At 46.4% G+C, this 270324-nt stretch overlaps 5 protein-coding genes and 2 long non-coding RNA genes across 24 annotated transcripts; 3 read left to right on the top strand and 4 right to left on the bottom strand.

The window, feature by feature from the left end:
• Window positions 1–14504: 14504 nt before the first annotated feature.
• Window positions 14505–19851, top strand: LOC119048849 (uncharacterized). Of its 2 annotated transcripts, none has more exons than XR_008392440.1 (3): window positions 14505–15993; window positions 16679–16914; window positions 17890–19851. It is a non-coding gene; the product is annotated as an uncharacterized LOC119048849 (long non-coding RNA). The 2 variants fall into 2 exon arrangements; XR_005082406.2 differs by having other exon boundaries at window positions 14506–15993; window positions 16679–16873.
• An 18091-nt stretch (window positions 19852–37942) lies between these two features.
• On the bottom strand, window positions 37943–171054 carry IFT81 (intraflagellar transport 81). Of its 7 annotated transcripts, none has more exons than XM_053669628.1 (19): window positions 170967–171054; window positions 97026–97190; window positions 96234–96337; window positions 95467–95647; window positions 93043–93132; window positions 90474–90539; window positions 90050–90160; window positions 88960–89044; window positions 83753–83916; window positions 82331–82426; window positions 77496–77642; window positions 55158–55307; window positions 53999–54127; window positions 52965–53054; window positions 49125–49211; window positions 48036–48107; window positions 47867–47952; window positions 44088–44133; window positions 37943–38669 (listed from the first exon to the last, which is right to left on the bottom strand). In XM_053669628.1, the coding sequence occupies exons 2-19, from the start codon at window positions 97167–97169 to the stop codon at window positions 38487–38489; spliced, it is 2031 nt and encodes a 676-aa protein (XP_053525603.1). In that variant the 5' UTR covers window positions 97170–97190; window positions 170967–171054; the 3' UTR covers window positions 37943–38486. The 7 variants fall into 7 exon arrangements, with proteins under 7 accessions (XP_053525603.1, XP_037000520.2, XP_037000526.2 ...); XM_037144625.2 differs by lacking the exon at window positions 170967–171054 and adding an exon at window positions 99697–99804; XM_037144631.2 differs by lacking the exon at window positions 170967–171054 and adding an exon at window positions 99490–99655.
• On the top strand, window positions 124026–160510 carry P2RX7 (purinergic receptor P2X 7). Of its 2 annotated transcripts, none has more exons than XM_037144614.2 (13): window positions 124026–124233; window positions 136063–136231; window positions 137257–137325; window positions 139752–139824; window positions 141068–141164; window positions 143347–143427; window positions 144061–144190; window positions 146320–146456; window positions 152213–152303; window positions 153964–154029; window positions 154117–154266; window positions 155976–156077; window positions 157584–160510. In XM_037144614.2, exons 1-13 carry the CDS (start codon window positions 124115–124117, stop codon window positions 158076–158078), a joined length of 1779 nt encoding a protein of 592 aa, XP_037000509.2. In that variant the 5' UTR covers window positions 124026–124114; the 3' UTR covers window positions 158079–160510. The 2 variants fall into 2 exon arrangements, with proteins under 2 accessions (XP_037000509.2, XP_037000499.2); XM_037144604.2 differs by lacking the exon at window positions 124026–124233 and adding an exon at window positions 131603–131827.
• A 567-nt stretch (window positions 171055–171621) lies between the features above and the next one.
• On the top strand, window positions 171622–186579 carry P2RX4 (purinergic receptor P2X 4). The gene is made up of 12 exons (XM_037144585.2): window positions 171622–171755; window positions 175496–175643; window positions 179549–179620; window positions 179722–179794; window positions 180269–180365; window positions 182066–182146; window positions 182250–182391; window positions 182483–182619; window positions 184850–184943; window positions 185087–185152; window positions 185393–185488; window positions 186007–186579. The coding sequence occupies exons 1-12, from the start codon at window positions 171622–171624 to the stop codon at window positions 186031–186033; spliced, it is 1167 nt and encodes a 388-aa protein (XP_037000480.2). The 3' UTR covers window positions 186034–186579.
• Window positions 174527–179713, bottom strand: LOC119048811 (uncharacterized). 2 transcript variants are annotated; one of them, XR_008392399.1, is made up of 3 exons: window positions 177757–179713; window positions 176390–176531; window positions 174527–176167 (listed from the first exon to the last, which is right to left on the bottom strand). It is a non-coding gene; the product is annotated as an uncharacterized LOC119048811 (long non-coding RNA). The 2 variants fall into 2 exon arrangements; XR_008392398.1 differs by having other exon boundaries at window positions 174527–176531.
• A 1921-nt stretch (window positions 186580–188500) lies between the features above and the next one.
• Window positions 188501–233310, bottom strand: CAMKK2 (calcium/calmodulin dependent protein kinase kinase 2). 6 transcript variants are annotated; one of them, XM_053669635.1, is made up of 18 exons: window positions 232223–232489; window positions 230669–230780; window positions 217350–217857; window positions 213273–213320; window positions 212236–212289; window positions 211456–211507; window positions 208884–209017; window positions 206638–206674; window positions 204936–204957; window positions 204703–204791; window positions 203429–203628; window positions 202801–202854; window positions 200382–200455; window positions 200197–200284; window positions 198952–199080; window positions 194921–195021; window positions 194343–194385; window positions 188501–191634 (listed from the first exon to the last, which is right to left on the bottom strand). In XM_053669635.1, exons 3-18 carry the CDS (start codon window positions 217791–217793, stop codon window positions 191470–191472), a joined length of 1734 nt encoding a protein of 577 aa, XP_053525610.1. In that variant the 5' UTR covers window positions 217794–217857; window positions 230669–230780; window positions 232223–232489; the 3' UTR covers window positions 188501–191469. The 6 variants fall into 6 exon arrangements, with proteins under 6 accessions (XP_053525610.1, XP_053525609.1, XP_053525608.1 ...); XM_053669634.1 differs by lacking the exons at window positions 230669–230780; window positions 232223–232489 and adding an exon at window positions 233005–233310; XM_053669633.1 differs by lacking the exon at window positions 230669–230780 and having other exon boundaries at window positions 232223–232488.
• A 2016-nt stretch (window positions 233311–235326) lies between these two features.
• Window positions 235327–270019, bottom strand: ANAPC5 (anaphase promoting complex subunit 5). 4 transcript variants are annotated; one of them, XM_053669625.1, is made up of 17 exons: window positions 269721–270019; window positions 267885–267964; window positions 267120–267229; window positions 265879–266071; window positions 262004–262070; window positions 258338–258439; window positions 257327–257517; window positions 253460–253541; window positions 252190–252279; window positions 250666–250847; window positions 249911–250046; window positions 247092–247166; window positions 243032–243153; window positions 242518–242625; window positions 242295–242442; window positions 239483–239645; window positions 238407–238747 (listed from the first exon to the last, which is right to left on the bottom strand). In XM_053669625.1, exons 1-17 carry the CDS (start codon window positions 269925–269927, stop codon window positions 238422–238424), a joined length of 2382 nt encoding a protein of 793 aa, XP_053525600.1. In that variant the 5' UTR covers window positions 269928–270019; the 3' UTR covers window positions 238407–238421. The 4 variants fall into 4 exon arrangements, with proteins under 4 accessions (XP_053525602.1, XP_053525600.1, XP_037000467.2 ...); XM_037144572.2 differs by having other exon boundaries at window positions 238546–238842; XM_053669627.1 differs by lacking the exons at window positions 238407–238747; window positions 239483–239645 and adding an exon at window positions 235327–235508.
• Window positions 270020–270324: the final 305 nt, after the last annotated feature.

Here is a 270324-nt window from a genome sequence, read left to right as displayed (position 1 = left end):
CAGGGTTGTAGCCAGGGTGCCGGGGAACGTGGTCCTCACAGGGTTTGCCGAAGCGCGCTCGGGTTGCTGTCCTTGGCTTGCCCCTTCGCCCTTCGCTTCCAGGGCCGCATTCTGCATCCTGATGTCTCTTTCAGAGCCTCCCCGCCTCAGGAATCGAGGGGAGGAATTTTGCAGTTCACTTCCCTCAAGGCCTAAATCCCTCATCTATGTCCGGGAACACCGCATCCCACACCCGCAGCCGAGACCTCTATCGCACGCAAATAAATACCACCCTTCCCCATTGGGTTCTGCGCCTTGAGGAAATCCCACTCTGGGTGGAGGAAGGAGGAGGTTTTGCTTTATTTTTACGAGTCCACACGACCTTTGATACGCGTCTGCATAGAAGACACAGGTTACGCTACTGTGCCTGCTAAATATCAGCCAGATTTAAGCTAGAAGGTGCCTCGCTCAGGCATTTAAATCAAGGCTATTTTCTAGGCTCCCATTTTCTCCAATAAACGAAAAAGGGACTTTAATTCAAAGCCTATTTTTAAACTCCTGAAATGTGTACAAAACCTAGGTGACAGCAAGTTAAAGGGAATTTTGCAATATAAAGGAGTTAGACTAGTTAACAGGGGAAGGGGCCTTTGCAGTTGAATTCATCAACAAAAGATAAACATACTGGCATCACAAAGAACAGCTGGCTTGCTTAAGGGAGTGTGTTGCAGAATGAAGCCTTTCGTCCATCTTTTGTGTTTGGCAATAGTGTACCATCCACAGGTGCCAAAGCAGAGCAAAAATCACCTCAGCCGCTCCAGATGGCTCAGCCTCGGGACTCAAGATAAATGCCTTTAGCAAATGCAAATTACAGTGCATTATTACCCAGCTGAAAAAAATCAGGCACGTCACTTCATTTAATTATTTCCAAGGAGTGGAGGCTGGCATGCAGTTTTGATTGATACTTGGAAAAGGACCAACAAAACCCTACACGAGACAAACAAAAGTCCAGCGCAGGGCAATGCACTAAGAGAAGCAAGGTGGAAACTGGTTGGGTCACAGGATAGGAGCCTCCTCCAGGAGGGACAGGGACAACAGCATGGTGGGGGTGTGGTACAGAAGGGCTGGTGGCTCTTTCCTCTTTGAGACGGATCAGGTGTACGCAATTTCTTCCCAATTCTCCCTCCTCATCTGCTTCAGCAGTGATGGAAGGACTGCAGGCAGGAAGATGAACTCTTCTCAGCCTGCAAATTATTGTACCTTGGGCATTGGACTCTGAGTCTTTATTCCAGGGCTCCATCTCTGCTTGGGGTTGTAAGCATCTCTTACATGTGTGATTTTGAGCTTCTTGAGGGGTTTCCGACCTTGGCTTTCGTACTGGATGCTCATCTCCAGATCTTCAAGAGCCTGGTTCCCTCTTATTCAGATATCAGCTTGCATGTCACCACAGCTGAGTAAAGTAGCTATGTACCCCGCCACCCTCCCTCGCTATCATGTTGTTTCGTTTTCTTCACAGCACTCATCCCTGATATATTTTTGTTTAGTTGTTGTTTCCTGTCTGCCTCTCCCTACCAGGATATCAGCTTGGTGAGAACATGGGCTTGTCTAGCTTGTCCAACCTCAGGATGCAGCATGGACCCCGGTATACACTCCACATTTAATTCAATGCCTATTCTTTGAGAGAATGAAAGAGTCCCACCATCCCTGCACTGTCAGGGATTCGCAAAGTGCCCTGGCATGGGCGGGCCTCAGCAACCTGTTGCCGAACTCAAGTTCATTGATTTCCAATTTGTAAAATCAACAGGCGGGCCTCCAAACTACGTGCCTCCTGGGAATGCAGAGCTAAGGGAGGTTATATGTTTCTCAGAGATATGCAATGTGTATGTTCACATCGGTACTGTTAACACATTGTCATCACCCTCCTAGAATGTTCTTTGCAATCTATTTATTGAAGGTTGGCACACTCCCATAAACTGAAACAGTGTGAGTTTGGGCCTGAGGTGGGCCCTTTGTATATTGCACACCAATCATACACTTGATTCCTCAACCTGTTGTGTCTATGAAACATGTTATAAGTTGCCAAAATTCAGCATAAACCCAGCCTCTGAAAGGCAGAATGATCTAGTCACTCTGATGTAGAAATAAATTTATGCTCAATTTATTTTATGAACTACACATGCTTCTTGTTAACAAGGTTAAACAGAGGATGGGTCTTTAGAAACACTTCATTTTCCACCAAGGATTGTAGTTACATTACATTCTATTAATTGAGGACAGGGAGAGGAAAAAGAAGAGAAACTGTGATTCAGGAAGATGGATGATTTGATCAAAGGACCTCAAAGGAATTGATAAAGGAGGACATTAGCTGGTAGTAGGCAGGGTGGTTTAAAAAGCTAGGCAGACAGCAAAGACAGCAAAGAGAAAAGGCCCAGTATAAAAAGAGAATTTGAGAAAGAGACTAGAGCCACCTCCCCAGCCCTTTACAGCCCTCCTGTAAAGAGACAGAGATGGCAAAAGGCAGCCTGTTCCATATCTGGACGGCTCTCATCATGAAAGCAGTCTCATTCTGGGCTGCATCCACCTCCCACTAGCTTCTCCTGTACATTGGATCGTTTAGTGCTCCGGAACAACTCTGAGTAACTTTAATTCCTCCCCTGTGTGAGATCCCTTTGAGTATTTCAAGGTATCTACTGTGCTTTATAAAAGTCTCTTTTCTTGGCTAAAAAGAACAGCATGGTCCCTGAACCGCTCCTCCTGCAGCAGGAGTCTACACTCCCCCGCATCCTGGTGGTCCGGTGCTGGACACACCTGATACTGGACGCAAAAGCCTGGACACAGCTCGCACTGCCCACCTTTTTCTGGATGCTTTCCCCTCACACTGTTGATTTGTATTAACAATCAACTCAAGACTGAATTCTGTGTATATAAACTGCAGTTGTGTTAAACCTTCCCATTGTGTCCTTCAACTGCTGAGATATATATACATATATTTAACCCAGGCACTGAACTGTGACTGGGGTGGAATGTTCTTGTGTTCATTTTGGCCCATCTTTGCAGTCTGTTGTGGTCTTTTAGAGTCTTCATCTTCGGGCGATGTCGTAGCTCTATGTCCCAGCTTGTGTGACAGGCAGACGTGATTAGCAGGACTTGTGACTTCTCTGTCCCTATCCAATAGAACTTCTAGACTTTCATTCCAGATCGGAATATAACCAATCAACTAGATAGCTATCCAGCTGCTGTAAATTGACTTGACTGTAGGAAAGTCAGGAGAGTGAAAACCCCATAAGGCATTCTCAAGCCTCCTTGTCTCCCATGACACTGGCCCATACCGCACCGGAGCAACCATTTGTTTGGTTGAACACCTGATGTGGTCAGCTCAACTTCAGGATCATGTTACATGAAAAACACATGTTTATATACTAGACTTGAAACTAGCACAGCAAGGTGTTTACAAGGTAGGCAGGTGGGAACTAGGACCGTCTAACTCAGCCACACCTGCTGTCTCTTACTGACTGGGCAACATGTGCTTGCCGAGTGCCGAGCTGAGCAGGGTGGCCGGCACAGTCTAAATTCTTCGTTATGTAAATCGAAGTCTGTCAAGGTGATTATGGAATGTTAGTCCACTTCAGTATTAGCCTGTTTCTCTTCTTATCTCTGAGAAGTTAATGAGAGGACTCTCAAAGGTGTTGCTAAGATCTAGGTACATTGTCTACAATAGTCTCACAGTCGACATTCTAGTAATCTTTTCACAGAAATCTGTCCAGTTTGGTATGACTTGAATTACTACTGAGCACATGCCAGCGCCTTGGGACCATTTCTTTTTCTTTTTTAAAGATCTTTGTAAAAGATTTTATTTATTTATTTTTAGAAAGGGGAAGGGAGAGAAACATCAATGTGTGGTTGCCTCTCTCACGTCCACTGCTGGAAACTGGCCTGCAACCCAGGCGTGGGCCCTGACTGGGAATCGAACCAGCTGCCCTTTGGTTCACAGGCCAGTGCTCAGTCCCCTGAGCCACACCAGCCAGGGCGGGACCACCTCTTTTTCCACATGCCCACAAGCTATAACTTTAACATCTGAGAATTTGTCAAACTTAATAGACTATCTTTCCAGAATTTGCCTCCCTGACTCCATAATAAGTATTCCTTTGATGGCTCAGTGTCAAAAAGCCAACTGACTTACACTTGAGAGAGAGAGAGAGAGAGACTTATCGGGACAAGACTCCAGATTCAGAACAGCTTGATCCAGGTGCTCAAATAAAGTCCCCGAGACTCTGACTCTGGGCTCTGCTGCTTACCTTAGCTTTTTGCTCCCTGGTGGGCTCTCTCCAGGTGGTAGCGGACATGGCCTCTGCATCTCCAATTTACGGTTCGCCAAGTCTAGCGATTTCCATACATGGGAAGGCCTAGTATTTTCTCAGGGTCATGTGCCCCCCACTGAAACATAGGCTGCGCTCAGCCCCCCCTGAATTACATGGGCCGAGAGTGAGGAAGAAGTGGTTCCCTGGACCAGTGGTCCTCAAACTTCAGCATGCGCCAGCTCTCAGCTAGTTCGGGACCCATACCCTGGGAAACAATGCCACAAAGGAAAATCATGGTGCTGGTACTACCAGAAGGAGGGGAATAAATGTTGGGTTGGCCAAACGAAAGATACTGCCTCTTTGAGGAAAGGCAAAGACCTGTACCTTTGCTCAGGCTGTTCCTGCCACTTGGATCTGCCTTGTGAGTGCCTAATCTCCTTCAAGGTGAAGGTTTACATCCCACCTCATCTGGGAAGAACGGCCCTCTCCATCCCTCCCACCCTCACCACCCAGATCTTAGTTGCGACTTCTGCATCCCACACCGCAGTCTGCACATTGCTCAGCTGTAATACAGTAACTCAGTTTGCCTCTTACTTCTCTGCCTGATCCTTTTCAGCCTTCCTCTCCTACCCCTCTGAACTTCCACTCTGCTCCAAATGTGCAGTGGCTCAGGACTTAGGACTTGGCTTTCTTCCCCATGAGCTTCCCTTGGCCCCTGGCTTTAAACACCACCGAACTATCAATGACACGTTTGTAAGTCCAGACTCCTATACCCAGCTGTCTACCTGACCTTCCCACCTGAACTGGGACATGGACTCACCCGTGAAAGCCACACAGGCAGAGGGTGGGGTGTTAGGATGGTCACCTTCCTCTGAGAAGTGAGCCAGTGAGCTGTGAACTGAACGATTTGTACCATTTGTGTATCCAGAGCTTAAGAAGAGCGCAGGGAGGGCAGAAGGAAAATCAAAGGGACAGACTATGACTAGTTCTCTCTTTCATAGCAATTATCACCTAAGTCACTTGTTTATTGTCTGTCTTGTTCCGCTGGATTGTAACCTCCAGGAGAACAGGGATCATGCCCATTAGAAGGCGCACAATTATGAATGAACGTGTGATGGTTACTTGCTTTCAGGACTGAGTTTCCCTTATTTACTCTCCGTTCCCTGTGCCTAGCACAATGCGGGACATATAGCAGGTGCTCGGTACAGATCTAGCAAATTAATGAGTAATGTCCATCACTTCCTTTGCAACTACTGCTCTGGAAAAATAAGTGTTACCATTGGAAAAAAAAAAACCCAAAACGCTAAACTAAAGAAAGCCGTGCGGCAGTGCCCGAGTCCGGCGGAATGGTTTTCAGAACCATAGCTCCCTGGTGGGATAATGTAGTTTAAATATAGCAGCTATTTTTCCCTCCGGTCGGTTCGTTGTTTGATTTTTGTGGAAAGATTTCAAAAGTTCTCCCCCGCCGCCCTGCCTCCTACCCACCCCAACACCCAACAAGGAGCTCGGACCTTGAACAATGAAATGCTTAAAACGCAGCCGTCACAGGGCCTCCTGAACCGGGTAGAAAGCTAACAGTGACTAAATGCGATTTTAATTTTAAATGATGAGCTACTCAGGCTCTCCCTTCCCTGCTGGGTGCCAAGGTGCTGCTGCTCCAGCCGCGGTGGTAGCACCGCAAGCAGGTAGAGTTTCCTTTGGGCAGAGACCCAAGGACTGCGAATGCAGTGGATAGGGTTGCAGTGGACAGAGTCCTAGAATAGGATCTTTGTTCCCAAGCTGACCAGCTCCCTCCCTTGACGTCCCACAATAGAAAAAACGAGGGGGGTGTGGAGGCATGTTGGGTCCCCTGTTGTGATCCCGCTGTAGTTACCTGATAGTTCACAAAAGGTCCCAGGAGGTTGGCTGCCCTCCTGTCACCTTGTGATTCTCTCCTGACTTCGGAGAGGGGGAGGGAGGGGGACACTGTGTATCGTGAGGGAAGCATGTCTGACAAGCCTGATCCCCTCCATCTCGGAGAAGGCCCCACAAGCCCCACCTGGCTCCAGCAGTCTGCCGAGGCTCAGGGGAGGGTCCTGACCCAGTGCACCCGCACCAGCTCCGTTCCTGTCCCTCTCCAGCCCGCTCAGCTTTCATCTCCCCCTGCAAGATGGAGCTCCCGGCTTCTCTCAGCTGCAAGACTCCCCTTTCTCCCCAGCCCTTGCCTTCTTCCCTGCAATCCCCTTTGCTCTTTGCCCTCTGCAGTCCTGCTGTCCCGCAGGCCCCTAGGGACAGCCCTGTTCATTCACTCTGTCCTCCCGCACCACCCAGATCATGTCCCCATTGGGAGACTGATCCACCCATTGTAAGCTCCTGTCCTGTGTCTTGCTTGCTGGAGTCCAGAGGTACAAGACAACCACCTCCCTTCTCTCTCAGCTGCTTTCCAACTCAGACCGGGCCTTCTGCTGGCCTTCTGCTTTAGACCTCAAGCTGCACATTTGAATCTTCTCTGGCGGGTCCAATCTGCATAGGTGGGGGATGGGTGGAGTACCAGAAAGCAGAGGCTGGCCTGGAGATGCTTGCAAACATTAGCCATTTCTCTCCCATGACTCATCGAGGAGAGAAGAGTCCTCCCTCTTCCTGGAATGCAGCAAACCCATGGCCAACTCCTACCCCCACCTCACCCCCAAATTAAAGCAACCCCACACAGAGCTTTGTCTTCAAATAGCACATTTCCCCCAAAGATCTGACATGGCTACTTGGGGAGGGGAGCATTCTGAGGCCTCAGAAGAACAGTCTCTAGGACCATTCTCTGCCTTGGGGAGAGAGGAGGCTGCAGAAACAGCCTGGTCACTCGCAACCCAAGAAAGTGCATGTGCTGTTAGGACGGGTCTCCTCGGGGAAAGGGCCTTCACCACCCACTCATTTGTCCTAAGCCTTCTACTCAGAAACGTCCCAAGTGAAACCCTGGGGTAGACAACCTCTGGATCACTCCAGGTAGGCCTGATTTCAGGGCTATATACAGGGCTCTTAAAAAGAAAAAAGAGCCCTGGCTGGTGTAGCTCAGCTGATTGAGCACAGGCTGCGAACTAAGGGGTTGCCAGTTTGATCCCTAGTCAGGGCGCATGCCTGGGTTGTGGGCCAGGTCCCCAGTGGGGCCACTGATGTTTCTCTCCTTCCCTTTCTCCCTCCCTTCCTTCTCTCTAAAAATAAATAAATAAAATCTTTAAAAAAAAAAAGAAAAAAGAAGCTGATGCAGAGAAAAGGAAGAAAAAGGGGTGAAAAGGAAGACATCATTTATCAAACATGTATTTGCTAAGCATGCAATGTTCTAGGAGCTTTTCGAGAGTGTTGGCAGGACGAGCCTGTCTGGTAGGTATCATTAGCATTCCTAGTTTTCCAGATACTGAAAGCTGATTCTCAGAGAGGCAAAGCTATTTGCTGGAGTCACATAATTAGAAATCACTATTCAATAAAGTGTTGAGAATAGATTACTTGTAAGGAGAAGAATTAGATTGGATCCATTCCTCCTACCACGAAATGCAATGTATTTCTTGCGAGAAAGAGTTAAACACTGGGGGGGAAGCCTGTTAAATAATTAAAAGAAACAACAAAAGCATATATAGTATAGAAAGGAGATAAATTTCTAAGTACTTCAGATAAAGGAATGTTTCTGATAAAGAATTTTAAATTTGCAATAACGAATGGAGGGAATAGATGCAGAAGAGTTTTGGAAACAAACCAGAGGATTCCCGAAAAACCTTAATCTGAAAGAATCTGTGACCCCAAGATCTGTGCTCACAGCTCTGGATGGCAGTGAACATCGCCCAGGCTGGCCGGATCGTCCTGCGTCCTGCAGAACCCCAGCCTCCCCCAGGGTGGGGAAGGGCCAGCTGTCTAATTCTCTGCACAGGGAGCTGAGAAAGAGGCACAGCAGAAAGTTCCATCCACTGAGCACAGTGCACGGAGGCTTCCCCCAGCCCAATGCAGGGACTGGAGCTGGAACTCAGCCAGGACAGCGGGATTAACTTCCCAAGCGCGGGCCAAAATGGGCCCCAGGATTTTTATTTTTATTCGTTTTCCATTACAACTGCACAGCAACGCAAACAAGCCCCAAAACAATGTGAGCCACCAAGAGAGTCGTTTTCCCCTGCCTACTGCCACCTCAATACCACACATCTCGCTGACCTTATCTTACCCCTAACTTTGACATGGAGAGTTTGACTACTCACTTCCTCACCAATGATAATAGGAGAAAGGCATTCTAAGATTGCCTAATTAAAATAGTATGAACACACACACAAAAGGGAACTCGAGCAAGAGGTGCCCATGGTAAGCAGGAATAAAACCTTGAGAAAGACAGGAAATCTAAGAGAAGACAGGTCTAGGCCTCCCTGCCAGCCAAGGTCAGGGGCCCTCTAGGCACTGGGATCTGAAAGATCTTGAAAGAGATCTGACCATAGGCAACTAAACTTCAGACGTCAGGCTAATGATACAATCAGAGGCCACTTTGTACAAGTCGGACATTAGGTATGTTTGCCATTTGCTCTGTTCTTCCACCTCCATGATTCCGTGTTATCGCAGGTCTTCAAAATATCACCTTTGGGAAACTGTAGGGAAACATTCAGAAAATTATAGCCATCTGGTGAGGAACATCTGATCTTAGGCAAATGACGTCATCCATGTTCCTAGTTCCTGGTTGGTCAAATGCGGGCAACAGAATCTACCTCCTGTGGCTTCTGTCAAGGTTAAATGAGAGAAAGAATATGAAGTGCACAGATGTGACGCGCCTGACAGAGCTGGTAGATCACTTTAATCCTAGGCTCACCTGAAGATCCAGCCGTCTTAAAAGGTGTGGTTCAATCTCCCGACAACGAACGATCCATTAATACAACTGAGGATAGACAGGCTTCGTATTTTTCATGTTTTCCTTTTTTTTGTAAGAATCATGCCAGACATATAAAAAAGTAAGTACAGTCATAACATAATAAAGATCCATGATAGCCACCGTCCACTTTCAGTGGATCGTGCGGTGCGTTGTACTGCACGATTGGTACAACGGGAGTTCCCTGTGAGCGTCTCGAATTCACTCTTCTCCTTGGTGTTCCTGCAACAAACTCTGTTCTGAACTTGGAGTCTGCCATCCTTGTGCATATTTTTATATTTTTACTACAGATATATAGGTCCAGGAACAATTCTGTAAGCTGTACTGTTTTGCCTTTTTTCCCTTTTGCTTTGAAATGTTATGAGTTTATTTGAGCCAAACTGATGACATATGTGAGGGAGCAAAATCTCACACGCTCCTCCTGCGTTTTTCTGCTTGGCCATGAACCTCGCAACTTCTGTGCTCATCCCGCATCTGCGCAGTAAACCTCTACCTCCCACTGGCCCTGTTTCTCTGGTGGGACCCCAACACGCCCTCTAACCTGGACAGCAGCAGGAGCAGCTAGAATGGTCTCACAATCCCCCAGTGAGCCAACTACAGTTCCGCCTCCGTGTTTTAACTTGTTCCTTAGCCCCTGCTGGAATGTCCTCCTTCAGAGGCCACTTTTCAAATCGGACACCATGCCTCCAAGGTCCGGCTTGAAGAGCTGCCTCTGGGAAGCCTTCCTGGCTGCCTGGGGTCTGTGGGTGCCCCCTTTTCCGAACTCACACAGCATTGTGGGTGACCACTTGTCCGTCCTGCAGACCAACTGCATCTTGTTGTGACCCTGTCAGGCTCAGAGGCGTGACCTCTGCATCTTCATTTCCCTAACCCTAAGAAAACTGCTGCTCTATCTAAACAGATGCTACTCAAGCTCTCCCAGCATAAGCAAAGTGCCACCTTCGGCTTTCTGATGCATGCCACCATTCTGTCCCTCAAGTGCCACCACTGTGGGTGGAGCACCCTGCCCCCCTTCTGTGGCTAGAATGACAGAAGAGGGCCTTTTGAAACATGACCCGAAATAGGGTACAGAGCCAAAGACATGATTTTGACGTTAAAAAAAAAAAAAGTTATGTCAAGAGGCTGAGGAAAGGTCTAACTGCCCTTCCTCAGGCCACGCTTATACTTCCTCCACTTCCCTGACCTGCAGGGACTGGAAGTCCCCTGGCTCCAAGCAGGTGAAACCTGAAAGAACTGAATGTCCCACAGTGGCGGTGAGGAGGGGGAGTAACGGCTGAAAGCTGCAGCTTCCAGAGGCAGGAGTCACAGAAGGGACATACCCAGGTTCTCCAATGACAGTAAGCGGAGCCCCACCCAAAGTGGGGGTGCTCTGTCCGGGCAGGCATTTTGGGTTGAGTCCAATGCCAGGAGGTCGTCAGTGCAAATTCCGGACTCCAAGGGGCCACCCGACGAATTATCTGGCACCTTCTGCTCGCCCACGGCTTCAGGCGAGATTATGTAACCCGTCGGAGAAGAGACTGCATTCCTATCTAGTTCAAAGGCTTGTGGGGCTCTTCAAAGACAAAGGTCCCTGTCAGAAAGCTCTGGGGGGGGGGGGCACACGTGCAGCCTCAGCCAGGGGGCTCATGAGAAAGGGGGCTTCTTCTTTTGGCTCCCACCCTTTCCTCACCTCCTGAGAACAAAAGGAATTAAAGTTTATTAGGGAGAGAAAGCAGAGTTCATGGGCCTTCTGGATATAGCCCAGTTACTTCCTGAATAAAACTATATTGTCCTCAGAAGGATCTGAGATTGCAGGTTGAACTTCACGTTATCTGATGGAAAACCTTGACCTCCGAGGTGGGGCAAGGCTGAAGAAACTCCACAGCGCAGCTGGGGGTGGGGGGTGGGGGGTAATGGGGGATGTAAGTCCTCATTGAGACCGCAGTTCTACTGGATAAGTTACATGTAAAAAATCTTTCCCTCACTGATGCGCCCCTACATTACCTGGGTCCTGACTGAGACTCAGAATCGACAGAGAGAGTGAAAGGGAAGCAGCAGCCGGAAGGACAACTCACAACCTGTGATGAGTTTTCACGGATCAACCACTAATCAATGCGTGAAAGGAAAGTTCACCCTCGCTAGTAATCATGGAAATGTGAATCAGAGACAGAGTTTGCTGACTAGACTGGATTGTTCGGAAAGAACAGGCTGGTGGGAGTGCATGCAGGCTTTTGGAAAGTCTCTTGGTAATAAGCAGCAAGACTTAAAGTGATGACTCAGGAATTTCGCTTCTAGGAAATGATTCTGAAGGAATAATGAGATGTAAACACAGACAATTTTAGGTAAAAATGATCACGGCTTCATTATAATAGCAAAAGAAGGGGGTGAACGAGTTAAATGTTCAAGAGAATGGTTAACCACAACAAGTCAATAGTAGAGACTATTACACAGTCATTAAATACGGCCATTTGATTTCAAATGTGTGAAATCACGTGAGCACTTTAAGTCTGTATTTGCTGGGCCAAGTTCCTCCACCCCGTCAGGTCTCATTCTCCTGATCTGTAGAATGAGTTTATCAGTATCTACCTGGCATAATTAAGCATGATAATTTAACCCTAAGCGGGGTTCCTGGATTATTTTAACATGCAAAATGGGAGCAATGATTTTCAGAATGATTATGTATAATTTTTTAATAGGGGACAGAATGTTAGCTCATGTTATATAAAATAATATTTCATAAGAATTTTTGATGAAATGGAACGCAAAAATAACCCATTCAATGTAAAAGCAGAATACAAAGCTATAAACCCACTTTTGCGTGTGTGCGCGCACACACACACACACACACACACACACCTCAATACATGCATCTATTTAAAAAATGCTTAAGTGGCTGGTGTAGATCAGTGGATTGAGCGCAGGCCTGTGAACCAAGGGATCACAGTTCAATTCCCAGTCAGGGCACAGGCCTGGCTGGGTTGCAGGCCAGTTCCCAGCAGGGGATGCACGAGAGGCAACCATACATTGATATTTCTCTCCCTCTCTCCTTCCCTTCCCCTCTAAAGATAAATGAATAAAATCTTAAAAGAAAAAAATCCTTAAAGGAGCGGCCTCAAAATACTACCTCAGTAGGTAAAGTGCGAATTACGGGTGACTTCTGTCTTCTCCTTTACACACTAGTGTGTAAAGGTTTCTACCAAGGTTTCTACCATGAGCACTTTACAGTTTTTAAAAAAAGAATGATTTTCAGAAGATTCCGAATCTGCCGTGGGAAGAGCACCGAAGGGAAAACTGTGACCTCCAGCTGTGAGGGCCCCTGGGTCGCTGTCATGCTCCACAGAAAGCTGAGAGTCACCCCTGTGGGGCCAGGGTGTCCTGCGAAATATATAGACCAGGGTCAGCCCAGCTCACGAGGCGCGGTGGCCTCGGCAGACCTTTCCAGGGAGTGGGCACTCTGCCACCCCGGCCTGTATCGTAGGGAGATAATGTCTGTGAAAGCACTTTGCCAGAGAGAAAACTCTGTCCAGATAGGCGATTCTGGGGCTTATTCTAGAGAAAGGAGGCTCTCGGAGCACATTCCATTAAGGAATTTCACACTCTGCCTCCTCCTCCAAACGCTTCTCTTTGTCTCCCTCCCCTGAACAGAAGTATATTTAGTAACCCTATCTAAATCCTCTTCTTTCCCTTAATTTGATTAAGGAGCAGGGGGAACGAGGGATGGAGTGGGGGGTGCAGCGAGGCGGGGAGGCTGAGCCACGGGGCAAGATTAGAGGAGCTGCGTGGCTATCTCGGCCGCGTGAGGCCTGAGTGAGGACAGGACAAGGGCCCCCAGGTACTTAGTACAGAAGCTCAGAGGACAGAGGGAGGGCGTGCAGTTGATCTCGAGGCACGCCTCGCGGAGAGAATGAGGGCCGAATCAGGGAGGGCAGGCTTGGAGGATTAACCAGGAGGACGGGGACATTTCCTACAGGAGGCACAGGCATCTCTGAGTCTCCTCCGGCTTCCTGGAGCTTAGGGTCTTCAGACACTTAAGAAGTTCCAAGAGACTAACGTGTTGACCCTCCTGCTATGTTTTAGGGACTTGCACACATATCGACTAGTTCCTTTTGATTAAGGAAATTACTATCACCCATGAAGCTGATGCTCAGAGAGAATCCTTTGCCTGTAAGGAAGTTGACTTAGTAGGTGGGGAAACTGAGGTTCGGATCCAGCTGTGCCCACTCCTGCCGGTATCCCTGGCAAACGTTACCCTTGGGGGAAAGAGCAGCCAGAGTTCCTTTAGCCCTGTGTGCCTTGTTTCATCCTCACCAATGTCTTCACCAGGGTGAAAACGATTAATAGCCCCATCTTACAAACGAGCGGACTGAGGCTTAGAATAAGCAATGAAGCTGAAGTTAGAGAGCCTGCGGTGGAGAGCCTGGGGAAGGACAGGGACAGCGGGTTTGAGGCACTCCGAGTGAGAAGCGTCTCTTATGTGCCTGGTTGCCCGCAAGGACAGACAGGGACCTTGCTTTGTGGATCCTGTGTGCCCGGCCCGAACACAATGCCCAGCGTGAAGGGAACGTTTGCTGGAAGAACTGGCGGTACTTGATAAGTCTGGCCCAGAGGGAGCATCTGCTGGGGGCCAGCGAGGTGAGGATTAAGTGAGACATACTTGTCTAGGGATTTCCAAGTCTAAAATGTCACGGTGCAGAGCTTCAGAAAAGGCTCTGCTGGCAACAGGGACCCCTGCAGGAGGCATTAAAGGTGACCAGGACCTTGACAATGGGCAGGCCCAGGGACAGGGTTCCAGCTCCCTCAGACCAAAGTGTGGAGGGAAGGTGGGTGAAGTAGGGGGGTCAGGCGCATACTCCCCACTGGTTCCTTCCACAGGGACGCCTCAAGGCCATCTCCAGACCCCGGGGGATGAAGCAGTATGGGAGGTGGGGGTTCTGGTGGGGTGGTGGGAGAAGGGCCCACTGGGCAGCTCGAGAAGGGAGGAGAAGTGGGAGATGAGTGGGTAACTAAAAAGGGCCTCAGGCTCTTCCTAACCCAGGTTTGGAAGTGCAAAGGGCAGGAATTTGGTCTCTTCTAGAATGAACTAACATCCTCCGGGCAGGGAAGTCAGGCTTTAGCAGGGTCTCTCACTGATTAATAAATATTAAAACCTCATCGCCTCAGGGTCCGCCGCAGCTTTACACAGAGCACCCTAGCTTCGCCTCCGTCTGGGACTGGAGGGGGGAGGCTACCAAAGGGCAGAGAACAGAACAGCCACCGAGATCCTGGGCCAAGTCCAGGCTTCCTGGCCTGGACTCGAGACAGCCTCGGCCCCTCATGCAATAGCTCTTGGTGTCTTTTGTGAGCTGCTTATTAACCAGGGGCTGGCAGGGCCCTGGGAGGGAGCGCGGGTGAGTGTAATTCGGAAACGGAGAGCGAGACTAAGCCGATGTGTGGCTGCCTGTGTGCAGCCAGCCTGGCAGGCTGGAGCTGGCCTCTGGTCACCACGCTGGAGCATCACATCAGAGGGTCCTGTGACCTTCGTGGGTGGCCAGGAGAGCCAGGGGTTCATGACCAACAGTGAACGACCACAGAAGTATTCCATCAGCCAGGACGAGGGACATGAATAGCTCTGAAAGCGGCTAAAGGAATCCTAGTTGGGGTGGGACAGGGGCTGGCATTGACATCCCCCTCTCGAAGCAACACGGGGGGTTCTTCCAATGCTGGAGGAACTCCTGGACCAGCCTCCTTTCCCAGGGACTATTTTTCTGGGAGAGGCCCCAGACTGAACACACAAAGCCTGGGCATCCTCTTCCCTCCCTTCCGTAAGCCGCTGCTGACAGCCCCAGTCTGCAGGTTTACTGCTGACGGCGTCGTGGGCCAACGACCCCTTGGGGTCAAACCGAGGACACAGAGCCCGCCCTGGACCCGGAACCACCAGAATGGCTTCTGCTGCGTCTATGAAGGAACACGCCTGGCCAGGCTTCAGTGGGGCTGCAGTGTTCTGAGTCTTCGGTTTCAATTGGTACCAGCTGCACGCAGGGGAACCGTTGGGGGAAGTTCTCCCACTTGGCTTCCTTCCACGTGGAGGCTCACTAAAGGAAGAGAGAGCTTAGGGCTGCTGAGCTGGGGCTGGTGCCTTAGAAATGATGACATAAACACAGCGGCGGGAGTCGGCCTGCGGAGTCCCTGATGCGGCCCAGAGAAGCAGCGGTGTCCCGACTTCCCCTTCAACGCCGCGCTCTGCAAACAGAAGTGACCCGGCCCTCATCTATCACCTCAGAAGCTAAACAACCTCCTCAGATGGCCCCATGGAATATAAACCAGGAGGGCCCAGCTTCTAAGGGACCTGCACCAACTGCAGCCCAGGGCAGTGCTTGTCCTCCTATTCTTCTTCCTTCATCCGTGTTCAGGATAGGGTGCTGGCCAGTCATAATCGCAGATGAATATGCAGGTCCCCTTAAGTAGGTTACTCAACTGCTCTGGGCCTGTAAGTGGGGATCCCGTCATGTCTACCTCACACGTTCCAGGTGGAAGGTAAAGGTGGTAGGTAATTCAGGGAGAGTGCTTAGCACGATACCTTGATGAATGCCAGCCGCTACTTCATTGGCTGGAGGCTATTCCTGGGTACAGAGAAGGAAAACAAACAAAACCCCAAACTACCGAGTCTAATTCTAACCCCAGACAAGGACGGCCCTGGGCCAGAGCCTCGGTGACTTCATCATGCTCTGAGCTTCTTCCTCCTGCTGCTCTCATGCCAGACTGTGCCAGACCTGGGTACACTTGGCAACCTCAGTGGCCTCCGACTTGTTTAAATCCTCACGGCGAATCCCAGCGGCCACAAAGACCTGCTGGAGCAGAGACCAACTCAGACACGCTGGGGCAGCAGTGCAATGTAGGGTAAGGAGCGGTCGCAAAGAACACGCGCTCACATTCTGAGTGCCTGGAGAGCTGTGGTTTAGACAGGGTGCCCTCCCCACCCCCACCTTTTTCAGACAGGCAGGGGAGCTGGCTTAGAAATTCTTTCCTCTCACATACTTCCTCAATGGCATCATAACATGCGTCACAAACAGGTAAAGACCCGTCAGCCCTGTGACTTTGAAGCTGTTGAATGTTAATGCCTTTGCTTCTTCCCAACCAGGGAACTGGATCCGGGGTGATGGGTGACCCAGCAGGCACAGAGGTGATAGATTCGCACATTGTGTAGCAACGCTGGGACAACCTGGGGCATGTAGCCTGGCAGGCAGGCAGGCTGGGAGAGGCAGCCTTGAGCACAGCGACCTTTGTCCCTGTTTGCTCTTGGTGAGGACAGGCGCTGCCAACACGGCTCTCCTCTCTCGGTGTCTACCGGGGACGCCTGGCTGATCCAAGTGTTCTTGGGGGGCCTGAGCAGGCCTGACCCCAATGGGTGGCAAGCAGAGACCTCTTAAGGCAGCCCAGGGTGCTCAGAACTTCCTCTGAGACAAGCAGGTGCAGGGATCCTAGGCAGGTGTGCACTTCCACCCTCCCACCCAAAGAAATCTTTTCCCTTCTGGCTTTGTCCCAGCAAGAAGGCTTCTCATTAACTAGCCACCTGTCCCTCTAGAAAACTCCACCTACTTAGGGGCACTGCATTCAAACCACGACGGGTCCAAGGAAATGAACTGAAGGACAGCAGCCCTGCACGTGAGCTGATTTCCTCTTCACGGCTGGTCCCCTGGGGAGGCAAAGGCTCCCAGTTCCACCTTGCTCCCTGCCAGTGAAGGTGTCCTCCTGAAGAACCTGTGCGCGGGCTGCCCAGGTGGGGCACGGGGGTGATGGGCACTCTCTGGCTCTTTCATGGTAAATCCCTCCTTCTTTCCCTCCCTTCCCTTTTTTCTTAATTTCACTGAATGATGATGCTTGAGGCAGGCTGAGCCAGAAAAGCAACTTTTCTGGAGAAAAGTCTGAGGGTTTCTCTTGTAGGGAGGCAGTCAGGCACGGGTTCCCCATCCCCTTCACCTAACAGAGGGCACCGCGCCTGCCAGGTCCCTTCCAGCTGGCAGTGGGGCCTGCGCCGCGGAGAAGCATCCTTGTCGTCCACAAATAAACAAACCCAATCCATGTGTTGGAGGACTTAGGGTATATTAATAGCCAGATATTTTGTTTTCCTACTCTGGTGCTTATCCCCCTTCCACAGTAAGAAAGATAAGCGAACACAAAATGTTCTCCAGCCCCCCTCCCCCAGGGAGAGGCAGCCAGGGGGCGTGAGCTGTCTGTTTAAAGCCATTGCTGATCCAGACTCTGGGAAAATAGACTTAAAAGTTTATGTTCGGTCTCTCTTGGCTACTGTTGCCGCTCAGCAGAGAAACTCTATATTGTTTAAACGCTCCAGGCAAATGGGTTGCAAGGCAACCTTCAAACAATATAAAATGCCCTAAACTAAAAATAAAGGCAGATGGAAAGTGGGGTGGTGCTTTGGTGAAGTGATTCCAAAGTCGGGGTGAAGGAGGATGCTGTCAGCTAGGCTGCTTTTACCTTTGCTGATCGAGTCTCTTATACTCCAGTCCCGTTGGGTGCCTCTTCGGTTTATTCCTGGACTCTCAGTTCTTTCCTCTGTCTCCCAACACATTTGGGGCAGGGGTGGGTGCTCAAACAGCCTGTTATGCGGGGCTGCCTCCTGCCCTAAGGAGAGTCCCTGAGACTCCAATCCACCTATTTCCCACGGGCTCCCAGCCCTGACAGCACCTGCAAACCCTGTTCCTGGGGAGTCCTCAGAAACCCTAGAAAGGAGAGGGCTGGGGCCCAACTTAACCACAAGGGTCCTTGTGCCACCAGGAGGGTCAGCGTCAGAAACGTGATGATGACAGTGAAGCTGAAGTGATGTGGCTGGAAGATGGATGAAGGGACCACAAGCCAAGGAATGCAGGCAGCCTCCAGAAGCTGGAAAGGCAGGAGGTTGGCTTCTACTCTAGAGCACCCAGCAGGACCCGGCCCTGTTCACACCTTGATTTTGGTCTCATAGACTCTGACCTCCAGGAATGTAAGAAAATACCTTTGTGGTGTTTTAAGTTTGTGGTAATTTGTTACAGCAACAATAGGAGACTAATACAGCAACGGAAAACACGAGGATCCTTTATAAGGACAAGAAGCCTATGATTAGTTCGAGGGTACTCGGTACTCGAGCGTTGCCAGCAGATGGCCTGGGAAACAGGTGTTTACTTCCTGGTGCACTTGACCACAGATGACCAGACCATCAGAAGGCACTGAATCAGCTGGGTTATCAGAAATGATGGCTTCCTTTAAACACACAATCAAATAAACACAAATCAATAAAAAAAAGCTGTCCCTTTTCTTCCCCACCAACTAGGCAGGTGGACCAGTGTATTAAACAACAGGCAGACTTGAGCAGCGGGGACACTGTTTGCTCCCCTAACCTGTGGCTCCACCCCAGCTGGTGCCACTCCAAGGGAGATCAGACCAGAAAGGGAAACTGGAAGAAAGAAAAATAAATCACCTCCAGCCTCCTCCTCCAGGTTGCCGGCCAGAAACCACTGAAGAATCTCTTGGAAACACTTGAGACTTAAGGCCTTTTTTTTTTTTTAGCAGGTTTGCTCCCCCCGCCCCCCAGACTATTTTCTGATTAAATGTCTCCTAAGGGCTTGCATTAGAGAGCCCAGGAAACCCTGTCTCAACAAAAAAGGAGAAACACGCAGGATTCTCAGGCTTTCCCTAGTTCCTTGCCTCAGGGACGTGTAAGCACTTGAACAGTACAATTTACTCTGTTCTCATGACATTTCCAGGAGACAAAAACCATCAGCCCCATTTTATAACTTGTGACCTTGAATTAGAGAGAGGGCAAGCAACACGGACGCAGTCGAACAGCGAGCCAGAGTGGTTTGCCCAAACCGGAACACAGCTCCCCCACTCCCACACTGGCTGCTGCTAAGACCGAACAGGGGAGGAGTGTTATTTGTGAACAGGAGTACACCTCACTGGGTCTCAAGAAGTTAGAAAGATGGCCTGCAGGCTTCAAGGGAAAAAAAAAAAACCGCCAGCAGCAGAGATAGATTAGAAGGTACTTCAAACAAAGTTGTTGTAATGGGTCAAATACATTTCTAGACAAACAAGACGACTCAAAACCTTCAATACAGCAGTTTGCAAAAGGTCTTTTCAGGCCTGACTGCTAACTTAGCATCAAATAGTTTTTCTCACACTGTGGAAGTCCTACATGTTGAATTACTTTATAACCTCTTTCAACTTCCTGAAAAAAGACTTTGGAAGGTCAAACATGCATTTCACCTTGCTACTCATCATTCTGCATTTAAATGTGCTCCTGGGACATTAAAACAGACAACACCAGTAAAGATGCTCAAGATTAAAATAGACTGTATTATAAAAATGGTATTAAACAGGATCGTTCAGCCTTAAAAAGGAAGGAAATACTGCCATGTTATAGTGAAGATGAAACTTGAGGACATTATGCTAGGTGAAATAAACCAATCATAAAAAAATAAATATTGTATGATTTCACTTAGAGGAGGGACCTACAGTAGTCAAATGCACAGAGATGGAAAGCAGAATGGTGGTTGCCAGGGGCTGGGGGAGGGGGAACGGAAAGTTGTTTAATGGGTAGGGAGTTTCAGTTTTGCAAGATGCAAACGTTCTGGAGATGGATTGCACAATACTGTGAATATATTAACACTGCTGAACTGTACACTTAAAGGTGATTGAGATAGTAAATTTTAGACTATGTGTTTTCCACCGCAATTAAAAAAATTTAAAGGGCAGTGCTGAATTAAAAGCCTTAATAAAAATTTCATTTTTATTCCATTAAGGTATGACTGACATGGAAAGAATTTTCAAATTCGACAAAGAAACTTGCTGGCTGTGTTTATCTCTACTTTTTATTCCTGCTGGAGTAATGAAAACAGATCACTTGGTTTAATTTTGTGATTATCTTTACTTCCTGGTTCCTGCCTGATTATGCAATGCTTTTGGTTAGAAATAGAAAAAAGGAAAGTTTATGTGCTAGTCTATTATTTTTATAGCATTACATGCAAAGCACTACAGTGAGAAATATTTCCGCTTACGTCAAGTTTTTATAAAAACTTATTTCTAAATAAAGTGGAATTTGGGGACCTGGGCCACAGGTAAGGCATCTTCCCTAAGGTTTATGAGCGAATGCTATTTTATATTTCCAAGTGTATTCTTATTTTAACTGCTTTTACAATAAACACTTGCTTCCTCTTTCAACAAACTTAAAAGGTCATAGAAACTATCTTTAGTAATACATAAAATCTTTCATAAATTTTGATTTTATCACATTAACTCCAAAATGTAACCACTGCTTAAAATTGTCTCTGAAGCAATTTGACACAAACTAAGCCAAAAAGGACAGATGTTCATTATAATCATGTAACTCAGAGAATAGCTACTATTCCATACATATACCTGTGCTTTCCTGTTACCTTCTCTATTTTTAAGCAATAATCATACAGATGCATTTGCATGTTAAAGGCATAACAACCATTTTCTACAAACTTTGTCCTGGGCCTGATGGCTGTTCCAGTATTAGATTTATAGAAGATATTCTTGAACACTGAGAATGAGGCTGTGGTTAGGAAGTCAGAGTCTTCAGACTATACTGGTGACTATTAGTAATTATAAAGCTACATCACATTTACTTTATTCTGTATTTGGTTAACCAAGCAGATGGTACTTGGGCAGTTGCTGCAGGAGGGCCTCCTTGAATGGAGCTGAATGGCAACTGGGTCTAGCTCTGTAAAAATCATCAGACGATCAGCGTGCAGACAGCTCCCAGGCCCACCCACCACCTTCACCCGGTACTGCTGTCCCTTGCTCTCTGCGGGGTATTGGCTCCTGGGGCCCCTCAGATACCGAAATCCATGGGTGCTCGAGTCCTTTACATAAAAGTGGCATAGTATTTGCGTATGACCTATCCCATCTTCCTGTATACTCTGAATTATCTCTATTACTAATAATACCAAACAACATATAAATGCTATGTAAATGGTTGTTGGACCGTGTTTTTGAGGGAATAATGACAGGACATCAAAGTCTGTACGTGTTCGGTACAGATGCAGCGTCATAGGCCTAACCACACAGTACCCATCAGCAACAACATAACTGTTTTTGCTGAATGTTTTTCCAAAAACATTTAGGTTGAATCTGGGGATGCAGGATCCGTGGATTCAGAGGGCTGACCATACCTTGAAGTAGTCAGGGAAAGAAACTGAGGCTCAAAACAATTAAGTAATTTTCTCAAGGTCACATTCTTTTGCTTTCATTCATTATTATAGCATTTACTGATCGAGTTGCCTGGGTGCCTAAGCATTTGACAGAAACCAGTGCTGTATTCTGTATGTTTATAGTCCAAGATGAGAACCAGAGGAGAAAACCTGAGTACTGTGCAGGCCTTGTGTCTTCGAGTGGCTGGCCTTCCAGGAGGACCTTTTTATTGGGGGATCCCTAGCTGTCCACCACACCTTCTGCACGTTCCTATCTTGACTTGCTAAACTCATCTGTTGTGTGTGTGTGTGAGACAGAGAATAATGATTATGTACAGACACACCTATCTAAACATATATAAGTGCATACGTATATTTAAAGGAAGTGTGGATCCATGTTTTCAGGACTCTTGTTTCCCAGGTCACTATGGGATCAGAGACCCCATCCCCTCCACTGAAAGACCAGCTGGCTCCTGGGGAATCCAACCCAGACTGAGCTCTGGCAGTGACGGGACAATGTTAAGGAAAAATGCTAATGATTTTTCCATTAGCTGGTCCCATTGAATGTTTATTTAACACCTTGATTAAAACAGCTCAAAGCAATACTCTAAGTAGCTGAATTATAACCTCATTTTGTAAACAGTGTATTTTTAAGTACAAAAATACACTCCTTTTCCAATCCTCATAATGTCTTAAAAATAGTCCCCGGATATATTTCATAGAAAGACTAGAAGTGAAACTGTGAATGTTGGTAAACTCTGGGTGCAAGGATTATAGGTGCCTTAAATTATTTCCTGTATTATTTAAAATTTCTACAATTAAACCCTGGCTGGGGACTGAGCACTGGCCTGTGAACCAAAGGGTCACTGGTTGGATTCCCAGTCAGGGCACAGGCCTGGGGTCTGGGGCTGGGTCCCCAGTGGGGGGAGTGTGAGAGGCAACCGCACATTGATGTTTCTCTCCCTCTCTTTCTCCCTTCTCCTTTAAAATAAATAAATAAAATCTTTAATAGGCCATAAAAACTCAACCTCAATCACAATTTTAAAAATAGCAATGCAAATAATTTTTTAAACATGTCACATTGACAAAGATGTTATAAAGCCAGTGTGCCTGGTTCAGGCAGGAGACAGCAAACCAGGCCCTCACACACGACGGCTGGGGTCAAAAACTGTCACCAGCTCTTTGGAGGGCAACTTGGCAATACTTGTCACAATTGTATTTTATGTTTTACAAGATTTTTTATTGTTGTTCAAGTACAGGGGTCTCCATCCCCCCCACCCATCAAAAATTTAAATGTACATACTTCTGAATCCAGCAATTCTACTTCTGAGATATTGTCTTATAGATATACTTGTATAAAGGTGCAAAGATACATGTTGAAGGATGTTCAACAAGGAACTTGTTAACTGTGCTAGATCCATACACTGGGACTTTCTGCAACTGTTAAGAATTAGATCATTCTATGTACACATGACCATAACTTACTGTTCAGTGCAAAAAGCAAGTCGTGTCTCAGTGAATATAACCACTGTTGTATATACTTTTTTAAAATATATTTTTAGAGATTTTATTTATTTATCTTTAGAAGGGAAGGGAAGAAGAGAGGGAGAGAAATATCAATGTATGGTCGCCTCTCATGCGTCCCCCACTGGGAACTGGCCTGCAACCCAGGCATGTGCCCGGACTGGGAATCAAACCAGGATCTTTTGGTTCACAGGCCTGTGCTCAATCCACTGAGCTATACCAGCCAGGGCTGTTGTATATAATTTTAAAAGACTGTAAATACATACATATGCTTGTACATACAATTAAGATATCTGGACTATTCTGACTGTGAATTAAGATGTTCCTGAATTAAGATATTCTGGAACATCTGACTGTGAAAACACTTCTGAGAGACAAGAAGACTGAGGTAGGAAAGGGTTTTTTATTTCTTTGAACTAATATTCCTTGATATTATTTGAATTTTGTTACACTGAGCATGTGTTTTTAGTCTTAACAGCATTATTGGGACATAATTCTCATACCATATAGTTCACACGTTCAGTGTTTTTCAGTGTGTTCACGGACTTCTACAATCCTCACCACAGCATGCATTTTCAAAGTGATACAATTTTTAAGAGATACTCCATTAGTGGCAAGAGAATGTGTGTATGAGATATGATCAGAAAAAATTTGAACAGTAAGAGAATGATACACATAAATGTGGGGGGAGGGGTGATAAGAACAAAAAATGGAGAGGGTCAGAGCAAAAAAAAAAGAAAGATGTTAAAGTGAATTTTAACTAGGAACATGTTAGATCTGCCCTTGCTAAAAAAAAAAACCACACATCTGAATTTTGTAACAGATAAATCAAGGTAAGATATTCAGGTATAATAAGAAAAATAAAAGGAGCCCTGGCCGGTAGCACAGTTGGTAAGAGAACTGTCCCAATATGCCCAGGTTGTAGGTCTGATCCCCAGTAGGGCACATCCAAGAACCAGCCCATGAACGCATAAGTGGGTGGAACAACAAACGGATGATTCTCTTTTCTCTCTCCCTCGCCCTTCTTCTCTCTCTCTAAAAGTAAAAGGAAAATAAACTCTTGGTTTGATGGTACTGCGTATATTTGGATAAACCAGATTCTACATAAGTCTGCAGACAGCTGGATACAGTCTATCTATAGAAGACACAGAAAAAAAGTTTAGAGAAATCTATTTATCTTGTTGCTAGAAATCTCTCCTCTCTTAGGAAGGCTGACAGAAAGATACTAATTCTCAAGCAAAGAATACTTTCTGGATACCGGTAATGCTCCGATCCAGTTGAGATGACAGAAAAGAGGTTGGAGAGAATGCAAAGGGCTCCTGAAACATACTGACAAACTGAAGCAAAAGCCATGCAGAAATATTCTGACTCTGGCTCAAAGTTTTCTGTATGTTTGTAGAAGAAGGGTGAGAACACACATTTGAAAAATAATGTTTTATGAAAACATTTAGCAAAACTTACATGTAATCTTTGTTACTTAAAATGAAAGTACATTTTCTCTGAGAGTTTCCATTAAAACCTTCTTTGATACTTCCGGACAAGATGGAGGTACAGGTAGACACACTGTGCCTCCTCAAACAACCAAAAGAAGGACAACAACAATTTAAAAACAAAAAAGAACCAGAACTGACAGAAAATCGAACTGTATGGAAGTCCAACAACCAAGGAGTGAAAGAAGACACATCCATCCGGACGGGTAGGAGGGGTGGAGTCAAGCAGCCGGGCAGAGAGGACTCGCAAGGCGGTGGCTGGAGGACCAGGGCGGGCAAGGCTACAGCTGGCAGACCCAGCAGGCTGGTGGAGTGGGCGATCCCATGTTCACATGCATATAAACTGGGAGAAACGACAGGGGAGAAGGACGGATCACACACCCCAGGCCCCAGCGCAGGGAAATAAAGCCTCAAAACACCAATCGAAAACACTTGTGGGGGTGGAGGCAGCAGCAGGAGAAACTCCCAGCCTCACAGGAGAGTTCACTGGAGAGACCCACAGGGTCTCTAGAACATACACAAGCCTACATGCGAATCAGTACCAGAAAGGCCCAGTTTGCTTGTGGGAAGCAGGGGAAGTGACTGAAACCCGGCAGAGAGCGGAGCAAGCACCAATTCCCCTCTCTGATCCCACCCTCACATACAGCGCCACAACCCAGCTACTGGGTTGCCCCGCCCTGGTGAACACCTAAGGCTCCGCTCCTCATACATAACAGGTGTGACCTGACCAAAAAAATATGGCTCAAACGGAAGAACAGATCAAAACCTCAGAGCCAATACTTTTAAGCGACCAAGAGATAGCCAACCTATCGGATGCAAAGTTCAAAACACTGGTAATCAGGATGCTCACAGAATTGGTTGATTTTGGTTACAATATAGATGAAACAATGAAGGCTATACTAAGTGAAATAAAGGAAAATGCACAAGGAATCAATAGTGATGGGAAGGAAACTGGGACTCAAATCAACGGTGTGGACCAGAAGTAAGAAGGAAACATCCAACTAGAAAAGAATGAAGAAACAAGAATTTTAAAAAATGAGGAGAGACTTAGGAATATCCAGGACATCTTTAAACACTCCAATAACCGAATTATAGGGGTACCAGAAGGAGAATAGGAAGAGCAAGAAATTGAAAACTTATTTGAATAAATAATGAAGGAGAACTTCCCCAATCTGGTGAAGGAAACAGACTTCCAGAAAGTCCAGGAAGCTCAGAGAGTTCCAAAGAAGGTGGACACAAGGAAGCACACACCAAAGCACATCATAATTACATGACCCAAAATTAGAGAAGAAGAAAATCCTAGAAGCAGCAAGAGAAAAAGAGACAGTTACCTACAAAGGCGTGCCCATAAGACTGTCATCTGATTTCTCAAAAGAAACCTTACAGGCAAGAAGGGGCTGGAAAAAAGTATTCCAAGTCATGAAATCCAAGGACCTACATCCAAGAGTGCTCTATCTAGCAAAGCTTTCATTTAGAATGGAAGGGCAGATAAAGTGCTTCTCAGATAAAGTCAAGTTAAAGGAGTTCATCATCACCAAGCCCTTAGTATACGAAATGTTAAAGGGATTTATCTATGAAAAAGAAGATAGAAAATATGAACAGTAAAATGACAGCAAACTCACAATTATTAACAACCACCCCTAAAGCAAAAACAAAAACTAAGCAAACAACTAGAACAGAAACAGAACCACAGAAATGGAGATCACATGGAGGGTTAGCAACAGGGGAGTGGAAGGAGGAGGGGGGGAGGTACAGAGAATAAGTAGCATAGATGGTAGGTAGAAAATAGACATGGGGAGGGTAAGAATAGTATAGAAAATGTAGAAGCCAAAGAACTTATATGTAGGACCCACAGACATGAACTAAAGGGGGGAAATGTGGGTGGGAGGGGATGTGCAGGACGGAGGGGAATAAAGGAAGAAAAAATGGGACAACTGTAATAGAATAATCAATAAAATATATTTAAAAAATAAAGCCTTCCTGGAGCACTGTAGAACTAAGAAACATTTTGTAGAATATTACCTTATTTTCCTTTTCCATGTTTCAAGATCCCAGTTCAAAAGTTGTGTAGCTGGAGTAATCACTGGCACCAGAAAGGCAAACTATACTGTTTATCCTATAAAATCAATTAGCTTGGGCCCTACAAGCTCTTATACACTTAATTAGGGCAGTGTGGCGACTGTAGCAATTGCACTAGTTCAAGAGCAATAAAATAATGGAAGTGTACACAGGACAGCCACACCCATGCAGAACCTGTTTTTATATAGGAGTAAATGTCAGACTAAAAATAAAAGTCACCAGTGTTTTAACTAGGAAACTTCAAAGTAATGCTGGTGCAATAATTTGTAACATTACAAATTTAAAATCAGTCCTGACTGGCATGGCTGAACAGTTGGGGGGGGTCCTCCTGTAAACCTAAAGGTTGCTGGTTCAATTCCTGGTCAGGACACAGGCTCTCCCTCCCTTCCCCTCTCTCTAAAAATAAATAAATAAAATAATTTTAAAAATTAAGATCAGTGATATCTGATGCAACAGATCATCTTTGAAAATATTTTAGGTTAGTAAGAGTTTTAAAATCTGTTGACTACCTGATTTCAAAATCATTCACCTTGTGGCTAAATTGATGTAATACTTGCTCCCAAATCATGGAACAAGGAAGCCTCAATAACAAGGTACCCTTTGAAGTATTATATGGAATATGGTGTGTTTTTCTATTTCTTAAAAAAAGATTTTATTTATTTACTTATTAATTTATTTATTTTAATTGTTGTTCAAGTACAGCTTCCTGTCTTTTACTCCCATCCCATCCCCCCCCCAATTTATTTATTTTTAGACAGAGGGGAAGGGTGGGAGAAAGGGGGGGGAGAAACATCAGTGAGTGGTTGCCTCTTGTGCGCCCCCTACTGGGGACCTGGCCTGTAACCCAGGCATGTGCCCTGACTGGTAATTGAACCAGTGACATTTTGGTTCGAAAGCTGGCACTCAATCCACTGAGCCACATCAGCCAGGGTTGTTTTTCTATTTCTACCTGTGCCTGTATGTGTGCACATGTAACACAACATTGTATTGGAATTAATGTATTGTACATGCTGGAGACTGTTACTAACAATATAGTGATCTCTAAAATGCTCTGACTATCACATCTTGAGAAACCACGTGGAAATAGAAAATACTACTCTTTCCAGCAATATGCCATATAGGACAATGATCAGACTATAATTCTTATTTAATTGTTTAAAAGTAAAGTCTCTTTATCAAAAATGTTACCAAAGTCTTGTCCTGTGACTGTGACAACAAATTAAAAATGGAACTGTTTATACCCTCAAACTATGCACAGTGGGAACTGAAAGAACGTCACTTTAATGAGAGTTAACACCGTCCACCTCCATGGGCTAAATGTAGATACAACTGGGAGCCAACCTTGGCTTTCGGGCTTGAGGTTAGACTGGTAGGACTCCTATTGTCATCTGGACAGGTGGCAATAACCTTAGACGGGGGCGTTGGAGCCTCCAAAGTCTTCTTTTAGATCTTACATCAAGCCACAATGAAGCCTGGCTTCGAAAGATATTCTGAATGCCAGAAAGCAAAGGTGAAGGGTTAAGTGCCTGTTATTTTTTATTTCTTAGATGCTAAAATGTTTTAAAAAGCAAGGACAGCTCAATTTAGATTACAGAAAGGCACTCTGATGAAAAGCAAATGTGTTCCTAAATGTACTTTGAAGTGGATGGTTAGAAAGCTAATATAGAGTTTGTGGTCTAAATATATCATTCGTTTAGAGGCAGAACATATTGCCGAGGGGAAAAAACCCCTCCAGCATGGGACTTATGGCAATATAGTAACTAAAATGTCTCTCCACTCGTTGACTTTTCAACGTTGAGGAATATTATTCAGTGGACCCAGAGAGAAGTCCTAAATTGGAAAAGCAGCTGAGTCCAAGGTCATCTCTCTTGTTTCCAAATATATCTTGAAACAAATGCAAGAAGGGCACTTTGCTGAGTGTTATCTGGACATATATAGTTTCAATCAAATTCTTTGAGAAGTGTCAGAATAAAAGGTGACCACTTGCTTGACACTGCCAGGTCTCCGGCAAGCAGGTTTCTGCAGGCCAGGCTGACGCTGTCCTCGGGGACAGGGCAATTATTGTAGCAAAAAGAGGTTCTTTTTCCTTCCCTCGAGAAAAAAAAAAATCAGGCACAGTTGAAACACCAGCTCTAAATTTTTCTCACAATTTTTGATATATAGGAAATCATATACATTTATAAAAATGTCTCCCGACCAAAATAAAACTTCTAAATATTCTGTTTCCCAGCTAAATTCCTTTGAATTATCAAATATTTGAATGTATCTGAGAATGTTATATCTAGCAGAAAAGTGAGAGTTTAGATAACACCGAGTTGTGGACCAAATCAAGGAATAAAATGCTGAATCTCTGAATTAGTATAAAGAAATATCCCCCTAAACACAATGAAACAAGTAACTGGCTTATTGGCTATACTGCTCTCCTTTGTCACAAAAAAGGAACCAAACTTGGCCCACAGCTGCAGTCTCCTGTGAAGACAATCTCTACAAAGTAGTGAACCTCTCACTGCATCAAGGGCCCAACAGGAAGCAAGAACATCAGAGCAACTCCGATCATTACATACCAAACAGACAACGATCGCAGTCACACCAACCCCAAACCTTCAGCAATTCAGTTTCCTTCCCTTTCCAGCTTCGGCTCTGCAGTGTGTCCAGCTCGGTGGGCACGCACCTCAGGGCACTCCCTCCTCTTCCCCATGGTGCTGCTGCTCCCCGCCCAAGCCCAATTCTGCCCATGCTTCCAGAAGGGTATCAACTTGTACCGTCTCCTTCCCTGGCCTGCCCACAGTGCTCCAGCCGTGTTTTGTTTTTCCCTTTGAACTACCTTAGGATTATTAACTCTTTATTTTTATTTTTGATTTTAGAGAGGGGGAAGGGAAGAAGAAAGATGGGGAGAGAGACATTGCTGTATGAGAGAAACACTGATTGGCTGCCTCCTGTACGTGCCCCAGCTGGGGACCAGGCCCTCAGCCCAGGCGTGTGCCGACCAAAAAGCAGACCGGCGACCTTTCGGTTTGTGGGACAGCGCCCAACCCACTGAACCACACCAGTCAAGGCAGGACTATCAACTCTTGATCTCATTCCAAAAAGCGGAGTTGAAACCTTTAGAGACACTAAACCCCCACAAGAATGTACAGAAGTCTAACAGAATTCTGATTTTGCTAATAAAAATTTTGACTTCTAAAACAGCAAATACTTTCAGAAAACCGGAGGTGCATTTGCTCGCCTACTAGATAAACCAGTGCTGTACGCTGCATCGGCTGTTAGGTATGTTTCTCATCTTGTAACTAGACTTCAAGTTCTCCAAAAGGAGCCATGCCTTTTCCTGCTTCATAGGCTTGACACAGAGCTGGATGCGGGAGAGGGCCCATGAACACTCACTGCTTTCATGCCAGCCATGGGCCTCTCCTTGCAGTCACCTGTCCGAGTCTTCCTCATCTTTCCAGGCCCAGATCATTTCTCTCTCTTTGGCAGAGACTCAGGGCTCCCCACAGATCCTTTAGTTCTCCTTAGACCTCCACTTTGACTGAAGGTCAATAGCACCACCAAATTTAGTGCTCATCCATTAGGTTCTGATATGTTTACTGTTGTTTCATGTTTTGTTAGTCTTGTTAGTTGACAGGCACCATGTTTATACTCTTCCTATACCCTTCACAGAGGCTAGCTGAGTGCCCAGCACACCAAGTTACAGAGCACAGGGCTTGGCACACAATAGCAACTCCGTCCCCTCCCCACGCACCTGGGTAACTACTGTGCCATACCAGACACCTGGTCAATTCCTGAACATGCCATGTCCTTAACTGCCTTTAGGTCTTCCACCTTTCCTAGGCGTATCAAAATCTGAACTCATCCTGCCCTGGCTGGTGTGGCTCGGTGGGTTGAGCACCAGCCTGCAAACCAAAGGGCTGCCATTTGATTCCCAGTCAAGGCACACGCCTAGGTTGCAGGCCAGGTCCCAAGTAGGGGGTGCATGAGAAGCAACCACACATTGCTGTTTCCCTCTCTTTCTCCTTCCCTTCCCCTCTGTATAAAAATAAATAAAATATTTAAAAAAAAATCTTAACTCATCCTTATACAGCCAGCTCAAGTCCAACCTCTTCCATAGATCCTGATACCCCATGTCAGAATTAATTGCTCCTTCCTCTGAGATTCTTGTTCTCTTTACATAACAAGAACTTCAAATTTTTTTGCTATACAATATTAGAGTGTTCTAGACAGTGAGCCCTTTCAGAGCAGAATCCAGGTCATGTTCATTTTATATTTAGCCTTGGCACAGTGGCAGGCACACACATGATATTTGCATATAAATAAATGAATGAACTTCCAATTTCAACCTCTAATTAATCAATATCTTACTAATTTCCTTGGCTTAGCCCTGGCATTTTCACAGGGGAAGGCAAGAAATGTCTATAAACCTATTCAATGGATTCTAGATTTGACCAAATCAAATTTTGTGGCTCTGCTTAATATTTTATTGTATTTCAATCTTTAAGTTTCATTGCATCATTATTGTAAAGTAAAAAACTAGAATTAATCTAAATGTTCAGCAATAGGAGACATAATTTAAACACTTTCACAGAAAAAGATTTAAATTATAACCTATAAAGCTTCCATTTGCTCTGTATCTAAAACTATTATTCATGGCCCTGGCTGGTGTTGCTCAGTGGATTGAGCGCGGACCTGCGAATCTCGGTTCGATTCCCAGTCAGGGCACATACTGGGGTTGCAGGCCAGTTCCCTGAAGGCCAGTTCCCAGCAGGGGACGCATGAAAAGCAACCACACATTGATGTTTCTCTCCCTCTCTCCTTCCCTTCCCCTCTAAAGATAAATAAAATCTTAAAAAAAATAAAACTATTATTCATTTCTCTTATGTATTTGACTTTTATTTTTTAAAATGTTTTATTGATTATGGTATTACAGTTGTTCCATTTCCTTTATTCACCTCCACCCTGCACCCCTTTCCCACCAGCATTTCCCCCCTCAATTCATGTCCATGTGTTGTACATGTAAGTTCTTCAGCTTCCACATTTCCCATACTCTTCTTACCCTCCCCCTGTCTATTTTCTACCCAGCATCTATGCTACTTATTCCCTGTACCTTTTCTCCCTCTCTCCCACCGCCCTCTCCCCACTGATAACCCTCCATGTGATCTCCATTTCTGTGATTCTGTTCCTGTTCTATTGTTTGCTTAGTTTGTTTAGGTTCGGTTGTTGACAGTTTGTTGTCATTTTCCTGTTCATATTTTTAAAAAGATTTTATTTATTTATCTTTAGAGGGGAAGAGAAGGAGAAAGAGAGAGAAATATCAATGTATGGTTGCCTCTTGTGCGTCCCCCGCTGGAAACTGGCCTGCAACCCAGAGATGTGCCCCGACTGGGAATTGAACCTTGATATTTTGGTCCGCAGGCCCGTGCTCAGTCCACCGAGCTACACCAGCCAGGGCCTCCTGTTCATATTTTTGATCACCTTCTTTTTCTAAGTCCCTTGAACATTTTATATAATAAGGGTTTGGTGATAATGAACTTCTTTAACTTGACCTTATCTGGGAAACACTTTATCTAACTGCCCTTCCATTCTAAACGAAAGCTTTGCAGGATAGAGTCATCTTGAATATATGTCCTTGCCTTTGATGACTTGGAATACTTCTTTCCAGCCCCTTCTTTCCTATAAAGTTTCTTTTGAGAAATCTGCTAATAGTCTTATGGGCACTCCTTTGTAGGTAACTGTCTCTTTTTCTCTTGCTGCTTTTAGGATTCTCTCCTCTTTAATTTTCGGTCATGTAATGATGATGTGCCTTGGTGCGTGCTTCCTTGTGTCCAACTTCTTTGGGACTCTCTGAGCTTCCTGGACTTTCTGGAAGTCTTTCCTTTGCCAGACTGGGGATGTTTTCATTTCCTTCACCAGATTGGGGGAGTTCTCCTTCATTATTTATTCAAGTAAGTTTTCAATTTCTTGCTCTTCCTCTTCTCCTTCTGGCACTCCTATGATTTGGATGTTGGTACATTTAAAGTTGTCCCAGAGGTTCCTAAGCCTCTCTCTCTCTCTCTCTCTCTCTTTTTTTTTAATTCTTGTTCCTTCATTCTGCTCTAGCTGAATGTTTATTTCTCCCTTCTGGTCCAAATTGTTGATTTGAGTCCTGGTTTCTTTCCTGTCACTGTTGGTTCCTTGTGCATTTTTCCTTTATTTCACTTTTCATAGCCTTCACTTTTTCTTCTACTTTGTGACCATATTGAACCAATCCTGTGAGCATCCTGATTACCGGTGTTTTAACTCTGCATCTCATAGGTTGGGTGTCTCTTCATCACTTAGTTGTATTTTTTTCTGGAACTCTGACCTGTTCTTTCATTTGGACCATATTTTTGTCTGGGCATGCCTGTTATGTACTAAAGGGCAGAGCCTTAGGTACTCGCCAGGGCCGTGCAACCCCCATGCTACTGTGATGTGGCACTGTATGTGGGGGAGGGGCCCGAGAGGGAATAATGCTGCTTGCTCAGCTCTTGGCTGTCTTTCAGTCACTTCCCCTGCTACCCACAAGCAAACTGGACCCTTCTGGTGCTGATTCCCAGGTGGGTGGGTTTATGTACATTCAAGGACTCTGTGGGGTCTCTCAAACGGACTCCTCCTGTGAGGCTGGGTGTTTCTCCCATTGCCACCTCAACCCTTACAGGTGTTTTCCATCAGAGGTTTTGAGGCTTTATTTCCCCGCACTGGAACCTCGGGTTGCTCAGTCTGCCTTGCTCCCCATTTGCTCCTCCGAGTTTCTCTGCACGTGAATGCCGGACCGCCCGGTCCATCAGCTCCTGCGCGCCAGCCCCAGTCCTCCAGTCTCTGCCTCGCCGAGAGTCCTCTCCATCCTGGTCGCCCATCTCCACCCCTCCTATCAGTCTGGATGAGTGTTTCTTGCTTAACTCCTTGGTTGTCAGAATTCCATACAGTTCAATTTTCTGGCAGTTCTGTTTTTTTTTAATTTGTTGTCCTTCTGGTTATGCAAGAAGGCAGTGTATCTACCTACACTTCTATCTTGGCCAGAAGTCCTTGACATTCATTTTTAGTATAATTCCCTCATCTGGTTGGTGGAGTTTAATTTAAATCATTTAGTAAAGTTTATTCTTCAAGCATAGTAACTGAGCACATAATAAAGAATTGTAAGAAGCGTTAACAATAATTTCACACATACCATTGTTCATAAATGGACATCAGCCTGTTTGCATACACACAGCCAGTATGGACGTGAACCACACTGCAGCCCAGCACGGAAGTTAAGGACACAGGTCTGGGATCCTGGCTTTGCCAGTTACTAGCTGTGTGACACTGTGGACACCGCTCTGTGCCTCAGGTCACTCACTTATAAAATGAAGATAACTGTCTGTACCTCCCAGACTTACCATGAAAGTTATATTAGTGGTTACACATAAAGCACTTAGGACAGTGTTTGGTGCATATTAAATGCTCAGTAATGGATTGGCTGCAGGCTCTGTCATCATCATGGTCACGATTATGATTATTATGACCACAAAGCTACAGGCAATCAAGTTTGTTCGATCTTGCTTTGCCTAACTGCTGTTTAAAAAATTTTTTCTTCCTGCCCTGCCTGGCTGGCTCAGTTGGTTGGAGCCTCTTCTAGTACACCAAAAAGTTTGTGGGTTTGATTCCTGGTCACGGCACATACCTAGGTTGTGAGTTTGATCCCAGGTCAGGACACAAGCGGGAGGCAAATGTTTCCCTCTCTCTCTCAAAAATCAATGACTACATCCTTGGGTGAGGATTAAAAAAATATTTTTTTCTTCCTCTGGAAGTGTGCTCCCCTTTCAGGACCAAGAAAGCCATCAGACTGTACTCTGTAACAGTGGAACAAGCTCCCCCATGAGAAGTGAGACACGCTGCGCTTACTCTACTGAGGCTGGGGAGTGATTTGCTACAGGCGCTACCGTACTGATTCCGGCACTGTGCGAAGGCCGAAAGAGATCCTTCCAAGTCCCCACTCAAATCAGTGACAACGTGAACCATTCTGAGGTTCCGCCCCACAACTCTGTGGCTATTCACCAGGTATCCCCGTGCAGTACAGAGCAGCAGCTGCCTTGCTCGGAGCCGCTGACACACCCTGAACTGAGGGGGAAACTAACACTTTCCCTGAAAAGCAGAAATCTGTAATCTCCTCCTGTGTTCTGAAGAGTGAGTTGCCATAGAAGTAAAGCAAGTTTGGTGACTCAGGCCTCTGAGCAATTCTAGAAAGGAAATTGTGAAATTATGTGCTTGCCCAGAAAGGACTTCCAGTTTGCCAAAAGAGGGAGCACAAGAGCAGAAAGCGTGTGTGCCCAGGTCCTTTGTAGAAAACTTGCTTGGATTCTGTTTTAGTTTTTGATTTCTTCTGCAAGAATGGGATAGGACCAAATGACAGTTAAGACCAACTTTCGCTTTGTAAGAATTGTCTTAAGATAGGAGGGCAAATACTGAGAATACACTTTGACCAGCTCACCTCTACCCTCTCCAGACAGAAACGCTCACCTGCTGCCTGCCTGCCACAAAGCAAACAGCTCCACTTAAACTGCTTTCATTCAAAGAAAAGGGAGGAGGAGAAACAGTTACAAAGTCAATAAAAATGCAATTTTACTTCTTTCCTAGTTGCCATGGATTGTTTTTAGAAAAAGCATTTATATTACATATAATCTAGACCTCACATTCACTACAACAACGGAGAAGTTATTGACATAACCAAGTTTAATGAATGTTACCCACTCCCTAGGGACTAAACACTCCTTCCTGCCAAGCAAGAGGAATGATGTAGGCGCCTAGAACCCTTTGTAGAAATAAGTCTTTGATTCACACTCATTAGTCACTAACGTTGGGTGAATGAATGCCTGTGTAAGACAAAGAGATTTCTCTAAGACACACATCTCCACATGAAGTCATTTTTCTCTTTTTTAAAAAAGATTTTTATTTATTTTTAGAGTGAGGGGAAGGGAGGGAGAGAAACATCCGTGTACAAGGGAAACATCAATCGGCTATCTCTCACACACCCCTATCTGGGGCCTGGCCCACAGCCCAGACATGTGTCCTGACTGGGAATGGAACCGGTGACCTCTCAGTTCACAGGCTGGTGCTCAATCTACTGAGCTACACCAGTAAGGACCAAAGACATTTTTCAGTACAAACTTGATTTTGCCTTTGGAAAGATAGCTTTGACAAGGTACCCATTTGTGCATATTTCAAATTCAATTTGGAAGAATTCTAAAAATTTATATATTTTTAGTTTGAGCAACATATTCAGTCTCTTATTTTACTCAAATTACTGTTTCATGCTAGCCTAAAAATTCAAACAAAAATACTTAAAAAATGCACAGAACTGAAAACTTTCAAAAATACTAATGTTATATAAATTAGAATATTTTCATTTAATTGATACTTTAATGAAATGGCTTCTGTTTTTATTGTTGCCTGCTGAATTAAAGCAAAATGTATTAATCTAAAGAAGAAAGTTAGTGTTCCGTAATTTCCTGAGATCTGGTTTGATTTCCATATGCCTTTCAACAGTGTTCTTTTTTTTTTTTTTAAAGATTTTATTTATTTATCTTTAGAGGGGAAGGGAAGGAGAGAGGGAGAGAAATATCTATGTATGGTTGCCTCTTGTGCGTCCCCTGCTGGGAACTGGCCTGCAACCCAGGCATGTGCCCTGAAGGGAATGGAACCACACAATCCTTTGGTTCACAGGCCCACGCTCAATCCACTGAGCCACACCAGGCAGGGCTCAACAATGTTCTAAGATCCTTCTGGTACGTTCTCTGAACTTGGGAAATATATGATCTTGGATTTAGCTGTTAATAGATTTATAACAGAAAAGATGTTATCCTATTATAAAATTCTTCTTAAAGGACCACCTTTAAAATGGGATTATTTCCTCAAGTAACGCAGAAGGCCAGACTGGCGGGGCTTTTGGAACGTGCAGTGGACACAGTGAGTCCCTGCGATGGCTGGCAATGCCCAGTCCTAGGAGGAGGAGGAGGCCTGCGAACACAGAAGCGGGCTTCACAGGCTACATTTTTCTCCTTTATTTGGGCCATCATGTGGAAGACAAATTATTTTCCAAAATGATTAAGTACTCTCATCAACTTGCCAGCTCGAGTATCGGTCCTGAAGGAAAAATGTAATAAGCTCTTCTGTTATTGCCAGCTGTCAAAAACTGTGAGATTTTAAATGTTTCAATCAAATCCTGAAAGGAGTGGAAATTCACTGTACAAAACCCACTGAGCTGCGTTACTGAATGTCCAACGTTACATAAAAACTATAAATAACTTGGTACTTTAGTTTTTTTTTCAATTTGCTTTTCTTGAAGTAATAATAATGTTCTGCTTCAGTTAACAAAGTAATTTTGAAAGTTACCTTAGTATTTAATCCACATGCTCTTTCTGTGTGGAATAAAATGGCTACCAATATCCAAAAGCATCCCTTTGAGTATCTGTCATTAACAATTTTAAAAGTGAAGAGAAGAGCACCAAAGATAACGAAGGCTAAAAACTCTCGCAAATAAAACGCTGACCTATAAAGGGTATCGTGTCCTTTTCAAATGTCTGCAAAGGAATTCATACTCTGGTTAAAGGAACATCACTTACCACTGGCTTAAAAACAACAAGCCGGTAGCCAACACTGAACAAATACACGTACCTCAATGTCCAGAAACTGATTAGTAAGTTAAGAAGGATTTGTTGCCACAGAGTGAAACCCAGCCTTTATTCTCAGTGTGTGGCTGCTGTAACCGCTGATCAAAGGCACAGATGAGAAGGAGGGTAGTTGTTTGCTCAACAAGGAGGCTAAAGTAAGCCGAGGACCAGATTTACACCATTTAAATAACATCGAAATGCTTTTTTTCTTAAAACCTGTTAAAAGAAGTTTCCTTCTACACACTCCTGGTTAAGTTCTTCCTCAGATCCCGACTCTTCTTGTGATAGCTTCTAGAATTACCAATAATCTCTGTGCTAGTAAGTTTCTCTGATTACTAAGAAAGAGGCTTTCAAACAAAAATTATGAGTGGATATACCTGGGAACAAAGATCCAGAGCCATAATCCAGTTTGTATATTTTGTACAGGGTAGAAACTATTTTCTTCATTAATTTTTTCCCAGGATAGTTAAAAAAACCTAACTAACTCAAGATAAACATGCTAACCATTTGAAATTTGAGTTTCCAAATATAAAGAAAAAACATTTTGAAAAGTATCTGCAAACTTAAATGAAGCAAATGGTAGCATGTAAGTTTATTATCTTTCTTGAAAGAAAAACTAAGTCTTCATGTACCTTGTCCCAATGAAGCAGAGAGTGGAAGCACTCTGGACTCCTGAATTTTACTCAAAATCCTGTGCTAACTTCATAGCACACGGTAACATCAACATTTATGACAATTTTTGTACCTAAAATAACAGTCCCTAAGACCTAAATACTATTTTAGATTTTTGGTGAAAATAAGCAATAATCCTTAAATTCAATACAATATTGTAATATGAAGTTATTTAAAAAATAAAATTTGACACTACATAATTTGCAAACAAGTAGCCATGACATGTATACCAACTTTTATTTGCCTGAGACAATACAAATAGAACACAGATGTCATTCAAAATATTAAATGTTCTTGAATTTTACAGAAGAAAAAGAAACTGAAGTGAAACTGTAGGAATTGCTGAACTTCAGATAAAGGTTTCTTCAAAACAAGAGATATTAGTTCCTAAAAGATTCTTCTAAAGTTAAAAAAAGATTAAGAAAAACATTAAGCCACTGGGTTACTATATATTTAAAAGCTACATGTTTCTTAATGGACACATGTTCACATTAACAGATAGTAAACTTAGTCTCCTGTCTTGTAAAACTCAGAGGATACCACTAATGTCTAAACTAAGCAAAACTAAAAGCCATTTTTTTTCATATTAAAAAAACCCTTTCAAACCTAAATTTGCCTTAACATTATTTTTCAGGAAAACTTAATAGGGAATGGCTAATCTGAAAGTACGAGGTTGTCTAAACCACTTTCAAGAAAAGAAATACATCACAGGAGTGTGCTGTCAGCCCGCGGCATCAACTAGCGCCCTACATGATGAGAGAAGCTCAGAGGACCAGCCGGTCCTCACCCCCCTCCCGAATTACCTGACCAATGGAGCTCTGGCTGCGCTGTTTCAGAAAGCCCTGTTTCTTACATGCCATCAATTGTTCGAAATCACGCCACATTTTCACTTGTTTCATATTCGGACCATGACTTTCTCGTACAGCTTTTTGTTTTTCCCGAAGTTTCTATTATAAAAAAAATAATAAAAAATAATTAAATCTCAGTCACAGGATTTATTTCTGTTGTTATACTCAGAAGAATATGGTATGCTTCGTACAACTGATGACTAATAGTTAAGTAAACCAGGTTCTTCTATGATGTATGAAAACTAAGGTTATACAAGTTAATTAAATTTATGGTAGATATAGGACAACCTGAAGTTAAAAAGAACAGAAAAATATAAAAGAAGGATTAGCCAGAGAATGTAAGTGCACAGCCCGCAGACACAGACAACAGTGTGCTGCTGGCCCGAAGGAAGGGGAGGTGGGGCTGGGGAGCAGCGGGCAAAGGGGGGAAATGGGGGCATCTGTAATAGTGTCGACAATGAAAGTAAAGAAAAAATGTATATCAAAGAAAAGGAGGGCAAGGGAATCTGAAAAAGGGAACAGTACCATGGCAGAGAAAAAAAGAATGCAAATTTTGGGAACCAGATGACTTGTGTTTCAACCTTGGTTTTGCCACAAGCTCTAAGTAAGACGCTAATTCCTCTGAACTTTAGTTTTCTAAATGGTTGATTAAGGCTAATAAGAGGGGACACTTATAAAAGCATCTGCCTGTATGTTTTCTTCACATGACACAACAGATATAAAAATACATGATAAACTGTCACGTTATGCTATTAAATGGTAAATTCTTTCCTGACTCGGTATATGCTCTATGCATGTCCCCCAAAATCAAATTGCAAGTACATATTTCTGAGGGAGAAGATCTAGTGATTTTTTAAAGAGTACCCTATTAAATAGACCCAAATCCTTATTAGACTTGTCTTTGTTAAAAATACTTGTCACAGGACTTCCGCCAAGATGGAGAAGTAGGTGGAGGGTCCACCTCGCCTCTGTGCACAACCAAATCTAAGAACAACTATTTTTAACAGCAGTCACAACCAAGCCACACGGAAAATCGACAATAGGGAGTCCAAAGGACAACTAGATACTCGGCTGGACCGGTACGAGGAGCGAGGCCAGAAGCAGAGCAGGTTAGCAAGAAAAAATTCCCGGGGCGGTGCGCGGGGCGCGCAGGCAACCGCGGGCTGATCGCCAGCGAGCTGGCTGCCGGAGCGCACAGGGAATAGGCGCGGTGGGTCGCTCAGTCGCGCGCATTTACGTGCGGAGAAACCAGTGAGAAGGGAAACCCTCGCAGTGCAGCAGGCTCGCAAAATTAGGATCGGATAAGCAAGCCCGAGGCGTTTGAGTGACTGGATGCGCTGGGCTAGCGGAGAGGAACGCCATCGCTCCCTCTCTGACCCCGCCCCCACACACAGCGTCACAAACCAGCGACCTGGGTCGCCCGTCCTGGTAAACAACTAAGGCTTCGCTCCGCTCACTAAACAGCACGAATAAACCAAAAATGGCTCTAGAACAACTCAGAGCCCCAGAACCGATAGACCTAAGTGATGAAGAAATAGCCAGTCTTTCAGATGCACAGTTCAAAACACTGGTTATAAGGATCCTTACAGAACTGGTGGATTTTAGTCACAAATTAGAGAAACATATGGAAGCTAAATTAATTGAAATGAATGCTGATACAAAAGATACCAATAGTGATGGAAAGAAAATTGGGACTCAAATCAAGGGAGAGGACCAGACAGAAGAAAAAGATGATCAAGCAGAAAGGAATGAAGAAATAAGAATTCAGAAAAATGAGGAGAGGCTTGGGAACCTCCAGGACATCTTTAAACGTTCCAACATCCGAATTATAGGGGTACCAGAAGGGGGAAAGGCACAACCACCAGTTGAAAAATTATTTGAACAAATAATAAAGGAGAATTTCCCCAAGATGGCAAAGGAAATAGACTTCCAAGAGATCCAGGAAGCTCGGAGAGTCCCGAGGAAGTTGGACCCGGGAAGGAACACACCAAGGCACATCATAATTACATTAGCCAAGATTAAAATGAAGGAGAGAATCCTAGAAGCAGCAAGAGCTAAGGGGACAGTCACTTACAAAGGAGTTCCCATCAGACTGTCAGCTGATTTCTCAAAAGAGACCTTACAGGCAAGAAGGGGCTGGACAGAGGTATTCCAAGTCATGAAAACCAAAGATCTACAACCAAGATTGCTCTACCCAGCAAAACTTTCATTTAGAATGGAAGGACAGATAAAGTGCTTCTCAGATAAGGTCAAATTCAAGGAGTTCATCATCACCAAACCCTTACTATATGAAATGTTAAAGGGACTTACCTAAGAAAAAGAAGATAAAAAAGATGAACAGTGAAAGGACAGCAAACTCACAGTTATTAAGAACCACACCTAAAACAAAAGCAAACTAAGAGGACAGCTAGATCAGGAGCAGAACCATAGAAATGAAGATCACAGGGAGGGTTAGCAACAGGGGAGTGGGAGGAGGGGAAGGGGGGAGAAGGTACAGAAAATAAGTAGTATAGACAGTAGATAGAAAATAGATAGGGGGGAGGGTAAGAATAGTAGGGGAAATACAGAATCTAAAGAATTTGAGACACATGTTCATGAACTAAAGGGGGAAATGGTGGGGGAGGGGTATGCAGGGTGGAGGGGAAGGGAGGGGGGAATAGAGCAAATGTAATGGCATAATCAATAAAAAATAAATAAAAAAAATAGTAAAAAAAAAAATACTCGTCACAGATTTCACTGTCTTGGAAGGGGGAGGTGCTAGAGGGCGGGGAAGGTAGCGGCAGGGGCGCTGTCGCAGTGCAGGCAGCCGACCTTCAAAGGCCCGGCTCCACGAGGTCCGGGAAGGCCCAGTCTGTGCTGGTGTGGAAGACTCAACTGCCATCGCCTTGCACGGCTCCGTTTGTTCTCTGTGATTTTCATGTACTTGCATTGATATAGTGGACATTTATTCACAAATCATACAGAGACAACAGATGAACACTTTGTAGAGAAATGGCTGATTCCAGGTTTGGGACAGAAATGTACAGGATGAGCTTGGAACATTTTGTCTTACCAGAAAATAAAAAAGCCATCAAAGTCTATTAATAGAATTGTTTCAAAAGGATTTAAGAACTTCCACTGGCCAAACAGGAGGCAATTGGATAGGAATAATAATTGCAATAGATTGAAACATCGAATATGTTAAATCTACAAATCATAAAGATACTTTTGAAGGATGATAAAGAACCAATTCATCATTTTGAAAACTAGTAAATAAGCAAATCAAGCAGTTATCCTGCCTTTCTTATATGAACTGTACCTTATGGTAGCCAAATAGTTGGCAAGAAGTTGCACTTTATAGAACTATTCCAGCCAATAAATGAAAAAGGAACAACGTAATTAGAATGGTACCACTCCGCAATCTCTAGTGAATTACTGGACCTAGGACATGATCATCAATGGCTGCCAACATCACAAAAGGCCTCCTGATAGAAGTGCACCTCATCGCAAGAGGTGTGCTTCCCAAATGTCCAGTTGTATTTAAGACTCTACATCTAACTACCAATTCACACAACATCCTGGGGACAGAAGAACATATTAAATGACACCACATGAATGCCACCAACAAAGTTCAGGATGTTGGAAACCCATCAGGACAAAATCCATCAGGTTTCCCCACCTCCCCCGACGCTTCGCAAGAAATAAATTGTAAAGAAAAAAGATGGAGGAGTAAAACCTAGAGAAAAAGACACTTAAGAGATATATCAACTAATAACAATGTATGGACTAATTAGAATCCTGATTTGAACAAATAAAACATTAAGCAATTATGAGACAACTGGTGAAGCTGGAACACTGACTGGGTATTAGGTATTAAGCAATTATTGTTACATTATTTTTGGCATGATAATGGCATTGTAGTTATGTTCAGAAGGAGTCTCTTTGATATATACTGAAATTCGACCACATAAAAAAATAAGATTGCTGAGATTTGCCTAAAAATGATTTGGGGAGGGGGGGTAACAGGCGGACTATACAGATAACGCCCGGTCCCAAGGTCGGTCATTAAAGCTGGGTGATGGTTACATTGCTGCCTCTACTGTTTATGTAGGCTTGAAGTTTTCCATAATAAAACCTCTTTAAAAGTCTCTCTTTAAAAGACTCCAGGATGCCTATTTAGCAATTACTCCACTGTTTTCCTCAAGTTCACCTTTAGAGTATTACTTACAGGTTTGTAGGAGTTAATTCAGCTTTTATGTAGAAGTATAGATACATATATTTTGTAGTAATTATTCAAACCAGAAAAGGTAAATAAAGATGAATAACCTTGCCCTCACCAATTTCTGACTCAGACCAATAGCTTAACTATACAATGCACTCAGATGAAAATAAAGCTATGTTTTTCATTTGCATTTTCACGATGGACAAACTTCAATGTATACTTAATTATTTCCACATTGCAGACTCAAGAATATTTAAATGAAATTAGGCACCCATATAGAGTCAGTATTTTAAAAGGAAAACTGAAGCTAAACAATCCCTGATTATGATGCTATAAACTTGACACTCTTATGAGAAAAACTAGTAAAATCTTAACCTCAATTTTCAATAGTGAAACTAAATAAGAAACAGATAAAATGATGTATTGTGAAATGCAGTTAACCTGCAGTACGCAACAGGGACTTAAAATAATTGAGAATGATCTTGGAACTCATGCAGATAATTTAATTAAAATTTTAATCTACCTATTTCAGTTTCAATATGAGAAAATCAACTCCACAGTGGTTACGGGGTTTGTCCAGAACCACAACCTGAGGACTGAAACCAGCCTACTTGATGACTAGTCCTGAGCAGTTAATAAATACACAGAGGGTCTTTTTAAAAAAGAGAGGCAGGGCTGGTGTCTTTCATTAGAAGAACCGATTAGCTGGTCATCCAAGTCCTGGTGGTCAGGACTCGGACCCTCCACCACCTCTTCTACTTGAAGTGGCTCAGAGAACTGAGAAAGCTAGACTCAGTCACACGTTCCTCCTTTCTGTGACCCTCCCCTAAGACTAGCCGGGTGGCTGCTGAATAGCTCAAGTGTTTTTGATGATTTGTATTAAATGAATCAATGTTTGTGGAAGGCTTAGACCGGTGCCTGGCTCAAAGTAAGAGCTTGTATTTATTTAGAAAAAAAAGATAAGTATGTTTACACTTGTCTCACAGAGATATCTGAGAATAATCGGAAAACTCAGTAGTTCATTACTCATGGCACTTTTGTTTGTTATGCAGAAACTTCTCAGGAACTCTTTGTTATTTAAAATTGTTTTTCTCTTCTATAAAACTGAATTCCTAAGAAAGAATCTTCATCTTCTAAAGGGATTAAGACAGAACCAATTTCCCTTTGAAACTGTACTAAACTTTGTATACATACATATTATTTATTTATTTTTCTCTTCTTTTTGTACTAAACCTTTTAAAAAGGATGACAATGTCATAACCATGTACTGAAAGCCCAAATTAGACCCATTTGAAAAAATAAACACCAACTCTTACCTTTCCGAGGTTCTCCTGCTCGGCAATATTTTTGGTGTACTGTTCCCTAGAGAGCCAGCATAGTGATTAAGTCTCAATTTACAGCAATAATTTTATCACACAACTGAATTATAAATTAACATACCTATCAAATGTATTAAACAGAACATTTAGAGCACTGGAATTAGGAGGAAACCCATTATCAAATACTCTCTTTGCTCATTCTTAGTTCTTAGAAGTAAGTTAGAGTAAGTAGTAATTTAACGGAAAAAAGACAAAACATCACATGCAAAATTAAGGGAATTAAAATGTTAAGTACTATTTCTGGTTGATCTATCCCTAAAACAGTGGCAACTCATTTACTTAAATTACTTTGTTTTTGAGGAGGTTTGCAAAAGGGAGAAACATTAGAAAAAAAAAGCCAAAAACCACTAGATAGCATCTAACATGGAATTCCACTTCTAGGAAGTGATTCTACAGAAAAACTCGTACCTTAATAAAGATACAAACAAAAACATTTGCTTCACCATTGCTTATAACAAAGTAAAGTTAATAGATGGGAAAATATTTAAATAAATTATAGTACTCCATTTAAAGGAATAACATAAAGTTGTAAATAAGAATGAGGTAGATCTATAAATACTAAGGTGGAAAGCATTCTAGATAAACTATGAAGAGAAAAACTGTATCATTTAATTTTATTTTTGTATACACAAAAAGATTTCCATGTATTTGCTAACACACATACACACACACACACACACACACACACACATTAGCAAATGCATGGGAAAGGAATATGGAATAATGTACACCAATATATTAACATTAGGCATTTCTGAGGCATAGCAATGTGGACCACTTTTTGTGTACTACTAAATTTCATAACGGTTAGTTTTTGGTTTTATAAATATTTCTTTTGTAATTTCAAAAAAGGGTAAGATTTTAATGTAAAGATAAAACTATGAATAACTTAGAGTTATAGTTTTAAACAAAAGTATAATTATATTTTAATACTGCCTTAGAGAAAAAGTGAGATTTATTTATTTATTTTTAATCGTCATCTGAGGACATGTCTATTGATTTTTAGAGTGAGAAGGAGGGGGAGGGGAAGGGAGAGAGAAACACTGATCGGCTGCCTTCCACAGTACTCGCCCCGACTGGGGAAGGGGCCCACAATCTTTCGCTGTATAGGATGACACCCCGCCAGGAACAGCAAATGAGATTTAAAGTGTTAAAGACAAAAACTGAAGGATGGAGAGAGACTTAAGACCACAAATCTGGATGGAAAAAGACCATGTTTCTGTGCAAACTACACTACACTACTTAAGAAGAAATTAACACAAAATTGAGAATCTAGGAAATCACGGGCTACAAAGAGCAACCCTAGAAGTCTAAGTGAAGGAAGATTCCGATTTATGCAAAAACGAAGGTCATGCTATGATTAGGATAGAGAAAATGTCAATCAAAAGTACCCCGAATGCTTACAGAGGTGAAGGAAGCATTTGTGCACAGGAGTGAAGGAATGGACCCAATCTGATGAGCCTTCATTTTGCCCTTAGAATTTATGAGACACTACATCACACTGTCCGCCTTTCCAGCTCTCCAATGAACAACAGCTAAGAGGATGTAAATGTCACACTGACTTAAGAAAAATGTATGGCTGTAGTTCAGATAACTTTTTTTTTAATTTTTAAAAATATTTTATTTATTTATCTTTAGAGGAGAAGGGAAGGAGAGAAATATCAATGTATGGTTGCCTCTCGGGTGTCCCATGCTGAGAACTGGCCTGCAACCCAGGCATGTGCCGTGACTGGGAATTGAACCGCAATACTTTGGTTCACAGGCCCGCACTCAATCCACTGAGCTACACCAGCCAGGGCTCAGATAACTTTAAATAATTTGTTTATTATCCTAGGCCTGAAAAATGTCCAATTGTTTTAAAACTTCCATTTATATTTTAGATTTGAGAAACCAACAGGCTCATACTCTTTCCCTATAACACTAACACATATTTTTAATCCATTCCAGAAACAATTACGGAGCACTTGTCATGCCCTGGGGTTTCAGAAGTAAACAGGACAGACAGCGGTCATCATGCTCCAGGAACTCACAGAATTTCCCAAACCCCGCTGCGCACATCGTGTCTCACTTCATCTTCTGTGGTTCATACTGTTTACCTGACTTTACAATGAGGAAGTGATCTGCTCAAGGTCACAAAACGAGAAACAAATCAAGTTCAAAACATACTGCACAGTCCCTCTCTAGTACTTTGAAATAAAACATGCTGCCTTTTCAAATAAAATTCAAATTTGCAAATCACCTTTCAAACCCAAGCTGACTTCTTAGACTTTTGGCCTTACCAGAAAGTACCACAAAAGTAGAAAATGGAATAACAAATACTGTGTCTATATCAGTAATCACACTTGAAGCATGTATCAGTGAGTTGAGAATGCAGCTAAGCCCATTACACCCGTAACACACTTATCGTGCACCAGTCTAGTCAGGGCCCGACAGCTTCCTATAGGGAAGCTAAGCAGTGATGAAGGGTTATGATAATTGTCAAAATGATGAAGAAGAATATGGGGTTAGAAAACTCAGAAAACCAGCAGTTCAGGAGGAACAGTTCCTTCTTTGCTTTCGAAGAAATGAAACTTATATTAAAAACTTATTAATAACTTTTGAAGAAATGGAACTTAAATTAAAAACTTTTTTTCAAGAACAAAATGAACTTCTCACAGTTGTGAAATATTAGCATTGACCAAATAATTTATTTGAGTTAAGTTTACATTCGATGAAAGAATCTGAATAAGTGCATTTAATATGTTTACTATGTTAAATAAAGTATTAGAAAAAATATTCTATTTATAGGATATCTTCAGTCTGGTTTGCATTCCAGTGCATTATGTATAAAAAAATGTAGACTCTGCCAAGACATTCTGTGTCTTAGATTCCTTTTTGTAACATTGAAGTTTATGCTACTAAAATCTCAACTGCAATCTAGAACAAACGTGAATCCTACACTTTGAGTTCTTACTGGGTAATAAAAGCAAAACATCTGAAGTGTGCTAAGGGGCAAAGAAAAGTGTATCTTGTACAATTACTGGATTTTTATCACAGATAGCAATACAACTATACATGTATTTTTAAGGCAATGCTTGATTTATTACTGTATGCTGCAAACTGTGATTACAAAAACTCTCCACAGGAGGGGGAGGGGGATGTACAGGCAGACCCTACCCCTTTGGACGGCTGGTGTGCTGCAGTCCCACAGTTTCCAGCTGAAACGCAGCCACCGGCACGGCACTGTTAGCAGGCAGGTGACTACAGTCCAAGCCACATGGGACTTTAAAAATAGACAAACCTTAGTACTTACTGAAAACCAACTAGCAAATTATGTGTATTCCTGGGTAAGAGAAAATGGGGAATTATTAATGATTATAAGAGTTTCTGTCTGGGACAATGAAAAGTTTTGGTAACATACTTGTGATGGATGCACAACGATATGTAACAATGCAACTGAACTGCACGCCCCAGCTGGTTTAAATGGCAAATCTTATGGGATATATATCTTTTGTGACAATAAAGACACTAAGCAAGTAAGAGAGAAAACTATACGTATTCCTGCTTATTTAGAGGGGCTAGACTATCCCGAAGATGTTTAACAAGACTTACACCTAAATAATATCTTAGTACCTGCTTATTTAAGGACTGTAAATGTTATAGTTTCATTTTATTTATAAAACTTGTATAGGTGAAACCATTAGGTAACACAATATAAAAACAACAAAATTACTTGCCTAATTGCCCTTCTCTTTCCTTGTTGGTCGGAAGAGACATACGCCTTCATCTCCTCAGTAGCCCGGCAGAGCTGTACCTCCAGGTTCTGGGTGGAAAGACTGAGTTTTAGGTGCAGTCCTCAAACAGGAAAACCTCAGCAAAGTTTCCGATTCACCTTCTTTGTCTTACCTTGATCATACAGTTTGTATAATGGTATTTACTTTCTTCTTGAAGGCACTCTTCACGGAGGCCTCTGACTTCCTGCAACATAAAGTTCTAAATGAGCGACGTTGAGAACACAGTGGATGCAGAGAGGACGACTGCATGCACAGGAGAAGCCGTGCTGTCGGTCGTTTCCTCTGCGGTGGCTGTAACTTTGTTTACTGTACCAGCCTGGGCAGCAACCTTTTCAGGGGTGGCTCACATCACTCGGAAACCACCCGCACAGTTGTTCATTCACTAAGTACCCAGGCTGTGTCCAGCTCCCTGTTAAGTGCCGGGACACAGAAGTGAACAGGACAAGTCCCTGCTCTCACTCGAGAGGGGAAACAGACATCACAAGGAAAGACAGAAGGAAGGTCACTTTGGAAGGGGGTAAGCACTATGAAGGAAATTCAGCAGTAGAATGTGATGGCGTGACTGGGTAGGCAATGTCAGACAGGGTGACCAGAGATCTCTAGGAAGAGGTGACATTTAGGCTGAGACCTGAAAGATGAAAAGGAGAGATCAAAGCAGAGCGGTGGGGACAGGGTGTCTGGAGAGGGAAGAGCACATGCACAAGCCCAGAGGCGGAAACAGGGCTGGCCTGTCTGCAGTACAATAAGACGGCCAGGATGGCTGCAGCCCATGGATGAGGAGCAGAGCACACAGATATGATGAAGTCCATGAGGACGCGGGGCCTTGCGGACCACAGTCTGGAAGTTACAAAGTCTAAGTGTTACAGGAAGGCACCAGAGGGTGGCCCAAGTTTTACTCAGTTTCTTTGGCTGCTCTTTGGAGAATGAACTGTAGGGAGGTAAGAGTGGAAGCGGGAGAGCAGGTGGTACGGTACTGTGGGGGCCTAAGAAGGCAGGCAGCGGCCTGGACTTGGTGGTAGAGGTACAGGCGGGGAATTCAGGGTGCACATACCGCGCCTGAACAAATAAAGATCTCTGTAACTTAGGAGATAGACTCGGGGAGGAGGGAAAAGACTGAGGAATCTTTTGACACTGGTGCAGAGAAAATATGTGTACACAGGCAGTTTTTCCTAAATTTTTAAAGTAAAAACTGTCTTCTTACCTGTTCTAATTTGGACCGATTGCTTTCGAGGCCGGCTGCACAGCTATCATACTGGGATTTCTTTTCATCACACTCCTGGGTTAGCTCCTAGTGTAAAAAGGGTAAATGACTGAATAAGTGAAAAACAAAGGCCTAAAATGTGGCTCTGACACAATGCATGCCCTTGTTAGTCTTGTAACTTAACACTAAGCTTCTTGGCGTACTTAAGAGTTATTTATACAACAATCAGACATTTGAGAATTATGACAGATGAAGGTGCTGATAAAAACAATAGCCACCATGTACTGAGCTGTGTGCCAGGCTGTTTGTTAGGAGCTGGGATACAACAGTGAACAAAACAGCCAAAAACGCTTCCCCTCAAGTAATGCTCTGACAAGTAAACAGGCTGCTGAGTGCTATGATGGGTAAATGGGACTCTCGCTGGACCTAGCCCAGGCTCAGGGATCAGTGGGGCAACTTCCTGGAGCACGATATCTAAGCTGAGGTATGCGGATTAGTAAGAATAGTCTGGGGGAAGGTGAACGGGGAGGAGAATGTTCAGGAAAAAGGGAACGCTATGTATAAAGGCTTGGAAGCTAAAGAGGAGAACAATTTAGGCTGTACAAGGCATTCATTACACTGGCTTGTGTCTGGGAGGTGTGAGAAGAGGCTGAAGACTCTGAAGGCCTCATCGGAACTCTGTAAGCCATGTGAGGGTGTGTGAGCTCGACCCTGGACAACTGCTAAATCTCACAACTTCTGCGGGCATGGGTCTCCCCACATCATGCCTGAGGGAAGTTCGGGGAGACTGAGCACCTTACCAAAGATGAGACTGCTGGGAAGGTGTCAGAATTCGAGCTCAGGCTGTTTGAGTAGTTTCAAACTTTCTTCCAATGAAACACTTTGGCCTATGAATGCTAAAAGTATCTACAAACGCATGGTGAGGTGGAGTAAACGCCCTTTCCAACCAGAGCTGAGCTCTCAAGGAAGAGGAACTAGCAGGGCCAGGAACACAAGATGACCCCCTGCGGCCATACTCCCCTTGGTGAAGGGAGGCCGAGACTGTCAATCTTGGTGACAAGAGTCATTACATGTCCAAGCAGGGCAGAACACAAGGCCGAGGCCTGTGCAGAGTGGGATGTTAGAACTCTGAACCCACGGTAAGTCCAAACTGGTTTTCAACCCAAGAACCGCGAGTAAAGCGTTAACCAAGGTCATTCTGAGGTTAGCCTGCATCAGTCCAGGCCTGGGTTTAACTGAAGACAAAGATAAAAATATTAAAACCAACTATAGGGAAGACATTACATAAAAAGAAATGATAACTAAACTGATGGTAGACCCTTCAACACAACAAAAGAAATTGGAAAGCAATAAAAATAACTTTTTTCCTGACCAAGCCATTACTTAAGAAGAAGAAAAAAGATGATTTACTTATAGTAATGATTCTTTGTTGAAAGAACCACTGAAAGAAAACAAAACAAGGACATTTAATTTCAGGAAGAAGAAAACTGAATCCAGAAGAAAGGATTAAAATACAAGGAGCAATGGTGAAAACTGCCAAGTATGTGGGTAAATCTAAGCAGGAAATGATGTATGAAGTGGTAATTATAACGGTACTGACCGCCATGACCACCACTTTAAGAGGTGAAGAAATAAAGTGGAAATAAAGTACCAGAGGACAGCAACACACATGTAGCAGAAGGGGGCATTAAATTATCCTAAAGTCCCCATGTTGCTTGAGAGATGCTGATTAACTTTAGACTTTAAGCTGGGCAAACAGATGTTAAAAACTTAAGAGGAAACTGTATTAGATGAAGACAGAAAAGGAAATAAGGGAAAAGAAGACAAAAGAGAATAGGATTTGTGCAATGGAGGGTAGGAAAGAAGAAAAGAAAAAGTGCAGTAAATATGATGTACAAAATAGACATCAATCCCAATGTATCAATAATAAGAGTAAAAGTAAAAGGGACTAAAGCCACCAATTAAAAGACAGATGCTCAAACTGGATGTAAGAAAATATACCCACCCCAAATCCAGCTGTGTGTTATTTTATGAGACACAGAGAAAAATGAAGATACAGGAAGCTGAAAGTAAACAGAAGTAAAAACATACCAAGCAATACTAATCATAAGAAAGCTGGCATATTTATATGAATAGCAGACAAAATAAGACTCCTAGACCAGCCCTGGCTGGCATAGCTCAGTGGATTGAGCGTGGGCTGCGAACCAAAGGGTTGCAGGTTCAATTCCCAAGTCAGGCACATGCCTGGGTTGCGGGCCACGTCCCCAGTGGGGGCCACATGAGAGGCAACCACACATTGATGTTTCTCTCTCTCTCTTTCTCCTTCCCTTCCCCTCTCTAAAAATAAATAAATAAAAATCTTAAAAAAAAAAAAAAAAAAAGACTCCTAAACCAAAAGTATTACCAGCAATAAAGAGAGTCAAAAATAATGATAAAACAAATCATTTTCATCAGGAAGTTTTTTTAACCTTGAATCTTTTAAAAATTATGGTAAAATACACATCAAATCTACCATCATAACTACGTTTAGGTGTACAGTTCAGCAGGTGAAGTACACTCACACTCACCACCCCCCGGAACCCTTCTCATCATGCAAAACTGAAGTCTGCACCCACTAAACAATAACGCACCGCCCGCCCCGCAGTCTGGACGCCTCCAGGAAGCCTGATCTGACGTACACGTGGAGAACCCAGCACTCAACCACTGAAAACTACGTTCTTTTCAAGACCAAGTCACTGAAAAATCAGGTTGGCTTCAGATCACTCCACGACACACTTAACTCTGGAAGACTGTGGAGCTCTACTTTAAAAATCCTTAAGGAATGAAAGCGTGATGTAAGAAGTTTATGCTCAGTCAAGCTGTCGCTGAAATATTTAAGGCAACAAACTCTAGAACATGCAAGAACACATCAGGGGATACTGTGCTTCTGGGCCTTTCCTGAGGATTCTACCAGAGGAGCTATTTTTAACCAGTGTGCTGCAAGAACTTTTAAAGCATGCAATACCTAACTACTTAGTCAGGAGCACTGCCCTCTTTTGCTTTAGATTTTCAAGTAAAAAATGACAACAGCCAACACAATGATAGCTATCTGGTGTGAATAAGTCAAAATAATACTTTTTTTTGGTCAGATCAGCAAAAAATATATTTTTTTGGTATGCTGCAGAATTTTATTTTTTATTTTTTTAATCCTCACCAAAGGGTATGATGTTTACTAGTTTTAGAGAGAGAGAAGGTGGAGGGAAGACAGAGAGAGAGGGAGAGAGAGAAAGAAACATCAATGTGAGAGAGAAACATCAGTCAGTTGCTTCCCGTAAGCGCTCCAACCAGGGACTGAACATGCAATCTGGTTATGTGCCCTGACCGAGAATCAAAGCACAATCTTCTGGGATATGGGACCATGCTCCAACCAGCTGAGCCGCCCGGCCAGGGCCTAGCAGTTTATCTTTAAAGAAATGGTTAGAATTAGCTTCCAAGTAATGGCATTTCACCACTTACAAGCTGTCACAGTTTGCCCCCCAGCAAAGCAAGTTCAATTAATCTAAAGTTAACTGGTCACCAGCCACTGGCAGACTTGGAGATTTACCTGGCCACAGAAGAACGTAACCTCAGAGTTATGGCTCTGGCATGATTTAAAGCAAAAAGGTCATCTGGCTGCATTTGTGATTTCTGCTTAAACTCCTCCTCCTCCCCTTGCCCAGTAATTTATGGCAAAATAAGTAGCATAAATCAAAGAGAAATCTTTACAGGTAACATTATTATTCTTTTTTGCAGAATCATGTCAATACAGTACATCTCAACAACATAAAATACTAAAAGTGTCACAATATCAAATTTACTTACTTGACATTTTTGACGCAATTGTCGTAGTTCTTTTATGATTGGGGCTAGAGCTGATTTCTTTTCAGATACCAGTGAATTCAGTTTTTTTACCTGTCATTTAAAAAAGTATACAACATCTAAAAAAAGAATTCAAAAGAATAAAAATATGTGCATAAAGATATTTATTGAAATGTTATATGAGTTTAAAAAACTATAAATACTTCAATGCCAAACAATGGGGAAGTGATTTAGTAATCTTGATTCTTCAGTAAGATGAAATGCCAATGAACTATTCAAAATGTCAATTATTAAGACTGCACGCCAATATAAGAAAATATTTATAATCTAATGCTGAATGACTAAGAAAAACTTAAAGTTGCCTTTATACAACTATAATCACGTATGCAAAACAATATGTGATTGTGTGGTTATATAAATAAAATACATAGAAACATGGATGAAGCGGAAAGTAATGACCAATCACATTGGGCACCAGCCACCGAGATGAACACGTCCTCGCAGGCCCCTACTGCGCTCAGTGTTCATCTTTTTAGGCGTCAGACTGCGGTGAGATGCAGGGGGTTCTGGGCGAGTGGCCACTGTGGACAAAACAGGTGGAGCTGGGTCCTCTGAGAGTCTGGGGCAGCAGCTATTTACCCGTAAGGACGGAAAGGTTTCAACATTTTAATGCCTGACGAAGCTGTATCAGTGCATTCTGGCTAAACGGCAGCCCTGAATAAGGGACGATACTAAGGACATACACAAAAGCGAAATAACTTTGTAAGGGCGGTATGATTTGGGAAAACTTATTTTTTATCTTAAATATTTCCTTAATGTTGTATAACTTAACACACTTCCAAAACCACAAAATACATCAACAATTATAAGTTGAACAATCTTACTAAAATGCAAAAATTCAAAAAGCGATTGCTAGAGACAGATGAAAAAAATAAACATATGCAGAAATGAAAATTTAAATGTTTCACTGAAAACAGAACAAAAATATCTGCCTTCTAGCTACACAATAAAAAAACACTAAAAATACGTGTCCTCACCATTCCAGACATGTCGTCCAGTGTCCGTCCTTTCATTTCGTCAACTTCACTCTTCAGTGCAGATACTCTTTCTAGCTCTTCCTGGGTGTAGCTATATCCAGATATACCCCTTTTCTCCTCGGTATTTTGCTAAAAGTAAAGAATAAGAATAGGTGTCACAAATGAAGGTAAGGTGGTGGGCACAAGACCATGGGATTCAGTCCCTGTACCACATGCCACACCACCGGGAAAGCCAATGGCCTGATACAAGAGAGGAAGGACCTCGTGAAGGTACAGCTGAGTTGCCAGCTTAGAACTGGTGGCCTTCGAGGATGAGTTCCAGTCTTCAGGATGGAGTGGACAATCTTAAACCAGTTTTCAGTCTATGGTGCTGTGTTCCAAACAGACTGAATTAATGGGTCTTGAAACCATGAGAAGAAAAACAGGAGTGTTACCACTCACGACATTTCCCACTTATCCACTTAGGGAATCACACTTCCCTTCTCTGTGGTGAGGATGTTCTAGTTTCCAGGGTGAGCATGCTTCCGCCAGAAGGCACATTAAGAGGCCCTGAACTTAATGCTCTGGCTCCCATGCTGTTAGTTGGCTTCTCATGCCAGTGGACCAACAAACAAAGAAAAGAGTTACTATTTTGCAGGACATTATACGGCTACTAGGTGCTGCTATACCATGGGGGCTGACAGGAATACGTTTGGCATCCAGGCGATCCATTAGGGCATATGCTGGTACTCGCATGCCCAGTTTTCACAGTGAATAGGTAAGTATAGCAGGCAAACTTCCATACAGAATCTTGCCTGGATGTTTCTCTGCAAAGCTCCATGGGAGTAGCTGCTTGGAGACATCTGTCCAGAGGGCCATGATGAATGAATATTTTATAGTCAGTCTCCTGGCATGATGATTCTGCTCATATTAACTAGCTATCTGTCCCCCTAAAAAAACTACTTAGAATACAACTCCTACCAGTTAGTTACCTAGGAGTCAGCACACATAAAAGAGCTCTTGTTGCTACATTAAAAATAAATGAATCAGCTTATATGACATCTCTAATTAATCAGAAAAATTAATAACTGTATGATTTTTCCAGTAAAGACAATAAAGCTGTAACCCACAAACTTCCCAGCACTTGTACTTTCAGCACCCCAAGATAATGCTGTATTACCAGTTGATGTTGGATATTTTCATGGCGTTGCTTAAGCAGTTCTTCTGTCCTCTGCAAGAGACCAAACTCAGCTTTCAACTCAGCTATTATCTGATGCTTCTTTTTGAAAACTGTACTCTTGCTTCGAAGTTTACTGACATATCGTTTGAACTGCAGAAGAACACAATATGTAGTCTAATGAGAAAAGCAGTTGCTAAATATCATACATAAACTCAATGTATCAGCAAAATTTTCTTTTCTAATGCCTAACACATGTGTTCCAAGTACATGACAGTCACAGTTTTTATTAGAAAACATGAAAAGACTAACTGCTCAATTAAAACACTCTGTGTATGTTCTAATTTTTGGATCCATCTAAATACTGTAGATCCATATATAAAAGTTACTCATTTTGAGCTTTATAAATACGAATTAGGAAAACAACCCTCCAAAAGTAAAAAGGCTAAAAAAAAGAAAAAAAGTAGAATAATTCCGGCTGTGGTCTTACCATGATATTTCTTTTGTATTACCCTATTTTGGTGGCATTGGACCTACTGGGGCTACGAAGCCAACGAGAAGAGTTACCTGTAGCCACCACTTATCACTTGAGAAACGTGCTGTGACCATGTCCTCCAAGAAGCATCCTAGACCCTGGGGTAAAACTCATCCCAGGTGTAAAAAAGCTAAGAACATTACAAGTTAGGGGGCACTCACAGTTGTTTAACACAGCTATTTACTTACTAATGGTATTGAATTTACAACTGTTCTACTCCAATGGAACGACCCCATAATTAAGTATGACCAAACAGAGTTTGGAAAAACAAATGAAATAAATATTTAAAGAAACTGATTGGATAAGTGCTATTTATTAACTACTGGGCACTAGGCACTGTGCCCGACAGCGAGACTCCAACTCCATACAGGTCACTCCAGGTCGGGCCTTCACAGAGCCGAAGGTACAGTGGGGAAAACAAACACTACTGAGTTGATGTTTCCCATCAAGGTCAACAGTATGGAGAGTAAAGGGGCCCTGAGCAGAAATGAGAGAGGAGTTAAATCTGGGCTGGGAAGAAGGTAGGAAAGGCAGGATTGGGATTTAGGGGGAAGGGTTTATGGAAATTTTCTCTAAATAATGATATTTAAGCCAAGACTGAAGAAGTGGGGGTGGGTTAGAGGAAGGGGAAAGAGGCAGGGAAGAGCATTCGGGAAACAGCAGGTTTCAAGGTCCAGAGGCCCTTGCTCACAAAGAGTATTGCCTGATATGAGTGGCAAATGCCACAGGCAAATGTGAGAAATTTTTGGCATTTCTGAAACAGAACATAAACCTAAAAAAAAAAAAAAATCAAATTCCTTTTATGTACCATTAGTGCTAAACTTTTCAAATTTTTGTAAAGATTTTATTTATTTATTTTTAGCCCTGGCTGGGTGTAGCTCAGTGGATTGAGCACGGGCCTGTGAAGCAAAGGTTCACCGATTCGGTTCCCAGTCAGGGCACATGCCTGGGTTGCAGGCCAGGTCCCCAGGAGAGGACACATGAGAGGCAACCACACATTGGTGTTTCTTTCCCACTCTTTCTCCTTCCCTTCCACTCTCTCTAAAAATAAATAAATAAAATATTTAAAATATTTTATTTATTTATTTTTAGAGAGAGGCGAAAGGAGGGAGAAAGAGGAGAGAAATATTGGCACAAGAGATGTCAATTGGTTGCCTCTCGCATGCTCCCAACTGGGAACCTGGCCTGCAACCCAGGCATGTGCCCTGACCAGGACTTGAACTGGTGAGCTTTCGGTTCACAGATTAACATTCAATCTACTGAGCCACACTAGCCAGGGCACTTTTCAGATTTTTAAAATTATACAATATACTTTTTTCCTGCTCTACCCTTTTATTAACTACATCATAAAGAAAATATCCACCAAAAAAATACAGATGTAAAATAGTGATCTCTGTCACTAAGAAGGACACCCCTAGCACCTAATTTCATGGTGGCAACTGGAACCTACAGGAATTCAGCGAGTGGCTGTGGTAGGAAATGAAAGGTGGGAAACCAAACAAACAGATCAGTCACTTGTCTAAGGTAGAAATATTAGTGGTGGGGCCACTTCACTCCACTTCTTCTGACCCCACTATTACAGTAGAATATGCCAGGATGTGTTGAGAACAAGGAGGAAGACACTCGGTTTTTTGGATTTAAAGAAAGTGGAACCATTTGACTTGGCCTTTGATGAAAATTGGATGGGAAATCTGACCACCATTAATTGAAGGGAGTTGCAGCAGGACTTAATTTATCGAAATTTTTTATCCAAATACTTCTAACAGGAAAGAAAGGACAACAAGCACCTACTGATGTGTCTGTGATATTACTTAAACTGTATCTACAAGCAAAAAATATCTAAATGGGTAGACTTTTGATCAAGACAGAGCTATAGGTAGACACGCTTCCCCCCATCATTCAACCAAAAAAAAGAATTACAGCTACATCTCAAAAACCTAGAACTGTCAGAAAAATAAAACTGTGGAAGGCTGACAGCCAAGGATTTAAAGAAGCCACATTCATCCAGATTGGTGCCTTTCACAGGGGGTCAAAGCAGCTCTACCTAATACATAGAAAAAAACACGGGGAGGCTGCAAAATTGAGGAAACAAAGAAATATGGCCCAGATGAAAGAACAGAACAGAACCCCAGAAATACAACTGAATGAAACAGAGATAGCCAACCTATCAGACCCAGAGTTCAAAATACTGGTGATCAGGATGCTCAAAGAACTCATTGAGTTCTTTGAAAGTTACAAAGGAAAAAATGAAAGTTACATTAAGTGAAATAAAGAAAAATCTACATAGCCCTGGCTGATGTAGTTCAGTGGACTGAACATCAGCCTGTGAACTGGAAGGCTGCAAGTTCAATTCCAAGTCAGGGCACATGCCTGGATTGCAGGGCTGGGTGCCCAGTTGGTGTGTGTTGATAGGCAACCAATCGATTTCTCTCTCCTACTCTTTCTCCCTCCCTATCCCTCCCTCTAAAAATAAATAAATAAAATCTTTAAAAAAAGAAAAGAAAAAGAAAAATATACAAGAAACCAACAGTGGAGGGAAGGAAGTCAGGATTCAGTCAGTGGTTTGGAATACAAGGATGATATAAAAATTCAACCAGAACAGAAAGAAGAAACAAGACTTCAAAATACAAGGATAATATAAGAAGACTCTGGGACATCTCCAAATGTGCTAACATCTGAATCTGGGGGATGCCAGAAGAAGAGAAAGAGCAAGAAATGGAAAACTTACTTGGAAAAATAATGAAAGAAAACTTCCCTAATTTGCTGAAGAAAATAGACATACAAGTCCAGGTAGCACTGAGAGTCCCAAACAAGTTAGACCCAAAGAAGACCACATCAGGATATATTATAATTAAAATGCAAAAGGTTAGAGATAAAGAAAGAATCTTAAAAGCAACAAAAGAAAAGCAAAGAGTTACCTACAAAGGAGTACCCATAAGTATCTATCAGCTAATTTCTCAAAAGAAACTTTGCAGGCAAGGAGAGACTGGCAAGAAATATTCAAAAAAGATGAAAGGGACAAACAACCTAGATTACCCTATCCAGCAAAGCTGTCATCAGAATGGAAGGGCAGATAAAGTGCTTCCCAGACAAAGAAGGTTAAGGAGCTGATCATTACCAAGCCATTATTACATGAAATGATAAAGGAACTTATTTAAGAAAAAGAAGATGAAAACTATAAAAACTAAAAAGGCAACAAATTCACAACTATACACAACTGAATCTAAAAAAAACCCCAAAACAAAGAACTAAGTGAACAACCAAATCAGGAACAGAATCATAGCATAGAGATCATGGCAAGGGGGAAGGGGGAGAATAAGGGAAAACTTGCAGGGATTAAAAAGCACAATTGGGCCCTAGCTAGTGTGGCTCAGTGGATTGAGTGCCAGCCTTTGAACCCAAACGGTTGCTGGTTTGATTCTTGGTCAGGGCACATGCCTGAGCACAGGCCAGGTCCCCAATTGGGGGCGCATGACAGGCAACTGATCAATGTATATCTGGTACATAGATGTTTCTCTCCCTCTCTTTCTCCCTCCCTTCCCCTCTTCCTAATAATAAAAATAAAATAAAAAAAAACACCATAATTGGTAGGTACAAAATAAACAGGGGATGTTAAGAATAGTATAGGAAATGGGAGACGTGAAAGAACTTATATGCACAACCCATAGACATAAACTGAGCAGGGGACTGCTGGAGGAAAGGGGGTTACCTAGCAGAAGGGAGCAAAGGGGGACATTGGGACAACTGTAATAACATAATCAATAAAAATACTTAAAAAAAAAAAAAGGAAAGGGGACTTCTAGCCAAGATGGAGGCGTAGGCAGACACACTGTGCCCCCTAGCACAACCAAAATTAAGGACAACAAAAAAAACAACCAGAACTGGCATAAAATTGAACTGTATGGAAGTCTGACAACCATGCATGCAGACTGGTAAGAGGGGCTGAGACAGTGGCCAGCACAGAGGGCTCGCAGCAGGAAAAAGTGGTGGCTGGTGGACCCGGGCACACAGGTGGCCCCTGGCAGACCCTGAGTGCACGATGGCAATGGGCAGACCCAGTGAGGGCGCAAGGCTGCTGGCTGACCTCAGATACAAATTTGCGCACAGATAAACCAGACAAAAACAGGCAGCAAGACAGACCATGCAACCCAGGGTCCCAGCGTCAGGAAATAAAGCCTAAAAGCACTGATTAAAAAAACTTGTGGGGGTTGAGATGCTGGGAGAGACTCCCAGCCTCACAGGAGAGTTCATTGGAGAGACCCACAGGGTCCTAGAATGTACACAAGCCCACCCACCTGGGAACCAGCACCAGAAGGGCTCAATTTGCTTGTGGGAGGCAAGAGAAGGGACTGAAATCCGAGACAGCGAAACAAGTGCCATCGTTCCCTTTCTGACCCCGCCCCCACATACAGCGTTATAACTCAGCTACAGGGTTGCGCCAATGCCCTGGTGAACACCTACAGCTCCATCCCTCATAGGTAACAGTCGCGACCAGACCAAAAAAAATGGCTCAAATGGAAGAACAGATCAGAGCCCCAGAGCCAATAAATCTAAGTGACCAAGAGAGAGCCAATCTATCAGGTGCACAGTTCAAAGCACTGGTAATCAGGATGCTCACAAAATTGGTTGATTCTGGTCACAAATTAGATGAAAAAATGAAGGCTATGCTAAGTGAAATAAAGCTGCTAAGTGAAATAAAGGAAAACGTACAGGCAACAATAGCGATGGGAAGGAAACTGGGACTCAAATCAATAGAGTGGACCAGAAGGAAAAAAGAAACAACCAAACAGAAACTAATGAAGAAAAAAGAATTCAAAACAATGAGGAGAGGCTTAGGAACCTCCAGGACATCTTTGAACAAATTATAGGGGTACCAGAGGGGAAGGGGAAGAGCAACAAGTGGAAAAGTTATTTGAACAAATAATAAAGGAGAACTTATCCAATCTGGCAAAGGAAATAGACTTCCAGGAAGTCCAGGAAGCTCAGAGAGTTCCAAAGAAGATGGACCCAAGAAGGAACACACCAAGGCACATCATCGTTACATTACCCAAGATTAAAATGAAGGAGAGAATTCTAGAAGCAGCAAGAGATAAGGGGACAGTCACCTACAAAGGAGTTTCCATCAGACTGTCAGCTGATTTCTCAAAAGACCTTACAGGCAAGAAAGGGCTGGAAAGAAGTATTCCAAGTCATGAAAGGCAAGGACCTACATCCAAGATTGCTCTATCCAGCAAAGCTTTCATTTAGAATGGAAGGGCAGATAAAGTGCTCCTCAGATAAGGTCAAGTTAAAGAAGTTCATCATCACCAAGCCCTTATATGAAATGTTAAAGGGATTTATCTAAGAAAAAGAAAATAAAAAACATGAACAATACAAACAGTAAAGAGACAGCAAACTCACAGTTATTAACGGCCACACCTAAAACAAAAGCAAACTAAGCAAACAGCTAGAACAGGAACAGAACCACAGAAATGGAGATTACATGGAGGGTTAGCAACAGGGGAATGGGAGGAGAGAGGGGGAAAAGGTACAGAGAATAAGTAGCATAGATGATAGGTAGAAAATAGACAGGGAGAGGGCAAGAATAGTATGGGAAATGTAGAAGCTAAAGAACTTACGACACATGGACATGAACTAAAGGGGGGAATGTGGGTGGGAGGGGGTATGCAGGGTGGAGGGAAATGAAGGGGGGGAATGGGACAACTGTAATAGCACCATCAATATAATATATTTTTTTAAAAAGGAAAGGTCCAAGTAAGGATCAGCCTATAACATTTAAACACATGTCTTAAAAACAAAAGTAAGCTTATCTCACGTGAGATAATTACTTGAGAATCTTAACCTTTTTAATGCCTTGTCCATTTTAAGGCTAATTTGTGGGGAGGGGGTTAGAAATAATTTTATAAATAATAAAAGTAATGAATGTATTACTGACATTTTAGAAAACAGAAAAAAATAATTCACTCAAAGCCACTATCCCAATGCTAGCTCAATTATTATGTTGGTATTTTTCCTTTTAAATTTTACAGCTAAATCTAAGGTAATTCTAACTTTGTAAGGTAGTATATAGGAAGTAGAACATTTCTAAAATGTACTTTTTTCCTTAAAGGTTTGACTCCTGAGTATTCAAAGAATGCTCTTAAAATAGTAACATTAAAAATTCTTAATATAAAAATAACCTCCTAATATCTAGTTTAGACATCATTTTATTTTACTAGAAATGAAAAAAATGTTTATTGATTTTAGAGAGAGAGAGAGAAAAACTGATGAGAGGAACATCAACTGGTTGCCTCCCACATGTGCCCTGACTGGGGATCAAACCCCCACCTTTTGGCGTGTGGGGTGATGCTCCAACCGAGTCACCCGGCCAGGGCTAGATGTCATTTTAAAGTTGACTTAAACTTTGAAAGAAATAAAAAAACACATTGTGTGTTAGAGGAAGGAAGTTCAAAATATTTTTCTATCCATGTTTAAGTTAGTTTTAATATTAATGAATCCAGTCCACACAGCAAATTACCAATGGCTAGTAATGGTTTTAAAATTTTAAGTCATATTAAGGGGGAAAGGGAGTATTAGGGGGATAAGTGGTAATGAAAAAAATACAATAAAAACTTTTAACTCATACCAATGTATTGGGTTGGCCAAAAAGTCTGTTTAGTTTTCTCTGTAAAATAAAACACATTCTTTTGTTTAAAAATTTTTTTTTAATTTTTAGGTAGGGGAAGGGAAGGAGAGAGAGAGAAACATCAATGTGTGGCTTCCCCTTGTGTGCCCCCTGCCACCAGGGACCCAACCCACAACTCAGGCATGTGCCCTGACTGGGAACCAAACTGGTGACCCTTTGGTTTGCAGGCCAGTGCTCAATCCACTGATCCACACCAGGCAGGGCAAAAGACACATTCTTCATTTTCACCAATAACTTTATTGATTTGGGTATCTTGAGTATGTCAGCTAACTCCCACTATTGGCTTCTCCTGGGTAGAGGCAAGGGGTACGACCAAACATCTTCCAATGCATCAGACAGCCCCACAGCGAAGAATTATTTGGTCCAAATGTCAATAGTACCAAGAAACTTTGCAAACCACTTTCGACACCTTTGATTAGTCATAGCACCTTCTCCATACACTGCACAAATCTTCTTTTGCATTTCAGTTGAGTTTTTACCTTTCTTTAAATAATAAAGCACAATATGCCAAGACTATTATATATCCTCTTGCATCTTCAATATTAAAACGACTGCATAAAAATCCACAAATTTTGATTCTTTTTAATGCATGCTAATATGACAGCTGTCACAATACAATCTAACAAAATTGTTTTGAATGAAGTTAAAGACAACTAAACACTACTAGAGCCATTGTACAGAAAAAACTAAATGAACGTTTTGGCCAACCCAATACCTAGAGTCTAATAACTTGCAATTTTTCCTTTTAAAGAATAAATGTATAATCCTGACATAACCAGACTCAGAATCCCTAGAGGGACTATATATGTTCTATTAAAAGTGTCCTGGGCAAAGTGCCCAAAAAGAAACCAACCCTGTTCATCTGCTTTCCTCTGTATTATCTAGGCCAATTTTCCCCTACTCTATCTTGCTGTGTTCCAGAACTATTTTTAAAAGCTAAAAGCTATAAATGTTGTTGGTGAAAGAACAAACTCACCAATTACTCAATGTGCTCTATGCTGATTGGTTATTATTTGATGTTCATTGGACAAACTATCTAAGAGAAGAGTAGCTGGGGTCAGACTAATGCTGGTTCCATACAGTTAAGCAACAGGTGGCCAGCGGACACTCTAAAGGCTCTACTGCCCTGATAGAAGTGGGGGAAAGAAGTTCATTATCAATGATTTTCTTCCCTTGGAAGTTTATTCTCTTAAAAATGAGAAAACAGGCCCAAAATGAGTCGCTTAAGCTAAGCCCCATGTCACCAAACCAAGATTTAATATCTAACTTAATTTCAATTTTGGCCTCCCCCAGGAATAGAATCTTAAACGTCATAATCAGGGATTAAACCTGGTCAGCACTAGCGAGGTGTGAGCATCAAAATGCTCTCCATACCCATGATTCTGTCTCTGCTCTTTCTGTTTGGTTTGTTTTTTAGATTCAATTATTGATATATATGTATTTTTGCCATTTTATTGTTCATAGTTTTTATCTTCTTTTTCTCAAATAAGTTCCTTTAACATTTCATATAACAATGGTTTGGTGATGATGAACTACTTTAGTTTTTTTCTTGTCTGGGAAGCTCTTTCTTTACCTGCCCTTTGATTCTAAAGGACAGCTTTGCTAGGTAGAGCAATCTTGGTGCAGGTCCCTGCTTTTCTTGACTTTGAATATATTTTACCAATCCCTTTTAGCCCGAAAAGTTTCTTTTGAGAAATCAGCTGATAGACTTATGGGACGTTCCCTGTATATAACTGCTTTTCTCTTGGTGCTTGTAAGATTCTGTCTTTAACGTTTGGCACTATAATTATGATGTGTCTTGGAGTGGGTCTCTTTGCATCCATCTTGTTTGGGAGTCCACATGCTTCCTGGACTTGCATGTCTACTTCCTTCACCAAATTAGAGACATTTTCTTTCATTATTTTTTTCAAATAGATTTCCAATTTCTTGCTCTTCTCCTGGTACCCCTATGAGGCGAATGTTGGAAAGCTTGAAATTGTCCCACAAGCTGCTTATACGATCCTCATTTTTTGGATTCTTTTTTCTTCCTGTTGTTCTGTGTGATTGTTTTTTGCTTTCTTATGTTCCAAATCATTGATGTGATTCTCAGCTTCATCTATTCTACTGTTGTTTCCCTGTAAATTGTTCTTTATTTCAATTACTGTTATCCTTTGTTTCTGACTGGATCTATTTTATGCTGCTAAGGTCCTCACTAAGTTCCTTGAGCATCCTTATAACCAATGTTTTAAATTCTGCATCTGATAAATTGCTTATATCCACTTCATTTAGCTCTTTTTCTAGAGTTTTCACCTGTTTCTTCATTTGGGCCATGTCTCTTTATCTCCTTGATTTGGCAGCCTCCTTGTGTTTGTTTCTATGTATTAGGTAGATCTACTTTGACTCCATGTCTTGGTAGCGTGGCCTAATGCAGTAGGTGTCCTGTAGGATCCAGTGTCACAGCCTCCCCTATCACCCAAGTGGGTACTCGAGGTGTGCTCTTTGTGTGGGCTGAGTACACCCTCCTCTTGTAGTTGAGCCTTTAGCACTTTGGCAAATCAACAGGATGGATTTACCGAGGCCAGTCACCTGTAAGGATTGGCTGTGACCACTGACCACCAACCTCCACCCACCACGGAGGATAAGGGAGCAGCAATCATGTTATATGCTGAGATCAATAAGATTAATGCTTTATGGTGTTAGCTTCTGGTTTGGAGACCAATTTGACAGACTCAGCTCTTTTGTCATCAAAATGGAATTGGACAGATTTTTTTTGCCTTTTATCTATATAATATGTTTTAGAACCTTTAATAGCAATGATCAAAATCTGGGCTAGCTTTTTTAATGGACAAGGTAGAATATTTCCCTAAGTATGTAACCATTTAAATGCTTATAAAGCTTATCTGGAACTCAAAAATATTACCGGATTCCAGACATCATTCTGGATATTTATGTGGAAACAAGAATCTCTGCTCCTGCTGCAAAATTTCCACCTCAGAATCTGGCATAGCAATTATTTCCACAGTAATTAGCTTGAGGACTTTACAAGACAACCACATAATAAGTACTTTGTATTTGTCAAAAACACTAGAAACGATTTTTTAAAAGAACCATTCCCCTTTTAAAGAGAAAACCTATAGAGAAATTATCACAATTCACCAAGGTTTAGCAAGTCAGAAGAACTGAATTAGAATAAGCACTTTTGTCCTTAAGTCCGGTTAGTCCCATAGCTATGCTATGTTCCATGTCTTAATTAAATCACATCTTTGCCAGTTACTTTATCAAATTATTTTTAAGCATAGAAAACCACAAAAATAGGCCCAAGAGATGAAATAACACCAACTGTTCCAGAGCTATATGTCTGTACGACTGTACCCAACAGCCACCACTTTTGCCCGTTTGTCAGTGTTTTGCATTCTGTTTGAATTTAAACTTGTAGAAAACCCAAAAAAGCCATCTTTTCACATCATAGTTCATGTCATGAATCACTTTCATTCTCTAAATTCTTGTCACAGAGTTGCTATTTAAGGCAAGAAAAAAATGATTCAAAGCAACCTTTACTTTCTGTTGAAATTAGTCTTTTCAAATCACCCATCATAACTAGTGCCACATATCTGAACACATATACAAATACTATTCTACCCTTTTCCAACCTGTATTACATTTTAAACTTTGAATGAGAGAATCTCACCAGTGCAGCATAAACAATATAACTGCCTACAAATGGTAGTGGGTCGTTAACTGCTAATTCTTGATGAGAGCATTTACAATAAGTAATATGATATGTGTTGGTGGAAAACTGTTCTACCAGAAACCTGTGGCACAGGAACACCCATCTCTGAAACACGGTCAGCCACACCATCCAAGGTCTCGGTGCCTCTGGTGTAAGTCAAGTCACCACCACACAGCTCTTCCTGCATCTCGAATCGGGTTTTCAACAGCCATCTAAGCGGTTAGCTCCCACAAACAAATTTCTATGTGAAGTTTTCAAATTTGGGGTTAAAACTATGAAATTACTTAGATTGCATATATAATATACTACTTTTATGACAGTAAATTGAGCCAAATTTATATGATTCTTTTTTGTTCCAACTCTTGGGAAATTTTAGGGGCCTCAGGTCCTGCTATGAACTCTGAAGAGCATAATGTGATTTGAAAGGTTCTAAAAATACCACAGGTTTCCGCTGGCTCACTTAGGGGATGACGCTTCAATTACAAGTGTCGAAATTTGATTCCTAATTTTTCAGGGTCTGACAGCTGCAGTATATTTTGCCAGGACTCCCTTATCTTCATTGTGCTTCTCTTTGAAGTATTTAAAGAGAAGTCCATAATCTTCATAATTTAGCTCTAGGATTTCTGTCAGTAGCTGTAGAATGAATTAGTTGGGCCTTTCTAAAGCTGCTTATAAATATTATTTGACCAAACACATTTTTAAAGTAGCCACTGACAGCAAAACAGCTGAAGTTCTGTAACGATTAGAGGAGAAAACCCAGTGGACTCTAAACCCATGTGCCACAAACCAGGAGTGAGCTGCCAATGCACAAAGTGCCAATGGAACAAGAAGTTTACTTGTTGCTATAAAGTTCAGACCCAAAAGGTACGCATTCATTTGGATGACAGCCCCGGGAAGAGTACTAGCACTTCATCACCATCACTGAAGCTCATTTTTTGTTTGCTTTTTTTAAAAAAAAAATTCTTAAATATATTTTATTGATTATGCTATTACAGTTGTCCCATTTTCCCCCCTTCACTCCCCTCCACCTTGTACACCCCTCCCACCCACATTCCCCCCTTTAGTTCATGGCCATGGATCATACATAAAAGTTCTTTTTTTAAAGGTTTTATTTATCTTTAGAGGGGAAGGGAAGAAGAGAAAGCAAGAACACCAATGTATGGTTGCCTTTCATGCATCCCCTGCTGGGAACTGGCCTGCAACCCAGGCATGTGCCCTGACTGGGAATGGAACCGAAACCCTCTGGTTCAAAGGCCTGCGCTCAATCCATTGAGGCACACCAGCCAGGGCCATAAAAGTTTTTTAGCTTCTACATTTCCCATACTATTCTTGCCCTCCCCCTGTCTATTTTCTACCTACTATCTATGCTACTTATTTTCTGTACCTTTTCCCCCTCTCCTCCTCCTCCTACTACCCTGTTGATAACCCTCCATGTGATCTCCATTTTTGTGGTTCTGTTCCTATTCTAGTTGTTTGCTTAGTTTGTTTTTGTTTTAGGTGTGGTTAATAATTGTGAGTTTGCTGTCATTTTACTGTATATGTTTTTTTACCTTCTTTTTCTTAGGTAAGTCCTTTAACATTTCATATAAGGGCTTGGTGATGATCAACTCCTTGAACTTGACCTTATCTGAGAAGCACTTTATCTGCCCTTCCATTCTAAATGAAAGCTTTGCTGGATAGAGCAATCTTGGATGTAGGTCCTTGACTTTCATGACTTGGAATATTTCTTTTCAGCCCTTTCTTGCCAGTAAGGTCTCTTTTGAGAAATCAGCTGACAAGTCTGATGGGAACTCCTTTGTAGGTGACTGTCCCCTTATTTCTTGCTGCTTTTAGAATTCTCTCCTTCATTTTAATCTTGGGAAATGTAATGATGATGTGCCTTGGTGTGTTCCTTCTTGGGTCCACCTTCTTTGGGACTCTCTGGGCTTCCTGAATTTCCTGGAAGTCTATTTCCTTTGCCAGATCGGGGAAGTTCTCCTTTAGTATTTGTTGAAATAATTTTTTCACTTGTTGCTCTTCCTCTTCTTCTTCTGGTACCCTTACAATTCAGATGTTGGAATGTTTAGAGATGTCCTGGAGGTTCCTAAGCCTCTCCTCATTTTTTTTTGAATTCTTGTTTCTTTATTCCTTTGTTTGGTTGTTTCTTTCTTCCTTCTGGTCCACTCCATTGATTTGAGTCCCAGTTTCCTTCCCATCACTATTGGTTCCCTGTACATTTTCCTTTATTTCACTTAGTGTAACCTTCATTTTTTCAGCTAATTTGCAACTAAACTCAACCAATTCTGTGAGCATCCTACTTAGAATGCTCACATCTGATAAGTTAGCTATCTCTTCATTGCTTAGTTGTATTTTTTCTGGAGCTTTGATGTGTTCTTTAGTTTGGGCCTTTTTTTTTTTTGTCTTGACACACTGGTTACGTAGCGAGAGGCAGAGCCTTAGGTGTTCACCTGGGTAGGGCAGCCCAGTCACTGGGTTGTGATGCTATATGTGTGGCAGGGGTCCGAGAGGAAATAATAATGGTGTACTGGCGTGGCTCTCTGCCGGATTTCAGTCACCTCCCCCACGCAGAGTGGGCCCTTCTGGTGCTGATTCCCATGTGGGTGGGTTTGTGTACCTTCTAGGTCCTTGTGGGTCTCTCCCACAAACTCTCCTATGAGGCTGGGAGTCTATCCCGGCACCTCTACCCCCACAGGTTGTTTTCAATCCGTATTTTGAGGCTTTATTTCCCCGAACTGGGACCCTGGGTTGCATGGTCTATCCTGCTCCCCAGTTTTGCCTGGTTTATCTGCCTGCAAATGTGGGACCACCTGGTCCACCAGCCACCTTGTGCACCATGCCCATTCACAATCTGCCACCTTGCTGGGTCCACCCCCTGCCACCCTGTGTGCCCACGGTCTGCCAGCCACCACTTTGCTGCAAACCCTTTCCGCCCAGCCACCCAACTCCGCCCCTCCTACAGGTCTGGATGGATGTGTCTACTTTAATTCCTTGGTTGTCAGACTTCCATACAGTTCAATTTTCTGTCAGTACTATTTTTTTTTAATTTAATTTATTTATCTTTAGAAGGGACGGGAAGGAGAGAGGGAGAGAAATATCAATGTATGGTTGCTTCTCGTGCATCCCCTGCTGGGAACTGGCCTGAAACCCAGGCATGTGCCCTGACTGGGGATGGAACCGCAATCTTTTTGGTTTGTAGGCCTGTGCTCAATCCACTGAGCTACACCAGCCAGGGTTGTTTTTTGTTTCTAAATTGTTGTTGTCCTTATTTAGGTTGTGCAAGGAGGCACAGTGTGTCTACGTACGCCCCCATCTTGGCCGGAAGTTGTTTGCTCTTTCTAATAATGACAGCAGAAATTCAGAGCTATTGAGGGGATTATGACGGGGACGGTCAGAAGCTGAGTAGCACTACTGCAAGGAGCACAGGCTCTATTCTTTGCTCTTCCAGTGAGTGAAACACAGTCATCAAGCTCAAGTTGCTGTGAAAGGGGCAAAATCACACCAAAGCAACTGACTGGGGACTACCATACCAAATGGCAAATTTATGTTTGTGGCCACTTATTTAAAAACTACTTTATCTATACAATGAAATAGACAACTCTGGTTAGAATGAAGAGTTACATAATTTTTCTTATCAAATGAAGTGACAATATTTATTTTATTTTATTTTATTTTTTATCTTTAGAGAGAGGAGAAGGGAGGAAGAAAGAGAGGGAGAGAAACATCAATGTGTGAGAGATAAAACAATCAGTTGCCTCTCACCTGCCCCCTACTGGGGACCTGGCCTGCAACCCAGGCATGTGCTCTGACTGGGAATCGAACTGGTGATCTTTCTTTTCACAGGCTGGCACTCAATCCACTGAGTTACACTAGTCGCGGCCAAAATATTTTTAATATTATCATCTTTCTACTTAAAAAATATATCTATATTAGATCATACACTTTCATTTGGGTTTTCTCCACATTACCAAGTGCCTATTACATGCCAGCTATGAAGTAAATGGTAGTAAACATGAAATATGCCCATCATCATGAAATTGGCAGGCTTCTTACAGGTGGCAGAAATGGAACCAGTGACCTCAACTGTGCTCTGTGCTACCACACATGAAACATTTCAGGGCTGGGAGGTGCGAGCTGGGAAGATAATAATAGGGTACACTTCCTGGAAGAGAGGTTACTTAAGCTTCTGTTATCTTTAAAAAAATCATACTGATCACAGCAACCTTTCACTGACAACTCAGTCACAGTTATGACCATTAACCACCACACAATGCTGCAGTACTGTTCTAGCTCCTCTCACATCGAATCCACGTAAAGTAAGATATTTCTCTGTAAACATTTTTAAAACATCCCAAATTATGGGAAACTGAGGTCACTTAAAATCATGCCCCAATATTTGAAGTTGTCATAACTTGGAATAAGAGCTATAACTGATACTTTAAGTATATGCAGTTTATTGTATGTTAATTATATCTCAAAGCTGTTTAAAAGAAGAGGGAGAAAATCCTCTGTGTGACAAAAGACACCATGCACAAAGAGACAGTTAAAGAGACTAGAAGAAAATAATGATTCAGATTACTATCCAGAATATATGTAAACTGTGATAAATAAATAGGGAAAAACATTTGACCCATTAGAAAAAACAGAAAAATAAACAGGGAAATTACAGAAGAAATACAAATGACCAAACGCGTATGTGGACAGATACTCAATCTCGCTGCTAATTGAGAAAAATGAAAATCAAAGCAAAATATCGTCAGAATAACAAAACATTAAAAGACTGAGCATCAAGTGCTGGTGAAGAGTTCTAAGTAACAGAAGAAACGGACTCTTGTACACTCTTGGTTGGAATACATTTGGAATTTCCATTCTATGGACTACAAAGTAGCAGTTAACTGAAAAGATACACATAACAATTCCTACTAGAATTGCAGGTAATATTTACTGTTTCCTATAGGTCAGGCACTGTTGTATATTGCTCACTTGCATTAACTCATTTAGCCCTCACAACCACCACATACGGTGAGTACTATTACTATCCTCACTTAATAGACAAAGAAAATGAGGCACAGAGGAGTTAGGTACCACGTTAAGGTTAAGTGCCTAACAGGTGGCAGGGCAGAGGTCTGCCCACAGGTGCTCTGACTCCAGAGATGTTTCTCCTATAGAATCGCCTCTTTGTTTACTGACATTAAAAAATCTCCAAGACAAGTTATTTAAAATCAAGTTGCACAACACACACTGTATAATACCATTCACATTTTTAAAAACCTACAAAACAGTATCACCTCTATCAGTGTCTACTGGTGCCTCCGGAAAGGCCTGAGAGGATATACAAAACTGGTAGCAGTGGTTTCTCTTTGGAAAAGCAACGGAAGGTCTCAGACTGGGGTAGGAGGTAGTCAAGGAGGACTATTGTTTTATGTGTGCTGTTTGATTTCTGCACCACGAGGATGTGTTCAGGTATTATTTGTACAATCTGATTTTTTAAGATTAAGAGCCACAAAGAATGGACCCAGTCCAATCTTTATTTTCTACTGAATATACACATCACTTCCAAAATGTCCCTCATTCAGCTTTTGTTAGAACATTTTAACCCTGATTGATGTAGCTCAGTGGGTTGGGCGTTGCCCCACAAAGCAAAAGGTCACAGGTTCCATTCCTGGTCAGGGCACATGCCTGGGTTTCAGGCCAGGTCCTCAGTTGGGGCATGTGAGAGGCAACTGACTAAAGTTTCTTGCACACATCAGTGTTTCTCTTCCTCTCTTCCTTCCTCCCCTTCCCTTCTCTCTAAAAATAAATCAATAAAATCTTTTTTTTAAAAAAAGGAGTATTTTAAAGGGCAGAGCACTCTACTTCACCAAAGCACTTCACCAAAGCACTTCAGTGAAGCAGGTGAAGTGCTTCACTACTGAAGAAAGCTTCAGTGGTACAATTTTCTTCCTTATGAGACAATAAAATGTCTCATACCACCATCCACTGGTCCTACCTCTGCTTTCGGTCAAACAAGAATACCACTACTCCATATGTATCAAGATCCCCTAGACCATCCCCAGCTCAGTGATTCACTATGAGGATTCATAGGACTTGACGTACAGTCATACTCTTGGCTATGCTTCATAACAGACACAAAGCAAAACCAGCAAAGGAAAAGGCACATGGGGTGAAGTCCGGAGGAAACCCAAGAGTCTTTCCCCTTACTTCCCCCAGTGATGAGTTGTGATGACACCTGTGAAGTGTTGTCAACCAGGGAAATTCATTAGACTCAGTGCTCCCAGGGTTTGTACCTGGGGCTGATCACACGGGCACCTTCTGCCTAGCCCATACCAAAATCCAACTCCCGGAAGGAAAGCTGGCATTCGACACAAACCACGCTCTCCATACGCAGTTTAGGCACAGGGAGCCATCCTTATCAGGGAATGGTGGGAATCCTTCTAAAATCCAAGTTCCCACACCAGCCAAGGGCCAACTTCGCAAGCAAGCTTTTCTAAGAATAGCAGGGCCAGGCTGGCCATGTCAACTCTTTTCTGCACACTGTCCTTTCCATATTCCTGTTGATATTTAAATGAAATTCTATTATGACTTTCTTTAGGTTTTTGGTTGTTGTTCTCGGTTAATACGTAATCTTTTCTACAAAGTTTCCAGATTTTTCACCCATTTTGGTCACCCTCATCTGGACTCTGGCTTGACTATGTGCCTCCTAAAACATGAAGTCAAAAAGTAGAGTAATAGTCCAGGCATAATTTCATCATGAATAGGGCATTTCATTTTTGTGAATGGAGTATTATATTTTGTTTTTTAAAGCTGCATTACCAATGAGTGATGTGTTGAGCTGACAGACAACACTTGAATTCTATGGCATTATACTTATTATCATCCTGTTCATGGCAGTTTGTTTGTTTAAGCACAGTGCTCCTACCTACCAAGATAATTTTAAGTCCTAATTCTATCATCTGTCTCGGGCTAACTTTGCTTTCTAGCCTGCTGTCATATGAAAATCATTAAGGGTTCCGGAGCCATACTACCTCGGTTCAAATCATGGAACTTTACTTACTAGCAATGTGGTTCTCAGTGGATGAGCATAAATCTGTGAGCCTCAGTTGCCTCATCTATAAAAACTAGGAATAGCTCTGTCTGGTGCGGCTCAGTTGGCTGGGCATTGTCCTGCAAGGTGAAAGGTCACCAGTTTGATTCCTGGTTGGGGCAGATGCCTGGGTCATTGGTTTGGTCCCTGGTCAGGTGGGTGTGAAAGAGAAGAAACTGATCAATGTTTCTCTCTCACACTGATGGTTCTCTTCCTCCCTCCCTTCCCCTCTTTCTAAAAATAAATAAAACCTTTAAAAAACTAGAATAATCATATCTATTTCACAGAGTTGTTTGATAAAATTTAAAAAAACCATATATAATAAGCCTACTATTGGGTCTGGCATATTGCAATTGCAAAATTAACATTAATTATTATTATTAATCTAAAACACTGATAAAAATAATATGTCAGAATCAAAGGCAAGGTTCCACAGCATATCTTGGTGACTTCTCTCAGAGATACAGCATCAAAATTCTTTGAGAATATAGTTTCAACCAGATTTATGCTTAATTATTATACACTTAAATCCAGTAGAGATATAAAAAGTTAAATATTCATTATTATAAATTTTTAGTTAAGATATTGTTGTCTCTAAACTTAACCTTTTTACCACCTACTAAATACCAGTATGAAAAGAAATAAATCAAGACAGATTAGACTGAACAAGAAAATCTCTATCACTTAGAAAATAATTTCAACTGTTCAAAGGAATTCCTCCCTATGTCAGAAGTCTGGCAGAATAAGGGAAAAACACATTCCTGTGCTTATTTCTGTGTATTGCCTCTAGCAAGACAGTACAATGAAAATGAAATGTTAAAATGATAAAGTATAATAAAACAGAAGACTTTACAGATACTCTATTTTTTATGAATGGGGGTTGATTAAAATCACCCCCATTTTACAGGCAGAGAAGTGATTTGCTCAAGGTCAAAAGGAACGTGTGAGAAAGACCTGAATCCCAACTTGGCCACTTATTAGCTGTGTGAATATACAATCTCCCTTAGCTCAATGGTAAGTGTAAATAACATCTGTTTTTAAATCATTTTCTATTGTTATTCTGTTGTTCCAATTTCCCCCCTTTTGCCCTCCTCTACCCCTCCACCCCACCCGATTCCCCCAGTCAATTCCCACACTGTTGTTCATGTCTGTGGGTCATTCATACATGTTCTTTGTCCAGTCCCTTCCCCTTCTTTCCACCACTATCCCCAAACCCCCTCCCCACTGGTCACTTTCACTCTGTTCCGTTTCCATGCCTGTGGTTCTATTTTGTTCATTAGTTTATCGTTTATTAGATTCCTCTTATAGGTGAGATCATATTTCACTTAGCATAAGAGTCTCCAGTTCCATCTATGCTGTCACAAAAGGTAGGAGTTCTTTCTTTCTGTTCCTTAATATTCCACTGTGTAAATATACCACAGTTTTTTGATCCACTCCTTTACTGATGGATACTTAGGCTGATTCCAGCTCTTGGCTATTGTAAATAGCGCTGCTATGAACATAGGGGTGCATAAGTTCTTTTAATTGATGACTCAGAATTCTTAGGGTATATTCCCAGCAGCGTAATTGTTGGGTCAAAAGTCAGTTCCAGTTTTAGTTTTCTGAAGAAATTCCATACTGTTTTTTACAGTGGCTGCATCAGTCTGCATTCCCGAGAGTGCACTAGGGTTCCCTTTTCTCTGCATCCTCACCAACATTTGTTGTTTGTTGATTTATTAATGATGGCCATTCTGACAGGTGTGAGGTGATATTTCAGTGTAGTTTTAATTTGCATCTCTCTGATGGCTAGTGATGTTGAGCATCCTTTCATATGCCTATGGGCCTTCTGTATGTCCTCCTTAGAGAAGTGTCTATTTGGATCCTTTGCCCATTTTTTTAATTGGATTGTCTGTCTTCCTGGTATTTAGTTGTACAAGTTCTTTATATATTTTGGAGCTCAAAGCCTTGTCTGATGTATCTATCACTGGCAAATATGTTCTCCCACACATTCAGTTCCCTTTTCATTCTGATGATTTCTTTAGCCATACAGAAGCTTTTTAGTTTCACGTAGTCCCAATTACATCTTACAAGAAGTAAAGTTATGTTTGCAAAGCCTCTAGCACAGAGCCTTACAGAAAAAGTACTCAATAAATGTTACCCCATTTTTGTGATTCCTGGCCTTGTATTCTTTCCGAACACCATGCTACTACTTCTTGATACCCTCTCACCAACTGTGTTAACAGGTGAGTCACAAAGAACATGACTTTTTGGTGATTACCATGTGGTATCAAATGAAACCTCAGTAAAGTCCAGCTATATTATATAACAAACTTTCTCCTTTTGTCCATATGACCTATCAGTTCATCAAAGCAGAATATAAAATTGGTCTACCAAGATTTGTCACTTATAAAATTGGTCTACCAAGATTTGTCGCTTAATGTTCCTCAATACCTTCTGTTTTTTTAAGTAAATGCCAAGTAAGTGGTTTATTCAAAATGTTCCCACTTCTGACCACTATTTAAAAAATTAAGTGGACCTTATAATTCCCAGTTATCTTTTCCCTTTAATAAAAAAAGGATGGCCCTGGCTGGTGTAGCTCAGTGGATTTGAGTGCTGGCCTGTGAACCAAAGGGTCGCCTTTGGATTCCCAGTCAGGGCACATGCCTGGGTTATGGGCCGCAGGAGGGCAGCCACACATTGATACCTCTCTCCCTTTCTCCCTCCCTTCCGTCTAAAAAGAAATAAATTTTTCTTAAAAAGCATGCCTTTTTCTGCTATCAGATACATCAGAAAATTCTATACACCACATTTAGTAAAAAATAAAGGCTAACGTCCTGGCATTAGGTCCTTTTCCCCATTGGCATATGGGTATATCTAATACTGAAGTCTAAGCATCAGTCATACCAAATGTGGACATAGCAATTAGTACTTCCTGTCAATTGGGCAGCATTTTCTTAAGAAGATATAAAAATGCTAGGAGGTAACATGTTCTCTTATAAAGCAAAACTGCTGCATAATTAATCTTTTCTTTTTCCTGGAAAGCAAGGATGTCTCCAAGCACAGGCTGTTGGCTTCCAAGTATCACTTAAAGTGCTCCTGTGTCTCAAAGTGATCTGAACACAGATGTTAAAAGCCAAAGGGGTGTTTTAATTAACTGTTGACTTCTGAAATTTACCCCTTCCACAATTAGCTAAAAGGCATACTGGGAGGGCTACTATCAGAAGCAACACAGAGAAAATGTCTGGCACAGTGAAGGTTCACTGCCAGTTCATAACAGTATGAATTCATTAACTTTTCAAAGCCAAAATGAGCTCTGGACAGAGCAGCTTCTCAAAGTAGCTTTTGCTAAGGCCTAGGAGGTAATATAAAATAACAGAGCAATAAGAGATGGTCAAGTACAAGTCAATGCTTAGGAATTATAATATGATCTATCCCTTGATTTCCTAAAAAAAAATCACTAAGCTGAAGGTAAGATATTTTCCTTCCTTTATTCACTCTTTCTTAAGCTAACTTCATGAAAAGAAAATAGGGAATTATATTTTTGGTGCTCAGGTTTAACCATCTATAGATGACAATGATTACTTTTCCTGCTAATCACATGAATCTGACAAAAGGATAAATGAAATAACAGCTGTGAAAGCACTCTTTGAAATTTAACGTACACACAGTAACCTGAGATATAACTGCATTTTTAAGTTCATCATCATTTACGATGAGATTCCAATGGTGTCAGTGCAACTGGTCAAACACACATTATAGACAAAGTAACCTGAAGGTAATTTTTCTCAGCTCTCTATGAAATTACATTTATTAACAATTACAACTTTTTTTTGTATATATACCCACTCATTTTGTTTCACTTTTATAACTTAATACCTATAATAAATAAATCCAAAATAAATTCACTTAATTAAAAAGTGGAAATTTGGAACATTAGCTCACTAAATCACTAAGATCTATAATTATATATTAAGAAAATCTTGCCCTGGTTGGTGTGGCTCAGTGGATTGCAAACCAAAGAGTCTGCGAACCAAAGGGTCACCAGTGTGAGTCCCGGTCAGGGGGCACAGACCTGGGTTGCCGGCCAGGTCCTCAGTAGTGGGTGTACAAGAGGCAACCACACATTGGTGTTTCTCTTCCTCTCTTTCTCCCTCCCTTCCCCTCTCTAAAAATAAATAAATAAAATCTTTTTAAAAATCTTAATATGACTGCACAGAGTTTTCAGTTTTAAATAAATAGGTTTTTAAAAATCACTTCCCACTGTTTAAATTCAAAATAAAAAGGCAAAATCATTAATGGTTTCAAACAAGAGCAACACTCACATCCTTGTCCCAAGAGAAAACTCAACTCACCTCATCCCCCTTCAAAATCTCAGTGCCGTCAAGTTCACGGGTCTGATTTGTCTTCACTGACGCCTCTCTCTCCAGGCTGGCTAACTTCTCCTTTGTTTCCTGAAGTTCCTCAGCTTTTGCTTCTTTTTTGCGAGAAATGATGGATGCCTAATTGAGCATTAAATATGAATGTAAAATATAACATATACAATCAACTATCTATTAAATTGTGAAATTTCCTACTTTTTAGATTTTACCATGCTAAAATTTCAATATAAGGTTGGCTTGTCCTGACCTATACTACTACTTATCATCATCAGTTATATATTTAGTATGAGTTTACAATGAATATTAAATATCAACCTAAAAATATTTTGGAAGACCAAAGCACTGAAAATATAGGGGATATCAGTAAAGAAATAAAAATTCAGTAATAATAAAAATATTGAAATCTTGTCAAATAATTCTCAAATGCTAATGAAAGTACATTCCAGGTAAGTAAACAGAAGCTAACATAAGTGTAATGCTTTTCTGCATGGTATATTGCGTTTCACTGGAAGAAGACAAGAATGTTTTATTTTCAAACCTACGACACAGGTTATCTTATCTAAATTCAATATCCATACTTTAAAAATGAAAGGTTAAAGCATATATTATATTTGAGGCCTGCTGATAAATAAAATGCAGGTTCAAAGTCACACATCTAACTCACTAGAATTATGCAAATGTTTGCACAATCCGAATGGCTGCTCCTGTCACGAATGCAGCATTTCATATTCGATAGCAGCTCTTGGAGGATTTCCTTTAATGAATCAAAGCTGTACCAGCCCAGGAAGAACAACAGTCAAACTGTCTTCTAAACTGAAATACTGTAAGTATTTTCTTCAATGTGACTGGAGAAGGGGAATCTCTACTGCAAACCTTTAAAAAAATTCAACTGCCCTGCCTTTTAAAAAAAACTGAAGACAGGTGATGAAGGAATGTTTCTCTCTGTAGAAGCATGCCCACTAAAAAATGAGGAGGAATGATAAGAGTTTCAGAACTGTAGAGGAACTGATGGTGTACTTCCTTAACATGATAAAATATATATATAAGCCTCAGCCCAAACCAGGACCTTATTTAGTAGAGAAATTTTAAGGTATTTTCCACTAAAGTCTGGAACGAGATAAAAATCCCACTACCACCACACCAATTTAATATTGTGTCGAAGGTATCTGTTCACACTGTTAGAAAAGAGAAAGCAATAGAAACTAAGAATCTGGGAACAGCCCAAGTGCCCACCAGTAGATGAGTGGGTAAAAAAGATGGTACATTTACAAAATGGAATACTATACAGCTGTAAAAAAGGGGAGATCTTACCCTTTGCGACAGAGTGGATGGACCTGGAGATTATGATGCTAATTGAAATAAATCAGAAAAGGACAAATACCATTCTTGTAACCGGGCGTAGCCAAGTGCGGGGGGAGAGGCAAAAAAGGGGTTTGGAATGGGGTCCAGAACTCAAGGTGTCCAGGAAATATTAGAAAGACATGTAAGATGTCCTCACCCCTTACTTCCCTCCACAGGTGTCAGCTGGGGAAGGGACAAATGAAGCAGGGCCATTGAGAGCTGTTCTGCATAGCAATAGTTTTGCAGCTAACCTCTGGAATGGTCATTTAACATATCTATAACCTTTAACTGGCTTCATAGATACATTAAATAGCTGTGGCCATGCTTTGAGCCAGGGAGAAGGGAGTGACTTCCACCCAGGATGTAATTGAGAGACAACATCTCCTGGTTACAGTGCCTGCATGAGAGCTTGGAGTTGATTGGTTCCACGCCATGGGTCCACACCTGACCAGACTCACTATGGCAGCCCACTAAAGCTAGGAGGATATGGGAGTCCTGGCAGGTGTAACCGACTGTAGGAGGACTCAGAAATGGGGCTGCAGAAAAAGACTGGTGCGGGGATTTAAATACAGACGCTGCAGCCATTGAGGAGGAGAGCCACTCGGTTTTGGCAGAGTGAGGATCTCCTCTTCGCCATGTGAGAAGGTGTACCGTGCAGCTTTGCCAGAGTAGGGACCCCCACAGCTGGAGGTAGAGAGAACCACGCATTTCAGCCAGAATGGGGACTCCTGCTGCCACGTACGAGAGAATCACCATGCGGCTTTAGCAGAGAATCGCCACTCGGCCTACCCTCTCCTCAACTCTGGTGGAAAGAAGAACCACGCAGTTTTGGCCAGAGTGCAGACCCCTGCAGCTCTGGTAGAAGAGGCCCATGGGGCTTTGGGGTGCTCCCTTTGGCCGCGTGGCCTGGGAAGCAGGAGAGACTTTGCCTGGAAAAATGGGTGCAAAGAACTCTTGCCAGTGGACCATGAGAAGGTGCCACATGACTGGATTAACTGGAGATCCTGCCCGGATGGCGACCCACCGGATGATGGCAGTGACCTGAAACATGGACGTGTGCTTCTTTTCCTGAGTTACGGTACCCTGAATTAGGGCAGGGGGGAAGGAAGCTCTGTGGGAGTCTGTGGTTATCCTAAAGGACTCTGATAAATTAATGGGGGACATTGGGTCTCTACTTTAAATCTGTATAGCTTTAAATAAACCTTTCCTTTCCTTTTCATAAATCTCTGGCATTGAGAGATGTCTTTCCTCTGGTGGTGGACAGGCGAGCCCAGTAGGTATTAGTATACCATCCTTGGGAGGGGCCCCTGTTGTTCTGTAGCAGTTTTTGGCATCCCTGGGTGGGCCATATATTGTTCCCACCTTGGACCTCTGTTTGGTAACAATCTCACTTATACAAGTGTGGAATCTAATGAACAAAGTAAGACCAGAGGCATGGATACACTGAACAGACTGACAGATCTCAGGAGGAGGGGCTGGCGGGAACTGAAAGAGATTAGTCAAAGATCATATGTGCATGGCCCATGAACACAGACAACAGTGTGGTGAAGGCTGGGAGAGGGGGTGCTGGGTGGAGGGGGGCAAAAGAGGGAAAAACAGGGGACATCTGTAATAAGGTCAACAATTAAAAAAAAAAATTTTCATAGCATATGATGATATACCTAAAAAGCCAAGAAAATCTATGGAAAAAGTCCAGTAAACAAATCAATAGCTTTTATGGACAAATAAATTGGTCAGAGAACACAGGAAAGAAGAGCCTTCATTTATAAAAGTAAAAAATAAAAAACGGTAGCATGAAATTTAACAAGACAAGTTCCAAACGTAATGAGGAAAAACAAACGTGAACAAGTGGAGAGACACGTCATGTTCTAAGACTGGAAGTCTCAGTATCATAAAGAGGTAAGTTCTGAGGTAACTGATAAATATAAAGCAACACCAAATTTTTTAAATTATGTTTTTTTTTCTTGTTTGGCCCTGGTTGGTTGGTGTGGCTCAGTGGATTGAGTGCCAGCTTTTGAACCAAGGGGTCGCTGGTTCGATTTCCAGTAAGAGCACATGCCTGGCTTGTAGGCCGCGTCTCCGGATAGGGATGCGTGAGAGGCAACCAACTGGTGCATCTCTCACACATTGATGTTTTTCCCCCTCTTTTTCCATCCCTTCCCTCTCTCTAAAAATAAATAAATAAAATCTTTTTTAAAAAGCTCATACGGAAGAACACACAAGCAAGAATTGAAGGAAAACCCTGAAAAAGCAATTGGGGGTCTTTACCCACTCATCTACTGGTGGGCACTTGGGCTGTTACCAGATTCTTAGTTTCTATTGCTTTCTCTTTTCTAACGGTGTGAACAAATACCTTCAACACAATGTTAAATCTACTTTTATTAGACATTAGAGCCTGATTACAAAGGCTCTATAAATGAAACTGTCAGTATGGGTACATAAACAGGCAATAAATAGAAAATCTAGAATAAGCCCAATAGCATTTATACATTTATAGTAAAATAAAGGTAGACCCTTCATAAGGGAAAATGGCCTGAGTAGAGATGACACAAGAGGACCGTGCCTGCTAAAGCTTAGGGACACGTGAGGTTTTACTGAACCCTCTTGTCTACTTTTGTATGTGGTTCAAATTTTCCATTAAAGAAAGGTTTTTAAAAATTCTAACATCCTTGCCCTGACCGTGTGGCTCAGCTGGTTGGGTGTCATCCCACTGCAAAGGGCTGCAGGTTCAGCTGCAGGTCAGGGCACATGCCTAGGTTGCGGGCCAGGTCCCCATTGGTCAGGCAACCACTTGATGTTTCTCTCCCTCTCTTTCTCCTTCCTGTCTCTCTAAAAACAAATAAATAAATACAATCTTTTTTCAAAAAACTATAAAATCCTTGAATAGTGCTTCGTTGTGTAGCTTAGCATTTTCTGAGGTTACAGAATGCTTTTCAAACCAAACTGCTTCTGCCTGGCCTATTTTCAGATAACCCATTGCTTTCATCTAAATGTTTTGTCTAGCAATACATAACATATAACCTCACAGTCTAGTAGTTGTGGATAAAATAAGAAACGGCCTTAGCACTAAAACTTAATTAATTCTGTTCTTGCAAACTAACTTTAAACTGGAAACAGTACATTGCCTTCAATTCACTACAGATTATAAACATTTTGATTTAAATCACTTAAGGTAACCTTTCATTTACACAATCAAATTCCACACTCACAGACATAAACACAAATGGCTCTATCGCCACGGCTGGTAGATGCAAAGGAAACCGGGCACTGTCAGGTGCACTGCATTTCAAACTTGAACACAAGTCTGTTGTGGCTTTTCTACAAATTCCTTGTTATAATCTGGAGACTGGCCATGATATAAGGACACCTATTCTCTATTCCTTCTCATTTTTACACTAGAGATCACACAGCCTGTGGTGTTCATGCAGGCGTTCAGAGCTAAGTGAGGGGCCAAAGCACAGTCTTACCTGCTGCCTATATAGTGACAGTTTGCCCTCAATTGGCTCATTTCTCATCATTTTCTTTTCAATCAGCTGATTGATCTGTGTGTTTATTTCATTTATCTGAAACAATATAGAAATTTAAAAGGTTAACTCTCTCCCTAAGATTACCTAAAGGAAGGGGCAACTGGCTAAACCAAACTTTGAATTTACAGTTTTATCACTAGTGATCTGATAGGAGGAACAGTTCTGCTAAAGTTAGGAGTGGGTTGTTGTGATTACTTCTAGAAATAATTAACATTTCATGGCTCATGTTAAAAATATTTACACATTACTACTTATATGGATCTAACCACTCATGCCTAAATTATCCTGAAGTATTCAGCATGAAATATTCATACATTCTGAAAAAGACAATTTCTGAAAATCTGAAGTTACCCCCGAGCCTAGGTGGTGACTTTCAAGTCACTGCAAGTGACACAGCAAATGCAGACTAACATCCCCAGGGTTTGTATAAGGTAGTCATGAACCCAGCTGGGAAGTGGCTGGATGACACCCGAAAGCGTCCTGTTCTAATGACCTGTGGTCTCCACACTGTGCTGTATGCCAGTCATTAATCTGGACCTTCTCCGATGTAGTAACACTGAACAAGGCCAGTGGAAGCATATGGTCTCTCGAAAAGTTTTTTTAAATGACATGGCTTTCGGTATACCTATCTATACTTTGAAAAGACTAGAGTTCTTCTATTAATTCTACAGCATTAAATTTGAGCCAAATTTTACTAGAACATCTAATTTCCCTAAGAAAATTAAAAATAAAATAATCAAAATTATGTATTTAATTTTGGTGGCTATTAAGAACATTAAGTAATTAGCAAGTCAAAACCTTTCAATGTTCTAAAAAAAAACCCTTTCAACGTTCTTAATATTTGTTAAAAATACACATCTGATTAGTTTTATTTCTAGTGAGCAAAAATGTTATAATATTGATGATACCAGGTTTTAATGAGCATTACAAGAAAGTTTAGTAATTTCAAAGCTGGCATAAAAGGCTAATAAATAGTTAGCTTTAAATATAAAATTGCTATATTACTCTTAAAAATAAAAATTAATCATATTTAAAATCTGCCATCTAGTTATTACAATATATTACATTAGCCAATTATGTACTATGAATACATAAACCTATGAGTCTATCATATGCATTAATTTATACATCCAAGTTACTTAGTTTCCCAATCAGGCGACTAGGGTTTTATAACACCATGTATGTTAAATAACGGCATTACATGCTATAATTCCTCAGAAAGAGCAACTTTCACAAGAGCTATCAGCTCTTAGCTCAGGTTAACTTAGAAGCCACGGACACTATGGAAAGCAGTTCACATAACTTTCACAGGACTGAGGATGAGATAAAATTGGGAGCTATAAAAAGATGATCGTCACTTACTTTAGACTGAAGTTCAAGAAGATCAGAATGGCCCATAGCAGGCTCTGACACCACTTTTTGTAAAAAATGCAATTCTTTTTTTTTGTTCTCTAATTCTTTAGGAAATTTTTCAGTTACTATATATGAATTAAACTTTATCTCCTCTTCTAGTCTCTTCATTAAACCTTTGGAAATGAAAAAAAGTGAATATTCAGTCCATAAGTATAGGTACGGTTATATTCTATATATTTTAAAATACAAGACCTGGCCCTGGCTGGTGTGGCTCAGTGGACTGAGTGCTGCCCTGTGAACAGAAAGGTCCCTGGTCTGATTCCTAGGCAGGGCACAGGGCTGGGTTGTGGGCCAGGTCCCCAGTTAGGGACGTGTGAGAGGCAACCTAGCAATGTATCTATCATACATCGATGTTTCTCTCCCTCAGTTTTTCCCTTTTTTCTCTAAAAATAAATAAATAAAATCTTCAAAAAATAAAAATAAGAAAATACAAGAACTGTACACTAGGATATATCTGTCAAAATATCCATATATCTATCTGCATAGGGTATCTCTGTACAGTACCATAAAAGACTGGCCACAGAAGTCATTTGATGTTATTAGAATGATACTGAAAAAGGACAACTTATATGGAAGAAATGTTTAAATAATTACAAAAAAAGTATTGTAATATTATAATCCTTTCAAATGACCACCCGATTTTTTTTTGAGATTTTACTTATTTATCTTTAGAGGGGAAGGGAAGGAGAGAGGGAGAGAATATCAATGTATGGTTGCCTCTCATTGGTCCCCTGCTGGGAACTGGCCTGCAACCCAGGCATGTGCCCTGACTGGGAATTGAAGCGCGATCCTCTGGTTTGCAGGCCCAGGCTCAATCTACTGAACTACACCAGCCAGGGCACCACCCAATTCTTTCACACTCAATAATATGCAAAAATAACATTTGCAAAAAAAGCCAGCTAGAGTGTGGGGAGTATAGTCAGTAATGTCAAAAGAACTGGGGATGGGGCCAGATGGATGCAGCGGGGGAACCAGTCTGTGGAATGCATGGTTTTCCCAGTTTTCTGGCCACTTTGCTATATGTACATCTGAAACTGGTGTGGGATGGTACTGAACGTAAACTGTGGTTGGAAAAGAAAAAAACAAGCCAGATATACTGTTGGGTCACATTTTGCATTCTAGGTAAGAAATCCAAGGACCAGATGACAGTGTAAGTGAAATCCAGGTTCTTTCTTCTATTTGTGGTCATTTACTCTTTTTCTTTTGCAATAATTCTGAGGCAATTTTTATTTCTATTATATTACTTCATAAGTGGTAATACATTATAATTTGTCAGTTTCAAAGCAATGAAGATATCATTAAAAGTACACATTAAAATCCAAAAAAGAAATTTTCTACCTTCTTTATCTACACTTCAGTTTTCCATGTTTGGTAAGTTTTGATTTTGTAAAGTATCGGTTTATAGTTAGGTAGCAACTTAAATTATATATTTAAAATTCAATACTTCTCTTATTTGGGCAGAGTATACAAATATACACACAAAAAGATTTTCAGTAATAGTTTTGTTATAAATTCCCAGCTTAAAGAGCTTTTAAAAGTTTATTTCAGATCTTTCCATTACACATTTACAAATTCTGGCTTCACTTTTTAAAACACTGGATTTCCGGTTTAAGTCATCTACGTACATAGATTGCATAATAAACCTGGCCTAAAGCCTTAAAATTATTTTTAGTTCTGTTGTACTAACCATATTTTAACGTAAAAACTTACTAATGGCAAATTCATGAGTTTTTCATTCATCCCTACAACTTCCCCCCAATTTTTTAGGGACTGGGGAAAGAGAGGGAAGAGAAAGTGTTTAATGAATCACCCCATAATCACACAGCCATTCCGATGTGGTTTCTGATTAAATCTACATCCTGGTTTCTCTGGCTATTAGATGACTAGTTTTTTCCATCTCCAAGCTCTTAAATGTACTGCGTGTACTCAGAGATGTAGGAAATCAAAGTCTGCAATGCTCTCAAAGATTTAAAATTCTTAACTATTATTTTCCTTATTTAAAAAACCTTAAATGTTATATTCCTTACTTAAACGACATTTCTGATTCTGGAAAACACACACTAGTCTGTAGTGACAGCAAGCAGATCAACAGCTGCCTGGGGGCGGGTGGAGGGTCAAGGCTGGGCAGGAGGGAGACCTGACTGAGGCACAAGGAGAGGCTGGGGTGCTGAATATATTTACCTTGATTAGGTTGATGGTTTCTTATCAAGTGTATACTTTAAATATGTGCAGTTTATGATTTGTCAATTTTACCTTAATAAAGGTGTTAAAACCCATGAAAATAGAATTCCCATATTTTAAACTCTTCTCTTAAAAATTTTAATTTAGACCTTGAAAAGTAGTCGTATGTTTTCATGCAGTTTTTTTTAAGATTTATTTATTTTTTTAGAGAGAGAGGAAGGGAAGGAGAAAGAGTGGGAAAGAAACATCAATGTATGGTTGCCTCTCATGCGTTCCCTACTGGGAACTGGCCTGCAACCCAGGCATGTGCCCTGACTGGGAATCGAACCCACAACCCTTTGGACCACAGGCCCGTGCTCAATCCACTGAGCTACACCAGCCAGGACTTTATGCACTTTTTAAAAAATAATCTTTTGAAATTCCGGCCACTAAAATCTCTGCAAACTTTTTTTTTAAACTAAAAATCCCTGAAAACATCTCACTGATCCTACTATAATTGAATGAGTAGGTTCTTTCATGTAATAAATAAATATATAGTCACAAATATACAGTCACAAATATATAGAGTATCAAGATGAATTTGAATGTTTTATAGTATGACTGTTACTCTGAAAAAATACAAATTACATAGTTATACTAAAAATAATTTTTAGCCCTGGCTGGTGTGGCTCAGTGGATTGAGTGCTGGCCTATAAATCAAGGAGTCACCGGTTTGATTCCCAGTCAGGGCACATGCCTGGGCTTCGGGCCAGGTCCCTATTTGGGGGCGTGTGAGGGGCCAGGCATTGATGTTTCTCTCCCTCTCTTTCTCTCTCCTTTCCCCTCTCTCTGAAAACAAATAATAAAATCTTTTTTAAAAATAAATTTTATATTACTTAAGTAAATAGAAACTTTTTACAATCCTTTTTGTTACTGAAGAATTTAGATGAACCTTATTAAACTAAGTACCCAGATCAATGAACATCTGCTTCATTGATGTACAACAGTTGAGTGCAACCCTTCAACTGTTTGCCAAGATGTCAATAAAGCAAGAACTTTGACCTCCTGCTCCCCATTCCCGTCCACTCACAAAACGTATGTATTACATACATAATACCTTATTTTCATACTTCAACCGTTTTTCCTCACTTGACCCCCCTCCTGTGGTGGAAAAGATCACGCTTTCCTACGTGGGGTTAAGGTCTCCACTCGCACCTCCCAAGTCCTTACCAGACTATGTAGTGAGTGCCAGCTACGTGTGAGCTAGTGTGTGGCCTGGAAACAGAAACACCAACTATGACCTGGTGACTCTCCTGGACTTCAGCTAAGTCAGAGTTAGATATACCAACAATTACCACCTTGTGGTCACTGTTATGAAACACTCAGTACAATGTGGGGGCATCACTGGGGCAAACAGCGGAGGCTGTCATCCATTTTTTCACCTGTTCCTCCCAAAACTGCAAATCGCCATCTGTCTGACTTTCCTGCAGCGCACGAACACCACGCACTACCCTCCCGCGGTCGGGCACAGTGCTGTCTCCTTCACTCACTCGCACACTCCCTTTCCTGCCCTCTTTTCGAAGACAGGCAGTCAGAAGCAGCTTACCCCTTTCTCTCTACTTCATCTGTCATGCGCTCAGCCTACTATCTTTATGTTCTTTCAGGTCACTGTACCTCAGATGGAACGTCTTCCACACCTTTACCTTTCTGTCTTTCACATACTTCGGTGGCCACCATGTCCAGGAAGTCATCTGACTCCGTGTTAGTGTTCAGTGCTTTGCCTCTCGTTTGTCCTCAGAGAACCCTGTGCTGAGCTCCATCAGCATATTCCTCTCCCTGCATGTTAACTGCCCCCTGCTTGTCATTTGTCCACTACGCTGTGAGCACTTGAAACATTTTGCTTTCTACTCCTAACACTTAGCATAGTTTCTGACATGCAGGAGATGATCAATAAATACTGAATTAACGGACTGTTGGCTTGAGCTGATTATTTTTATTACTACTTAACATGCAATTGGTTTTATTGTTTAGCAGCATCTACTAACATATTACTTATGTTAGTATTTTAAACCAACATTCCAAGAGATGCCCCAAACAGAACTTTATCCATTTTATTACTAAATAAACAATTATGCATTTCCTGGCCCAAATAATTTCTATTTAGACTAGGAAGCCAAAGCAAAATAAAGACTATTGACTCAAGTTAAAAAATGAAATATTACTATTACTGTAGATACAGTTGCCCCATTTTATATTCCTATCAGCAACATATGAGAGTTCCAATTTCTCCACATCTCACCAACATTTGTTGTTGGTCTTTCTACATGGTCATTCTATGTGCTGTGTCTTAGAGTATAATATTTCACAGAATACCAGAGGAAAAAATACCCTCTCACAGCTGGATGTTGACACTGGAAGACATCTATAATACCCATGGGAGCTGTGCACCGCTCTTCCAGTTTACATGGCCTCCCTTCTTAGGAACAAAACACTTCAAAAATGCCCAGGATGGGTACAGTGGTGTAACCTGGGATACTGGAACAACGTATCCTCTGTGTAAAGCTAACGCGACAATGGAGATCCCCACGTCATTAGCACGACCCTACACACATGAAAAATACTCAGTTTTAAGGGCCCAGCATTTTATTCTTTGTCTTTATAGTCCTGGTTTAAAACAACGATTCACACTTTTTCCTCCATCCATCTTTTTCGTAACTTCCATCCGAAGTACTCCATACACTCCCAACTTGCCGAGCCGCGCCCACACGGTTTTCATTACCCTCACCCACTGACAAAGCACTGAACAGGAATTTAAAGCCCCAGGTGAAACGTAAAGATGCCTGCGTCAGGGCTCTCCCTCATTAGCTAGAAAGGGACACTCCGAATGCTGAGAAAGAACCTAATGACAATCCTCCTTAACAACTGCTTTAAAGGAAGACTACTGATTTAAACTAACAGTCTCTGATCAACTAGATCATCTAATAATTTCCACTTACTTTCAGGCTTTGCATCTGCTGCTGCATGGCGCATGATTTTCAGCTGGTTTTGTGCTCTTTGCAGTCTCTGCACTGCATGAAATAGCTTTAAAATAGAATTAAACCCATTACTTGCTCAGTCTAGTGAAAACTAGTACTCATACAGATAACGAAAATGTAAGTTCCATATAATTCTTGTGATATAAAAGGAACAAATAATAAGAACTAAAAAAATTATTATGTTAAATCCCAAATGTAAATGGTTCCCCTCATAATCTTTCATGTAAAACTTTTTTAAAAGAGCTTTCAGAAATAAAAAAAGATATTTTCTGAATTTGGTGATCAAGGAAAAATACCTGTTTAAGAAATATATGTACCACGCTTTTCTTGTTATAACATGGTTTTTCCTAACTTTAAGGAACGCAAGCTTTCTCACAAGTGATCTCTCCGGATCAGAACTGGTCTCAGTAACCACCTAGGGCCAGGCCATGCGGCTTCCTGCTGAAGTGGGACTACCATGATGCCAGGTAAGCCCTAAGAGAGCCAGACGGCTACCCATTTAGAAGAAATGAAGCTGATCTGAGCTATATTTTTAATGTATAAGTCTCCTCAGTTTTAAGAATGACTCTTAACAAAATAAAACTAATTATTTTCTGACCAAATTATTTTTTCTTTGTGGTAAAGTCTAACAATGGGGATTGTGAGTGTTTTAGAGCCTTTTCCTGATTTGCTTCTTCACCAGTGGAGTAAAGCGGAGGGGATACTGTGATCAGTGGGGTAGAGAGGAGGTTACCACAGCCCCAGAATCTAGAGACACCTGGCAGTGTCTCTAGACACCGAGATTCTGGAAGAATGAGAGATTCTGGCAGTTTTATCAGCAGTTAACCTTACTGCTTAACATTACAATGAATATTCGGTAATGTTGCAATGACATGAATCCAACATAAGCCGAGAGGTAGTGTACAGATACACACAGATGGCATCACAAAATACTCTTAAAAGAATATTCCACCACGTTCGCAGAGGGAAACATGAACTTCCAAAATGATTCTTTGCTTACATTGGAATTCTATTTCCTTCATCACGAGAACATAAACTTTTATATGGATACCTGATTCTTTTGTTCCTGTTTCTGTTGTGCAAGAAACTCTTCCCTCTCTTTTTCAACTCGAAGTTGCCTTGCTATTTTAAGCATCCGCTGATGGTTCTGAACTGTCTCCACCTACAGTAAGGGAGTAAGAAGTACATGGCACAGTAAGGTTTAAGGAAGCCATTAGCATGCCACGTGACTCAGACATCCACTCATCATTTCCTTGTGGTAAATAGTACTCCCCAGAGGTGACAGTAAAGCTCTGGACTCCAGGCCCTTAAAGGTATTGGGCTATTGCCTAAGAAGATTCCCTTCCAGTCAGTGCTATTTGAGTCCCTCCTTAGATGTAAACCCATGCTTTGCTTAATCTTTATTTGCATTCCGAAGTCTTTGCAAGCACTTAACACTTGGGGCCCAAGCCTGACAGTGCTAATTCTTGCCTTACCCTCTTCTTCAAACGTTCAACTCTCTTAATGAGCTGGTCCTTTTCTTCCTCCATTGCACTGATATCCTAGAAAAGTAATAGAGACGACATAATAAGAAAAAGTATTCTTTTAGAATTCAGAAGAGGGTTTTAGATAATTATGCATCTATCGTTTTTATCACTTACTACCAGAGCATTAAGGAACAAAGATCCCAGCTGGGATTCTATTCTCTCCACCCCCAGGGTTCCCTATGCACGATCATTTATGTGGCAGCTTTTCAAGAAAAGCAACCGAAACAGGTTAGAAGGTAGCAAGGTGAGGCTGCCAGCCAGCACACTTGTGTTCTGATTCCAAATATGGGCACAGGATTTTTCAAAAACCTTCTACAATGGGAAGCGTGCAGGTCTAAAAACACGAACAGCTGCTGACATCCTATCCGCTGTTAAATACCACACTACATATCCTGCCAATGTTCCATCAAAATTATTTTTAAGACTATGGTGTTTTTAAGATACAACTTGGTGTCTGGTTTTGTCAATTAACAAATTCCCTCCCTAAAAATAAAGACTTCAAAGATAAACCACCTTCCTTTTAACCAGCTCCACAGTATTTTCTAAAGAAAACAAACAAACCCTTCCTCAACCTAGAGTGCTAACAGCCTAACCAGCACAGCAACGGCACAAGGGAAACTCTACGTGTAGTCGGCATTGACAGAATTTAGGGAAACAGGTACTTTACTCACTGCAGGTGGCACTGCCCTGAAGAACAACATCAAAAGTCCTAAAACATATGTGTACACCTACCCCCCTAATGCCACCTCTGGGAATTTGTCCTAATAACATATGAATGAAAGGTCACTGACTTCTCTATAAGAATTCTCATAGTTGCTAATTATATCTAAAAATTGGAAATGATCCAAATGTCTGAGTTATTATTAAGTAAACTATGATACAGTGAAAGCCATGAAAAATAATGCAAAAGAATGTTTAATGACATGAGAAAAAGGCACCACATATGAAATCACTTGGAAGAAGTGGTTTATTTAGAGCATTCATGCATAGTATGACATCCAGAAAAAGATTTAAATAGAGTCACTAAAAATACCAATAGCAGTGATCCGTAGAGCATGGGATTTTAAGTGAATTATTTTCTTTTTATTAATGAATCATATTTTCCACAAAGAAATGTTCAAAATCCGTTCTTTGATAGGCATGAACGAAATTTAAATTCCAGACTCCATTTTATCGATTTGGCCTAGTCACACGACACAACAGAGAAACAGCAGGCGGACGCCCATCACTCTCCTTCCACAATGTGTTGCCAGTGACTTACGGGGCTTTCTCCCCCACTGGATGTGAGTCATTCTACTACAGTCAACAAACTCTTACAGCAACTTCTAATGTTTTCTGATTGAAGGAGAAGATAAAGATGGCATTGATAGGAGTTCTAAAAGTACAAAATTCACGAAAACGAGAATCAGCAGGTGTTTGGGGACAGAACTTAAATGCCTGGTGAGACTGTGAAGTATTTTTTGGAGAGCATTAAGTAATGAGCATCGAAAGTCCTAACAGTGCTCTTCCTCCCAGGAGCCCACCTGCCCGTGCCTTTCCCTTCCCCTCCCTCGCACGTGGGCATCTCCTAACCTCCACGGGACCCCAGGAGACTCACAACCTGGGGAGCAATGGGCAGCGGCAGCACAAGTGCTAGTCCGCTGCATCTGTCCCCAAGGCCCCTTTCCTCTGACCGTCCAGTGAGCTCACAGCAGCTCTGCCCTGGCTCACTTCCTTCCCTGAACATTTCTAGAGCCAAGGCAGCCTGGACCAGTCTCTCCCCTGTTGCTGCTTTTATTATAGGCTTTGCCTTGTTTCGTGTCCCTGGCTTTAATAAATGTCCTCTCAAAAAAGAAAGTCCTAAAAATTTTCATATGTTTTAATAAGTAATCCCACTTCTAAAAATTTATGCTGAGAAAACAATCAAAGATATACAAAAATAAATTTATGTAGAAGATAATCAGCATTATCTATAACAGCAAAGAATGAAAACAAAAACCCAAAAATGGTTAAATTATCCACACTATGGAATATTATATAGTCATTAAAAATCATATTGTACAAAGATAACAATAGGAATATATTCCTGATATAATGATTTAAAAAGCAAGATACAAATAATTAAGGATAGAGTGATACCTCTGAACACACACAAGAAACCTGAAATGATAAACAAAATGTTAACAACTGGACCATTTATCTTCTTTGTTCTTTTCTGCTTTCTCTAATATATGTCAGATACTTGTATCTATCTATCTATCTAGAAATATAAACATATATTAGACAGAGACTCAAAACATAAACCTTTCAAGTCCACGGTAGTGCTCCACATGGCACGTGAGAACTCACTGTGAATGTACCACGTCCTCACTAATTTGTTCAGTGAAGAACTGGCAAAGGTCCTACGGAAGAAAACCTGCCTTTTGCTATCACTGGTTTCCATATAATCTTAACACTCATACTGAATCCAATGAAAGCAAAAATACTAAATCTAATATTATTCGAATAGATAAATATTGTTGTATTTTCTTTTCTTTACCCTTCTTATTTCTGCTGTAGAAAATCCAGATGTCTTAAGCTGCTCACATTCTTTATGCAAAGTTTTAAAGGCCTCCATCAACTCTTCATACTAGAAGAACAAGTGGAAAAAATTACAAACTAATGACCACATCTAGTAGGCTTGTCTTAGGTTATCTATAAATTTACTTACAGTGACTACTTCAATCATTATAAGCACAGCATTAAAAATACATCATGAACATTTATATAGGACACAAAACAGTAGGCCTGTGAAGTGTGGTCGGTAAACACTGCTCCAGCTTCCTCTCTGGTTACTTTCCTACCGCACACTCTATATTCTGGCTAGCTGTTCTCCTTTCAGTTCCTGGAACATTCCGTGCTCTCACTCCAGTTTACAAACCCTAGTCCCTCTGAGAACACCTTATGATTCCCCTCATCCCTATCCTGGATAATAATGCCTATTCATCCTTCAGCTCTCAGCACTGGTATCATTACCCTCACAGGAGACTTCTCTAGCCCCATGTCTGAGTGTCATGGTATCAGAGTGGACATCATGTAGAATCACGATTGTCTCGTTCCTCACCTGTTTCCCTCCATTAGACAGTGAGAACCAGGAAGATAAGAATCGCATTGATCACGTACATCTTCATGTCCCTGGGGCCTAGCACAGTGCAGAACTCACATAGGTGTTCAATAGAAAATATGTGAATGAATGAAGAAAATCACACTTATCCAAACTTTTACAAAAATAACATTTTTTGTGGACAGGGACAGGAAATATTTTTCCAGACTACTCATATCCTAAAAAATCTATGAATTATTCTAAAGCTCTTTATTTATAAAGAAAATATGCATTTTCATTAAGGTCTCTGCTAAATGAGTAGCTAAATAGGTAAGTCATTTTACACCTCAAATACTGCAGGAACAGTCTTTATTATCATGAATTCTTCCATTAATTAGCTGGGCATATTTAGTAAAAACTATTAATAAACTTCCTCCAGAGGAACTGGTTTTTATCAATTCAATGGGAGAGAACAGGGAGGAGAAACTATTTCACATTATGCTTCTCTAGTTCCTACGTTCCGTAAAGCCTTCCAAGGTGGTCACCAGCCGGGCGGCCGCATTCCACTGTTCTCTCCGTGGCATCTACGGTAATGCTTCATACGACAGTTGCAGAAACATGGCTACCCCAGAAATATCTTAAGGGATCGATATTGACTCTATTTTGAGTTAATGACATGCTTACCAAAATAACAAAATATATGGATGAAAAAACATTTAGTTGTTTTGATTCGATCCAAATTTTGAGCACATACTATATAGAAGCAATTCTATAAAGCCCTAGAAACAAAAACTGATGGGTAAGACACACCTGTCTTTATAGACCTCACGACCCACTGGGAAGACGGACTGACAAACTCTTTACGAAGCCAGCACAATCCATCTACCCACATGCGTTGGAATAAAGAGCACAGGGTGCTAAACAGAGGCCCTCTCCTTTACAATCCAAGTCCCTTGAAATCTTAAACCAGAAGCCTCTTTCCATAGTCTCTGATCAGCAATGTGCTTTTTTCTTTTAATCCTTACCCAAGGATATTATTTTAAAACATCAATGTGAGAGAGAAACATCAATTGGTTGCTTCCTGTACGTGCCCAAACCAGGGATCTTAAGCACCGTGACCAGGGATTGAACCTGCAACCTGGGTATATGTCCCGACTGGGAACTGAACCCTTAGCCTTTTGGTTACAGGACAGTTAACCAACAGAGACACACCAGCAGGGCAGCAACATGCTTTTAATCCCAGGACCCAGGAGCCAGACCTGGCAGAGTCCTCAGTGGTCAAGGGCTTCAAGATCTTAAGGCCAAACCCCAGGACTACCTCAAAACTCTGGTGAGGAAAGTGCATTGAAATTTCAAGTCCCTGGCCCTTCCTCTGTTTTCTGTCTGACCGGAAAGTCCCCTGAGGTTGCCAGATGAGCTTCTGTGCCCACGCGGTCTTCACAGGGGCTCTCGCCTGTCCCAATTTGCCTGGGATACTGTCAATTCATACCCTTTGTCCTGGTGTAATTATTCTGATAGTCCCTTTCTCTCTGATTTGGATGACAAACTGTGTAGCCATCTACCCGATCAACAAAGTCCTGGCGATCCAGAGTCCAAAGTGCCCAGGATCCATTATCTACCCACAATGCTTAAGTATTAAATTATGCTAAAAAGCATTCATTTCAAGGGCTTTTTTTGTCTACCCACATACCCCTGCCCCTGAATTGGTATTTGTGTACAAATGTCAATTTCTTAATACATGACTGCAGATGAACATTACTTTTTGGTGTCACCTGAAAATACAGAGAGCAAAGAAATAGAGAGAGAGGAGCGTGGATTTGAACACGTGCACCCCGAAACCCACTAGAGACCATTTCAAAATACTATCCGTGTATTGAATACCTGTTTATTGGTATCGGCCACAGTTTCATCCTGAAGAAACTCACTTGGCACCTCAAGTTTTATTAAAAAACGAGCTAAATACGCTCTTTTCTTCAGTTCATTCGTCCTCTGAAGAAGCCAGTGGAGCACAGGGTAAATTACAGGTTTACTTCCAGTCACCAGACCCTGACGAAAGGTACTCCTATAAACACACACACACAGGCCTGTAAGTAAACCTTGGAGGTAACCTTCACTCACGAGCTGACTTACAATGCCCTGACTGCTTTCCATGACAATTTAAAAAAGATAAAACCAAGGCTATTCTAAGTCAGTCTGTACATTAACAATAAAAATAAAATCAGGCCCTTAATATGTTACTGGGATATTTACAAAGGTGGTGTTGCAACCAGTCGCAGGTAGAGTCAGCCCTGATACTTCACTTCTTTGACTGGGTAGGCTTAAGTTACTGTTCCTATCTAGGATGGCACATAGATGATAGCGTGGATCTGCCTGACTTTTTTGACTAGGAAGAAGAACTGACCCACTGAGAACTTCTGCATGCCAGAGTAACATTTAAAGTTCAAGATTATTTTGAATTTAGTGATGTTCCAAGGCCATTGACCTGGGGAGACCAGGTATCGCCTAGGAAGACTGCCTATAGCCTATGCTTTGCCTACTGAAGCACTGCTTAAGGAAAACAACAAGTAATACAATTAATTTAAGATATAAGTAAAACTTCTCTAAATTTTTTTTAAAGGAAAGAAAGCAACATGCAATCAGATTCTCACATGTCTGTGGCATTTCCTGGAGGTTTGTATTTAAGAATACCAAGAAGGCTTAACATCCGTTTGGCTGTCTGCTCTGGCATCTCCTCTCTGATATCGACAACTTGCTAACAAATAAAGAAATTAAAAAAATATGTTATTGTTGTATATCTAACAAAGAACAATATTTAAACTCACAAAATTGTTCTGCTAGAGCATAACAAGCACAGTGGTCTCTTAATAAAACAATTAAGTTCGGAGGTCCCCAGATTCCAAGTGAGGGGACACCCAAGTCAGATCAGGATTCATACTAAGAATGTCACCAGTAAAAATTCTCCATGCAGAGACGTGAGCTAATTTACAATACAATAAAGCCTTTTGTAAAAGCATTTTTATTCCTGGACCAAATCTATTTATGTTTGGAAGTAGAGAAATATTTTCTAAATAAAGTACAAGTAGATAATTTAATTTCTGAAGTGCCAGAGAAATCTTTTGTTTATTTATTTGTAGAGAGGGGAAGGGAGGGAGTCTCGCACGCCCCCTACTGGGGACCTGGTCCAACACCCAGGCAGGTGCCCTGAACTGGGATTTGAACAGGTGACCCTTTGGTTCACAGGCCGGCACTCAATCCACTGAGCCACACCAGCCAGAGCAGAAATCTTAAAGATCATTTACAAGCACTTTACAGTTATAAGCCTCGTGAAAATAAAGTCCAGAGAAGGTAACTAATTTGCCCAAAGCACGGATAGTTAGAGGCAGAAATCTGGCTCTCCTGCCACCCTTTTCATCACAGAGAAAGAGGAAATGCTTGCTTACCTTTGGATCAATCTCAGCCAGGACATCATTGAGAACTTGTAATAGTTGCATTGGCTCCAGGGAATCAAATGTGATTAAATTATAGTTCTTCCTAAAAGGCTCCTTGTTGAGATTGTCCACAATGAATTTGATTTGATCACTCATGGTCAGGTCTTATAACTTAAACTAAAGAGTAAAAATAGAGAAAAAAATCCTCGATACTGGTAACAAAAGTCCTGGGGGGGAAATCAGTATTAAGATCATAGGGAGTAGGCGTGAAGAGTATAATGAAAAAGTTATTTTGTTAAAAGAAATCATCAGAGTGTGAAGACTTTATTATGAATGCTACAGTATATACTGTTAATATCTGATGCCAAATGTTTCTGTATATTCATCTTGTGTGACAGCAGTCACCTGAATTAACATGGACAAATAATAATAAATAATATAATGAATAATATAGCTGTCATCTCTTCAGTTAGCTCCACAACTTCTACCCAGGGGATAAAAACTTGTTAGATTACAGACATATTTCTAATTTAAAAAAAATTAATAGCCCATGTTTTAAAGTTGGGGAATATTTTTACATTCAAATCCAGATTTCCAGTCTCTCAAAAATCAGATCTGGCAACCCTGGGCCCACATTTTTGCCTGGCCACACCCAAGTGAGGCTGAGCAGAGGCAGGCCGCAGGCTTTAGCCTGGGTATGCTCTCTTTGGTTTTGGTTTCCTCCACCGAGATCGGCCATGTAGGCTTGGACTCTGCCACCTTGAGTAATTCAGGCCTTCATTTCCTTCGCCTTCAATAACATCATAGCCTCACGTTTTCCAGTCTCCACCTCTCCCATTCCAAGTCATCGGTAGGCTTTTCATTGTCCACAAAATAAAGCCCAAACTTCTTGGATTTAAAAGATCTAGCTCAATTTAGCCTTTCCCAATTGTACTTCTAAATTGGTGCTTTTCACCCTCGGAAACTTCAGCGACTGAAATGGTTACTACTCCCTAGTTCCACCTCTGCCTCCAGTTAATGCCGTTTTCCCTCCACTAGCAGGACTGTTCTCCCCTCCCCCACCCTCCAGCGGTACAAATCCTAACCGTTTTCCAAGCCCTACTTTCTTCCAAAGGCAAGTCCCTCCAGGAAATCTTAGGCTACCCACCTTGTTCTGCCTCAGAAATAACAGAGCCTACCTTCCAAGTTGACACTTTACCTACACGGCTCTCCTGCAGTCACTTCTCTATTTCATACTAGGTACTTACATTTTCTCTTCTCTGCTAAACTGTAAGTGCCATGAGGACTTATCTGTGACTAATTCCATCTTTGAATTCCCACTAAACTGAATGAATTTGTTCAGAGGCCCAAAGCCAAAAAACCCCCATAAGCATAAGTGCAACATATCATAACTTTTAAAAAATTGGATAGCTGATTATTTAAGAGCCAATGAGCTTTACCAAGGTTCCTAGCATCTCCTGCATGCAGGCATCACTTGTTCAGTATGGGAAGAAGCAGTAGAAATTTTGAGGGCAGGTCACTTTTTTTAACTAGTGATTTTTTAAACTAAATTTTAAAATGAACCGCTAAAGAAGAAAGAATTGCCCTAGTGCTCCCTAAAACTTTTTAACCATAAAATGGATAGATGTTCTTTTACCCAAGACATTAGCTGGAGCAGCATGTCTCTTGCTCTGAAATAGGTCTCTTAAATTGGGTGAGTGGAGCTGGATAGTTAAAAAACATCAAAATGTGAGGGCATTATATTTCTCCATAATTAGGTTAAACTCATGAGTAAACAATTATTATTGTTAAAAATTAATCCAAAAAAAGTAGAAAGGATAACCAATGTGTGCTATGAATTTGAAGTTTTCTTTAAGTTGTAAAAAGAAAAACTTGACCTAAATTAAGTAGAAATCCACGTTGGAGATGCACGTTTTCCAATGTTAGAAGTCGTTTAAGTGAGCGTCCACAGCATAACCTTCACACACATATATATTTTTCAATGATTTCGAAATTAAACATATATTTGTAACACACACACACACATATATTTTTTCTTTAAGAAAAAAACAAACCCCACAACACAACACCTGTGAACGTTACCGGGAGAGGAAAAGAAACTAGTCGGGTTTCCCGCTAGTATCCGACCAGATTTTTTCAGGACAAAGATGTGCTGGAACAGGTAGGCTGTCTATGCCCAGTGGGCTCTGTGCTCTAAAATTAGCAAAAGCAATTATTTTCCCTCTTCCAGCGGAAAGTTGCCACACTAAATCACCAGCACTTACCCTCAAAAGAACCCAAGGGGGTGGGGTGGGGGCAAGAATTAAAACCAGGGCGTGCGTTTATCTGGCACAACTCGGGACAGGAACCACGCCGCCCTTGTCTAAAGCTGGCTCGAGCGCTGGCCAGCAACCTCGTAGGATTCCCAAAAATAGTGTCCCCCTCGACCTCGCGCTCAAGAGAGGAGACAGGGGCCCCACATCCGACAGACAGACACCTCCGGGCTCCGCGACGATTCATTGGGCGGGGGAGCGGCCTGGGTCAGCGCTAGGCCCGGCAGAGGCCGACTCTGGCTGTGGGGGCTTAGCTGCGGCGACCCCTCCGCCTGCGAGATGCCACAGGGGGAAAGGGAAGGGGACGGGGCGGGAGTTTTCTCCTATCTCTGGGTTCCGGGAAGTTTCCGACCGCGAGGTGCGGAGGTTACCTCAGATCTTCTCCAAGAAACCACTTTCCCCACCCCCCGGAGCTATTATCCGGGCTCTAGTGGGTTCCCAGAACCGAGCTCCTTGGCAACGGTTGCTAGGCCGTGACACGTCACTTCCGGCGGGGAGGGCCGGCGTGCTTCCGGGGACCCCCAGGCGCGTGCACTGGCCCAGGCGGTGGGGGGTGGAGGGTGCTGGGCGGCTGGGGGTGGGTCCGTGTGCCAAGCCGGTTCCCAGGTTCTGAGCCACTGCTGGCAACTTAGAGAACTTGGGGCTGTTACCGCGGCGGTAAACTTCCCCCAGCGTCCTGCAGTTTACAAAATACTGATTCACCAAACATGGATGACGGCTGCTTTGTTGGTGGCTGGGCAAGAGGAATTTGGCCAGAGCTTCAAATTTAGGTTTTTGACATAAGTACCTCCAAATTAGGTTAGACGTAGGAGCAATTGTACAGTCTCTGGCAGGATTAAAAGAAGACATTCATCATAGAGATTTCAGTTTTGCTATATTATTTGGGCCACATTAATTTTTTTTAATCCAGTAAAATTTTTTTTATAATATGGTGAGAGACTGGGAAAAAAAAAAAAAAAGCAAATGGCCTAAGGTACCTCTTGGCTTCTAAGAACCTCTTTTTAGGCACCTGCAGAAAGGAATGAAGTTCCCCTGCAGACTTCATGGAGTTCACGCCCTATGAGGTGGGCGGAAGGAAGATCTCGGTGCCCAGGTCACAGGAGACGGGGAACAGAAACCCCATTGCTCTAACTGGCTTGGGAGAGACCTCAGTTGGTGAATGGTATTTTGAAACACCCCCTTCCTCCCACCCCCATAGGCTGGAAATCACTGAACTTATTGATGTCAATGAAGAAAATGAGAAGAAATAAAAAAGAAATTCCTCACACTCAGAAAACATAGTTGCTTGTTTAAACATCTTAGAAGAAACCAACTACAGATTTCGCATCATATTTACAAACAACGAAACAAATTCCTTGTTAGACATCTCCTATCTGCTTCACGCTGTGCAGGCTGCTGGGAATGCAGTCCTTGGAAGGTAGGAGTTACCTGGTCCCTGTGGTCATGGAGCTAATAGTAGTGTAGGAAGAGAGACCATTGAAGAGGCAACACCCATACAACCATGAGAAATGCTGTAAGAAAAGGGCTCAGTGATGGGGAGCCCAGAGGATAGGCCCCAAGTTCATTTAGGGCTGAAAGGACTGTACTATCAGGAGAGGTTGCATTGAACAAGGTGATGTTTAAGGATCGGTACAAATTAGCCAAACTGGAAAGGGGACAGTTTATTGGGCAGAAGGAACAAAACACTGCAAGATGGGTCCACTGCTGGCTGCCTCCTTTCTGAAAGAACCTGGAGAGAAACTAACAGTGGACCCAGATGCTCACCACCAGGAGAAGGCAACATTTAAAACCTTTAAAAATTAGCCCTGGCTGGTGTAGCTCACTGGATTGAGCACAGGCCTATGAAGCAAGGGGCCGTTGGTTCAATTCCCAGTCAGGGTACATGCCTGGGTTGTGGGCCAGGTCCCCAGTAGGGGGTGCAAGAGAGGCAACCACACATTGATGTTTCTCTCCCTCTCTTTCTCCCTCACTTCCCTTCTCTCTAAAAAAATAAAACCTTTAAAAGTTAAACTACTTAACTGTGATTTGAATCCTGGGTCTGCCATTGTCTGGCCTCACCTCTCTGAGCTTTATTCATCTATAAACTGTGCCTATAATAATACCTTCCTCCAAAGTATTGATGTGAAGATTGAGTTGATACAGGTACAATGATTAGAACAATGCCAGACACTGGAGGAGCTAAAAACATTTTACCTCCCCCCTCACTTCTTTTTTAAAAATGAGGTGGTTAGATTTGCTCCTTCTACAGAGTCTGCAGATGTAGGTATAGAGAGGTAAGAGTGGCTTATCCAGTAGTTTTTAGTTCCTCCACTACCCGTTGCTGCTGTTATTGAAACACTATACTTGTTGGTTATGAGGATACAATCCTGTATAGAGTCAAGTAAGCAATGGGAGCCACTCTTTGCACTCAAACGTGAATGGATGTTATGCTTAATGTCTTCGCTCCAGAATACAGGAAAGAATTTGAAGCCAGTCAGCCTGAGATACTGAGAAGCATATACTCAGTAAAAAAACTCCAAACAAAAAAAGAGAGACCTAGAGAGGCCTGCACATACTGGGTCCCTGGCCACCTATGAGGCCTAGATACAGGCCAGAGGTAACTCCGCTACCACCTGCTGATTCATTTAAGATAAAAAGATTCCATGAAGGGTCCAAGAACTTCTCGGCAACAGTGACACATTCACAGCAGTGAAGGCATTGCTGATTGCATCCCAAGTCAAGCTACCCACGCGAAAACTTTTTTTTCTCAGATGCTATGTCGAGTCTTCCTTGTAAAACTCAAAAGACACCTCTTGGCTGAAGTATGTTTGACGTTTTTAATAGGTGAATGGAAGTCCCAGTCATATGAGAAAGCCTTTTGGAAAGGTTCCTATTCCTACCCGGACTCTCTGGTTTTTGGGTTTTGTTAATTGATTTGTTAAGATATAATTCACACACAAACAATTCAATTGCTTTTAGCATATTCACGAAGTTGCGGAACCAGCAGCACTGTCTCATCCCAGAAAATGTTTATTACCCCCTAAAAGAAACCCTCTTCCCTTCAGCCACCGTCTGCCAGTGTGCAATAAAAACAAACAGAAAAACCTCACGTCCCAGCCTCAGGCAACCACTAATCTGCTTTTCTTCTCTATGGATTTGCCTTTTCTGGACATTTCTTATAAATGGAATCATAAAACGTGTGGCCCTCTGTATCTGGTTTCTTTCACTCAGCATAACATTTGCATGGTTCATGCATGTTGTAGCATGAATCGGTACTTCATTTCTTTTTATGGCAGAATAATATATCACTGTATACATTTTTTGCTCATCCATTCATCTGTTGGTGGAAATTTGGATTGCTTCCACTTTTGGCTATAGTGAACAATGCTGCTGTGAACATTCGTGTCTTCCTCCACTCTCCTCTGGATAAAGGACTTCCATTGGCTAAGCCAGGTGATCAGGGCATGTACACCAGGGACATGGGTCAAGGGCAGGGGTGTCTCCATTCATTCTTAGGTTTGCCTTTCCTTCCCATTCTTGTTCATTTTGTTCTCTTGAGTGCTCGTGGTTGTAGATTGCGGGACCTGAGATGTACATTCTTTAGATTCTTTGGTTGTAATGACAGGCTGTATTGAAACCTGCTCATCCCTTGCTACCAAAGCACTAAAATTTCCCAACCTGCTTCTCACCCAAAGCCCCCCGATAAGACACTTGATGTTATGAGGCAGTGTCCTTTAAATGTGCACTGGCCTTCGCTGGAGGCAGGGTGAGGTGAGGTGGAAGGAGGTGACAGAAACTGGAAGCTGCCCTGTCCAACTCCCTTATTTGTATTGCAAGAAACATCCACAGTGGTGAACCTCTGCTCTGGTTATTCAGAGGGGAAACAATCACTCCTGGTAAAGTGTATTTTTCAAGACTCACTTTAGCATAAGAAAATAAATAAGGAGTGGGGTCACTGTTTCATGCAGCTGTGAAGACCAAGGATATTACTAACTTCACGTACGGCTTGATCTAGGAGTTCAGTGACATCATCTTGACATTCTTTCTCCCTCCATCTTTCTGCCTCTCATCCCCACTTTCTTATGAATGGGCTGCTAGTAGCAGGTGACTTACATCCTTCCAGCCTACCAGCCTCAATAAAAGTACAATTTTTTCGTTAACATTTTCAGCAAATTCCCAGGGCTAAGTTTCATTGGTCTGAAGTGTGTTAGAACATTCTTGAATCAACTGCTGTGACTCTGTTGGACATAATAATAGCCTTGATGAGAGTGGCTCCCACAGAGGGAGGGCTGCATTCTGTTACCAGGGGCAGAGACGTTATGCAAACAAGAACAACAGGGAAGGTGGTTCAATCTTAAAGGCCAGGTAAGCAAAACCAGAAGAGGAAGAAATGAGCCTGTTCTTACTGATAAGCTGGTTTCCTACCAACAACTTATCTTTCTTCAGTGCAGGCCCCCATCATGGGCCAGGTGAGATCTTGGGATAACAGCAGACCCTCTGGGTCCCTACATCCCCACGGAGGATGCCAGGGACCGAGTGTCTCCAGCCTCTTCTCATCTCAGAACTTCCAAACAAGAACTTTCCCTGTGCCGAGCACAGAGAAGCCAAGCCAGTTTTCTGTTTTTGGTATTAAATTTAGACCTCTCATCCTGACCAGGAGATATTTCTGGATTCTGCACGAGTGTTCAGCAAATGCCAGTTCTCAAGATGCCATCCCATCTGGGGCTGCTCTGCACACTGCCCGCTTTTATCTCATTCTTTCAAAACTGAGAAAAATGACCCAGACGCAGGAACAGATTCGGAAGTGGGTTATTCTGTTATCCATTAATTGCCATTTAATGCCTCAGCCATCTAGGTTACTTGGAGATGAAAGGAACTAAATTTAAACAGAAACCTGAATTCAGTTTGGCGGATACCCTGCATTGCCTCAGCCCCAGCGATTTAATTTTGTGTGTACATCATAGCAGAATGTGCTTTCCCAAAAGGTAAAAAATATAAGTAATACGTGAAACAGTCAACTAAATGGGCAGCATTAAACATGTGCCTGGTACTACGTTTTTGTCCAATAGTTTGTTTTTAATGGGTTTTGTGAGATTGATGGGCGATGGAGAGGAGTCAAGTAATACGCAGTTTGTCTGAACTCCTCAGTTATCGATTGAAATGTAGGATGCAACTTACACTCTCACTGGGCTCAAATAACAACCACATCGTCACTTACGGATGCTTACTGTGGGTCATGCCCCTCCTCTTAAAACAATCTGCACTGCCTTGAGTTTTGCGGGCTGAAATCAGAAGCTGTATTTTGTCATCGTCTGAAGTCTTTGGAGGAGATTATACTGGTTGTCCTCAGGGGGGAGCAGAGAGGGAGGAGTTCCCTCCTGTAGGGGTGTCCAATCTGCCGCTTGCAGCCCAGAATGGCTTTGATTGCAGCCCAACACAAAATCATAAATTTACTTGAAACATTATGAGATATTTTCTTGTGATTACATGCTGCAATGTATCTAATGTGTGGCCCAAGACAACTCTTCTTCCAGTGTGTTGCAGGGACGCCAAAATATTGGACACCCTTGTAAGACGAGAGAAGAGAGACGCTAAGACTGGGAAAGGGACACAGGTTAATTCCAGAGCAGCTCCTAAGAAGGTGAAACACCCCAGGGGAGCCAACGCCATGAGTCCAGTGGCTTCCACTGTGGCCGAAGCTTTCCTTGTCCCAGGCCTGACATGGAAGCATGAATGTCATTGGACTTGAAAGGGCCAGGCAGCCTGGGATGATGGGTGGGTGGCCAAACAGTCACCAGGAGGAGTTACTGACAGAAGATTTCAAGTGACCTTCTGAAGCTCTGTCACTGCAAAAGAGCCGAGGGACCTGGCATCCTCCAGGATGTGTGAGAAGGCGAGATGCCCAGTAATGACGGGATAGGGGCTCAGACTTGGATTTCGGTTGATTATAAAATCATATACTTCCTCTAAATCTGAGTTGTCAGATGAAATGGATACCCTCTGTATCAGCCAAAGTCCTGGCATGATGACGATAACACAGTCTGGGCAACTGGAGGAGAGCTGATAAAGGACCATTTGTAAAGATGTGGGCGAGGTTTAGGGAAACCAACCAGGGACCAACAACAAAAGCAGCCATCGCTGCCCCGAGCCTTAAGCAGCCAGAGAAGACAACGGGCACCAGAATCCTGTAAACAGAGCAGCGCATGGAGCAGGCTGCCTGATGGGAGCCTTTGGATGCAGCCACTGTTGACCTCACATTCCTCCCACCCCCTGATCTCCCGGCCGGCTTCCCGTTAGCTAAACCCGACAGGGCGCCAAAGGGACAAGCAACGCTTGAGATCATCCATGCAGGTTGGCCTCCCAGGGAAGAAAATGGCAGAATGGGGGTCTGGGAGGGCAGACTGAAGGAATTATGAAATGAATTATATGTTGAATATACAATCAAAATGATGGGCAGTAAGGCCTTGCGAGGGCAACAGAACCACCCCTGTGTCTCCCAGCCGCCCCGGCTCTGTAGCTGAGGTTCCTGGCAGCCCATGGAGCTGGGCCTAAGTGAATTTCAGCACACTGCCCGCACCCACGTTGCCTCATTTAATCTTCACAGCGAGGAGGCAAGGACAGCTTTGTTTTCTTCCATTTTACAATTAACGAAATCGAGGTCTGGAGTTAATAGGGGGCCCACAGTCACACAGCTAACAGCTTGCTGAGTCAATAGTCAAACACAGCTGTGTGGCTCAGTTGGCTGGGTATCGTCCTGCAAAGCACTGCCAGTTCTATTTGGTCAGGGCACATGCCTGGGTTGAGGGTCCGGTCCCTGGTTGGAGCATGTATGAGAGACAACCGATCAATGTTTCTCTCTCACATTGCGATGTTACTCTCCCTCTCTTTCTCCCTCCCTTCCCCTTTCTCTAAACATAAATAAATAAAATCTTAAAAAATAAAAATATTCGAACATGCAGAAACATGACCCCATATTTTGGGATCAAAATGGTCGATTCCAAAGCCGTTTTCATAAGCTTACTAAACTGGCTTAGCAGAGTCTGGACGAAGGACCCTAACTGGCCACGGAGGCTGGAGGCAAAGGGATTTTCAGTGCGGCAGGGCCAGGGTTAACATGCTGCGTGGCTTTCTCTGCCTACAGGACTTTGCCAAGGAAACTCTTCTCTTACCTGGGTAGAGCTAATGGTTCGAAATCCAAGCACTTACCCTGGAATCAAAGAGGGGGAAGATGAAGAGAAAACACTTGGCTGATGATGGGGAAAAAAGTGTATTTTCATTTCAGATGCCTTTCAAGTTCTTTTTTTCCCAGCTGAGTGCTGATGTATTTATAGAATTCAGGGGGAGTATTTAAGGGTAAGCGCAGGGGAGCTGCATTTGGCCACCGGCAAGTTCCAGACCGTGCAGGGAAAGGTTGTCGGGGAGGGACCAGCAAAGGCCGGGGACAGCGGGGCTCACACTGGCCTTTCTTCATGTTGCCAAGACCTTCCCTCTCGCCTGGGCTGACGACACCAAATCAAGGTCTGCAGTGTGCTACAGATGGAATTACAGAACTGAAATGACAGACAAACGGAGGGATGGCCCAACAAAGTGTGGGGCACACATGGAGCAGAAGGTTGTCCTGGCATAAAAAAATGACGTACAGATGCATGTTACAATAGGGATGAACCTTGAAAACATTATATTCAGTGAAAGAAGCCAGACAAAAAAAGCCACGTATTGCATGATTTCATTTATGTGAAATGTCTAGAAAAGGCAAATCCATAGAAACGGAATGCAGATTGGTGATGGCCAGGGGTTGGGGGAAGGGCAGAACGTGGAGCAACTGTTTAATAGCTACAGGGTTTCCTTTTGGGGGGATGGAAATCTTCTGGAAATAGACAGAGGTGGTGGTTACACAACATTGTGCACGTACCAAATGTCACTGAATTCTTCCCTTTAAAAAAGCTAATTTTAGCCCTTGCTGGTATGGCTCAATGAATTGAGCATCGGCCTAAGAACAGAAAGGTCACAGGTTCAATTCCCAGTCAGGGCACATGTCTGGGCTGTGGGCCAGGTCCCCAGTTGGGGGTCTATGAGAGGCAACCAATCGACTGATTTATGTATCTCTTTTATTTTATATTATGTGAATCTCACCTGAATTAAAAACAAAAAGACGGATAGAGTCAGGACCTTGGGAGGTCAACCATGCACCCAAGTCTTCCAAACAGTCTTTGCTCTCTTACAGCTGAGGTCCCGGGTATCACAGGGCATAACGCCTAAATTCATTCCAGGCTTCCCTTTTCTCGTTCTTCTCCAATTGCTACCTTCTTGCCTGTTGCTCAAACTCACCAAACCCACCCCAAACTCAAGCCCTTGGCACTGCTGTTTCTTTGGTCTGGCTCTTCTTTCCCGGGTTCTTCCCCAGCCTGATTCCAGCTCCTCACTCAGGTCTCAGCTCAAATGCTCCTTCTCCAGGGAGGCCTCTTTGGACTCTCTTACTAATGTAACCCGCCTTCCGGTCATTCTCCATCTTGGTGTTTTTTAGACTGTTGGTTATGGCTGATGCGTGGGTATTGAAATCCGTGTAATCGGTCTTGATTAACATTCTTCGAAAACGAAGTGGAACAAAAAATATCACACGGAATAAAGGCAAATACTTCTGAGTCAGAAATACTTTTCTTTGTTGCAGTAACAAACGGCTCCCAATTTACTGGCTTGGAACGACACTTCCCCCCAACACCGCCCCCACCCAGGAAGTCTGCGGGGTAGCTGGGCTCAGGCAGCCAGTCCTGCTGGGATCTCCACGATGGGGAGCCGGACTGGGGCTAAAACATCTAAGTTGGCTTCCCTCCTTTCTGGGCCCCAGTGCTGGCTGCCATTTCTCCTTCCTGGGAACGCTCTCCTTGACGTCTCTCCTCATTCAGTGATCTGACCTGGACTTCCTTACCCAGCAGCTACGTACTGTTAAAAGTTAAACTGAAGCATATCAAAAAGAATGTAAGAGTTTACTTGAGAAAAAATGGATTCCAGTGGGGCAGCACCAAACCCGAGGTGGTTGGGAGCCCACTCCGCTGACAGGAACCGCAGGAGAAACTTGTACAAGGTGTGGAAGCAAAGGCAAGAAATTGTTTGATTGGCTGCAGCGAAAAGCCTAGTTGGCTGTTTGTGATTGCTTTTCCTTTGAGTTTTGACTGCCTGACCCTGCGACATTTACAGGCTTAGATTTCAGTTTGCTTGGCACAGGCTGCTAGGGTATGAGAACCACATCAGCCTCTTTGGTTGATTGATTTGATAATACCAGCAGCACAAAAGTGAAAGCCACCAGGCCTCTTAAAGCTGAGGTCCGGAACAAGCGCAGCGTCATTTCCGTCCCATCCTACTGGTGGAAGCTAGTCATCGGCCCCACCCAGACTCAAGGCCGGGAGAAACGCAGTCCTCCCTCAGGCACTGGCATGCGCACACCAGGGATGATGTCCATGACACAGCTGGCAGGCGTCTTTGCAGACAATCCGCCACAACTGTTTTGCGAAGTTTTATTTCAGTTTAACGAACATGAATGTGTGTTCACTGGGTCCCATGATAAACATTTCCTGCTGTGAGTCACAGTCAAAAGCTTTGAAAAACACACTTCTTCCACATCCGTTTATTTTTATTTTTTAAATATTCAATTTATTTATTTTTAGAGAGAGAGGAAGGAGGGAGAAAGAGAAGGAGAGAAACATCAGTGTGTGGTTGCCTCTCACGTGGCCCCCACTGGGGGACTTGGCCTGCAACCCAGGCCTGTGCCCTGACTGGGAATTGAACCAGCAACCCTTTGCTTCATAGGCCTATGCTCAATCCACTGAGCTACACCAGCAAGGGCCACTCCATTTTTCAATTTCTTCCACAGTACTTGGTACTCTCTGAAGTTACACATGTAAGTCCCTCATTAGAATACAAGTTCCCTAAGGTCTGTCCTGTTTGCTGCCATTTCCCCAGCACCTGTCAGGGCCTGGCATCTACCAAGCACTTAATAAACATATGTTGTTATTCAATAGATAGTAACAGCTCCCATTTATTTGGTGCTGAGCACTTGAAAGCATTATCTCACTTAATTTGTTCAACACATATTTGAGCACCTACTAGGAGCCAGGAGCTATGCTAGGTGCTGGTGATGTAACAGTGAACAGAATAGACAATAATCCCTGCCCTCACAGAGTTCATATTTCACTGTATTAGAATAGTATGAAGTAGGTTTGTTACCAGTTTGACAGATAAGGAAACGGAGTCAGAGAGGTCAGGCAATTTGCCCAAGGTCACACAGCCAACAATTGCACCCTGACACCTGGCTCTTCTCCACACTGATGCAAAAGTGTTGGGTGTCGCCCAACAGTGGGCCGAAGTTGGTTACTGATCTCAATTCCTGCAATTGCTTCTCTGAAGGATTAAACTTCTCTTTCTGGAAATCAGACACAGGGTAGTGGGAAGAGGTGAGTTCCATGACCTCAGACTCACTGCCCCCCCACCCCCCCCCCCCCGCTCTGTGACAACGGCTCACACCTGGGGTGTTGCAGAGTTGAGCCACAGGTCTCAGTCACCCCCACTGTCTTATCGGCATGTGACATCCCCAAGTGGCTGGGGCCTGCAGGTCTGGCAAAGAATGCAGCCCGAACAAAAATAAACCTGCCACATTCCTTGGCAGCCCCCTGCCCCTTCCCGCTCTCCAGCCATCCATCCTCACAGCACCGCCTGCCAGGGAAGGCCAAGAGAGGAACAGTGGGGTGGAGGGAGCAAGTGCTGCTGCCGTCCAACCCTGAGAAAGAGAGGGAGAGGGGAAGAGAGGAAGAGAAAGACACACAGAGAGATCACCTTATATGGGAACGTGCGCAGACAATGTGTGGCAATGGCTTAGAGGGCAGTGGAGGTCAGATACCAGACAGATGGAAGAAATTAAACATGGGACAGAGCGTGTTCCTGGGCCCTGAAAACAGCTCTTGTTTCACACTGAGTTCGCACAAAGCCTGGCCCGTTTTCCTTTTTAGCCTAAGCCGAGCAAGATGTGAGTCCTAAACTCTACGTGACTTTGAGCCAGGCCCTGGCTTGGCACGGGGCTTAATCCTCTAAAGTAGTTTCTTTAATGAACAAAACTCCTCTTTGCAAGTAAAAAGGAAGAGACTGGGCCTATTTCCCAAGAGTTTCTATTATCTCCCTAAAGCACATAAATTAGTGGTTAATGGGTAGATACTCCTTCATTTCTCACTCATTCATTCATTCAACAAATATAGAAAACCAATTATGCACTGAGCCAGGGGCTGGGAAGACAGTGTTGATTGATGATGATGGTGATGATGATGATGGTAGTTACCCTTTGTTGACTGCACTCATCTGATAAACATTTCAATTCATAATAATTTACTTAGCACCCTCCATGTTCTCACCATTGGTGATACAGAACGGTGATCTAGAATCATCTGGTCCCTGACCTATGGAGTTAACAAGGTGGGTGGAGAAGCAGAAATGACAGATATTGAACAGATGATCCCATGACAGCCTTTAGAATCAGCTACTGTTACTGTTGCCATGCAACACAGGGTGTCTCAGCCTCGGCACTATGGATACTGGAGGCTAGATCATTCTTTGGGGGGGATGTCGGGAGCTGGGGGTTGCTCTGTGCACTGTGAGATAGGTAACGATATCCCTGGCCTCTACCTACTAGATGTCAGTAACAATAAAAAAATGTCTCCAGACATTGTCAAATGTCCCCTGGGGGATAAAATCACTGCTGGATGAGAACCGTTCATTCAACAGATGAGGCAGTAGAGGCTCAGAGCCAGTTTAGAAGCTTCCTGAATGTCATCTACTGGAAAGGGGGATTCACACCAATTCCAATGCTCGTGGGCCTAACAATTACAATGTTAAACCCTGTATTCTTGTCAACAGATATTGCGGGTTTGGATGGTTGTAGGCTTCACTGACTCATTTCACCAAATGCAAGTCATCTGTGTTCATTCAGATCCTCTGAGAGGCAGACGCCATGATTGGCTTAGACTTGCAAAAGATCTACTGATGATTTACATATTGGTGTCTGGGAAGGATAAAGGGGAAGACAGTGAGGGAGAGGCAGGAGAGTCTTCAGGCTGTGAGGCCAGTCTGACACTGGCCTGAAAGGAGAGGGGGAAGGAGGGGTGGTCTAGGAAGAGCCTTGGACAGCAGCAAGTTTCAGCCAGGCCAAAGTCACCTGTAACAGGAATCCCAGGTTGGGCAGCAGTGTGGCTGCAAGAACACTCCCCCTGTGCTCAGTCACTGGCTGTGAGCAGCCCTGGGGAAGTATGGCCTTGGCGTGAACTTGGAAGATCCAGAGGAGCAGGAACTAGGGCTGTCAGTCAACCATGCTTTTCCCAGCAGGCTCCGGTGAAGGAGAGGTGCACTGCGGCTGCCACGTCATCAGAGAAGTGCTGCCCAGTAGTTCCACTCACCATAGCGCAAGGAGATTTAAAAGGTGCCAGAGATGCACTGGGTAACAAACCCAGGTTGGCACCCTATGAGCACAAGGGTTCATTTTCCTTGCAATGTCTTGAGCTTCTCGGGGACCTTCAAATTCGTCTCTAACTTGGGTACCACCAGGGAGGAGGTAAACAGTGCAGCCTTGAGAGGCTATGTGGTAGCTTGTGAATGTGGGTACCCTCTGAGCCTCAGTTTCTCCATCTGCGTAATGAGATTAACCTGCCTTATCTCATAGGGTCGATGTGAGGACCGAACGAATGTTTATGGGATTGTTCTTCAGGAGGCGACACTGGTCCTCCTGCACACACTTTCTTGGTTTTGTATGGATATCTTGCTGCTAGCCGCCCTCTCATACTTTCAACCAGGATTCCTCTTGGCGCCTACTCGGGGAAAAGAAACGAGTATTCCCAGGGTCGAGTATGACAGACAGACAAGCTGTGTTTGGCTCACAGAGTGCTAAACTATCCCTAGTGATAAAGAGTGGCAGGGGCCACCACAACCTGTACAGTGCATGTCCCATCTGAAGCAGACAGCCTCTTCTCAGCTCCAGCCTATCCGCCACACACTGTATCCAGATTTCCTAAATTTTCAAGGAAACCTGTAAGTCTAGTCTCAACACATGGAATTGAGTCTCGTTGGTTCTGATAGGCTCGATCTAGTCATGTGCCCACGCATCAGCCAATCCCTGACCAAAGGATGTGGTAGTTTGATTGGTCAGACATGGTCATGTGACCACCTATAAACAAGGGCATGGCGGTTCACCCAAATGGAGGTTACAGTGGGGAAGAAGTGACTCCTCAAAAGAGAAGGGGGTGGCACTATCAGAATGAGGGGATTATGCTGAACAGGCCAAAAGAAACAGTACACCTAGAATCTTCCCTACCACTCACTCCTTCCTTCTAGCCTTGCAGTGTGTACCATTCTTGTCCCCCACTCCCACCTGCCCTGCCTTTGTTCCTCGGACATGCCTCCCCTCCCATTGGAAAGCCACCCTTAGGCCCTCTTTCCCCATTTCAAATTGACTTCAAGGCCCAGGTCAAGCCTCAGTCAACCAACCACGCTGGGCGACAATGAAATTACCCTGTAAGCTAGATCAAATAAAATAAGAATTCTCTGGTATCGAAGATCAGAAAGCGCTTCATGAACCATGAAGTGGGTATCTGGTTATCGATGCTAAGCAGCACATACATACAGCATTGCATTCCTAGCATTCAGATGGTCTAAATTTAGGATGTGGTGTGACCCAAACTGCCAGGGGACTGTTTCTATGTGGCCTTGTTGTTTCTCATGCTTCTGAGGCTGTGCTTCCTCCTCTGTATACTGTGACAAGGCCTATTCTGACTGTGAACTGAGTATAAAATAAGGACCTCTGGAAAAGAGGAACACATCGCAGTTCTTACTTCACCACAATTCCCTCGTCCGGGGTCAGATAGCAAAACAGCAAACAAAACTGAACCTGAGAGGCACAGCCTCTAGAGCGATGTTGGTGCACCACTGCCCTCTGCTGGTCAGTAGCGGGGCCACAGATGGTTTCAGAGAGTAGGGGCTGTTTGGAGAGGGACCCCTGGGAAACTGAGATGCAGAGAGGGGAAGGGCCTTGGCGTAGGACACCAGCCCAGTCAAGGACAGAGAAGAGTCTCACATCCGAGAATCCTGATCTTTGCTCTTTTTAGAGGTAGAAAAAATGAGGACTGGAGACTCCCCTGTCACGATTCCACTCTGCTAGGCCCTCTAAATAGTCTTATTAGGATTTTTCTCCCTTGTTCGCCCTCACCATCCACACGGCTTGCACTTCCTACCCTTTCCTTCATACCAACGCAGCAGGAGTTCTGTTGGCTGATGGGTGCTTTGCAGAAATGAGCTGGGGTCCTCACGACTGCTTCATAAGGTGGGCCAAGACCCAAAGTGGTCATGACGCTTTCCCAAATTCCAACAACCGGTAAGTCCAGGAGCTGGGATCTGAAATCTAGCCTGAAACACTGAAACCCACATTCTGACGGCCACACGCACACACACCCACCCAAAACAAAGTAGCATATCATAGTAACTTGTGTGGAAAATATAATTTAAGGTAACCTTTGCGTTTTTGGATTGCCCAAAATGTTGTTTGCTGGGCAGATGCATGATGAAGCAGTGAGAGAGGAAATTTTTTGAACACCTCTCTACTGACACATGTATGTCTTGAATCCTGCCCACAATATTGAGGCACAAGTGAGGAAACTGGGTTCAAAGAGGTTTAAAACTTTGCCTGAGATCACTTGGTGAAAGCTGGTGTTCAGAGTGTAATCCCCCTGCTTGGTGTTAGCATATAAATAAGTCATGCTCTTCAAAATGTAGATAGAATTAAGGATATGATAGCCAGGACCACGGGCCTTCTCCCAATGGTACCCCTCAGACTCTCCTGCAAACCGTTTCCCTCTGGGGTCTCATGATTCTAAGCCTTCTTGATCTGGGTTTGCACCCCACATTTCCGAGCACTGTTATGTGCCAAGCCCCAGCTGGGTGTATTATTTCATTTAATCCTTGTGAGAACGCTGTGAGGTGGATACGATTGTTATCCCCATTTCACAGATGAGCAAGTTGGAGCTCTGAGAAGTATCTTGTTCCAGTGCATGGGGAGTCCCGGGTATTGATGGTTTGCTGACATTCTGCAGGATGTAATATTGTCTTCAGGCCTCATTCTTCCCATTTGCAGACGGCAAACCAGCTTCACAAGTGAGTAACTTGCCACGGGGCCTTTGCATTCACTGCTCCTTCTTCCTGCTCTGCTCTTCCCAGACATCCTGGTGACTTGCTTCCTCCCCTTCTTAAGGTCTTCACTTAAAAGTCCTCTCCTCCAGGAGGCCTTTTCCGATCACCCTATGTAAAAGTTCAATCCCCACTCATAGCTCAATGACAAGAGAACAAACCACCCAATTCAAAAGTGGGGGAAAGGACTTGAGTAGACATTTTTTTTTAATATTTTATTTATCTTTAGAGGGGAAGGGAAGCAGAGGGAGAGAAATATCAATGTATGGTTGCCTTTCGTGGGTCCCCTGCAGGGAACCAGCCTGCAACCCAGGCATGTGCCCTGACTGGGAATCAAACCGTGATTCTTTGGTTCACAGGCCAGCGCTCAATCCACTGAGCTATGCCAGCCAGGGCTGAATAGATATTTCTTTAAGAAGATACACAAATGACTGACGAGCACATTAAGAAATGCTCAACACCCAGTGATGTACATGAGGGAAATGTATATGAAACCCACCTGAGATATGCCTTCTTACCACTAGGATGACGATTGTTTTTTATTGTTGTTTTTTAAAAAGATTTTATTTATTTCCTTATTTAGAGGGGAAATGGGGGAGAAAGAGAGGGAGAGACGCATCAATGTGTGGTTGCCTCTCGTGCACCCCCAACTGAGAACCTGGCCCGCAACCCGGGCATGTGCCCTAGACTGGGAATCGAACCTGTGAATTTTCAGTCTGCAGGCCCCTGCTCCAACCATGGAGCCACACTTGCCAGGGCGGATGGCTATTGTTTACAAAATGGGAAATGGTGAGTGCTGACCAGGATGTGGAAAAACTGGAACCCGCACATGTTGTTTGTGGGAAGGTAAGAGGATGCAGCCACTGTGGAAAACAGTTCGGTGGTTCCTCAAAACGTTCAACACCTGACCCAGCGATTCCAGTCTTAGGTTCCCACCAGAAATAAAAACAGGAACTCAGACACTTGCACCGGAGTGTTCCTGGGAACATGGTTCCTAACAGCCAAAGGTGGGGACAAAGCAATACAAAATTTGTTCCTAGTTCAGGAACAAATATAGAAGACCATAACAAAGACAGCAAACACTGGCTAAGCAATACAAAAGCGACCATCCCACAAACTCAGGAATCATGCCAAAGTCAGTGAGATCTCTGGCTTCTATGTGATGCAATAATCGATCTTTTTCTTCAATGTCTTGGTGAGTGTTTGATGCGTCCCTTTGACTGGAAAGGTCTGCGGCAGCTACAGCCCTTCTGCCTGCTCCCGGATTAGACAGCATCCCAAATCCAAGCTACTTTCCACTTTTCCTCCTGCTGATGATTCTGTCCAAACCACAGAAAGCACCAGCTACAACAAACAGGATGTTTGTTTGTTGTATCCCCTTGTGCCATTTCCCTACATAGTTTGCCATTTCCTTTCCAGAACACTGACTATGGTGACTTCCAAGTGGTTTTAATAAGCCTTGCTGAACGCCTTCCCCACCCACATCCCATAACCCATGAGAGCCTGGCACACTGTCCAATCTTATCTACCCCATCCAGAAAGATAATTCCTTGTTGTGCTTTTCCTACATTGTAACTGGCATCTTGGAGCAGTGTGGCAATCACAAGTTCAATATCTTCACCTGCATATCCAGCCCGAGTCTAAGTTATGCTGTCACAGACAGCATGGAAGGTACAAAGGTCTCTCTCTCTATGTGTGCACGTAAGTCACACAGCTGTTTCCTCCTTTCCCAAAATGCCCACAGCCTGATTTTTTACTGTTCCCCTCATTCACCAATTTCTTATTTCTATCTCCAGAGGCATGTTTACTTATCCCATCTTTTGAGGCCAAGCATGCTGGTGTTTCTGTAAAGGCTCCAAAAGGAACTCATCATAGAAACTGAGTTTCCAAGGCCCCAAGCCTTCCTCAAATGGGTAGGTGAACTTGACCATGAGAAACACGGCCCAGGAGCCTGTCGCACTTCTTTTAAATGTGAAAAGTTAGAATGCCACTCCACTGCCCTCCCTCCACCGACCCCCTCTGGCCAAGGGCTCTCTGAGCTCCTGTTCTAATTTCTTTCCTCCCTGATTTTAAGTGCTTTTATCAAGGGAAATCCACTTCCCTTTGGGTTTAATACTTGACTCTATCCTCTCCCATTAACTTATGTCAGGTCCTCACTAATTGAACAGCTTTATCATTGCTGTTAGTATCTCCTGTGGCCACAGGCTTATTTGTGAATCGTTGGCTTTTGGGTCCACACTCCCTCCCAGGGTTCCTCTCCTTCCCTGATGCCTTCGCTTAGCCTCCTTGGTGTTGGTGGCCTTCGGGGATCTGCCTCAGCCTTGCTCCGGGTCCCTGTACCCTCTACGGAGGCAGACACCTTGTCTCCGCTCTTGCCCCTCTACCCATTTTCCAAGGAGCAACCAGACGCCTTCACTAAAGTGCAAACGAGCTCACACCAGGCCTATGTTTGCAAACCACCTAGTGCTCTCAGAACAGGCTCCAGACCGCTCACCACAGCCCGGGAGGCTGAACTACATGAGGTTTCCTCCAAGCACGCCCTGAGACAAGCATTCACTGCGAGTTATTTGGGAGGTTGAAGCCCGGAAGGGGGGTGGGGCAGTGGGACAGGAGGCATGGAAGAGCAGGTCACTGCTGTGGGTGTCAGGGGCTCAATCCCCCTAGGGACCTCTGGGAGACTGCCTGGACTGTCCTGGGAGAGGAATGTGTCACCTGGGACAGGGGAGCAGAGGAATTTAACCCGAGTCCTCAGCCTTGGAGCCTTTACTCTCAGAGAGCCGCATACCTCTGTCCACCACGCCCTTCCTCCTAGCCCTCTTTTCACCCCCTCCTCACAAGGCCAGTTTGTTGTGGCCCCGCCCACAGCCACAGCTGATTGGAGCAGAGATAAACAGCCAGATCAATCAGATTCCTTCCTCTGGGATTCTGGAACTGGGCAGTGATCTGCATTCTTTATTGAACGGTGGACACCTAACTGAGTGAGATAAATTTGTTTGGCCACCTACCCTCGGAGGAGCAGGGAAGTCCAGCGCGTGGAGGGGCAGGCAGAGGCGGGACCGCAGGGTTTCAGACAGACTGAAAGGGCAACCTCAGTGCAGGACGTTTCACTTTCTGATTCTGTTAATAGGTTCTTGCAAAGGCGGGCCCCATTTCCTGCATTTGAGTTCTTTTTTTTTTTTTCAGGATTGTTGTTCAGTTACAGTTGTCCCTATGCATTTAATTCTGAGACAAACCATGTTTCCTCAAAAAACGTCCTTTGTCACTGAAGGGAGATCACTTGACTTTCTGCCCTGTAACAGAAACACACTTAACGCGCCCCCTTCACCCCTGCCCCGCCGCCCACTCCCAGCACTCACGCCCCTGACTAAGAATTTCACCCAAGCCCCCTCTTCCCTCCACTCCACTCAGGACCTCACCTCCTACTCCACAAAGAAACAGAGACCACCCATCTTGACGTTCCACTTTGAACATCTTCAGGGGTTTTTTTTAGTTAACAGACTTATTTCAGTTTTTGACCTGAAACAAATACTTAATTTTGCTGAGTCTCTGTTTTGTGTGTACAGCCACAAGTTCTAAGAAAATGCTGTGACTCTCGCTCATGTCTCAAGGAACACTTATAGGGCTCAAATGCTTTAGTGTTTTCAGTCATTTGCAGCAAAGCTTTTCTGTTCCAAATATTTAGAGCTGTTTTCAAAGTTCATCTTTAGGAACAAGTCACACTACAATATAGATTTACTTTATTTATGTTGTAGATTAATCAGCGAGCCTAAAAACCTCATTGAGGGAGAGAAATGAGGGCATTTGTGAGCTCTGAAGAGGGCCTTTGACAAGATACTGCCCTCTAAATTCACTTGCATGTCTAGAGAACCCTCTTTTTTTTATTACTCCCATACGATATTTTCCCATTTACGATTTATTGCCTCGGCTTTTGTTATACCATGCCTTAGACCAGGAGTGTCAAGGTCATTTTCACCGGGGGCCACATCAGCCTCCAGGTTGCCTTCAAAGGGCTGAATGTAATTTCAACACCTTAACAATTAAGGGGTAGTTAGTTACATTTACCCAGTCCTAAAATTATTTCGGCCCTTTGAAGGCAACCTTGAGGCCGATGCGGGCCCCCAGTGAAAATGAGTTTGACACCCCTGCCTTTGAGTCATATGCCTCTATTCTATTTAAATCGACCGTGGGAGCTCGGGTTGGAGTTCGTAAATATTTTACTAGGTTTCACTAGCGCCAGGCAGTGCTAGGCCCATTTAATTCATTGTCTCATTCGGTCCCGTCTGTGAGCTGGGTGCTGTTACCATTAACTAATTACCATGCGGGTACAATTAATCACAACATAAAGATTCTCTAGGTTACTTCGTACGCAGTGTCTGGCCCAGTCCTGGCCACAAAGGAAGTCTTCAATAAAGATCTACAGAATGAATGATGCCATTTATTGACTATCCAGTAGATCTTTTTAAACTAATAGTTTAAAGACTCTTTTTCTTTGAATATAACAAAATTTTCATAAACATGAAAAGTACTTTATTATTTGACCATCTTTAGACTCACATATTTAAATTTTTCAAGAGAACTTTCACATTTTACTAGGTATAAAAACACACTGACTTTTTGTTGCACGGGTTAGTACTATTTCTCTAAAAGCACAATACATTGCCTTTCAATATATTTAAAAGGTCTAACCCTTTTATTTAAGAAAATATTCTTCATATCATCCATCTAACATTTTGAGTTTTTTTATGTTAATGAGAATTTCCCTGAGTCATTTCATCCTTAAGAAAGCAAACAAACAAACCTTTTCTGCTTCCGTTAGACTACACAGTGAATACCTAAAGCTTTAAGATATCCAGCCACTGAAAAAGCTTTGCTGCTGTCAGTGAAAGGAGACCCAGAGTGTTTGCCTCAATACATAACTGAGTGATTCATTTGGGTTTTATTATTAGTTTGAACATGAAGACTTCCATTCAGTATTCTAAACATGGGATAGCAGAGTATAGATCCATATTCCATTGTTGAACATCTTTGAATGGCTCAAATGTTTCCACCTTAACTACCTGCCCTGTCAGGAGCCGTCCAGCAAACGTCCCTTGACAGGGTCGGGACGGTTGAGATGCATCTGCAAGGCAGAGGCAACTGTGGCTGGATTTCCTGTGTATCTCTCCTTACATGTTTGTTTGGGTGATCAAAAGGTGGTGAGATTATTGGACACCTGTATTTCAGGTTCATTGATTCGCATAATTCCAGTAAACTTGTACAAAATAATTTCTTGACCAGAGAACAAAGTCCCCCCTAATGAAATAGCCCCTAAATGTCTAAAAGTTGTTAGAGTAACAGCCCCTCCTTCACCTTGAATAGGAATATATATCAATTAGAATTAGACAGGCATAGAAATAAGAGAAGCTGGTTAGCTATTACAAACTAAGCACGTAGAAAAAATTACCTGGGAGTCAGAGTCCGTAGTATATAGAGAAACATTTTAGACAGAAAAGATAGATAGCTAAGTTAAACATCACAAAGGCCTTATAATAAATTTCCCATTACCTCTACTCAATCTAGCGTATCCTTTTGCCCCATGACAAATTCTGAGAACTTTAATAAACAAGAAGACATTCAAACTCTGTACATACAGCTATTTCTAATTGTCTGATTTAAAATATCTGGGTAGAAATTTCCTGCTTTGCCTAACTGCAAATGTTAATCACTACCAAAAATGAAACTACAAAAACCTGCTTGTATTGCAATAAAGGGAACAGAGCTTCACTGTCCTCTGAGTCGCGTTGTCCTCTGTCTCCCATCGCCGATGCCTTACCCACCTTTCAGGAACCCCTGGACCGCAGCACCCCCCAGTCTTCCCTTAACCCTGTGCCCCTCATTAAAAACCACCCTGACCTCCCCCCACCCCAGGCCAAGCTGTCAGGAAAAGCCGTCCGCTTCTGCTCCCTCCACTCTCCTCCTCATCAGCCCTTTCTTGCACTGCTGTCTTGGGGAAAGGTGCTCCATCCTGAAGATGTGATCTGCAGTGTCTGTGGGATACTTAGGTCTGGAGGCTCTGTACAGGTATGGATCTCAGAAGGCAGGTTCGGTCTGGAGCTGGAGATTCTTAAAAACCTATCAGCGATTTTTTAAAAAGTAACGCAAGCATATCGGAGAGAATACACTTGACTAATCCTCCAATTCCCTCCCTAGACACCATCTTGAATATCCTTCCAAATGCAGCCAGCTTCATGGACATGGGAACTATGCTGTTACGGAGGGACCTGTGCCTACATGGGAACACTACTCCCATGCCCAGGCTCAGCTTACTGTTCTGCTGTTGCCATCATGCAATTTAAAATTTTGACTAAAGGACCCCATGTGCCATTTTGCACTGAGCCCCCCCCAAAATTACACAGCAGATCCTATTTCCAGCTTTAGTTCATGCATGCTGAGAAACGTAATATACACACGGGCCCTTCCTCCCACTCTCTTTTCTTTTAGCATTTTGGTGATTCTTAAAAGAACATGTGTGGATGAAACTTTCCAGGTAGAAGATGCAAAATTCATTGGTGCTGTTGACCAAGCAATTCTGCTTCTTCCGTTTCTATGTAGGAGCCATGTTGGTAGGACTGCATTTCTTGGCTGCCTGGGGATTCAATAGGGCCAAGTGACTAGTTTTGACCAATGAATTAGGAGCAGAAGCGAGTGCATTATTTCTATCTCAGAGCATCTCCATGCGGCTGTAAGACCTGAGAGGTTTTTCATCCCGGAGCTCAAGACAGTGACTGACTGTTCCATGGTCTTGACCTCTGTATGACTTTGACGAGTGGAGCCTCCTGGGTGACTGATGATGGACATTCAGTGTTGATGAAAAATAAGCTGACATTGTTTTTATGCCATGAGATTTGTGACACTGTTTGTTACTGCAGCGCAGCCTGTCCTGTCCTGACTGATAGAAATATAAAAGGTGCTGAGACAGAATTCACTAGGATTGACATTTAAGGGGAGAAGAGAGCCACAGAAAGATGGGACAAAAAGTCATAAAGGTAAAAATGAGAAACCAGCAGGAGAGAGAACTCAGGGGAATCGTGGGAAGAAACTACCCCAAGAAGTAGACAGTGGTTGATGATATTGAATGTGTCTAAAAGGTTAAGTAAAATAAGGAATAAAACCTATCCACTGAATCTGGCAGCTGAGACTTCGTTAGTAAGCTTATTGAGTGTTGGGGGTGGGGGAATAGCAGACAGAGGGCTAAGGAAGCAGAGTGGGAAGAGCATGAGAGAGGAGGGTATGAGTTTGGCAGAAAGACTAGGGGAAAGTATGTCTTTGGCTGGTGGCCAGGGCAATACTGAACTGATTTGCCAGTTCTGGACATTTCCTATCAATGGAATCATATATGTGGCCTTTGTTTCTGGCTTCTCTCACTCGGCATCATATTCTCAAGGTCCATCCACGTTGTAACAGGTGTCGGGCCTCATTACTTTTCATGGCTGAGTAATATTCCACTGGACGGATGAAACACATTCTGTTTATCCATTCACCTGTTGATGGACATATGGGTTGTCTGCCTGCTCACTGCTCTAGCCACTAGTGGCTGGTGCTCTTGGGGATGATTGAACAAATGAATGAACAGCATGAACAGTGTGGTCCAATGTCACAAAAATGGCAAGGTGTGAGCCCAGGATTGGAAGCCAGGCAGCTCGTCCCTCAGTGCCTGTGTTCTAACCATCACGCTCCACTACCCTTACAAGAGTCCTGAGGACCTCCCCGTTTTACAGATGAGATTACTGTATCTTCCGGAAAAGGATGGCATACCCCCGTGGGACCGTTTATCCTGGGTGTCAGTAGAGTTAAGAAAAAGCAGTAAGGATGGCGAGTTACTTGGGGCTGGCAATAGCAGGGAGCCCTCACTGCCCCTAGGCCTGAAGCAGGGTGGTACGGTGCCCTGAAGCCTCGGATGTGCATTCGGAACGAGAGGGGCCAGGAGAGTTCACATTTGCCCTCACGGTCCTCCTGCTCTCCGGACTCCTGAACAGGGAGGCAGGAGGTAAAGGAGCTCCTGATGCAGTTCACAGGGGTGAGAAAGTAACATTTAGCTAAGACTGGAAAAGTGAAAATGGCCTTGGCCACTTATCATGCCAAAAGGGCAGAAATGGGTAAAGTCTGCTGCAAAAATATAAGGGAACAATCTCTCTCTGCAGCTGTGAAGTGATTGTGCCCCACTTTTGAGTGAGTGACGACTGCTTTCTTACTCACTGAGAAATGTCATCCCCTAAAACCAGAGACTTGCAGAAACTTTGCTACTTGAAATTGCATCGGTAAGGATGAAAAAATCCACTCTGGCCTGGAGGTCTAAGGCACCCAGTGGGCACTCAGCTCCCCTGGGTTCCCGACACGTTGCACATCTTCGCTTTATTGCTACCGAGGAAACAGGGTCCTGGGTCCACTTTAAAATCCAGGTGTGAAGTTGACTGTTGTGTACAAAACCTGCTTTGCTTTGAGCCTGTCAAAATCTGCTTTCACTTAAATTTAATCTAGCCCTGACTGGTGTGGCTCAGTGGGTTGGGCATTGTTCCGCAAACCCGAAGGTTGCAGGTTCAATTCCCAATCAGGGCACATGCCTGGGTTGCGGGTTTGACTCCACATCAAGGTGCGTACAAGAGGCAACCAATAGATGTTTCTCTTGCACGTCGATGTTTCTCTCCCTCCCTTTCCCTCTCTCTAAAAATAAATACATTCTTTAAAATAAATAAGTTTATTTAAACCCCAACTCTCTCCTCCAGAATCCTGAGATAGCTCTGCCCCTCTGTTATGCGGTGCCCCACGGTTCCTCGGGCCCGAGTTCTCCCTCGCTGAATGGGCCAAAACCTAGCTCTGTTGGATGGCAAGTTTGTTCCTGGCGGTCTCAGGCTGACTAGCTTGGGTCATAGGTGGACCTCCCGGGACTCAGAGCATGACAGAGAGAGAGAGGCTGTAGAGGACCATGAGGGACAAATCCAGCGTAAAAATAAAGTTCCCCCGCCCCCTCTACACTCGGCAAATCGGATTCCCCTACTATCTACGGACAGGAATGTTGTGAGGAAGTGGCGGGAGAAAGACGTCAGGGAGACCTGTATCCACCCAGCGTTCATACACATCTGGGCTGAATAAAGGGTCGTAGAAATGAATCCGTCAGTCTCTGAGTGGGGCTGGAGGCAATGGAAAGATTGAGGCCATTTGCTAAGGCACAATGGAAGGCTGGAGCTCTTGACATTTGAAGGGCTGCCTCTTTCTCCCAAAGGAAATGAGTCAAAAAGTGAAAGCAAAGGGTGGGGAAAGGCAGAATTCTAAAAATGCCCTCCCTTTGAACACCATCTTTGTGCAGGCATCTGGGGGAGGCCGGCTGGGGCGGGGTCATCTGCCAGGGAGGCCTGTAGGACTTGGCTTCCCTTGTTTATCCCTAGGCACAACTGGGCAGCTGCCAGGGTCCGCCCCAACTCTGCTGTCATTGGAGGAACTGAAACTTAAAGGCTGCTGCTAAGGATCAGGACGGTTCATTTCCTCTTACTGGTGGGCCTGCGATGACCAGTATGGGAAGGCTGAGCCCTGGTCCGGCTCCAAGCGGATAGCAAACCTCTCACCATGCCAGCCTGCTGCAACAATGTTCTCCAGTATGAGACAAACAAAATCATACGGATCCAGAGCCCGAACTATGGCACCATTAAGTGGATGCTCCATGTGATTGTCTTTTCCTATGCTAGGTAAGTGGGGTGTGGGGATGTCCCCCAAATCTCTGCTGCAGTGGTTGACGGCACAGATAACGCCAAGGTGCCGCCTCTGGTACATATCCTGAGTTCCACACGTTTTAAAGTCTGAGGCATGCGTCTCACAGCAAGCTGGCGGAGAAGGGGTGCGGGCGGCTGGCAAGGAAGGGAGGGGGCTCGCAGGGAAGCAGCAGGCAGCTGGAAGCAGTGCCAGTCTGCTGCAGAAAGAAGCCATGAGAGGCGAGGGTGATGCTGGGTTCCATCCTGGGCCTGCCAGGGTGAAATGGGCAGGACGTGCCTGGGAAAGGTGGGAAAATACTAGGCAACACCTAGATTCCTAGGGAGGGGGCATGGAATCAGCCCCACCTGGTGATAATGCTGGCAACTATCTGAGTCATCATCGCCTAGTGGGAGAAATAAGACCAGACTTGCAAATGCAACTTTAGGTCCTCTCCAGTGTCAGGAAGGTTCAAGAGCCTCCTCCTTTCCTTTCCCTTCTCATTTCCTTTCCTTCCCTCCCCTTTCCTTTCTTTTCCTTCCTTCCTCTCTCTTTTTTTTTTTTTTGACAGCTTAGTAAGATATAATTTGCATACTACATAATTCACTCAATTAAAAGGTACGATTTAGTGGTTTTAATCATATTCACAGAGTTGTACAATCACCACCACAGTTTTAGAATATTCTCTTCACCTCAAAAAGAGATCCCACATCCCTTAGCCATCATTCCCAATCCTCCTATTCCGCTGAAGCTCCAGGCACCCACTGATCCATTTTCTGTCTCTGTGGATTTGTGTATCCTGGACATTTCATAGAAACAGAATCATAACGGTGCGGGTCCTTCACGACTGGCTTCTTCCACTCAGCATCGTGTTCTCAAGGCTCATCCATGTTGGAGCACGAATCAGTACTTCACTCCTGTTCATGGCGGAGTAATAATCCCCTGTATGGATAGACCACTTCCCACTTCTTGGTGGACATCTGGGTCGTTTCTGGTTTGAGGCGATTATGAATAATGCTGCTATGAACATTCGTGTACAGGTTTTTTGCATGTTTTCAGTTTTCTTGGGTATGTAACTATGAATGAAATTGGTGGATCATTTGGTAACTCTATTTTCAACCTTTTGAGGAACCACTGAACTGTTTTTCACCGCAGCTGCCCCATTTCACATTCCCACCAGCAGCGCCTCATCCGACGCCTCCACAGCCGGGCCAGCAGCTGTTATTATCTGCCCTCTGAATTACAGGCATCCAGTGAGATGCAAAGTGGTATCTCCTTGTGGTTCCGGCTCACATTTTCCTAATGGGTAATGCTCCCTTGCTCTTTGCGGAGATGATCTGAGATCTGTAATCGTGGATTCAGAAATCCTTCCCCTCTTTGAGTTTCCTTATCTCTAAAATGGGGATGACGGTGGTTGAGAGAATGAAATGAGTTAATAAATACAAAGCTGCTAGAGAAATACCTGGCACATGGCAAGCTGTGACCAGGTGTTCATTCTTCTTATTAATATTCATTATTAGGATCATCATAATTTGACTTATCTGTTTACTATGCAACAAATACTGAATAAAAAACACAGGTTAGAATTCTAAAATAAGACACGTTAGTTTGACCAGACATCACAGAGCTGATGGTAAAAGCACAGTTAGTAAATGCTCCCTTATGCATCAATACATAGGTCGTATGTTATGATTCCTGGTAACAGATGCTGTAACTAACGTCCCGGTATTCCCGGGTTAGCCCTGCTGCACAGGAGTGAGGAGAGAGAGCGCAGTTAAACCAACACAGTGATTCAGGGACTGGCGCCCCGGCGTCTGGCTGGGATGGGATACTTGGGTTGGGGTGCCTCCCCTCGGTGAGTGTCTGCTCCCACGTGCTTCTCATAGAGTGAGCATTTTGCCGCCCTACCTGCAAATCTAGATGCGTGTTTTCCACCCAACATGTCCCCTAGAATAAGCCAGCGCCTTTACTTTCACCTGGAGCAAAACTGGAAAAACAGCAACTTGTTCCAGAGTTGGAGGGAAAACTGGTTCTGAGAGGCTCGCTGCAGGAGGAAGGTTTGCTGGCTGCGTGCTGTGCACGGCCCGAGGGTTGGGTGAAGGCAACTGGGACAAGACAGTTTTTTACCCTAAGTGCTAAGTGTGGAAGACAACCCTGTGTACGATGCTTCTCCATTGTTTATATATCTATTTTAATTTATTTAATTATTGTTCAAGTACAGTTTTCTGTTTTTTACTCCCATCCCAGCCCACCCCCCAGTGCTCCCCACATCCCTCCCATTTCCACCTCCCTTAGTTGTTGTCCACGCGTCCTTTATACTAGTTCCTGTTCCACTGTTTATATTTTAAAATATAAAATGGGAGGACAAATACTGCCAGCTGTGTGTTCCCCCTCTGGGTTAATGGAAGATTTACAGCTCACTGGATCGTGTCCCACAGAACAAAGCTTGGGAAATGCTGCCTTAAATTGTACTGTGAGGCCTCAACTTGATACAACTGCAGGTGGGCCATCTAGGAAATGGGTAGACCCATGGTGCACAGGGATTGGGGGGTGCCCTGTGCATCAGTTAGGGCTGGTGTGGACCACAGATGGAATTCCAAACAGGCTCAGACAACACCCAGGACATACAGCAGCAGAGGCTGGGGTCTGGCCTGGGGCTCTGGGTCCAGGGGCTGCCCACTCTAGGGCTGAAAAGGCAAAGGGCCAGGATAATTAAGACAGGGCATCAGTTCTTGATACTGGGGTATAAGGCAGGGGCTGGCAATACAGGAACTAAGACAAGAGGGTGGTCGGGTTCTCACAGTCCCTCACAACCGAGTTCTGATCTAGAGTCAGAAGCAGTGGCTCCAGCTTCCACGGTTGTAAGTGTGTGTGGACAGGATGCAGAGCAGGTCTGTGTTAGCCATATTGTTGGCTACGTGACAGAAACCTAACTCAAGTTAGCCACCAAGCCACACAGGAGGATCTACTGTCGTGTAACCGGGCAGCATAAGAGATGGAACTATACTCTGACACAGACGGTTATAAAAGTTCAAAATGTGTTATCAGGGCTGGGTCTCTCTCCCCACATCTTGGATCTATTTGGTCTTCTTGAGTAGTCTATCTATGTAGGAAAATGGCACACTCATAACCTCCCATCTTCTCCTTCTGGCAATAATCCCAGAGGAACAAATCCCAGAGGAACGAATAAGTGTTTTCTGATAGCTCTGCCAAGAAAGTCTCAGAAAAGATTCTGATTGGCTGAACTTGAGTTACATATTCATCTCTCAACCAATCACTGTGGCTAGGGGCATGGCATCACCTGATTGGCCAGTCCGGGGTCATGTGCTCAACTTTGTAACAGAAAGTAGGCAGAGGGGAATGGGGCTGAATGAGTCTGACCTGAACCACAGTCAGTGGTTTTTCCTTCAGACAAAAAAAAAAAAAAAAAAAAATGATGTTGCCAGAAGAAATGGGAAAAGAAAGTGGTGGATGCAGGGAGGGAGTGGGGAAGAGCCAGTCAAAAAACAAACTCCTTACAAGGTCTCAGTGGGTAATCATGTTCTGAACAGTGTAGTTAGGGGCTTCTCAAATATATATCACAGTTTCCCTGCCTCTCTCGCAGCTAGGAGATAGGCACAAGACCCAAGCCCAAAGTTTTCAAACATAAGCACCAAGCAATACTTTAGCACACAGGGAATGACATGAGCTGGAGGGTGTGAGCAGAATTCATCTTTAGGAGTTTATGGGGGCGGTACCAGCCTTGACCTACACAAGGGGGAGCACTTCCCTGGACCTGTGCTTCAGAAACCCCTCTGTGGCCCTCAGCTGGTGTGGGCTGAAAGCTTCCCCATAGAGTAAGAAGCCTGTGGGGGCTGTGTTGGTTTTCTACTGCTGCTTAATGTATTACCGCAAGCTCAGTGGTAAAAACCACTGTCCACCTGGTAGCTCATAGTTCTGTAGGTTAGTGGTTTGGGCATGGTGTGACCGAGTCCTCTGCTCAGAGACACACAAGGTTTAAATTAAATGTGAGCTGGGCTGAGTTCTCACTCTGGGACTCTGGAGGAAAAGGTCTGTTTAGTTTTTTTCCATAAAATAAAAGACATATTTTTCATTTTTGCCAATAACTTCATAGATTCAGATATTTCGAGTATGTCAGCTATCTCCCACGTGGTATAGCTTTGTTCTCAATCAGTCTCCATTTGATCACTATCAACTTCAACTGTTTACCTGACTGTGGAGCATCATCCAGCGAGAAACCTCCAGCACGAAACTTCACAAACCACTTTTGACACATTCGATCACTCACAGCACCTCCTCCATGCACTGCACACATCTTTTTTTTGCATTTCAGTTGCATTTTTATCTTTCCTGAAGTAATAAAGCATAATATGCTGAAAATGTTGCATATTTTCTTCCATCTTCAGTATTAAAATGGCTACACAAAAATTCACCAGTTTTGATAAGCTTTTTTTAAACACATGCTAATGTGATAGCTGTCACAATACAATCTAAGAAAATTGTTTCAAATGAAGTTAAAGACAACTAAGCGCTGCTAGAGCCATTGTAAGGAAAAAACAAAGTTTTTGGCCAATCCGAGGCTCCCAAGATCATCCTCGTTGATATAACATTCCACTCCTTGTGATCATAGGGCTGAGAGCTCTGTTTGCTTGCTGGCTGTCAGCCAGGGGCATCTCTCAGATTCTAGAGGCCACTCACGTTCTCTGTCACGTGGCCTTCTCCACCCCCAAGCCAGCAATGACACAATGAATTGTTCTCATGTTTCACTCAAATCTCCGACTTCTCTTCTGGGATCTTCTGCTTGTGAAGGGTTCGTGAGATTGGGTCAGGCCTACCCAGATGGTCTTCCTGTCTCCAGCTCAGCTGTACAACACAACCTGAACATGGAAGGACATCCTTCATTCTCAGAGTCTGGGGGACTAGGCAGGGTCTATCTGCCAGGATACAGGAAATACTGAGGTCATCTGAGAGCTCTGCCTGCCCCAGGGCCAGAATGTGCCCATTCGGAACTGCACTCCCTGCCGCTCTGCGTATGCGGGACTGCAGAATTCTCTTCCCAAAGGGCCCTGAACCTCTTCTAAGATTTATTCTTTTGAGAGAAGACCACAGCACCCATAGCAGCCATGGGCATGAGCAGTTGTATATAGGTGGTGGGTATGGAAGGAGCTTGGGCAAGGAGGAGATAAGAATACAAACGGAGGGAGGGAGACCTTGTAGGAGGCTGCTGGGCGATCCAGATGAGAGCTGACGGGGACCTGGACTAAGGAGGTGACGGTGGTAGAGAAGCGGGCAGATGTGAATAACATTAGGAAGATAGAACAGCAGAACGTATGAGGGGGAGTGAGGGGAAGGATAAGTTAGGAAGTATCCCTGTTTCTGGCTTGAGCAACTGATGGGTGGTGGAAGAAATTCACTGGGATGGGAATGTGGGAGAAAAAGAAGCCCATTTGGGGTGGAAGATAAGTTCAGAGCCCAAAGCCCTGCGTTTGACGTGTCTGTGGGACACACAAGTGTGAGTATACAGATTTATACGTCACCAGCACACACATGGTAACCAGTAGCTGCAACCCACCAGCAAGAGAAGGCGCAGACGAGAAGGCAAGAAGGCTTAGAACAGACCCCTGAGGAATGCCGACCTTTAAGTGATGGGAGCACAGAAGTCCTGGCAGGATTCTCAGAAAGGTGGCCCACAGAGACCCAAAGTCAGGGGGATGTGGGTTCCGGGAATTTAGGGGAAGAAGGGGAAGGAGCTCGTGCTTGATATTGGAGTCAATATCAAGCTCTTGAGAGTCAATATTTGCTCTTGAGAGTTCCGGGAAGGTCAGGGCTGCGGTGTGTCTATCGGATTCAGTGAAGATGAAGTTGCTGTTCAAGGTCGTTGTTTACTTGACAAGGGAGGCTTTAGAGGAGGGGTGTGGGCGGGAGCCAGACTGCAGTGAGAGGAGGGGGGGTGGGGGGGAGCGGAGATGTGAAAGAGATGTGGTCAATCATTTTCTCAAGGGGTTTGGCTACCAGAGAGAGGAAAGGTATCAAGTGGCAACGGGAGAAGAAGTGGGGTTGGGAGAGGGTTCATGTTTAAGGTGGGAGAAGATGCTGAGGTGCAGATGGAGAGGAGATGGGAGAGACGGAGGTATGAGACACAGGAAAGTTACCATCCTCTTCGGCATCAGTGGCACAGCTAGCATCCCTAAGGAAAGTTCGCTGTGTCCTGGGAATGCTCTGTTGAGATATTTCTTCTCCACATGTTGAGCCAAAAGCTATCTCCCTGCGATTCTCCCCTTTGGTTAGAGTTCTGCCCCGTGGCCCTCCTCCCACCTGACACTCCTCAAATGGCTGCACCCTGTACGGTATTTCTCCTCTTCTTCAACACGGTAGCCTCGATCCCTGTGGCCCTGTGTCCCCAGCACGGTGTCCAGACCTTTACTACCTCAGCCAAGCCCACGAGACCACACTCTTGTTTGTCAAGGCCTTCTTAAAAGGGGGAACATGCGCTTTTTGCTTTGCTGGTGGAAACAGGACATCATTTAAACTTTTGTGGTTTGAGATATCAAAGATTCTTGTCTAAGTATGTGCCTGGTGACATGACAGAGGGGGGTGGGGAGGCAGTGAAGCACAGGGCTCCCCAGAACACATGGAGCCTGGATGGTGAGACCGAACGCTCACGCCCCAAGTCGGGAACATGGGTGCGTTACTTCCTACGGCCGAAGGAAGTAACTCTGCAGGTGTGATTAAGTCCCATGTCGAGATGGGGGGGTTGCCTCTGATTACATCACAAGAGTCCTCAAAAGAGAGACACGGGAGGGTCAAGGTTAGAGAAGGGAGATGTGACCCCAGGAACAGAGGCTGGTGTGACATGGCTCTGCACCCCGGAGTGCCCGGCAACCCCCAGGGGCTGGAGAAGGTGAGGAACAGATTCTCTCATGAAGGAAGCTTCCAGAAAGAACCAGCCCAGCTGTCACCTTATCTCACATATGATCCCTAGAAATTTGAAAGAACACATCTGTGTTGTTTGAAGCCACGGGGTACATGATAATTTGTTACAGCAGCAACGATAACTATGGTGATCAGTACTGAACTTGCTTTGGGGGTGCAGGCTCTCCCCCACTTCCTCCTCAGCACATCTTTTGCTGCCCTTGGCCCTCTGCTGACCTCCCCACACAGCACAGTGGACCAGGGACGGACATAATCCTATTCTTCCCTTGGGATTTTACATGCAAGAAGCAGCAGTTGCAGGCCCAGAATCTCCATGAGGCGCAGTGTGTGTGCTGCCCTGGTTTGGGCGGCAGGGGAAGAGTTCACTTTCAGGTCACGTCCTTTCACTTTAACTCACCTTTGCTCAGAGAGCCCCTGCCAGATAAGAGTTAACCATTGCTCAGTGAGCCCCAGACAGATAAGAGAGAGCCCGGCGTGGCCGAGGGACACTTCTTTCTGCAGCGCTCTGAGGCATGGTGCAGTGCCTCTCACCATGCCAGCACGGTGCCAATTCCCCGACATGTGCCACTCTCTGGAAATCAGGAAAGTCATTCAAATTCAGAACCTGTGGTTCGGGACTCTGAAGCAGCTCCTTTTAATGGGTACCCTCTGCTACATCTGGTGAGTCGGGTACGCTGGGCCGGCCTAAGGGCACCATCTCACTCTCCGTCCCCCTCTTCTACCCTTACCCCCTACCCTTGACTGCCTGGGAGCAGCCAGGCTTCTCTCCTGTGAGCCCTCTCTGCTGCCCAGACCCGTCAGCTGCCTCTCCCCCATCATCTCTAACCACCCACCCGACAAGACCTGGCTGAATCCCCAGCCCCTTCGTGCCGCCGTTCGCTCCAGGACTTGTGGTTTGCAGGCTTCAGAGTGCACAGAATTGGAGCTTTTTAGAGCCGAAGGTCACAGGGAGTAGGAAGCCAGACAGTTATCTCCTCATTCAGGGACTGAATGCATGGCCTCTGAGAGGTGACATGACTTGTCTAAGTCACCAAGTGAGTCGGGACAGGGCTGCTGGATGTCATTAGAAAATTCTTACCATTGGGCAGGGTACTACAGACTCTCTTTTTTCCCCTCCGATGCGGCTCTGAAGCACTTTAAATTCTTAAAACGATATGTTTGTTATTATATGAAGACAAGTCTTCCGGTTTACGAGAGGGCTGGGCTGCACTAAGGCTGATCTGTAACACGCTGTATACACCCTGTAATGAATATCAGAGGTCACCTCCGAGCTTCCCAAATGGCGGGGCCAGGCCGACCAGTGTCCCCTTGGACACCACTGCAAAATCCACCGGGGAAAACCACTGCGTGGCCCGTGTGCCTGTTGCGATACCAGGCTGAACTAGACTGCTGAGCAGCGCTACTTACTCGTCTATGGAATGACATTTGGTGGCTCTGCCTCATGTATGACTGGGTCTCAAACCTGGATCTCTACCCATGTGGTCTTTCTTGATGAGCTTTCTTTTTTCGTGAGTGTTCAGAAATGCTAAACCTAAGATATAAAACATTACCATCCAATTGAAGAAATAAAACATCACTGGTCCAGTGTTAGCTCCCTGCAAACCCAGCCTTTATCCTGTTCTCTTTCCTCTCCCCTTATTAACATCATCCTGAACTGGGCACTTGTCATTCTGTTTGTTTTTATATTTCTACAACCTATGTCCATAGCTATAAAAATGTTTTTGCTTTTTGTAACTGAGGTGAAATTCATATCACATAAAACCCACCATTTTAAAGGGTACAATTCAGCCTCGTTTAGTACATCCGCAGTCTTGCACAGTTACCGGTGGTCTACTTCCAAAACACTGAGGCCACCTGTCCTAAAAGAAACCCTGTCCCTGTGAGGCAGCTCGTTCCCATTTCTCCCTGCCCTCAGCCCCTGGCAACCATCCATCGACTCCCGGTCTCCATGGATTCACCTATTCTAAATCTTTCATACCAATGGGGTCTTATTCTATTCGACCTTTTGTGTGTGGCTTCTCTCACTTTCACTCAGCACAATGTAGTCAATGCTCATCCATAGTACCGCATGTTTCGGTGCTTCATTCCTTTTTTTTACGGCTGAATAATATGGGGGTGACCACATTTTGTCTTTTCCATTCTCCTGCTGATAAACCTGTGGGTTGCTCCCAGCTTTGGGCTATTGTGAATAGTGCCGCTATGAATATGCATGGACAGCTATTTGTTTTGAGTACATGATGTAGTTTTGGATTTCTTTAAACCTTGTAATGTGCATGCTCCGGTTGCTCAGCATTATCTCCACATTGACTCAAGTAACTCTCCATCATTTTCGCTGCTGTAGAGCATCTCACTGTATGAATCCAACAATTCGTCTGTTAGTGTTCAAGGACATTCAGGTTATCTCCAGTTTTCCCTCTTACAAATAATGCTGCCGTATAAACATTCCTGTGCGTAACTCCTTAGGCACACGCACGAGGGTGTGCACCCACCTGCAAATGGGAATGGGACGGCTCGGTCACAGGGAAAGCACTTCTCCAGGTGGACTTCAACTGGCAAATACAAGTTGTCTTCTCATGAGTCTCCCAGGTGTTCTCAACCCTGACTGTGCAATAGAACCAGCTGGGGAAGTTGGAAAATATATTTAGGAACCTGGAGAGCTCTCCAGACATCCTAAATCAGTTTCCAGGAGTGGGTCTGGGGGCTGCGATTTTGAAAGCTCCCTGAGTGATTATACATCACAGACAAGGTTGAGAATAACTGGGACCACATCTTGGCCCACTCTGTCTTGGTTTCCCAGGTCAGTTCCTGGTGGACAACCATTGCCTTAGACTTCCTAATGTCATTCAGATATTAGGGGCTGGGCAGAAGGAAGAGATCAAATAAATACCTGCTGAATGAATAAAGAAAGCATTTAGGGTAAACTTTTTTTATTATATTCTATTGATTATGCTATTACAGCTGTCCTGATTTTTCCCTCCTTGCCCCCCTCCACCCAGCATCTCCCACGCCCTCAGGCAATCCCCCCCCCACTGTTCATGTCCATGGGTCATGCGTGTAAGTTCTTTGGTTACTCTGTCTTCTATACCGTACTTTACATCCCCGTGGCTATTCTGTAACTACCTATCTGTACTTAATCCCCTCACCTCTTCACCCGTTCTCCCCCACACCTGCCTCCCCCATCTGGCAACCTTCTGGTAATTAACTTCTTTTCTCTTCCTTTTAAGAGTCTCTCTTTATCTTTAACCTTTGGCATTTTAATTATGATGTGTCTTAGAGTGGGTCTCTTTGCATCCATCATAATTGGGACTCTCTGTACTTCCTGGACTTACATGTCTATTTCCTTCAGCAAATCATTATTTCTTGCAGTTTTTTCAGATTTTCTATTTCTTGCTTTCTCTTCTCCTTCTGACAATCCTATGAGGCAATGTTGGACCTCTTCAAGTTGTCTCAGAGGCTGAACTATCCTCATTTTTTTTTTGCTTCTTCTGCATGGTTGTTTTTTGCTTCCTTATGTTCCAAATCATTTAGATTCTTGGCTTCATCCATTCTACTGCTGTTTCCCTGTAAATTGTTCTTTATTCCAATTACTGTATCCTTCGTTTCTGACTGGGTCTTTTTTATGCTGCTGAAGTCCTCACTAAATTCTGTAAGCATACTTATATAAAGTGTTTTGAACTCTGCATCTGATAGATTGTTTACCTCCATTTCGTTTAGCTCTTTATTTGGAGTTTTGATCTGTCCCTTCCTTTGTGCCGTGTTTCTTTGTCTCCTTGTTTGGCAGCCTCCCTGTGTGTGTTCCTATGTATTAGGTAGAGCTGCTCTGATTCCGTGTCTTGGTAGTGTGGCCTAATGCAGTAGGTGTCCTGTAAGGTCCAGTGGCAACGCCTCCTCTATCACCCAAGCTGGGTATTCGAGGTGCGCCCTTTTGTGTGGGCTGAGTACACTTTCCTCTTGTAGCTGAGTCTTGATTACTGTTGGCAGATCAATGGGAGGGATTTTAGGGTAAACTCTTAATGATTGAGAGCAATGGGGTACAGGGAAAACATCAATGGGGATGAAATCTACCATTTTCAATCATCATTTCCACTTCCCCTCTCTAGTTCCCTTGCCATAATTTAGAGTCATGTTCTAAATAAGGTATTCACAGCTAATGAACTAACCCAAATGCAGGAGACCAGAGGCAGAACCACATCACACATGAACAAGAATAGCACGTGGTTAAAAGGCCCAGCTCTCCCAGTCCAGGGCCTCAGTCCTACCACCGACGATCTGTGTGACCCGGGCAGGTTCCTTCACCTCTCTGAGCCTTTTCCTCACTTACAGAGGGTGATGATGACAGGTGCCATCTCCTGTTGTTGTGAGGCTTAAAAGAGACGATGCATGCAGATCGCTTGGCACATAGCACATATTTGATAAACGGCGGTGCCTATTATCAACATTATTTATAAGCTGGGCGTGTCTTTGTGGAAGACAGGTGGCTGGCCTGCTGGACACACCCTTAAACAGGTGCTGATGTGTTACTGAGTCCCAGAATGAAGCTGGTGGACCAGCATAGGGGTGGACTCTGATATTTGAGCAGCCGTCCTGTAAATGAAGGTCTACATGAGGCAGTATTAGAGGCTGGCTTTGGGCAGTAGTCCCCATGCACTGAGCCCTCAATGCAGAAACCACATGGTGGAGTTCGCGTCCATATCTCAGTTCATACTTGCAGCAACCCTGTGAACTGGGTCTGATTCTTCCCATCTCACACACGAGGGACATGAGTCACAGAGGAGGCAAGTCACGTGCCCAAAGGCACTCAGCAAAGCTGGGGTTTGAATGGAGGTGGCCTTCATCCAAAACCACTGTGCCATCCTCGGGAAAGCCACTGATGCTTCTCTGTGTCTGCCACTTAGCTTTGCTCTGGTGACTGACAAGCTGTACCAGAAGAAGGAGTCTGTTATCAGCTCCGTGCACACCAAGGTGAAAGGGCTGGCAGAGGTGAAAGAGGAGACCATAGAGAATGGAGAGAAGAAGGCAGTGCCCACTGTCTTCGACACGGCGGATTACACCTTCCCCTTGCAGGTGAGCCCTGGCCAGCACCCTCCCAGGATTCATCCCTGCTCACAGTCACCAGGGCCTCACCCCCCTCCATAGACCTGGGGCCTCACTTCAGAAAAACACTGGCCCTGCTTGAAAAGCTCTGTGAAAAATCCCAACGGGGAAATCCTAAAAATTGCAAAATTGGGTCAGCTCCAACAGCTCGAAGGAAATGATTCTTTGCTTTATTAAGCCTTGCACAGTTTCTCGAAATAGCTGTGTGTCCTGGTGCGTTGAAAACCCAATTTGACTCATTCAGACCAATCTATAAGCTGCTTTTTAGAAGCAAGGCCACCGAGTCAGCAGGGTGGGCCTAGAGTCACCAGGGCCAGCTCTTCTACATTGTTAGTGTGGCATTTTATCGACAAAAATGTCTCCAGGAAAACACTCGTAGGCACGTTTCTGCACAAAGGAAGGATTATAGATGACAAAGAGAGAGAAGATGTGGGTCCCAGAGAAAGGATATGCGGCTGCCTAAATTCGCAAGAAGAGAAAACGGAATTAAAATTGTCAAAAGGAAACATCAAAATAGGCTCGAGAACACCAAAGGACAGACGGGGGCCGAGGGACCAAAGGGCGTATTTGCAGATGCTGGGAGCTGGGGCAGCAGCAGAAAACCCGAGCTGCGATGTTTGTTTCTAACAGTGGGCGGTTAAAACCTCCAGCTATTTCCCAGGTGGCGAGATGCCCTATTGCCCTTTAGTTAAAGTCCTGGATAATCTAAACAGCACTCTCCTGAAGCCAACACCCCCATTCCCACCTCCCCAGGTCTCCTGAGTTTCAATTTAATGCAATTTTGCTGCGAGGCTGGAATGGAAAATGAAGGCTCAGTCAGTGTGAATGTGCCCATGCTCACACTCGGAGCCCTACTTGGTCCCAAATTTGCTTCCAGACTGAGGCCTAGAAGAGTAGAAAGGTTCGCCCCCAGGCACTTAGCAAGCTGGATTATTATGATTAAGTAGCTCTGTTCTTAGAAGGCTTTCATCTGACTTCTCTCCTTTTCTCCACAGGGGAACTCCTTCTTTGTGATGACAAACTTTCTCAAGACAAAAGGCCAGCAGCGTGGGCTGTGTGCGGAGGTGAGGAGGGTGCCCAGAGCAGTTAGACCGGTGATGAGAGTTCTTGAAGGAAGCACGGGTCAGAGAAAGGGCACGCGAAGGCGGAAGCTGCGATCCCAGATTCAAGCTCACAAGCTCTTACAGAGCCTCTCTTGTGGCGTGTAGTCTGGGCTGGGTGGGAGAAGGGTCCAAAGACCTTGCAGTTAGTTCTCTTTCTCTGTAGCCCCTCGGTCTCCAGCTCCAGCACTAGGAGCCTGTGCGGGCCGGAATCCCACTTCCTCCATGGCCCACTCCTGCGTGGCTCAGACAACAGTGGTCTTTGAGGCATTTGTGCAGCATTTCACACTTCGGTGAAGCCTCACACACTTAGGAGGGTGACAGCATTCCCGGACCCACTTTACAGGTCAGAACACAGATCAGAGAGGTTGAGTGACTTCCCCTAGGTCGCCCAGCTTGCTGGAGGCGGAGCCGAGCTTAGAACCCAGGTGTCCTCTTCTACGGCTTTCCCTGCAGTGATCCACTGGGAACTGTCTGTGTGGAAACACTGCCAAACAGGCCAAGTTTGCCTTTGAGCCCATTTCCTGGAGCTACTTGTCTCCCCACCACCAGCACCCATGTAGTCTTCCCCAACTGGGCTTTGCCCTCTCCATACTCTTGACCTTCCCCTGCTTCTTTCTGGGGAACATTCTTCCCTATCAAAAGTGTTTGTCCTAGTCCTGGCTGGTGTAGCTCAGTGGATTGAGCGCAGGCCTGCGAACCAGAGTATTGCTGTTCGATTACCAGTCAGGGCACATGCCTGGGTTGCAGGCCAGTTCCCAGCAAGGGACACACGAGAGGCAACTATATATTGATATTTCTCTCCCTATCTCCTTCCCTTCCCCTCTAAAGATAAATAAATAAAATCTTGAAAAAAAAAAGTGTTTGTCCTATTCAGACCCTTCTCGGTCCTGTCCTCTGTTCTCTAAGATGGTAAGTAGCTATTCTGGTAAGTGAATCTATAGCCATGTGTTACTAGGCCTTCACCTGTTACTCCTGCCTTCCTGCCATTTCCCACTTAGGTAATGTACCTGTGCTATACAGAGGGGTGCAGCCCCGTGAAGCTATCAAGCAGGTTTCCTGCCTATGGAAACATCGATGTGTGAGAGAAACATCAACCGGTTGCCTCTCGCATGCCTCCATTTGGGGACCTGGTCTGTGACGCAGGCATGTGCCCTGACTGGGAATCGAACCAGTGACCTTTTGACTCACAGGCTGATGCTCAATCCACTAAGCTACACCAGCCAGGGCTTTGCCGTCATTTCTACCTAAACCTGGAACCAAGCTGACATTCCCTTGGATCGATATCAATAACGCTCATTTAATCTTCAGAGCAACCACTTAGGGCAAACCTGAGCAGCCCCCTTTTACAGATGAGGAAACTGAGGCTCAGAGAGGTGCAGTGACCTGACCTAATTGTGCAGCTACCAGCAAAACCAGGTGTACCTGGGTCCTTCTGTCAAATCTCTATAAAAAACACAAACTGCACAGAAGATAACTTGTTGCACAAAGGCCATGTCACATTCGATTTCCCTGAGACTGGCCATTGAACCTGCTCCCCAAGAAACCAGAAGTTAGACCCACATAAACCAAAGCATCGCATTTCTCCTTTCCTCCTATCCTCAGCCTTCAGTCCTGAGACCTGACCGGCCTCATTTTCTCGGGCCAGGAAAGAGGGCTGGCCGGCAGCCCCTGTTTCCACATTTCCTGCAGAAACTTCCTGCCGTTTGCTTCCCTCAGTTCTGCAGCCAGAGCTGCCCGGGCTGGGCCACCTGCTGTGCACCCTGAGCACGCTCCCCACAGCCGGTCCCGTACTGCCGCGATGTCCGCTTTTTAGATTTCTGTTTCTTTTTTACTGGGATATAGTTCATATACCATAAACCCCACCGTTTTAAGGGTGCAATTCAGTGGGTTTCCACATATTCACAATGCTGGGCGACCATCACCATGATTTTAGGACACTGTCATCCCCCCAGAAAGAATCTCAGACCCGCCAGCCATCACTCCCCATTCCCGCTTATTCAGCCCCTGGCCACAGCGATTGCTTTGTCTCTATGGAGTCGCCTGTTCTGGACATTTCATAGGAAATGGAACCCTACAACGTGTGGTCTCTTGTGGCTGACTTCTTTCACTTAACACAGTGCCTTCAAGGTTTGCTGGTGTTTAGCATGAGTCAGTACTTCATTTTTTTCTATGGCTGGATAACATTCCATTGTAACATGAGTGTCCTACATTTTATCTGTCCGTTCATTAGCTGATGACTGTTTGGGCTGTTTCTATTTGGGGCTATTATGAATAGCGCTGCCTCTTACATCTGCACACACGTTTTTGTGGGGACACAGACATCTGCTTTTCCGTATCTTAGGGATACGAGACACTTACTCCTCACTGTCTTGTCCTTCTCTCTGCAGTATCCCACCCACAGGACACTCTGTCACTCTGACAAGAATTGTAAACAGGGATGGATGGACCCACAGAGCAAAGGTATGTTCTGGTTTTTGTGGGGGGCCCTTGGGGGGGGAAGTGGACGGTCTGGCATCCTGGTGACATCTGCAGTGCCCTGAAGTTCAGATCTTTTACTCTGGCTTCCTTCTTCCACCCTCACCAGGCCATGGGCGAGCCTGCTTCTGCTCGTGCCTTGGCTCTGTCCCCAGAGGACCAGCCACTGACATGAGGGTGACCTGAATTCCCCAGTGAGGAGAGCTCCCGAAAACCTTGCAAAATTAGCACTTTCTGGGTTCTAACTGGTAAAAAAAGGAAATGGCTTATAGCAACATCTGAGTATTCTTCCTTTTATTTATGTATGTATGTATTTATTTGTTTGTTTCTAGAGAGGGGATAGGAGGGAGACAGGGAGAGAAATCAATGTGTGGTTGCTTCTTGCACACCCCTTACTGGGGACGTGGCCCACAACCAAGGCATGTGCCCTAGAGTAGGAATTGAACAAGACCCTTTGGTTCACAGGCCAGCACTCAATCCACTGAGCCACACCAGCCAGGACAACATCTGAGTATTCTAAATTTTTCTGTATTGAAATTCCCCAAAGGTTGTGGCGCTTGAACTTGTACCCTTGGGGCCACACTTGTGTTAACCTGCAGAATTTCCATATCTCCTGACTTAAAACTCAAGGGCACATGATAATAAAAAGCTAGCATATAAAAGAACAAAAAGAAAAGAAAAACCATCAGTGATCATGAAACACACACAAAAGGGCATGTGAATGTTCTATCTTATTCTACAATACATGTGTGCTTGAGTTGGTACTAAGCTCATTTTGACATTGCTTGCTATTTAACATTTCCCTCGGATGTCTTTAACTGGCCCTGATGCTCCAGGAAGAGGGGCCGAGTTTGTCCTGTGACTCTGCACATCCTGGTACACGCCGTGCACTCCTGCAGGGTCTCAGATGTCCAGTGAGAAGCCAGGTCCCAGTCTGTTTATCCCAGGCCAGAGAATACGCCCTTTCCAGCTCCCCCCTTGCAAAGATGCCCCAAGAGCCAACAGCATTCGTGGTCTTCCTGTGTTCTCTCTGATGCTTTTTCGAAAAGCTTACTGTTTGATGTGTTGCTTGCTTGTTCAGCCTAACGTAAGCTCGTGGTTTGGGTGGAGTTTCATGGAAACAGAAACTTCTTCAGTTGAAAAGCGCAGGTATTTTTTTGCTAGGGTTGAGAGGGTTTCTTCCCCATGATTTTCACACATGTGCTTCTGTGACCCCTTGACCCCACAGGAATCCAGACTGGAAAGTGTGTAGTGTATGAAGGGAACCAGAAGACCTGTGAAGTCTATGCCTGGTGTCCCACCGAGGCAACGGCAAAGGTCCCCCGGTGAGTTACAGAGTGGGGACCGACATGACATGGTGGCCCTCAGCAGCGAGTAAACGGGGCCCTGCCAGGTGCCGATTTGGCTTCTCTTCTCAGGGCAGTGCCACAGAGTCCTGGGTCCTACTGGCTCAGTGACCCCGTGCCAGGCACACTAGTTAAAATATTGAAGCAATTCTGCCCTGACTGCTGAATAGCTACTACCCCCTGAGGGTAGAGGACCCCGGGTGCGTCTGTTGCTTTTCTGTACCAGCACATTCCGGGGCACCTCCAGACCCCTCTCCAGTGCCACAGCAGGGTCCATCCTGACTTGTCCATACTGACTGATTAAGGATGGATGGGTGGCAGTGAGGGAGGAAGGAAAAAAGGAGGGAAGTAGGAAGGGAGGAAAAGAAATGGATGGGCAGAAAGGAAGTTTCCTTTGGTGATGACAGTGGCAGATTTGGTGGTCCCTGGAGTGACTCTTCTCTTTCACGAGGTCAGGGCCAGAGGCAGAACTCGAGGTAAAACTCAGAAACCACAGGGACTAATACCTTTCAACAGAGAACAGAGAAACCTGGGTTCAAATCCTGACCCTAACACTTCTTTGCTGTGTGACCTGCACATCGCAGGCATGTGCCATAAATAAAATTTTCTTTTATGTAAGCAACAAATACACAACCTAAACTGGCTTCAGAAAAAAAGGAGTGTTACTTTTTGGCTTGTGTTTTTGACTCCTGCAAATGAGAAGTCCAGGAGTATAACTTCAGGTAAGGCTTGATCCAGGCTTCAAATAATGCCATTAAAATTCCCTTTCTCTTCCTCCTACCAAGTTATTCTTTCCTCCATTTTGGCTCTCTTCACACTGTGGTCTGGAGAACTCCAATTTAAACCGCCCTTACTATTAATAGTCCAAAAAAATTAATTGTTCTTTCCCAATAGTTCCTACAAAAGCTCTGGAATGTTCTCATCAGCCTAGGTCATGTGACAATCTGTGAACCGAGCACTGTGGCCATGGAAATTGGATGACACTGTTTGGCCAGCTCTGGGTCACTTGCCCACCCCGGAAGCTGTAGGGACGAGTAGGAGATGGACTCATCCCCACCCAACCCCCTGGGATGAGAGTGGAAGAGACTTGACTTCCCCGAAGGGAGAAAACTGAGGGGCTACTGAGAGAGGAGAAATGGACACTGAACAGGCAAAAAGTACACTGTTCTCTGTAGTTACATCCCCACTAGCGCCGATACTGTGCTCTGGGGATCCTGGAATAAAAAACAATCATTCTTGGTGCCCCCTTCCAAATTCCCTCTACCCTTTCCTGGTGCTACCCCGACAGACATCTTCCACCTGTTCCAGCATGCCAGGCAACAAGGTACCAGCTGTCCCTTTTTATCCACAGCCAGTTCTCTCCATCTTTAACAGGCTCTCAACTGCATAAGGACAAAAAGCTTAACAGTCTCCTTCATCACTAGATCCCCAACGCCCAGTTCCATGCCCAGTACAGTAATTATTTGTTGAATGAAATAAATAATTTGTTTATCATTTATTTCATAAATAAATAATACACTTATTTTATTATTTATTTATGACCTTCCTGGTTAGACCTTCCTGCAGCCTAGAATCTGGGATCCTCTAACTCATGCAGAATTTTATGCTACCCGGAGCCTCTGGAGAATGACTGGTATAGTCAATCAACTACCTGTGAAGTCCTGTGCTGAAGGCTGTGGCGGGGGGGGGGCATAAGAAAAGTCTTGTACCAGCCCTGCAGGAACACCAAACCTACTGGGAAAGATAAAGTGGGTTGTGATGGAGCTGGCATGTGCCACCTGTGGGCCAATTATGCTCATCCCTTCCCAGCTCCAAGTTCAACAATGTCTAATTGGTAGCCTGAAATCAGACATGGTGGGAGTATTTATACCACAAGCATCCGTAAACGCTACATATCAGGGCTTTGGTTTTTCCTGGAGCGCCAGTTGGTAAACTAAACACGGGATTATAGCAGAGTGGGAGAAGGGCTGTGGGGTCTCAGAAAGGGAGAGTTCTTACTGGAAAAGCTGGAGAGTGTTAGGAGGCCTGGCACACTAGGTTGCTTTTCTCTCCACTCACTGCAATGACCCCAGCATCAGACTGGAAGCCTCTGGCCACACTGGCCCACTGACTCCGTGGTGCCTGCAGTCACGGACCCCCATGTGGCATGTCTCTCCCTCAGGCCTGCGCTCCTGAACAGTGCCGAGAACTTCACGGTGTTCATCAAGAATAACATTGACTTCCCTGGCCATAATTACACCATGTAAGTGCCTGAATGTCTGGCTGTATTGTTAACTACCGCAATGTAACAAGTTACTCCAAAAGTTAGAAGCTTAAAACAACAAACATTTATTATCTCACACAGTTTCTGCGGGCCAGGAATCCGGGAGTGACCCGGCTGGGCAGCGCTAGCTCGGGGTCTCTCGGTGGTACCCAGGCTGGCGACAGGGCTGGAGTCACCTCTGGGCTTGACCGGGGCTGGAGCACCCTCTTCCAAGTAAACACATGTGGTTGCTGGCAGGAGGGTCCAGCTCCTCACCACGCTGACCTCTCCCTAGGCCTGCCTGAGTGTCCTTAGGACACGTCGGCTCCCCCAGAGCAAATGATCCAAGAGAGACACAGAGCAAGCAAGCACCACAGTGACCAAGGTGAAGTCACAGCCTTTCATAACTGAAACTGGGAAGTGACACGCCATCACGTCTGCCACATGCTACTGGTCACACAGATCAACCCCACTACAGTGGGGGAGGGGATCACACAAGGGTGCGAATACCAGGAGGTGGGGACTGCTGGGGGCCCCCAGGGAGCCCAGTCACCCCCCCCCCAGCTCATTCGTATTCGAGAGATGGATCTCAGTCTTCAATGGGGATGTCTGGTTGCTTCTCTTTATGTGCAGGAGAAACATCCTACCAGACTTCAACAAGACCTGCACCTTTCACAAGACGAAGGATCCACTGTGCCCCATTTTCCGACTGGGAGATATCTTCCAAGAAACGGGAGATAACTTCTCAGAAGTGGCAATTCAGGTTGGTGGTGCCTCTGTGCCAGGAGGTGGTGGGGGCAGGGGGTTTGTGTAGGGGGATGGAAGATGTCAAATGGCCAAGCGGCTGAGCCACTGGGCCTTTATTGAGCGTTTAGTAAATCCGCACACGATGCTGAGGCCTTTCATGGCGTCACCTCATCTGGTCCCACAACAACCCTGTGACTGAGACACCTGGTATGTCAGTTTCCTGGGGCTGCTGTAACGAATTATCACGAGCCTGACTGCTTAAGAAAACACGCTTTCTCTTTCACTTCTGGAGATCGGAAGTCCAGAATCAGCTTTACTGGGCCGAAATCAGGTTAACAGCACGGCCGTGCTCCCGCCAAAGACTCTAGAGGGGAATTCGCTCCCTTACCTTTCCCACCTTCTAGAGCTACATTCCTTGTGTTTCTGGGCTCTTTGGATGACAAGTGACAAAAACATTGGGTAGTCACTACAGTACGGAGAGTGCTCGGCACAGTGGCTGACAATGAACGACAATACTGATTGTTCGGTATTACTTCTTTCCCTGAGCCAGAGCCTGCCAATGACACACCTTTGTATCCCTAGCGTCTAGCATACTATCTCGAAATGCCATCTTTCACGGTTCAAAGACATTTTTTCACATCTTAAGAGTTCTGAAATCAAGCCCTGGCTGGTGTAGCTCAGTGGATTGAGCACAGGCTGTGAAACAAAGGGTCACTGGTTCGATTCCCAGTCAGGGCACATACCTGGGTTGCAGGCCAGGTCCCCAGTGTGAGAGGCAACCACACCTTGATATTTCTCTGTTTCTCCCTCCCTGCCTCTCTCTCTAAAAATAAATAGAATCTTTAGAAAAAACAGTTCTGAAATCAGGAAATGTTTTCAACTGATAGAATCTCACAGTTTGACAGCATTTTCTCCTTAGAGGAACATAGAAAAATTATGTCTTACAAGCAATGGTGTCTAAGAGTCAATGAAATAAAACTCAGTGAAATATGATGATTAGTGCTCGAAATCTATTTGTAGAAAGAAGTACAGGTACAGAAGTAAGAGATTAAGAGATTCCTTAGAAGCTCCAAGGAGAAGAAGGTCACCTTGAACTGAGGAGGGTGGGACAGCTGAGGAAGGATGTGAGCCAGGTCCCTGAGGACGAGGGGGATTTTAAGTGGGCGGGAGAAACATTTCGCTGGGTCAAAGGGTAAGGAAGGGCCCAGATTTACAAGTTCAAAGTACACCCAGCAATTCCACTCCCTGAGTATATACCCAAGAGCAATGGCAACACGTGTCCACACGAAAGTTTGTACATAAATGCTCGTAACCGCCTTGGTCACAATCACCCAAAGGAGAAACAATCCAAATGTCTGTAACTGATGAACAGATACACCAAATGCATTGACATATATCTCACAATGGAATGTTCTTCTGCCATAAAAAAAGACACACGCTATAACGTGGATGACCTTATGCTGAGTGAAGAAAGCCACATAGTATTTGGTATCGTTCCTATGCAAGTTCAGAATAAAGAACTCTATATAAAGACAGACACTGGTCGCTTAGGGCTGGGAGAGGGAATACAGGGATGACGAATAATTTATGGGGCTTCTTTCGGAGGTCATGAAAACGTAAAATCGTGGCGACAGTTGCACACCTATGTGGGTATAGGAAAACCTGTTCAATTGTACATGTTAAGTAACGCCATCTGAAAGACAGAAACGCAAGTGTGAGGCGTGTTTGGGGACAAGTACAGACGGTCTGGAGGAAGAGCCTTCTCTGGAGGAGCCCTGGGAGACAGAGCAGGGGACACGTGATGGAGCACCCTGGGTTTCGGTCTAAGAAGCCACCACTTAATCTTCCCTAGGTTGGCTGTGATGGGGGCGGTCTACTGACAATCAGACCTTAGGAAAGTAAATCTAATGGTGGCGTGTCCCAGACGGGAGGAGGGGCGGGAGCTGTGCTCACAGTGGCCTCAGTAATAACTGTGAGTAAGCCAGGGCTTGCTCACGGCTCTGAAACCTTTAAGCAGCCATTTTTCCTCAAAAAAGAAAACCTTTCCTTGAGTACCCATTGCCCTGCAGGGAGATGTCTGGCGGCTGCGTCCCCCCCTCCCCCTCCCGCCAGCAGGGCTCAGACACCGCCTCTTGTCTTCCTCAGGGAGGAATCATGGGCATCGAGATCTACTGGGACTGCAACCTGGACAGCTGGTCCTATCACTGCCGCCCACAGTACAGGTTCCGTCGCCTTGACGACAAGATAACCAATGAGTCCCTGTACCCTGGCTACAACTTCAGGTAACAGTGCCCAAGGTCAGGCTGGCCCCCTTGGCTCCCCAGGGACTTGCCAGGCCCAGCTGAGTTGTGTCATCCCCAGCAGTGAGTAAGCCCAGATTTGGTTCCCAAGGCAACGGCATCGGGATGAATGGAGAGGACTTCCTCTAAGATGGAGGCGGGGAAAGAATTTTTTTCTTTTTAATTACTGAAGAGATGCACATGCTTTGAAAAACAAAAGCAATACTGGGGAAAACAGAGAAGAGGATAAAAACCACTATAATTCCTCCACCTTGAGATAACTGATGACCCTCTGGTGGATGTTCCTGTGTGTGACCCATTTTTCACCAGGCTTATATGAGATCACGGCACACTTACACTTCAGTATTGTGGCAGTCCGAACCCTTGCCAGCCAGGGTGGCCCTGGAACCGGCAGCCAGGGCCTCACCTGGAGCTTGTTATAATGCAGAATCTCAGGCCCCACGCTTGATTCACTGAATCGACTCTGCATTTTAACAAGATTCCCAGATTTATGGGCATACTGACGTTTAAGAGGCACGGGTCTAGACTATTATCACCTAGCACCCCAAAATACTTTCTTACTAGATGTTAAAGTAACATCATAAACTGGCAGGCAGCCTTCAGCTATGTATGTATGTATGTAACTACAAGATTTATTTACTGATTGGCCTAGGTAATGTCTTGAAAGTTACATAAAAATCAAGCCTTCCTACTTTCCTTGGAAAATTAGACTATTTGGAAAAAGAAATGAATCTGATGACTCTGGGTTCACCGCCCACACAGCAGCACTCGCTGGAGCTATTATGAGTGGTTCCCTTCAGAAAGGGCATGATCTGGGCTTTGCCACTGTCCTCTCCACTCCTTACTGCTTTATACCCAGCCCACATGACTCGTTTCTGTTACCTGCTGGGCCCCTGTAGGCACTGGAGTCAGAATTCCCTGCCTAGGAGCTGGCCAAGACACACGAGCGGCTGTTCGCCTCCTCTGGGACAGTGCGGTTTCTCCCAGGGCCCTGAAACCAGCTCCAAGTCTCAGTAACATTTTGATCACCCCCCTACCAACTGCTCTACCCACTAGGCAGGCTCATGGCCACTAGCAAGAAGACAGGATGGGGCCAGTGATCCCTGACTGCCCTCACAGGCTGTTTTCTTAGCAAGCAGCAGAAGCATGCAGGGCACTGTTCTGACTAGATGTTAGCAAATGTCCTTCAAGTCGCCCGTCGAGCTGAGCCTAAGAATATCAGCTCCTGGAGAGATCTGAGTTTTCTGAAGAACTGAGATTCTTGTGATGTTAACATTCTCTTAGAACAAAGTGTTAGAGTATTTGTTGTCTCCAGGAGAAGTCTCTAGCTAAAAATAAATAGTCCAAACAGCCACACAAAAGGGAAGGCAATTAAAGGTTATATGAAGTATAAGAAAAAAATATAACTTTGTGAAACAGGAATTTGAAGAAGCTGATCATATTACAGAATTTCTGTCTTTTATCAAAAGATGTCCATGGCAAAAGTCCTTATTAGGTGAATGTGGGACTCGGTTTATTTACAGGGTGTGTAGCTAGGGCAGATCCGCACAGGACACCTGACGCTCTCCTCTGGTTCTGAATGGGTATGTGTGTGTATGAGTTCCCTGTGCCTGCTGTAACAAATTACCACAAACATGGCCGATTAAACAACGGAAACTTATTCTCTCAGAGTTCTGGGGGCCACAAGTCCAAAATTAAGAGGTCAGCAGGCACATATTCCCTCTGGAGTCTCTCGGAAAGGGTCCTTCCAGGCCTCTTCCAACTTCTGATGGCTCTAGGCATCCCTTGCCTTGTGGCTGCACCACTCCAATATCTGTCTCTATTTTTTTCTCTTTTTAAATATATTTTATTGATTATGCTATTACAGTTGTCCCATTTTCCCCCTTCACTCCCCTCCACCCTGTACCCCCTCACACCCACATTCCCCCGCTTCAGTTCATGTCCATATGTCATAAGTTCTTTAGTTCTTTAGCTTCTACATTTCCTAACTATTCTTACCCTCCCCCTATTTTCTACCTTCTATGCTACTTATTCTCTGTACCTTCTCCCCCCCTCTCCTCCTCCCACTCCCCTGTTGATAACCCTCCATGTGATCTCCATTTCTGTGGTTCTGTTCCTGTTCTAGCTGTTTGCTTAGTTTGCTTTTATTTTTGTTTTAGGTGTGGTCGTTAATAATTGTGAGTTCGCTGTCATTTTACTGTACATGCTTTTTATCTTCTTATTCTTAGATAAGTCCCTTTAACATTTCATATACTAAGGGCTTGGAGATGATGAACTCCTTGAACTTGACCTTATCTGAGAAGCACTTTATCTGCCCTTCCATTCTAAATGAAAGCTTTGCTGGATAGAGCAGTCTTGGATGTAGGTCCTTTCCTTTCATGACTTGGAATACTTCTTTCCAGCTCCTTTTTGCCTGTAAGGTCTCTTTTGAGAAATCAGCTGACAGTCTGATGGGAACTCCTTTGTAAATAACTGTCTCCTTTTCTCTTGCTGCTTTTAAGATTCTCTCTTTATCTTTCATCTTGGGTAATGTAATTATGATGTGCCTTGGTGTATTCCTCCTTGGGTCCAACTTGTTTGGGACTCTGAGCTTCCTGGATTTCCTGGAAGTCTATTTTCTTTGCCAGATTGGGGAAGTTCTCCTTTAGTATTTGTTCAGATAACTTTTCCACTTGTTGCTCTTCCTCTTCCCCTTCTGGTACCCCTATAATTCAGTTGTTGGAATGTTTAAAGATGTCCTGGAGGTTCCTAAGCCTCTCCTCATTTTTTTGAATTCTTGTTTCTTCATTCTTTTCTGATTGGATGTTTCTTTCTTCCTTCTGGTCCACTCCATTGATTTGAGTCCCAGTTTTCTTCCCAGAACTATTGGTTCCCTGTATATTTTCCTTTATTTCACTTAGCATAGCCTTCAGTTTTTCATCTAATTTGCCACCAAATTCAACCAATTCTGTGAGCATCCTGATTACCAATGTTTTGAACTCTGCATCTGATAGGTTGGCTATCTAGTTGTATTTTTTTCTGGAGCTTTGATCTGTTCTTTCAGTTGGACCCTTTTTTTTGTCTCAGTGCACCTGTTAGGTATGAGGGGCGGAGCCTTTGGTTTTTACCAGGGCAGGGCTACCCACATCACTGGGTTGTGACACAGTATGTGGAGGTGGGGCCTGAGAGGAAACAATGGCACTTGCTTGGCTCTCTGCCAGATTTCAGGCACTTCCTCTGCTTCCCCCAAGCAAAGTGGCCCTTCTGGTGCTGATTCCCGAGTGGGTGGGCTTGTGTACCTTCTAGGCCCCTGTGGGTCTCTCCAACGAACTCTCCTGTGAGGCTGGGAGTTTCTCCCGGCACCTCAACCCCCACAAGTGTTTCAGTCGGTGTTTTGGGGCTTTATTTCCCTGCTCTGGGAACCTGGGTTAATGAGGTCTGTCCTGCTCCCCAGTTTTGCCTGCTTTATTTGCATACGAATGTGGGACCACCTGGTCTATCAGCCACCTTGTGCACCGCGCCCCTCCACAATCCACTACCTTGCTGGGTTTGCCTGCTGCCACATTGCACACCCACGGTCCACCAGCCATCGCTTTGCCGAGGCCCCTTTCCGCCCGGCTGTCCGACTCCACCCCTCCTACTGGTCTGGATGAATGTGTCTACTTTAACTCCTTGGTTGTCAGACTTCCATACAGTTAAATTTTCTGTTGGTACTGGTTGGTTTTTGTTTCTAAATTGTTGTTGTCCTTATTTTGGTTGTGCGAGGAGGCACCGTGTGTCTACCTACGCCTCCATCTTGGCCAGAAGTCTCTGCCTCCATCTTTACATGGTCTTCTCCTCTGTGTTTGTTTCAACCCTCCTTCTCCTTTCTCTTGTGAGGACCCCAGTCATTGAATTTAGGGCCACCTTAAATCCAGGATGATCTTATTTTAAGGTCCTCAATTACACCTGCAGACTCTATTTCCAAATAAGATCACACTCATAGGTACAGGGGTTAGGTACTTAGATGTATCGGTTTGGGGGGAGACTGTTTAACCCATTACGGTGTGTAGAAAACATCCTTGTTCAGGGCTGACTATTTCTCAGAGTGTGGCCCATGGACCACCTGCATCAGAACCACCTAGAACCTCTCCTGGAAACAGCAATTACTAGGAACACCCCAGACCTCTGACATCACCCACTGAGCCTACGGGCCAGGAACCTGCCTTTGAACACATGTCCCAAGTAATTCTTGCTCTCGGTTTGAAAGTCACTCTATCAAGATGTTGAAAGCAGAAATTCAAGTATTTATACTGCACACTGTTAACCTTCCCAGTCAAACGAACTTGCAGAGAGAGACAATGCAACACAGGGCATGGAGCAGCAATGCACACCTGCTCTGTGTGTTAAAACACAGGTCACTCAACAGAGCAGCAGAAGAACTGTCACAGAATAAGAACCATCAAGGGTAAAGATATTGAAACACTCTGGCCAGAAACGCCTTAAAGTGTCTGAAAATATCGAACTGATCTCAATGTCAGATTTTGAGAATTAAAAAGAAAAGTTTCAGATGTTCTATATTGGATTCTGGCAGAACATCTGTCTTCTGTTTTCTTTCCTCCCCATACCTGTAAACAGCTTGTGAATTAATAACTCAGAGAGGAAATAATACCTTTACCTAAAAAATAACAACACTGAAAGATGGTAAGAGGGAGGGACAGATTTAAAAGTTTCTTAAAGCCTATGTCTTAAGCCTCCCTAATTGTTCATGAAAAATGAAACACACCGCGTTTCCTGACAGCAGGTCCGGTGAGAGATGCTTGTGAGGCGTGACTCTAATCTGTGCCTGAACCGTAACATACCAGGCGACAGTAAACACGTGGAGAAGTGACCACCACGGGAAGAACTTTATTACATTCCCAAAAGGAAGGGGGCCACACAGGGCCGCAGGGGGAAGCACCAGGTTTGGTCAGGAGGCAGCAGCGAGGGGGGAAAGCATGACCCAGGGCCTTTACTGTGTTTGCCCAAGGAAAGGCCGGCAGGGCAGGGGAAAGGGCTTAGCATGGACTGGTTTACGTAGTATGGGCAGGGGTGGTCTCTGGTTGTCTGGCACTGGTCCCTGGCTGATTTAAGGCAGCAAAAAGAAAAAAAAAAAGCCAAATGTGTGAGAATTAGGTCAAAAAGGTGGCTGGAGATATGGGCTCAGGATTGGTTGAAGAGTTCATAACATGATTTTCATGCACTCGCAAAAGATGCATTGCAGGGAAGATGTAAAGAACTTTAGTTGTTAAATTGGCCCTGTGATAAAGGATGCCAAGTAGATGAACAGAGAATCTAGAAAACCACAGTCAGAACAGATGGCTGAGACAGCGTCTTTGGTTCAATGATTGAGATCTGAGATTCACTCCCACCACTCTGTTCTAGAAAACCTCTTTTTCCCTCTTAAGGAATGATCAGATTGCTTGAAGCTTTAAAAAAAACCTCTGTTTTCTTAATCTTGTGCTGTTGGTTAAAAGTTGTTCTTGTTAAACGAAAAGCAGGCTTCTCACTGCTCTGTGATGGAAGTGGAAGAGGTGACGCGGGGAAGTGGCCCTTCTGTTCCAGGTGGTCAGAGACACTAATTCACGGGTTTAGATTGTCTTTTTCCCGCTGCCAACCACGGCAGAGCTAGAAGATGGACAAAGGAAGCCTCGGTCAGCTAGTGTTTTGATTTTTCTTTTCACAAAATGCCAACACTTTCAGGCAGAACTTTATAAACACGGATCCTTTTCCTCCTACAGACACGCCAAGTACTATATGGAAAATGGTGTTGAAAAACGGACTCTGGTAAAAGTCTTTGGGATCCGTTTTGACATCCTGGTTTTCGGCACCGTAAGTCTCTGCTTCCGGCCATGGGCATCTGCATCCCTAACTACTGCTGTACTGCCTCAAGGGGGTGAATGTTTGGGTGCTAGTCGTGAGCTGGTCTACACACCTCACACGTGGGGTGAGAGGGGGAAGGAATGTCCCTGGAGTCCTGCCCATGAAACATCCATCTGATGAGTACAAGACTGAGGCAGGGAGAAGTATGTAATATTCAACTTAAAAGTTTTCTGATGCTTAAAAAAAAAAGGAGAAAGAAATCCCTCTGCAAAATAAAGTAGTAAGTAACAGGAGGCGACTCAAACTGGCTTTAGGGGGAAAGGCTTGTTTTTATTAGTTCATGTCACTGAAAGACCCAGAAGCCATTTCAGCTTCTGGCGTGGCTGGATCCAGACCCTCAAACATCATCATTAAGAATCTGCCTCCCTATATCTTTCCTCTGCTCTGGCATCATCCCCTGCTGTCCACCTGTGTGGTGGTATAAGGCAGCTCCTTGTATCCTACCAGGTTAGCAACCTCGCCTAATCACTGTGACCAGGGCTATGCTGTACTCCCAGTGGCTGGTCTTGGGCCAGCTCTGACCCAGCCCCTTCCCCGCACACAACATGGACCGAGGGTTAGTATACACAGACCCAGGGGAAGGCCCTGGGACTGAAAAATCTATCTTGTAAGTGGAGGTCAGGGAAAGAATGAAGAAAGAGGCAGGCCGCTCCAGTCTGGTGAGAGCGTTTACTCTGGGAAACTTACCTACAAGGAGCATCTTGGGCAGCTGCAAGGCAAAATGGGCCCTGTGCCACTTAACGGGTGCCCAAGGATTCCCACAGGGCAAAAAGGGGACACTCACGGGTACTAATATGGGAACGCTACCAGGTAGGGGCAATCGTTTTACGCATTTCATCTGGTCAGGACAATGGCCCGTTCCAGGAACCAGCAGGGCGCAGGAGGGGTGCTGCTTTATGTTAGAACGAACATCGATCGTGATCCGTCTCTACAGGGGTCTGTGCTTCGAAATCCCTGTCCCAGACAGGTACAGGTCACAGGTCAGACAGCAATCACACCACGGAATAGCCTGTCCCTGACACTGAGCATGGACAGAGAGGGTTCCCCAAAGGAAAAGAGGAGTGCTGTCTCCAGAAGAGGGAAGGAGGAGACGCTGGGCATGCAAAGAATCGACACGTTGCCCACACCCCCTTGTCCGACAGCGTGTTTATCGGAGCAACGTGGTGATAAGCAGCACAAGCACCAATGGGGTACAGCTGGGAGGGCAGAAAGACCACTGAAAACAAAAACCACAAGGACACCCAAGGGAAGAGTGTGTGCGGACATTCCTTCCCTCGGTTTCCAAAGTAATCTCACACCCCTTGGAGGGGAAGCTTGTCCGAACCCCTCACCTTGTCTGAAACAACCACCTCCTGTGGGTCTCCTCTCAGTGTGTGGGTCCCAGCATCGTTTTCTTTAAAACATTCCCGTTTTCCAGCACATCTTGGAAGGCAGAAGGAGTGTCCCAGCTTCAGTTCCCTCAGCCTCTGTGGCTCTGAACACTGTGGATGCATCTGTCAAAGTCACGGCACCAGACGTCCCCCCTCTGCGGGCACTAACAATGACGTGTTCGAGCAAAAGAGCATCGCTCTGAATGTCAGCTGGGTAACCTTTCCTGCTCTGTTTTCAGGGAGGAAAATTTCACATTATCTCGCTGATTGTGTACATCGGTTCGACCCTCTCGTACTTCGGTTTGGTAAGGCCTTTTCTTCCCCGTGTTTCCTGGTAGTGCTTTTGCCAAAAGGTTTTTCAGTAATGCGGCACTTGTCTGGCTTCTCCCCAGGCCACTGTGTTCATCGACTTTCTCATCAACACGTACTCGAGCGCATGCTGTCGATCCTGCGTCTATCGCCATTGCAAGTGCTGTGAGGGCTGCGTGATCAATGAGTATTACAACAGGAAGAAGTGCGAGGTCATCGTGGTGCCAAACCAGGTGAGACTCTCCGCCTGTGGCGCCCAAACACCGTTAGACCCCTGAGCAGCACACAGAAATAAGGCCCAAATCAGAGGCGTGATCCCAGGGTAGGCAAGTCTCTGGGCTCGTTGACCCCATCCCTCCATCTCTCAGAGGAAACCTTTGGTCTTAGGGAAGAATAGAAACGAAAATGGAGAGGCCAGAGAGAGGGAGGACAGATGTTTGTGTACCAGGACTTGTCAATTTTTGTCGGATTTATTAAGTGGGTACAGCAAAAAAATTAACATAGTGACTTCAGAGAAAACTTGGCAGAGTCTAATACCATTTAACTGAGACATACTGCGCAGCCCGGCATTCCCACACATTCACCCCCGCTCTGGAGAAACACTCGCGTGAGCACCCAAGTGTCACGCACGTATAAGGTGTCCACGCAGTGCAGCAGTCACTGAAGAACCAGCTTCTCCTCGAATGACCAATCAGTGAGCAGTGCATTAGGCTATGATAACTCCATAGCAAGGAACTCCGGGCACCAGTTTACAAGAATGAGGTACAGCCAAATAATAACGAATGTTTATATAAGCACTTCAAAGTGCTTTATAGATATTAACTCACTGAATCTTCACAACGCCATTGGTAGGTGACACAATTATGCCTTTCTATAGATGAGGAAATTGAGGCACGGGAGGGTGAAATAATTTGGCCAAAGTCGTACAGCTAGTTGGTTAGTGTCCAACTGAAATTCCAACTTAAGTTCAGAACCCACACTCATAACCACTGTGTTATAGGTGCTGGCGACTGCCCGAGACATTTTCTTGAGAGGAAACAAGGCAAACTTCAGAACCATACACGTGATATAACGCAGGTACAAGATGACACACATAAACTAACTGTACATGTTGCCTACATGCATTCCACACATGTACACATATACACATATACATGTATATTCTATATGTTTTATGTGTAGTTGTATATATTAAAATACACGCACACAGAGGCATTGGACACACACAAAAGTGACAGTGGTTCCCTCTGGACAGAAGCCTAGGGCGGGGTCGAGTCCGACAAACTGCAGCTCACCTGCACTGTTTTGATGGTCGAACTGGGACTTTGCCAAGCAGTTCCTTCGTACTCAACTCCATGATTCCCCCCAACCAAGGAGAGATCTCTGGTGCTCAAGCACAGCAAAGCGGGTGTCTCTGCCTTTTCCTCATCCAAGAAGGACTCAGTCCTTTCCCAGTGGCTGAATGCATGGGTCATTGTCCATCATGTGTATACATACAGCTTCAAATAAAAGTTTGTCTTTGCAGCTAAAACTAATCACCATCTCATGGCCCAACGTGGGATGAAATTTAATAAAAATATAAATAATTTAAGTTGCAATGGTATCACTTTCTGGAGATATTCAATCTAGAGTAACTTAAATTGAGGGAACACAGTGAAGAAATCTTACATAGCACTTGCGGGGACTACAAACATCAGGCGGTGAGCTGTGGATACTCTGAGTGCACAAATTAAGGCGCACGAGGTTCCACTTCTGATTTATCTAGAGACTCAGAAATCACTCACTCTTGGTCAATAAGGGTTCCCAGTTAACTGGTTTAACAGTTTGCCACTTGAGTCTATGACTCAATTAGAATAATTCTTGCCTTTAGGTTATGTGCAGGTATGTAATTCTTAATAATTCTATACAAAAAAAGATAAACATCTTGAACTCCTTCCCCTAGACGTTAAAATATGTGTCCTTTGTGGACGAAGCCCACATCAGAATGGTGGATGAACAGCTATGTGGGAGAAGTCTGCAAGATGTCAAAGGCAAAAAAGTCCCAGTAAGTTAAAACATTTCATCTTTAAAAAAAAAACAACTTACTAGTAAATATAAATACATCTAGAGATTTGTACAAATCACACTTGATGAAGTTTAACAAAGTAAGCCCAGGTGACCAGCTCCCGGATGAAAACAGTGAGTATTACCAGCAGAAGCCCCTTTGATGTCTCACCCAATCACTGCCCCCCCTTAAAAGTCCCCATTATCCTGTACCCAAAGGTTAGTTTTAGCTCTTCTAGAATTAATAAATGTTTTTAAATTTCCAATTACAGTTGACATTCAATATTATATTAGTTTCGTTCGGGTGGTTACCTCTTCTAGAATTTTATAAAATTGGAATCCTATGGTGTACCCTCAGCATATACTCTGCTGAATGTCTGGCTTCTTTTACTCAACATTATTTTCGTTGAGAGTCGTCCTTGACATTGCAGATAGCAAGAGCTTGTTCTCATTGTTGCATAATTTCTACTTCACAAACGTCCAGTGTAGTTTTCCCTTCTGGTGATGGGCAGGGGGACAGTTTCCATTTGGGGATCAGGCCAATGATGCTGCTACGGTGAACGTGTGGCACCTGAAAGTGAAGCTGCCGAGGCCCCGGGCAGGCGCACATTCGGCTTCAGTGGTCACCCACCACCAGACACTTCTTTTAGCGGGTGTTCTGGTTGTTGGGTATCTTCGCTAACACGTTAGTTTGCAGGCTGCCACAATAAATGACCAAACACCAAGTAGCTTAAAGCCACAGAAATGGACCTCTCACAGTTCTGCAGGCTACAAGAAGGAAACCAAGGGGTGCGCTGTGAACATGTACATGTAAGAACTATTCACTTTTAATGTGCTTGACGCAGACTTTTCCTGTCTGGTGAAGGAAGGTAGGTATATGTCACAAAGAATAGCCGTGTATAAATGATGGCAGTTATGGCCATGTTTCTTGGAGCATAACAGACAGATTCAGCAGGAGGAGGGGCCTGGTGGGAAAGGAGAGAATGGAGCTGAATCAACAAATATTTACTGTCTACTACGTGCCCTCGGCATTGGGGATACGCCAATAAACAAGACAGATAGGGCCCCTGCTTTCGGGCAGAAGAATCGTCACGCAAACATATGGATTAAAAAGACCATCTCAGGTGGCAGTCAGCACTATGAAGACCGCAGGCTCCCATGATGCAGTATAAGAATGACCTGGGGGAGGGGAAGCGCCTAGATCAGGTGGTCAGGGCAAGAAGGCCTCTCTGAAGAGGCGATACCGCACTGAGGCCTGGCTGTTCAGAATTTCCCTTTCTAAACCTGTACCACGGCCATAAGGACACACGGCCCGTGAGATTCTTCAAAGGCGTACATGAGACAATGCTCGTAAAAGACCATTACAGCCCTGATACATTTAACACGTGATAGCTACTCATATCAATGTAATATTAAATATAATTTTATAAGTTACATAATAAAACGAAAGCACCTAGAGCCCTGGGGGTCATCGCTGCTGATGGGTTTGGAAACTTGACTTTTTCAGAGGCCCTCGATGGATTTCAGAGAGCTGTCCAGGCTGCGCCTGTCTCTCCCAGACGCACGCCCCAATCCTGAACAACCAGAACAGATGCAGCTGCTTACGGAAGTGAAGACTCCAAGATCCAGCAGCCCGGCCTGGTGCAGATGCGGAAACTGCCTCCCTTCCCAGCTCCCCAAGGACCGCCAGTGCCTGGAGGAGCTGTGCTGCCGGAAGGAGCCGGGCACCTGCATCACGGCCTCAGAGCTGTTCAGGGAGCTGGTCCTGTCCAGACGTGCCCTGCAGTTCTTCCTGCTCTACCAGGAGCCCTTGCTCACGCTGGACACGGACGCTGCCGACAGCCTGCTGCGGCACGGCGCCTACAGGTGCTACGCCACCTGGCGCTTTGGCTCCCCGGACCTGGCGGACTTTGCCATCCTGCCCAGCTGTTGCCGCTGGAGGATCCGGAACAAGTTTCCCAAGAGCGAAGGCCAGTACAGTGGCTTCAAGAGTCCTTACTGATGGAACAGGGCTGCGCAGCGGCAACAACACTGCCTTCGCTTGTACCTTGAGCTTCAACTGCAAAGATCTGTGGCTAGATTTTCAGACAAAGGGAAATGTGCTTTGCTCCACTACAGTTCTCTGTCAGAGAGCAGAGAGACTTGGGAAGACAAACAGACAGGCCAGAATCCCTCAGCATGGACTACCAGTCAGGAGGTTCAGACGGATGCCTCAATTCTGTCCCTAGGAAGTTGTGTGATCCTCGGCCTTTAATCGCTGTCCCTCAGCTGCCTCATGATCCAACCTACTCTCTCTCACTGAGATATCGGGAGGAAAAATTCTTGTTCATGCATAAAGAGCTCCAGTACAAAGCAGCTCATTATGAGGTCGGACTAGGATCATGTCCAACTATGAACAAACCCGTTGGGTCCTGGGTCCTGTTGGACAGAGTGGAGGATTTAAAGTGGCAACAAACTCTATGGCACTTGACCCTGAGGGTTACGTCTCCTCCCCTTGTGTCTGGGTGGCTCTGGTCGCTTATCCCAGAGTGGAAGTGATGCTGTGTCAGCTTCAAGGTCTTGGTTTTAAGGGGCTGGCGACTTCCACTCCCTGCCCCTTGGCTCTCGTGCTGTGAAGGAAGCCGGCCTCCGGGCAAAAGTCTGACTACTCTGAGTCTGTGAGGAAGCCCGAGCAGCCATGTGGAGAGGACAGATCCCGACTAGTTCCAGCTTTCAAATCATACAAGCCCAGTCACTAGACCAGATGTTCCCAGAGCCTGCTAACACACGTCTGCAGCTGCCTGAGACACCCAAGGGAGAGCTGACCGTTGAACCCACAGAACAAAACTGTTTTCTTAAGACATTAAGTTTTGGCTTCTTTGTTACATAGCGACAAGAGAACTGGGACAAGAGAGCAAGCCTGACTCATGGGGACATACATTTGGCCTATACCTTCTGTGGTTGTACAGGTCTTAGGAAGCCTGGACCACCCCAGAGCCCCTCTGGGGCCGGGGTTCCTATGTAGCAGCTATAGGAGCTACGGACCAAAGCAGGTAACTCACCAGCACAGCCCTGGAATCCACCACCTCTAACCCAATACATTCCAACTGCATTACATTTCTACGACTAGAAGTAACTTAAAAACTGGAAAAGGCCAGTAGTGCTTTTAACATCTAGCACTGTTCAGCCAGTTAAAGGGGATGCGGTCTGAATGCTACTTAAAATGCAACCCACACCCAAACCCTTAAACCATTTCTGCAGGTCAGCCTCTAGGAACGTGAAAATGGATCGCTGCAGGTTCTAGGATCCTCCCGAGGGACTTCTGTGTCTGGGTTTTAGCACTAGAGTTGACTATTTCTCAACAACTACTTTCAAGAATAGAGACCACTATTCAACACTGTGACTGACAAAGGACCTGTGAGGGTTTTTTTTATACATACTCTTAAGATTTACCATTTTGATACTTACTGAAAACCAGCAGCTCTCTACTATATTAAAATAAGATGAACAAAAGTCTTCTCTTTGTGATCCAGGATTTTATCTGCCTTTCAACTCAGGAATCAAGTTAATTAGGCCAGAGCCCTGGCTGGCATAGCTCAGTGGATTGAGCGCGGGCCTGTGAACCAAACGGCTGCCGGTTCGAGTCCTAGTCAGGGCCCATGCCTGGGTTGCAGGCCGGGTTCCCAGTAGGGGGCCTGTGAGAGGCAACCACACACTGATGTTTCTCTCCCTCTCTTTCTCTCTCCCTTTCCCTCTCTAAAATTAAATAAATAAAAATCTTTTTTAAAAAAAAGGTTAGTTAGGCCAGACTGAACTTTCATGTTTACTACCTTCCCAAGATATTTTTTAAAAGTGGATTATATGTGACTTCAGGACTGAAATTCCTACTCCCTGAATTCTAACAACAGCGACAGACTTCCATTCTGATAACCTCTGAGTCTTCAGCCCTTTATTCTTTGGTGCCTCCTTCCTGGTGAGTTTCAGTGTCCTTGTGGAAGCCCCAGAGAGAGCCGGGATTTGAAATGACAGATAATCACTGGCTCCCCCTCCCCTCGGGTGCTCTGAGTGGGTGATGTGTGACGTCAACAGTGCGTACTTTGCCTGCCACTTCCCATGACGATATGTACCACACCCACACTCTTCTCGTCAGTCGGCCGCCTGAAATAACGTCATCGCCGAAGACATGCCCAGAACCACATTTTGCAGGCTCTGGCTTCTTGCGCTCAAGTCCGTTCTTCTGTTGCAGTAAAGTGCACAGCACTCACAACCTCGACACTGTGCCCGAGGTCTGCTTTCTTGTCATGCTGACTGATTTCATGTAGAATTGATTAGCAGTGCACTTGCATTTTTCTCCTTAGAGGGAACCGTTTTCTAAGCACTTCCTAATTTGGGTTTGGCTATGTAGATGTCTTCAACCTGAATGTTTTGATAATAAAAAATAAGGCATATACTTCAGGATTCCTGAAGTGTTCCTTTTCTTTCCTTTTCTCAGAATATGACCAAATCATAGCTCATTCACTGACACATTCATTCAACATATTTTCACTGAGCGCTATGACATAAGAAAATATACATTTGGTTTCTGTCTCCCAGTTTGACATGGAGCTCCTGAACCCCTGGGAATTTCCTGGGTGATAAGAGTGTCTGTGTTCTAACAGGGTGACTCTTGGTGGGCTCCTGGGTAACTCTGGGGTGGAGGCTGGCCACCAGAAAGACCAAATCACGGTTAGAATCTTGGAACTATTAGTCCCAACCCCTCATCCTCCAGAATGAGGAGGGGCTGGAAACAGAGTTAATAACTGATTGCGCCTACATGGTGAAAACTCTGCAAACATGTCTGAAACACGAAGTACACAGAGCTGCTGGGCTGATGAATACATCTGCATGCTGGGAGGTGGTGCACCCCAAGCCTACAGGTACGGAAGCTTCTAGACTCAGGACCCTTCTGTACCCTGTCCTGTATACATACCTCTTCATATGGTTGTTCACCTGTATCTTTTATTATATTCTTTATAATAAACCAGTACATGTAAGTAAGGGTTTCCCTGAGATCTAAGAGCCATTATACCAAATGACTGAACCTCGGGAGAGAGTTATGGGAACCCTCAGTTTATAGCTAAGTGGTCGAAAGTGCAGATGACAACCTGGAACTTGTGAGTAGCACATTTGGCCCAAAGAGAAGGTTGAGGCTGATGGTGTCTCAACCCTAGTAAAGAGGCTGGCAGCACCCTGTCACTGGTGTGGCTCAGTGGGTTGGGTGTCATCCCATAAACCGAGAGGTCGCCGGTTCGATTCCTAGTCAGGGCACATGCCTGGGTTGTGGGCCAGGTCCCCAGTAGGGGGCGTGCGAGAGGCAAACACACATTGATGTTTCTCTCCCTTTTTCTCCCTCCCTTCCCATCTCTCTAAAAATAAATAAATAAAGTCTTAAAATAAAAATAAAAGAGTCTAGCAGAAGAGAGACAGAAGAGATGAGCATTCTGGATAATTCTCAGGACAGGAAAGAAGCACCCTTTTCCCCAACTGATGCAAAGAAAGTAACTACCATTTGTCACCCCACTTCCCATTGGATCTTACTGACCGAGAAATGGAAAACAAACAAACAGAAAAAGGGAAGCAAGCAAAGAAAGGGACAGAACACTGGCCTCCACAAACAGTTCCTGCTGTCTGTGCTAACCCACAACTGCACAGCACACGTCTCCCGTGTCTCTCCACAGCTCACGTCACACACGCCCAACACTTGTGACTCACAAAACTATACAGATGCAGCGTTTGCTGATTTTCCAGGGCTACACTTAAGGAAGGAAAAAAAGATTTGGGAAAACCCCAAGACAATGCTTTGTGATTTGCTTACATAAATGTAAAGGTTATTTTAATCTGCACCCAGACAATGGAAATGTAAAATATCACCATCAGGTCGATGGTTTGAGTCTGATGAGTCCGTCCCTCTGTGCTTTCGTTTTCTCTTAGTCACCAACTATTATAGAGAGAAATCTCTGACGACAGAGGAAGGTAAAATGACTAGAAAAAACATGGAGACCTACGCGACGTCTTATGAAACACTAATGAGGCTAAACTCTGACTCGACTGTAAAATGGGATTCTGAGTATCACTCACGTGAAGGTGGTTTTCAAAACAGAAACTGCTGCGCGGAGCTGAAGAAACCCGGGCTACCACTGGAGTTAGATCTGCTAGAGATTGTTGGGGGAGAGATTAACATACATTCTGTGTCTTTCAAAAACTGTCTTCACTAGAGAAAAAAGCAGATGGGTTTTCCTAACGAGACAAGTCACGTAAAAGGTACGTCTGATGCTTTTTTGCTGTTTTGTTTTGATTCAGACATTTAAGTGAGCTGGAAGTTGCTGATAAAAGATCGGAAGTGCAGTGTAGCAGCTCCGTTAGACAGACTCCCTGCTTCTTGCAGCAACTCCTTCTTCTTCGTCTTTTTTGAAACAGATTTAATACCAACTTGAGTCAGTACAACTCCCCAGAAAGTGAAGCCCAGGGTGGATGAAGGGAGTGGGGTTCTGGCTCAGAATCCAGAATCGTGCTGTGGTAACCATCATGCAGCCAGTCCACCCCGTCCTCCTGAGGGTGACCCCCCTCTTGCTGGTTGCTTGGGTCTCACCGGGTCCCAGCACAGGAAGTTCCACATCCCGGGAAACTGCTCAGTCCCAGGGGCACCCACAGCTCATCACCTAAGGACTGGCCTCCCTGGCTCAAAGCTGTACACAAGACATCCTGGGTGGGATTTAAAGCGCTGTAAGATTTGTCAAGTTAAATCTATGTATTTTGTAGACTTAGACTCTTTGGTCTATTACCTACCCCAGCTTCAGTACCTAGGATTCCCAGCTAGTTACCACAAACACGTCATTAAAAACATTAAATGAGGCGAGCGTTTCTATTTGGTCAAAAATCTTCATTTTCTACTTACTTTTAAGGGGAAAAAAATCTAATCTCAGACAAACGGTCTGGAATATTTTTAAGCTCTCAGTATTTTACTTGGGAGAGAGATTTATTTGCCGTGCCTATAAAGTCCTTTGTGGAGGAACAGTTATTTCCCTGGTCCCTTGCCATATATCTGAGTACACAACGTAAACCAAAATCTGCCCCAAAGAAAACAAATCGAGATATCCCAAGATTACACACTAAAGGCAGTAAATGGCATTATTTGTGGCTTAATCTAAACTAAGAATCTTATGTTTACAGTGTTTCTCTGGAGCCAGTAACTGTATTAGCTTCCTAGGGCTGCTGTTACAAAGCACCACCAATTTGGTGGCTTCAGACAACACAAACGTATTATTTTACAGTTGTAGAGGTCAGAAGTCCAAAATGGGTCTTTAAAAAATTTTTTTATTTTATTTTGATTTTACAGAGAGGGGAAGGGAGGAAGAAAGAAAGGGAAAAGAAGTTATCGATACGAGAGACAAACATTGATCAGTTGCCCTCCATACAGGCCCTGACCTGGGATCGAACCTGCAACCCAGGCATGCGCCTTGACTGGGCATCAAACTGGTGACCTTTCGGTTTGGGGGACAACTCCTAACCAACTGAGCCACACCAGCCGGGGCCCAAATGGGTCTTATGGGCTGAAATCAAGGTGTTGGCAGGGCTCCATTCCTGCTGGAGACTTGAGGAAGCGGGCGAGCGGTGGTTGAGGGACTCTTTCTCGCCTTTTCCAGTTTCGTTCCTTGGCTGGTGGCCACAGCAGCATTCTCGTTGCTCCGATCTGTGCTTTCGTCATTATTTGGCCCTCACAGACTCTGACTCTTCGGCCCCTCCCTTCCATTTCTTAAGGACCCTTGTGACTGAATGGGGCTCACTTGGATAATCCCGGACAATCTCCCCATTGCAAGATCCTTAACTTATTCATATCTGCAAAGTCCCTTTTGCCATGCAAGGTCACATGTTCACAGGTTCCAGTGATTAGAACCCGGATATCAGGGGGGAGGGGGCGGTGGTGATGATTCTGCCACAGTAGTGAAGACACCATCTTAGAAAAGTTCCCAGACTTGATACCGACGGGACTTCTACTTTTGGAACTTATTTTCCTGAGTTTGTTGGGTAATTCCTTCCAAATATGTAGGTATCTAAAAGCTTCTGAATGCATTTGAAAAATATTTTATCGCACTGCACGCTAATGTCAGGGACAAGATGAAATGTACGGGGGTTCCAAAACCGATCAAGTCCACAGGCGAGATTTCTCCCGTTTCAAGGTGACCCCACCACGACCCTCATTATCCTTAGTCTTAGTACACACCAAGCCGTAGAACCACAAAAATAGTCCCACGCAATATTATACAATGTTTTACAGTAGACTAAGGGATTTCACAGCACGTGAAGGCTTCATGATGTAACAGTTGAAAGCAGAGACTCTGGAATCTGCAATGGACACAGATCCTGACGCAACCAGTGCGTGATCTAAGTCTCAGCTTTGCTGCTCGGGGCCTGCCCCATGATTCACTTGAGACTGAGGGAAATGAAGCCGATAAAGCCGTTGGCAGTATCTCCCCTGTTATTACCATAAAGATGATGTCATGCTAGACACAACCACCTCGATCCCCATTTTACGTACAATGACACAGACTCCCAGAAAAGCAAAGAGTGCGTCTACCAGGCACAACGTCCCTCACACGTCCAGGCCGCCTGGCACGCACAGCGTCCGCGCCCGAACACCGTTGTTTTCAGACAGTCTCCACGGGTCGACCTCACAACTGCTCCGTCACCTCTCGTATTCCCGGTTTCTGTGCCCACCCGTCTTCTATTCTCTGTTGCCTATCACAAGGTGTGGCCTTCGAGGTCTTCTTACATCCTAGAGATCAAACGTCAAATGTGCTGGGATTTCAAGACACAATTACAAAAACAGGTCCAGTTCATTGAAGGAATATCATACTCCCCATAATTTCCACTTCAATAACCTATAATTCACCCCACCCACTAAGTGGAAGGAAATGTTTGCAGATCATATATCAGATAAAAAATTGTATCTAGAATATGTAAAGAATTCTTACCATGTACAGACAAAACAATTTTTAAATGGGCAAAGGAGCTAAACAGACATTTCTCCAAAGGTACACAAATGGCTGACAAGCACATGAAAAGCTCGACATCATTAATCCTTACGAAAACGCCCACCAAACATATACACACACACACATATATGCATATTTGAGTACAGATAGATTATAGTCCATATTCATTTCTTTCGGGGCTACTGAAGGGATGATAGGAAATATTTCTTTTAAAAGGACATGGGTCTGACAAGTTCGAGACCCACTGACCCCGCAGCCAGCCCAGATTGTCTGTGCTCAGCGTGTGGCCTTTCAGGTAAGACTCTGGTGTTTTCTTCTGTTCTGTAACAGCTTCAGCCTGGAGGACTCCATGGGGAAAGCAACAGCAAAACTGTGAAACAATTTATCATTCTTCATTTCTGCCACTGACTTCTTCATTCAGGAAATGCGCTGTTTCTGGAGATATCTGATTGTACGGTCTGGCCACATGTATCCATTAGTTACAGAATAACATATTTCACAACGTCTATGAGCCAGATGAGTGCATCTTTCCATCTTTCAGCATCTGATCATTAACTTCAACATTTTGTCCTGAACAAAGGACACTGCTTCAGCCGACTGGCCTTTCATGGCTCAAGGGCATTGGGACCAACATCATTCTTACCAGCTATAACTAAATGATTCCCCTAAGGCACACCCGAGTTGGCCGCTGCGGGCCTCTCATTGCAATAAATGGTCCCAGACTTGTGCTGATGAGCATTCTGGAGTTCTTGGCTCTGCTTTTTATAGGGACTCCTTTCTTTTGATGGGCTATTATTTCTGCTCTTAATATTGGTAGCCTCAGGCAGTGCCTCCCGCCCCTTAATTTGCTGTATCCATACAAACACTTGTGTTAACACCCATATTACTAATGACAGTATATTTTTCATCTCTTGGGACCTAGCACCATAACCAAAGTATTTTTGTATTTCTGAGTTTCAGAAGCCTACCAGCTTAAGGAAAAAATACACATTTATTACATGGTTATGGGGGTATCTAAGGGCAAAGGTGAACAAAAGGGGGTAGAACCAAGAAGCAGAAACAGTAAAATGTCCAGAGGCCACTTTCTTAGTCTCTCTCACCTCTGTGTCCCTTTGTCCTTCTGTGTCATCTATGGTTCTACAGAACTGCCTTCTTGGCTCTTCCACCAGGGTGACTCCGCCACAGCCCCTGAGGTTATTCGATTCTGTTCCAGTCACTTGCAGAGAACAGAGCGCTGCCTCTCCCCCAGTGCAAAGGTCCCAAAGGAGACAATCCGGCTGACCCTGTTTGGGTCGGGTTAAGCCCGTGGTTCACTTGATAAGGTCGCATAGTGTAAACATATCTCCTGGGACCATGTCCATGAGGAAGAGCAGTTTTTATTTTTAGTGTTTTATTAACTATGCTACTACAGTTGTCCTAATTTCCCCCCTTAACCCCCCTCCACTGGGTAACCCCCTTTGGTCTAGCAATCTCTCCACCCCCCCAATCATGTTCATGGGTGTGCACTTAAGTTCTTTGGCTTCTTCATTTCCTATACTATTCTCAACCTCCCTCCTATCTATTTTGTACCTACCACTTATGCTTCTTAATCCCTGTTCTTTTTTTTTAATATCATAGTTTCTTTTTTATTTTTATTTTTTTAAATTTTATTTAGTTATTTTTCTTTTTCCCCATTCTTCCCCCTTCCCTTCCCTTCCCTGCTGATAACCCTCCAAATGATCTCAGTATCTATGATTCTGTTCCTGTTCTAGTTGTTTGCTTAGTTTGCTCTTTTAGATTCAGATGTTGGTAATTGTGAGTTTATCGTCATTTTACTGTTCGTAGTTTTGATCTTCCTTTTCTTAAGTAAGTCCCTTTAACATTTCATATAAGAGCTTGGTGATGCTGAACTCCTTCAGCTTTACCTTGTCTGGGAAGCAGTTTATTTGAGGAAGGGCAGTCTTTAGAAGAACAGTATAGTGAGTGAACTGACTCAACATGCAACAAAGGATACCAAACAAGCCAGGCTTAGAACTTCGTCTAAAATAAAAGTATGCTCCGTGTGAGGGCCCGAGGTGCTCCCCTATGAAGACACAACAGGACGTTCAGCCCCATTGTTTTGTGGTGTAAAGTTTGATATGGAATTCTCACACCATAAAATCTGCCCTTTTAAAATGTATACTTCAGTGACTTAGTATATTCACAAGGGTTCTGCAACTAAACCCCCAGAACACTGTCATCACCCAAAATTCACACCTCATACTCATTAGCTATCACGCCCCAGCCCCTGGAAACCACTTCTCTACTTCCCGTCTCTATGGATTTGCCCGTCCTGGACATTTCATAGAAACAAAATTATATAATACGTGACTTTTTGTGTCTGGCTTCTTGCAGTTAGCATAACACTTTCAAGGTTCATGCATGTTGTAGCATGGATCGGACTGATTCCTTTTTATGGCTAAATAATGTTACATTGTATGACTAGACCAATTTCACTTATCCATTCATCACTTGACAGATATTTACGTTATTTCCACTTTTTAGCTATTAAGAATAACACTGCCATGAACATTCACGTACAAGTTTTTGCATGAACACATTTTTTTTTTTAATTCTCTTGGGTATTTGCCTAAAATCGCTAGGTCAACGTTAGTGATTCTGTGTTTAACACTTTGAAGAATTTCTAAACTGTTTTCCAAAGTGGCTGCACCAGTTCATTACAGTCCCCACCAGCAGAGTGAGGTTTCCAACTTGTCCACGGCCCTGCCAGCTTTGTGATCGTCGCTTTTGATTATGGCCATGGTAGTGGGACAGAGTATCTCATTGTGATTTGGATCTGGGCTTCCTGAGTGACTAATGAGACTGAACATGTTCTCGTACCCTTACTGACCATGTGTGTGTCTGCTTTGTAGAAATGCCCACGCAAATCTTTTGACCATTTTTAACTGGGCTGTCATTTTACTGATGAGTTGTAAGAGTTCTTTAGACATCTGATAGACACTAGACCTTTATCAGATATATGATTTGCAAGTAATTTTTCCCATTCTGTGATGGTCTTTTTACCTTTTTGATAGTGTCCTTTGACCCATAAGTTTTAATTTTGAAGAAGTCCAATTTATCTATTTTTTTCTTTTGTCATGGGTGTTTTAGGGGTCATATCTAAAACAAAAGAAAACAAAACCATTGCCTAATCCGAGCTCACAAAGATTTACACTTTTCATCTGAGTCTTAATAGTTTTAGCTTACATTGAGGTCTTTGACCTGTTCTGAGTTAGTTTTATATGTGGTAGGAAGGAGGAGTCCAAGTTCATCCTTCTGCATGTGGATACTCAGTCGTTCCAGCACCGTTTGTTGAAAAGACTATTCATTCCTCAATAAATTGTCTTGGTGCCTTATTTTAATGAAAAATGTTATTTGTTTTTCAACTAAATTCCCTTGGTTGCTCAGTAACTGACTGTACTCAACCAAGCATATGACAACAGATACACAACTGAACGTGATTAAGGTATGTGTGTGTGTGTGTGTGAGAGAGAGAGAGAGAGAGAGAGAAGCCCCAACTATAACCATCAGTTACTTTCATTTGACATGGGCTAGGATTAGTCTGGTCAGTACATTGGATATATTCACTATGTTGACTGTGGTGATGGTTTTATGGGTGCATATATAATCAAACACCAAACTGTGCACTTTAAATATGTGCAGTTTATTGCACATCAATTATGCCTCAAGAAACCTGTTTTTTTAATTGATGGATTTGAAAAAGAGAAATATCAATTTGTTGTTCTACTTACCTATGTATTCACTGGTTTATACTTGTATGTGCCCTGACTGAGGATTGAACCCACAACCTTGATATACCTGGATGATGCTCTAACCACCTGAGTTACCAGGCCTGGCTGGGCCTCAAGAAATCTGTTTTAAAGAGATACAACCTAAGCCCTGCCTAGTGTAGCTCAGTGGATTGAGCTTGGGCCTGTGAACCAAAGGATCGCGGTTGGATTCCCAATCAGGGCACATGCCTGGGTTGCAGGCCGGTTCCCTGTAGGCCAGTTCCCAGCAGGGGACGCATGAAAGGCAACCACACATTGACGTTTCTCCTCCTCTCTCCTTCCCTTCCCCTCTAAAGATAAATAAATTTAAAAAAAAAAAAAAGAGATACAACCTAGGAGCCAGAGAGTAAATGACTTCTTTTCCTAATCAATTTTCAGAATCAGTTGCTCTGGTTGGGCCTAAAGATGTAATACTGACTAGTAATTCCGTAAAACTTGTACTACTCTTAGGTAGGATAGATAGCAAACCAAGGCAGGGAGGAGGAGGAGGGGGAGACAGGTCTCACCCACTAACGCAGCAGCCCTGAGCCTGGTCAGATAATATTGCCAGGTGTTCCCAACATTGTAAGTAACACCATGCCAGCATGGGAGGAGGGAAGCCCTTAAAATTCTGTATGTATCATTTCCATTATCTGGGAAAGAAAGCCTTTGGAACACTGTATTCACCCCAACACCCAGAAGGGAAAGAAGTGGACATTCATGGTGCCTAAAGAAGAAGCCCATAAAGCAACTTTGGCTAATTGCCTACCTCTGGGTCACTCTGTTTTATAAGGGGGTCCCTAGTGCTTACAGAAAGAGCCCATAAACAACTTTGGGGAACTGCCTAAACTTTAACTGCCTTCTGTCACATCACATATCTGTTTTAAACAAGATGAACAAATGTGGTCTGGAGCAAGATAAGAATTCTGGGCTAACAGATCCCCACACACACATACCTCCGTTTGGGTAGTCACATCCCCCAGCGAAGCTGGCACCGCCTTTACCCACCAATCAGTACGTAGCTCCCGTACCCATCCCACCAAGTATGTCAAAGGACCTGATGCTCTGGCTGCCCTCACCTTGCCCTGCCCTGAATGTTCCCTTCCGAGAGAATGCATCACTAATAAACCCTGCTTGCTTGCTAACAGGCTTGCGGATTTGTCATTTTTACCGCATGGGCAAGAAGAACCAACTTTCTCCTGTAACACTTCTGCATTTCTCTTAACCGACTTTATTCCAAAAAATGCAAGCAGACCATGTACATTCCGTATTTGTAAGACTGGGACTAACTCGTCACTGTGGGTAAGAATTAATGAGAGCTGGAAATGTGTTCTGACGCTTAAGGAAAAGCATATTTAAGTCCCCACCCAGGGAGAAGGTTACAGAAGTTTTATCTGCACCTGCACCAAGCTCCATTTTGGCAGACTCCACCTGCCTGTTCACCCTTCCTTCCCAGGCATCAAGAACACTGCCAAGCACCCGAGGGGCCCTCAGGAAGTACCTGTCAAATGCGCGAACAGAGTCCCACCTAACCTGTCCCGCCTGTTCCTGGGACTACTCTGAGGCAGGATTACTCTGTCCCGCCCTCTAACGCAACAATTCCACCTCTAGAGACAGAGGCTGCCTGTTTTCTGCAAATTTTCTTTTTTAAAAAATGTGTTCCACTTTTTGATGTTAAAAATTTTTTCTTCTAAGATTTTCCATTACCGTGGACACTCTAGATACCCGTGTCAGGTTGCAAATTGTCTTCTTCAACCATTTATATTTGGGAAAACCAACTGGGGCTGGCTTAAGACATCTCACATCCAAGAAATGAACCCAAAATACCAAACGCGATGCGCGGGACCTACAAACCGGAAGCCAGCACGGGAGAGCGGCAGGGGAACCGAAGCTCACCCCCGCCCCCACCCCGTCCGCCCGCAGCCGCGGCGCTATCGTTACCAGGACGCGTCCTCGCCAGCGCGCAGCACCGCCGACTAGGAGAGGCACGCTGCGACCTTCCAGCACCTGCGCTCCGCGGCGGCGGAACGTGCGGGAAGGTGCCGAGCGGTGCCTGCCGGGCTCAGGGCCGGCGCTCCGCGCGAAACGTACCTGAAGGGCACCAACTAACGCGGAAAGGCACGTCCCGGCGGTGGGCCGTGGGCGCCTCCTCCATGTTCCCGCTCATCTCCCCTTCTCCCTGCAGTGCGGAGAGAGCCCTCTCAGCGGCGGGGCCGGCCCCGGAGACCGGGCTCCTGACCCCGGCCGCCCCCTCCCGCGGCCCGGACTGCGCCACCGGGGGGCCCCGGTGTTGAGGCGTGGCCCCCAGAGGCTGGACCCCCGCAGGGCGAGCCCGGGCTGTGGACTGCGGGGGTGGGGGGCTCCGTCACCTGAGCTGCCCCGCGAGCCCCAGGGTGGCGCTCAGCACTCGCTGGCCGAGGAGAGGCCGCTCTCTCCGCGAAAACCCCGCTCCCCTCAGGCGGTCCCTCGCTCCCCACAGCCCCGCTGAGGGTCCCTCAGACCCCCGCCCGGGCCTGGGCCCGCTCCGGCGGAGGGGCCGACCCCCGCCCCCCGCCCCCCCATCCTCCCGGGGCGGCCCTCGCACCCGAGGGGAGGTCACGCGCTCTGCCGGGCCCTCCCCCGCGAAGGACAGCGCCTCGGGCCGGCCGGGCCTCCTGGGCGGGGCTCCCGGGCGGCCGGGGCGAAGGGCGGGCGGGCAGCGGGCCGGCCCCACAGCGCGGAGCCCGGCGGCGGCGCGGGCGCGGCCATGGCGGGCTGCTGCTCGGTGCTGGCGGCCTTCCTCTTCGAGTACGACACGCCGCGCATCGTGCTCATCCGCAGCCGCAAAGTAGGGCTCATGAACCGGACCGTGCAGCTGCTCATCCTGGCCTACGTCATCGGGTGAGCGCGGCCGGGGGCGCGACCCCGCGGGGTCAGGGGCACGGGGGCACGCGGCGGCCGGGGGCTGCCCCATCCGGGTCCTGGCCGTGTACCTGTCCCTCTTGGCCCGAGTCACCGGGGCAGCCCCGCGAGCGCCTCCCAGGGAGGGTCCGGGGCAGCGACCCGAGGCCGGGACACACCCCTCCCGACCCCCAGCCGCCGGTGGCTGGGCTCTGGGCAGAACTTTGCTATGATGGTGTGTTTTAGGGGCAGACCCTGGCTAGACCCCCATCATTCCGCCTGGCCCTGCGATGGCCTATGGCTGGGGGAGGGGAGCGCTCGGCCTCAACGTCCCCGTCTTTGTTACTCACTTCCCAGCTGAGGGTCTGCTGGCAGAAATCAGGGTTTGGGATTTCCACTTGGTTCCTTTCGGGTCTGTGGCTTCCGGTCCTGTCCCTTCACACCACGTGGTAATCCAAGATAGTAGAGGTCGATCTTGCAAAAAGCACTTAATGTCCACTTCCCTCGTCTTACGGGGGGGTTGGTTCCTTAATCTCCGTGTTGCCCACTTTGCTTAGATAGGCGCAGCCGGCCCAGCCGCCACCGTTCCCCACCAAGTGTTTGGTTTTAATTGAATGCGCCCCTCACAATCTAATGAAACTGGAGGAGGTGGAAATGAAGTTACCAGCTGGGCCTGGTGCCAAGGTCCACTGGGGTCCAGCTGTTACGTTGTGGACAGCGCTGAGCTGACAAATGTTACTTGCTTGGTCATTTCTTTTCTTGAAAGGCCTAATGCAACGGTCCCCAAACTACACATACAACCATTTGGGCATCTTTAAAAAACGCTGATTGCTGGCTCCCATCCCCAGGCCTTCTGATTTCAACGCTAGAGAGCAAGACCAGTTCCCAGGAGATTTTGATGTGTGGCAAAGTTTGGGGGCTGGTGTCCCAGGGTTGCCCAAATCTACTTGATCATGAAAGACGCACCCTGAAGCACTGTTTTAAAGTAACCTGGGGTGGGGCTTGGAATCTGCATGATCAGACAGGTTGACCTCTGACCTCTGGCAGCCCTGCAGCAGCAGGTACTGACAGCATTCAGTAAAATGGCTTTCCAGGTGTGTTCCCTACACCAGAACTACCTAACCCACTCCCAGATTTGGACTCAGTCTCATTAAGTTCCACCAGGAACTCCTCACCCGCCCCCCAAACCCCACCCCCTGCAGTAACTATGATGCAGCCTGCATTTTGAAAGGCGATACTTACCTGGTTAACTGAACTCCCATGGCTGGGCTGGCTCTGAAGCCCTTGGAATCAAGCTCTCCTGCAGCTTTTTCCTCTTTGCTCGTGTTGCTCACGCCAAGATCAGTTGACATCTATCCTAGGGTATCTGTGAAGTTCTGGACTTGCCAGATGGTATAGAGTTAGTCCCTCTCCCCTTATCCGCAGTTTTGCCTTCCGCAGTTTTAGCTACCAAGGTGTGGAAATAGTAAATGGGAAATTTCAGGAAAAGCAATTCTTAAGTTTTAAATTGCACGCCATTCTGGGTAGCACGACGAAATCTCCAGGCGTTCTCACACCATCCCACTGGAGATGTGGTCATCCCCCTTCCCACCAGTCACTGTGCAGCCTCCTGGGTCATCAGGTCAGTTACCAGAACAAGAGTGGCCACATTGATGTGACTTTGATCATAGCATATTGTTTGTGTTGCTCTGTTTTATTATTAGTGATCGGTAATCTCTTGCTGCACCGAATTTATAAGTAAACTTTACCACAGGTGTGTCTGTGTAGGAAAAAACACGGTATAAATAGGGGTCGGAAATGACCTGCAGTTTTAGGCATCCACTGGAGTCTGAGACCGTATCCCCAGCAGAGAAGGTGGGGAGTACTGTGTTTGTATCTGTGCTGCACGATACGGGAGCCACTAGTCAGCATGGCTGTTGAACACTTGCAATGTTCGTCCTTCAAATTGAGACGAGCTATCGTGGTAAAATACACACTGGGTTTTTAAGAAATAGCACAAAAATACCCCAGTGAAATATCACACGAATAATCTTCTACTGATAACAGGTGAAAACATATTGGGTTACATAAACTATATCATTAAATTAATTTCACCCCTTTTTAGTTTTGAACGTGGCTACTAACATTTTTAAAATTTCATATGTGGCTCATGTTATATTTCTTTTGGGTAGCACATCTTTCTGGAATTCCTGTAAAGCGTTCTCTACCTTAATCGTGAGGATTTTTTTAAAGCAATAGGTGCTTTGCTTTTATCCATCTTGCCATGATCCAAACTGACTCAGGATTTAAATTAAGAGATTATAAAAAAAAAAAAAAAGACCTCATTTCTTAACTTCCTGATCCAATTCATCATGATGAAATTGTGGCCTTTTTTCCCCTTGTGACCCATAGCAACCTTCTGAACTAAAAGAGACTGAACATGCATTTCTCAGTTATCTAATTCTAAGTCACACGATGAAGAAACAGTTAAATCACATAATGATGTGAAACTGTGCATCTCTTTAGCAATTTATCATACCAATGGTAAGACAGTAGTGACCTTCCTGCCCTAAGCTTCAGTATATCCGACCAGAATTAAATGGAAGCTTCTGTTGCAGCTGGATTCCCAGAAACCCCAAAGAGGAGGACTTTCTGGAGGAAAAGCTCATCTCTGGGATGGGAGATGCATTTGGAGACTGCCCAGATCAGACAAACCTGTAAATAACTAAAACCCGTGAATTTCTGAAGTCTCAGCATCTAGAGCTTATAAGGAGGAGAGAAGGATGTTAGCATTTCTTTTTTTTCTTTTTTTAAGATTTTATTTATTTATCTTTAGAGGGGAAGGAGAGAGGGAGAGAAACATCAATGTATGGTTGCCTTTTGTGCGTCCCCTGCTGGGAACTGGCCTGCGACCCAGGCACGTGCCGTGACTGGGAATCAAACCACGATCCTTTGGTTCGCAGGCCTACACTCAATCCACTGAGCTACACCAGCCAGTGTGTCTTTACATTTTTAATTATCCAAACTGATATTAACGTCCCCAGTTCAGAGGAAGAAAGCAGACATGTGCCTTGCTTTCTTGGAGGAAAATATAAAAATTACTATAAAAACTTATTTGAAAGGCATATCTTGTTTTAGAAGGAGTATGGCATAGAGGTCAAGAGAAGAGGCTTCAGAGGCAGAAAACTTGGGATCATGTCCTGATTATGCCACTCACTAGCTGTGTGACTTTGGCCAAGTGACTTGACCTCTCTGTGTCTTGGTTTCCTCCTCTGTAAAATGGAGCTAAATGATGGACACTTGCCTTACACAGCAGTCAGGAGTAAGTTAGTTAATATACATAAGGAGCTTAGATCAGTGCCTGGAACCTAAAAACACTCAAATGGTAACTATTATGATGCTAATTTTTACACTCTCTTGGTGATTCTGCAGGTCACAGTGCATTGAAAGTGCTCAAGTAGCTAATAAGACAGCATTAACCAAGCATTTTCTCCGTGCAGATCACAGTGCTAAGAGCTTTACTGGCATCATCTCATTAATTTCCCACAAACCACCCTGTGGTTTAGGTGCTATTACGCCTTTTTTGCAGAAGTGGAAATGGAGCCCCCCACAACTACCCTCAAAAAAGTTAGGCGGCTTTTGCAAAGTCACGTAATTCAGGAACGTGGGACTTTCAGCTTCTGACTAGCAGAGGCTCCCTAGCATCAATTCAAACTCACCAAACCCTAACAGCAATTCAGGAGGCCTGTTTTATTTTGTAGGTGGGTGTTTGTGTGGGAAAAGGGCTACCAGGAAGTGGACTCTGTGGTCAGCTCAGTTACTACCAAAGCCAAGGGTGTGACGGTGACCAACACTTCTAAACTTGGATTCCGGATCTGGGATGTGGCCGATTACGTGATTCCGGCTCAGGTATGCTGTCCATGGCGACTGTCGAACGCTAACGCCTCTAGCTAGCCCCTTGCACTTTGCTAACCTCGTGCACTGATTAACGGTCGGCACGGCCAGAGTTCTAACGTCCCCAAAGCCCGAGCCAGTTGTTTCAGTCCAAGAAAGCAATGCGCACAGATCTCTTTTTGGCTCCCGATCTAACAGGTAATATCCAATCAGCTATGTTTCTTCTGTGCTGAAACACGGCCAGTTTAAACACAGGCAGCTTTCCATGAGGACATCTTGGTCTGTCTCAAGCCCTAAGAGGTGAAAAGGGAAACATTTTAAATCCTGGGGAAAATTCAGGTGGAAATATCACCTTTCCAGGTTTTGTATTTGCTTTATGGTGGTAAGCCCACAAGGTGAACCTTTTCAAGCAGCGTTAAAAACCTTTAACAGCAACTAGAGACAGACAGCCAAACAGAAGGACACAGACATACTCGAGGAGGCCTCCTTCAGGAACAGAGGGAAGGAAGATCTGCTGTGGGTCCCAGTCTCTTAGGGTTCTGTGAACCACAAAGCTCCAAGTTAAATATTGACTCTCTTTAACCTTGATAGTGGCCGTGCTCCACACAGCCAAACCCCAGCGTACCTCTCCAGGTGGCACGTACGCCCCAGTAACTGGGGTGGCTCAGGGCAGATCAGCTGTCTGCTCTCTGCTCAGAGCTCTGCCAGGACTTCAGAAGCTCTTTCTTCAAGTGTGTTCGTTCCCCACCCACCCCACCTACCTGCTTTTTCAAGAGAGGGTCTCGTGGGGTGGCCAGAAAGAAGACAGAGCTGGTGAGCCATGAAGGCCAAATGGAACAGGGTGGTTCACAGTTGCTGGAGGTGGCCGGTCCTGTTGGTGTGCACCTGTCTCAACAGAGAGACCTTGTTACCGAACAAGAGGAGGTGGTCGTCCGAGGGAGGGGCAATACAATATTTGGCCCACCTAGGGATGCCCAAAACTGCTGTACAACAGGGGCCCCTCCCAAAAACCAAAATACTAAAATTTACTGGGCCCTTCTGTCCAACGCCAATTGGAAACACATCTCTTAAAGCCAGAGATTTGTGAAAAGGAAACAAAATGTTTATTTAATGCTATTCAGGCCTAATGCCACCACTAAAATATCAAAGTCCTTTAGGTTGTACACCTACACCCACATAGCGCTCCCTTTCTCCCTCTGTCCCAACTCCGGGTACCGTAAATCAGGAAAAGAGCACACGTCTGTGTTGCAGGCCGCTGGCACCGTCAGCTGTGTCACCGTGCAGGATCTCGAGTTAATCCAAAGTACTGTGGTACCCTCTCATAGTCCACTGGCAAGAGTCCTTTGTACCCAGTTCCAGTCAAAGTCTCTGTTGCTTTTCAGGCCCCGCAGCCAAAGGGGGCACCCCAAAGCCGCGTGGGCCTCTTCTACCAAAGCTGCAGGAGTCCGCACTCCACCAAAAGCATGTGGCTGTCTTCTTCACCTGGCTGCAGGGATCTCCATTCTGGCAAAGCTGCGTGGTTTTTCCCTTTCACCTGGGAAAGAGGGGGTCCGCACCCTGCCAAAACCACGTGGCTCCCTCTTTCACCCCACCAACAGGGGGTCCTCACTCTGCTGAAACCGCGTGGCTCTCTCTCCATCTGGCCAAGCGGGGACCCTTCATGTCTCGGAGCCAGTCTTTTCCAAGCTCTCACACAGGCCTTCTTACTCAGGAGTGCAGCCCCTTGTTACATTCTGAGTCCAAGCCCTTCTCACTCAGGAGAGCAGCCCTTAGTTACATCCTGAGTCCAAGCCCTCCTCACTCAGGAGAGCAGCTCATAGATCCCATCTTGAGTCCCAGCTACTACCTTCTCCTTCCTGGCTCCAAACTTGGCCACAGCTATTTAACATATCTATGAAACCAGTTAAAGGTTATAGATATGTTAAATAACCATTCCTCCAGAGGTTAGCTCCAAAACTGTTGCTATGCAAAATAACTCTCAATGGCCTGGCTCCATTCATCCCTTCCCCCTGGGGGGGGCGGTGAGGACATCTTATATGTCTCTCCAATATTTCTATACACTTTAAATTCTGGACACCTTTCCAAATCTTTTTTTTTGGGGGCCCCCCTGGCTGCACCCTGTATCAACCTCTGCTGCCTGTCGAGTCACGGCCTCGTGCTGGCAAGCTCTGGGAATGTGGCTCAGTCTGTACTGGAACCGAGGAAGGGTGTGGCCGCTGCGTCTGCCCCTCGGTGGAAAGGAACACGCAGGCACTGGGCCTTGCCCCTCAGACCTGGGGGCTGGGGGCTGAGGGAGCCCCGCAGGGCCCTCGTCATGAGCTTCCACAACGCCCTTCTGCCTCTCCGAAGTCAGAACACTGCGCATCACATCTGCTTGGCTCATCTCCAGACTGAAATTTCCCTAAACTTAGATAAGAAATAGGAACCAAAAAGTAAACATGCTGAATTGTTCACATCTCTCTTGGGAGAGGGGGACGGGCCTTTTTGGTAAACACCACCTGTGTTTGCACATAGAACACCTGGGAACCTGACAGGTGCCCTGAGAAACTCGGGTTACAACCGTGTGTCTCCTCTGGGGCCACTTCCTCATCTCCCAACGTGGCTTGTTCTGGGACTTCCTTTGGAAGATGCCAGCAATTCCCGGAGCTTCCAACACCTTGTCAGACCTAGGGGTGGAGAGGACTACGGACCCCTTGGCACTTGAGTCACTCTGACCCCCCAGATGGCTCCCCGCACTGACCCTGCCCTTCCTGGGAGTGTGACATGCTTAAAGCTCCCAGCAGGGTTTGCACGTTAGAATGGCATTGCCCAGTGAGGGGGGAGGTCCCACTCGGATCCTTGGGGTCTTAGTCTTTTACCCTTTATAAAAGGAGGTCATTAGTAGCAATTCTTTATTAGCAGTCGCATCCCCAACACAAGTGGCTCTCAAATTTCTTAGAAACGCTAATAAATGAATCATCTGGCACCTTCAGAGTTCCGAGGAAAGAGGAGAACCTGCCCTCTCAAAGGGAGAACTGTGGGTGCTGACCCTGACCGAGTCTTCTCGGCAGCGCTTTTATTCATTTGTTTTAGTTCCGGTCAGGAAAGAAAACCAGCCAAACTGGAGACCTTTAAATGTTGTTGTTTTTTTCCTCTGAGTTAATCCGGTTGGCAGAGGATGTCTGGAGTCCTCGTTGGCTCTTTTCCCTCAGTAAGTCAAGCTTTATTAAAGAACCATTTTAAGTTACAGACATTTTTAAAATTGAGGTGAAATTCACATATCATAACATGAACGATTTCAAAACGGAGAATTCAGTGGCATGTAGCACACGCGTGATGCTGGGCAGCCATCCCCTCGGTCAAGTTCGGAACATCTTCCTCACCCGCAGAGGAAACCCCGCACTCTAAGCAGTCACGCCATTCCGCCCTTCCCCGCCCCCCACAGCAAACCACCGGTCTGCTTTCTGTCCCCGTGGATCTGCCTGTTCTGGACACTTCCTGTCAATGGGATCATACACTACGTGGCCTTCTGGGTCTGGCATCTCCCACTCAGCATCATTTGGGGGGGGGGTTCTTCCACATCGCAGCAGGTGTCAGGGCTCCATTCCTTTTTATGGCTTAGTAATGTTCCATCGCAGACACAGAGCACAGCTGTGTACCACTCACCTGTCGATCAACGCGGGGGTCATTTCCACCTTGGTGAGCAATGCTGCTCTGAACACGAAGACACAAGTGATTAGTTTTAGTCCGTTTTCAGTTAGGTTACAAACTCTCAGAGGAGAGAACGGGAGACCCTGAGATCAGTTTTTCCCATTGTTTTCTCTGTGCCACGTGGGAGCCGGAAGAGCGCTGTCCTGAGAACGTCTGGCTTTCTCTCTGGCTCTGCTGGGCTCCTTGGCAGGTGACGCGGCAGGGCTCTCTCCTTCCCGCCCTCTCTGCAGGAGGAGAACTCCCTCTTCATCATGACCAACATGATCATCACCATGAACCAGACCCAAAGCTTCTGTCCCGAGGTAGGCGGCTTCTCAGGGGGAGCCTCGCGCCACACGCCCCCTCGCCAGCCCCGACCCGAGGTGAGGGAGGCTGGCCACGCGGCATGTTCTTCTTTCCCCAGCTCCCAGATAAGACCACTTTGTGCAAGACAGACGCCGACTGCACCACTGGCTCTGCAGGCACCCACAGCAATGGTAGGAGTGAGCGACTGCCACCCCTCAGTAGACACCCGCCCTGGGGAGGGCAGCAGCCACCACCACCACATCGCCTCCCCAGTGGGGCTCCTCTGATAGAGAAATCTCAGGGCTAAAGAAATCCCCCACGTTGCCCAATGCCTTCACATGACCATGGGGGAGCCCAGTGTCCAGATTGAGGTCCCGGGACCCTCTCAAGAGTCACCTCTGTCATCTGCTCATCAGAAGCCACCCCAGATCTTGCCTTAAGCTGTGGCTCCACATGCCCTTGCCCTGCATTTGGTACAGCAGGGGTGTGGCTAGGACTCGGGCACCCACTTTGCTCCAGTTGCGGTTTTCAGACACTAAGGCCAAGAACTCCCACAGCTCAGGAGGGAATGCACAGGATGCTGTGGGGGGGGCTCCCGCTCCCTGCTTCACAGAAGTGGAAAACAGGAGACCCCCTGTGGACCTGGGTCCCCCTCACCCCCATAGGAGTTGCAACAGGAAGATGCGTGCCCTTCAACAGGACTGTGAAGACGTGTGAGGTGGCAGCCTGGTGCCCGGTGGAGGATGACGGACAGGTGCCAAAGTGAGTCCTGGCCTGGGGAAGGGGGTGAACCGAACTCTGGTTCTCAGGCCTGAGGGGAGGCAGCAGGGGAGGGAGTGACACCTCTGTGTAGTGGCTTTGTGCTCCTGGCGTCTGCATGGAGTGGGGCTACATGGGGTGGTGCATCTCCACCACGAGGCGGCTGCGTCAGCCGTGAGGCCGGACACAGAGTTGTTGAAGGTAAGACGGTGCGTGGCTTTTTTCTGTTAGGATTCTGTCAGTTGCAAATAACGGACAGGAAACAGTTCTCAGTGCCTGAAGTCCATTACTCAACAGAGAACAAGCCCGGATGTCTCCTTGGGCAGAATAGTAACATTAACAACAACTTTCAGTAACATCGTTTAACTTTGTTGTATTTGTTTGAACAGTGACCTCTAACTTGTAGCAAATAATGTTTCTTATGGCCGTGACTGAACGTTTCATTTCCAAATGAATGTCGATAAAAAAGTGAGCTGATCCTAAAGGTGAAAATGATCCAAATGTCCAGCAACAGGTGAAAGGATTATAGTCCATACACAATGGAATATAACTCAGCCCTGAAAAGGAATGACATCTGACTCACGCTACAATGTAGACAAAGCTCGAAAATGTTATGCTAGGTGAAAGCAGACTACATTGGAAACGTGCATTTGTATGAAATATGCAAAATGGACAAATCCGTAGGGATAGAGGATAGACTGCTGGTGCTCAGGAGTTGAGGGGAGGAGAGTGGATGGTAACTACTTAATGGGGATGGGGTTTCCTTGTGGGGTGAAGCAGAGTGTTCTGGAATGAGATAGAGGTGATGGTTGTACAATATAAATGTACTAAAGGCCACTGAAAGTATTGCACCTGAGATGCACAGCTGTGGGGGCAAGGTTACAGTCAAGGGAAGGACAAGAGTTTGAAAAATCTGCTGTAATCCGTCCCCTTGATACAGGGATGTGGGATTTGGAAGCCCTGAGAGATGCGCCTGGGTCAAGGTCGCCAGGAGTGATGATGGGCTCAGCCTTCCTGGTTGTGTCGCCTTGTCGCTGGCCTTGCTCCTGTCTCAGGGCTGGGAAGACTGTTGTTTATATTCTCAAAGATGCCGTCAGGATCGGGGAGGCCTCCCCCACAAAGGGCTCGGACTACAGTGCCGATTCTCCCACACAGAAACCCATCGAGGAAGTGGGGTCCCCTGGGGACCGATTCCACTCGTTTTTAGCCAGGCGCTAATGCGCCACTTCTGAAGGGGCATCAGAAGGGGCTGCGGGCCAGAGGACACACTTTTTGTGTATTTTTGAGAGGTCAGGATCCAGCCTGTAGGTGAAGTGACCTTTGCTTTGCCTTTCATGAAACCAGGTCTGTTGAGCAAGCCTGGAAATGGAAACAGTGGGAATGGCAACAGTCGAGAGAATTCCAGGGCGGCCACTGGGCACAGCCCTCCTTAGATGCTCCCGGGTTCTTCTGTTCTGGCTGCCTCCCTCGGGCAGGAGGCCAGGAGAGAAGAAACCTGCAGGCTTGGTCTGCAAGTCTCCTCTCTTGACCTAGAGTTTACACAGAGGAGAGTAGAAAATGCTCAAAATGTTGCCTTTAAAAAAAAAACCAAAATGACATTGTAAGATGCATGTGTATGCTTTTAAAAAAGATTACGTAGGTATGTGAGTGCACGTATATTTGTACTTACATTAATACTAATGATAGGTTAAAATTTCTTTCAGACCCGCTTTTTTAAAGGCTGCGGAAAACTTCACCCTTTTGGTTAAGAACAACATCTGGTACCCCAAATTTAACTTCAGCAAGTAAGTGGTGGCTGGGGGTGTGAGTTCCCCAGTGTCTCTTGGAGAAACTTCTGACTCTTTGAGACTTGCCTTGTTTCTATTTTCTGCTTCCTCCCAACTTTAGGAGAAATATCCTTCCCAACGTCACCACTACCTACCTCAAATCATGCATTTACGACGCTGTAACAGACCCTTTCTGCCCCATCTTCCGTCTTGGCAAAATAGTGGAGAGCGCAGGGAATAGCTTCGAGGACATGGCCATTGAGGTAGGCGCGGGCACAGATGTCTCTGCCGGACACGTCTCGTTCCGGAGCGGGCTCCCAGGAAAGCCCGTTTGTCTCTGCTCGCATCCCGCAGGGCGGCATCATGGGCATTCAGATCAAATGGGACTGCAACCTGGACAGGGCCGCTTCCCACTGCTTGCCCAGGTACTCCTTCCGCCGCCTGGACACCCGGGACCTGGACCACAATGTGTCCCCCGGCTACAATTTCAGGTGGGCATGAGCGTGGGCCGTTCCTCACATGTGGTGCGGGGGGAGGCGACGGTGGCTGGATCACTCCACTGGGGAGGCATCCTTGCCCACCAAAGACCAGCACCCAGGGAGCCGCCACGGGCAGACAGGAACGTATGCCAGAGGCTGTGCCTGGGGCATCCTGGCCCTTTCCTGCCTCAGGAAACAGCTGGGGCAGTTTGCAGAGCAGCAGAGAGAGGCTGGCTGCTGCTTCAGCTTCCTCGGGCCAGCCTCAGGCGGGACCTCCACACACTAACTCAGAGGCCTGGGTGAGCTACTACCTTCAGGCCAGAGGCCTCTGGGGCCTCACCTGGGAATTGGTTTCTCAAAGACTGAGCCGCCCCGGCATCTCCAACGTGCAGAGGATACAGGTTTTAGCTTCAGGATAGGCCTTCGCTGGTGCTTCTCTGCTGAAAGTGCTGTGTATTCGTTTCCCCGGGTGGTGTAACAGATCACCACGAACCGGGCGGCTAGATACAACGGGGACTGACGCTGTTCTGGGGGCTGGAAGCCTGAAATCAAGGTGTCAGCAAGGCCAGGCTCCTTCCCTGCCGCTTCCAGCTTCTGGTGGCTCCCGACCGTCCTTGGTGGTGGTCCTTGGCTGGCAGACACATCACTCCAGTCTCTACCGCTGTGGTCACAGGGCCTGTCCCGCTCTGTGCGTCCTCTCCTTTCGTATAAAGACACCAGTCTTATTGGATGCAGGGCCCGCCTTAGTTCAGTAGGTCCCCATCCTAACTGATCACATCTGCAAAGACCTGTCGCCTAGCATGGCCACAGTCACGGGTTTCACGTGACTGTTGGAGGACCCTGTTCACTCCAGTGCACAGCTGGTGATCTGATGAGAGGGCCAAGGGGCCAGGTCATGTTGGCCATGCTCACGTAGCCCTGCACATTTTCATGGGCCTTGTTACACATCTAGCACACAGGTAGCCACTGTTAAAAATAGGCCCCAGGAGGGGGGGGGGCACCAGAGTAGGCCAGCGGTGCTGTTGTGCTGCACTTGTCTCCCTCTAGTGGTGACACGTGGAATCAAATGCAGGTGTGATCTGCTATCCTTTTGAGGCTCACTGGATACAAAAGTAGATGTTTATTTTTCCTAGTAAGGGAGTTAGACTTTTGTTGCTCTCTCTGTACCCTCACACAGTTCTTGTAGAAACCGCTGGGCTGGAACCCCAGCACAGAGAGAAGCCCATGGGACCCTCAGGAAAAGGACACCCCTCACTCTGCCCCCTGCCAGCACCAGGCCCTGCCCGAGTTCTAGGCCTGGACCACAACGTGGAGACTTATCACAGGCCAAGGGTTTAGGTTCCGGTGGGTCTCCCCCAATCATTTCCCCTAGTGTATTTATAAAAGGCTTTACTGAGGCAGTTCACACACCACATGGCTCACCTGTTTAAAGTGTAGAATTCAGTCATTCAGTGTATTCAGAGTTGTACAGTTACCACCAGTCAATTTTAGAACATTTTGATCACCCCCAAAACATTTCCATCCCCCATACCCTTTAGCAGTCACCCCTGTATCCCCCCTCACTCCAGACCACCCCCGCCCAAGCCTCTAATCTCCTGTCTCTCTGGATTCACCTGCCTTGGAAGTTTCACATGAGTAGAGTCGAACAATGCGCCCTTCCGAGTCTGGCTTCTTTCTCTCAGCGTGCGATTTTTCTGAGATTTACCCACGTTGTAGCATTTATTAGCACTTCATCTCTTTTCATGGCCAAATAACATGCCATTGTGTGGGTGTACCATACCCATTCATCCACCAGTGGGTCAATGGTTCTTTAAAACAAAGGCCGGGGCTGGCACTAAGTTTCGTGAGCAGTTTGGGGGTGGCTGCTGGCTGGCTACATTCTGTTAGCAGCCAAGGTCTCCTTGAGAAAGGCAGGAGGCTCAGCTGCCAGGAAGGAAGGACACTCAGAGCAAGAGGTTCTGGTTCAAGGCAGAGGAGGCGACGGCGATAACAGCCCAGGGAGCTCCTCATGGGCCCAGGCGCCCTCTTCCCCAGCAGGCTGGGCTTCCTGCTGCGCAGCCACCGTGAGCTGGGAGAGGCCCCGAGGTGCGCGTCATCTGCTCAGCAGGCAGAGCGAATCCCTGGCCACTGCCCACTCTGCGAGGCCTTGGGGGCTTCTGCTGTAACTGGGCCCAGAGGGAAGATCTGGCCACTGTCCCCCCTGCCTTGGGCCTTTCCCCCTCACCTGCACTCCTCTCCCCAGGTTTGCCAAGTACTACATCGACCCAAATGGCACCGAGCACCGCACGCTCATCAAGGCCTATGGCATCCGCTTCGACATCATCGTGTTTGGAAAGGTACCTCGGCCACCAGCTCCTCATTCGGACCACGCTAGGCCTCTTCGGGGTCGGCCAGGGGCGAGGGGTCCTCTCCCCATTCTTTACCTGCCTTACAAACCCCTATTGCAACTCCTTTTTTTCTTTTCCCCTGTCATTTGTAGGCTGGGAAGTTTGACATCATCCCAACTATGATCAACATCGGCTCCGGCCTGGCCCTTTTAGGGGTGGTGAGTAACTCAGACCTGTTTGCCCCCAGGGCCGACAGCCTCCGTAGTCAGCACAGCCTGCAAGAGCCCCAGCCCTCTGAGCTTGTCTGTCCCCCCCAATCCCCACCTCCACCTTCCCTTCCCTGGGACCCAGCCCCTCGGGGCCTGGCCTTCTCTAGACAGATGGAGACTTCCTTTTCCTTGCAAGATTCCAGACACAGAAAAACAGGGTAACTAACACATCCTGGCTTGTTCTTTCAGGCCACAGTGCTGTGTGACGTCATAGTCCTCTACTGCATGAAGAAGAGATACTACTACCGGGAGAAGAAATACAAATACGTGGAAGATTATGAGCAGGTAGGCCGCCCCCTGAACTCAGCAGGCAGGGAGGGCTAAGCGCCTTCTTTCGCCTGCCTCCTGTACAGCCCTGAGTGCTGGGCCCCAGGGAGGCCCCCACACCACAGCTGGCACTATTTCCATGCGTCCTCAACCCAGGCAGTCACGTGCCACGCTCGTCATCAGCTCCCTTTGTAAGCCATCTGAACTAGTACTTTAAATGGACTCACTCTTTAAAACCTAGCCATGTTTTAATTATTGACATTTCAGGTTACTTATGATAATGGATCTTATGACAAGATCAATGCCCACGCTCTATTCAAACTCAACTTGCAGAGTAAAAAAGGTTGGGCGCCAAGCTCTGAGAACCCCCCAGGGGGCTGGGTAGGTGCGGTTGTGAAGGGCTGTCCCAAGTCCTCAGGAAAAGCGCCTGACTCTCGACACCCCAAATGCTCCAGCCCTGCCGGCAGGTAGTGTGACATACAAGTACATTTATCCATGAACATATCAACGAAAGACGAGTGTGTTGTTCTTTCCAGGGCATTGACAGCGAGATGGACCGGTGATGCCCGCCCCTCACCTGGGCTCCCCACGGCCCTCACTGAGTGGAGAGCACAGAGGAGGGAGAAAAGGCTGCCATGGCACCCTGAGAAGTCCCAGATCCTGAATCCGCCTCTGCTCCACACGCACTTCAGGGTTGCCCCGCTGCTCCCGTGTCAAGTTGTTGGACGTACGTTGTTAACCACCCTGTCCTCGGCCAGGCCGCCTTTGCTGTCCCTTCAACTTGCAGTCCTGCGGGCGGGCTGTGGCCCAAGGACGGTGACTCGGCTGGGGCAGCAGGGCTGGGGCCTTCTCCAGAGCCGGCCTTCCTCAGCCGCCACCCTCTGCGGCGCCCCCGCAAGGCAGGTCCCACAGCTGCTTCCCTGCTCTCTGGGGAGCACAAGGGCACTGGGGGCGGTCACCGACATGTGGCTTGCCTGGGCTGCTGCTCCTCCTCCCCCACCAGACTTTGTCCATGCAACCTCAAGGCAGAGCTCACGTGTCTCTTTTGAGAAGAGGTACGTTAAGATGGATGATCCAGGACCACACATTAAAGCAGAGGATTTTCCTAATCTTTGTCTGCGTGGTTTCATAGCAGGAGCTAGAACGCTCCTCCCTCCCTAGGAAATGCCTTTGTCAACTCTGTGCTGCAAAGAGGCTCCTGAGACAAGTCTGTCGCTGGAGCTTAGGCATCTTTTGCCTACTTTACCTTTCTCTGAAAGGCCAGTGTGATCTTCATTAGGTTGTATTCTTATTACAGTTGACAAAGAAGGAGAAAGAAAAACATCAATATATGGTTGCCTCTTGCACGCCCCCTACTGGGGACCTGGCCTGCAACCCAGGCATGTGCCCTGACTAGGAATCGAACCAGCAATCCTTTGTTTCTCAGGCCAGTACTCAATCCACTAAGCCACACCAGCCAGGGCTACAAGATGTCTTTTCTGTAGCGATGACGTGCCTGACCTGTGCTTGCATGTGACCTAGAATGATGGTACCACACACACCAGCGAACAGTGCCAATGGCCTATCCTCCCCTCTCCCGCTTTGCTTTCCAGAAGTCTCCAACCCAGTGCAGCACACCTCCACCTACCTTGCCACCGGTTTGGAATGTTAATGAAGCTATTTCTGGCTTCGCCTTCACACCTTCCCAATTCTGCACCCCATGTTCAGGAGCTCCCTAAAGAAAGCAGCTTGCCCTCCCCCTTGTCACGAATTCACTTCCAAGCACTGAAGGAACAGTTTATTTTAAAAGTGCTCTGCTTCTGTTGGATAAATGACCAATCTGGGCTTTTCTTGCTTTGCGGGGGGGGGGGGGGTGGCGGGGAGGAGCCTTAATGAATCCCCTTGAAAAAGCTCTGGGTTATGTGGCTTTTGAAAAATGCCCACTTGAACCCACAGCTCAAATGGAGCTGGAATTTTTAGGAAGGGCTCTTAACCCTGCAGACGGAGCCATGATGGTTACTGGAGCAGAGAAGACCCCTTTCAGCCTCCCCTTTGCTAAGACAGAAGGCTGGCCCCGCTGGGGCTGGGGGGCAGGTGCTGCATCAGCATTGCTTATCCTCCCACCAGGGTCCCCCGTGCGTTCAGCCACATCCCCACTTGTTGGCACCGCCTCTTAAGTAGGGGCCCTTGTATCCAGAGGTAGGCTTCCTCGGGAGTCTCCGGAGCCCCTAAAACTTTGCAAAGTGGTGCACCCGTGTGCATTCCTGTAGCCGCCGCCGGATTCTCGGTGCGGTCTTTCATAGCAACACCTGCTCCTGGCCCTCTGAGGCCAGTTATCTCAGAGCTGCGTTTCTGCAGGGTCGGGAGAGCGGCTTGCAGACTCCACCCACTGGCCTCGAATGGCAGGAAACTGAGGGGCAAAGCCAGTCTGGCAAGGCCACGGGCTCGCTTCCCGCTGGAATGCAGGGACCCCTCGGCCGCCCACCCAGAGAACCGGTCCATTCCAAAGCAGTCTCCAGACGGCAGGCACACCGGCAGCCGTCGACGCGCTGGAAGACACAGCCTCCGCCAACAAACTCAGACCAGCCCCAGACAACTGACCTAACTTTTCCGAGCTGCTTCAGGTGATGGTCCCTAACGTGGGGTTAATGCCCACCCAGGGACACGCCCACCCAGAGGCGCGTCCAATGCCTGATTAGAAGTAGCTTCTTACCTGTTTGATCTCCACCAGAAGAACCGCGCCATGACCTGCCTGCTGGAGCTGTGCTCCTCTAACTTGGGCCTGCAGAGGAGCCACCTGGGGGGGTCCCGAGTGAGGCCCGGGAATCTGCACCAGTCCCAGGTACTGCTGGTGCGGGAACCACGCTTCGAGCGAGACCCTAGGCCATGCTTGAATTAGGTTAGAACACTGCAATAACAATGCCTACATTTGCCCTGACTTGGGCATCTGACCTCATGGGCGACCCACGGAAGCAAAACCGATGTAAGGACAGGCGTCCCAGAGAGCGCTGATTCAACAGGACCAAGAGAAAAGTCGCCAGGAGGCCTGGCTTCGCACCATTTGCCTGTCTGTTTATTTCAAGTTTACAGAGAAGCTTCGACATCTGTGGAAAAACACCAAAGGCTTCTTTTTCTCTTCAGTTCATGTCTTTTTTAAGTGATAAATACACAGTATTTAACTTGGTACACCTGATAAAAGGAAAATGCATAGTAGAAAGGACCAGGGATGAAACAGAAGCATCGGGCAGGACGTCAGTCACAGAATAGAAAAGTCGGCCGTCCCACGAGACTCGGCCCGTAAAGCTGGAGGAGGTGGGAATCCACGATCTTGAAACCTTCCCTAGCACCTTAGAAGCAGGTGGAGGTCATGGTCCTCCCCACCGGAAACACAAAGCTCCCCTTTGGAAGATGACTGAGAGCAACCTGCGTGCCCAACCTATGTGTCTGAGTGCACAGGGACTCGCCTCCTTGTTCCAGAGAGGCTTTGAGGACGGGAGCCCTAGCTCATGGGAAAGGCTGGACCACTGGGGAAACAGCCTCCCCAGCCCCCGGTGCCTGCAAGGGGCTAGAAAGGGTTTCACGGGAGCCATAAGCCAGGACTAGGTGAGGGATGCGGAACAGGGCAGAGGAAAAGATGGGGAGAGAAACTTGTGCTTCCTTCAAGGCCACGGATGCAGGCCGCAGGACGCTTACACCAAACTGGTCCCGCAGGGGAGCCAGCCGTGGGAAACGGACGGGCGTCCTGGTTCACCTGAGAGCGCTGTTCCTAACAGCTTCTCCCCTCTCCTGCTGGAGCTGGTTTTTGAAAAATCAACATCTGTGGTCCCAGGGGGCGGTAGTTAATACTTTATGTAACAACCCTCTCTACTTAGACTTTTGGGGGGTGGCAGTTCCTTTCCACAGCTTTCTTTGGTGTCCCTTCGTAAAAAAAAAAAAAAAAGAAAAAAGTTATGAACTTGGGCCTCCCCTAACCCACCCACCTGAACAGCTGGGGGCTGCCCAGTGGACGGCATTCCACATGCGAAACCGCCCCCCCCCAGGGTTTCCTCTGGGGAGAGACTGCGGCCAGACAAGGCTGTGTAAACAGAGGAATTCTGCAGAAGCGCTGTGTGCCGCTCGTCCTCCCGGGAGGCCTGGACGCAGAGCAAGGACGGGCTGACTCGAACCACTGCGCAGTGCTTACTGCACACTAACCAGGCCCCATCTGCTCCCGGAAGGGGAGGGGCCCATACGTTTCAACAAGCTAAGAGGGCAAGAGGAAGTACTAGGCTACAGAAAGAAAGAGAAAGAAAGCAGGCGAGACTATCCTCCATCAGACGGGTATTCTTTGCTGTTGCAAACCGGCAGTCCCTAATTCTGTACTGTTAAAAGACAGCAATAAAACTCTGGTTAAGCGACAGTTAAAGAGTTTACAGTCGAGATCTATGGAAGCCAAGAACGCCTGGGCCGAGTGAACGCGCCGGGAAGGGGGTACAAGTCCCTGCTTCTCCATCTCTGCAAAAAGTCCTCGTACCAAGGCTGGTCGGATGGAAATTACAGGAAAGCGGGTCCCCCTGAGCCCCACTACCATCTCCCCAGGTCAGGTCCCACAACACAGAGGGACTCTCCCAAAACAAAGTCCTCCCAGTTTTCCTACCCTTGAACTTCAGACGCACCCACGTGTGGGTCTGGAAGAAGTCTCACTTGAACAGCAACCAGGCTTCCCAATACCAGATGGCAGTCAAGAAGGTAAACCTTTTCCTTCTGGACTTTTGGCTTTTACAAAAGGGAACGTCCTGGGCCAGGCCCTGGCCTGCTAGGACCCTGAGGAGTGCTCTGGGTTTCAACAGCCTTCTCGAAAAGGGTCCCAGGAGCTCTCGGGTCGATCCTAATAGAGCTTTGCTGGTACCAATGACCATCCCAGTGTTTCCCAACTGGCCCTCCAGAAACCAGCTAACTGCTTCACGAACGACAACACTCAGCTAGTATTTAAGAAGAGAACAAAACGGCAGCAGTGTCTAGAACACACAGGTTGTAAACAAGCTAAGCTGCTAATACACAAGCCTACGTTTCATGGGCTCTGACTCCTGCCTGGAGCCGTGGACCAGAAACTGGAAGCTCTAAATGATTTCTGAACTACTCTGGAGTTCAGACAGAGCTGGAGAATTGAACATTTTTGCTTCTTTGTTCACTCTTAAGCCATGTAATATACATGGAAGTATAGGATTTCACCCTGATGTTTTTTTGTCGTTTAAAAAGATTTACTAAGAGAGCTCTGTCAGCTCCTTGAGAACTCCGCTGTAAGTGGCTGTCGTAAAGGATCACACTCCCGTCCTTGAAACGCACGCAACTTCTCCCACCAAGACCACAAGGCCCTTCATGGGTCAGAAAATCCTCTTTGCAGAGCAGTTTAAACATCAAGCCCTTTCTGTTTCTGACAACTCTAGCCATAAAAACGATGCTAAAGTTTTTTTTTTTTACAAATACTTCGTTGCCTCGAAGCTCCCTGCAGCTGCTGAGGGCGAGCCCCGCCTCCACTCCTGAGTTCAGGGTCCTGGAGGGCGGCACGGTTTTAGGCGTGGGGTTTGCACGAGAGGCCACACCCACTGCTCTCCCTTTCAAACGCAGCGACAGCCCCACTCTGTGGTCTCAAACCACACCATGGTTGTTCTCTGCCCGTTTTTAAAACCCACACACATTCGCCTGGGACAGCTGACATGGTTCCAAAATCACGGCGAAGGAGTTTTGGCATAAAAATGTTTTAAAAAGCAATTGTCCCAAAATGTACGTGGGTCTGCGTTTGCAACTCCTCACGCCCGCACGTTCAGCCAGCCAGCAGCCATGGTCGATGTCGTGGAGGTCTTTTTTTCTTTTTTGTCCCCTTTAAAACAACAAAGGTTTAAAAAAAAACAAAAACACCCAGAGATGACGGGCAAGGCTCTACACACGTGCTTCCGTAAGACATGCTGCTATGGAAACGCGGGGTGCGCGCAGCCCCGGAGGTGAGACGCTGAGCATGCGAGGTCACGGGCGGTCGGCAGCTACTCCATCGCGTCGTCCGGCCACGGGGGATGCATGCGTGCCTGGTGGCCGGGGCCCAGGGCCCCCCAGCTCTCCACTCGCGGGCCGCCTTTCACAGGAGCAGTTCCTCCTCCCCCGGCGGGGGCGGGGCGGGCCCGCGGAGGCCTTCTTCGCTGCCTTGCTTCCTGCTCGCGAAACAGAAAAGCGGGGTTAGGAGCCCTCAACCTGCTTCTCCAGGTCCCCGCGCAGCCTGCCGGGCTATTTACTTAACCTCTCCTTGTAGGTTCCCTCCCCCTTCTTCCTTGCTTACATAAAATTTTCAAAGGAGACTTTGTATTCCCTCTGCAAATGGAAAACCAGAGTCATTGGCCAAAAATAACAAGGAACCGTCTGTAAAAATACCTGTGAACCTATCTGCGTGACACCTAAAATCGCGCCACCGATTACGCACCGTGTGGGCCCCACACTGAGGCCTATCTCGACCCCCTCACCCCCACCGCCTTTAGGATGTAAGTGGTCCCACGGCAGGAACCATGACACTTGTCTTCTGTCACCGGGTGAACTTCTTGGGGACGGCCAGCAGGACCCCTGGGGCTTAGCCTGACACACAGCCAGCCTTCGGGGAACAGCTGTCAACAGACGCAGAACTGCCCCAGCGCACAGGCCGAAGAGGAGGGGGAGAAGCGCCCTCCTCTGGGCCACAGGAGCTGTCAGAGGAGACGCAGCTGGTGGGACGAGCCATGTCCCATGTCCCCTGTCCCAGGGGGACCACGGCCCATGGCACCCCCAGCTCGAGTTGCCTGGGGTGACAGATGTGGCTGGAGTGACACAGATGTGAGGGGAAGTCCCTGAGGGGTGGCCTGGACCCTTCGCCACGGTCCAGCACAGGTGCCCCATCTCAGGGAAGCTACTGGGCTTGTCACACAGGACTAATGTCCACTGTGCACCACTGGCCGGAAGGGAAAGGCCCCTACCCAGGAGGGAAAGTGTGATGTTTTCGTTCCTAGAAAGAAACCCCTCTTTGTTTAAAAAGCACTCATGGGTTTTATTGTATCTGCCACAGAAGAGGGGTCAAGTCCCCTGGGGAGGAGTGCTGTCACTAGCGGCTAGACAGGCCCTCAGTCTCTGCCGTCCAGCTGGTCTGGCTGCAGGCACTGGCGGGGCGTGGGACCCCGGCCTCCAAGAGTGCTGGCCAGGCTCTCCGGCTCCGAGTGGTGGGCCATTTGGAAAACTGCAGCATCCCACCCGTGGGCCAGGGGCAAGCACAGGTAACCCCCAGGTGTCACTGGGACTGCAGATGAGGGAATAAGGGGGCAGTAAAGCCCTCTGGACCCATTTCAGTCTGTTGATGTCTCATTGGAAAAAAAGCAAAAGAATAAAAACAACAGACTCAGAGACAGGAGGCAAACCCTGAAAGTGAGGTGGAAAAGAGAAAGGCCGGTGCATTCCACTTCTACTCCTTGTCACCCTGTGGGGCTCAAACTATGGGCTGGGCCACCCTGTCACCTGGCTGCAGAGACAGCTGGGAATGTCCAGCAGGGACTGAGGCAGCCTTCTCAGGCTCCTGACAACCGGCTGATTGCTAATGACCGCTTTTCCTGCTCCAGAAAAGCATGAATGATCTGCAAACAAGCATCCCTCCGACATCACCACAGAAGCCCCTGACTCCCATGGTAGGCGTGGCCAACGCGTTTAATCTAAGCCAATTCCTATCCCATAGAAAAGGCCGACGCTGGGACGAGAACGTTCACGGCTGCCTTCCTCCTCCATGACAGCCAGAAGGTGGAGACTGTCCACCGCGAGATGAACAGAAAAATAAAAGGTGGTCTGTCCATACAGTGGAATATTAGCTGGCCATAAAATTAAAAAAAAAATGAAGTGCTGACACCTGCTCTGCCACAGATGAACCTTGAAAACAGGAGGCTGAGTGAGAAAAGCCAGACACCAGAGGCCACACACTGTGGGATTCCATTTATAGGAAACATCCAGAACAGGCCAATCTTCAGCAACGGAAACTAGCTTAGTGGTTGCTGGGGAATGGAGGGGTTGGGTGTTTACACAGCTCTGTGGCTGTACTAAAAAGCCATGGAATTATCCCCTCCAAACAGAGGAGCTGTATGGTGTGTGAGCTCTATCTCAGCGAAGCTGCATTTAAATCATAGAAATGGCTGCCTGGAGCTCCCAGGTGAGGCTGAGGTGGAGAGTCAGGTTCAGTGCGAAGAAGACTGGGGTTGTTACCCTGCCCCAGGCGCTGCGGATGGGGGGGGGGGAATGAGGAGCAGAAGGAATGCCATTTGTCATCTCAGTCTTACAGGACCAAAAATTCTCATCTGTCGGGAGAGGTACAGGTAACACTGACCTGGGTATACACTATGTTTGGAAGAGGGATGGCCAATCGGAGGAGAAATCCAGCCCCGTGCCCGCCCCGCCCCCCAGGCAGAGGACTTGTACATTAATTTGCAGCCAGCTGCAAGGGGACTTAACTCTCTAGGTCTTAACCCATCGGAGAAGAGAGGGTGGACGCTGGAGAGCCACCAGGGGGAGCCACGGATGCAGCATGCCCGACCTACACTCCCACCATGCCGCCCCGGAGCAGGGGCCACCACGGCCCCGTGACGCGTGCAGAGCGGACGTGGGAGCCCGCCTGGACCCAGGGTGAACGCACAGGCATCCCGGGTGCAGCGCCATGCACCCGCAGCCCCAGCTCACATGCATGACTCGTCCGAGGCCCAAACCCCTGGATGCCCCTCCTTTTCAGTCCGGGTCCAGGGGCCCAAGGTGAGCCTGGTCACAGCAGAAAGGAACATCCGCCGGGGTGCGGACGCCCGTGCACGGCAGCTGCCCCCGCCCCCAGGCCCTGGCGGAGGCTACTGCGCAGGCAGGCAGGCTTTACCTTGGGCTCAGACAGGGGCTCCCACTGCCTGGTTGGTTTTTTGCTGGAATCGCCAGAGGGGAGGGAAAAGGGAAGTGAGAAGGGACAGTTGGGGGCCAAGGGATGCCCATCCCCTACCCCAGAGACAGACCCAAATGCCAGCCTGACAGCCGTCGCCAGGGCAGTTATGAGGGCGCCACCCTGCCGTGACGTGGAGGGTCCCCTAAGCAAGACTGGCTCGCTCACCCAGCAGGTGGCTGAACATCCCCCCCCCCCCCCCAACCGAGCACGCCTGCTTCTGGACCACGGAAGTGCTTCCTGAGTGTCAAGGGCCCCCTGGTTAAAGTGCCAGCCCCCTGAGGAAGGTCCCACTTCAGGCTGGACGAGCCATCCGCCAGAGGAGGAGTCATCCATCCCCTGCGGTGGGGTAACTCCCTGGCCAGCAGCTGCTCTGACTTCCCCAGGGGCCCGAGTCTGTTATGAGTCTTTCCCGATGGCGCCTCTCCAGGCATGGGGGCCCAGGCAAGAGTGCTGGACAGGGTTGCGCTAGGTCTGCCCCACCCCCACCCCCCCGCACAGGAAGACAGGTGGACACTCACCTGAGCAGGTTCCCGGGCGCTGACAACGAGCGCTCCTCCCGCCGGCTGCCCTCGAACGGGTTCCCAAAGGAGCGTTTTCGTATCATGGTTTTCACCAGGATCTGAAGGGGAGAACAGGAGGCTCAGCCACCTGGAGGGGGCGCTCCCGGCAACATCTTCCCTAGGGCCAACATCCTTCTTTCCCCAGCCCCTCGCCAGCTCCCAGAGCCTGTGGTCGATGGCAGGCCTTTGGGAGACACAGGGCAGAATCTGGGACAGAGCAGCCAAAGCCACCACCAGTCAACTGGTCCACTCGGCAAACCTCCCGTGGCTTCCTGGCTGCCCACAAGAAAAGGGCCCTCAACTCCTTGGTCTGACATTCAAGCCCAGACACAATCTCCAGCCTTGAGCTCACCCAACCCCTAGGGGGCGCTGCGCTCCCGGACAGCCGGCCATCACTGCCCCTGGTAGCAGGTCTCTGCCGAGCCACCAACCTGTCTCAACCTGCCTCACCTTCAAGGCCGGGTCTCTATGCTTGGTGAAAACTGACCACGCTGACAAGAAACCAACTATCTCTTCCCAGAAATAATGGGGTACAGGGGTGCTGTACAGCTTTGTAGCTGAAATATAACTCCCACAGCATAAAGTTCACCACTTTAAAGTCCCTGATTCCCTGGTTTTAGTACATTCAGTATAGCTAATTTCAGAGCACTTCCGTCACTCCAAAAGGAAGCCCTTTCCCCATTAGCAGTCACCCTCATCAGCAGACCTCCCTGTGCCCAACATGTACCAGTCTGCTCTCGTCCCTGTAAATGTCTCTCTCCTGGACAGGTCACGTGAGTGGACGCACAGTGTGCGGCTCTTTGGCTGGTTTATTTCCCTCAGCATGTTTTCGAGGTTCAGCTACGTTGTATCAGTATTTCACTCCTTTTCATGGCCGAATAATATTCCTCTGTATGGGTATAAATACATTTTCTTTATCCACTCCTCCATTGGTGGACATTGCTTCTTTCCACTTGATGGTGGTTGTAAAAAATGCTTGAACATTTGCATCCAAGTTTTTGTGTAGACATGTTTGTCCACACAAAATGCTTTCATTTCTCGGGTGTATATCCGGGAGTGAAATTCTTGGATCACATAGTAATGACGTTTAACATTTTGAGGAATGGCCAGTCTGTTTTCGGCAGTGGCTGTACCATTTTCTATTCCCACCAGCATCACCCAAGGACACCGTTTTCTCAGAGCACTGCACTGTCATCAAGAATGAGACACACCTGTCCAAGTGCAAGGAGCTCAGGGAACATCCCGGACACTGGGGACAGCCAGGCTGGTGTGAGGACAAAGACTCTCAGAGGTCCCGAAGGCCGTCCTAAGAGGCGCTGGGGGTCGGCCTGCCCACGGCCACGTGTGGGTCCTCTTTGGTTCGCTCCCCACCCCAACCTGCTCTAACAGACTGAGCTGGGAAACGTGTCTGAGAAGAGGACCCTCGGGGGAAAGGTACCACCCCTCATTGTGCCCCTCGGCTGCCGCTCAGCTGCCCTCCTCTGCCACCTGGTGCCCAGTCTCACCCAGCCAACCTGCCCCCACACTTTCTAACACCCAGATCTGACTCCCTCACTCCCTGACTTCGAGTCCCTCGCCCACAGGAGTTTGGAACTTAGCCTGTTGCCAGCCAGGTTGCCATGGGAGGTTCTTGAGGAAGGGAGTGAACCAGTCACCTTTTGTTGATGCTTTTGGCTACTGTGTCCTGTGAAGTTTTTCAAGGATGGGGCCCCCCACCCCCTCCTGGCAGAGCGTGGTGCCTCTTCAAGCTGTTTCAGGTACTGAGTTGATTTTTTAAGGGTTTGCTGCTAAGTGTTAAAAAAAAAAAACCACACACAAAAAAAACACTGATTTACAGTGGAGTTTTTTTTTAACTGATTAAAAAGTAGAAACACCTCAATATCCAACTGAAGAAGAGATAAAATGTGGTCTCCCCAGTGGGCTATTATATTACTCGACCATGGGAGTGACCTGCTATGATGCGGATGAACCTCAAAAACATTCTACTAAATCAAAGCGTCCAGACACAAGATGACATAATTCCCTTTATAGAAACTGTCCAGCATTGGCAAGTCTGTAGAAACTGGAAACAGACTGGTGAGTGCCAGGCGCCAGGGGCCGGAGAGGGGAGTGACTGCTAACGGGGACAGGCTTTCCTTTAAGGTGACGGTGTTCCAGAACTACCGAGGTGAGTGGTGATGGCCTCGTAATACCATCCATGTGACAAATGCCACAGTGTTGTTCATTTTAAAATGGTTCAGTCTATGTCCCATGAATTCTTTCTCAATAAAAAAGAAGAAGAAGAAAAAAATACTGACTTAGAGAATAAAGGCCATGCTCCTGGTGAGGGCCTTTATTCTGCAGCCCCCAGGGCACCCCAACCCCTCAATCCTGGGCCTTTGCAGAGGTCGACGGCCCCTGGCAAGACCACCCTGCCCTGCTCCTCCCCCATGGCCTCATCTAACCAGCCAACCCCTCCCCCGCCTGCCCCCAGGAACTCGTGGAAGGAGATGCTCCTCTCTGAAGTCCCTGCTCTGCGCTGGCCCGTCACCGTGCAAAGCAGACAAGGACCCATCTTTTCACGAGGCCAGGAGCCTCACAAGGGCTGGAGCTGGACCTAGTTCATCTCTGTAACCCCGTGGCCAGCACAGGCCGGGTGCCAGGTGGGGGCCCGACTTCCTGCTCCAGCCCCCTCCCCAACTTCTTCCACTGCCTCGCACTCCACTCTCCAAGGCGTATCTTTCCAACGCCCACCCCAGTCGTGCTGCCTGCCTCTCAGTGCACGGCAGCTTCTTGCGGCGACTTTCCAAACCACCCCCATGGAGGGGAACATCTTCCGGCCCCTCCGTTACCTGAACATTCGTTATTTATTGGTTGTGTGCTCAGCGTCTGCCTGTCCAGGACGGCAGGTACCATGTCGGTTTTATCACGGCCCCCTGCCCCCCGCACAGGCCTGAGAACCCACGAGGTGTTTGAGTGCTTCCCGAACAACCAGTGATGGGTCAGACCTCCAGGGCCAGACACCTTCTCCCAGGGACATCCCATGGTGGGCTCTGGGGCCCGATGCCAGCCACCTGCCCCACTCTGAGCGCAGGACCTGGGTGCCGTGGGTGGGTGACAAAGAGTGGGTGGGTGTGGGTGAGTTTCTAACAGTGAAGGTCACGCAGAGGCTCCAGGTGGGGAAGGAGGAGGAAGGTGGGAGTGGATGGCTGCCCAGGGCCTCGAGGTTTGGAGGAAGGAGAGAAAAAGGAAGCAGGAGGGAGGGTGCGAAGCTGGGAGAGGAGGAGCCAGCAGTGGCTCCAAGAGGGGCGGTTGGTCACTTGGGCCCCGTCCAGAGCCCAGGGCCCTGCCTCTCTGCTGGCCCGACGCAGGCTGGGGCTTTGGAGGCGGCCACGGTGGGTGGGTGGCCAGCTGGATTCCACCCCAGGACCGCTGCCTGGGCCCTGTGGGTCCTGGTCTCCCCCCTGGAGCCAGGCGTCCTGGCGGCAGGAATCTGGCCAGTGGCTGACTCACTGAGGCTGAGGCGTGTGCAGTGGGAGCCCTGCCCCTAGCCCTGGAGCTACTCCCACACTGGACACAAGGTGAGCTAAGCCTTCCCTCTGGAGACGGGAGACCCACCCTGGTGGGAACCGTGTCCCACAGACCTGGGCTCCAGCTCCTTCCCTGGCACTGCCCAGGTCCCTCAACTCCTCTGCGCCCCAACGTGCTCTGAAAGCAGGAATTCAGGAAGGGGCAAGAGGGTCCTTGGAGAGGGGCTGCCCCTCCCTACAGTGACATCAGCACTGGCTGCAGGCAGAACTAAGGTTAGAAGACACAGGGGCACCTGGCCAGATGTGTGCCCGAGGCCCAGAGGCTGAGGCCGTAGGTCGGGGTCACAGCCAGCCATCCCCCGACTTTCAGGCCCAGCGTCTGTGTCTCAGATGCCCCGGTGTCCCAGCCTGTCCTCGCAGGGCCCCGTCCCTGGTGACTCTCTCTGTCCCTGCTCTTGGTCAGTGGCTCAGCCCCCTTACCACGGTCGCCAGGCTGGGAATGTGTTTGACCGAATTCTCGACCTCCTCTTCGGTCACCTCGACCAGCGTGCAGTTCTCGTCCTCAGATGGCAGCGGCTCCGCCCCATGCCTCGTGACCCAGGGGTGCAGCTTCAAGGAACGACAGGAGGGGTGAGGGGTGGGCGCAGCTGGCTCCCGAAGGCGGGACAGCACAGCCAGGGAAGGGATGCAGGAGGGGAGAGGCAGTGGCCTGAGGCCAGACAGGCAAGAGAGCGGATAAGCCAGGCAGAGGTGGGGGGGGAGCAAGGTGGGAGGAAATGACGGGAGCCAGAGAGTGGGAGGGAGCTATGAGGCTGGGATGTGCGTGGCCCAGATTCTTCATCTGGCCCCTGGGCTTGGCAGGAAGTGACTGAAATTTGGTATGTACCCCTCACGGCTGCCCGAGAAGCCCCCATCACTCTTCAGCAGCTCTCCCTGGTCCCCGGGAAGCTCAGCTCAGATAGGCAGCATGCGCCCCATTTTACAGAAGGGCAAACAGAGGCTCAGGGAGGCACGTGGCCAAGACCAGCTGGAAGGACACAGTACAGAGAGGAACCATGCTGGGCTCTGCCCCCCACTATATCCCCCCAGGGTCCAAGCCCTCCTCTGTAACATTCTGGGCTTCCCCACCTTCAAAGGCTAGTGGGCTAGGTGCCCAGAGGTTCCCAAAGCAAATCTCCAGGTTTCTGAAAGGGCCAGATGTGTGCATGTGCCTCGGTTGCAGTGTAGGGGTAAGCGGGGTCTCTCTCAACAGTGCTTTCTGCTACAGGGTGGAATTTGGCAGGCCAGCATGAGGAGCGGAGTCAAATTGCTCTCTGAGTCCCACCCACCCTCACTGCAATCTTCACTCGGATAGGCAGGGTCAAGGCAAGGGCCCAGGACTTGGGCAGCCAGGGCATGGAGCACACAGAGGCCTGGGTGCAGTCCGAGGAGGGTGGATGCCACCAGCCCAAGCCAAACGAAGTGAGCGCTCGCTGCCCACAGGCAGCAGATTCCACTTCCACAATCACATCAGCACAGGCCCCAAATCCCCCCCTGTCCCCTCCTAGCCCCCAGCAACCCAGAGGCCCAGAACATGGCAGGGCAGCGATGCCAAGGAGGGCGTGGCACGACGGATGTGGGGCGAGGGGCCTGGCCAAGGCAGGGTTGAGCCAAACAATTCCAAGCAGAGAACACAGGCCAAGCTAGTGGCACGCACCCCACAGGGCAGCGGCGGCCCCCAGGTACCTTGATCTCTGGCACCACGATCCTTGACTCGGGGTTCTTGTCCAGCATGCGGGTGATCAGGTCCTTCAAGTCCTCGGCTATGTCGGGCCTGGGGGTGACAGACAAGTCAGCAGTTTGAAAGAGAGACCCAGGACCATGTAAGGCTCAGAGAAGGTGGTGAGTCAGGACGGCTGGGTGATACTCACTGCTCTGGAAATTCCAGGGCCTGGCTCTTGATCTTGCTGTGTAAACACATAATCCTCTCGTCCATGAACGGGCACTGTGAAGGGAGACAGGAGCGCCCATGGATGGCAGGCACACCCGTCCTGCAGAGGGCGCCCTGTGCTGGGGCCAGCCCACGTGGGTCACAGCACAGACACGAACAGCCCAGTGGCCTGATCTAGGGAGGGAGCAGTTTTCATATCCTCCCCGACCAAGTCCTAGAAGGATCGGGGGGGGGAAGCAAACACCCTTCTCCACCCACCCACCGTGTGGACAATAATAATTCCAAGAACAAGTCACCACAGTAACGGCCGGGAGGGCTCACCCGGGCCTTGTACTGAGTTCTCTCAGGACCAACACTTCACTGGCTGCTCTGCCTGAAAAGTTCTCCCCACTAACACCTGCCTGGCCTGTTTTCTCCTACCATTCAGGTGTCTAATCAAAGCACACCTCGGGGAGGCCTACCCAAGCTCCTGCCTGAAACAGACCTGCCCTGCCCACTGCCCACACCACGAGCCTTCTCCTCACAGCACCTATCCCTGACGCTGTTACATTCATATTGAACTCACCATTGTGTTACATGTGTATTTATTTACTAACTCACCACTTGTGCCTTCCTAATGTATTTATTACCTCCTGCATTACGTTACATATGTATTTGTTTATTACCTCCCGCATCGGAACAGCAGCTCTAAGGGGGCGGGATGTTTGTCTGTCTTGCTCACTGCTGACTCCTCACTGCACAGGAACATCCCCGGCACCAAGCAGGGGCTCAGTAACTGCTTATTGCAGGGATGTCAAACTCATTTTCACCGGGGCCCACATCAGCCTCGTGGTCGCCTTCAAAGGACCGAATGTAATTTTAGGGATGTATAAACATAGCTACTCTTTCACAGTTTAAGCGAGAGCTCGGCGCTGCCACCCAGTAGAAACAAGGTGCCGGGCCAGATAAAACAAGGTGGAGGGCCGGGTTCCGCCCGTGGGCCTTGTGTTTGCCACCTGTGACTTACTGAATTAATGAGTGCTTGCATGATTCCCATCTATCCTCTCCATAGCCATATGCAATAATCGGTATTATTCTCACTTTACAGAAGAGAAAAATGGAAACTCAGAGAGGTGACACATCCCAGGAAGAGCAGAGCTGGCATTTCAGCCCAGCCTGGGCTGACTCTGCAGCCATCCATGCACCGTCCCCCAGGGTGACAAATCAGCGCTCACCCAGCGAGGGTCTCACCCAGCAGGGGGCCTCGCCCAGCAGGGGGCCTGACCCAGCAGGGGGCCTGACCCAGAAGAGCCCAGATGTTACCCCGGAAAAAAGAGCCTTTCTTTATGTGAGTGCTTAAAAGGTTGGAAAAAGTCTCAGAAAGTGAGCTGCTCCACTCCTGTCCAAGGAAAATGATTTCATTAAGAGCAGTAACTTTTGACAGGAGTTTGGATTACACAGGTGTATCCACTTGACAGAACTCATTGAAGAGTACAGTTAAGATCTGTACATTTCACTACATGTCACTAATTTTACCGAGAACCTCCAACAAATAGTGAGCTCCAGCTAACACTCACACTCTGACACACTGGAAGTGTAGCAATGGTAGAGATGTTGGTAACTTACTCTAAAATTAAAAAAATAATAATTTAAAGGCAGACTGAGGACAGACATGTGATAAAGCTGAGATTCTTTATGGCAGTACCCAGGGGGTGGCTGTGTGGGTGTTCGCTGTACAATTCTTTCAACTTTGCTCTGTGGTTGAAAATTTTCTGATACAATGTTGGGGGGAGGAGATGACAAACTCCTTTCTGTCCTGACAGAACCCATTTCTGAAGTTTTCCTCAATAGGAACACAAGCTCTTCAAAAGGGAAAATCCGTGCTTTTATTGTTCACGTAATCAATCATAACTTCAGAGTTAAAAATATAAGCCACTAAATATCAACAATATAAAAAAAGGACCAAAAAAGAAACACCAGTACTCCCTAAATCAAAAATGCCAAAGGGATTTTAACTTCCATTCCAGTTCTATCCCTCCAACAAATGGCTTCTTGGAACGGTATGTTCAGAAGAACACCAAAGTAGGATCAGCCTCAGGAGGCAAAATGCAGGTATTGATTAGTGATGTCTGTCTCGGGTTTAGGATAGGAGAGAATGGCAGGCACATTTGCTGTGCTGGCCCCAAACCTACCAACTATTTACAACCTCTCCAAGCCTCTGCCCAGCCCTCCACAGACAGGACTATCATGTACGGACAGGTACCTTTGAGAAGGCACCCTTTTTCCTATTCAGATCTAACTGTGGAAATGAAGTTATACGACTTGTAAATGACTACATACTGTCTCCCTGCAAAGGGAACTATTGATCCAAGGGGGCCACCCAGCCACACTCAGGAGGCAGGATACCCCCGCTCTGTTACCTGGCCGAACACGAAGCAGTACAGCGTCACACCCATGGCCCACACATCCAGGGCCTGCAAGGAAAAAAAGGAGCTTCATGTGAGGGGACACGGTGGTAGATGAAGGGCATCGACCTCTTCTGCCCGCCCAGCATCAACTCCTCCCGCTTTTCTTTGGGGAGCCAGCTTTTCTTTGGGGAGCCACTTCTCGACTCCGAGTCCTTGGAGGTGATCCTGCCCCCAGCCTCTGGGTGGGCACACGACCCAGCACTTCCCCAAGCCATGGTAATTGGTTCAAGGATGAGCACATGACCCATCCTGGGCCAATCACAGTCAACCCCACAATTTTTGCTGCAGCTCTTCAGGAAGCCAGTCTTTCTACTGAGGTTGGTAAACTGATAGAAAGTGGCCTGGACCTGCTGGTGACCAACCCACCTGAGGAGGAAACCAATTCAGGAAAACAGACCTAAGGGATGGACAGACGGACTCCTATCTGAATCTCTGCATCCATCCAAACCCAAGGCCAAAGGGACATCGCTCATCTACATTATGTAACAGGTTCCACTGCTGAGTTGGGTTTTTGCCACTGACCAGCGAAAGGACCCCAAACACAGGCCGAACTCGGCATCTCAGGCAGGTTCAAACCTACCTTCCCAGAGAAGATCTTCCGGGTCTCGGAGAGCGACTCGGGAGCCATGAAGGCGGGCGTGCCCACGGTGTTAGAGAGGAGCGCGTCACTGCCCTTGAACTCGTTGCTCACACCAAAGTCGGCAATCTTGATGTGCCCGTCTTCTCCGACCAAGAGGTTGGAAGGTTTGATGTCCCGGTGGATGATCTTCTGGTAGTGCACTAGGGACAAGGGAGATGCCAGATGAGGGAGAGGTGCGCAGGAAAACCACGTGAGCGGATCCATGCGGCCCCCGTAGCCCAGGCCCACAGGCGTGGGGACCTCTGTTCTCCCACGGGCCCCCGCCAATCCTCCCCCACCAAGACCTGCTGGACTAGACAACACCCACGGCTCCGAAAGATAAGGGGGAAGAGGTGTTTAAGGATGTTCCCCGGCCTCAAAAGTCAGGAGCAAACCACCAGCTGCCAGGAACAATCGGGATTTGCATGGGACCGTCTCAGTCGCCAGTGACAGAGCAGAGAGAGTTTCTGTGGAGCCAGAAGCCTCAAGACTTGTGACAAACGATGTTCATTTACTTGTGCCGACACTCAGCCAGCTCACCGAACCTGCAGCAACTACAGCAGGTCAAGTAGAAGAGCAAACACAAAGCAGGACTGGGGACTTGGCTAGCTGTTCCTGCCTTTCTTCAGTGGTGGTAGTCATGAGGATGGTGATGATGGAGGATGGTGATGATGGAGGAGGACGGTGATGATGGAGGAGGATGGTGATGATGGAGGAGGATGGTGATGATGGAGGAGGAGGTGATGGTATGGGCAATAGGACCAGCAGCTTCTTGTGCTGACTGCCCAGTCTGGGGCCTAGCCCTGTGTGAATTCCTTCCCATTTAAATCTTGCAACAATCCTGATGTGACAGGCAAGGAGAAGAGTGAAAATGTTTAACAACTAGAAGCAGGAGATTCACTAGCTGATCAGAACCGCTGATGTGCCCCTGCTGAGTTCGGCCCAGGTGAGAGATACTTTGTTCCCATTTTACAGATGAGGAAACTGAGGTTCCAGGAGATAAACAGGCTCCCTGTCCCGGGGTTGCTGTGAATCAGGGACAGTGGCAGGAATAAGGGGTTCCATGGCCAGGGGCATGGCCCCAGGCAGGGATCTGCAGCTGCCCATGACTCTGCACCTCAGACAACTGAGTTTCCCACCCGCCTCCTTGAGCTCCAGGAGGAAAATGAGCAACTCCCTGCTCCTGGGCATGGTCAGCACCCCTGCGAGAGACTCTTCCCACAGGCCCCACTCACAGTACTCGATGCCTTTGATCAGATCCTGGAAGTAGAAACGGGCCTGGTCTTCAGAGAGCGGTTTGAGGGTGGGCACTTCCATCACCGGCCTGAAAGGGCAGCACACGCGTGAGAAGCGAAACAGACGCCCGGCCCGCACCTCCTCTCGCCGCTGAACCCCGCACCGCCTCGCTCAGCTCCGCAGCCCAAGAAGCCTTGGGCGTCACACCCACCGGGGGCCAGGGGACACTCACCCTTGGTTGACCAGTTCAAACACTGTAGGGAAGAGAAGGGATAAACTGTTACATTGGAAACTGGAAACCTGCCTTCCTCCCAATTGCCCCTAAAAACACCAAGAAGTTCAGTGGATTGAGCGTGGACCTGCAAACCAGACGATCACGGTTCGATTTCCAGACAGGGCACATTCGTGGGTTGCAGGCCAGTTCCCAGCAGGGGCCAGTTCCCAGCAGGGGATGCAACAGAAGCAACCATACATTGATATTTCTCTCCCTCTCTCCTTCCCTTCCCCTCTAAAGATAAATAAATAAATTCTTAAAAAAAAAAAACCCACCAAGAAGTAAGGAGAGGAACTGGACTCCCCTAGGGCCCCTCCTTGGCTTCAAGTTCATCAACAGCCTCGGGCAGAATCGAGCTAGGGCAAAGGCGCTCTGGCTACGGACCTCGGCTCAAAGCAAAGGCTGTGCGCTGACGTGAAGACCACAGACAGGGGCGCCGGTCCCTCCGCTCTGGCCTCTCCTGCCTCGGTTATGTAAGTCTCAACTTTCAAAAGCTGCTTCATGAATTTCCGCACCTCCTCCCACCCACCCAAGCACCATAAATCCACTGGCATGGGGGAAGCTGGCCTGCTGAAACAGGTCTATTTTCAGTTGCTCACAGCTTAACCATACTCGGGGCTAAGCGGCGGGTGGGACGTTTTTAACCTCCAGAAATATCGATCGCGTCCTCCACCCACTGAGGGCCAGGCCTGCAGCTGCAGGACCCTTGCCGAGGCCTGCCCTGGAGAGAGCCCCCAAACCGTCGGAGTCAAATACCAAAGGCCAGCATGGCTCCGTGTCACAAGGGCACCTCAGGAAGTGAGAAACTGCCGTGACACTGTGCATCCACATGAAACTCCTTTGGAACGTGGGTCATGGTTCTTTTTATACTGACTAGACTTCTCTGCTTAGACCATCCCATGGTGCCCTTCTTGTTCAGCGTACAAGGCAAGGTTTGACAAGGGTGTACCATGTCCTCTGCCATCTGGTCCTGCACAAACGCCACTCTACTTCCCAGTCCCCCAGCCTGGACTCCTGGCTCCCTAACCCTGCTCAGGTTTGCTGGTCGCCATGGTGCTGCCACCTTTGGAACCTGCCCATAATGATTAATCAAAGATTTGTTAATCTTTGCCCACGCGCCAGCTAAAATCATTTTATACACTTAACGTGGGGATGGTGCCACATCTGGAGAAACTGCCGTTCTGTAATATTCATGTTTTTACGGTTCTTTCTTTCACAAACTTTTTTTAAATAATTTTTTTAACTTTTCACCTGAGGACATTTTTTCATTGCTTTTTAGAGAGAGAGGGAGGGGGAGAAACTTCAGTACGACAGAGAAACATCAACTGGTTGCTTTCTGTACACACTCAAACCAGGGATCATGGGTACACAGATGGGGGACTGAACCTGCAACCTAGGTACATGACCTGACTGGGAATCGAACCCTCAATCTTTCAGTTACAGTTGCAGGACAATGCTCCAACCAACCGAGCCATGCCAGCCAGGGCTCCTCTCCTTCACGGCGTTCTGTGGGGTCACTGTGGGGCCCCACTGAACCAGGAGAGGAGCTGCTGTCCTCGGTGAGAGAGGTCAGGGGCAGGGCTGCCCCAAGAGGACACTGGGCTTTGGCAGGCACAGCGGCCTGAGCGGGGGTGGCAGAAGGCAAGGGCTGCAGTCTTACCCATGTACAGATGGTCCTCATTGGGGTCATCCAGGACCTGATGGCACGGCCACATGGAACAGGCCGGAGACAGGAGCAGGGAGCAGGGAGAGGGAGAGAGAGAGAGAACAGGTATGAGCAGAGAGGAAGTAGCCTCCACCTGACTGCATTTGCCAACAGGAAGGCCGCACGGCCCATTTTCCCCCCGTTGAGGTGAAGGGCACAGGGACAAACGCAGCGTGCGATCCGAAGGACCATCTGGAAAGTGAGCACCATCTAGCCCAACCCTCAAGCGTCCAAGCCACCCGGAAAGGAGGTTACAAAAGGGACGAGGCAAATTCCTCCGTGGGAAACACCTCAGCTTGAGTAAGAATCCCACCTGCCTCCTAGGAGACAGCTGGACGGGTCCTCAAGGTGCAAATTCAAATCCTGACCCCTTCTCCCCGACCCCAGCAGGACAGGATGCCTCCCTGCTTGGAAGTGCCACAGCACTTTCTGTCCCCTCCTCTCATGGCCTCTGCTCCCACCTTCTCACTATCTCCACCGGATCTCTCCTTCCCCCAAAGGGCAGGCACCAGGCTGGGGACACACTGCAGTGGCCTCCATGGGGCCCTGTACAGGGCGAGGCTCAGAGCAGGTGCTCAGGAAACACCTGATGAACGAGCAGTGTTGATGCCTGGAGAGGCCACATGCTACGGGGCAGCAGGAAGGAGGGAGACTCGCCAGGACCCAGAGCCAGCTGCTAACGAGCGCCCTTGGGCTTCCTCTAACGAGTCTAACATGCCTGCTCAAGATCCTGCAGCCTCTCTTCTTTCAGAAGAAACAAAGGCAGGCTCCTTGGCTAGACTGGTCCCCCTGCCTCTCCCCACATCACACTCAGCTTCCCCAGTCACCCAAGATCCACAGGAAAGAGCCCCGAGAAAAGGGTGACCACCTCTAGGCAGAGGCCTGGGGCAGCCCACCTGGAGCCCGAAGCCCTGCACTGGGGGGGTGGAAGCACACCTAGTGTCTGGCCCACCTGGAGTCCTCCCCCCACAGGCCCCAGTCAACAGTGACTGCTGACTCTCGCACCTACCGAAGGCCAGAACGTGCCCCTCCAAGCAGAGGCCTCAGGCCCTTTGCACATGCTGTTCCTTCCCCCATGTTACCCTTGGTAACTGGGCCGCCTCAAACATCACTGCCCCGGAGAAGCCTCCCCTGAGAGGCTGGCTGCACCACACTCGTACTTCCAACGGGCCGGGAACACACGGCCAACAAAGTGTTTCTCACACAGTTTACGGGTCCTTGTCACCTGGACCGGAGGTGCCTTAAATGTGGTCCAGGGACTTCTGGGCGTCCCCAAGGTGCTTCCAGGGGGTCCGTGAGGTCTAAACTGCTTTTACTCTAAAACGAAGACAGTACTGGCCTTTTTCATTCTCAGTCTTGACTGGTACAGCGGGCTCTTCCAGGAGCCGTGAGGCATGTGACGTCACGACAGGCTGTGTGCAGGAGCAGATGGGGGAACCCGGCTGTCTTCCGTGAAGCCAGGCAGTCACGGTAACAAAAACTGGCAAAAATGCGGAACTACACCACTCTTCCCGTTACATACTATTTGCTCAGACAATATAGTTATTTTTCATACCAGTGTATCACTTATATTAATATAAGTAGGATTCTTGTGGTACGTGAACTAACAATTTTTAGATCCCTCAGTTTTAAATTCCCCTGCGGCAAGTATCAGTAAATGTAACCCACATGAGCGAAAGCCCGTTGGGTCTTCAATAACTTTCAAGGGCGTAAACGAGGCCTGACACCAGAGCACGAGAACCGCTGGCCCAGAGCGGCTGGCCAGATGCAGACCGACGCTGCCGGCCCTGTGCCCGGTTTTGTGACTAAAGTCCTCTCGCAACCCACCCGCGCCCACCTGTTTAGAGGTGTATGGCTGCTTTGATGTCACAATCACACACACACATACACATACACGCACACGCAGCAGAAAGAGAACCAGCTCCAAAGTGACAGAAGTGAGCAAAGGGCCAGCCTCAGTATCCATCTGAGCCTCTCAATTTCTCCATCTGTAAAACTCCGGAGTGAGTGGGGCGATGGGGGAGCAGGGAGGGATTACATCAAATACCAGGGGGACGGAGCCTGAGGCCGTTCCTACTACTCAGCCAGGCAGTAAGCTACTGGGTGTGACTGGCTCTCTGTGGGAAGCATCGGTGTGGCATCCAGGTGACAACACAGCCAGGGGCTCCTCTGCGTGTCCCCCCCCCCCCGATGGGCCTCACCTCCACCAGCTTCACCACGTTGGGGTGGTCCAGCTTCTTGAGGATGGCGATTTCCTGGTACACCTGCTCGATGGGGCCCCTGGGCTGGATGCAGCCCCCTGGGGCCGGCCGGGTGCCTCGGGGCGGGGGGCGACCTGAAGGAGACACGAGCTACCTCAGGGTCACAACGAAGAGACATCACGGCAAAGAGGGCTGGAGTGCTGGACGCCACCGGGAGCTTTGCTCAGCCTTCTCCTCACCCGCCTCTCCTGCCACTGACTGACGAGGAGTGAGACCGGAAGCACAAGCCCCTTGCTTGGCCTTCGGTCAATCCTCCTTCCCATCCTGCACCTCCCTGGCCACTGGGAGGGTCAGTTCAGTGCAGTGGGAGAAAAGTCGGGGGTCTGCCTGGACACTCTAAACACATCAGTGAGTTCATCACTCCCCCTCCCCGGGGCTCAAGAACATCACCCCGCATCGCCTCAACTCCTGAAACAGCCAACACATAAAATGGGGTCAGAAAGAGGAAAAGACTAAGGGCTGACAAGACAAAAACACGCACACACACAACGAAAAACTGGGACAGAAATGTTCACAGATTAGTGACAAGGGCTGGGGACAGGATCCGGGCAGACCTCAGCATGCCCTCAAACACCCGGCGCTTCCAAACTCCACTCCCACCAAAAGCTAATCTGCTAACCTGTCCGAGTAATTTGTAGTTTCATCTGTGACTTCTACTTTTACAGACTTGTTTTAAAATAAAATACTTTAAAAAAAAAAAGACTACGCCAAAAAGAAAAGCAGTCTTTTCACTGCTTGTCCCTGTAGCCACCGACAGCCAAAAGGTCCCAGTGATGGAAGGACCCAAGGTTAAAACTCACTGGGCCGCACGCCCTACGTAAGTGAGGGTCTGAGTGTGATCCACAGCACTGAAGGTGGGCGTGACCAGCCTTGGGGAAGAAAAAGCAAGAAGCAGGTGTGTGTGAGCAGCGGGATGCAAGTTCAAAGGGAAAGGAAAGGAGGGCACTCAATGCCTCCTCTTTCAAAGGCAGCATTTTGGGAGACACTCACTGCACCTGCCAACAAGGAGGGAAGAGGTGAGCGTAGCTCAGCGCGAAACTGAACAGCCGGGTACCCTCTCCCTGCCTGGTGGGGAAAGGGAGGTGACCAGTGGGTGAAGCACTCGAGACCTCATCTGTCTTCAAAGGAAGTCAGAGGCAGGCGGGGCGTACTGATACAAAACTTGATACATGAAGAAATAATAGCACAAGGTATCATCCAGCTCAGAGTTCAGATGAGTAGGATAAACCGGGGTCCTGGCGAGAGCATGGGGTTCCTGTTTCTTATCTACTTCCCCCTTCAGGCCCCGCTAACACTTTGCCCAGCAAGGCTGGCAGGAGATCCTGTTGCATCAGCCTCTCACACGCTCACCCACAGGTCTGCACGGACCACGCACCACCACTGCCAGGCCCCGAGAGGGCAAGTGGGGGCTGCGTGGAGGGAGGGGCGGGAGGCAGGAAAAACCTGTTCTCCTGAGAAGCTGTTCTGCTCTCAGCTTCTTTTTGGAGATACAGTTCAACTATCTCATGGTATTTAAATGTTGGAAAATGCACCACTTCGAAATCTATCAGTCAGTGGTCTCTGGTGCATTCACGAGGTTATGCCACCATCCCCACCACCTCGTCCAGAACATTTTCATGCCCCTCGCTGGTCAAGCCCATACCTACTAGCAGTCTCCCCCACGCTCCACACCCCCACCCCGGAAACTCCCATCTGCTGTCTCCATGGGCTTTTCTGTTCTGGACTTTCATCTATCGAGAATCACACAACACGGGACCTTCCTACAACTGGCCTCTGTCACTCAGCATCCTGTTTCTTTCTTTCTTTCTTTCTTTTTTTTTAAGATTTATTTATTTATCTTTAGAGGGGAAGTGAAGGACAGAGGGAGAGAAACATCAGTGTGTGGTTGCCTCTCGTGTGTCCCCCACTGGGAACTGGCCTGCAACCCAGGCACGTGCCCTGACTGGGAATCGAACCACGATCCTTTGGTTCACAGGCCTGCACTCAATCCACTGAGCCACACCAGCCAGGGTTAGCAGCCTGTGTCTGAGGTTCATTTACGTCTAGCAGGAGTCAGCATGTCATTCCCTTTGTGGCTGAGCAGGGTTCCACTTGGATGGACCGCCTTTTGTTTATCTGTTCACCTGCTGGCAGGCCTCTGGGTTGTTTCCGCCCTGGGGCTCTTACAAATGCTGCCTCCGTGGGCATTAACATGCACGCTTTCGTGTGAACGTGCTCTTGCGTGAACTCATAGGAGCAGAAATGCTGGGTTGCACAGTAACTTCTTGTTTAACTTTTTGAGAAACTGCCGAACTGTTTTCCTTTCATGGATTGTCTGACTTACAACCTACGTTACATTAATAAATATTTGTTAATGACAATGAATTTAAAAAACCCCGCAGTTAGGGGCCGGTGCTGTCTCTGGGGCATCGACCCAGGGCATGCTGCAGGGGGCACGGTTCAGTGGGACCTCCTCCACCTTGCCCCAGCCCCTGCACCTCAGAGCAGGGCCCGCCTGGCCCACCAGACTCACGTGGAAAGCCCGCCTGTCGGATCAGCTTCTTTTTGGACAGCACCTTCATAGCCTGTGGGAGAAAAGGGCCTGCGTCCTGATTCAAGCCTGGAGGGAGGAGTGGGGAAGGGGCGCTCCCTCTACTCCTGGGCTCTTGGCTCCCTGGTGGCTCGGGGACAATGTAGTGAGTGCCTTGTCACCAGAGGACATCAGACAGGGGCAGGTTATATGGAGGCTGGAGTCCCCCCAAGCCTCAAGGGGGCTCCAGGGCAGCTTCCCCAGCTGGGGGAGCACAAGCCTTGGACTCAGCGTCACTGAATCCAGACAAGAGCGAGCTGGAGTGATGGGCACGGGACGGGTGTGGCCGGCTGCACTGCACACAGGAAAACTGAGGTTCAGCAGTTACGTCACTTGCCCAAGATCAGGCCGTTGGCACATGGAAGAGGCAGGATTTGAAGCCACACTGGACTGGTTCCAAAGCCTCAGCTCCAAGGGCCATTTGGCTCACTACCTCCTGGTTCCCGGTGCTACGGAGGCTGTAGAAACGGTAGCCCGGAGTAAGCACAGGAGACGGCTGCTGAATTCACTCACTCATTCCTCCTTCCCGGGCCATCACTTCACCTCCCTACACCCCCATCTGTAAAGTGGGGACAGCACGTCCCTCCTGGCGCCCAGCATGAACATGAGCCAACAATAAAATGAGACGACAGCTAAGAAAACCTTTCGGGAAGCTGAGTGCTGGAAAGGAGGTCTCCTGCTTTGGGCAGACATGGGGGTGGGCAGCGGCGTGTGGATACTCACATAGTAGGTATTGTCATTTTCATTGTAGGCCAACTTCACCACACCGTAGGAGCCCTGGATGCAGGGAGACAACCATGACATACCGTCAGAAATTAGGATCTGCGAAATGAGGACCCTAACACGGGTCACAGCCTGGCAGCCCACCGAACAAGTCTTTCCTAGATCTGTAGTCTTTAGAAAGTTTGAATTAGTTGTCAACATTTAAAAACAGACAGACTGGACATAAAAATCCAGGTTCCCAGCCTCAGGAAATCAGATGCTCTGACTATTAGACCCATAATCATGTCCGTAAGTTGGTTTGCTAGAGATTCACTACTCTCTGCTCTCCGATCTAGTGTGCTTCAGGCACGGAGCCCTCATTTCCTTGTTACCAGTTGGCCACAGTCCTCACCACTCCCTACTGTCACACTCAGCATGCTTTGCTCATTTATATTTGCATTTGCTCTCTATTGGCATGTGAGTTTTTTTAATTTTTATTCATTGATTTTAGAGAGAGAGAAGAAAGGGCAGAGAAAGACAGGAAGAGAGGGAAGAATGGAAAGAGGGAGAGAGCTAGAGAGAGAGAGAGATTAATTTTGATGTTCCACTTTTTTATGCATTCGTTCATTGGTTAATTCTTGTAATGTGCCCTGGCTGGGGATCGAACCGGCAACTATGGTATATTGGGATGATGCTCTAACCAACTGAGCTACCCAGCCACGGCCTGGTATGTGAGTTTTGGACCCCTTTAATGACACTGCCCATTGGCTGAAACGAAAGCAAAAAAAAAAAAAAACAGACGTGAGAGTAACTTAGGGGAGGAAAAAAACCAACACTAATAAGGGCTGATGTAACTATCACCACAGTGATATGGAATTTACCTCAACATTGTCTGTGCTTCTGCAGAAACACATTCATATTATGATATAAAAACAAAATGCATGGACTATTAATCACAACCCTGCCCCACTCTTGCCTCCAAGGCCTCCCCTCTCCCACTCCCAACTCTAGGGGGCGCCCCCCAGTATCCAAGACGTCCCAGCCCCGAGGACACCAACCTTTCCAATTTCATCCTTCAGTGTGTACTGGTTCAGCTGCACACAGTCCTGGAGAGAAGCAGAAACACACGGAACAGGAACAGTAAGGCTGCAGCTAAATAAATCTGTCACAAACGAGGCAGACACTGAAACCAGGACCCAAATCAAGAAAGAGGGCACTCCTCACGCCCCAGAAGCATCCCCAGTCACGGGTCCCTCTGCAGGGCGGGCAACCGGGGTCCTGACTCCTAACAGCAACTTCTATGCATTGCAAAAAAGTAATTGAACAGCATGTAGTCTCCTAACACCCATTTTTTTAAAGCTTGTTTCCACTGATACAAGTTTCACTTCAGATTAAACAAGTAATCCATGACCACGTTGTCCCATAAAAAGGCAAAGTGGTATAAGAAGCAACCGTGGGACCAAGGCTTCTGAGATGATACACAAAAAGTACAAAATGTAAAAGGAAATGAATCATGAACTGACCTCACCAAAATGAAAACTCTCCTTCTTCCAGATACTATCAAGGAAATGAAAGCCACACAATGCAACTATCTGCAACACCTATCTACTCTCAGACAAAGGCCTGGGATCCGGAATACATAACAAACTCTTCCAACTCATTAATAAGAGGACAACCCAACTTATTTTTAAATGAACAAAAGATGTGGAAAGACATTTCCCCCAAAAAGATACAAATGATCAAGAAGCAGGTGAGAAGATGCTCAACATCATTAACCATGGACAAATATACATTAAAACCACTCGCAACAGACTAGTTAAAATCAAGAACACTACCCAAAGAATTTGGGGGCATACAGAACCTTCACACTTGCTTGCGGGAATTTAAAATGGTGCGGCCTCTTTGAAAAGTAGTTTGGCCATTTCTTAGCACATGCACCTATACGTCCCAGCTGCTCTGCTCCTGGGTATTTATTTACCCATGAGAACTGAAAATTCATGTCCAGGCAAAGACTTGTGTACAAATGTCCTTAACAGCTTTATTTGTAAAAGTCAAAAACCAGAAAACAACCCAAAAGTCCATCAACAGATAAATGGATAAACAAGCTGGGGCACATCAGAAAAATAGTTTTTAAAAATATTTACTTATTTATTTTTAGAGAGAGGGGAAAGGAAGGAGAGAGGGAGAGAAACTTCAATGTGTGGTTGCCTCTTGCACGCCCCCTACTGGGGACCTGGCCCCCAACCCAGAAACATACCCTGAGTGGGAATCAACCACCAGCCCTTTGGTTCATAGGCCGGCACCCAATCCACTGAGCCACACCCAGTCAAGGCTGGAATTTTTGTTTTAATCCTCACCCGATTATGGACTTGAGAGAGAGGGGAAGAGGGGGAGAGAAACATAATGTGAGAGACAAATGTCAATCAGTTGCTTCCCATATGTGCCCTGACTGAGAATCAAACCTGCAACCTTTTGGTGTGAAGGATGATGCTCCAACGGAGCCGTAACAGCCAGGGCATATATATATATATTTTTAAACAATGGAATTCTCTACACTTAGCAATAAAGAGGAAGGAACTGCTGGTGTCGGCAGCAGCGCGGACAAGCCTCAACCTCATTATGCTGTGAAAGAAGCCAAGCTATATGGGTACGTCCACCTATATAAAGACCTAGAACTTGCTAACTAATCTGTGATGATTAAAATCAGGTGGGTGGTTATGCGGGGAAGGGGGCGGGGGAGGGATGCATTGCTGGGTGTGCTGGGAAAGTCTGGGATCTGGACCAGGGTGACAGTCATACAGATGTACAACTACACCAAACCTGAGCCTATCATACCCCTGAAATATTTACTGTACTTTAATTACACCTCAACACAGTCAGGGGGATTGTCAGACGGTACGAGAAGAACACCTAGGAAAAGAAACACGGTAGAAAACAGAACTTCACGTGCTACACACACACCCAGCATTTCCCTTGAACGTTCACCTCCACAAATTTAACCCTCCCCCCACACCTGATGATGTCAGCCTGATGTATAAGGTCCCAGAACTTTCTCGATTAAAGGTGCATTTATGGGGCGGGGTAGGGGAGGAGTGAGCGGTACCACACGAAAGCATTTCTCAACTTCCTCTCACTGCAGAGCTGCATGTCACAGCACACGTGACCTGCATCTCTGGCCTGTGGCCCCGCTGCACCCCGTGGCTCGCAGAGCCCTCCCCTCACTGGTAGACATTTCCGGTTGTTTGCAGTGTTTCTCTCCAGCGTTACTTTCATTCTGAGTCCTGGAGGGATGAGACGGGCAGAGCAAGTGCTATCCTAAGGGGTCTCGCCACTTCCTAATCCAACCCTCACATGCTGCTGACTCCATCTTCCAAAGGTCTGCTCTGTCCATGAAAGTCCCAGCTCACTGCGGCTTCCGGGGTCCGGTCCTGACCTGACCGGCCGGCCTCGGAAGCCTTCCACAGCTCTGGCCTTGGCAGAGTCGCCTTGTTGCCCCCCAAATACCAGTCTCCCCTTTCTCCCTTATAAATGGAAATCCAGGGTGGCAACAGCCTGCGCTGGCCAATGTCATTTCCCAGCCTCTCTTATAGCCAGTTGTGGTCATGTGACTGCGTTGTGGCTTGTGGGCGGGGGAGGCAAGAGTTGCTGGTGGTGACCCCTGTGAAAGGCCTGTACTCTAACTCACTAAACCCCTGACCACCCTTCCCCTTACCTCATGCCTTCCACCTCTGGGCCTTTTTTTTTTAAGATTTTATTTATTTATTTATAGAAAGAGGGAGAAAGAGAGGGAGAGAAACATCAATGTGTGGTTGCCTCTCATGTACCCCTTACATGAGAATGTGCCCTGACTGGGAATCGAACTGGCGACCCTTTGGTTCACAGGCCGGCTCTCAATCCCCTGAGCCACACCAGCCAGGGCCACCTCTGGGCCTTTGCACATGCTCTACTCCCCGCCCCCTGCAGTGATCCTTCCTGTGTGTGTCCATCTCCAACTGTGGAAGTTCTACCTGGCACTCAACCTGTAGTTAAATATCAGCCCCTTTCAAAAGCCATTTCTGACTTCCAAGCTCCGCCCCATTAAAAATGCATTTGTTCCTTCAGCAAATATTGTCGCGCTCCTACTGCGTGCCAGGCCTGTACAAGGCGCCGGGGACACAAAGGTAAACTGGACCACGCCCTGCAGAGCTGACACCCTAGCTGGGGGGAGCCAGGCACTAAGCAACTAATCAAACACAAGACACAACTGGATGGTGGTGAGCACCGTGCAGCAATGTCCGCAGGGCAACAGCACCGAGGGCCTGGGTACTGACAGCTGCTTAGGGAGGGAGCCTGAGAGGCCTTCGAAGGAGGTGACATTTAGGCTGAGAGCCGGACATCGGAAGGACATAACCTTGCAAAGATGGGAGAGCTTCCAAGTACAGGGGAGAGCAAAAATATGAGCCTGCGTATCTGAAGATTCTCAGGAGGAGCAAATGGATGGAGGTCTGTGAATCAGGAGATGATGCAGGAGAAAGTGGAAGAACAGATCACCCAGCGCCCTGTGAATCTGGGTTTGGGGGCAACGGGGGTGTCTGAGTTCTAACCTACCTCCCAGAAGTTTACTTACTATAAGGATTGAGTCAGAAACGCGCACACATGGTATGAGCACAGCACCTGGCTCGAACACCCAGCAAAGGGGGCCACCCTGGAAGGCCTTGAGGCCTCTCAGCGACCTGCCACCAGCACCATTTCTGAGCCCGCAACACTATTTCCAACCACCAGCACCTGACCTCTTTGCTGGAGGCTGTCTCCAGCCCCAGAGGCCCTGCCCACACTGGGGCAGGTCACTCACCCACAGCTCCCCTCACTGATGATGTGTGGAGTTGGTGAGAAAGGCCCCGCTCCCCAGCCTCCTGTGGGGTAACTCCGAGACTATGTTCTCCCTGCCCCCCCGCTCCCCAGGCAGATGGAGCCCCGGAGCCCAGGGGTCACCAGCTCCATGACTGCATCCTTTGTTGAGTTCCCTTCCCTTCCCTCTCCGTCCTCCCCATCTGGGTTTCCCAGGGTCACATCCCAAATCAGCTGGTGGCACCAGGAATGTTCCGGGGGAGCCTATCGAACGAGGAGACCCGGCTCGGCTGCCGCCGCTCACGCACCTGCATACCGGTGATGGAGACGTGGTGTGACTCCACCGTGGGCCGCCGGGGCAGCCGCGGCGAGGACTGCGGGGAGCCCGCAGGCGAGGAGGGCTGGGCTGGCCGGATGCAGCGGCCGTTCACGTCCAGCTGGGGCCGCTCCTGCAGCGACAGCTTGCAACCGGAGAGGTGGGGCTGGGCCTGGGACCCGGCATCCAGGGGGACTTCTCCGCCGTCGGCGTCCAGGTGCACATCCCGGTCCAGGCCCTGGTCCCCGGTACAGCCTGGCTCGCACTCGGTGACCACAATGAAGGACTCCATGCCCAGGCGGATGCTCAGCGACGAGAGGCCTCGCAGCGCCTCGCAGGGCTTCTGGCCTTGGCTGCTGCTGCCGCCCACGCCACGCAGGTCATTCTGGGGGGCGGCCCGGTCGCTGCTGGGCTGGCTAGAGACACATGATGACATGGTGCGTGCGCGGACCTCATGTGATGCGGCCTCGCCGGGGCCCTCCCCTCCACCGCGGCGCCACCTGCGGACAGAGGAAGGGTCAGCGGCCCCGCCCGCTGCCGGGGCCTCGTTCCTCCCTGGGCTGACGTCCGTCCCCAAAAATCTGGCAAAACCTGACCTCGGAGCCTATACAGAAACAGACACTCCACATTTTCTTGTTTTAAATGTCTCTCCTCACACATATAACAAGAAACCAAAACTCAATTCCAAAAGGAACTAAGTATAAGCAAATCCCAAATCAGGGTGGGCTTGCACACCCGCTATAGAGCGCCGGCGGCTACTTCCAGCTCCAGCCCGCTCTTGCTAAGCTGGGTTCTGGGCCGAAACTGCCTGGTCCTCCCCCCGTCCCACCCTTTTTTTTATCAAAAGCAGCCCTAAACCCAGAATGTTAGATGGGATCTCAAATATTTGAACGCTGGGCGGGCCCAAAGGACACTCCTGCCTGGTGACTTCTGGGCTGCATGACTTCACCATGGCAACGATTCCAGGGGCACTTTCCAGTTTACAAAACATCTTCACATCAACATAATCTCCCAAGAACCCCAAGTTGTCGGTTTGCTCTTAGAGCCTCACAGTGTCAGTGGGGAAACTGAGGCTTGAGGGATTTGTCCGAGGTCTCCGAATGCAAGGCCCGTTGCACAGCAGTTGGGTCTCTTTAGCCAGTGATCCTCAGCTGGGAGGTGGGGGTCAGGGGTCAGGGGTCAGACCAAGGACAGGCACCCAGATGGTGTGAGACCGGACCGGTCATTGTAGACCAATCTGGGGAGTCAGACTTAGTTGGGCTGGTGCCTGCCAGAGACGCGGCAAACACAAGGCCCAACATGAAGATATCAAACAGCTGGGTGGTTCCTCCACAAATCTGAACGGAGAATTAGCACATGAAGGGGGGAGTCTGTTCTGGGGTCTATACCTCCCTAAACAGCGAGATTCACAACAGCCCCACGGGGAAACAGCCTCCGCCTCCATCAGCGGACCACCAACGAGGGCCGCCTGGCTGGTCCACACTCAGGAATATGGTTCAGCCCTGACCGGAAGGGGGCACCGACACGTGCCACTGGTTAGATAAACTTCAAACATGTCACGCTCGGTGAAGGATGCCAGACCCAAAGGTCACGTCTGTATGATTCTGTTCATACAAAATTCTTCCCACAGGCAAGTGCAGACAGAAAGTAGATCCGTGGTGGCCCTCGTGGGGGGAGGAGACGGGCGGAAGGGAGCGACTGCCAATAGGGCCAGGGCTTCCTCCCGGGGATGAAAAGGTTCCGGGAAACGTTCTGGAATTCACAGACTGTGAAGGGACTGGATGCCACTGAATGGTGTAGGAGCGTTTTTAAATGGTTGGTTTTTAAAAGATTGACATGTCCCTCAGTCTGTCGATTCCCTCCGTCTCTGGGACAGAGTATTAACCTTTGGTTCATGTGTTTGCACAAAGTCTGCTGGACAAATGTCACGGGCGCTGCTGGAATTCAGGGGGCAGACAGATGCCACCTGTCCCCTGGAGACAGTCCTGCCAGAAGCATTTCAGGAACAGCTTCTGTGTCAGGCAGCTGGGACGGTGACGCGGGCAGACGAGGGTCCCTGCCCTCACAGAGCAAGGAAAGGCCAGTTGAAAGGCACCGAGAAAATAGCCACAGGTGTCCCAGCCTGGACACGGGCATGATCTACGGACACAGCGTTCGAGGTACAGGGACAACAAAGCCCAACCCCGGGACCTGATGTGGACTGCAGAGTCAGACGGCCACGACATGGTTTGGTGGGACCACACAAAGTGGAATGTGGCGTGACCACACAGCCCACGCATCTTCCCCTAAGTGCACACGCTAAAAAGAAGTGGAAGCTGGGCCGCCGGCACCTCTACTCTCGTGTTCACGGCAGCGTCGTTCACAGAAGCCTGAAGCAACCTGAGGGCCCAGCCACTGAGGACAGACACACAGAATGCGGCCCCTCCACACACTGGGGTCTTCGGCCAGGAAAAGGAGAGACGTTCTGCCACATGCTACAAGAGGGATGAACCTTACGGACATGCCAAGCGAAACAAGCCAGATGCTAAGGACAAGTACTACATGGCCTCACCCACAGGAGAGACCGGGAGCAGGCGAGTTCAGACACAGAGTGGAAGGGAGGTCACCAGCGGCTGGTGGAGAGGGGACCGAGGGGTCATTGTTTAAGGGGGGGCAGAGTTTCTGTCTGAGGTGGTAAAGAAGTTCTGCAAGGAGGGGGATGGTCACACAACACTGTGAATTTAACAAATGCCATTGAATCATACACCTAAAAGGGTAAGTGTTGTGTGATGTACATTTTATAAAAAGTAAGGAAATAATAGTAAAACCACAATGAAAACCTTTTTTTCCTCAACTATCAGATAGGCAAAGACAAGAAATGTAATAACAACGATATTCTGGTGTAGCCCCAGGAGGTATGAATGGGTACCATCCTTACAAACAAAAATTCATCAAAGTTTGGCAAAATCCCAAATGCACTTGCCCTTGACTGAGCAATTCTGCACCTGAGTATTCATCCTACAGACAACCTCACACATTTAAAAAGTAACGTGTGTGCAAGATGCCCCGGTCAGTGTGACTCAGTTTGTTGGGCATTATCCTACAAACCTAAACGTCACCGGTTTGATTCCTGGTCAGGGCATATGCCTGGGTTGCAGGTTCAGCCCCAAGTCAGGGTGCATATGAGAGGCAACCAGCTAGTGTTTCTCTCCCTCTCTCTAAAAATAAATAATCTTTCTAAAAATATTGTACGTACAAGTACAATGTTTCGTAGTGTGGTTTGAAAGGACCACCCATGGGGGACTGGGTAAAGAAAACGAAGTACACGCATCCCAGGAGAAAACATGCATTTATTTTAAAAGAGGTAACTCTACAAATTCTAATGTGAATTAGCTCCAAGACACACTGTTAGCTGGGGGGAAAAAACCCCAAAACATTAGCCTGCTGTTGTTGGCCTCGGGGGAAAGACCTCACGTGTGCACAGTGTGTATTTCTGGAAAGGCACACCAGAAAATGGTCACCGTGGCCTCAAGAGAAAACTACTGGTCTGCAGAACTGGGGAATCTAGGTTGGAGGGACTGACTTTTCACTGTATTTACCTTTACTTTAAAAGTGAAAAGTCACCCTGGCTGGTGTGGTTCAGTGGACTGAGTGCTGCCCTGCAAATTGAAAGATTGCCAGTTCGATTCCTGGTCAGGGCACATGCCTGGGTTGCAGGCGGGGTCCCCAGTGCAGAGGTGGTGGTGGTGGGGGGAACTGTGTGAAAGGCAACCTTCTTAAAAGAAAAAAGATAACTGGAGCCACAATGGGACTTAGGATGGCAAGGCCTGGCGAGCTACCCACAGGGGGCGGGGGCAGGGAGCAGCTGGCCCCTCTCCTGTTCCCCTATCCGTCCTTCTGTAGCTGAGAGAGAAGCGCTAACTGTGTTCCTGGCTTCCCCGTCAGTGAGTGGACACCACCCAAATTCAACGTGCCCTGTGGCCCCAGCTTCTGTCACTTTACATGTCCCTTTTATGGTCCAGGAGTCCCAGGAGGGGGAAAGCAGGGTCCCTGAAGTTCGCCTGCTTGGACTTGCTGTGGACAAGTGACACGGCCTCCCTCAGCCTCAGTGTTCTTCCCCGTGAAACGGGCACCCGCCCATCAGGCACAGGGCTAGTGAATGAACTACGCACTCTGCCTCCTGCCCAGTACTCGGGCAAGTGCTTAGGAAGCTCCTCTTCCCACAAACGCTTATTAAATGCCCACTCCCTGCCAGGCTGTGTTCCAGAATGTTCCTCCGAGGTTCTCATGTCCAAGAGAGCCAGCCTGCTCTTGGGCGGCTTCCAGGGCCCCAGCTACATGGGCCTGCCCCGCCCACAGCAGGGGAGCGGGCCGTGCTCCCTCCCCGAGCCACCTGACCCGGCTGCCGAGTTCCTGAAAGGAAAAGGCGCCTGGCAGCACCTGGGAGGTTCAGGGAGGGTTTTTTTTCCTCGCCAACAGAAGAACAATTGCTTATCGATCTCCACTCCAGGCCAAGGACACCAAGCCATCCGCTCCCAGCAAAGCCACTTTTAATCACTCTCCTTGGCCCGCTGGCGCCTGGCCTGGCCTTGGCTCTTGAGGTCCGGAGGAAGGAGGAGCGGAGCTGCGCCCTGGCTGGGACCGTGGTGGGCGCTCCGTGCTGCGGGGGCAGGTGTCCCCTGGTCTCAGCAAGGGGAGTTCAGACCCCAGGGCCTCAAGGCCACTTGGAGGCCACTGGTCTGCAAAGAGGCCTTGGCAGGCCAGGGCCTGGCCACTCCGCCTGACGATAAGACCTTGTGGGGCCGCAGACCCTGTAAGGAACACAGGTCCTGTAAAGATCTAATGAAATCTATCAACTCTCCGCAAGAGAGAAAAAATGTACAAAAAGACAACAGTTCCCATTAATAACAGCAACAGCTAACGCCCAGCTGGGCGCTCGTCATGCACCAAGCATGGCTAACTGCGAGGCCAGGGCCCTCTAACCCACGCCGGCCCCTGCGGGGAGAGATGGCTGAGCGTGGCATTCCAGGGCCCCAGAGTAAGGGGACCTTCCTGCAAAGATGCTTGGGTTGGACAAGATGCCAAAAGCTCTCTCCCCTGAGCCTCCTGCCTGAACCCTGGGCCCTTCCCCGACCCTGAAAGCCTCCCCCAGCGCCCTTGGCCGGCAGCCCTGAGCTCCCCTCCCCTCTCACAGGGCAGCACAACTGAGCGACCAGACCAGACCCTTCCTGGAGCAGATGGACCCGGGCGCAGGGCCAGGATGAAGGGAAGCACTCCTTCCTCTGCCGGAAGCCAAGTGGCACAGGCCTGTCGGAAAAACGCTCCCATTTCCACACCAGCCCGTGTGTGATCACCAAAGGCAGAGGCCAGCGAACAACAAAGGAGCCCGAAATACCTGGGAGGATCCTGCCAAGTCCAGGGGGCAACGGGCTCCCTGGGGCAACAGGCATGGCCAGCACCACCTCTCTCATGGGGGAAACCAAGGCCCAGGGAGGCCCTGAAGGAAAGTCACTCACCAATGTGTTCTTTCCACAAGTAATTATTGAGGACCTACTATGCGCTGGATAAACAAACCAGACATGCTTTCTTAAAAGTAAGCAAACAAATGACTCTGTAAGCACACGATGGAGGAAAAAAACAGGAAATCTGAGAACACGGGGACCCACTTTAGGTCTGAATGGGAAGAGGGGGGTTAAGAAGGGTGTCACGTGGGAAAATTATATTTAGGCTGAGAACCTCCAAGATGAGTAGGTGCTGAGGGGGCAGGAACTTGGTCCAGAGGAAAAAAACAGCTTCTGAGAAGGGCTGGTGGCAAGTGGAGGGAACAGAAAGAAGGTCCCAGGGTCAAGTGTGAGTGAGGTTGGTGGGGAGTGGGGTGGGATGCAGGGCACACGAGCTTTTGTAGACGCATCCAGGGCAAAGCCACAGGGACCCCACTCAGTGCCTGCTACGAGAAGTGTGCCCCCTAAAAAAGATGTTCAAGAGTCCCAACCCCAGGAGCTCAGAACGTGGCCAGCTCGCAGAGAGGGCCTTTACAGAGCAAATCAAGGTGGACGGAGGCCATCAGGGTGTGTCTAATCCAATGGGACTGGTGTCCCTATAGAAAGGAAAGACTTGGACGCCGAGACCCCACACAGGGAGAATGCGGTGAGAATGTGGCAGCAGAACCTACAAGCCAGGGAACACCCAAGGTGGCCAGCAAGCCACCGGACACTGGGAGAGAGACACTTCAAAGCAGAGTCCCCCTCAAGGCCTCAGAAACAACCAACCCTGATGACACCTTGGTGTCGGACATCTGGCCTCCAGGAGTGCCGGCCAATCCGTGTCTGGTGTGTAAGCCATTGGGTCTGCGGTCCTTTGTCACGGCAGCCCTGGCTCACTAACACAGCTCCCCACCCAACCTGAGGACACTCTCGCTGCCCCTGAGGCCACCACTCAACATCACTACCCCCTTGGAACGCACATACAATAAGCAACCTATGAGCTCGCAAGTAAGTGAGACAATGAAGTGATGTTTCTCTCTCTCTAAAGAATCAATGCGTTAAAAAAATATTTTTTTAACTATTTGAATAACATGCCAACATTTTGGAGCCAAGAGAGTTCAGATAAAAATCAAATTTCAGAGCCTGTTGAAGAAAGCGGCGCTGCAGCTCCGGCCAGCCCGCCCGTCCTCACCACGTCCCCCTGCCCCGCCCCCAGGGAGGGCAGGCTGAGCACCAAGGACAAGCTGGGTGCCGCATCCCACGCCCTCCCCTCTGCCACATGTTGTAACCTATCCCCACCCCTGCCAGCCCTGCTCTGAGACACACTAGGTATCGCAGGTCCCTGCTCCAACCCATTTCATCTTCCCCGTGAGACAAAGGCCCCAGCAGGTTTAATCATTTGCCCGAAGTCACACAGTAGGACTGGGCAGAGCTAAAACTGGTCTGAGTTTTTCAGGATGGGACTAAGAATGATTAGTGCAGGCTTGCCATGTCCGCATGCTATGTCCGGAATGAAGTCCAGGGCGGGCCGAAATCTCTAATACAGGGGAGCATATAACCTGGTCTTCTGCCTTCCTGAGGCCACGACCTGGGTGACAGGGGACCGAGCCAAGGCACAGTGTCTCTCGGTGCTCAGGAAGAGGTGCACAGCGTTTGAGCACAGACACACGGATGTGACTTCACTTGGGGGGGGGGCATGGCTTTGCCTTTCTTCTTTACTGCTCAACTCCAGGATGCAGAACTTTCTAGAGTATTATTGGCACTCCATACATGTTGGCCAGAGGTCATTGTTTGCTTCCTCCATCCCAAGGCCGCTCAGAAAATCAGAAGCTTTCCTTAGCTGGCCCAGACTCCGAGCTCCTTTGGTCTGACTACAGCTGCCTGAGTTACAAAATCTCGCCATGTGAAAGGAGACTCTGTGGGCCTGTCTGCACCACCAGCTCAGGGGTCTCCACGTGACTCAGGCCTGGTCACCTGGGCATCAACTGCTCAGGTGAAGTGATTGACTCAAGAGTAGCTGTGCAACCCACGTCAGTCTACCAAGTCTTATTTCATGACTTTGGTATTAGTATTAAGAAAAAAAAATGTCTCTTTCCGTGGAACTTAGAGCAATGAGGACATATTCTAGAGTTATCAGGGGCTGGGGAAAACTCTGCCTTAGAATGAAGCTGACAGAGAGGGAAGAGAGTAAAAGATACAGAACTGAGATTGGAGGCGTTGTTTGGGCACCTGGGTCCAGCCATGCCTGAAGCCCATTTATCCCAGGAGTATTTCCATGAATCAGTAAATTCCCATTTTTGCTTAAGTTTGTTTGCCATTGGTTTTCTGTCACAACCAAGCCTCCTGACTGACAGGAGACACGGGGCAGATGGACAGAAAAACTTCTTCACTAAGCTCCCTGCCAGATGATCAATCAGCCCCTACACATTACGACTCCCAACCAGGCCACACCATCAGGCAGCTGCGAGTCCCTGGCACCCCAGGCAGCCTTCACCTTGACAGAATGGCAGAAACCAGAAGTTCCAAAGTCAGTCAGTCTGTCTGTCTGTCTGTTTCTCTTTTCAATCTTAAAGAAAATAAAATCAAGGATGGGGAAGGATCGATGAACAGGACAGAGCTACAGAAAGAAAACAGCACTTTTTCCAATTTTTTTATCTTTTGATTTTACAGCAGGGGTGTCAAACTCATTTTCACCGGGGCCACATCAGCCTCGTGGTTGCCTTCAAAGGACCGAATGTAATTTGAGGACTGTATAAATGTAACCACTCCTTAACTAGGGGCAAGGAGCTCAGTGCTGCCTCCGAGTAGAAACACAACACTGGGCTGGATAAAACAAGGTGGAGGGCCGGATTCGGCCCGTGGGCCTTGTGTTTGCCACCTGTGTTTTAGAGAGAGAGGGAGAGAAAGAAAAAGAAACACAGATTTGTTGCCCCCGTTAGTGATGTGCTCACTGATGGCTTCTTATGCGTGCCCAGACTGGGGATCAAACCTTGAAACGCAACCTTGGCATTTCGGGGCCTAACTTAGCACTTTCAGCCAGAGACATGCATCACGGAAACGGCAGCCTGGTAGCTGTGGGCGCAGTAACAGTGATGGCCAGCCCTCTTTAGTGTGTGCCAAGCACCAGGCACTATCCTAAGCACGCCATCACCCCAACTTTGAGTCAGGTGCTGTTACCATGTTTATTCCACTGGTGAGGAAACTGAGGCACACTGGGTCTGAGTGACGTGCCCACAGCTGCACAGCGCCTTTGGGAGAGCACAGGTGTGAAAGGAAAGGCTCCCAGAGAGGCAGAACCTGGTGACCAGGCGTACATCCCTCCCTCCTTAACCGCATCACCTTGGGGACCCACCTCGAGGGCCCCTGCACCCAGCAAACGCTCCCCAAACAGAAGCTGTTGACTAGAAAGTTCTGCATCACTAGCCCCACCATCCTAACCTCACTCTTCATCTTCCAACTGTTGTCCACAGGCACCGCTCTTCCACAAAGTTAAAGAGTAATATAAGGACGTCACTTCACACCCTGGCTCACGTGTACCAGAAGAACCTGCACGCTCTCCCAGCCTTCAATCAAGACCAGCGCACCGGGGCTGCTGGTGTGGTCCTGAGGCCCAGGGAAGCAGGGCGACCTCCCTGAGGTGGCAGAGTGGTTCCGAGCCGGGCTGGACGAGGACCTGGTGCCCCAACCCCTGCAGCCCACGCTCCCAGCAGCCCTGGATGCTCAAGGAGCAACAAGCTCAGTGGTGTTAAGAGTTGCCAGGCGGCTACTGACCTGCCAGGCAATGCAGCCCCGTGAGGAGGGACCCCCATCATGCAGCCGGATATCTAGCGACAGGTATGTGCCTGCAGCCTCGAAGACGAGTAAGTGTGACTGCAGGGATGGGGGGGAATTTGGAAAGGGAGGTCGAAACAACCTTATTTCCTTCCTCTCCATCCACTGAGTCCCTCCCAATCTCTCGCTGAATGGAAGAAAAAGGCAAAGACACCACTGGAACTGCAATTTGTAACGAAAAGAGACTTCGACTCTAACACTTTCCTGCTTAGCACATCGGAGACAGGGGGCCAACTCGGAGCCACAGGCACCCTCGCCTTGCCCACCCACGGCCATCCTCCCTCCCTCCGCCCTGCCTTTGAGGGTGATGCTCAGTCTAGTTCTCCCTCTCTCTCCCTTTCCAGCCTCCAGCACAAAGCAACCCCAGCCCCGGGCAAAGAGGCGCTAGGAGCAACTGGGGGGGGGGGGGCGTCCAGCCCTGTCCCCCACACCTGGACTCAGAGTATGAAACAATTGTCTGTAATGGAACTAAAGGAAATCTCTCTCCTCTAGAGGCACTGAAGACAAAATCCCAGAGGACCTTTAGGAAGGCCTAAGGGAGGTAGGTGCCGTTCCCCCCACACCCTGCCCCCCAACTCAAAACTCTGGTTCCCCCCTTAAACTCTTGCGGAGGGTATCCTGCAGGGCCCCCCTCCCACTCACCTCCCACCTTGTGTCCCGGCCACAAAGACTTCAGATTCCCGGGGTCCCCGCCTCCCGCTTCCTCACACTGGGGGGGGCGGGCATCCCTCTCTCCCCTCCAACTTGTGACTAGCATTTCCCTCTCTCCCACTGCCATCTATGAACTATTTACAGAAACCAACAGGAGAAAGAGAGACAACATAAAAATAGTTTCGGGAGGGGGTGGGGGTGGGAGCACCACAGGCTTTTGGAATTTTCTTTCTCTCCTCTTCAAAAGGGCATCGTTTATCTTTTCCAAAGCATTCCCCAACAGTTCACAGACCACTCGCCTGGGAGCTCTTGGGAGACAGGGACCAAGCCCCCACATTCCTCCGTTCCCAGGGCAGGGCCTCTCACGAGCCCCCAAAAGTATGGGTTCAGGGAGAGCTCACCAGGGCTGAGAGACAGCGCCCTGCTCTGCCCCCTTCCCATCACCTCTGGGGCCTCCTTCCAGCCTTCCAAACACATGAGCCGGTCAACAGTACGAAACTGTGGCTTTTCTCTAACCTTAAAATGTTTCATAATTGAAAAAAAAATCAGCAGCAACACTACAAACACAGTTGAAACCAAAAACATTGGCTGAAACCATTCCTTCCCCATTTTGGTCACTAACATCACCCAGCAGGGAATGCCAGAGCAGGGGGTGGGTCTTCCCGGCCAAGTCTCTCCGCATTGGCTCCTTCCTCCTCTCCCGCCTCCTTCCACCCCCTGCCTGCGCCCCGCCCCCGCCCCCGCCCCATTTTGTTCTGGAAGGGAGCCAATCAGGGAAGATGGAAAAAATACTCATTCGAACTCTTATTTTTTCAGAGAGCAAAACCATTCAGAAATGATCTCCACGCACAACCTCCTGGAGGTGGTGGCACCCACCCTGAGAAAAGGGGTCTCCCTGGCCAGCAGGAGGCGGCCTGGGGACACTCTAGAGCCCATAGAGAAACCACACAGACCCAGGGAGCCCTGGGCCTTGATGTTCTCATCCGTGAAATGGAGCCACCACGACCCCCGGTGTGGGTGACTGTGGAGTGGACCTTCTGTATGAACGTGCCCCACACACGGCCTGGCTCCCAGTCCAGGCTCCCAGAAGAGCCCAGCTGTCAAATGGGAGGGGCTGAGGGGCTGGTCTTCCCTGGGCTTCCTGCCAGCCAGCTCGGTGTTCGGGATGCTCAGTCCCTCGAGTGGACCTCGGGAGAGACTGAGCTGACTCCACGCCTGTCCATGGGGTGAGGGCATGATCTACCCAGTGAAGCTTTCTTTACTTCGTGTATTGAAAATACACCTGGAAAAGTGTTACAAAATACACACCAGTGACATCACACGGGGACCTACAAGTAACAAATCGTGGTGACTGGAAAGAATGGACCTAAATGAAATCAAAACTCCCTAAGAATGACACTTGTGGGACCCCTGGGCACTGCCCCGTGTTGGTGGGCTTGGAAGGGAGTGAGGATTCCTGGGGAGGAGCAGGTGGGGGTGAAGTTAAGGTGGTCCCCAAAACCTAGCTCCAGGAAGCTGGTCCCCAGCTGACTTCAGAGAATCTTTCTTCCATCACCCTCTCCCTGCAAACGGAGTGACAAAAACGATGCCCTGCCCTGGCCCAGGTGGCTCGGTTGGTGAGAGCATCATTCTAATCAGTCAAGGTTGCAGGTTCGATCCTCGGTCACAGCATGTACAAGGATCAACCAGTGAACACATAAATACGTGGAACAACAAATCAGTATTTCTCTCTTTCTCTCTCTCAAATCAATAATTTTTTAAAAATATTAAAAACAAATGTTTAAAGTAATGTCTTATGCCCAGCGGTTTATTAATTGTGGGGCTGCAGAAGCAAAGGAATAAAGTGGCCTTAAGAAGCCCTTGCGGTAGAAACGACCAGCGAGCCCGGCAACAGATGAATGGATGAGCCAGACACACAGAGGAGCCGGACGCCAAAGGTCCCCCGTCACCAACAGGTCGGGAGGGTGAGCCGCACAGCCTGAAAGGAGGAAAGTCCACTCCATCGGGGATTTTCACAGCAGCACAGGCAAGGTGGAGCCAGGCTCGCCAGCCCAGTCCAGAGAGAGGAGCTATTAGGGAAGCAAAACAGCTGCGAAAAATAGCAACACAAGGCCCAAAGGACATCAAAACTCCCTAAGAATGACACTTGTGGGACCCCTGGGCACTGCCCCGTGTTGGTGGGCTTGGAAGGCCGTGAGGATTCCTGGGGAGGAGCAGGTGGGGGTGAAGTGACCCAAAGGAAAATCTCAAACAGCATTTGCCCCAAACCTTCAGGATCGGGAGAGGAAATGGGAACCACATGGTACCCACGGCCACAAGAAGGCGGCGTGCCAGGGAGACAGTCCCCAGTGACCCACCCAAGCATGTTACTGCACTTCTCGGAGCCCTCCCATCAAATGAATTCATGGCAGAATAAGGGTGACTCTGTGGTCTGGATTAAAAATCTGAGCCCACCCCTGGCTGGTGTGGCTCAGTGGGCTGGGCATTGCCCCACAAAACAAAAGGTGGCTAGTTCCATCCCTGGTCAGGGCACATGCCTGGGTTGTGGGTTTGGTCCCCAGTCAGGGCATGTATAAGAGACAACCAAGTGATGTTTCTCTCCCTCTCTTTCTCCCTTCCCCTCTCTCTAAAAATAAATGCATAGATAAAATCTGAGCCCAAATGCCTTGAAAATAGGCTTGACCTACCCCACCTGGCCGTCCCTTCCTCCTGGGAGAGAGGCCTCCCCCCACCAGCCCATCTTGGATCTGGACTCAAGCGCTCCACGAGACTGCAGGAAGTTTCCCCCGCCAGGTCAGCCCATTCTATCTCCCTCCCTTCTGCTTCCCATCCAAACTCCACTTTTTAGCCCACTCTTCAAGGCTCAGCACAAATAACACCTCTTTTGGGGAGCCCCCTGGACTGACACCAGGCAGCCTCCCTGCTCTCTGCTCCCTTCATTCCCACAGCACTTATTCCTCCTGGCGTCAAGGGCCAGGCAGGGCTTCACCGCATCTGCTGAAGACCTGGTCTGCTTGCAGGACATCTGGCATCCCTGGATCCTGCCCACCCAAAGCCAGGAGAGCTCAGCATCATTTTGACAATCGGAGTCGCCCCCACACTTTTCCAAACACTCCCCAGGAGGTGGGGCCGCCCCTGATGAGAGCTACTGCACAGTTATCAGTAAATATATTTGGCTACCAGACCATCAACAACCCAGGAGCAAAACAAGCCTCAGCTGACCAGCATCACCATGTCCACTTGCATCTGTGTCCTCCAGGTTTAGTAAACAAAGGACTCCTCAAGAGGCTGGGGTCAGGGACGCTTGCAGGGGTCCCTGTTCTAGAACAAGTAGCAAAACATGCAAAGGCTCGAGGACCTAACATACCTGGGTTGGCTGTGTGACCCTGGGCAAGTTATTTAACCTCTCTGAGCCCGGCCATACATGGAGCCAACTCCTAGCAACATTGCAGGATTCTTTCCAGCGTCGATCTCCTTATCTGGAGAATGGGGATGAAAATCACAGCCTCGTAGGATACGTTCAGGCATGAAATGAGATAATGCATGCAACCCACAGCACAGTGCTCAGGAGCTCGTCTAATGGTGGCTGGTTTTGTTTTAAAAAACAAAAACTCTCACTACAAATGGCTGCTCTGTACCTAGGAAGGGTTTGTGAGTAGCAACCTAAATGGAGGGTCCGGGCTCACGGAGAAGCTGCACTTGCACAGCATATGTGCGTGCACTGTTTGTTCTTAAACTGCATGTTTTGAGGGGAGGAGGGGTCTAACCTCCCCCCAAGCCCTCCTCTTCCTGTGGCCCCTGCCTCCCCGAAGGAACCAGGACGCCTATGGGGACAAAGAGCCCGGAGAGGGGCGCAGCTCCAGGGCACGTGAAGTTTCTGTCCCTAGGGCCGAGGGGACCATGGGCTGAGGAAGGCAAAAGTTGCCTCGAAGCAGGTGGACCCTGCATGTCCCAGCCTGAGGCCAGCACGCCCCTCTCTTTCGGACAGCATTGAGTTTCCGGGCCCCCTCCCAACGCCATCCCCCTGCCCCAACCTTCTGGGGAGAGGGGGTCGGAGGGGCTGGGGTACACCGTCTTTGGCGCACACAAAGAACCGCCAGGATGGCTGGCAGAGATGTGAAAACACCCTACTTCCCAAACTGGGCGGTGCAGGGGGTGGGGAGCCAGAAAAAGCTCAGGGCGGGAGCGGGAGGCACCTCAGGCACCAAGACCCAATGCTGAGTGGGGCCGGGCCCAGCATCCCCGAGTCTCTGCAGGCACAGCGAGCCTGCTGCGGCCCCGGGGTGAATTTAGGTCAAGAGGACAGAGCCGGTGAGGTTCTAGCAGAGAGACTCAGGGGCTGGGGGCGGCGGGGGGCGGGGGCCAGTGGCCAACTGAGGAGAGGCAATGGTCCCCGGCCCCACAGGGACTGGCCTAGGGTCCTGCCGCCTGGTGTCCAACCTCCCAGGGCCTGCTTTTGCCCCCAAGACCAGAGGGGTGAGGGGGTGGGGTGCTCCGAGTCCATGGGCCCTCTCCTCCCCTGCGTGCTCCAGCTCCCCCCACCTGTCACACGGGAGGGGGTGGGCCTAGGCCGCCTCCAAAATCCTGGGCTGCCCGGGTTGCCCGCCCCCCCCCCCCCCGTGACCTCAGTTCCAAACTCCGGGACCGCCCCTGAACCCGGGGCCGGGCGCGGTCCCGCCGAGAGGCCACCCCAGGCCCGGGAGCTCAGAGGATGCGGAGGAAGGGGCGCCAGGGACCTCGCCCCCACGTGGCGGGGCGCGGGGCGGCGCACGTGGGGTTCCCTCGGTAGAGGGAGCTCAGGACCCGCCTCAGGGCTTTGTCTGCAAAGGCGGCAGTGGTTTCCCCCGCCGGCAGAGGCGGAGAGCACCGGGGATGCAGTGGCTGCGTCCCCAGCCCACAACCCGGCTCCCACCAAGCTCACCTGGGCTCCGCGCCGCGGTCTCCCTGGTTCTGTGCCCCCAGCTCCGGCTCCGCTCCGCTCGGCTCGGCCCCAGCGGGCGCGCGGGGGGCGGGGGCCGGAGGTGCCGCCCGAGTCCCGGCTCAGGCGCGACGCCGCCGCGGGCTGCGCGGGGATTGGCCGCGGCCGCTGAAACCCAGGCGCAGAGCCGGCCCCGCCCGCGTCAGCCGCGCGTCGCTCGCGCGTCCCCGCCGCTTGGCCGGGCGCCGGGGAGGGCGGGGAGGCGGGAGCCCGCGGAGGCGAAAGTAACGGCGAGGCGGAGAGAAAGAAGAAAGGGGAGGAGGCGGCGCGGGGTGCGCGGGGGGGGGGGGGTGAGGCCGGGGCGGGAGGGGGTGGAAGGAGGCCGCGGACCTGCGAGCAGCGGAGAGCGCTGCCTGGGGCACGGGCGCTTGGGCTGCGCGGCAACTTCGCCCCGCCCGCCGCGTGCACCTGCCCGGGTCCTCCCCGCGGCGGCCGCGGCACCCTTCGGCGGGTTGGCTTAGCTTTGCTCAGCCAAACAGGGGAAGGAAGGCTAGGGCGGCGGCTGAGTTCCGGGAAGTCCCCCAAGGCTGCGGGACACCCATTCGGGGGAGCCCCGGTCCACACCCACCTGACCACCGCCCGGGGCCCGCCCTCAACGCCGAGGGACCGTGTACCTTCCCCACCCCCATTCCACTTGGATGCACCAAACTAAACGAAGCCCAGTGAAGTCTGCCTTTCCCCGAAAACTACTCCGATGCTTTGCGTGGAAAACATCATATCCTTACCAAACATGCTACCCCTCTCGGCGCTCTACTCGGCTGGAGCCTTAGCGCGGGTTTAGTGTCTCAGCGGGGTGTCAGCGCTGCGCGGGGGAGAAGAGAGGAGACCTCCAAGGCCGCCAGGCCTGCCGGCCTTGAACGGAGAGTTCCGGGGTGGCTCACGGATTCTGCCAAGAAGCCAGAAGGCCGATCAAGAGCTGAGAAGGGAGTGGAGAGCCAAACTAACGAGAGGTTCCAAGTCCTCTTGTCCGCCGCGTGGATCTCCAGCCCGCTCCTGCTCGGCGCCTCCGGTACTTCCAGGCGGCGGGGGCGCTCTCGCACAGTCCGGAGCGCCGCTGCGGGGCGCCCTGCCCTCCCGACGCGCCGCAGCGCGCGCGCCTCTGCGGTGAATAGTCAGGACCTGGGAACCATCGGAGCGATGGATGGGTGAAGCGTGTTCTAGTCAATTGACTAGAACGTCGTCGAGTTGTATGCCCTTTACTTATAAATGGATTTGAAGCAAATGGTAAAATGTTAACGGTCAATTCTGAATGGTGGATTTTTCTAATGGTGCTGTTTTTTTCCTATTTTCTTCCCCCAAAATATGTATTGGGGTTGATGGAGAACATTCTGAATGCGTCTGATTTTGTGACGGGGGTCAGCAAACTTTTTCTGTAAAGGGCCAGAGAGCCAATATTTTAGGCTTTGTCAGACCACACGTGTTGGTTGGCAACAACTGTGCAGCCAAAGACAATAGTAAACGAGTGGGCGTGGCTGTGTCCCAATAAAACTTTATTTACAACACCAGAAATTGATTGGCACATAATTTTCAGATCACGGAAAGTTATTGTTTTGATGTTTCTTCAACCAGTTAAGATGTATAGCCCTGGCCGCTGTAGCTCAGCGGATTGAGCGCAGGCCTGTGAACCAGAGAACCTCGGTTCAATTCCCAGTCAGGGCACATGCCTGGGTTGCAGGCCAGTTCCCAGTGGGGGACCCGGGAGAGGAAACCCAGTGGGGGAAACCACACATTGATATATCTCTCCCTCTCTCCTTCCCTTACCCTCTCTCTTTAAAAAAAGATGTATAAGCCATTTCTGAGCTAACAGACCTTATAAAAACAGGTGACATGCCAGATTCAGCCCACGGACAAGAGTTTGGCAAGTCCTGCTTAAGAAGCCAAAATAGATATTGGTTGATGTCTTCTCCTGTTACGTGTTAAAATACACAATTCTATACGTTTACATCATGTTACTGAATTACCCGTGTTTCTTAGAACTTGAGTTAACAGGCAGAAATTTAGATCGCTCTGTGCACAGCTGTGTGAAATTAAAAGCCAATTATGTGAGAACGGTAAGAAAGAGCCCATTCTGATCTAAACACTAGCCCCGAATCCACTTCTTTCCGGAAGCATTTCCTGAAATGCTGTGACCCGGGGCCCCCTTGTTTTCTCTCCTCTCGGATCCATACTATTTCTTTGACGCTCCACCACCCTGTCTTCCTTCTTCCTTTCACGCATGCGTTCTGACTAGCCCATAGAGCTGTAAATTCCTGGAGTGTAGCTAGGTACGACAGCTGATTCATGTTTACCTTCCGCTCTGTGGTTGAAAGCAGCGGCTGTGGAGTCAGGCCGACTGAGTTCCAATCCCAGCTTTGAGAGTTCTCAGCACTGTGGCCTTGGAGGAGTGGCTTTGGTTTCATCGGCTGTCCAATGGGGATAATAAACCCAGCTCGCAGGCCGTCCTTGGGGTTCGAATACCATTGTGTGTGCTGAGATAATAGTGCAGTGCCTGGCACATGAGCACTCAGAGGTGTAAACTATTACGGCACCTGGCACAGAGCTAAAAACCCCGTCGCCCACGTACCTTTCTTATGAAGCTGAGTTAAAACAACGCAGAGGACATCACAAATGGGCCTTCATCAACATCCAGCCCCTCTTGGGATAGAAATCACCCCACTCAAACCATTTCGTTCTTAGTGACATGAAAAGCAAGAATCGGCTTGGCTTTCTGAGTTTTCTCCTCCAAGAACACCAGAGAAACCCATTTCTATGCAAACAGATCTTGTTGTCTTGACAACATGGACTGCCAGGAAAATCTGTCAAGGAAGCATCTGAATCTTCCTCTTAAAAAAACTTGGACAGCCCTGGCCAAATAACTCAGTTCATTAGAGCATCATGCCAATACACCAAGATCACGGGTTCGATTCTTGGTCAGGGCAAACACAAGAATCAACCAGTAAGTGTATAGGTAAGTAGAACGACAAATTGATGTTTCTCACTCTCCCTCTAAAAATCAATAAATGAGATTTTTAAGAAAAGTAAGTCTTTAAAATGGTCTTACCCATCAGGACAGCATCCTAAGCCCCCACCAAAACTTTATCTTCTCCTTCCTCAATTGTTCTGTGTTCTGCTCAGGTCGTTCATTAGAAGGTTCCACCTCCCACACCTTGAACTTCCAGGTACAGACTTCAGATTAATCACGCCATTATTCACTGAATTCTTTACTAGCCAACAAGACAGTAGGAAAATGCTGGCAAGGAAAAAAAAAAAAGACCCTGAGAAGCTTGCATTCAACAGGCAGTGGAGTTACCATGTTTGTTTGCCCCGAATAGAAACAACGGTATAAAACAGGAATTCGGCAGGAGCATAGATGGAGTTTATTCATGTGTCTTAGAGGTACTGTGGAAAGGAAAAAAATCAGCGTAACCACCCAAAGCATCGGGACACAATTTAAGACACTCTGAACCAGTAGAAATGTTCAAGATGTTCAGGTGAACACAGAGGTGCTGAAAGAGCGGAGGCAGAGAACCTATCACACAGGCCCTGAATCCTCCCTGATTCTTGGCCAATTCTTCCTGGGGAGGGAGCGGCGCCGGGCCGGTCTCTGGGGCCCAGCCTCTCGCCTGTAAAATGGTACTTGGCATAGCATGACAGATGGTGCCGAGCACAGTGTCTGGCCTATACTGGGCACCAAATAAATGACAACTGATATTATCAATTATATGTTCAACACACTGAAAAAGATTATTCACAACATCAATGCAGTACTTTTCAAAGCTCCAGGGCAGGCCCTTGCAGGGTTATGCACCCAGTGGGTTGGATTCCCAGCTCTAATACCTACAAGCTGTGTGAGCTTGAGGGAGGTCCCTACACCTGGTTCATGGGATTAATACAATTGCTTACCTCGTAGGATTGTGGTGAAGGTTAAATATGTTAACATGCATACCTTACGACAGGGCACTCTGTAAATGTTAAGCTATTTGTTCCCACTGGCCCCAGGGCTGGAAACACTCAACATGGAGGCCACCATGCCAAGCCCCCTTCTCTTCCCCTTTGGGGATACATCCTAAGATCTGTCGTAGACCTGAACGCCCACTGGCTATGTAGCTGCAATTCCCTCCTCCCCAAACCCTCACCCCATTTAACCAAATCATCAGTTTTTATAACTCCCTGCTATACCAGTCTGACTCTTCCTCCTCCCACCAAATGCTCCACCAGGAAGAAGCCAATTAGCTGTAACCCCATTAGGTCTGAGTTTGGGGATCACTGATGTTTCCAACTGCCCACTTAACCCACTATTCCTCCCTGGGGGAGACGGCGGGCCGGGGCGATGGCTCAGACAACAGCTCTAAGTCACAGGTGACAGGGAGCCATGTAAAGACAGGCATCTTTACACTAGCATTGGACCCGGTGCGGTCAGGGTGAACACGCAAGCCGAGGGCCGGGCGGGCAGGCTGGCTTCCCAGGTGTGCAAACTGCGCGTTTGCACGGGGCTCCGCGTGGAAGGGCCCCCCTCTGGTTTAGGGCCCTGCTTACTACAGGCCTGGATTTTTACTTCTGCACTGGGCCCCCCAAATTATAACTTGTGTTTTTTTAAAGAGTTTATTATTTTCAGAGAGGGGGAAAGGAGAAAGAGAGGGAGAGAAACATCAATGCATGGTTGCCTCTTGTACACCCCCAACTGGGGACCTGGCCTGCAACCCAGGCACGTGCCCTGACTGTGAATTGAACTGGTGACCCTTTGGTTCAGAGGCCAGCACTCAGTCCACTGAGCCACACCAGCCAGGGCTGACTTGTGGTTTTTAATGTTGATACCTGAGGGGTCAGTGAAGCAACTTTGCCCTGTCTCTTGAACCTTCTTACACTGAGGCAAAATGACTGACGTCCCTTCTTAGATTGGGAAAATCTTAGTTAAAACATATTGACCAAAAGTGATATTCGATGAATGTATTTAGAAGAATAAAGAAACATAATTATGGTAACTTCCTGGAAGGGAGAATTACTTTTTACTATACAGCCCTTAAGAATACTTAATTTTTGGGGGGTGAGCTGGGATGGGAGTAAAACACAGAATACTGTAGTTAAAAAATAATTTAAAAAAAAAAGAATACTTAATTTTTGCCCTGACTGGTGTGGCTCAGTGGGCTGGGTGTCACCTTGTGAAGTGAAAGGTCACCAGTTCAATTCCTGGTCAGAGCAGATGCCTGGGTGGCGGGCTGAGTACCTGGCTGAGGGCATGCTGAGGGCAGCCAATCAGTGTTTCTCTCCCTTTTTCCCTCCCCCTCCCTCTAAAAGTAAATCAATAAAATAGTTTTTAAAGAATATTTAATTTTTACCCTCTACATACATAACCTCTTAAATAAATTTAAGGAAAGATTTTTAAACACCAACATACACTGGTGTCTCTACCTCTGCGTTGACATTTCCTGTTTCCAGAGCAGCTGTCCCTGGCCAGCAAACACATACCGATGAGTGGGAGTTGTTTTACATCGCTTCAAAGAGCTTTGGAGATAATTATTTCCCATCAGGTTTAAATTCAACAGAGAGCGAGCCAATGAGAGAAGCTGCAAAATTCAGTTGTTGTGCTGTTGCTGTTGAAACACTGGGCTCTTCAATCACCAGCCGCTACTGAACTGCAGGGTCACACTGTGTGTTTGAGGGGTGGCATGTGCACCCGTCCGAGCTTCAGAACCTTTCTTAACGTATAATCTCCTTATTCAGGATGAATTCCTACACTTAGGTTATCATCATCCCTTATTTACAGAGTTATAGGAGAGAATATTACCCATGCAGAAGATACAAGCAAGCCAACACCCAGAAAGTGAATGAAATATGCTTGCCATTGGTCCAAAAACTGTCCACAAATTGTTTCCTTTTTAACTCCAGTCAGGGGCCAACGTACACTCACGAGGACACGAGGACTCAAGGGCCCTACGAGCTCAACGCAGCCCTACTGGGGAAGGAAGGGCAGCTTTGGAAGGAAGTTCAAGCCTCAGAAACACCTGTGCAGACCCCCTGGCGAGACCCACCGACGCCCAAAAGGGGTCTTGCCTGAGCACATGTGAAAACGGATTTACACAATGATGGGAGTGTGCACAGCTTCTAATAAGATGTTGGCAATTTTGTTCAGAAAGAACATAATCTTTAACGCCCTAACAGCTGCTTATGAACAAAAAGTCAGTGTCTTGGCTATCAAAAGGAAAAGGGAGAACAAAACAAATATGTGTATTTTAGCAGCAAAATCAGACAAACGAGTCCGAATGCAGTTTATTGACAAAATAGACATCAAAAACAGCATTTGTGCAGAGGGAGGGAATGTGAACAAGTCCAAAATCTCGTGTGCGGCCCGGCAGCCCGGCAGGGACATTCTCGCTAGAGGTGGTTTATCAAGGGCACCCCATGCGAGGGCAGCTCCTGATGCAGCTGCCGGAAGAGCATGGCACAACGGTTCCTCTCCTGGGTCTTCCCCAGGGCGTGGTAGAGTCTGGCCTGGAAGTACACGACATCTCTGATTCGCTCTTTGCAGTCGACCTTTGCAAAATAGGTCTTGGCTTCATTGAGGTTCTCAATGGCAGCCTCCAGAGCTGATGGGAAGGGGGGAAATATCACACATGTCTAACACAACACTTCACACATCATTTCCAGCACTTAACATCTACTTTTATGGATTTAACATGTACCAGACACTTTCTTATAACTTTAACTTACATTTTGTGTTTATTAGCTCTTGAACAGATTTTAAAATTTATCTTTTAATCTTTCCACTAGGATTTACTTCCGGCATTACTCTGTATTGGTTTCAGCTGCACAGCACAGTAACCAGACAGTCGTGTACTTCACAGAGTGTTGTCCCCCTGATATTTCTAGTACCCGCCTGGCACCGCATGGAACGACCGCAGCATTACTGACTGCATTCCCTGTGCGGTACAGACACTTTTACATCCAACTCTGTCAGGAGGAAAACACAGCAGAGTACGACAGAAGGTTTTTAGTGTCGGCTTCCAGCCTGGTGCCTAATTCTCTGGGGTGAATAAACATTCACTCGCCTTCAGCTTTCATGACAAACGTGCACACGAAAGCACTTTAAATCCCACGTGAAACGTTAACATAAAACTGTGAGCACTCAGGACTTAAATACTGCCCTCAATTTTTCTTCTTCTGGGTCCTACATTGTAGAAGCTCTCTGCAACAGTATTGCCTAACAATCTTTTTACGGTTCCCTACCTTCCGCTTTCTTTGGTGGCTCATAGGAAGCCGCTGAAGCCACCTGGCACTTGGCTACCAAGAACATGGCCCGGCCTTTGTCCAGGACAGCTCCGTCGGCCAGGATGGGCTCAATGGCCATGTGGAGGAGACTTAAGGCCTGTTCTGGGATTCCAAGGATGAGCTGAAAAAGAAACACTGCGACGCTGTGCACACTGCCCACCACAGGGGGGCGCCCTCTCTGGCGCTCCTGTCCTGAAGGTGGGGTCTAGCTTACCCTCTCCCTGAGGGGCACCACATTTAACATGCACTACACTCTTAGAAGATACACTGCGTGAGAGCTGATCTCAGACCCCAACACACACCGGAGGGTGTAGTTGTTCACACTGTGACAGGTTTCGTCTTTGCAAAAAGATTCGGCACCAAGACCCTCGAGACTGGTGACTCCGAAGGGTTGGATCGCCTGCCTGAGAGTCACTGGAGAAAGAGGAGCCACTGAGGAAACATCTCAGAAGCACAGTCAGAAGAAACAACAGGGGTTAAAGTGGTACACTAGAAAACATCGACTTAACACAAAAAAAGCAGCGATAGCAGAACTGAGGAACAAAAAAGTTGCACGACATATAGAAAAAATAGCAAAACAGAGTTAAGTCCCTTCCTACCCACAATTATGCTGCATGTAAAAGACAGAGACTAGCAGAGTAGATCAGAAAGAATGATTTAACTACAGGCTATCTACAGGAGACTCACTTTAGACTAAAAGACAGAAATAGGCTGAAAGTAAAGGACAGAAGAGATATTCCACTCAAACAGTAACCCAAAATAGAGCCGGAGTGACTGTACTAACATCAGACAAAATAGACAAAGTCAAAAACTATTACAATAGACAAAGAAGGACATTACATACTGATTAAAAGGGTTGATGCATCAAAGAGATACCAGTATAAGCAGAACCCACACACCCCAAACAGAACCCCAAAATATATGAAGCAAAACTGATACAACGGAACAGAAACAGAGCGCTCAACAATTACAGTTCAGTGCTCTATTATCCATAATGGCTAGACTAACTAGACAGAAGGCCAGCAAGGAAACGAAAGACTGAACAATACTCTAAACCAACTAGTCGTAGTGGTCACTACAGTGCGCCCCACCCCTTCTCAAGGGCACGTGGAACATCTTCCAGGATAGACCATGCATGAGGCCGCACAATAATAATACATTTAAAAAGACTGGCACCACAAAGGATCTTCTCTGAACACAGGGAATGAAATTAGAAATCAGTAACAGAAGGGAATCCAGAAAATTCACAAATATATGGAAAGTAAACAACATACCCTTAAATAACCAATGGGCCAAAGAAATCAAAAGAGAAATTAGAAAACAATTTGAAATGAACAAATATACAATATATACCAAAACCTATAGGACGCAGTGAAAAAAATTTAAAGCTGTAAAGGCATACATTAAGAAAGAAATTAAAAAACAAGGAAGATCTCAAATCAATAAGTTCAACCCCTACCTTGAAGAAACTAGAAAAAGAACTATGGGTGGTGAACACACAAGACAATAGACTGCCCTCCTGATGAGGCCGGTGCCCCTGGGTGTAGCTCAGTGGACTAAGGGCTGGCCTGCAAACCAAAGGGTCACCAGTCAGGGCACACGCCTGGGCTGAGATATGAACCTGGCCTGCAGGCCAGGTCCCCAGTAGGGGGCATGTGAGAGGCAACCACATATTGATGTTTCTCTCCCTCTTTCTCCTACCATTTCCCCTCTCTCTAAAAATAAATAAATAAAATCTTATAAAAAGGAAACATATGGAATAGGCAAATCATAGAGACAGAAACTAAACCAGTGGTTGCCAGGGGCTTCCAGGGAGGGGAGGGAATGGGAGTGACTATTTATTGGGAATGGGGTTTCTTTTTGGTGCAATGAAAATATTCTGGAATTAGGGCAATTATTACAAAACACTGTAGATATTCTAAAATACGCTGTATATAGATATTAGTACACATCTCTATATATAGATATAATATAGATAATCTAAAATCCACTTAATCATATACTTTAAAATGGTTAACATTTGGTAAATTTTGTGTTATGTGAATTTTACCTTAATTAAGGCACAGAAAATCACCAGGAAGCCCCCAAAGAAGACAGACTCCTGGACTCCATCCCAAGAGCTCTGACTCAGTAGGTGCCAGGCAAGACCAGCTTTGTAAATATTTTTTAAATTTCTCCAATGTTTCTGCTGCACAGTTAGTTTGGGGAACCTCTGCTTTAGTTAGCAGATTCCTCCAGTGAGTCAAAATATGCATCCAATAAATATCAAAAGCCTTCTCCATGTAGGTCCTACTAGGTACCATGGGGTACAGTGGGGAAGAAACAAGAGTCCCTTCTCATATAGCCTTTCCATTCCACAGAGAGAGATAGAAAATAAACAAAAAAGTTTTCATTTCCAAAACCTTTCAATGGACATATGAGTTCTTCATTTCTTCACTCTATGCATCCCCTAGTTAAATCGAACACAGGTCTGGGCCAGCTAATCATCAATGTGCAGCAAGTGTCCTCAGTGAAGAGGTGAGTCCCCCTGACCAGGCGCGCGGCCTGAGGAGGCCGGTGACCCTGGGAGGAGTCAGCCTTTCAGCACGTTCACAACTCCCTACCTCCCAGGAGGGCTCGCCATGGAGACTACACACCCAGGCTTCAACAGTAAGAAGTGAAAGTTCATTACTATCCTTTTCAAAACCAAAAAGTAGTGCCTGTCTTGCCAGTTCTTGGGTACAAATATGTGCTTAAAAAAAAAGAAAGAGAGAGAGAGAGATCAGCTTACCTGGGCAAACGCCAAGTTGAGCACCGTCTCGGAGGCCAGGTACTGCAGCCGGTACTCCTTGGACAGCGCCAGGGCCTGCAGCAGCACGGGCAGCGCCACGGCCGGGGAGGACGACCGCCAGTACAGCTCTGCCACGCACAGCAGGACACTGCCCGCGGAGGGAGACATGGGTGAGCACCCCGCCCACCAGAACCAACGCGGAGACGCCCGGGAGGCCTCTTACCTGATCACCATCTCCGTGTTCCTGGTTTTCTGACAATGAATCAACAATTTCTGTAATAGCTTGTGTGCTTCTGACATTTGGTTCTGAGCCTGTAGTACAACGGCTTTTCTGACACAAACAAAATAAACATCTGTGGTTATGTGGGTATTTTGCAAGGTGTCTAAGTAAAGTCACTTGCAGGGTTAGAGTCCCTGTTTTCTCAAATAGACTGCAACTGGACCCCCAGAGGGAAGAGCTGTGCCTGATACAATATTTTGTTAAAAGAGGAAAGCAAATATGTGTGTGTGAACACATATATGTACACACACTCGAACAAAATCGGAAACTCTAGATATCAGAGTGCTGGTGACTATCTTGGGTGATATTTACTTATTTTCTCCATTTTGCTTATCTGTAATAAACAGAAAATACTTTATTCCTAAGCTAAAGCCAATACATTAATTCACACACACACAAAAATAAGAACAAAGCCCTTGGAGAACTCAGCCCGGGTCTGGGTTTCCCCACTTCTCACCTGTACACGCCCTCCATGCTGTGCAGGGCTGTGATTCCGGTAACGAGCGAGTCAGCCAGGTGGTACTTGCCGTCGTGCATGGCTCTGTCAAACTGTATTTTTTGATCACATAGCATCCATAGCTAATAAGAAAAAATGCAATTGGGGCAAAATGGCAAGTGTTAATCTCATTATTCAACAGAGAAATACAAGCATTTTGGCTTGCCTAGCAAATATCCTCACAATTCACACTTTTTTTTTTTTTTTTGCTATTTAAAATAGCTTTTTAAATATTTCAAGCATGTGAAAAAGCCCTAATAAAATCACCAAAACATGCGTGCCAATCATCAACTTTGTGAGATCACAACATTTTGCTTTATTTGCTTCGGGCACTGTCATGGACTACTGAAGTGCCTCACCAATCCCAGCCCCCCTTTCCCGGAGTGAGCACCGGACTTGGCGGTCGTCACTCCCGTGCGTGTTCTTCGACTTCCGCATCACACATAGTTGCCCATAAACCATGTACCGTAGACCTTGTACATCTTTAAACTTTGTGTAAATAAACAGTATCATACTAAATTGCACCCTTTGACCACTTGCTTTTGTTTGTTTTTAATATATTTTATTGATTATGCCGTTACAGTTGTCCTATTTCCCCCCTTCATTCCCCACCACCCTACGTACTCCTCCCCCACCATTCTTCCCCCTTTCGTTTATGTCCATGTGTCACAAGTTCCTTAGATTCTATATTTCCCATGCTATTCTTGCCCTCCCCCCTATTTTCTACCTACCACCTATGCTGTTTATTCTCTGTACCTTCTCCCCCCTTCTCCTCCTCCCACTCCCGTTGCTAACCCTCCATGTGATCTCCCTATCTATGGTTCTGCTCCTGATCTAGCTGTCCTCTTAGTTTGCTTTTGTTTTAAGTGTGGTTGTTGATAACTGAGTTTGCTGTCCTTTCACTGTTCATATTTTTTATCTTATTTTTCTTAGATAAGTCCCTTTAACATTTCATATAATAAGGGCTTGGTGATCATGAACTCCTTGAACTTGACCTTATCTGGGAAGCACTTTATCTGTCCTTCCATTCTTTAAATGAAAGTTTTGCTGGATAGAGCAATCTTGGTTGTAGGTCTTTGGATTTCATGACTTGGAATACCTCTTTCCAGCCCCTTCTTGCCTGTAAGGTCTCTTTTGAGAAATCAGCTGACAGTCTGATGGGAACTCCTTTGTAGGTGACTGTCCCCTTAGCTCTTGCTGCTTCTAGGATTCTCTCCTTCATTTTAATCTTGGCTAATGTAATTATGATGTGCCTTGGTGTGTTCCTTCTTGGGTGCAACTTCTTTGGAACTCTCTGAGCTTCCTGGACTTCCTGGAAGTCTATTTCCTTTGCCAGATTGGGGAAGTTCTCCTTCATTATTTGTTCAAATAAGTGTTCCGCTTGTGGCTGTTCCTCTTCCCCTTCTGGTACCCCTATAATTTGGATGTTGGAACATTTAAAGATGTCCTGGAGGTTCCTAAGCCTCTCCTCATTTTTTTTGAATTCTTGTTTCTTCATTCTTTTGTTTGGTCATTTTTTAATTCTTTCTGGTCTACTCCCTTGATTTGAGTCCCAGTTTCCTGTCCATCTCTATTGGTTTCCTGTGCATTTCCCTTCATTTCAATTAGTTTAGCCTTCATTTGTTCCTCTAATTTGTGACTAAAATCAACCAGTTCTGTGAGCATCCTGATCACCAGTGTTTTGAACTGTGCATCTGAAAGTTTGACTATCTTTTGGTCGCTTAGAATTATTGTTTCTGGGGCTTTGAGCTGTTCTTGAGCCATAATGTTTTGGTCTGTTCACACCTGTTACATATGAGGGGCGAGCCTTAAGTGTTCACTAGGGTGGGGCCACCCAGGTTGCTGGGTTGTGATGCTGTATGTGGGGGCGGGGTCAGAGAGGGGCAATGGCATTTGTTCCTCTCTCTCTCAGACTTCTGTCCCCTCTGCCACTTCCCACAAGCAAATTGGGCCTTTCTGGTTCCCGGGTGTGTGGGCTTGTATACCCTCCAGGACCCTGTGAGTCTCTCCAACAAACTCTCCCGGTGCCTCGACCCCAAAAGTCTTTCCAATTGGTGCTTTCAAGCTCTAATTCCCGTCGCTTGGGCCCTAGCCTGAGTGGTCTGTCTCACTGCTCTCTCCTTCGCTTGGTTTATCTGTGCTCAAATGGGTAGCCACGGTCAGCTAGCCGCCCTACACCCTTACTGGGTCCGCAAGTTGCCACCCCTGGCCTGGTATCCGCCACCCGCCGCTTGCACTCCTGGGTCAGTCCGGTGGATCTTTCCTACCTGACCCCATTCCACCGCTGACTCCGCCCCTCTTACCCGTCTGGCTGAATGGTTCGTTATTGTCGGACTTCCGTACAATTCAATTTTCTGTGTTTTGGCTGTGTTTTTGTTACTAAAACTTTGTTGTATTTAAATTTGGTTGTGCGAGGAGGCACAGTATTTCCACCTACGCCTCCATCTTGGCCGGAAGTCTGACCACTTGCTTTTAAGCTCAACATTATTTTGGGGGCCTTACACATGATAATATGAGAAATTACTGTTCATTCCATTTCACTGATAAACAGTTTTCAATTATATGAATATGCGACAGCCTATCTATTCTTGTGTCGATGGGTATTCAGGTGGTATCGACTTTTCACTCTTAAAAAATGCTGCAATAATGCCCCGGCTGGTGTAGCTCAGTGGATTGAGCGCGGGCCTGCGGACCAAACAACCACGGTTCGGTTCCCAGTCAGGGCACATGCCTGGGTTGCAGGCCAGTTCCCAGGAGGGGAAGCACAAGAGGCAACCACACATTGATATTTCTCTCCCTCTCTCCTTCCCTTCCCCTCTGAAGATAAATAAAGAAAATCTTTTAAAAAATGCTGCAATAAACATTTTCATACATCTCTCCTTGTGCAAGAGTTTACCTGGGGTGCACAGCGAGCGGTGGAAATCCTGGGCTGCAGTGCACATGCACTTCTCTTCACACGGTCCGCATCTGTTCTGCAAATACGCCGTGCCCATTTACACCCCCACCAGTAAGCAGCCTATGACACTGCTTACTGCTCCACACTCTCACGGAAAACTGGTGGCAATACTTTTGGCCCATCTGGTGGGTATGAAATATCTCATTGTTGCTTTCATTCGTAGTTAGTTGCCTGAGCACTAGTCAGGTTGAGCATCTTGTCGCCCAGATGTGCTTTTTCTGCAAACTACAAATTAAATTGTATCTTTTTTTTCCCTGCATACCTTCTTGGTTACAGCTAGAACTGTGACCCAAACTATTTTCCCACATCAGCACTACCACAGAACCATCCTTCATCCTTGGGTGCTACCTTCCGTCTTCAATTACCACCTCTGGGTGCTCTGAATTCAGATCTCAGAGAGCACACGTGCAGATGAGTCCTCACGCCACATGTAACAACCATGTGACTGGCCACCCCAGGGACCAATGGTGGGGAGTCCCAGGCCCCCATCTTGCATGGCCTCAAAGTCCGTAACCCACTGAAGGTTAAACTCGGTAAGAGAGGGAAGAGAAAGAGGCACCTTGTAATGGTTTGTTCAGCCCCTTCAGGGATAAAAATCAGTGCAGTAAGAAACAGAAGGCCTAGGACTGCATTATAAAGTCATTCCCTCTGGGTACAACAGTTTCCCCAAAGGTTCTTCAGTTCTGGGAGGAAAAGATTACAGTTGCCAAGTAAGAGAAAAAATAGCAAAACTGAGACCTAATACTTAACTTACTGATGGACATTGATGTTTTCTTTTCTTATTCCCATATAGTTAGAGAAATAAGGAATACTAATTTAAAACCACGAAGACAAGAAGAACAAAGCACCCTGCTTTACATCTCTTCTCAGAGTTTATTTCTTGGCCTCCTTGAAGAGAGCTCAGAGTCCCCAGAGTACCTAGGCTGACCGCTGTGCGTGGATGTCACAGGAAGGAACCAAGACGTAAGGGACAGAGGGGATACTCAAAAACATCCACTTGGATGACAGAACAGCACAAATAGTCTCTGCAGAAATAAATCCGACACCACGCAAAGGGCAGATTACCTGGGCGTGCTGACTGTTGGGTGGGAATCTTTCCTTCAGGTGCTTCAGCACTTCCGAAGCGGCAGCGAAACAGCCCTAAACAGAAAGACACAGTGTGATGAGCACACCTGTGCTGAGGCCGCACCTGCTGCGCCACATGCAGGATGCGGACAGGATGCACCTTTCCTGGTGCAGTGACCTGGGAAACATGGGGCGGAGGCTGTCAAACATCGAAGGGCCTTCTTTTTTAGGTTCTACTGTATTTCATGTGTTACACATGGAATACATGTTCAGTCTAGAAAACAACTTACAAAATATAAAAGATACAATACTTTTTATCTTACCAAAGAAACCACAATGTTTTGCCACATATCTTTCTAGACTTCTTTTCTGAACATAAAACATAGAAATACTCCAAAATAGGTATTTGCAGTATTTAAAAAAATATTTTATTTATTTATTTTTAGAGAGAGGGGAAGGGAAGGAGAAAGAGTGGGAGAGAAACATCAATGTGTGGTTGCCTCTCATGTTTCCCCTACTGAGGACCTGGCCTACAACCCAGGCATGTGTCCTGACTGGGAATCGAACCGGCGACCCTTTGTTTCACAGGCCCATGCTCAATCCACTGAGCCACACCAGCCAGGGCCGTATTCACAGTATTTTTATAAATTGCTTATAACACTTTATCAAATGGTAGGCACTCAGTAAATATATTTTCAATGAATGAATCTTTCCAGTGTCAGTAAGTACAAATCTATATCATCATAATATTTATTAGGTAAGTAAATTATAGTATACCAAAATACGGTCATCTCCTAGTTTAGAGTATTTTGGTTTCCAATTTTTTTCCATTTTAAAAATTGCTACAGTGAGCCCTGGCTGGTGTGGCTCAGAGGATTGAGCGCTGACCTGCAAACCTAAAGGTCACTGGTTCAATTCCCAGTCAGGGCACATGCCTGGGCTGCAGCTGGGGGCATTTGAGAGGCAACTGATCGATGTACCACATCGTGTGTGATGATCACACACCCGGGCATAAAAATGGGTGCAATAATCCCGTGTACAACGCACACAAAAATGTGGGTGCGCATTATACAGGGCATAACATGGCATCTCTCTCCCATGGGTGTTCCTCTCTCTCATTCTCCCTCCCTTCCACCCCCTAAAAATAAATAAGTAAATAAATCGTTAAAAACCGCTGAACTGGAGAGATCGCTGATTATCTTCTAGGCCAGCGAAAAGTGTTCCTAATTCTCCCCGGCCGTTGGAGCCAGGCCATGACGGGGTCAGCAGGTTTTCTGCATGTGCCCGAGACGAAGGGGATTCCAACAGAAGCATTAATGCAGATCCAAAGAGCACGGTTGCTTTTCAAGGTCTAACCACCAGGAAAAATCACAGGACTCCAATGGGCCTTAGAGAAAGTCTCAAGGCTAAAGAACTGCACCAAGATAAGATTTCTGTAGAGTAGTTTTCCACTCCAGCAGAACAAAAATCACTCTTGCCCTACATAACGCAAACAGAACTGAAGAGAAGTTATTCCACAGTTTAAGGTTAGGGCGGGGTGGGAAATCCAACTTCAAAAGGTCATGGGAACACATCAAATGGGTGAATGATATGGCGTGTGATTATATGCCAATGAAGTTGTTGGTGGGGAAGAGGTCACAACAAACACGAGGTCACAACATGAGGCTCACAACAAACACCTAACCGAAGGTCCACTGACTCCTCCGTTAAGCACGGCACCAAGAGTGGAAAAGGGTGGGAAAGGCACCGGTGCCATTAAGAGGGGAAAAGAAACAAACAAGAAAGTGAGGAACATGCCACATTCCTGGAGGAAAGCAAACAGCAAGCGCATCCGGCTGCTACTGTGAAAGCTCGCACACTGCTTCCCAGGCACCGGCGGGACTGGTGTGGTGAAGGAGAGGAACCTGCGGCCAGGGCCCATCCACCAGCGTAGGAAGCTCCATAAAGGACAGCAAAATGCTAAAATATAGGGAGGACTTCTGAAAGGGCTGGGAACCACCCAAAGATCTTTAGGCTGCAGATTAGGGAACAGTGTTAGGATGCCTCCGACAACAATGGATACCACAAAGACCGAGAAAAACAATATGATCAAGGAAACATACTCATAGCAAGGCTGAGTATAGTCAAGCTAGAGGGTTATACACGAGGTTTTCTTGACCTCTTTCCCTCGAAAGGGGAGAGAGAATCTAGCGCAGCATGAGAGAGCCTTTAATTGATCCCTGACAAAGAGAACCACGTAAAATTACTTGGGCTGTAAGTCCGTGTTAGGTCTAATTCCCAGGGTCCTTCTTGGAGTCGATTGGACTTGGGTCGGAGACCTGACTGACATGTCCTTGCCGTGGGCTTTGGACTTAGCTCCCTGGATCAGTTTCTTATTCTGTGAAATAGGGTAGTAATAAAGTGACCTCCTGAGGCTATGATTCAGGTTCAGTACGATAATGCATGTGAAAAACTGAGCGCAGGACATGCGCACACCACCGACACCGGTGAGGACCACTTTAGGAGTCCGGGTACCATGCTCCTTCTCCTACAGACACCACAGCCCTACTACCTGAAATTTCAAAGACTCCTTTTATTTCACTTTTCACATGAAAACAGCTGGCCTTTCACCCCCTTCACTGACGCCGAAGGGGATCCCAAGTTCAACAAACCTCACAGACCCCACACTCAGTCCATCTCCACGGGAAGGATCACAGCCTTTCCGCCACCCGCATCCAACCAGACCCGTCTCAGACGAGCCCGGTGCTCTAAGCACTAGAGGAAAGAAATGGCAGAGCCTCCCTTGCTCAGGGAGCCTGCCAGCCTGGCCCCCGGCCTACCTGCTCCGCATGCAGCTCTGCAAGGTGGCAGAGCGCCACGGCAAATGACTCCGTGTTGTTCTGCTGCACGCCCGCGTTCACCGACTCCAGGCTGTTCATGCTCAGCAGCATCTGGGCTTGCTGCAGCGCCATGGTGCTGGGTGAGGGGACGAACAGGGAGTTCCATCAGTCAAGGGACCCAGGCTGCCCTCCGCCACACCCCACACTTCTCTTGAGCGCTACCGGAAGGGAAGTTAGGCCCCACTGCAGGCTCTGGCTTGGCGGGAGCAGCTGCCTCCCAATGCCAGCTCTCCGCCCTCAGGAGTGGGAGAGTGGGAGAGTGGGAAAGCACCTTGGATGTGCAAACCCAGGGGAGCCATGCAGTGGTTACGGCCCAATGAGGAGCTCCAGACCCTCCACCGCCTCTAGTTCTCCATGTCCATGGTGTACTCATTCATCGCCACAGGTAAATTCACACTCGATGCCACCATGGCACCAAGGGCAGACCAGACAGGTATGTGTGCTCTGGTCTATGCACCCTAGAGTGGAGATCACCCACAGCACAGCTAGAAGGAGTAAATATGGAAAAGACTTTGCAAAGTCTGTGTAAAGCACAAAATGTTCTAAAACGACAAAGCACTGTCTTGAATTCCCTAAATGGACAACTTCCATCAAAGGGGGAATGACTCGTCTGTTTGGCCTTTAACAGAACCACTCTGCTGGCCTCTAAGAGGATCTGCGCCCCCACAGCCTCGACTGTCTGCCTGAAGACCCACCTGCGGCCGTAGAGCCTCCAGATGGCCGTTTTCTGTGCAATGCTGATGTCAATGAGCTCCGACAGACTGTGCTTCCAGTGCAGGAGGTCTGAGTCCTTTAGGGCATCCATCAGTTTGTGTGCCGTCTTCCCAGCAAAAGCCCTCTGCTGGACTAGGGACTGTATTCCCAGGGAGGCGAGGTACTGCGGGGACAGATATACCCACACCCCAGGATAGAGACCACATGACTGAGTCTGTTTCGCTCTTCAGAAATCTGGCATGCTTCACATTTCAGCACATGCACAGTGACAGCACTGTTTCAAGGGAAAGTACCCACAGCCTGAGCCTGCCCCGTACAAGACAGGTTCCTGAAAAACGGGGGCTGGAGAGGGAGGCTGGCGGGACACTGAGAAGAGCCAGGGCTTTGACGTTAAATGGACCTGCACTCGAACATGGCCTCTGCCATTCACTGTGTGTCCTACCCTACATAACAGTCGCTTAGCTTCTTAGCCAAGCCTCACCTTCCCTGTCTTTTAAATGGGCTGCAAACGTTGTCATAAAGAATGGTTGTGAGGATTAAAATGAGATAATATGTCAAACAGTGCTGGGCACATTATGCAGTAGATTTAAAAAGAATGCCTCTTATGAACATAATTTCTTTTCAATAACTTTAATTTTCAAGGATAAAAGCTCAACTGAAAAATAACTTAAATCTGTAACAAAAAATTGTATTTAAGAAGTGTAGCAAGCATTTATTTTAAGGAGACACTTCCTTTTGTCATTATAATCAATTCTGTACATGTAACTTGCCCAGAAATCAGTCAAATGGACAATGTACAGATTTGAAAAACATATACTTTAAATTATCACATGTGATCACTTCCAATTCTCCTGGAATCTGTTACAAACTTCAAGACAGATGCTTAGTGGTCCAGTTTTTTGGCAGATGGCTTTTGGGACAGGACAAGGCTCTCTGTGCATCGGTGCTCTAGAGTCCGACAGCCCTCACCACCTGCTGTGTGGGGGCAATGCCCTGGGACGGTCCCTCAGGATCTGGCATTCTGGACTACAGTTCAGGTCCTTCCCTGTCACTGGCCTACTTACTGTTAAAGCAAGGAGCAGCAAACTTGTTCTCTAAAGGGCCAGAGAGTAAGCAATTTAGGTTTTACAGACCACATTTTGTGTCTGTTCCATTCTTCTTTGTTTTTTTCCGCCAACTACTTAAAAATGTAAAACCCACTCCCAGCTCAAGGGCCACACATGAGAAGGCCCAAGGGATGTAGCATTTAGCAGTCTCTGGTTTAAAAATAAGCCTTTCCTGAAACATTTCTAAGTAAATACAGGGAATTTAAGGTTCATCAATAAACTAAAAACATTCTCATCAAATTGATAAATGGAACTTTCACAAATGTTATGAGGATAAGGGAACAGGGAGAAACCTATCAAACAGAATTTGGCGGTTTAATTAATAATTAAGGCCATATGAGACTACCAAGAATAAAACCATACCATCTATTTAAACACTCACAGAAACACAAGCCTTACCGGTAACCCAAAATGCACGGCTTTCTTCACAGAATGCTCTAGCAGAACGTAGCTATCGGATCTCTTCTGCCCCAGCACATAAAGCCAGCTCTAGTAAGAGAAATTGTCAAAATACAATATATTCTAACAATGACAATGGTTAATGTTCTACTGAAATATCAGCATGATTGGAAGAATTAACAAGGGGCAAAAAAAAATCCTCTAGCAGGCCCTGACCAGGTGGCTCAGTTGGTTAGAGCATCATCCCAATACACCGAGGTTGCAGGTTCGATCCCTGGTCAGGGCACATGCAAAAAATCAACCAATGAGCCCTGGCTGGTGTGGCTCAGTGGATTAAGTGCCAGTGACCAAAAGGTTGCTAGTTTGATTCCCAGTCAGGGCAAATGCCAGGGCTGCGAAGCAGGCCCCCAGCTGGGGGCATGCAAGAGGCAACCGATCAATGTATCTCTCACACATTGATGTTTCTCACCCTCTGTTTCTCCCTCCCTCCCCCTCTATCTAAAATATAAATAATATCTTTTTTAAGATTTTATTTATTTATCTTTAGAGGGGAAGGGAAGGAGAGAGGGAGAGAACATCAATGTATGGTTGCATCTTGGGGCTCCCCTGCTGGGAACTGGCCTGCAACCCAGGCATGTGCCCTGACTGGGAATAAAACTGGGCCCATGCCCAATCCACTGAGCCACACCAGCCAGGGCAAATAAATAATATCTTTTAAATTTTTTTAAAAAAATCCTCTAACATACTTTTTCAGGAAGTATGAACCTAAATGAAGCCCATCAAACACATGAACACTGTACAAGCCACTGATCTTCACCTTGGAGAGCAGTGAGCAGCAAGTGTTCCAGAAAAAAGAAGCACAAAGTCCCCATATAGGCATTAATTGAGAAAATGAGAACCTCAGGGGGTAGTTAAATGAACTCTGTGTTCTACTTGTGCTTGGTGATTATATTTTTACAGGATAACGTCTCACTAGTTACTAGGTGTTGCATATACCTTTTGGTTAATGCCAAAGTTTAATGTGGCAATTTCACGTGGCAAGTTGCACTGAAATTTGTAGAAAACAAACACCGCCAAAACCAAACTGATGTCACAAATTAAGATATACAAACAAATATGGGCGGCCCTTCCTGAATGACCAAGACTGCCTCACTAGTTTCCCGTCACTGCTCAGGAACTTTGCTCTGACCCTGACTCAACCCATCCCAACGGCCCTTCCCAAGGCCAACTCCGCCCACCGCGGGACTCCCAGGCAGGAGGGCGGCCTCACCAGGCAGTGCTGCAGACACACGTGATCGTTGGACTCCTGGGCAATCCTGATGGCCTCCTGCAGGGCGAGCTCGGCCTGCTGACTGAGGACAGGCTGCACATTAGCATCTCAGGAACCCCCACAAACCCCACAAACCCGCACAAGCAGCAGCAGAAGTCCTCTGTAGAGCAGCTCATCCGAGAGCGGCCTCAGGGTCAGAGGCTGCGATTACAGGCTCACTCCCTCAGAGGCATGTCCCCAGCCCCAGCACAAGAACCGTTACTCGACACAGAACCTGCCCCTTCTAGAGGGGGCATCGAGGATCAGCTTTGCTCCATCTCAGCTCCTGCGAGTTTCATTCCAGCTGTCTACAGCTGAGGGAAGAGGCATGGAGAGGGAGCAATATTTTACTTGTTACTGCATTCCCTTCCACATTATTTAAATCTTTTTTACTATGGCAGTTGATACTTTTATGGATAACTTTCTTCAAAACTAGTTTTAAAAAGTATTTTGAGGATTATCCACTTCAAAGACTTTTTTCTGCCCAGGCCGTTCCCCTCCAGCTCTGATGTCTCCCCCAACCTCTCAAGTTCTGTGGCAATTCAGTCAAATATTTTTGGCCCCCACTGAGCCTCACACTTGTGAAAATTCCCGCGAAAATGCTCTGTACCCTCACCTTGCAGTGCTCAGTCACATGCTACCGTGTACCACCATCTATTTACTGAATCTATGTTAACTTCTTCCCAACTAGTTTATAAACCACAGAGGGCACAAGTAAAGTCTTAAAATTTGGGTTTCCCAGTGGCAAGTCACAGAATAGAAACCTTATCGATGTTGGGTCACTGAGTCTCCATATAGATTCTATGGGTATCACTTATTTAAGGAAGAATTTACAAAAAGAATTTTCTTTCAACACAAGGGCAATAGCCTCACAAAATTAATTTTAACTGGGGAGAGCGAAATTGCTCCTCAATAATTACTTGTTTGAACAAAAAGACCAGATAGGAATACATTTTCACCTCGCTTACATTCTTTTGCATCCCTTTAGTGATGGGATGCAACTGAACATGAGCTGAGGGCAGGAAGTATCAGCTGATTAAACTTTATTGAACGTGTGATGACCAAACGAACAACGCTATGTCCAGAGAAATGGCTTTTGGGGGAATTGTGTGCTGAAACAGAACTAAAGAGACACTATTTTTCCCAGGTAGAAGAAAAGGTAGATTACCAAGACAGAAACTTAAAGTCCAGCAAAATCCTCAAAAGACCTATGGTTTTCCATTGCTGCAAGGCAGAAAAATCTCTGATAAAAATTTTCAGGAACAGAGCAGGAGGCAAAATGGTCATAATGTCTGAAACGCAAGGGCTGCCTACTGTTTTCAAAACGCCAGAGCAGGAAGGCCTGCAGCCTGTCAGCAGTGGTTTCCTGTATCGTTCAGAGTAACAGCCTAAGTCCTGGCTGGGCCTCCAGGCCGCTGAGCGCCCTGGCCCCTGCCACCTGCTCGCCCTCACTCTCCTGGATTCGCCCTCACTGCACTCTAGCCACACTCCTTGCCCCTCCTCAGATGTGCCACGTGAACCACTGCCGCTGGGCCTTTGTGTTTGCTTTTGTAGCTGATGGGTTACTCATTCCCGAATTCCTTTAATTCTCGGTTCAAATATAATGTTAAGTAGCTGAGGTCAGGGAGGACTTATACTTAAAACGATCTGCGAATCGAGGGAGTGAGAGAACTGTGCATACACCTAGAGGAAGACTGCTCCTTATGAAAACTGCAGTCCTCTCTCCCCATCGTCACTCCCTACCCCTTGTCCTGATCAGTCACAACCCGACACAGGTCTAGTGATATTTACTATTTCTCTCTCCCATGGTAAGCTCCAGGAACACCTCAGCCTTTTCCTCTTTTTCCACTGCTCTCTCCCCAGCATCTAGGGCAGTGTCTAGTACACAGTAGATGCTCAATAAACAACTGTAAAGATTTTTCAAGAAACCTCCACAATCCTATTAGCTAAGTGACAAAGATTTACACAGGCCCATAGTTCCAGGACAAGACACAAAGAGTGAATCTAGGTAAATCAGGTATTAATTAGCAATTAAAGTCCATGCAATTAGCTGCCTATCCATTGATAATATTATAAATACAAAGAAATTATATACACCAACAGATCATTTGTATCTAGAAGGCTGTACACAAATTTCTAAACCCTAGGGGAAGCTAATTTGAACATACAAATAGGTCACTGTTAAATAGTACAAGTGGCACTGCTATTTCTCATGAACACATTAAAAAGGGAAGGCCCTGCCCTGGCTGGTGTGGCTCAGTGGATTGAATGCCAGACTGCAAACCAAAAGGTCGTGCTGGTTCGATTCCCAGTCAGGGTGCATGCCTGGGTTGCAGGCCACGTCCCCAGTAGGGGCACAAGAGAGGCAACCACACATTGGTGTTTCTCTCCCTCCCTTTCTCCCTTCCCCTCTCTCTAAAAATACATAAATAAAATCTTAAAAACAACAACAACAAAACAGGAAGGCCCTGATCAAGAGGTTATTAAAGCTGGGCAGACAAAAAGAAGTTGACTATTAAAACATAAAATAATAATATCAAAACACAAACTCATGGAGGCCAGAGTAGCCTTAAGCACTTGGGGACACAACTGGTGATCTGAAGCTTGAATTGCCTTAATGACACCTGGTCTAGGCTTGTGAACCCCACTGACACCCTGCTCAGAGGATTCTACCTGGGAAACGTCTTCCTCCCCATGCCCCCCATAAGAGCATTTTTGTTGTTGTTCAAAAACGTCTTCCTTTTAATGAACAAAAATGTTTTGCCCTCTAACTTGCACTCGCCAGCGCTCACTCATCTTTGGTAGTCGCCCCCGGGCAGTCCAAGCATTTTATCACATTGAGATGGGAAACCCGTGCTTGGCTAAATCATTTTTCTTTAGGCTGAACACTCTCACAGTCTTCTCATATCATTTATGTGACATGGCTCTGAATGCCTCCAATGAGATGGTCCCATACACAAGCTCCAGACCATGTCCCTTTTAAAATGCGACAACCAGAAGTTAATAGAATTTCTTGGGCATTGCCTAGCCTGTGGAGCAAGGGGAAGAGCTCTCAGTTCTTGAATTCTGGACATTGTTTCCATTAACACACTCTAGAGTCTCTATTCAAAGATGCCAGTAGCAGAAACCACATTTCTTTCAAATGGAAAAAAGCCCCAGGGGGAGAGGAGACTCTTTCAATTAGTAAATCCCTACCTTTTCACCATTATTCATGTTATTTCATTGTTTTCCAAATAGTCTCCGTGTTCTGCAAGATTTTATCCATTTAATTCTATTTACTAAATCATTGACAATTTCCTCATTTTTATTCATCAAAATCACAGGCATATCTTAGCATTTGCATACGCAGGGGAATCACCTCATGGAGCTGCCTGAATTCCATCCGAAAGCACAAACGTGACTTTTAATAAGCCAGGTCAGTCTTTTATCCAGGAAAGAAACAACTTCTTTTGGGCTTTTTGAAACACTGAAAATAGCTTTTGTATCCCCATTATTACCTCTGAAAAAAATCCTTTTGGGAATCCCTGGCCTATTGACCTAATTTTCTTTTAATTCAATGGCTGTTAGAAGTAAAGGAAGAGGCCACACACTAAAACACTAATGTTAAATAGTGCCACCAGGGGGCAGACTGTTTAAGAAGGTTTTCCTTAACTTCTGTCCAGTGAAAAAAATAATCCCTTTGGAAGTTACTGACAAGTCTAGGGTCAAAGAGTCAGCTTCCTTTCTCTTTTTCTTCTTTTTAATAAAACATTTTAAAAAACCATCTTCATTAACATTTGAGAGTTAATATCTTCGATTTCTGCGTGAGTAAGAAGTCTATGAACTTACTAGTGTCCAAAGCGGCAGTGCAGGGCGGCCAGGTTCAGGGCCGCGTACCTCAGGCTCCGGCCACAGCCCTCTTCCCCATTACTTTTGCTTTCGGCTCCAGTAAGAATCAGTCGGTCAAAATAATGCAGGAGGCTGTGTGTGGAACTGAAAACATCTTGGACCCGGAGGTTGTTTAGGTAGCTGAGATAATGCTAAAACAAGAAGCAACCAACAGATTTTAAATGTTCTTGCTTCCTTGTGTGTAAGACTAATTCAGAGTTCCACTGGCTGCAAACACCCGTGTATCGCTCCCCTTCTAACAAGACGGTCATAGTTTAGGTTCACCTTTCCCCAGGGGAGAATAAGGCAGGTTCAAGGTACACTGGACCGTCCCCAACTGAAAAGCACAAGTTCTCAGTACTTGGGGCAGCGTTTTATCCTGAATACACACACATCCATTGTGTCGCTGGGTATACTGGGACCCATGTGAGGGTGGAGTGGGGAGCCCACCTAGCTCTGGTATGAAAGAAATGTACTGAGTTAATTATCTTCTGTTTTGAAATTGTTTTCATTTTGCTTCATTCACTGAATTAAACTTTCCTCCAAACAGGGAACAAAATAGGTATCTTTCTTCATGTGGAAAAAGATGTCAAATCCAGGTTTCTGGGTAAAAATTCATTAAGGAATGCTGTGATTTAAATTTTAAAAAAAATTACTAAAGTGGAGAAAGGGACACATTTTTAGGCCACAATTAAAAAAAAAAACCTCAGTCTACTCTATCGTCTGTACATAATTCACATCAGAGAGATGATGAGACTGAAGAACTCCCTTCTGGCGGGGGGTGGGGGGGTGGAGGGTTGGGGAGCAGGAACAACAGCTCAGCAACCTAGGCTGGGCGATCCCTTTCCAACAGTGTGATTTCCCTCTAAGATCCTGGGCCAGTGGATGGATCTTCATTCTTATGACTACTCAGTATAAGAACAGCCTGGTCACTTCTTTTCAACTCAGCAACAAATTCTCAAAAAGACTCACCGCTTCAGCAAAATCAGGATTAAATTTCAACAAGTTGTTCAATTCTTTCTGCAAAGCAGCTGGAGTGAGGGCTTTAGTCTCATCATTCTTTAACAAAGAAGCCTGAGATGGAAACATGACAACTCAGTAGAAGGAAATGGCCAGTAAACATCTGGAAACATTGTAGTAAACGGCACCAGAAACTTACTTTCTTTTCCGTACCTACCCTCTCCTCCTGACCACACAGGGCAGCTCCCCCTTCCTGAAACAGTAGGCCTCCCACCCCCACTCCCCATCCATACTCTCATCACTTGCAAACTTCTGCTCATCTCCCCTGCCCTCACCCTTTAGACCAGCCTTCTGCTACTTTCACCTTCTCGACTAGGTAAGGTCCTGCCAGCCCGGCTGTACTAACCACATTCTGATAGTCCTTATCAAGCTATGTTAAAAGTGCCAGTCTGACCTCGGTCCACACTGGAAGCACCTACAAGGCAGGCCATGTGTGTCTCCAGACCTGCAAAGGGCCTCAGGGCACTCAGAGGCCCTGAGGCACTACTCCCAGTTCAATGTTTCAGGTGGATGATACCAAGCAACGAACGGCTATGTAAAATATGTAGAAAACATTCCAAACTGAATACTGGTACTTAACTTATAGACACTTCAATTCTACCCAAACATTTTTAAGTATATTTTATTGATTATACTATTAGTTGTCCCCATTTTTTCTCCCCTTTATCCCCCCTCTGCACTGCAACCCCCCACCCTCCAGCATTCCCCGCCCTCCTTAGTCCATGGGTTGTACATGTAAGTTCTTTGACTTCTCTATTTCCCATACTATTCTTAACCTCCCCCTGCCTATTTTATGCCTACCAAGTATGCTTCTTATTCCCTGTACCTTTCCCCGTCTCATGCTCCCCCTCCCCCTCAATAACCCTCCACGTGATCTTCATTTCTGTGATTCTGTTCCTGTTCTAGTTGTGTGCTTAGTTTTTGTTTTTTAGGTTCAGTTCTTGATAGTTATGAATTTGTTGTCATTTTAGTGTTCATAGTTTTTTATCTTCTTTTTCTTAGGTAAGTCCCTTTAACATTTCATATAACAGAGGCTTGGTGATGATGAACTCCTTGAAATTTTCTTTATCTGGGAAACACTTTATTTGTCCTTCCATTCTAAATGAAAGCTTTGCTGGATAGAGCAATCTTGGATGTAGGTCTTTGCCTTTCATGACTTTAAATACTTCTTTCCAGCCCCTTCTTCCCTGTAAGGTTTCTTTTGAGAAATCAGTCAATAGTCTTATGAGAACTCCTTTGTAGGTAACTATCTCCTTTCCTCTTGCTGCTTTTAATATTCTCTCCTTATCTTTAATCTTGGGTAACTTAATTATGATGTACCCTGGTGTGTTCCCCCTTGGGTCCAATTTCTTTGGGAGTCTCCCTGGGCTTCCTGGAAGTCTATTTCCTTCACCAGACTGGGGACGTTTTCCTTTATTATTTGTTCAAGAAAGTTTTCAATTTCTTGCTCTTCCTCTTCTCCTCTGGCAGCCCTGTGATTTGGATGTTGGAACATTTAAAGTTGTCCCAGAAATTCTGAAGTCTCTCTTCATTTTTCTGAATTCTTGTTTTTTCATTCTATTCCAATTGGATATTTATTTCTTCCTTTTCTTCCAAATTGTTGCTCTGAGTCCCCGTTTCCTTCCCTTCACTGTTGGTTCCTTGTACATTATGCTTTATTTCACTTTATGTAGCCTTCATTTCACAACCGAGCTCAATCAATTCTGTGAACATCCTGATTACTAGTGTTTCGAACTATGCACCTGACAGGTTGTCTGTCTCCTTGTCACTTAGCTCTTTTCTGGAGTTTGGATCTGCTCTTTCATTTGGGCCATATTTCTTTGTCTCAGCACACCGGCCTGGATGAACGTTTCTTTAAGTCCTTGGTTGTCGGAGTCCATGAAGTTTGTTACTCTGGCAGTTCTGGTTGTTTACTGTTTTTAAATTGGTTGTTATCCTTCTTTTGGTTGTATGAGGAATCAAAGAGTTTCTATCCACACCTCCATCTTGGCCAGAACCCTGTTGGTTCCAGTTTTTCTTTACAAGTAACAATAGCCTTGGCTGGCGTGGCTCAGTAGATTGAGTGCCAGCCTAAGAACCAAAAAGTCACCGATTTCATTCCCAGTCAGGGCACATGCCTGGACTGCAGGCCAGGTCCCCAGTAGGAGGTGTGGGAGAGGCAACCACACATTGATGTTTCTCTCCCTCTCTTTTTCCTTCCCTTTCCCTCTCTAAAAAAATAAAATATTTGAAAAAATAGTAACGATAATTTCTAATTCCATTTTAATTCATTATATCATTACAGAAGATTCCAAAAATATAGAAAAGCATACGGAAGGAAACAAAAGTCATCTGTAACCCTTCCGCCCAGAAATGACATTATGAATTCTTAAGTGTATCTCACAAGTATTCCAGTGCTTCTTTTTTCCTATGTGTGTATACACACACACACACACACACACACACACACATATCCACGCCACATTTTTAACAAAATCAGAATACATAATTTTACTTCTTGCTCTTTTCACTTAATAATATAGTACAAACTGTCTCATCATCAAATAGTCTTTGAAAATATGATTTTTAAAACAAAAGAATTAACCCTTGGATTGTCGTATTTATTGCAAATACTTTCCCCATTTTGTTGTTTGTCTTTTGATTTCATTAGAACGTGTTCTGACACGCAGACATTTTTAATTTTTATGCTGAGCAATCCAATGATTTTCTCCTACACATTTCTCCCACAGCTTTTATGTTTAGAAAGTCCTTCCCTGATGCAGATATCAGTTAAAATACACAGTTCCTTCTATTTTAATTATAGCTGTAAATATTTACATTTGCCCCTTTAATCCACCTGTAATGTACAGAGGTGTGCGGATCCAGCTACATTTTCTCCCCTCCACAGTTAACCAAGTGTCTAGACAGGTCTTTCTAATGCTTACAACTCATCTGCAGGGGTGTTTCTATCACTTTTATCTAGATCATTACATCTTCCTGCAGAAAGAAGATGAACAAAATTAGGGAAACCTAGGAAAGTCTAGCAAAATATCAACAGTCTACGTTTGAAAATAACATGGGAGAAAAATGTTCAGCTAATGTCACTGAGAAAATGAAAAAAAAAAGTCTCAAAACACCAACACAATAAAGTTTAGGATGAAGTGCACTGATATTTGCAACTTAAAATGCGTCAAAAAAAAAAAAAAAGGAAAGAAAACACTGGCTGGATGGAGGATGGGTAAGTATGTGATGAACAGAACAAAATACTAAGGCTACAGATGATGGGTATGTGGATATTCGCCATAAAATGCTTTTCAACTTTTCATTCTGTTTGAAAATTTCCATAATAAAATGTTGGGGAAGGGGAAGTAAGTCTTCTAAATCATACATTTTGGGGCTGTGTTAGTTGCACATTATTATTAAATGAAGCTGCATTATAACTTTAATAGGAAAATAAAATCATTCACAAAATAAGAAGTAACACATAACTACATTTGCATTGTTAGTGAAGAAAAGAGGACCAACAGCAAGGGAAAATGCAGTTACCAATAAACCTACTAACATGACAAGCACATGCCATGACAAATGATGTCACAGGGTTTTTTTCCAAGTTCATGATAAATTACAAAAAAAACATACCTGCTGAGAAAGAAAAAACTCTGCTTGTTTTTGGGAGAGAGGCCCACTGCAAGATACCTCTTCTTCTCTAAAAAACACAAAACAAAAATAACATAGAAATACATACAATTCACCATAGCAAACATGGCAATGCTTACAAAGTCAGATGGATTCTTTATCAGAAGAGTTCAAAACATTTACAGTGACGGGCCTGTGATCCAGACAATCACGGTTCGGTTCCCAGTCAGGGCACATGTCTGGGTTGCAGGCTGGCTCCCTGCAGGCTGGTTCCCTACAGGCCAGTTCCCAGCAGGGGATGCACAAAAGGCAAACCATACATTGATATTTCTCTCCCTCTCTCCTTCCCTTCTCCTCTAAAGATAAATAAATAAAATCTAAAAAAAAACATTTACAGTGAATTCTCTCCTCTCAGGAATAGAAAAGGCATGCTGACAAAGTGCTGTTGAGTGACTGACCTGGCAAAGCTCACGCAAGTAACTGTGGACACATACAGACCTAAATTCTGCACCGCTCTCAGCAGGTCTTTCCAATATGCAACTCTATCCTGCCAGCCCTGATGTAAAGCCCTTCAGTGGTATCCCATCACCTTCCAAAACAAAGTCAACGCTGCTCAGCAGGGGTAAGTGGCCCTACCTCCTGCCTCTCTCCTGTGCCTTGTCTTTCTCCTCCACACCCCACCTCTGATGCACTCCTTACAGGTCTCCTGTAATGACCAGGGGCCCCCACTGCTTCCCCAACCCATTTGCCCCCCACCGTTAGGCTGTTGTACAGTCTGCTGTTCAAGATCACAAGCTTCACAGCCTCCAAGAATCTCTCCTGACATCTCTCATTTGAGCTCCCACAGTCTCTTAGATGCTTATCACAGCACCCACGCATTGCCTAGCCTGGCTGCTCTTGCCTGCATCTGCATGTGAGTACCCAAGTGCTGTGCCTGGGCGCCTGGGCACTCAGAGTTCGGGAAGTGAAGGAATGAAGGGTTTCTAATTCTCTGCTACAGATACAAGATGGTGTCGTATTCAAGAGCAGGAAAAAGAGGCTTCACCTAAGAAACAACTACTTGTCTGGAAGTTTAGATTACACAGAACTACTAAACAAGAAATGTATTCCAGACTTGACAAAACTGTACATGCACAATATAAACCAGTCTAATTTGAGGGCAAAGTATAAATATGACCCTTTTTAAGAATTTTTTTAAAAATTGTATTCATTTATTTAGAGGGGAAGGGAAGGAGAGAGGGAGAGAAGTATCAATGTATGGTTGCCTCTTCGTGAGTCCCCTGCTGGGAACTGGCCTGCAACCCGGGCATGTGCCCTGACTGGGAATTGAACTGCAGTCCCTTAGTTCGCAGGTCTGCGCTCAATCCATTCAGCTACACCAACCAGGGCTAAATATGACCCTTTTATTGCTGAAGAGACTGCTTCTCCATACGGGATTATAATAAGTATAAAATCAGTATTTACTCAAAAATAATATCTGTGTAAGCACTCTCAATTACAGTAGTTCTCAAACTGTTTTCATGCAAACAACACGTAAATGAGTACTCTAAAAAAGTGCTTCTGAGGTTAAAAAACTGGAGAAAACTGTGTGCTCTGTCTTGCTTGGAGATTCATGATACACATCAGAGAAAGACACTTGATTTACTTTTGTTTAATGTACCATTTGCCAAACTCCTCTGCACAAAGAATCCTCTCCTCACATCTCTCGAGAAGCATTAGTGTTCCACAGAAAGCACTTCGGGAAGACCTGCTCTAATATTCTCTTGATTTCATTTCCCATAAATATTACCTAACAATCCCCAAGGCAGTGTATCAGCTTCTGCAAATACTGAGCTGCCAAGAACCAGCCCTGACTCAGGCCTAACAAAGATCAGTGACACAATAGTGACCTAGAGGGAAGCGGAAAAAAATTTCACAGGCCAAGTTTTCACGTGGAAAACAGTTAGGTGTCTTGGCAATTAGAAGCCCTTTTCTCTTAACAGATCCCTTGAACAAAATAGCCCAAGGCCTGAAATAAATATGGCTGCACACAAAAAGGCTAGAGACAGATGGGAATCAGAATGAAACACACCACTCCTGGCCCCATCCTCCTCTGAAGTCCATGACACTCAGAGGTACCAAATGCTGTATTTACTTAAACCCATCCCCCCCCCAAAAAAAAGATTTAGGGTAGCTTATAATAAAGGACATGGGAACAATAAGGCTGATAAAACAGAAAAAAATAATCAGAATCACACAAAGGAAAATTGCGGCAAATGAGGACAAATAGTACGGTACTAAGCACTTCACATTCACTTATCATTGAATTTCCACATCAATCCTCTGAGGTGGTATTTCCCTCATTTCGCAGGTCAAGAAACTAAAGCACAGCCCTAGCCCAGGTGGCTTGGCTGGTTGGAGCATCGTCCTGTACACCAGGTTTCAGGTTCAGTTCCCAGTCAAGCACATGCCTAGGTTGTGGGTTGGATCCCCAGTTGGGGCATGTATGGAAGGCAACCAATTGATGTTTCTCTCTCATATAAATGTTTCTCTCTCTAAAAATCAATGTACAAGATATCATTAGGCAAGGAAGGAAGAAAAGAAAGGGAAGAAGAGAGGGAGAAAGGAAGACATTGAAGCACAGAAAGGTTGAATAACTGGCCAAGGTCTCACAGAGAGTAAGAGGCCAGAATTCATACCCAGTGTTCAGACTCCAGCGTCAGACCCTTAACTCTGCACTATCCTACCTTTCCAAGAGATGAGAAACATTTGTAAGCAACTGAATAAGGGAGTTTCTGAAAGTAGTTAACGGTACTGTAATCTTGCTCCCCATATGTGTTGAACAAATCCCATAACCAAAGACCACTGAAGGGGAGCATTCTGTCTACACACAGTCACTCTCCGCCTCCCGGAGACGTGGCCAGCCTGCTTAGGGCCAGTGGGGCTTATTCCTCACAGAGCCTTGAACACCTAGGACCTGAATGATAGGTTTACCATGTCAGTCTTCCTCACCACAATGCTGGCTCCCTGAGATCAGGGAGTATGAAACACACGTACCCAAACACATACACGTTTACTTGTACCAGTATTCTATTTGGGAGGTGACCCCAGGTAACACTTGGAGAGAAAAGTGAGACAGCAAAGGGAAAGAAATTAATAAAACTGTGTTATGGGCCAGATACCAGTGTAGGTGATGGACCACGTATTTCGATTTTCTACATTTATTCATCCGACACTTGTTTACAGACACATTCTGTGAGTCGGACCCTGAACAAAGTGCTGGGGGAAATGCGGTGAAATGACAGCAAAGGGTCTTAGCTCTGCAGGGGTGTTAAGGCAGAGGAAACAGATGTAAGTAAGTAGTCACATACATGTAAAGTTACTCAGTGATGAGAGCTGTGAGGGAAATAAAGAAGCTGGCAGCATCTGGGTCCCAGCAGGAAACAAACGGCACACGCAGATGGGGCAATGTGAGAAGGGTTTAATAAAGAACATGCAAAAACACAGGTAAGGGACAGGGAAGCCATAAGGGACAACACAGTTCCTGGAGCTGGTAACGGGGGGCACCTTACACACAAGGGCTGGGAAATCTTCCTCTCTATCCAATACCGAGGGGGCTACCTGAGGGAGCTGGGACCTTACGCCAGCCCACCATGACCCCAAAGGAAGGGAGCCAATGAGTCAACACCCTGGCCTCACCACCCTTGGCCCTTGGGATTTCCCACCGGTACCTCCCAGTCAGAAGTCAGAGGACAAGGAGCCCACTGATGCAGCCCACAGGGGCCAACTTCCTGGATCTGGAAGGGTAAAAAGGTGACGGGCAGCACGTGAACTGCAAACGAATGAGAACTGGCTGTGCCTCTAATTAGGCTACTTCCTGCCAGGAAAACCCAAGTTACCTTATAGACACGTCAAGTTCTTCTTTCTCCATTTTTCTTTCACCCTCTTCTCTGCTGGCCAGCTCCATGTCGGCGTCCTCCACTGTCTTTTTCTCCCCGTTTTGGAAGTACTGTTGAAGGGCAGTGTACAGCTTGAACACTTGACTGAAAGAAAGCTTACTGTAGGCCAAGATCATGTGACGCAGAAATAAGCCTACAAAATAAGACACAGATGAGGTGCAGCCATTGAATGAAATGAGGATACACAAATCTGAATACTACTCGTGTCAATTCTTCCTTCAAAAGAATCAAAGAGACACTTGAAACTGCTATTCCCTCTGCCTAGAATATTCTGCCCTCCCCCTTTACAGATTTAGTTTCTTCTCACTCAAGGCTGAGTTCTTCCCCTCGCATGCCACCATCTTTATCCACCCAACATATATTTTCTTGCCTGTTATAACTACCTGAAATTATCTTGTTTATTTTTTCCACTTGTCCCCACCCTACCAAAATTTATCTCCATAAAAAGAAGGTCCACGTCTATCTTTTTTAAGTCCACATCCTGGCACACAGAAGAGACGTTAAGTTATCAACAAATAACTGAAGCCCTGGCTGGTGTAGCTCAGTGGATTGAGTGTGGGCCTGCAAACCAGAAGATTGCAGTTCAATTCCCAGTCAGGGCACACAACTGGGTTGCAGGCCAGTTCCCAGCAGGGAACACACAAGAGGCAACCATACATTGATGATTTCTCTCCCTCTCTCCTTCCCTTCCCCTCTAAAGATAAAGAAATAAAATCTTAAATAAATAAATAAATAAATAAATAAATAACTCAAGTGGAATAACAAAAACTACCATGAAAAAAAGTCAAGATGCTGGAGCATGGACATAAAGCTAAGAGAAAAACATCAAGAAATGTCATGTATGCCCTCACCCTATAAACTATATCAATAATATATTCTGACTTACTTCTCTTCCTAGAAGTCTACTTGGTGACCATGACTTAGAGTTGTGAAACACAGATAAGACATCCAGACGACTGGGGAACAGAGCTGAGAAACCCTAAAAACCCCCTGGGCCAGGCTAATACTTAAGACTATTATAGACAAAACAAAAGATGCTTTTCCATGGGAAATTATTTCAACACAGATGGAAATGGTAAGGCAATGAACACGTACTAACACACGTGCAAACATCCATGTGATTTAGAAAGCTATTCACTTCAACAAACATATTCTCTGCCCTCCTCAGAAGAACTTCATACCTACTACACTGGTTTTGTGAACTTCTGGTTCAGTTCCAGAAAAGGAATCTGACAGGTCATCAAAAAACTGTTCCATATCTTTTAATTCACCTTCGGCCATCAGTTTGATTCTGAACGAGAAAATCGAAATATGTATTTTAGATGGTCCCTTCGAGTATCTTCTCACATTTCATATTTATCTAAAAGAAACCTATTGTAAAAGCTATTCATCCCCGGCTGGTGTGGCTCAGATGGGTGGGCATTGTCCCCAAAGGTGCAAATCCTGGTCAGGGCGTGTGCCTGGCTGTGGGCCAGTCAGGTTCATGCAAGAGGCAGCTGACTGATGCTTCTCTCCCTCTTTTTCTCCCTGCCTTTCCCTCTCTCTATAAATAAGTTAAATAAATCAAATATTTTAAATAAGCAATTCAGAGATATATATATAAAATGGTGACATATAAAACAAACTTGGTAATCCAAAATGTCCCACCTATAGTCTAGAAAGTATCATTGCTGATATTTTCTTGACCATAAAATTTGTCAAAGTAACACATCAGCAAATAAAAATGAATTCTCTGCAATGATTAAAAACAAAGAGGTAGATCCATATAGAAAAATTAATTCTGAAGCAGTACACTTAATGTTAACCATTGGTTAAACAAATTTCTTAGGAAAACAACCTAAAATAATGAAGGTATCTTTAAAAAAATAATTTAATTAATATATGCCCTTTTCTAATTTTCATCTACTCTGACATCTTTTCATACATGTAGAAAAAATGAAGTTTACCTGATCTGTACTGAATTTGCCAGCTGAGGACAAGATTCTTCAATTAACTTGTAGAGTTTAGACAGTGTAATATCTGGGCCCTGAGTAAAGGAAGACAAGGAGGTTATGGATCAATTTTAAAGAGCTAGACAATGAGATGCAGCAGCAAACATGAATTCACTGATCAGCCCCTCTGCGTTAACAATTATTTCAAACATGAAATCTCAAATCAGGAAAGAAAAAAAATGATTTAAAACCGTACAGCAATACTTGAAATTTACACGGCATTCTTGTTTAATCAGTGCAATGGTATAAAACGAGAAAAAAAGTAGGATCCATAGTCCAAGGATGCATCGTTTCTTCCTTTCTAGTTCTGTAATCATGCAAAGTTGTAGTCTTGGGCCTTAGTTTCCTACATCCTCAAAATGGAGATGATAACCATCTCCCTTGTTTGTGGAAAATTTTAAGATAATGCAAAGTGCTCTGTGAACTGGAAAACCTTATACAAAGGTGTCCTATTTTCATAAACATCATTTCATTTGACCCTTCCCCAAACCCTGCAAGGTAGGTAGACATACTATGTATCCAAGTCCACATAAGGTACCGTTAGAAACAGAGAGTGTGCAGTCTCTGCTATCAAGAAGACTACAGTCTAACTGAGATTTAAAACTAAACACTGAATTTTTTTTGGAGAGTTAGTTGGCAGTATATATGCCAACTGTAGATGTGGATAACCAACAATTCCACTTCTAGGGGTAGTATGTTCAGCACGCATTGTTTGAAATGAACAAAAACTGAAAAGAACCTATAAGTCCATCAATAACAAATTTACAATTTATAATAAGTAAACTTATTTTAATATTAGTTAAAATTTTAAGTTAACTTGTTACTCTTCTTACTGGTGGATACAATGCAGCCATTTAAAAAAAATAAGGTAGATCTATTCAAATGTGCTGACATGTAAAGAGCTCCAAGACTTGTTAATTGAAGGGAGAGCTGCAGAAGTAGCAATTATGTAAAAAATCTTTAAGCAGAATTAAAAGGATACACGTATATACATATATACTTATAATCATACGCTCCTGCCTATCTAAATGCATATACCTACAGCAAAAGGTCTAAAAAGATTCTTAACTGCTACTCAACAAGTAGTTGAATGAATCAACGTTAACGTAAAAATAGGCAATGTTGAGTATTTGCTGGATGCCACACACTGAGAAGAGCTCCCGTGAACCTCCTGATTTAATGCAGCCATCCCATGACATATTGGTTTCCATTACTGTTGCCATTTTGCAGACACCAGAGACCCAAAAGGGGTTGGGAAACTTGGGTTGAATCACACTACTATTAAGTAGTGTTCCACCACTTAATAGTGGTGGAACTACAACCTGAATCTGAAAAATGAAATAAAACGTGCAAAATGCTTAGCACACAGAGTTCAATCAATGTTCATTGTTAGTTTTAATGTCATTATTACTACTTATTAAGGTTCTCTAGGATAGGGAGCCCATAGGATTCTTCTGCCTCCCACACTCAGGCGACGTGTAGCCAGCTCCACTCTACAGAAGACAGTGGATCTGAAAAAAATAACCCTTCCAGTCACTCAGCTAACAAATGCTAGAGCCCGATATGAACCTGAAAAAAAAATGCATGTGAAGCACTTAGCCCATCGTAAACACTCATTAAGTGTTAGCTGGTGGGGTTGTTTGTTTTTTTGTTTTTGCCGTCCTCCAGGGCTGAGAAAGTTGTCTGATGAACCCTCATACTCCCAGGCTCGGGTAAGTGTGTCTGGCACGGGGCAGGTAGGTGCTCAGTAGAGCTTTGCTGAAAGAGCGGGAGCCGGCGGGCGCCCCTCACCTGCAGTAGTGGCAGGAGCAGCTGGTTGAGCCTCCGCCGCTCCAGGAGGCTGACAGCAGCCTCGCCCGTGCGGCCCATCTCGTTCAGAAGCACCAGCACCGCGATCTTATACGGCGTCACCCAGTCCTTGATGCCGAACACGTTTGCATGCACCACCCCATTGGTCATCATGGGATTGAAGTACAGGCTCTCGTGGACACTGGCCATGGTGCTCGGTGACTTAACTCGCGAACCTGAGGCACCCCACACGCCAGCTACCGCTCAAGCACAGCACAAGTCGCCCTACGCCTCTGCTAGCCTAGGCCGTATCCCAGGAAACAGGCTTCTTCGCGCTCGCAAAAGGACACTGGCCAATCAGAGCAGCCAGGTCAGACTCATAGCCAATCAGAATGTCCCAGAGTTCTGTGGAGGGTGGGGACAATGGAGGTGCACCTAAAAATCAAGTCCCTAAAGAAACTCTTGTGAAAGAAGAGCAGGTTCCTGGTTGATTTTAATACCGAGTGAAAGTGGGTGTATGCTTGGCTGGGGCTGAACGGTCAGAGGGCTGCCATTCGTTTATTTAATTTGAAAACAATTAAAATGGAATTTTTAAAAGGTTGTGTTA

Source organism: Artibeus jamaicensis, unplaced genomic scaffold (assembly GCF_021234435.1).
Source record: "Artibeus jamaicensis isolate MK-2021 breed Jamaican fruit bat unplaced genomic scaffold, CSHL_Jam_final contig_525, whole genome shotgun sequence".
Lineage (NCBI taxonomy): Eukaryota > Metazoa > Chordata > Mammalia > Chiroptera > Phyllostomidae > Artibeus > Artibeus jamaicensis.
Note: the sequence above shows the minus strand (reverse complement) of the source record. Positions and strands in the feature narration are given on the sequence as shown.

Coding starts and splice junctions, on each gene's coding strand:
- IFT81 (XM_053669628.1), bottom strand. CDS start 97,169: ATGAGTGATCAAATCAAATTCATTGTGGACAATCTCAACAAGGAGCCT. Junction 90,161..90,473: donor TTGAACGTTTGAAGAAGAGG/GTAAGGCAAGAA, acceptor CCCTTACTGTAG/GTGGAGACAGTTCAGAACCA. Junction 38,670..44,087: donor AGCAGGAGAACCTCGGAAAG/GTAAGAGTTGGT, acceptor TTTTTATAATAG/AAACTTCGGGAAAAACAAAA.
- P2RX7 (XM_037144604.2), top strand. CDS start 131,700: ATGCCAGCACGGTGCCAATTCCCCGACATGTGCCACTCTCTGGAAATC. Junction 139,825..141,067: donor GATGGACCCACAGAGCAAAG/GTATGTTCTGGT, acceptor TTGACCCCACAG/GAATCCAGACTGGAAAGTGT. Junction 143,428..144,060: donor CCTGGCCATAATTACACCAT/GTAAGTGCCTGA, acceptor CTTTATGTGCAG/GAGAAACATCCTACCAGACT.
- P2RX4 (XM_037144585.2), top strand. CDS start 171,622: ATGGCGGGCTGCTGCTCGGTGCTGGCGGCCTTCCTCTTCGAGTACGAC. Junction 185,153..185,392: donor GCCTGGCCCTTTTAGGGGTG/GTGAGTAACTCA, acceptor TTGTTCTTTCAG/GCCACAGTGCTGTGTGACGT. Junction 185,489..186,006: donor ACGTGGAAGATTATGAGCAG/GTAGGCCGCCCC, acceptor TGTTCTTTCCAG/GGCATTGACAGCGAGATGGA.
- CAMKK2 (XM_053669634.1), bottom strand. CDS start 217,793: ATGTCATCATGTGTCTCTAGCCAGCCCAGCAGCGACCGGGCCGCCCCC. Junction 200,456..202,800: donor ACTGCTTCGTGTTCGGCCAG/GTAACAGAGCGG, acceptor CTCCCTTCACAG/TGCCCGTTCATGGACGAGAG. Junction 199,081..200,196: donor TCGTGGTGCCAGAGATCAAG/GTACCTGGGGGC, acceptor CGTTCCTTGAAG/CTGCACCCCTGGGTCACGAG.
- ANAPC5 (XM_053669625.1), bottom strand. CDS start 269,927: ATGGCCAGTGTCCACGAGAGCCTGTACTTCAATCCCATGATGACCAAT. Junction 257,518..258,337: donor ATCCTGATTTTGCTGAAGCG/GTGAGTCTTTTT, acceptor TTCTTGTTTTAG/CATTATCTCAGCTACCTAAA. Junction 243,154..247,091: donor CCAACAGTCAGCACGCCCAG/GTAATCTGCCCT, acceptor TTTTCTTATTAG/CTATGGATGCTATGTGATCA.